General features: G+C 41.9%; 10 protein-coding genes across 29 annotated transcripts; 8 read left to right on the top strand and 2 right to left on the bottom strand.

Moving 5' to 3' along the window:
* The first annotated feature begins 2298 nt into the window (after window positions 1–2298).
* On the top strand, window positions 2299–3901 carry LOC146501102 (olfactory receptor 2K2-like). The gene has a single exon (XM_085135135.1). It carries the CDS (start codon window positions 2366–2368, stop codon window positions 3335–3337), a length of 972 nt encoding a protein of 323 aa, XP_084991261.1. The 5' UTR covers window positions 2299–2365; the 3' UTR covers window positions 3338–3901.
* Window positions 3902–14120: 10219 nt separating this feature from the next.
* On the top strand, window positions 14121–15723 carry LOC146501101 (olfactory receptor 2K2-like). Its single transcript, XM_085136486.1, has one exon. It carries the CDS (start codon window positions 14188–14190, stop codon window positions 15157–15159), a length of 972 nt encoding a protein of 323 aa, XP_084992612.1. The 5' UTR covers window positions 14121–14187; the 3' UTR covers window positions 15160–15723.
* A 7562-nt stretch (window positions 15724–23285) lies between these two features.
* On the top strand, window positions 23286–25044 carry LOC146501100 (olfactory receptor 2K2-like). The gene has a single exon (XM_085134569.1). It carries the CDS (start codon window positions 24076–24078, stop codon window positions 25042–25044), a length of 969 nt encoding a protein of 322 aa, XP_084990695.1. The 5' UTR covers window positions 23286–24075.
* Window positions 25045–33573: 8529 nt separating this feature from the next.
* Window positions 33574–36318, top strand: LOC146501099 (olfactory receptor 5F1-like). The gene has a single exon (XM_085136231.1). The coding sequence runs from the start codon at window positions 35128–35130 to the stop codon at window positions 36097–36099; it is 972 nt and encodes a 323-aa protein (XP_084992357.1). The 5' UTR covers window positions 33574–35127; the 3' UTR covers window positions 36100–36318.
* A 5650-nt stretch (window positions 36319–41968) lies between these two features.
* LOC146501098 (olfactory receptor 2AT4-like) lies at window positions 41969–44395 on the top strand. Its single transcript, XM_085136229.1, has one exon. It carries the CDS (start codon window positions 42246–42248, stop codon window positions 43173–43175), a length of 930 nt encoding a protein of 309 aa, XP_084992355.1. The 5' UTR covers window positions 41969–42245; the 3' UTR covers window positions 43176–44395.
* A 15173-nt stretch (window positions 44396–59568) lies between these two features.
* Window positions 59569–196675, top strand: adarb1b (adenosine deaminase RNA specific B1b). 9 transcript variants are annotated; one of them, XM_085135211.1, is made up of 13 exons: window positions 59569–59879; window positions 83353–83439; window positions 109152–109201; window positions 142083–143250; window positions 168686–168760; window positions 171672–172597; window positions 174538–174652; window positions 177860–178028; window positions 178185–178336; window positions 180560–180728; window positions 186718–186899; window positions 192487–192665; window positions 193347–196675. In XM_085135211.1, exons 4-13 carry the CDS (start codon window positions 143151–143153, stop codon window positions 193521–193523), a joined length of 2244 nt encoding a protein of 747 aa, XP_084991337.1. In that variant the 5' UTR covers window positions 59569–59879; window positions 83353–83439; window positions 109152–109201; window positions 142083–143150; the 3' UTR covers window positions 193524–196675. The 9 variants fall into 9 exon arrangements, 8 of the variants coding, with proteins under 8 accessions (XP_084991337.1, XP_084991335.1, XP_084991338.1 ...); XM_085135214.1 differs by having other exon boundaries at window positions 59570–59879; window positions 142083–142116; XM_085135209.1 differs by lacking the exon at window positions 83353–83439.
* LOC146501097 (uncharacterized) lies at window positions 76632–78767 on the bottom strand. Its single transcript, XM_085135246.1, has 3 exons — window positions 77864–78767; window positions 77198–77287; window positions 76632–77022 (listed from the first exon to the last, which is right to left on the bottom strand). Exons 1-3 carry the CDS (start codon window positions 77988–77990, stop codon window positions 76763–76765), a joined length of 477 nt encoding a protein of 158 aa, XP_084991372.1. The 5' UTR covers window positions 77991–78767; the 3' UTR covers window positions 76632–76762.
* A 9515-nt stretch (window positions 196676–206190) lies between the features above and the next one.
* Window positions 206191–214711, bottom strand: agr1 (anterior gradient 1). Of its 3 annotated transcripts, XM_085135236.1 has the most exons (9): window positions 214634–214711; window positions 214224–214563; window positions 213607–213731; window positions 213355–213418; window positions 213026–213078; window positions 211855–211931; window positions 211696–211759; window positions 211146–211229; window positions 206191–210066 (listed from the first exon to the last, which is right to left on the bottom strand). In XM_085135236.1, the coding sequence occupies exons 2-9, from the start codon at window positions 214322–214324 to the stop codon at window positions 210017–210019; spliced, it is 618 nt and encodes a 205-aa protein (XP_084991362.1). In that variant the 5' UTR covers window positions 214325–214563; window positions 214634–214711; the 3' UTR covers window positions 206191–210016. The 3 variants fall into 3 exon arrangements, with proteins under 3 accessions (XP_084991362.1, XP_084991361.1, XP_084991363.1); XM_085135235.1 differs by having other exon boundaries at window positions 214224–214701; XM_085135237.1 differs by having other exon boundaries at window positions 213607–213728; window positions 214224–214701.
* On the top strand, window positions 207482–233119 carry ift54 (intraflagellar transport 54). 10 transcript variants are annotated; one of them, XM_085135229.1, is made up of 17 exons: window positions 207482–207830; window positions 217378–217446; window positions 218581–218742; window positions 219328–219456; window positions 219697–220107; window positions 220289–220360; window positions 220544–220564; window positions 220721–220744; window positions 221374–221449; window positions 221747–221767; window positions 222786–222876; window positions 223758–223847; window positions 224094–224229; window positions 224316–224352; window positions 224464–224540; window positions 229096–229313; window positions 229545–233119. In XM_085135229.1, the coding sequence occupies exons 2-17, from the start codon at window positions 217399–217401 to the stop codon at window positions 229708–229710; spliced, it is 1779 nt and encodes a 592-aa protein (XP_084991355.1). In that variant the 5' UTR covers window positions 207482–207830; window positions 217378–217398; the 3' UTR covers window positions 229711–233119. The 10 variants fall into 10 exon arrangements, with proteins under 10 accessions (XP_084991355.1, XP_084991350.1, XP_084991352.1 ...); XM_085135224.1 differs by lacking the exon at window positions 207482–207830 and adding an exon at window positions 215072–215325 and having other exon boundaries at window positions 219700–220107; XM_085135226.1 differs by lacking the exon at window positions 207482–207830 and adding an exon at window positions 215073–215325 and having other exon boundaries at window positions 221750–221767; window positions 222789–222876.
* Window positions 233120–233167: 48 nt separating this feature from the next.
* Window positions 233168–240043, top strand: asb1 (ankyrin repeat and SOCS box containing 1). The gene is made up of 5 exons (XM_085135231.1): window positions 233168–233872; window positions 234528–234666; window positions 236651–236953; window positions 237566–237948; window positions 238884–240043. The coding sequence occupies exons 1-5, from the start codon at window positions 233776–233778 to the stop codon at window positions 239012–239014; spliced, it is 1053 nt and encodes a 350-aa protein (XP_084991357.1). The 5' UTR covers window positions 233168–233775; the 3' UTR covers window positions 239015–240043.
* The last annotated feature ends 10388 nt before the right edge of the window (window positions 240044–250431 follow it).

Raw genomic sequence — 250431 nt, 5'->3', positions numbered from 1 at the left:
CTGCGGCCTTTTGGCAGAGAGACGGGCAAACATTGGCAACATGACCCTTACGGCCGCAATAGAAACACTCATCAGCCCTCCACCGACGGTGCCGTTCCTCGGGTGAAAGGCGAGAGTGCCCGAGCTGCATAGGTTGCTCACCCTCCTCCATGTTATGCGACTCCGAATCTCTTCAGCTTGAGCCCAGTTTAAAGCCGGTCCGCGTAAGAGCTGGACAAAGAAAGGCAATCTTAGCCTCGTCAGTTTCATATGTCCTCCGCAACTGTCTAAACTGCATTGTTATTTGGGTCAGAAAACCGGCACACTTGTGAAACTCACCCGCGAAGGGTTCCGGTGTTAGCAAAGCTCGCTCCGGGGGCTCCGAGGGAGTGGGATGAGGCGAAGCCAAAGGCCCGGGTGCCGGAGGCTCAGAAGCCGATAACTGGGAGGAGACAGAGGGAGGAGAGGCTGCTGGGCTTACCAGGGGTACGCGCTGAGCAAGGGCCTGCGTTAGAGCGGCCAACTGCTGATTGATGAGCTGCAGCATTTGTTCGTGGCGTTCAAAAACCTCCTCAGCCGTGAGGACGCGCTGCTGGGCAGCAGAGTCCGCTGAGTCCGCTGAGTCCATATTCTGGCTGGATCGTTATGTTAAGGTTCAATGCAAGGGACTCAAACGCAGGACTCCTGAATCAGCTGAACACAAGGGAAATCCAAGGGGGAAATCACTCGCTCTCCAACTCTCCAAATACACGACAGCAGTCCTTTTCACACTTGACACACAGATTCACACGAGAAAGGTAATCCAGGGGGTCTGTAGCTAAGGAGACAGGAATGAGAACGATATTCACAAAAGACACTTGACTTATCTTGAGCTGTAGCTTGACTTTCACTGACGAGTGGTAGACAACGATCCAGCGAAGACCAGCAGTCACCTCCTGGCTTAAATGCCGTTCACCTTGGTGGGCATCAGCTGTGTTCTTTTCCGTGGGCGTGGGCATGGGCCGAGGGCGTGAACCCACAATGAGTTCCACCCCGGCGACAAAGAGGAGGAGAGAGAGAGCACGAGAGAGAAAAAAAGACAGAAAAGGCCGATCAGCGTCTCGCCGATCCCCCAGGCCGTGACACTTGGGGCAGGAACTCGTCCCTGACCTGAAGTGGGCACTCCACCCTTTTCCGGCTGAGGACCATGGCCTCAGATTTGGAGGTGCTGATTCTCATTCCCACTGCTTCACACTCAGCTGTGAATCACAGAACCACAAACTAGAGATGAGATTCTGAGAACACCCACAAAGAGCATTCGGACGTAGCTTTGCCACTGCTCCAGGTGGCTCAGCACAGAGTTTAGAGCTACGTTGATGGCATCTTCTATGGATCTGTTCGCATGATTTGCACACTGGTAATCACTGGTCTGATCCACAATGAAGACGAGTCCACGTAGAGACAGGAGGTGGACCACCTGTTCCACTGTTGCAGTCAGAACCACCCGGACCCGACTGTGAAGGTGACAGTGAACCTTACAGTAACCTAGAGTACTTACCATGGATCACTTCAGATTCCTAGGACCCACCTTTCCACACGATCTGAAGTGGTCCCCACATATAGACTCTATCCAGAAGAAGACCCAGCAGAGGTTGTGGTTCCTGCAGCAACTCAGAATTTACAACTTGATCTCTGAGAACATAGTTTTACACAAAGAAACTTTGATTTACTCTTTTCTGGGCTGGAGGAAAAGGGGGTGATCGTGGTGCAACAATAAGGTTACATCACTCTGCAGAAAATTGAAGAGGTATCTGGGGTGGAATCTTTCCATTGTGGAATAGGAAAAGTAGAGAGTGAGTAGGTGGCAGAGTAACAGTTAAGTAGCAGGTAACAGGTGCAAACAATTCTTTTTTCCACAGAGTTACTAAGAGGCAAAGAAAAAGCAACATTCACAAGAACATCTTACTGTCTTTCTAGTGACTTCAGCAAACGTGAGATAGCTTGATCATTATCACTGAAGCAACAATGATCTGACTGGACTACGAAAGAATACAAACGAAAAACAGAAGAAAACCACAACAAGCCCTGGACAATTATGTTTAATTGGCATAAATGTAAGAAATTCCTAACAGTATTGTGAAAAAAGCATTTTTTAAATAAAGTTTTAAAACGTTTTAATATTTCTTTTTCAAGAACCTGCAGGTTTGTTTTATTATGTGTTTAGTACATGATACATATTAAATCCCCTGTGATTTTCCAAAGCTGTGAGCTTTCATTCCAGATCAATGATTGGCTGGTTTGAAATCCCAGCTCACATGTTGCTGTCATCTGTACCTGATAGAGGAGAGAGGAGATCAGAGACCAGATACAGTGAGAGACTAGGCTTCACTTAGGTCTCTCAATCACAATGAATAATGTTTCTGTAATAACAATGTTTTTTCTTTCAGGTTTCAATGAAACAATCAGTCACAGGTTTGTTCTCTTTTTCCTCAGTTTGTTGTGTTACTGCATCATTTGCCTGCTAAATGTTTCTCTCATTGTGATCATCATCTTGGACAGCAACCTCCATGAATCAATGTATATTCTGCTCTGTGTCTTTTGCATGAATGCACTTTATGGAACAGCAGGTTTCTACCCTAAATTTCTCTGGGATCTCCTCTCTGATGTTTATGTCATCTCATATTACGGTTGCCTTATTCAGACTCAGGTGATTTATTCTTTTGTCTGTGGCGAACTGTTGATTCTTGCACTCATGGCATATGACAGATATGTGGCCATATGTCAGCCACTGAAGTACCACTCTATCATGTCAAAGCAAAGAGTCCTTAGGTTTGCATGTTTTTTGTGGTTAACAACCGTCTGCATTACGGCTACGAATGCCTTTCTAACATCCAGACTGAAGTTATGCAGCCCGTATCTTTCCAGACTCTTCTGTGTGAACTGGATTATTGTTCAACTCGCTTGTTTTCCAGCACAAACTATAGTTAATGGCATATTTGGAAATATTATAATAATTATTTATTTTCTTCATGGTGTTTTTATAGTTTGGTCCTATATGTATATCATTCAAACATGTGTCAGGTCTATAGAAAACAGGGCAAAGTTCATGCAAACATGTGTCCCACATCTCGTCTCATTATTTACTTTTGTTGTGGCAATACTTACTGATGTTATAAGTATGCGACTGGATTCGAAAGAGTTGCCTCGGTCCCTTCAAAACTTTGTAGCATTAGAGTTTCTTGTCATTCCTCCTATTATGAATCCTCTGATTTACGGTTTCAAACTGACCAAGATTAGAAAAAAATTGCATAGTGTTGTTATTTTAAAAAGAACTAATTTTTGTTTTATTCGATCAGAAAATAGTTTCACACACAGCTAAGTGTCACACCCATTGTTTGACATCCATTTTAAAATAAGTCCAATTTTTTTTTAAATTTTTACTGAAATTTGTGTTTTATTTGGAGTTGTCTGAAAACATGTCTAATGATGTGAGCGGATATGAAGTTTTATTATTTATCTGCATTTCCCAGATGATTTACATTTTGTAGATGTCTTTGCACTAAATGTATTTTTGATGGTCACCTGCCTAATTACCAAAAAAAAACACTGATATGTAGAAAGGCTGTAAATTTCAGTCTTTCTTCTCATTACTGTTCAAGGAAATAACAGGCACCGTGGAGACTGCACATGTGAAAAGGATTAAAAGACAAACTGTTTTAGATGTGGCAGCACTATCAGAGTGTCAATCTATTTTGATATTATGCTGTCTTATAAATCTGATCCACAACCACATGGATGTGAAGCAGTTGTAGTAGTTTTCTCAGTTTTATCCTCTTTTTCTTTAACACTTATTGAAACAGTCAGAGGTTTTAGCAACTGGACCAGTTTTTGAATTTCTGCCTAATCAAACATGTAAGTCCATTTTTACTTAACACTTGTACAATTAAATGTTTTTTCCATTGTCTGAAGGATTGAAAGTTGAAGCTGAATATTTAAAAGTACAAATAAGTTTTTCTACATGACAAAATGTTTCTTTTTACTGTATTAAGTAAAAGAAATGAGAAATCTGTTAAATAGTAAGAAATAAATGTGTACAATTTCAAAAAAAAAAAAAAAAAAAGATCTGGTAGCTCATTTCCCAGCAGCAGGTGAGGCCAAGAAGCACCACATCCCACACAAACTACCAGCAAAGGCCTCCCCAATAAGCGTGTTCTCTCCTGCTGTTCTTGACCCTCTAAACTGATTGACTAGAATGCCTTTTATTGTCACTATAAACATGTACAAAGAGATTGAGAGCATCTCCTACCCAGTGCAGACATGTGGGAGAAGAAGAAAGGGGGTGAGGTGCACAGTTCTGTGGCACTGTATACATATGGTAAATGGCCTGTATTTTGTATAGCGCTTTACTTAGTTCCTAAGGACCCCAAAGCGCTTTACACATCCAGTCATCCACCCATTCACACACTGGTGATGGCAAGCTACATTGCAGCCACAGCCACCCTGGGGCGCACTGACAGAGGCAACGCTGCCAAACACTGGCGCCACCGGGCCCTCTGACCACCACCAGTAGGCAAAGGGTGAAGTTTCTTGCCCAAGAACACAACGACCGAGACTGTCCAAGCCGGGGCTCTTGAACCACGATCGCTCAGTCATATGGGCAGGTCAATATCAAAAAATATCAAATATACAAATACTGGAAAAACATAGTCTATATTTACACTGAGGTATTTGACATAAATTAAATATTGCACAGTGGTGGTAGTGTTTGTATATTCTGTGTATAGAGGGGAGGCTTGAATTGGGGGGTGAAACTGTGTCGTCGGTGCATGTGTGAGTTCAGGGTGCTCATGGCTTTTGCAAAGGAACTGTTTCTAAGTCTGTCAGTTTTTGTGCTGCTGCACCTGTAGCGCTTCCCTGAGGGAAGAAGGTCGAACAGGTCAAAACCTGGGTGGGAGCTGCCCTTGATGATGTTTGTTGCTCTGTTGAGGCAGCGGGTGAAATGAATGTCTGCCACGGGGGGGAGAGGGCAGCCAATAATCGTCTGTGCTGCCTTGATTACACTGTGAAGCTTCACTCTGTTCCCATCTGGTCAGCTGCCGTACCTTACTTTGATGCAGTATGTCAGCAGGCTGTCAATGGACGAGCAGTAGAAGATCAGCAGCAGGTTGGAGTCCAGTTTGTGCTTCCTGGGAAACTGGAAGGGGTGGACCCTCTCCAACCATCACTGTTGATGTATAGGGGGCCTAAGTCAGTGCTGTGCCACCTGAAGTCGACAATGATCTCTTTCGCTTTCATAATGGTCAGTGCTAGTTTTTTCTCTGAACACTATGATGTCAACTTCAGGACTTCCTCTCTGTAGGCTGCCTCGTCTCCTTTTGAGATAAGTCTGACTACTGTGGTGTCTTCAGCAAACTTGATGATGATGTTGTTGTTGTGGGATGAACTGCAGTCTTGGGGCCGGTTGGTGAGAAAGTCAAAGGCCAAGAGTGACCAGTTTTGTGAAGAGGATATCCGGGATGATTGTATAGAAAGCTGAGTTGTAATCCACAAAGAGCATCCATCCATCCATCTGCTTATCCGGGGCCGGGTCACAGGGGCCGCAGCTCTAGCAGAGGAGCCCAGACCTCCCACTCCTCAGCTACCTTCTCCAACTTGTCTGGGGGAACACCAAGGCGTTCCAAGGCCAGCTGAGTGATAAAATCTCTCTAGCGTGTCCCAGGTCTGCCCCGGGGCCTCCTCCACCCACCAGGAGGAGGCTCCTCCACCGGGGGCCTCCTCCTGGTGGGTAATGACCAAAACACCTCATTCAGGAGGCACCCAGGATGCCCGAAGTGCGGGGGTTCGGTGACGGTCCGCCAGGCGCTTATTGCGATCAGCTGTGCCCGGGTGGCTCTCCAGGCACGTCAACACCTCCGTAGATGCTGCTGGAAAGAGGGGACAAAGTGCTCACCTTCGACGGCCGGAAAGAGAGGTGGTTGGTAGCCCAGAGATGCTTTGAAGGGGGACACCCCGGTGGCTGAGGAGGTAAGACTATTGTAACCCACATCAGATGGCAAGTATGGCAAGTAAAGTCATCTCAAGGCAAGTATGCCTTGAGATGACTTTCTGTCAGTCAACATTTCCTGTTGTGAAAGCCATTACTCACAGGCAACTGCCAAATTAGCTGAAAGATCCCAGTAAGAAAAGCTAAAATAAAAGTTAAATTCACAATTCATCTTCACATACTAGTAGTCAATAGATGGCTATTTATTAGGATCTGATATCTGTGAAATTCGGCCGTGGGGAGCTGCGTCAGCCGGGCAAGCTATCTCACCACGAGCTCCGGTAAGGGATGCTACATGAATGTTAGCACCATAAAGACAACCAGTCGGAGTTGTGATATTTACTTGCTACTCGACGGATTGTAGAGTAGCGAACATTGTCGGATAACACGTTTTTAACACTGCAGGTTACCTGGGTGTAATGCTTTTCAGCTAAAAAGAAACATGGTCTGATCCTACCTAACTATATAAAGAGTAACTGAAGGTTAAATGCAGCTAATATGTCCTGTTTTAAGCCAGGCACTTACACCTCCACTCCGCTGCGTCTCAGCTACCATCGCTCTGGCAGCAAGAGCGCTAGAGCCAGAGTAGGGGAGAGGCGAGCTGGAACAAACCATTTTGGGAGGGGGGGTTATCTATACTTTTGTTGTTACAATGTTACGTCTCAAACAAGTACAGTACTGTATGCTTTTTATATTTTTAGTAGTGTGTCACACAAACAGAAAATATTGTCAAAAAAAAAGAGTAAGAAATCTTTGGGGGTGCTTTGATTCATTTTGGGGGTGCTGAAGCAATACTTGACTGAAAGATGAGTGATGGCCCAACAATCATATGACCCCCTATGAGCAAGCACTTTGGCGACAGTGGGAAGGAAAAAACTCCCTTTTAACAGGAAGAAACCTCCGGCAGAACCAGGCTCAGGGAGGGGCGGCCATCTGCTGCGACCGGTTGGGGTGAGAGAAGGAAGACAGGATAAAGACATGCTGTGGAAGAGAGACAGAGATTAATAACAGATATGATTCAATACAGAGAGGTCTGTTAATACATAGTGAGTGAGAAAGGTGACTGGAAAGGAAAAACTCAATGCATCATGGGAATCCCCCGGCAGCCTACATCTATTGCAGCATAACTAAGGGAGGATTCAGGGTCACCTGGTCCAGCCCTAACTATATGCTTTAGCAAAAAGGAAGGTTTTAAGCCTAATCTTAAAAGTAGAGATAGTGTCTGTCTCCTGAATCCAAACTGGAAGCTGGTTCCACAGAAGAGGGGCCTGAAAACTGAAGGCTCTCCCTCCCATTCTACTTTTAAATACTCTAGGAACAACAAGTAGGCCTGCAGAGCGAGAGCGAAGTGCTCTAATAGGGTGATATGGTACTACAAGGTCATTAAGATAAGATGGGGCCTGATTATTTAAGACCTTGTATGTGAGGAGCAGGATTTGAATTCAATTCTGGATTTAACAGGAAGCCAATGAAGGGAAGCCAAAACAGGAGAAATATGCTCTCTCTTTCTAGTCCCTGTCAGTACTCTTGCTGCAGCATTTTGGATTAACTGAAGGCTTTTCAGTGAGTTTTTTGGACATCCTGATAATAATGAATTGCAGTAGTCTAGCCTGGAAGTAATAAATGCATGAACTAGTTTTTCAGCGTCACTCTGAGACAGGATATTTCTAATTTTAGAGATGTTGCGCAAATGGAAGAACGCAGTCTTACATATTTGTTTAATATGTGCGTTGAAGGACATATCCTGGTCAAAAATGACTCCAAGGTTCCTCACAGTGTTACTGGAGGCCAAGGTAATGCCATCCAGAGTAAGAATCTGGTTAGATACCATATTTCTAAGCTTTTCAGCGCCGAGTACAATGACCTCAGTTTTATCTGAGTTAAGAAGCAGAAAGTTAGTGGCCATCCAAGTCTTTATGTCTTTAAGACATTCCTGCAGTTTAACTAATTGGTGTGTGTTATCTGGCTTCATGGACAGATAGAGCTGGGTGTCATCTGCATAGCAGTGAAAATGTATGCTATGTCTTCTAATGATGCTGCCTAGGGGAAGCATGTATAATGTAAACAGAATTGGTCCTAGCACCGAACCCTGTGGAACTCCATAATTAACCTCAGTGTGTGAAGAGGACTCTCCATTTACATGCACAAATTGGAGTCTATTAGATAGATATGATACAAACCACTGCAGTGCAATACCTGTAATACCTACAGCATGTTCTAATCGCTCTAATAGGATATTATGGTCAACAGTATCGAATGCTGCACTAAGGTCAAGAAGGACAAGCACAGAGATGAGTCCACTGTCAGAGGCCATAAGAAGATCATTTGTAACCTTCAATAAAGCTGTTTCTGTGCTGTGATGAACTCTGAAACCTGACTGAAACTCTTCAAATAAACCATTCCTCTGCAGATGATCTGTTAGCCGTTTGACAACTACTCTTTCAAGGATTTTTGATATGAAAGGAAGGTTGGAGATTGGCCTATAATTAGCTAAGACTGCTGGGTCTAGAGATGGCTTTTTGAGTAAAGGTTTAACTGCAGCCACCTTGAAGGCCTGTGGTACATAGCCGATTATTAGAGATAGGTTGATCATATATAAGATCGAAGAATTAATCAATGGCAGGACTTCTTTGAGCAGTTTTGTAGGAATGGGGTCTAAAAGACACGTTGATGGTTTGGAGGAAGTAATTATTGAAGTTAACTCAGAAAGATCGATTGGAAAAAAAGAGTCTAACTTAACATCAATGGAACTAAGAGTAGCTGTAGATAATATTAGATCTGTGGGATGATTATTGGTAATTTTTTCTCTAATGATAAAAATTTTATTTGTGAAGAAGTTCATGAAGTCATCACTAGTTAACGTTAAAGGGATGGTTGGCTCAACAGAGCTCTGACTTTTTGTCAGCCTGGCTACAGTGCTGAAGAGAAACCTGGGTTGTTCTTATTTTCTTCAATCAGTGATGAGTAGTAAGCTGTTCTGGCTTTGCGGAGGGCTTTCTTATAAAGCAACAAACTATTTCTCCAGGCTAAATGATGATCCTCTAAATTTGTGACACGCCATTTCCTCTCCAGATTTCGAGTCATCTGCTTTAGGGTACGTGTTTGAGAATTATACCACGGGGTCAGGTACTTCTGATTAGAGACCTTAGTTTTCACTGGAGCTACAGTATCCAGAGTCGTACGTAGTGAGGAGGTGAAATTATTAACAAGATAATCGACCTCTGTTGGGGTAGCGTTCAGATAGCTGCTCTGCTCTGTGTTGGTACAGGGCATTGACGATGATAACAGTGGCTGGATTATATTCTTAAACTTAGTTACAGCGCTTTCAGAAAGACATCTACTTTGATAAGACTAACACTTTAAAAATCTACCCAGGTAGTGTTAGAACCAGTGGACAGAAACACATACACACACACACACACACAAGGAACTCTAATTTCTCTTTCCAAAGAGAAGTGGACTGAGCAAAAGGAGCGGAAGCTCTTTAATTGAAACTCTTTGGAGAATTTCCTTAAAGAGGATGTTTGGTTTTGATTTGATTTTTGAGCCCTTTAATGTGCGTTTGTGCACTGTAGGAAGCCAGCTTTAGACAGGCAGGGTTTGTAAACTTTACAACTTTCAATACAGTTTCTATTCTAATCACATCTTATCTATCATTGTGTGGTTCCTTCTCTGCTGATCCTTTCATGGCTCCATAGTCTTACCTAGAACTTTCTGATACTAGTCCAAAGTTGTCGAGACAATAATTTAATGCGTATCTCATATAATTTAATTGTAATACCTGTTACACTATTGTGGGCATACTCAACCCATGGGAGTTGCTCACTCCAAGTTGTCTGATTGGTGGATGCCAAGCACCAGAGGGCTGCCTCGAGTTCCTGATTGGCCCATCCTGTCTGGCCGTTAGTCTGAGGGTGGAAACCAGAGGAGAGACTGACCTGCGCTCCAAGGGCGTTGCAGAATGCTTTCCAGACCCGTGGTGTGAATTGCGGCCCCCTATCAGAGACGATGTCCGTGGGGATTCCGTGAAGGAGAAAGACATGGTTAGTCAGGAGTCGAGCTATTTCTAAAGCACTGGGGAGCTTGGAGAGGGGGACAAAGTGAGCAGCTTTCGAAAAACGATCAATGATAGTAAGGATGACTGAGTTACCTGATGAGGAAGGGAGGCCCGTGATGAAGTCCATTGCAATGTGTGACCACGGGCGGCCAGGGGTCGGTAGGGGTTGGAGAAGGCCGGAAGATGGCTGATTGATGCTCTTGTTTTGAGCACATGTAGGACAGGCAGCAATGTATTCGCAGACGTCCTTAGCTGAAGACGGCCACCAGGCGAAGCGTTGGAGGAAGGTAATGGTGCGGTGGACCCCAGGGTGGCAGGTGAACTTGGCCGTGTGAGCCCAATGCAAAACTCGTGATCTGACAGTAGAGGGAACAAAGAGTAGGCCTGGGGGACCTGTACCAGGGTCCGGTTCCGTTTGTTGGGCCTCTCGAATAGCTGACTCAATCTCCCAGGTTAGGGCCCCGACAACACACGTGGAAGGAAGAATGGGGGCGTCCTGGGCAGCGTCTTCGGAGGTGGCAAATTGGCGTGAGAAGGAATCGGGTTTGACATTACGAGAGCTGGGTCTGTAGGTAATTGTAAATTGGAATCTGGTGAGAAACAGAGTCCAACTAGCTTGCCTGGCGTTGAGTCGTTTCGCGGACCGGATGTATTCCAAATTTTTGTGGTCCATCCAAACCACGAACGGTTGGGGAGCTCCCTCCAACCAGTGATGTCACTCTTCTAGGGCCAGCTTGATGGCCACTAGCTCTCAGTTCCCCACATCATAAGTATCATAAGTAAGCACAAGGATGAAGCTTACCGCCTTGTCGCTGGGAGAGCACCGCCCCCACTCCTGCGTCCGAGGCGTCCACCTCTACGACGAAGGGTTGACTGAGATCGGGTTGGATGAGGATGGGTGCAGAGGCAAAGCGCTTCTTCAGGCAAGAGAAAGCCTGGCGAGCCGGTTGATCCCAGCGGAAGGGGACCTTGGGTGAGGTGAGACGAGTCAGGGGTAGAGCGAGCTGGCTATAGTTGCGGATGAAATTGCGATAAAAGTTAGCGAAACCCAAGAAATTCTGAAGCTGCTTGCGATGGGATGGAGTGGGCCAGTTTAACACAGCCTGAACTTTGGCAGGGTCCGCTCTCAGGTTACCTTGTTCAATGACATAGCCCAGGAAAGAGACTGTGGAAGTATAAAACTCACATTTTTCCCCCTTCACGAAGAGACGGTTTTCCAGGAGGCGTTGGAGGACCTGCCTGACATGGCGTTCGTGTTCAGAGACAGAATGAGAGAAAATGAGGATGTCATCCAGATAAACGAAGACAAAGTGGTTAATGAAGTCCTGCAGTACGTCGTTTACCAGGGCCTGACAAACAGCTGGGGCATTCGTCAGACCAAACGGCATGACAAGATATTCAAAATGAACAAGGTGAGTGTTGAAGGCTGTTTTCCATTCATCCCCCTCCCTTATTCTTACCAGATGGTAGGCGTTGCGCAGGACCAGCTTAGTGAGGATGGTGGCCCCCTGAAGGAGCTCGAAGTCAGAATTTAAAAGAGTCGCTGGCCACTGAGGGCGGTGTCTTGGAGTGACTGTGGCAGAGGCTCGGAGTTCAGATTAAATCGTTGGGCCAGCAAAGCGTCAATAAAGTTTTGTTCCGCCCCTGCATCGATTAGAGCCTTAAGAGGGTGGACTTGAAGCTGCACCATTAATTTAGCTGCTAGCATGAGCCGTGGAGGAGACTGTGAACTAGAGACCTCGCCCACCCGTATTCTCCTCTCTACTGCGGCCTTTTGGCAGAGACGGGCAAACATTGGCAACATGACCCTTACGGCCGCAATAGAAACACTCATCAGCCCTCCACCGACGGTGCCGTTCCTCGGGTGAAAGGCGAGAGTGCCCGAGCTGCATAGGTTGCTCACCCTCCTCCATGTTATGCGACTCCGAATCTCTTCAGCTTGAGCCCAGTTTAAAGCCGGTCCGCGTAAGAGCTGGACAAAGAAAGGCAATCTTAGCCTCGTCAGTTTCATATGTCCTCCGCAACTGTCTAAACTGCATTGTTATTTGGGTCAGAAAACCGGCACACTTGTGAAACTCACCCGCGAAGGGTTCCGGTGTTAGCAAAGCTCGCTCCGGGGGCTCCGAGGGAGTGGGATGAGGCGAAGCCAAAGGCCCGGGTGCCGGAGGCTCAGAAGCCGATAACTGGGAGGAGACAGAGGGAGGAGAGGCTGCTGGGCTTACCAGGGGTACGCGCTGAGCAAGGGCCTGCGTTAGAGCGGCCAACTGCTGATTGATGAGCTGCAGCATTTGTTCGTGGCGTTCAAAAACCTCCTCAGCCGTGAGGACGCGCTGCTGGGCAGCAGAGTCCGCTGAGTCCGCTGAGTCCATATTCTGGCTGGATCGTTATGTTAAGGTTCAATGCAAGGGACTCAAACGCAGGACTCCTGAATCAGCTGAACACAAGGGAAATCCAAGGTGGAAATCACTCGCTCTCCAACTCTCCAAATACACGACAGCAGTCCTTTTCACACTTGACACACAGATTCACACGAGAAAGGTAATCCAGGGGGTCTGTAGATAAGGAGACAGGAATGAGAACGATATTCACAAAAGACACTTGACTTATCTTGAGCTGTAGCTTGACTTTCACTGACGAGTGGTAGACAACGATCCAGCGAAGACCAGCAGTCACCTCCTGGCTTAAATGCCGTTCACCTTGGTGGGCATCAGCTGTGTTCTTTTCCGTGGGCGTGGGCATGGGCCGAGGGCGTGAACCCACAATGAGTTCCACCCCGGCGACAAAGAGGAGGAGAGAGAGAGCACGAGAGAGAAAAAAAAGACAGAAAAGGCCGATCAGCGTCTCGCCGATCCCCCAGGCCGTGACACTTGGGGCAGGAACTCGTCCCTGACCTGAAGTGGGCACTCCACCCTTTTCCGGCTGAGGACCATGGCCTCAGATTTGGAGGTGCTGATTCTCATTCCCACTGCTTCACACTCAGCTGTGAATCACAGAACCACAAACTAGAGATGAGATTCTGAGAACACCCACAAAGAGCATTCGGACGTAGCTTTGCCACTGCTCCAGGTGGCTCAGCACAGAGTTTAGAGCTACGTTGATGGCATCTTCTATGGATCTGTTCGCATGATTTGCACACTGGTAATCACTGGTCTGATCCACAATGAAGACGAGTCCACGTAGAGACAGGAGGTGGACCACCTGTTCCACTGTTGCAGTCAGAACCACCCGGACCCGACTGTGAAGGTGACAGTGAACCTTACAGTAACCTAGAGTACTTACCATGGATCACTTCAGATTCCTAGGACCCACCTTTCCACACAATCTGAAGTGGTCCCCACATATAGACTCTATCCAGAAGAAGACCCAGCAGAGGTTGTGGTTCCTGCAGCAACTCAGAATTTACAACTTGATCTCTGAGAACATAGTTTTACACAAAAGAAACTTTGATTTACTCTTTTCTGGGCTGGAGGAAAAGGGGGTGATCGTGGTGCAACAATAAGGTTACATCACTCTGCAGAAAATTGAAGAGGTATCTGGGGTGGAATCTTTCCATTGTGGAATAGGAAAAGTAGAGAGTGAGCAGGTGGCAGAGTAACAGTTAAGTAGCAGGTAACAGGTGCAAACAATTCTTTTTTCCACAGAGTTACTAAGAGGCAAAGAAAAAGCAACATTCACAAGAACATCTTACTGTCTTTCTAGTGACTTCAGCAAACGTGAGATAGCTTGATCATTATCACTGAAGCAACAATGATCTGACTGGACTACGAAAGAATACAAACGAAAAACAGAAGAAAACCACAACAAGCCCTGGACAATTATGTTTAATTGGCATAAATGTAAGAAATTCCTAACAGTATTGTGAAAAAAGCATTTTTTAAATAAAGTTTTAAAACGTTTTAATATTTCTTTTTCAAGAACCTGCAGGTTTGTTTTATTATGTGTTTAGTACATGATACATATTAAATCCCCTGTGATTTTCCAAAGCTGTGAGCTTTCATTCCAGATCAATGATTGGCTGGTTTGAAATCCCAGCTCACATGTTGCTGTCATCTGTACCTGATAGAGGAGAGAGGAGATCAGAGACCAGATACAGTGAGAGACTAGGCTTCACTTAGGTCTCTCAATCACAATGAATAATGTTTCTGTAATAACAATGTTTTTTCTTTCAGGTTTCAATGAAACAATCAGTCACAGGTTTGTTCTCTTTTTCCTCAGTTTGTTGTGTTACTGCATCATTTGCCTGCTAAATGTTTCTCTCATTGTGATCATCATCTTGGACAGCAACCTCCATGAATCAATGTATATTCTGCTCTGTGTCTTTTGCATGAATGCACTTTATGGAACAGCAGGTTTCTACCCTAAATTTCTCTGGGATCTCCTCTCTGATGTTTATGTCATCTCATATTACGGTTGCCTTATTCAGACTCAGGTGATTTATTCTTTTGTCTGTGGCGAACTGTTGATTCTTGCACTCATGGCATATGACAGATATGTGGCCATATGTCAGCCACTGAAGTACCACTCTATCATGTCAAAGCAAAGAGTCCTTAGGTTTGCATGTTTTTTGTGGTTAACAACCGTCTGCATTACGGCTACGAATGCCTTTCTAACATCCAGACTGAAGTTATGCAGCCCGTATCTTTCCAGACTCTTCTGTGTGAACTGGATTATTGTTCAACTCGCTTGTTTTCCAGCACAAACTATAGTTAATGGCATATTTGCAAATATTACAATAATTATTTATTTTCTTCATGGTGTTTTTATAGTTTGGTCCTATATGTATATCATTCAAACATGTGTCAGGTCTATAGAAAACAGGGCAAAGTTCATGCAAACATGTGTCCCACATCTCGTCTCATTATTTACTTTTGTTGTGGCAATACTTACTGATGTTATAAGTATGCGACTGGATTCGAAAGAGTTGCCTCGGTCCCTTCAAAACTTTGTAGCATTAGAGTTTCTTGTCATTCCTCCTATTATGAATCCTCTGATTTACGGTTTCAAACTGACCAAGATTAGAAAAAAATTGCATAGTGTTGTTATTTTAAAAAGAACTAATTTTTGTTTTATTCGATCAGAAAATAGTTTCACACACAGCTAAGTGTCACACCCATTGTTTGACATCCATTTTAAAATAAGTCCAATTTTTTTTTAAATTTTTACTGAAATTTGTGTTTTATTTGGAGTTGTCTGAAAACATGTCTAATGATGTGAGCGGATATGAAGTTTTATTATTTATCTGCATTTCCCAGATGATTTACATTTTGTAGATGTCTTTGCACTAAATGTATTTTTGATGGTCACCTGCCTAATTACCAAAAAAAAACACTGATATGTAGAAAGGCTGTAAATTTCAGTCTTTCTTCTCATTACTGTTCAAGGAAATAACAGGCACCGTGGAGACTGCACATGTGAAAAGGATTAAAAGACAAACTGTTTTAGATGTGGCAGCACTATCAGAGTGTCAATCTATTTTGATATTATGCTGTCTTATAAATCTGATCCACAACCACATGGATGTGAAGCAGTTGTAGTAGTTTTCTCAGTTTTATCCTCTTTTTCTTTAACACTTATTGAAACAGTCAGAGGTTTTAGCAACTGGACCAGTTTTTGAATTTCTGCCTAATCAAACATGTAAGTCCATTTTTACTTAACACTTGTACAATTAAATGTTTTTTCCATTGTCTGAAGGATTGAAAGTTGAAGCTGAATATTTAAAAGTACAAATAAGTTTTTCTACATGACAAAATGTTTCTTTTTACTGTATTAAGTAAAAAGAAATGAGAAATCTGTTAAATAGTAAGAAATAAATGTGTACAATTTCAAAAAAAAAAAAAAAAAAAAGATCTGGTAGCTCATTTCCCAGCAGCAGGTGAGGCCAAAAAGCACCACATCCCACACAAACTACCAGCAAAGGCCTCCCCAATAAGCGTGTTCTCTCCCTGCTGTTCTTGACCCTCTAAACTGATTGACTAGAATGCCTTTTATTGTCACTATAAACATGTACAAAGAGATTGAGAGCATCTCCTACCCAGTGCAGACATGTGGGAGAAGAAGAAAGGGGGTGAGGTGCACAGTTCTGTGGCACTGTATACATATGGTAAATGGCCTGTATTTTGTATAGCGCTTTACTTAGTTCCTAAGGACCCCAAAGCGCTTTACACATCCAGTCATCCACCCATTCACACACTGGTGATGGCAAGCTACATTGCAGCCACAGCCACCCTGGGGCGCACTGACAGAGGCAACGCTGCCAAACACTGGCGCCACCGGGCCCTCTGACCACCACCAGTAGGCAAAGGGTGAAGTTTCTTGCCCAAGAACACAACGACCGAGACTGTCCAAGCCGGGGCTCTTGAACCACGATCGCTCAGTCATATGGGCAGGTCAATATCAAAAAATATCAAATATACAAATACTGGAAAAACATAGTCTATATTTACACTGAGGTATTTGACATAAATTAAATATTGCACAGTGGTGGTAGTGTTTGTATATTCTGTGTATAGAGGGGAGGCTTGAATTGGGGGGTGAAACTGTGTCGTCGGTGCATGTGTGAGTTCAGGGTGCTCATGGCTTTTGCAAAGGAACTGTTTCTAAGTCTGTCAGTTTTTGTGCTGCTGCACCTGTAGCGCTTCCCTGAGGGAAGAAGGTCGAACAGGTCAAAACCTGGGTGGGAGCTGCCCTTGATGATGTTTGTTGCTCTGTTGAGGCAGCGGGTGAAATGAATGTCTGCCACGGGGGGGAGAGGGCAGCCAATAATCGTCTGTGCTGCCTTGATTACACTGTGAAGCTTCACTCTGTTCCCATCTGGTCAGCTGCCGTACCTTACTTTGATGCAGTATGTCAGCAGGCTGTCAATGGACGAGCAGTAGAAGATCAGCAGCAGGTTGGAGTCCAGTTTGTGCTTCCTGGGAAACTGGAAGGGGTGGACCCTCTCCAACCATCACTGTTGATGTATAGGGGGCCTAAGTCAGTGCTGTGCCACCTGAAGTCGACAATGATCTCTTTCGCTTTCATAATGGTCAGTGCTAGTTTTTTCTCTGAACACTATGATGTCAACTTCAGGACTTCCTCTCTGTAGGCTGCCTCGTCTCCTTTTGAGATAAGTCTGACTACTGTGGTGTCTTCAGCAAACTTGATGATGATGTTGTTGTTGTGGGATGAACTGCAGTCTTGGGGCCGGTTGGTGAGAAAGTCAAAGGCCAAGAGTGACCAGTTTTGTGAAGAGGATATCCGGGATGATTGTATAGAAAGCTGAGTTGTAATCCACAAAGAGCATCCATCCATCCATCTGCTTATCCGGGGCCGGGTCACAGGGGCCGCAGCTCTAGCAGAGGAGCCCAGACCTCCCACTCCTCAGCTACCTTCTCCAACTTGTCTGGGGGAACACCAAGGCGTTCCAAGGCCAGCTGAGTGATAAAATCTCTCTAGCGTGTCCCAGGTCTGCCCCGGGGCCTCCTCCACCCACCAGGAGGAGGCTCCTCCACCGGGGGCCTCCTCCTGGTGGGTAATGACCAAAACACCTCATTCAGGAGGCACCCAGGATGCCCGAAGTGCGGGGGTTCGGTGACGGTCCGCCAGGCGCTTATTGCGATCAGCTGTGCCCGGGTGGCTCTCCAGGCACGTCAACACCTCCGTAGATGCTGCTGGAAAGAGGGGACAAAGTGCTCACCTTCGACGGCCGGAAAGAGAGGTGGTTGGTAGCCCAGAGATGCTTTGAAGGGGGACACCCCGGTGGCTGAGGAGGTAAGACTATTGTAACCCACATCAGATGGCAAGTATGGCAAGTAAAGTCATCTCAAGGCAAGTATGCCTTGAGATGACTTTCTGTCAGTCAACATTTCCTGTTGTGAAAGCCATTACTCACAGGCAACTGCCAAATTAGCTGAAAGATCCCAGTAAGAAAAGCTAAAATAAAAGTTAAATTCACAATTCATCTTCACATACTAGTAGTCAATAGATGGCTATTTATTAGGATCTGATATCTGTGAAATTCGGCCGTGGGGAGCTGCGTCAGCCGGGCAAGCTATCTCACCACGAGCTCCGGTAAGGGATGCTACATGAATGTTAGCACCATAAAGACAACCAGTCGGAGTTGTGATATTTACTTGCTACTCGACGGATTGTAGAGTAGCGAACATTGTCGGATAACACGTTTTTAACACTGCAGGTTACCTGGGTGTAATGCTTTTCAGCTAAAAAGAAACATGGTCTGATCCTACCTAACTATATAAAGAGTAACTGAAGGTTAAATGCAGCTAATATGTCCTGTTTTAAGCCAGGCACTTACACCTCCACTCCGCTGCGTCTCAGCTACCATCGCTCTGGCAGCAAGAGCGCTAGAGCCAGAGTAGGGGAGAGGCAAGCTGGAACAAACCATTTTGGGAGGGGGGGTTATCTATACTTTTGTTGTTACAATGTTACGTCTCAAACAAGTACAGTACTGTATGCTTTTTATATTTTTAGTAGTGTGTCACACAAACAGAAAATATTGTCAAAAAAAAGAGTAAGAAATCTTTGGGGGTGCTTTGATTCATTTTGGGCGTGCTGAAGCAATACTTGACTGAAAGATGAGTGATGGAAGAAGCATAGATAAAATAGTAATGTATGCACTCTGAACTGTGTGCATAGATTGGTTTTTGACCAGGACTGGATCATTCGAGATCTGAACCCTGCGGGTTCAGTGGCGAGCCAATCCCAAGAGAGTGACTGTAGACGGACCAGAGTACGGTGTGGCGAGCCGTTGGATCCATCTTCAGCGAACCTCAGGACTATAACTACATTCCTTGACACAGATAAGACTAACACTTTAAAAATCTACCCAGGTAGTGTTAGAACCAGTGGACAGAAACACATACACACACACACACACAAGGAACTCTAATTTCTCTTTCCAAAGAGAAGTGGACTGAGTAAAAGGAGCGGAAGCTCTTTAATTGAAACTCTTTGGAGAATTTCCTTAAAGAGGATGTTTGGTTTTGATTTGATTTTTGAGCCCTTTAATGTGCGTTTGTGCACTGTAGGAAGCCGGCTTTAGACAGGCAGGGTTTGTAAACTTTACAACTTTCAATACAGTTTCTATTCTAATCACATCTTATCTATCATTGTGTGGTTCCTTCTCTGCTGATCCTTTCCTGGCTCCATAGTCTCACCTAGAACTTTCTGATACTAGTCCAAAGTTGTCGAGACAATAATTTAATGCGTATCTCATATAATTTAATTGTAATACCTGTTACACTATTGTGGGCATACTCAACCCATGGGAGTTGCTCACTCCAAGTTGTCTGATTGGTGGATGCCAAGCACCAGAGGGCTGCCTCGAGTTCCTGATTGGCCCATTCTGTCTGGCCGTTAGTCTGAGGGTGGAAACCAGAGGAGAGACTGACCTGCGCTCCGAGGGCGTTGCAGAATGCTTTCCAGACCCGTGGTGTGAACTGCGGCCCCCTATCAGAGATGATGTCCGTGGGGATTCCGTGAAGGAGAAAGACATGGTTAGTCAGGAGTCGAGCTATTTCTAAAGCAGTGGGGAGCTTGGGGAGGGGGACAAAGTGAGCAGCTTTCGAAAAATGATCAATGATAGTAAGGATGACTGAGTTACCTGATGAGGAAGGGAGGCCCGTGATGAAGTCCATTGTAATGTGTGACCACGGGCGGCCAGGGGTCGGTAGGGGTTGGAGAAGGCCGGAAGATGGCTGATTGATGCTCTTGTTTTGAGCGCATGTAGAACAGGCAGCAATGTATTCGCGGACGTCCTTAGCTGAAGACGGCCACCAGGCGAAGCGTTGGAGGAAGGTAATGGTGCGGTGGACCCCAGGGTGGCAGGTGAACTTGGCCGTGTGAGCCCAATGCAAAACTCGTGATCTGACAGTAGAGGGAACAAAGAGTAGGCCTGGGGGACCTGTACCAGGGTCCGGTTCCGTTTGTTGGGCCTCTCGAATAGCTGACTCAATCTCCCAGGTTAGGGCCCCGACAACACACGTGGAAGGAAGAATGGGGGCGTCCTGGGCAGCGTCTTCGGAGGTGGCAAATTGGCGTGAGAAGGAATCGGGTTTGACATTACGAGAGCCAGGTCTGTAGGTAATTGTGAATTGGAATCTGGTGAGAAACAGAGTCCAACTAGCTTGCCTGGCGTTGAGTCGTTTCGCGGACCGGATGTATTCCAAGTTTTTGTGGTTCACGAATGGTTGGGGAGCTCCCTCCAACCAGTGATGCCACTCTTCTAGGGCCAGCTTGATGGCCAATAGCTCTCAGTTCCCCACATCATAAGTATCATAAGTAAGCACAAGGATGAAGCTTACCACCTTGTCGCTGGGAGAGCACCGCCCCCACTCCTGCGTCCGAGGTGTCCACCTCCACGATGAAGGGTTGACTGAGATTGGGTTGGATGAGGATGGGTGCAGAGGCAAAGCGCTTCTTCAGGCAAGAGAAAACCTGGCGAGCCGGTTGATCCCAGCGGAAGGGGACCTTGGGTGAGGTAAGACGAGTCAGGGGTAGAGCGAGCTGGCTATAGTTGCGGATAAAACTGCGATAAAAGTTAGCAAAACCCAAGAAATTCTGAAGCTGCTTGCGATGGGATGGAGTGGGCCAGTTTAACACAGCCTGAACTTTGGCAGGGTCCGCTCTCAGGTTACCTTGTTCAATGACATAGCCCAGGAAAGAGACTGTGGAAGTATAAAACTCACATTTTTCCCCCTTCACGAAGAGATGGTTTTCCAGGAGGCGTTGGAGGACCTGCCTGACATGGCGTTCGTGTTCAGAGACAGAATGAGAGAAAATGAGGATGTCATCCAGATAAATGAAGACGGAGTGGTTAATGAAGTCCTGCAGTACGTCGTTTACCAGGGCCTGACAAACAGCTGGGGCATTGGTCAGACCAAACGGTGTGACAAGATATTCAAAATGAACAAGGTGAGTGTTGAAGGCTGTTTTCCATTCATCCCCCTCCCTTATTCTTACCAGATGGTAGGCGTTGCGCAGGACCAGCTTAGTGAGGATGGTGGCCCCCTGAAGGAGCTCGAAGGCAGAATTTAAAAGAGTCGCTGGCCACTGAGGGCGGTGTCTTGGAGTGACTGTGGCAGAGGCTCGGAGTTCAGATTAAATCGTTGGGCTAGCAAAGCGTCAATAAAGTTTTGTTCCGCCCCTGCATCAATTAGAGCCTTAAGAGGGTGGACTTGAAGCTGCACCATTAATTTAGCTGCTAGCATGAGCCGTGGAGGAGACTGTGAACTAGAGACCTCGCCCACCCGTATTCTCCTCCCTACTGCGGCCTTTTGGCAGAGACGGGCAAACATTGGCAACATGACCCTTACGGCCGCAATAGAAACACTCATCAGCCCTCCACCGACGGTGCCGTTCCTCGGGTGAAAGGCGAGAGTGCCCCAGCTGCATAGGTTGCTCACCCTCCTCCATGTTATGCGACTCCGAATCTCCTCCGCCACTCGTGGCACTTCTGCCCGATGCTGCTTCGTCGTGTCCCAGAGACCTCTGGGAAACGTAGTCCTCAGTTCTGCGGCGCACACGTAAATGCCCGTCCACCTTTACACACAAGGTTATCACATCAGACAAAGTTTTAGGTGACTCTCTTATCACTAGTTCGCCCTTTAACTCATCACACACGTTGTTCAACAAAGTACTTATCAATGCTGGCTGCCCCCACCCGGTCTCTTCAGCCAACGTCCAGAACTCAATGGAGTATTCTGCCATACTTCGTCTTTCCTGCTTAAGATTTAGTAAACGGTGAGCTGCTGCATCAGGGCCAGCATCTCTCTCAATCACACATTTAAATTTAGCAAGAAAATCCTGGTACGAGATGCTGCCATCAGTTCTCAAAACAGCTTGAGCCCAGTTTAAAGCCGGTCCGCGTAAGAGCTGGACAAAGAAAGGCAATCTTAGCCTCGTCAGTTTCATATGTCCTCCGCAACTGTCTAAACTGCATTGTTATTTGGGTCAGAAAACCGGCACACTTGTGAAACTCACCCGCGAAGGGTTCCGGTGTTAGCAAAGCTCGCTCCGGGGGCTCCGAGGGAGTGGGATGAGGCGAAGCCAAAGGCTCGGGTGCCGGAGGCTCAGAAGCCGGTAACTGTGAGGAGACAGAGGGAGGAGAGGCTGCTGGGCTTACCAGGGGTACGCGCTGAGCAAGGGCCTGTGTTAGAGCGGCCAACTGCTGATTGATGAGCTGCAGCATTTGTTCGTGGCGTTCAAAAACCTCCTCAGCCGTGAGGACGCGGTGCTGGGCTGCAGAGTCCGCTGAGTCCATATTCTGGCGGGATCGTTATGTTACGGTTCAATGCAAGGGACTCAAACGCGGGACTCCTGAATCAGCTGAACACAAGGGAAATCCAAGGGGGAAATCACTCGCTCTCCAACTCTCCAAATACACGACGGCAATCCTTCTTTTTACACTTGACACACAGATTCACACGAGAAAGGTAATCCAGGGGGTCTGTAGCTAAGGAGACAGGAATGAGAACGATATTCACAAAAGACACTTGACTTATCTTGAGCTGTATCTTGACTTTCACTGACGAGTGGTAGACAACGATCCAGCGAAGACCAGCAGTCACCTCCTGGCTTAAATGCCGTTCACCTTGATGGGCATCAGCTGTGTTCTTTTTCGTGGGCGTGGGCCGAGAGCGTGAACCCACAATGAGTTCCGCCCCGGCGACAGAGAGGAGGAGAGAGAGAGCACGAGAGAGAGAGAAAAAGACAGAAAAGGCAGACGAGCGTCTCGCCGATCCCCCAGGCCGTGACACTTGGGGCAGGAACTCGTCCCTGACCTGAAGTGGGCACTCCACCCTTTTCTGGCTGATGACCATGGCCTCAGATTTGGAGGTGCTGATTCTCATTCCCACTGCTTCACACTCAGCTGTGAATCACAGAACCACAAACTAGAGATGAGATTCTGAGAACACCCAAAAAGACCATTCGGACGTAGCTTTGCCACTGCTCCAGGTGGCTCAGCAAAGAGTTTAGAGCTACGTTGATGGCATCTTCTATGGATCTGTTCGCATGATTTGCACACTGGTAATCACTGGTCTGATCCACAATGAAGACGAGTCCACGTAGAGACAGGAGGTGGACCACCTGTTCCACTGTTGCAGTCAGAACTACCCGGACCCAACTGTGTAGGTGACAGTGAACCTTACAGTAACCTAGAGTACTTACCATGGATCACTTCAGATTCCTAGGACCCACCTTTCCACGCGATCTGAAGTGGTCCCCATACATAGACTCTATCCAGAAGAAGACCCAGCAGAGGTTGTGGTTCCTGCAGCAACTCAGAATTTACAACTTGATCTCTGAGACCATGGTTTTACGCAAAAGAAACTTTGATTTACTCTTTTCTGGGCTGGAAGAAAAGGCGGTGATCGTGGTGCAACGATAAGGTTACATCACTCTGCAGAAAATTGGAGAGGTACCTGGGATGGAATTTTTCCATTGTGGAATAGGAAAAGTAGAGAGTGAGCAGGTGGCAGAGTAACAGGTAAGTAGCAGGTAACAGGTGCAAACAATTCTTTTTTCCACAGAGTTACGAAGAGGCAAAGACAAAGCAACATTCACAAGAACATCTTACTGTCTTTCTAGTGACTTCAGCAAACGTCAGATAGCCTGATCATTATCACTGAATCAACAATGATCTGACTGGACTACGAAAGAATACAAACGAAAAACAGAAGAAAACCACAACAAGCCCTGGACAATTATGTTTAATTGGCATAAATGTAAGAAATTCCTAACAGTATTGTGAAAAAAGCATTTTTTAAATAAAGTTGTAAAACGTTTTAATATTTCTTTTTCAAGAACCTGCAGGTTTGTTTTATTATGTGTTTAGTACATGATACATATTAAATCCCCTGTGATTTTCCAAAGCTGTGAGCTTTCGTTCCAGATCAATGATTGGCTGGTTTGAAATCCCAGCTCACATGTTGCTGTTATCTGTACCTGATAGAGGAGAGAGGAGAACAGAGACCAGATACAGTGAGAGACTAGGCTTCACTTAGGTCTCTCAATCACAATGAATAATGTTTCTGTAATAACAATGTTTTTTCTTTCAGGTTTCAATGAAACAATCAGTCACAGGTTTGTTCTCTTTTTCCTCAGTTTGTTGTGTTACTGCATCATTTGCCTCGTCAATGTTTCTCTCATTGTGATCATCATCTTGGACGGCAACCTCCATGAATCAATGTATATTCTGATCTGTGTCTTTTGCATGAATGCACTTTATGGAACAGCAGGTTTCTACCCTAAATTTCTCTGGGATCTCCTCTCTGATGTTTATGTCATCTCATATTACGGTTGCCTTATTCAGACTCAGGTGATTTATTCTTTTGTCTGTGGCGAACTGTTGATTCTTGCACTCATGGCATATGACAGATATGTGGCCATATGTCAGCCACTGAAGTACCACTCTATCATGTCAAAGCAAAGAGTCATTAGGTTTGCATGTTTTTTGTGGTTAACAACCGTCTGCATTACGGCTACGAATGCCTTTCTAACATCCAGACTGAAGTTATGCAGCCCGTATCTTTCCAGACTCTTCTGTGTGAACTGGATTATTGTTCAACTCGCTTGTTTTCCAGCACAAACTATAGTTAATGGCATATTTGCAAATATTACAATAATTATTTATTTTCTTCATGGGGTTTTTATAGTTTGGTCCTATATGTATATCATTCAAACATGTGTCAGGTCTATAGAAAACAGGGCAAAGTTCATGCAAACATGTGTCCCACATCTCGTCTCATTATTTACTTTTGTTGTGGCAATACTTACTGATGTTATAAGTATGCGACTGGATTCGAAAGAGTTGCCTCGGTCCCTTCAAAACTTTGTAGCATTAGAGTTTCTTGTCATTCCTCCTATTATGAATCCTCTGATTTACGGTTTCAAACTGACCAAGATTAGAAAAAGATTTTATAATGTTATTTTAAAAAGAACTAATTTTTGTTTTATTCGATCAGAAAATAGTTTCACACACAGCTAAGTGTCACACCCATTGTTTGACATCCATTTTAAAATAAGTCCAATTTTTTTTTTTAATTTTTACTGAAATTTGTGTTTTATTTGGAGTTGTCTGAAAACATGTCTATTGATGTGAGCGGATATGAAGTTTTATTATTTATCTGCGTTTCCCAGATGATTTACATTTTGTAGATGTCTTTGCACTAAATGTATTTTTGATGGTCACCTGCCTAATTACCAAAAAAAACCCACTGATGTAGAAAGGCTGTAAATTTCAGTCTTTCTTCTCATTACTGTTCAAGGAAATAACAGGCACCGTGGAGACTGCACATGTGAAAATGACTAAAAGACAAACTGTTTTAGATGTGGCAGCACTATCACAGTGTCAATGTATTTTGATATTATGCTGTCTTATAAATCTGATCCACAACCACATGGATGTGAAGCAGTTGTAGTAGTTTTCTCAGTTTTATCCTCTTTTTCTTTAACACTTATTGAAACAGTCAGAGGTTTTAGCAACTGGACCAGTTTTTGAATTTCTGCCTAATCAAACATGTAAGTCCATTTTTACTTAACACTTGTACAATTAAATGGTTTTTCCATTGTTTGAAGGATTGAAAGTTGAAGCTGAATATTTAAAAGTACAAATAAGTTTTTCTACATGACAAAATGTTTCTTTTTACTGTATTAAGTAAAAAGAAATGAGAAATCTGTTAAATAGTAAGAAATAAATGTGTACAATTTCAAAAAAAAAAAAAAAAAAAAAGATCTGGTAGCTCATTTCCCAGCAGCAGGTGAGGCCAAGAAGCACCACATCCCACACAAACTACCAGCAAAGGCCTCCCCAATAAGCGTGTTCTCTCCCTGCTGTTCTTGACCCTCTAAACTGATTGACTAGAATGCCTTTTATTGTCACTATAAACATGTACAAAGAGATTGAGAGCATCTCCTACCCAGTGCAGACATGTGGGAGAAGAAGAAAGGGGGTGAGGTGCACAGTTCTGTGGCACTGTATACATATGGTAAATGGCCTGTATTTTGTATAGCGCTTTACTTAGTTCCTAAGGACCCCAAAGCGCTTTACACATCCAGTCATCCACCCATTCACACACTGGTGATGGCAAGCTACATTGTAGCCACAGCCACCCTGGGGCGCACTGACAGAGGCAACGCTGCCAAACACTGGCGCCACCGGGCCCTCTGACCACCACCAGTAGGCAACGGATGAAGTTTCTTGCCCAAGAACACAACGACCGAGACTGTCCAAGCCGGGGCTCGAACCGGCAACCTTCCGATTACAAGGCGAACTTCCAACTCTTGAGCCACGATCGCCCAGTCATATGAGCAGGTCAATATCAAAAAATATCATATATACAAATACTGGAAAAACATAAATAGTCTATATTTACAGTGAGGTATTTGACATAAATTAAATATTGCACAGTGGTGGTAGTGTTTGTATATTCTGTGTATAGAGGGGAGGCTTGAATTGGGGGGTGAAACTGTGTCGTCGGTGCATGTGTGAGTTTAGGGTGATCATGGCTTTTGCAAAGGAACTGTTTCTAAGTCTGTCAGTTTTTATGCTGCTGCACCTGTAGCGCTTCCCTAAGGGAAGCAGGTCGAACAGGTCAAAACCTGGGTGGGAGCTGCCCTTGACGATGTTTGTTGCTCTGCCGTACCTTACTTTGATGCAGTATGTCAGCAGGCTGTCAATGGACAAGCAGTAGAAGATCAGCAGCAGGTTGGAGTCCAGTTTGTGCTTCCTGGGAAACTGGAAGGGGTGGACCCTCTCCAACCATCACTGTTGATGTATAAGGGGCCTAAGTCAGTGCTGTGCCACCTGAAGTCGACAATGATCTCTTTGGTTTTCATAATGGTCAGTGCTAGTTTTTTCTCTGAACACTATGATGTCAACTTCAGGACTTCCTCTCTGTAGGCTGCCTCGTCTCCTTTTGAGATAAGTCTGACTAATATGGTGTCTTCAGCAAACTTGATGATGTTGTTGTTGTTGTGGGATGAACTGCAGTCTTGGGGCCGGTTGGTGAGAAAGTCAAAGGCCAAGAGTGACCAGTTTTGTGAAGAGGATATCCGGGATGATTGTATAGAAAGCTGAGTTGTAATCCACAAAGAGCATCCATCCATCCATCTGCTTATCCGGGGCCGGGTCACAGGGGCCGCAGCTCTAGCAGAGGAGCCCAGACCTCCCACTCCTCAGCTACCTTCTCCAACTTGTCTGGGGGAACACCAAGGCGTTCCAAGGCCAGCTGAGAGATAAAATCTCTCTAGCGTGTCCCAGGTCTGCCCCGGGGCCTCCTCCACCCACCAGGAGGAGGCTCCTCCACCCACCAGGAGGAGGCTCCTCCACCGGGGGCCTCCTCCTGGTGGGTAATGACCGAAACACCTCATTCAGGAGGCACCCAGGATGCCCGAACAACCTCAACTGGCCCCATTCAATGTGGAGGAGCAGCTGCTCTACTCTGAGCCCCTCCCGGAAGACTGAACTTCTCACCCTATCTCTAAGGGAGAGGCCAGCCACCCTTTAGAGGAAGCCCATTTCTGCCGCTTGTATCCGCAATCTCGTTCTTTCGGTCACTACCCACAACTCGTGACCATAGGGGAGGGGAGGGACGTAGATCGACCAGTAAATTGAGAGCTTCGCTTTTACACTCTGCTCTCTTTTCACCGCAACCAATCCAAGACCAATCCATCTGTCGATCTCCCACTCCCGTCACTCATGAACAAGACCCCGAGATACTTAAACTTGGTGTAACAAAGGACTGGACAGGCAGACTTTCACTCTAGACACATGAAGCACGTTATGGATCCGCATATTTCGGGGACAGACAGAAACCGGGTTAACCAGAGAGTCTATAACAAACGGACCAATGAAGGTGGGAGACAGTTTCTTTGACTCAGCCCGGAGCGGAACAAATTGTGTCCACAGCCAAACCTTTTGTGTAGGCAGGTGCGGGGTTCCGGTGACGGTCCGCCAGGGGCTTATTGCGATCAGCTGTGCGAAGAAGGGCGGCCTGGGTGGCTCTCCAGGCACGTCAACACCTCCGTAGATGTTGCTGGAAAGAGGGGACAAAGTGCACACCTTCGACGGCCGGAAAGAGAGGTGGTTGGTAGCCCAGAGATGCTGTTGTGAAAGCCATTACTCACAGGCAACCGCCAAATTAGCTGAAAGATCCCAGTAAGCTAAAAGCTAAAATAAAAGTTAAATTCACAATTTATCTTCACATACTAGTAGTTAATAGATGGCTATTTATTAGGATCTGACATCTGTGAAATTCGGCCATGGGGAGCTGCGCCAGCGGGGCGAGCTATCTTACCACGAGCTCCGGTAAGGGATGCTACATGAATGTTAGCACCATAAAGACATGTAGTTGACTGCTGTTAATAGATTTTCTGCTTTAAAAAACAAAACCAGTTGGAGTTGTGATATTTATGTTTAAAGTACTGTAACATCACTGATGTGCAGATGTTTAATTTTAAGTGCTAAAGAATATATTAAAATGTGCCCAGCTAACCGCTAGTATTAAGCTACTGCTTAGCAATTTTTGTGTATTTCTGTGATCTAACATTACTGTGATTCATCTGAGTTTGTTAGCTTTCCAAAACGTTGGAGAAGCAGTAATATCGTCATGTAGTGCTTAAATGCATCCTTTCAGTTTTGTTGACTTAGAAGTTAATTCATTTGATAAAGATGCAAAAAGTTCATAAAATGTGATTATAAAATGTGAGGGATCTCATTACTCTGTTGAAGTATTAATGTTTTAAGAAGTTGATATATTTTTCTGAGAAATAATTCAAGTTGAAATATCTTAAAAAGAAGAACAGTTACAAGCGAGCTGTTAAAGGGAAAAATATGGGAGAGTGAATCTTACAAGTTGATTTATTCTTAAAAGGGTAAATATAAGGTATATTTTCTGTTGCGCTAAAACCTTGTGTGGTGTAACTCAAGTTATTTCATGATGGTTGAGACATTGTATAACTAAAATAATTTGTTATACTTGAGCAAAACTTGACTGAAAGATGAGTGATGGAAGAAGCATAGATAAAATAGTAATGTATGCACTCTGAACTGTGTGCATAGATTGGTTTTGACCAGGACTGGATCATTCGAGATCTGAACCCTGTGGGTTCAGTGGCGAGCCAATCCCAAGAGAGTGACTGTAGACGGACCAGAGTACGGTGTAGCCAGCCGTGGGATCCATCTTCAGCGAACCTCAGGACTATAACTACATTCCTTGACACAGATAAGACTAACACTTTAAAAATCTACCCGGGTAGTGTTAGAACCAGTGGACAGAAACACACACACACACACACACACACACACAAGGAACTCCAATTTCTCTTTCCAAAGAGAAGTGGGCTGAGCAACAGGAGCGGAAGCTCTTTAATTGAAACTCTTTGGAGAATTTCCTTAAAGAGGATGTTTGGTTTTGATTTTATTTTTGAGCCCTTTAATGTGCATTTGTGCATTGTAGGAAGCCGGCTTTAGACAGGCAGGGTTTGTAAACTTTACAACTTTCAATACAGTTTCTATTCAAATCACATCTTATCTATCATTGTGTGGTTCCTTCTCTGCTGATCCTTTCAAGGCTCCATAGTCTCACCTAGAACTTTCTGATACTAGTCCAAATTTGTCGAGACAATAATTTAATGCGTATCTCATATTATTTAATTGTAATACCTGTTACACTATTATAGGCATACTCAACCCACGGGAGTTGTTCACTCCAAGTTGTCTGATTGGTGGATGCCAAGCACCGGAGGGCTGCCTCGAGTTCCTGATTGGCCTGTTCTGTCTGGCCGTTAGTCTGAGGGTGGAAACCAGAGGAGAGACTGACCTGCGCTCCAAGGGCGTTGCGGAATTCTTTCCAGACCCGTGGTGTGAACTGCGGCCCCCTATCAGAGACGATGTCCGTGGGGATTCCGTGAAGGCGAAAGACATGGTTAGTCAGGAGTCGAGCTATTTCTAAAGCAGTGGGGAGCTTGGGGAGGGGGACAAAGTGAGCAGCTTTCGAAAAATGATCAATGATAGTAAGGATGACTGAGTTACCTGATGAGGAAGGGAGGCCCGTGATGAAGTCCATTGCAATGTTTGACCACAGGCGGCCAGGGGTCGGTAGGGGTTGGAGAAGTCCGGAAGATGGCTGATTGATGCTCTTGTTTTGAGCGCATGTAGGACAGGCAGCAATGTATTCGCGGACGTCCTTAGTTAAAGACGGCCACCAGGCGAAGCATTGGAGGAAGGTAATGCTGCGGTGGACCCCAGGGTGGCAGGTGAACTAGGCCGTGTGAGCCCAATGCAAAACCCGTGATCTGACAGTAGAGGGAACAAAGAGTAGGCCCGGGGGACCCGTACCAGGGTCCGGTTCCGTTCGTTGGGCCTCTCGAATAGCTGACTCAATCTCCCAGGTTAGGGCCCCAACAAAACACGTGTAAGGAAGAATGGGGGTGTCCTGGGCAGCGTCTTCGGAGGTGGCAAATTGGCATGAGAGGGAATCGGGTTTGACATTACGAGAGCCGGGTCTGTAGGTGATTGTGAATTGGAATCTGGTGAGAAACAGCCCACCTTGCTTGCCTGGTGTTGAGTCGTTTCGCGGACCGGATGTATTCCAAGTTTTTGTGGTCCGTCCAAACCACGAATGGTTGGGCAGCTCCCTCCAACCAGTGACGCCACTCTTCTAGGGCCAGCTTGATGGCCAATAGCTCTCAGTTCCCCACATCATAATTCTTCTCTGCAGGAGAGAGACGACAAGAGAAGTAAGCACAAGGATGAAGCTTACCGCCTTGTCGCTGGGAGAGCACCGCCCCCACTCCTGCATCCGAGGCGTCCACCTCCACGACGAAGGGTTGACTGAGATCAGGTTGGATGAGGATGGGTGCAGAGGCAAAGCGCTCCTTCAGGCAAGAGAAAGCCTGGCGAGCCGGTTCATCCCAGCGGAAGGGGACCTTGGGTGAGGTGAGACGAGTCAGGAGTAGAGCGAGCTGGCTATAGTTGCGGATGAAACAGCAATAAAAGTTAGCGAAACCCAAGAAACTCTGAAGCTGCTTGCGATGGGATGGAGTGGGCCAGTTTAACACAGCCTGAATTTCGGCGGGGTCCGCTCTCAGGTTACCTTGTTCAATGACATAACTCAGGAAAGAGACTGTGGAAGTATGAAACTCAGATTTTTTCCCCCTTCACGAAGAGACGTTTTTCCAGGAGGCGTTGGAGGACCTGCCTGACATGGTGTTCGTGTTCAGAGACAGAATGAGAGAAAATGAGGATATCATCCAGATAAACGAAGACGGAGTGGTTAATGAAGTCCCGCAGTACGTCGTTTACCAGGGCCTGAAAAACAGCTGGGGCATTGGTGAGACCAAACGGCATGACAGATATTCAAAATGACCATGGTGAGTATTGAAGGCTGTTTTCCATTCATCCCCCTCCCTTATTCTTACCAGATGGTAGGCGTTGCGCAGGTCCAGCTTAGTGAAGATGGTGGCCCCCTGAAGGAGCTCGAAGGCAGAATTTAAAAGCATGAGTGGATATTTATTCTTCACTGAGATGTTGTTAAGGCCCCGATAATAAATACAAGGTCGTAAGCTCTTGTCTTGGCAACGAAGAAGAAGCCGCCGACCACAGGAGATGACGAGGGGCGAATGAGACCTGCGGTGAATGATTCGTTGATGTATTTTTCTATACTTTCACGTTCGGGCTGAGACAGACTGTATAGGCGGCTGGTAGGGAGAGGTGCGCCTGGAAGAAGATCAATACCGCAGTCATACGGCCGATGCGGAGGAAGCGAGCGTGCTCTATCCTTGCAAAACACTTGTTTGAGATCATGGTAGACGGGTGGAACGGAGGAGAGGTCCGGCGGCTTGGAGAGAGAAGAATTGGTTAGCGGTTCGGAAGAGGGGGTGGCAGCTTTAAGACAGGACATGTGACAGTCCTCCCCGCCACCCCACAATGCTCTCCTTTTTCCAATCGATAACAGGGTTATGTTGATGCAATCAAGGGTAACCCAGAACTAGTGGCGTGAGCGGAGCTTGAAACACATACAGCTGTATAGTCTGGGAATGATTGCCAGAGAGAGTCAGTAAAACGGGCTTAGTGATATGAGTGATGTTAGGAAGCCGCTGGCCACTGAGGGCGGTGACTTGGAGTGACTGTGGCAGAGGCTCGGAGTTCAGATTAAATCGTTGGGCCAGCAAAGCGTCAATAAAGTTCTGTTCCGCCCCTGAATCGATTAGAGCCTTAAGAGGGTGGACCAGAAGCTGCACCATTAATTTAGCTGCTAGCATGAGCCGTGGAGGAGACTGTGAACTAGAGACCTCGCCCACCCGTATTCTCCTCTCTACTGTGGCGTTTTGGCAAAGACGGTAAAACATTGGCAACATGACCCTTACGGCCGCAATAAAACCAGTCACCGGCCCTCCACCGACAGTGCCGTTCCTCGGGTGAAAGGCGAGAGCGACCCAGCTGCATAGGTTGCTCACCCTCCTCCATATTGTGCGACTCCGAATCTCTTCCGCCACTTGTGGCGCTTCCGCCCGATGCTGCTTCGCCGCGTCCCAGAGACCTCTGGGAAACGTAGTCCTCAGTTCTGCGGCGCGCATGTAAATGCCCGTCCACCTTTACACACAACGTTATCACATCAGACAAAGTTTTAGGTAACTCTCTTATCACTAGTTCGCCCTTTAACTCATCACACACGTTGTTCAACAAAGTACTGATCAATGCTGGCTGCCCCCACCCGGTCTCTTCGGCCAACGATTTAGTAAACGGTGAGCTGCTGCATCAGGGCCAGTACCTCTCTCAATCACACATTTAAATTTAGCAAGAAAATCCTGGTATGAGATGCTGGCGTCAGTTCTCAAAACAGCTTGAGCCCAGTTTAAAGCCGGTCTGTGTAAGAGCTGGACAAAGAAAGGCAATCTTAGCCTCGTCAGTTTCATATGTCCTCCGCAACTGTCTAAACTGCATTGTTATTTGGGTCAGAAAACCGGCACACTTGTGAAACTCACCCGTGAAGAGTGTTGGCAAAGCTCGCTCCGGGGGCTCCGAGGGAGTGGGATGAGGCGAAGCCAAAGGCCCGGGTGCCGGAGGCTCAGAAGCCAGTAACTGTGAGGAGACAGAGGGAGGACAAGCTGCTGGGCTTACCAGGGGTACGCGCTGAGCAAGGGCCTGCGTTAGAGCGGCCAACTGCTGATTGATGAGTTGCAGCATTTGTTCGTGGCGTTCCAAAACCTCCTCGGCCATGAGGACGCGCTGCTGGGCGGCAGAGTCCGCTGAGTCCATATTCTGGCTGGATCGTTATGTTACGGTTCAATGCAGGGGACTCAAATGCGGGACTCCTGAATCAGCTGAACACAAGGGAAATCCAAGGGGGAAATCACTCGCTCTCCAACTCTCCACATACACGACGGCAATCCTTCTTTTTACACTTGACACACAGATTCACACGGGAAAGGGGGTCTGTAGATAAGGAGACAGGAATGAGAACAATATTCACAAAAGACACTTGACTTATCTTGAGCTGTATCTTGATTTTCACTGACGCGTGGTAGACAACGATCCAGTGAAGACCAGCAGTCACCTCCTGTCTTAAATGCCGTTCACCTTGATGGGCATCAGGTGTGTTCTTTTCCGTGGGTGTGGGCCAAGGGCGTGAACCCACAATGAGTTCCGCCCCGGCGACAGAGAGGAGGAGAGAGAGAGAGAGCACGAGAGAGAGAGAAAAAGACAGAAGAGGCCGATCGGCGTCTCGTCGATCCCTCAGGCCGTGACACTTGGGGCAGGAACTCATCCCTAACCTGAAGTGGGCACTCCACCCTTTTCCGGCTGAGGACCATGGCCTCAGATTTGGAGGTGCTGATTCTCATCCCCACTGCTTCAAACTCAGCTGTGAACCGTTCCAATGCGAGCAGAAGTCCATCACCCAATGAAGCCAGCAGAACCACAAACTAGAGATGAGATTCTGAAAACACCCACAAAGAGCTTTCTGACGTAGCTTTGCCGCTGCTCCAGGTGGCTCAGCACAGAGTGGAGAGCTACGTTGATGGCATCTTCTATGGATCTGTTCGCATGATTTGCAAACTGGTAATCACTGGTCTGATCCACAATGAAGATGAGTTCGCATACAGACAGGAGGTGGACCAGCTGTTCCACTGTTGCAGTCAGAGCCACCCGGACCCAACTGTGAAGGTGACAGTGAACCTTCAGACTCGCCCTAACTATCCTTAAAAATAGAGTACTTACCATGGATCACTTCAGATTCCTAGGACCTACCTTTTCAAACGATCTGAAGTGGTCCCCACATATAGACTCTATCCAGAAGAAGGCCACGCAGAGGCTGTGGTTCCTGCAGCAACTCAGAATTTACAACTTGATCTCTGAGACTATGGTTTTATGCAAAAGAAACTTTGATTTACTCTTTTCTGGGCTGGAGGAAAAGGGGGTGATCGTGGTGCAACGATAAGGTTACATCACTCTGCAGAAAATTGGAGAGGTACCTGGGATGGAATCTTTCCATTGTGGAATAGGAAAGGTAGAGAGTGAGCAGACGGCAGAGTAACAGATAAGTAGCAGGTAACAGGTGCAAACAATTCTTTTTTCCACAGAGTTACTAAGAGGCAAAGACAAAGAAACATTCACAAGAACTTCTTACTGTCTTTCCAGTGACTTCAGCAAACGTCAGAGAGCCTGATCATTATCACTGAAGCAACAATGATCTGACTGGACTACGAAAGAATACAAACGAAAAACAGAAGAAAACCACAACAAGCCCTGGACAATTATGTTTAATTGGCATAAATGTAAAAGATTCCTAACAGTGTTATGAAGAAAGCATTTTTATATAAAGTTGTAAAATGTTTTAATATTTCTTTTTCAAGAACCTGCAGGTTTGTTTTATTATGTGATTAGTACATGATACATATTAAATCCCCTGTGATCTTCCAAAGCTGTGAGCTTTCATTCCAGATCAATGATTGGCTGGTTTGAAATCCCAGCTCACATGTTGCTGTTATCTGTACCTGATAGAGGAGAGAGGAGAACAGAGACCAGATACAGTGAGAGACTAGGCTTCACTTAGGTCTCTCAATCACAATGAATAATGTTTCTGTAATAACAATGTTTGTTCTTTCAGGTTTCAATGAAACTATCAGTCACAGGTTTGTTCTGTTTTTCCTCAGTTTGTTGTGTTACTGCATCATTTGCCTGCTAAATGTTTCTCTCATTGTGATCATCATCTTGGACAGCAACCTCCATGAATCAATGTATATTCTGCTCTGTGTCTTTTGCATGAATGCACTTTATGGAACAGCAGGTTTTTACCCCAGATTTCTCTGGGATCTCCTCTCTGATGTTCATCTCATCTCATATTACGGTTGCCTTATTCAGACTAAGGTGATTTTTTCTTTTGTCTGCGGCGAACTGTCAATTCTTGCACTCATGGCATATGACAGATATGTGGCCATATGTCAGCCCCTGAAGTACCACTCTATCATGTCAAAGCAAAGAGTCATTCGATTTGCATGTTTTTTGTGGTTAACAACCTTCTGCATTATGGCTGTGAATGCCTTTCTAACATCCAGACTGAAGTTATGCAGCCCGTATATTTCCAGACTCTTCTGTATGAACTGGAGTATTGTTCAACTCGCTTGTTTTCCAGCAGAAACTGCAATCAATGGTATATCTGCAAATATTGTAACAATTATTTATTTGCTTCACGGTGTTTTTATAGTTTGGTCCTATATGTATATCATTCAAACATGTGTCAGGTCTATAGAAAACAGGGCAAAGTTCATGCAAACATGTGTCCCACATCTCGTCTCATTATTTACTTTTGTTGTGGCAATACTTACTGATGTTATAAGTATGCGACTGGGTTCAAAAGAGTTGCCTCGGACCCTTCAAAACTTTGTAGCATTAGAGTTTCTTGTCATTCCTCCTATTATGAATCCTCTGATTTACGGTTTCAAACTGACCAAAATTCGAAAAACAATTTATAGTGTTGTTATTTTAAAAAGAACTAATTTTTGTTTTATTCGATCAGAAAATAGTTTCACACACAGCTAAGTGTCACACCCATTGTTTGACATCCATTTTAAAATAAGTCCAAAAAAGATGTTTCATTTTTACTGAAATTTGTGTTTTATTTGGAGTTGTCTGAAAACATGTCTATTGATGTGAGCGGATATGAAGTTTTATTATTTATCTGCATTTCCCAGATGATTTACATTTTGTAGATGTCTTTGCACTAAATGTATTTTTCATGGTCACCTGCCTAATTACCAAAAAAACACTGATATGTAGAAAGGCTGTAAATTTCAGTCTTTCTTCACATTAGTGTTCAAGGAAATAACAGGCACCGTGGAGACTGCACATGTGAAAAGGATTAAAAGACAAACTGTTTTAGATGTGGCAGCACTATCAGAGGGTCAATGTATTTTGATATTATGCTGTCTTATAAATCTGATCCACAACCACATGGATGTGAAGCAGTTTTAGTAGTTTTCTCAGTTTTATCCTCTTTTTCTTTAACATTTATTGAAACAGTCAGAGGTTTTAGCAACTGGACCAGTTTTTGAATTTCTGCTTAATCAAACATGAAATCCGTTTTTATTTAACACTTGTACAATTAAATGGCTTTTTGATTGTTTGAAGGATTGAAAGTTGAAGCTGAACATTTACAGTGCAAATCTGTAAATTTTCTACATGACAAAATGTAGAAATCTGTTAAATAGTAAGAAATAAATGTGTACAATTGCAAAAAAAAAAAAAAAGGATCTGGAAGCTCATTTCCCAGCAGCAGGTGAGGAGCACCACATCCCACACACAAACTACCCTCACCAGCAGGGCCGTGCAGAGACGTTTAAAGGGGCGGGTGCTCAAAGTTAAAAAGGGGCACATTGAACCAGGCTGAATAACAACAACACACATTCATCAAGAATCTAATATGGAATCGCATCATACTCTTTTTCTCCAATTGATCTTTCTGAGTTAACTTCAATAATTACTTCCTCCAAACCATCAACGTGTCTTTTAGACCCCATTCCTACAAAACTGCTCAAAGAAGTCCTGCCATTAATTAATTCTTCGATCTTAAATATGATCAACCTATCTCTAATAATTGGCTATGTACCACAGGCCTTCAAGCTGGCTGTAGTTAAACCTTTACTCAAAAAGCCATCTCTAGACCCAGCAGTCTTAGCTAATTATAGGCCAATCTCCAACCTTCCTTTCATATCAAACATCCTTGAAAGAGTAGTTGTCAAACAGCTAACAGATCATCTGCAGAGGAATGGTTTATTTGAAGAGTTTCAGTCAGGTTTCAGAGTTCATCACAGCACAGAAACAGCTTTAGTGAAGGTTTCAAATTGTCTTCTTATGGCCTCTGACAGAGGACTCATCTCTGTGCTTGTCCTGCTAGACCTTAGTGCAGCGTTCGATACTGTCGACCATAATATCCTATTAGAGCGATTAGAACATGCTGTAGGTATTACAGGTACTGCACTGCAGTGGTTTGTATCATATCTATCTAATAGACTCCAATTTGTGCATGTAAATGGAGAGTCCTCTTCACACACTGAGGTTAATTATGGAGTTCCACAGGGTTCAGTGCTAGGACCAATTCTGTTTACATTATACATGCTTCCCCTAGGCAGCATCATTAGAAGACATAGCATACATTTTCACTGCTATGCAGATGACACCCAGCTCTATCTGTCCATGAAGCCAGATAACACACACCAATTAGTTAAACTGCAGGAATGTCTTAAAGACATAAAGACCTGGATGGCCACTAACTTTCTGCTTCTTAATTCAGATAAAACTGAGGTCATTGTACTCGGCGCTGAAAAGCTTAGAAATATGGTATCTAACCAGATTCTTACTCTGGATGGCATTACCTTGGCCTCCAGTAACACTGTGAGGAACCTTGGAGTCATTTTTGACCAGGATATGTCCTTCAACGCACATATTAAACAAATATGTAAGACTGCGTTCTTCCATTTGCGCAACATCTCTAAAGTTAGAAATATCCTGTTTCAGAGTGACGCTGAAAAACTAGTTCATGCATTTATTACTTCCAGGCTGGACTACTGCAATTCATTATTATCAGGATGTCCAAAAAACTCACTGAAAAGCCTTCAGCTAATCCAAAATGCTGCAGCAAGAGTACTGACAGGGACTAGAAAGAGAGAGCATATTTCTCCTGTTTTGGCTTCCCTTCATTGGCTTCCTGTTAAATCCAGAATTGAATTCAAAATCCTGCTCCTCACATACAAGGTCTTAAATAATCAGGCCCCATCTTATCTTGATGACCTTGTAGTACCATATCACCCTATTAGAGCACTTCGCTCTCGCTCTGCAGGCCTACTTGTTGTTCCTAGAGTATTTAAAGGTAGAATGGGAGGCAGAGCCTTCAGTTTTCAGGCCCCTCTTCTGTGGAACCAGCTTCCAGTTTAGATTCGGGAGACAGACACTATCTCTACTTTTAAGATTAGGCTTCAAACTTTCCTTTTTGCTAAAGCATATAGTTAGGGCTGGACCAGGTGACCCTGAATCCTCCCTTAGTTATGCTGCAATAGACGTAGGCTGCCGGGGGATTCCCATGATGCATTGAGTTTTTCCTTTCCAGTCACCTTTCTCGCTCACTATGTGTTAATAGACCTCTCTGCATTGAATCATATCTGTTATTAACCTCTGTCTCTCTTCCACAGCATGTCTTTTATCCTGTCTTCCTTCTCTCACCCCAACCGGTCGCAGCAGATGGCCGCCCCTCCCTGAGCCTGGTTCTGCCGGAGGTTTCTTCCTGTTAAAAGGGAGTTTTTCCTTCCCACTGTCGCCAAAGTGCTTGCTCATAGGGGGTCACATGATTGTTGGGTTTTTCTCTGTATCTATGAAGCGCCTTGAGGCGACTTTTGTTGTGATTTGGCGCTATATAAATAAAATTGAATTGAATTGAATTGAATTGAATATATCACTGTTGTGAGGTGGCGACAAGGCAAAGCAAACGTAGCCGATGTTTTACCTGATGGGTACAATGTTGCTGTTGAGAGGTTGCTGCTGCTCCTGCTGCTGACAGTGCTGGAGGGCAGGGCTGTGTTGATCTGGGACTGTAGACATTAAAAAGTCCACAGGAAGGATGGTAGCTGATTAAACAAGTGTTATGAGATAATAACAAAATGCAAAGATTGGTGACAGCGCTTGGAACCATAAGGCAACAAAAACAGTGAGAAATAATTTAGGCTCTGCCTGTGAATCACTCTTTGCTTCTCTTCTTCCTTCCATCCCATCATTTCATATATCACTCTCCACTTGCTGTCTATCTGAGAACAAGGCACAACTTGCTATTGCAATAAACTATAATTTAATTTTCCACACCTAACAACTCTTGCACTTAATCTATAATAAAATGATGACAGAAAAATGTTATAGCACTGCCTTTAGTAGCCTCACACAGCTCCTACTGTTTCCTCCTCGTGTCCTTACCAGGCATGTCTGGACAATGTTATATCATGAGTAATAATTTAAAATAATCCATATACATAAAACAAACACATGCACGCACACACAGTGACATTTTAGACCTTCTTCAGAATACTGTATATACTATGGGCATCACGGTGCTGATCCAGAATCCTTACATTATTATTTATTACTAGAGCTACAATAATAAAGCAATGAGGACGGAGAAGTAATAAATATGAAATAATATCATTAATATTATCATTATTTAAGCAGCGGAGGCGTGTGTTCCATTTGTTTCACTATCCACTCTGTGCAAGGGCAAAGCTTATTACATTTTTAAACTGTAGAGATATAATTTTAATGCTGTAAAATCCAAATTTTGTCTTATTTAAAATATAAATCTAATATAATCTGCTTCTTAATGTATGTTCTTTAAAATACAGTGTGTGTTTTTAATATATTATAATTATAATAATGCATAATTATGTGGACATGCATATTAGATCGTTTTTTAGTGAAATATAATCCCCCCCAGAAAGGCAGGAAAAGCTCTGTAACTTACTTTAAAACTAAATATGTTCCCTAAAACGGTGGACAGAGCTACAGACCCATGACAGCCTTACCAAGTAAGCTAGCAGCTATGACCAGCACTACTTGTGCAGTTAATAAAAGGAAAGGTAATGTTTGTCGCGCTGTTACACACGCAGCACGCTCGTTTGTTTCAACATACCAACGTGTACGTAATAAGCTAATACTCCTGTGTGCTATACACTACAGTGTACGCTGTACACCTACTTACTGGTTTTGTCGCATCAGTCTGTGTCTCTGAGTTAACTTGTGTTTCTCCTGCAGCTCCGGACAGCAAAAAATGCGCGTGCTCTTTGTGAGCTCGTTCCCGGCTCGTAACCAGCGCGTTCTGCCGTCAAGGGCGATCATTGGTTAAATGTGATCATGTGACTGATGCAAGCCAGATCCTTTTATTTTATTTAACTGTGATTAATAGTTAAATATTATTGTTGAGGGGCACTGAAAGGACTCTGCACGCCCACACACATATAAAATAAATAAATAAATAAAAATTTAAAAGTTGCCTCAACAAAAGGGCACTTTGGGCACTCATCAGGAAAGGGGCGGGTGCTCAAGCCCTTCTAGCCCCCCCTGCACGTGCCTGCACCCCACCCCCCGGAAGGGGCCCAGCCGGGCCACAGGCCCTGCCAATCGGCCACCAGGAGTGAGCCGGTACATACATTAGCGCCCAGCCCCAGTCGACCAGGACCACCAACAAGGCCCCCTCCTGGGGCCTGGATCTCCTCCATACCTGCTCCATATTTTTGCTGTATTACCTTGAAGTAAGCCGTATTCACCATGAGCTTTTTTCTTCAGTGATTACTTCACTGATTTCTGTTTTTCTTTTGAAATATTGCCAGTCATAAAGACTTGGAACAACCTTGTCCATCTGATTATTTACAATAATGTCGCTTTTCTTTTTTTCTACCTAATTAAACGTTAACCTTTGCTGGTTTGTCATACCTCCCATTTACAGCTTCAATCTGACATTTGAAATAATATTTGTTGTGGTGTTACATTTGAAGCAAATTACATTTTTATGAATTTCTAAAGACTTCATAGTCATATTAATCTTGTTTCTTGCCTTAAGAAAAATGTAATAGTAAGTGAGCATTAAATGATTGAATTTACTGTCTTACTTTATAACTTATCAAATAGGAAAAGGAAAAGAAGACCTTTCTCTTCCTGGCAAAACAAGTTGATTCCAAAGAGCTCCATTTTGGTTTCCTCTGTCCACAGCACTTTCTCCCAAGTCTCAAAGTCATTTAGGTGTTCACTGGCAAACTTAAAACAGCCCTGTACATGTGGTTTATGCAAGATTTCAGTCTGCTATGGCAGTGGTTGTGGCTGTGGTTTCAACTGATTTCGGGTCATCAACATCCTCCTGTGGAGTTTTAGGCTGATCCACCACCTTTGTTATGATCATCCTCACCCCATGAGGTAAGATCTTGCATGGGGCAATTGATGGTCATTTTATATTTCTTCCATTTAAGAAAAATAGCACCAACAGTTGTCACCATCACATCAAGCTTCTTCTTGATGGTCTTGTTGCCTAATCCAACCTTGTGCTTGCTTTATGTACATAATGAGTTGAGATCAGGAGTATCTGTAATTGATTGACTGACTGTAATCTGCAATGCCACACACAGCCAATCTGTGAGAGCTGGAGTTCTGTCTGGGTTGTTGGGGATCAAATAGTTATTTCACTCAGTTACATGCAAATTAGTTTATAACTTTTATGTAATGTGTTTTTCTTTTGTTTGGTTCATATTCTGTTTCTCTCCATAAAATAAAAGTATCATAAGAACACACTATCCATTTCTTTGTGAGCACACTTATAAAGTTAGAAGGAGATGTTCAGTATATGCAGCACATTAAATCCCCTGAAACCCCTAAGAAATTCCTAACAGTATTATGAAGAAAGCATTTTTTAAATAAAGTTGTAAAACATTTTAATATTTCTTTATCAAGAACCTGCAGGTTTGTTTTATTATGTGTTTAGTACATGATACATATTAAATCCCCTGTGATTTTCCAAAGCTGTGAGCTTTTCATTCCAGATCATTGGTTGACTGGTTTGAAATCCCAGCTCACATGTTGCTGTAGACAAAACTAGACAGAGAAGAGTGAAGAAAGGAGACCAGATGTGAGAGACTAGGCTTCACTTAGGTCTCTCAATCACAATGAATAATGTTTCTGTAATAACAATGTTTTTTCTTTCAGGTTTCAATGAAACAATCAGTCACAGGTTTGTTCTGTTTTTCCTCAGTTTGTTGTGTTACTGCATCATTTGCCTGCTCAATGTTTCTCTCATTGTGATCATCATCTTGCACAGCAACCTCCATGAATCAATGTATATTCTGCTCTGTGTCTTTTGCATGAATGCATTTTATGGAACAGCAGGTTTCTACCCTAAATTTCTCTGGGATCTCCTCTCTGATGTTCATCTCATCTCATATTACAGTTGCCTTATTCAGAATCAGGTGATTTATTCTTTTATCTGTGGTGAATTGTCGATTCTTGCACTCATGGCATATGACAGATATGTGGCCATATGTCAGCCACTGAAGTACCACTCTATCATGTCAAAGCAAAGAGTCATTAGGTTTGCATGTTTTTCTTGGTTCACAACTTTCTGCATTGTGGCTGTTAATACCTTTCTAACATCTAGACTGAAGTTATGCAGCCCGTATATTTCCAGACTCTTCTGTGTGAACTGGAGTATTGTTCAACTCGCTTGTTTTCCAGCACAAACTACAATCAATGGTATATCTGCAAATATTACAATAAGTATTTATTTTCTTCACGGTGTTTTTATAATTTGGTCCTATATGTATATCATTAAAACATGTGTCAGGTCTATAGAAAACAGAGCAAAGTTTATGCAAACATGTGTCCCACATCTCGTCTCATTATTTACTTTTGCTGTGGCAATACTTACTGATATTATAAGTATGCGACTGGATTCGAAAGAGTTTCCTCGGACCCTTCAAAACTTTGCAGAAATAGAGTTTCTTGTCATTCCCCCTATCATGAATCCTCTGATTTATGGTTTCAAACTGACCAAAATTCGGAAAACAATTTGTAGTGTTGTTATTTTTAAAACTAAGTGACTTCTGTGTTATTTAGTAAGATAACTCGTTTTTTGTAATCATGGACAGTTACAGATCAGATCCTTTTCTTATATGCATTGAAAAAAGATATTAATGTAAGCAGTTCTGCAGCTTTAATATTTATCTTCATATCTCAGGTCATTTCCATTTCCTACATATCTTTGCACTAAATGTATTTATGATGACCACCTGCCTAATTTAATTGAATTTAGTTTTATTTATGTAGCACCAAATCATAACAACAGTCACCTCAAGGTACCTAATATTGTAAGATAAAGATCCTACATTATTACAATATTGTAATTACCATATAGCATTCATATAGAGAGGCTGTAATTCTACTTAAAGCAAATATGAGTTTACAGCGTCATTCCTGTTTACGATAATAACAGAGTTGTCAGTAACAACATTTGTCATTACAGTGGTGTGAAAAAGTGTTCGCCCCCTGATTTCCTGTTTTATTTGTATGTTCGTCACACTTAAATGTTTCAGAACATCGAACAAATTTAAGATGACGATAACACACGAAATCACAAAATGCAGTTTCTAAATGAAGATGAAAAACCACCACCAACAAAAAAACACATGGTCCTGTGTGAAAAAGTGCTACATTTTCTCAATCAAAAGTGTTCATGACTTGGCAAAAATGGTTCCAAGACGAAAACCACGTTTATTAAAGAGACATAAAGGCTCATGCCCATATGGAAAAGATATATATAAATCTTATATAATCTTAATAAGTTTGTATCTGTCTTGTATGAAACTTGTATGAAAAGCATACAAGAGTGAAAACACATATAATATCCCTTGAAAAATTATATAATGAAACTTGTATGTTTTGGATACTTACTAAAACAGTATATGAAAGTAATGAGAAAGTGGCCACTTTCATGAGTAAATCATATAAGTTTTTACTATTTCTTTTCCATATGGGTGATTATGCTACCCAAGACTTCTGGGAAAATACTCTGAGGACTGATGAGACAAAAGTAGAACTTTTTGGCAGGTTTGTGTGCCGTTATGTCTGGTGTGAAAATAAAAGTGCATTTTAGAAAATGAATGTCATACGAACAGTAAAATGTGGTGGTGTTAGTGTGATGTTCTTGAGCTGTTTTACTGCCTCAAGACCTGGAAGACTTGCTATGGTAAATTCAACCATGAATTCTGCAGTCTACCAAAACATCCCGAAGGAGAATTTCTGGCCATCTGTTCGTACTACAATCAGACATTTTCTAATAGTTATAAAAAGAACAAATGTTTTTTCACTTCACTGCTTGATTCTTAACCCGCCTAACTGAAACATGATGAAATGTCATTGCATTATTTTTGAAACGTCTTCGGCAGTGCATGTGATCGCATTGTAACTTACTAATAAAAAGTTCTGCGTGTACTTTGGTGTATGTTTTATATAATTTTATTGCACATAAATCATAGTCATTTTATTTTACAATAACACACTATCATATATCTCTTCTTGCTGAAGTTGTTTCTAGTTATGGGAATAACTGTGTTACAAGTAACGACGTTACTTTTTTCAGTAACGAGTAATAAAACTAATTACTATTTCTATCATTACAACGCTGTTACCGTTACTAACAAGAAAATGCGGAGCGGTCGCGTTACTATTTTTCAACAAACAGACGCTTGAAGCTGTGTTCAGCTTACTGCATCTTATATCAGTTGCATGGAAGTAGCTGTCTATGTAAGTAATCCGTGCGCTACAGCTTTAAGCAGCTGCGCCTCATATACAAGGTCTTAAATGATCAGGCCCCATCTTATCTTAATGACCTTGTAGTACCATATCACCCTATTAGAGCACTTCGCTCCCGCTCTGCAGGCCTACTTGTTGTTCCTAGAGTATTTAAAAGTAGAATGGGAGGCAAAGTCTTCAGTTTTCAGGCCCCTCTTCTGTGGAACCAGCTTCCAGTTTGGATTCAGGAGACAGACACTATCTCTACTTTTAAGATTAGGCTTAAAACCTTCCTTTTTGCTAAAGCATATAGTTAGGGCTGGACCAGGTGACCCTGAATCCTCCCTTAGTTATGCTGCAATAGATGTAGGCTGCCGGGGGATTCCCATGATGCATTGAGTTTTTCCTTTCCAGTCACCTTTCTCACTCACTATGTATTAACAGACCTCTCTGTATTGAATCATATCTGTTATTAACCTCTGTCTCTCTTCCACAGCATGTCTTTTATCCTGTCTTCCTTCTCTCACCCCAACCGGTCGCAGCAGATGGCCCCGCCCCTCCCTGAGCCTGGTTCTGCCGGAGGTTTCTTCCTGTTAAAAGGGAGTTTTTCCTTCCCACTGTCGCCAAAGTGCTGCTCATAGGGGGTCATATGATTGTTGGGTTTTTCTCTGTATCTATGAAGCGCCTTGAGGCGACTTTTGTTGTGATTTGGCGCTATATAAATAAAATTGAATTGAATTGAATTGAATTGAATTGAATTGAATTGAATTGAATTGAATTGAATTGAATTGAATTGAATTGAATTGAATTGAATTGAATTGCGCGCTCCCTCAGACAGCAATCACTTTCTGCCCGACGATCACTTTTTGGCACAACACCTGGAGCTTTTTCCACATGCGTCTAATTCTTTCTCCTCTTCTTATTTCTCATGGTTGTTTTTTTTTTAGATTTTCTTGTTTTGTTTTGTTTGTTCTTCTATTCTTTTCTGGATTTTTTTCCTTAGTGTGTTTCCCCTCAGAGAACCAAGACTGATTTCTAAAGAAATCAAATTTAAGTTTCAGCTTGAACACAAGCCTATGAAAATTTTGAGAAAACTTAACCTCTCACCTTGACCTTGAGGTTGAAGTCACTGAGATTTAAGATTTTTAGTAGATACACATGTTATCAATGTGAAAATCCTACATCATCTCATTGATAAGGGTTGTCCATGCAACCCTTATCAGCCTTTTATGACTGAGGGTTAAAAACTTGTTGCTTCCATGAAATCCAGTATGAGCAGCTTTCATTTTTAACATTTTATAAGTTGACTTTATATTATTTTTGTAATAATGATTAGGGCTTAAATGATTTCCAAAACAATGTATCCTGTTTCATTTACATTTCACCCTGTTTCCATGGTTTTTTTTTAAATTCACACAAAGGTTTAATGCAGGGGTCTTCTTCCAGTGAGGTCCAAAGCCAGGCGACGGGGTTCCTTCCAAAAGATCTCTCCAGTTTTCCACACTGGCTGTGATGGACGCTTGCAAGCAGGTGAGATGGTTACCAGACGAAGTCGGTTAATTTTACGTAACAGACTTCCTTACTCCCCATGCTGCTGCCATCCTCGTCCATAGTCTTATTACTTCCCGGATCGATTAGTGCAACTCCCTCCTATTTGGTCTCCCCAGTAAGTCCTTCCATAAACTTCAACTTCTTCAGGATTCTGCAGCTCGGGTCATAACTCGTACTCCCATTAGAGACCATGTCACCCCAATTCTTCAACAGCTTCACTGGTTGCCCCTAGAAGCCAGCATAAACTTTAAAATCATAGTTCTCACGTTTAAGTGTATTCATAACCTTGCCCCTTCTTATCTCTGTGATCTGCCTCATATCACCACAGTTTCCCGCTCTCTCAGATCTTCATCTTGTTGTTCCTTCTGCTCGTCTCACCGCTATGGGGCACAGAGCTCTCAGTCGCTCTGCTCCTCGGCTCTGGAACTCACTTCCTTCATCTTAAGAAATATAGATTCCCTTATTTAAATCACAACTCAAAACCTTGTTTAAACTGGCTTACTCGCTTTAATACAGATTTTACTTGCTGTCAAATCTTGGGGTTTTTTTTGTTTGTTTTTGTTGTTGTTGTTTGTGGTTTTATTTTGCTGGGTTTTTTTTAAATATTTTAATTTATTAGAATCTATTTTAATCTACTGTTTTATTTATGTCATTTTCTCTTTGTACGGTGACCTTGGGTTTTAGAAAGGCACCCTAAAAAAAAAGTATTATTATTATTATTATTATTATTATTATTATTATTATTATTATTATTATTAGCAGAGGACAGGAGACCAGGAACAGAGCATCCCAAATTTTTTAATTTTATTTAATTTTACAGAAGACGCTTCACCTTCCTGGGACTGTCCGCCGGTTTTTGTTTGGGTTTTTTCAAACGGATGAAGCTTCATAAAAAAAGATTTCCCATCGCGCTCCAAGCTGCTTAAAGTACTGTGACCTAAGTTGCTTTTGTTTTTTCCCACAATATCAGAAGGAGAGAGGCACTGAGGCACCGCCTTCCACCCCCACCAAACAAGTTTTAACCAAACTTCATGTTCTCTGAAAGTTTTTATTGATTGTCACTCATGTTAAAAATTAAATAATAATTGTGATAAACACTAAAACAATTGGAGATGGTGTAATGTGTTTTCAGGGACCGAAAAACAACTTTTAAATAAAAAACAGATGTTTTTTGTTTTTTTGTTTGTTTTTTTAATTCTGGATTACATCAGAAATTTAACCAAGGTGGTGATGAGGTGCAAATAAAATGTAATAAACCTTTCCATCGGGGCATGCAGCCTCCAACTCTCCCCATCCTCACTGTTACAAAAGCACCTGTTTAACTAACTATAATTGTATTTTCGTTTAACCCATTTTCACACGTGCACACACACACAGGCCCCCCATAACAGTTGTCTAAAAAAAGTGTCATTTTTGGTCAAATAAGGTAAACTTTTTGTCTTAAACTCAAACTATCACAAGCATCCATATTTTTCATGATCATATATTTTGTGCATATGATTATTGATTACTAACGAGTTATGAAATATCATAGTTTTATAATAGTCAGAAAAATTATGACTATTATGACTATTATTATTATTATATTATTTTTATTTATTATTATTTATTATTATTATTATTATTATTATTATTATTATTATTATTATTATTATTATTATTATTATTATTATTATTATAACTTTTATCAGTTCCTGTATTACTTCCTAAGTCATAAATTCTTTGATAAAGGGGCCATAAAACACTGGTTTGACATGAGGGCTATAATAGCCCTCCTTGTGGTTAATAACAGATAAATAGCACTCCCTGCTGGAAAACTGGATCAACATTAACTTGACATAATATTAAAATGTCTTCTTTGTTATTTATTCATTTTTACATTAAACGTTGCTACATATAATGTTTGGCAAACATTGCCAAACATTATATGTAGCAACGTTTAATGTTATGTCAGAAATGTTTCATATGTTTTTCATTCTTTCAAATGACTCATTGTTCCCTCCACAATACACATGAACATTAACCGAAGGTTTCAAATAAAGCTGTTTTTTATTCTTATTTTTATTTATTATGAAAAATGTTATTTTTTAAAATCTCCATCACTATCCATAACTAGGAGTTTCAAGTAAAAACTACAGAAATGAATGTGGTTTGATATCAGCAGGATACCTTGCTGCTTGCTGTATCACACTCTTATTAGACCTCAAAACATCAACAGTAAGACTTTTAAATGAATACCAATACTTATTGGATTTTTGGATGGGAACCTGGAGTTTTAACTGCATGGTTCTTAAAGAAAATACAAAGAAAAATTGTTTTTATGGCTGTGTTCTGTAATTACTTTCTGTCAGTGATTCCTGGGATACGGTTTCATTGTGTTAATATCACAGCGACAGGATTAGAGAGCATATTTGGGCCGGGATTTGTAAGTTGCTGGACACGCTAACCTGTGAGACAAGAATTCACTTTTAAAATTATGCAATCTATACATTATAGGTAAAACTACTGTTATAACATCTATGTAATATTTTTAAGAAATGATGTCATTAGCATGTTTAGCACAGGGGGGACCACAAGGAACTGTCCTCTCCTCTTTCCTCTTCAGCCACTGCACAGATACCTGCCATCTTCAGAAGTTTTCTGATGACTCTGCGATGGTTGGATGCATCAGTGAGGATGATGAGACAGAGTACCGGGCTGTGGTTGACTCATCTGCATTCTGTTGAATCATCTGCAGCTCAATGTGGCAAAGACCAAGGAATTGATTGTGCACTTTCAAGGACCAGGAAACCTGTGACCCATGTTTCAATCCAGGGGATCAATGTGAATATTGTGGAGCACTGGATTACACACAGATAATAAACTGGACTGGGTTAAAAACACCACTGCACTGTACAGGAAGGGCCAGAGTCTTCTCTATTTTCTGAGGCAGCTGAGGTCCTTCAACATCTGTCGGACAATGGACAATTAATATTTTTCCAATAAATGTATATTTGATGGTTAAAATAAATGTGAAACTACAGCTCTCTCTCTCAGCACTCTCAGACTGCACACATGCAAACTGCTTAAACTCTTTTAGTTGTCACAAAACATGTTTCCTACAGAACCAGAACGATGGAGCAAGATTCACCAGCGTTGTTTCCTACAGATGGATTGGGGCTGCAGCTGCAGTAATGCGGACGCTGCACCGATCCGTCGTGGTGAAGAGAGAGCTGAGTGTAAAAGCGAAGCTCTCAATTTACCGGTCGACAGCGGCAGCTGTGGGTAGTGACCGAAAGAACAAGATCGTGGATACAAGCGGCAGAAATGAGCTTCCTCCGAAGGGTGGCTGGCCTCTCCCTTAGAGATAGGGTGAGAGGTTCGGCCATCCGGGAGGGGCTCAGAGTAGAGCCGCTGCTGCTCCACATCGAAAGGAGCCAGCTGAGGTGGTTCGAGCATCTGACAAGGATGCCTCCTGGGCGCCTCCTGGGTGAGGTGTTCCGGGCATGTCCCACCGGGAGGAGGCCCCGGGGCAGACCCAGGACACGCTGGAGAGATTATATCTCTCGGCTGGCCTGGGAACGCCTTGGTGTTCCCGCGGATAAGCTGGAGGAGGTGGCTGGGGAGAGGGAGGTCTGGGCTTCTCTGCTTAGGCTGCTGCTCCTGCGACCCGGCCTCGGATAAAGCGGAAGAAGATGGATGGATGGATGTTTCCTACAGGTCGGGATGCAAACTGCTGTCTGTTTTTTTATATTTTTCACTTCATCATTGTTCACTTTAACCTTTTCACTTTTATCTCCATTTGCTGACACAATATTAGGTTTGTTACTGCTCTGTTGTCCACTCTTATCTCTGAATAAAACAATTACAATATTTAATGACTTTGTTTCAGAGTTGTCAAATAAATCGGTTTTATAATGAGACTTTTGTGAGTTATCAGATAAATAAAAGTATATTCCTGAGTCAATGACTATAATAGAGATAATTAAAGACACCGTTTATCCCTTAGAAGTAAATGTCTGCTAGAAAGATAAAGTGGACTATAACAGTAAATATATGCTTTTATTTTAAGCTTTTCAGGAAGTAAGTAATGTGGCTGATAGTGGGAATGTGACATGTTTCAGTTTGTCAGCATGATGTCTTCTGAGAAATGTTTGGGATTTTTAGACTCTTTACACCTAATCTGATGATGCTTTCATAAGGATATTGTTAGAATTGTATGTGTATGAGAATTAGACACAGTCTGTCCCTTGGCCTTCATTGCACTCATGTTTACATACGGCTGTTCTGGGCTCAGCTGAAGTATAATCTCTTCATTGACTTGGGCAGTGAAGGATATTTCAACCAAGGTGTTACATGTTAGTGCACAGTTATTAACATTCATTTGAATTTTGATTGGAATCAGTTATAGAAATCAGCCGTGCAAATCATTTAATGCGGTCTGGTGCACACCGATGTATTTGACTGGAACTCATTTTTCTGGAAACAGTTCTGCCTTTGCGCCTTTTAAGAAATTTTGACATCTGAGGATTTAGTGTTACGTCACAGAGCCCACTTTAAGTTTATTTCAGTGGGAAGAAAATTATGGTGGACGGGATCCGTTGGCTGATGTTAGTGTTTCAGACCTCTTTGTTCAGCACAGAATTATAGGTCATTATTATGTATAACTCCAAACGATCACTGAATATGCATATATTTACACATATTTACACTGACAGAGGTCATTCACTGAGTGAATCTATCTTGAAAGCGATCAGGTTTAAACTTAGCACAAAAAGAAAGGAAGTTTGTGTTTGGTTAATAATTTCTTTGTTGTAACAATGCTACTTGACAATAAATCTTATTGCCAAGAAGCCTGTTTGGTCCCCCTTAAATGGTGCCACAGTTATAAGGAAAATGTATTTGTGGTTTGAGCGGCAGAGCTGAGTATGTAGGTTGAAGGAAAAAAAAAAATCACAAATCTTCTCTGCCAATGCCAAACAGCTTATTCTGCTATTGACTCTTGTTTGGTGTTGTTTAATGGACTGGATTGTTGACACTGGGAATTCAACACTTTATTCATTTTACAAACATGGGCCTCAGCAGCATACACAACTCATGCTGGTCACCAGCTCGGTCACGCACCGCTTTGTGATGGCATCACATTTTTCAACTCAAAGTAAAAAACAAAAACATTTAAACCAGCCCAGAATGAAATTTTACTTAGTCTGGGCCTGTTTATTTTGAGTGGGGTGTTTATATGGAACATTTATATCCTATTTGAGCTTTTAACCTGATTAAAATCAGAATATTAGGGGCACATTACAGAGCCAGTGCAAATGTGAAGGATGAGTGAGTAAAATGAATCAACAGGCTGGTTCTTGCAGCATCAGCAGTACGTGTGGAGATGCCCTTTGGGCAATATTTAAAACAACTGCACGCATGGGGCTGAAACAGCTTTTCTTTCACTGGCCCCTTGGTCATTACACTCCACTCTCCTTTGTGAGTTTTTTCCTCCTTTTGAATGTGTTTATATGCTCATTAACATGTACAGCCCCCTCATAAGGTTTGCAGCCGGCACTTGGTTCACTTTATATTGTAAAGTAAAGACCCTACTATGTAACATGGATGTATGAGCAAGCACTTGGCGGCAGTGGCAGCAGAACTGAACAGTGAAGACAGAGACTCATTTCCATGTTCAACATTTTCTGTGCTCCAGTTAAGCAGCACTGCATCTGCTTTCAATACATTCATGTGAGCATCTTACCTCATCGTGCCATCCTTGTGTAACTCTGCGGTGCAGGTTGTTTGGAGTTTGGTGTTTTGTTTGCTTTATGTTAAGTTAGTGCTGTCATGCGGTTCAGGTGCTGTAAGCTACTTTTTTGCTGTTGCTGGAAGTTAGAGACACTCTTTACTCTCCTGAGACTCGGCCAGGAGTTAGATTAATACTTCCCATTAAAATAACATTTACCACAGCAAACGAGTTGTGTTTATCAAGAAATCTGTTTTTGTTCTGTTAACTAAATTTGACTTAACTTTTATGAGCTTCTGTAAGCAATTTTTGCTACTTTCATTTTAAATTCAGAGTGCAAGATTATATTGCTTCTGGTTAGAAATCCATACTTTATTTCTTTGAGGTGAATCATATTCACCCTACTTCATTTTCTTCGGTGTGAGCTTTCTGAATTTTTTTCAGCCCTGTGAGGCGACTGTTGTTGTGATTTGGTGCTTTATAAATAAAGACGGTTGTAGATAAATTATTACAAAAAAATCATCTGCAAATTGCTGAAGTGTGGGTATAATGCATAAAGTCTTATTGACTTTTACACTGAAACAGACTGCTCAAGACTTTTGCACAGGGACAAGTCTTGAGCCACCCATCATTTCTTTATATAATAATAATAATAATAATAATAATAAAAAACTTTATTTATAAAGCAAACTAAAAAACCAAGGGTATACCAAGGTGCTTGACAAAATAAGATTGTCATGAATCGCTGTGCGGCAGGCAGGAGTTGGACCCAAAATGCAGACACTCAGGCACAAGGTTTTAAACACAAAGAACTCAGCTTTATTTGCTGGCAGGAGAAAGGCATACAACGTAAACTAAACTGGAAACTCAAACTAAACTCACAAGGGAGACACAGGAAGATCCACACAGCAAGAGGGACGACGCGACACTGACTCAGAGAAACACAGGGTTTAAATACACTGGGAAGTAACGAGGGGAATGAGACACAGAAGGAGAGCACAGCTGGGAGAAATCAGAACTGACGAGACAGGGAGCAAAGTAGGATACACTCACATGAGACACAGACCTTCAAAGTAAAACAGGAAGACGCAAACTAGACTAGGGGAGACAGAGCAACTATGAAACACAGACAATACCAACAACAAAGAGACACAGAGGGGAGCTACTAAATACTCAGAGAACTAAACAGAATACAAGAAAACCAAACAAAGACACTACACTAAAGAATAAGCTGGGACAACAAAGTGAACTAAGAACATAATACAAAAAACACAGAGGCACAAGACTCTCAAACCACTGGGTCACTGACCCAGGACCGTGACAAAGATAGGAAAAAGGAGATGGGAGGGAAAAGAGAAAAGGACCTGGCGCGTATCAATTATAAAACCATGAAAATCATAATACATAAAAGTAGTTAACAAAGCATAACGGATGAATGTATCAACGCACACCAAACAATGGCATAGAGTCAGACTCCCGGATAGCAACAGGAAGATTGTTCCATAAGACTGGGGCAGCTACAGCAAACGCACGGTCGCCCCGAGACTTCAGCCGAGAACGAGGTTACTCCAGAAGAAGTTGGGTAGCAGATCTACGTGCTCTGACAGGAGTGTGTAACCTAAGGAGCTCATTGAGGTAGCTTGGTGCCAAATTATTGATAATGTTGTATGTAAAGAATAGTATTTCGAATACGGTACTTAAATGGCAGCCAGTGCAAGCCAGCAAGAACAGGAGTGAAATGGTAAAATAGTAAATGGTCTGTATTTGTATAGCGCTTTACTCAGTCCCTAAGGACCCCAAAGTGCTTTACACTACATTCAGTCATCCACCCATTCACACACACATTCACACACTGGTGATGGAGGAAAATTTCCAGCTACGCATCAAAAGGCGTGCCGCCGCATTCTGGACAGTCTGCAATCTAAGGAGAAGAGAGGAGGAAAGGCCAATGTAAAGAGAGTTGCAGTAGTCCAACCTGGAAGTCACAAATGTGTGAATAAGTTTTTCCAGGTCTTTATGCGGAATATAGCGCTTAGCCTTAGAAATGAGGTGCAGCTGATGAAAACTAAACCTCACTATGGCAGACGCTTGTCAAATTTACACGAGCTATCCAGTAATATGCCCAAGTTACTGGCATAATCAGAAGGGGAGCTAGCAAAGGGCATCAGAGCAGCACACAATTGGTCACGGGGGATTTTACTATCGAACACCACGATCTCCGTTTTCTTTTCATTCAGGTCAAGAGAATTACTCTTGAACCAATCTTTAACCTCATGCATGCATTCACGAAAATAATGAAAAGACATAGCAAGATCGTCAGTAATCTCAAAATAAATCTGCATGTCATCAGCATAGCAATGAAAGGCAATATTATACTTCTCAAAAATTGCTCCAAGAGGGAGCAGATTTCATGAGAAGAGAATAGGGCCTAATACAGATCCTTGAGGCACACCAAAGCGTACAGGTACCATAGTTGCCCAAATTAACCGAGAATGACCTGTCAGCGAGATAAGATTTTAAGGGCAGTGCCTCTAATAACCACAGTATGTGTAACAGAGTTAAAAATACATCAGAAAAACGTGCACTTACCTGTTCTTAATTATTATTTTAAGTGTGAATTTTATCATTTTTTAAATTATATTTTATTTCGAAAACCCAGAAACCGGATCTCACTCTAACGTTTAGAAGCTGCCAAGGCTTCCGCTCCTCACAGCGCGCGCTTGCACTGTGAAGGTAAGTTCTGTAATGAGAGGCTCTGGCATTTTTATGGTTTCTGGTGTGAATGGTGTTACATAAGTTGTACATGTCGATGTATATATGTTCATATTGATGTTAGAAAGTTTCTGTGTAACCGAAACAAAGGCTGGTTGCTGTTAAACAGTGTTTCTGCCGTATTTATGCTCTTTGCCAGTAAGCTTTTGTCAGCCCCCTAGTGGTTGCTGCGCATAGCAGGAAATGTGTTTGATTTACTGTTTTTCTGTGCTTTTTGTGATGTTGTTTTACATTGTAGGAGCTACAATTGCTGGTACCATCAGAAGACACCTGTTGAGTGTGTTTTATGTCTTCTGCAGGTATGTGAGCTTGTTAACAGTCATTTTGTCTGTAAAGCACAAGCAAGTGGAAATGTAATGCGCTACTGTTAATTTGTCCACTAGAGGAAAATATTTAGCCGGTGATACTTCTGTTATCCTTTTATTTTGTTTTATACGATTGTGAAATGTATTTTATTAGTCATAAGATTTCTTTTTTTTGTATACAAGTTCAGTGTGACAGACTGAAAAATGGGAGAAATTATTATTTTCCATCTTTTCTTTATTAAAAAGTTCATTGTAAGTCTGTCGACACAGCGCGCGCTTGCACTGTGAGGGAGCTACAATTGCTGGTACCATCAGAAGACACCTGTTGAGTGTGTTTTATGTCTTCTGCAGGAATAAATCGTGAAAAGCCAACCTTTCTGAGCATCTGTGATTTTTGAAGAGCTGGAAGCGTTACATATGCTCAAGTCTTAGTAGAAGAATGTTATGATCCACCATATCAAAAGCCAAGGAAAGGTCCAATAAAACCAGGAGCACAGAGCGTCCAGAATCATTGCTTACAAGAAAGTCATTGAGAACTCTAATCAAGGTCATTTCAGTGCTGTGCTGTGGCTTAAAGGCAGACTGAAATTTCTCGGCAAAGTTGTTCGCGTCTACATACGCCTGAAGCTGAGAAAGAACTAGTCGCTCCAGGATCTTGGACAGAAACGGAAGCTTAGAGATCGGTCTATAGTTCAAGAGATCATAACAATCAAGATTCTTTTTTTTCAGAATAGGCTGGACTACAGCATGCTTAAAGCCAGTGGGACAGATCCAGAGAGTAGAGAAGAATTCATTAAGAATAGAGTGCTCGGTCCAATTACATCAAAGCAGCCCTTAACAATGCGTGATGGGAGAATATCAAACACAGCATTGGTGTTTTTCAGTTGATCAACCAGCTGCTTCAGAGTTGAAAGTAACATGGGCTCAAAGTGATGAAAAGTTGAATTACACTTGGAGAAGAAGCAGACGAATGGGAAGACTTAAGAGATGAAACCTTATCTAAAAAAAGAATTTGAAAACGCTCACCAAGAGCTTGTGAATATGGCAAGGGCATATCAGAACTGGGATTAACAACAGAATTAAGAATTATAAACAGCATACGGGGGTTGTGACCATTAGCCAGAATGGCTTTGGAAAGAAAAGATGCCTTAGCCATTCTAGCAGCAGTTTGAAAATTTGAGCGGCTAGTCCATAACATATCATAAGAAACCTGAAGTTAATCTTTTTTCCACCTTCTCTCATCACGGCGACAAACACAGCGTAAAGCACGCATAATATCATTTAACCAGCAATGAGAGTAGGTTCTAGAGTGCTTCATTTTGATGGGAGCAACAGAATCAAGAATAGAAGAACAAAGAGATAACAGAATATTAGCATAACCATCAACTGAGCAGAGAGAACAGTATTTGGGTACAGCCAAATCAGGGTTAGATGAAAATAATTATAACAAAATATTAGCATAACCCTCAGATGAGCGAACTGAGCAGCAGTCAGGAAACATAAATGCCGAATCCAAAAAAACCCCCAGCAAACTTTGACACAGCTTCAGAGCTGAGTACACGTAGCGGACGAGAAAGAGCTCCAGACTGAGATCCAAATTGGGAAATGGTCAGAAATCCCAGCGTCATTTATATTCTTAATACAGATATCCAGGCCATACGTAAAGACCAAGTCCAAAATATGGCCTTTAACGTGGGTTGGTTCATTTACCCACTAAAGGAGGTTAAAAGAGTCAGTTAAAGCAAGAAAGTCTTTAGCAAGCAGGTGTAACAACAGATGTGTATGTTAAAATCACCAAGAATAAGAACAGAGAGAACAGAATCCAGGTTTCCGTAAGGAATAAACCATCAAGGCTAGTAGAGAAGAAGTCATTTAAAACAAAGGTCTTATTTACCAGCGACCTGACATTAAGCAGTGCCATCTGTGGCCAGGGTACTAAGTCACCTCTAGAAGCATGACGTAGAGTGCTTAGATTGCTTCAACAAACTCCCCATCGGCGCGACGTTATTCAAATCCGAGCAGGAAAGCATGTAGCAGAAAAGGCAGAGGAGGCTTGAGGATCAACCGGGTAAATCCAGCAATTTAGCGTCAGAGCAATCCAGGGAAGAGGGAGAAAATGATGGAGTGTCCAGGTTAGCATGTACTTGGTCCGTAATTCTGGCTCTGAGGAAGGCCCTGAGACTGACGCGACGGCCACTCCTTCTTCCTCGCTTCCTGTAGCGTTTCTTGTGGAGATTAGAGAGTGGTAGGTAGGAGAAGCCGAAAGACGAATCCAGTTGTGGTAGATTAGCACTGCCCACACTCCAGCAGGGGTCAGCCCGAAATGAATGGAAAGAACGAAGATTTAAAAGTGTTTGCCTGCCATATGTGATCAGTGCACAGCCACTAGATAAACATACGACTAGAAAAAAAAAAAACACAGTGCCAAGGTCCATAAGTGAAGGTAAAGGGAAAAGGGAGGGTAAAAAACATCGAGACAGACACAACCGATATTGTGCAGTGTGTTGTCAAAAAAAAAAAAAAAAAAAATGTGGGAATTGCACATGTGGAGGACATAAGAAGGTCTACTGTAGGTAGATGGGATACACCAGGGTAAAAACACAATGCTGAAATTAATAAAGGAATGAAATGGAACAAAGGAAGTAAAATAAAATACAAGACACATGTTGGAAAGGACTACCAAAATAAAACAGGAAGTAACTGACAGACTTGAAAAGACACACAGAATGCTAGTCTAAAACAAGATTTAAATATTAGCAAAATATTGTGATAAAAAATAGATCAAAATATAAATATAAAAACTAGGTATCAAGCACGAAAAAGAAACACACAGAAATTACAATAATAAGAAACCCGAAGGATATAAATTTAGATCTAAGAACAAAGCTCATAAACGATAATCAAAAACTGGAACAAATAACTAAGACTCTAATTATTAAAGAATATACACAGAGAATCAATAATTAAGAGGCCTAAAGAACGATTCTAGAATACTACTTACAGAAATTACCGGAAAGCTGATTAAAGGAGTTCAAACTAAACTGAAGAAGAAAGGTGGACATAGCAAATATTGACTGTGAAGCTCATTAGAATTGCACAAACTCTGTGTATTTTTTTATACTTATATACTTGTATTCCCATGCATGTTTGCACATGTTTCAATACAATGATGTAACGGTTTTCAGTACCATAACATGTATGACCATTTTGTAACACTTTGTTTTGGCTCTTCCTTATGTCTTGAAGAGGCTGTGCCTTCTCCAGCGTGATAATGTAAATATGAATGTGTTTTTTAATGGCTTGCTGGTATATTATAGCTGACGTTGCTCGCTGGACCATGTTGTGGTACAAAACCCTATTACATGAAAGTACAAGCCAGCCCTAGTTCAGCTTCACTTGATGTGTCTTTTAACGCAATTACTCTCACCTTAAGTTATTTATTGGAAGGATTATTTTTAAACTATTATTAAAACGTTAGAATTTATTTTTTTAAATGTACATTTAAAGTGGACATAAAAGTTGACATTTTTCAGAGGATATATCAGAAACATAACACGGTAATTTAAAATAATGACGTCAGACAAATTAGCCAAACGACTGTGATTTCGACTCAGCTAAATACACATTTCATTAATTTTTTAAAAATTAATTTTAGAAAATAATAGGTATTCAGTATTATTGTTTATATATGACAACTTCATAAATCAAGAATTTATTAGATAAATAACAGGAATATTGTTTAATTTTCAATCATTTTTATTATTTATCTATCTATTGTGTGTTATATTAGAGTGGGTACTGTTGTGTGTACAATGCTTGTATCTGACAGTGTATGAAGAAAATGATTGAGGTCCAGTTTAAGGCTATCTTGAATACTGAAACGTGCAAACTTATTCCAGTACAGTCCAAGAATAGAAATATGAACTTGGATATTTGCATAACTGATTTGTTTTTAAGTGCTAAACACTAAACAGTGTTTAAAAGTTTCGGTATCTTTATTATTTATCTATTTATATTGTTGTATGGTTGTGGGTGGCGTGGTGTGATGTCTAAAACTGCTTGCATCTGACAGTGAATGAAATAAGTAGCTGCTTACTTACTCTAGTCCAAGAATAAAAATAATATTTCAGATATTTGCATAACAGTATGCATAAAACACCCCTGTAGGAGCTTTGTGCAAACTAGATTTCAAACTAAATCTCATGTTAAACGCTTTTAAAGTCAACAGTTACTGAGCGTTATGTCTTTGACCTCCTCGCCGTGTGTGTGTGTGTTTTTATATACGATGTTTATTCTAGATGGGTTCATTGCGGGCCTTTGTGTTTTATTTTGAAAATCTCAAGCGGAAGCTTATTACTGCTACGGTAACTTCACGGACGTCTGAGGGGGGTAGGACATCCCTGACCGACCTGCACCGACTCCGCACCGCTCAGCGGCAGTAATGCAGCGTTTCCTTCCCCAGCCGCGGCAAAACACGGAGCAGAAGAAGGAGGCCGACGGCAGGCTGTGAACACTGCGGTACATGCGACCGTACAGCCGCTCTCTTCAGCCTGTGCTCGTTTTTCTTCCACAGCGGCGACGACACGGAGGAAGACGAGGCATCTGCGTTTGGGGTTTGAAGTGGCGGACGAGATATAAACGTATCCTGAATTCACGGCTTCCCGTTGAGGCCATCAGTAAGTATCCGTTCTGTGTTATTTTGGGTCTGCGGTGGATGAAACATGCTAATGTGATTTGGGTTCCGGTTGTGTTTATATAATATTAGGCTGGTAATCCTCCGGAGCAGCGCAGACGTTAGGGCTCACCGGTCAGAATTACATGAATAATTAGCCAGGATATGCCCCTTTTAAATAAACGCGTAAGCCTTTTAAATTCACCTTGCTGTTACTGCTGTTATCAGCTTTACCCTGTCAGTGCCTGTGAAGGTCTGCTCAGGAGACTGCATCATGCACAATTAACAGTGATATCGTACTACAAAGCCTGTGCCCGCTGCAGCACGCTGGGCTGTTACGTTATGCAGGTGTGATTTTAGATTCGCTGCTGTCCACGAGAAAAACATGCAACATAATCCACTCACCGTGCACGGCGAAGCCGCCTCCTTTCAGGCTTGTTGTCTTGTAGAAGTCATTTATGTATAAAAGTGTTATAACAGTATCAGAGGCGGACTGTAGTAAGGATTCAGGCCAAGAATTTGACTTCATCTCAGGCCACTCTGTTCACTAACCCCCGTGGACTGCTTGTTTTTTTCACACTAAACCTTTACTGTGCTCAAAATAATGCACTTTATACAGTGCGTCTGTTACTGCAAGTGAATTACTTCTAATACGACTGAAGGGATGTGGAGAGAAAGTGTGTAATCATAAGTTATCAGCAGCAATAATTAATCATGCTGTTATTAACCTGATATTAAAAATGTATTTTTAAATTTCATGACCTGCGTTTACAAGTGCCAGTTTAGTAGCTTTTTGTTTGCCTGCTTGGGAGGAGAGGACCCAGCTTCCAAAAACAAAATGCCTCAATCCTCAGACATGTAGTTATACAAGGTCAACGACACAGAACAGTGAGCCGTTTGACCTTAAAGGTAGCTCATATATGCAAATTATCACCTTTAAAGTTCAGCAAAAGTGTACAAAAAATCTCCAAAACTGAAAAAAAGCTACAATAATTAAATTCATGTGAAAAAGAAGAAAACATGAAAAAGTTTCTGGGCATTTATTTATGGGACGCTCTCTAAAGATCCTGCCACAGCATTTCAATCAGGCTGAGGTCTGGGCTTTCTCAGACATAGATTTTCCTGATGTGCTCGGGATCGTTACAGTGTTTGATGACTCAGTTTTGGCAAAGCTTTATCTGTCGGATGTTTGACTCTAGAATACTTTGGTATACAGAAGAAGTTATGGTCGATTCAGTGACGGCGAGGTGCCCAAGTTCTGCGGCAGCAATGGCACAAATCATGACCCCTCCACCACCGTGCTTGGCGCTTGGTATGAGATGTGTGTTTATTACCAAACATGGTGCTGCGTATTATGGCCACACATCTCCACGTTGCTGTCATCGATCCAAAGGATGTGGTTTGTTCAGAAGCAACTTTGCAAACCTAAGCTGTCCTGCCATGCTTTTTTATAGAGATGAACTCTTTCTCCTGGCAACGCTTATAAATCAGTTGTGCCTGTTTAGTCTTTTTCTAACTGAATTGTTATGAACTTTAACATTTAAGATATTAACTGACGCCTGTAGAGTCTGTGATGTAGCTCTTGGGTTTTTTGCCCATCACTGCACCGTCTGAATTTGGGTTATATTTGCTGGGACGTCCTCTCCTAGAAAGATTGTGTCATTCTGATGACACACCTGAACGCTCCACACCAGAAAACTGCCAAAACATTTGCTTTAAAGCTCACGTTTTTGACTGACCCATCCCCTCACTGCACCTTAAGCAGCATTTTTCTCTTTTTTTGTCTCTTGTCCACCTGTCTTTTTCATCTTAGTGTTCATTTCAGGCCACTTAATTAGTATTGACAGAGAGGCAGTTAGACTTGTGATGTGCTGAGAGAGACGGCATCATTGCATCGTGCAGCCTGTATCTAGATAATACTGGAACATACATTCTTACGGGACAGAGCAAGTGTGAGGCGCCTTTCAGATTCAGTTACTCTACAAAAGTCAAGCTGCCTTGTACAGTCAGGCCACTGGGCGCTCGTGAAGGCTCACAGTCGGCCACTGAATTGTATAATTCCAAACAAAACTTGGTAACATGTTTCCAAAAATTGTGCATCTCGTTTTCACAAGTGAAAGAAGCCTTAGATGTCTTCACATGACATTGAGATTATGCCAGTAATACAGAGCTGTCTCAGTGTCTTTTTCAGGTATGAATTGTTAGAAATTTCTTGTGCTGAAATTCTCTTTGCACTTTGAGCTGCGCTATATATGTGGCTTCACTGTTTAAAGTTGATTAGAGCCAGATGGATAATTAAAACATTGCTGATTTTTAGGAGTTTTAGGATTGCACTTATCTTGTACCACCAGTATAAACCTTTAGTTTCCATAAACATCACTTTGCCATTTGAAAAAAGGTTTGGTCTGCAGTTCTGCGAGTTTGGCCCGAAGGCACATTTTTCATGCAAACTTTAAGTGGACTCTGTTATAACTGTCAACAAAGTGTCAGCAAAGGCAGTAAGAGGCAATTCTGACATGTGGCGATGCACGAGTACCCCCGAACGGTTGTTTGCGTGCGTGCTTGTTTTCATACCGTCACCATGGCAATCAAAGACCGTCTGAGTATGTGTATGGTTTGCGGTCATGTTCATTCATATAAAGCAAACATGTTTTCCATTCCTAAAGGTATAGTAGTGGTGATTTGTGAGATCTGGCTTAAATGACTCACAATTTCCTTTTTACCAGTGCAGCACAAGTGGGATTATTTCACAGAACAGCAATGCAGGAGAAGCATGCTGCTGACAAACACTCGTTTTCATTTAAATGAATTACATGGCATCTGTTTGCAGCTCTGTGAGACAAGCCACTTTGCTGATTTGCTGAGTTAAAGTGAGTAAGTGAGGTTTTTGCAAAATCCAGCTGCAGTAGTCAGCTAAAACAGAAGCCTGTCAGGGCTACCTTAGCAAATACTCCCAGCAACACTACACTAAGCCTCACTACATGTTTCATAAAAAAAAGTGCTGCAGTACTGCTCCCTTTGCTGAGGTGACAAGTTTTGAGTAAAAAAGAGCTCAGACCGGGTGCTGCTGACCGCATGGCTAACTGTGTGTGAGCTGCAGGAATGCTGCATGCTGCTGTATGAGTGAACCCATGCAGCAGCAGATGCAGCAGCAGCAGGAGAACAGAGGCTGCTGCTACTCACACTAATAATTTGTTGCTGGCTGTCAGCGTGCTCTCCTTTCATGCTCCTGTAATGCAAACCCAGAGGCAACAGAACGGCTACCCATCACCTTCACACAGCCCCGTGTGGGCATAGCAAGCTTCTGTCAGCGATCCATATGTTCCCTGCCTTCTGGACGCTGGCGTACGAACCCCGGTGAACGCACCAGTGCCCATTATGCGGATAAGACTCTAAAAAAAGACAAAGCATTTCTTTAGGATTTGCAGGCTAATGGGCACTGATGAGAATACACATTTGAAGGGAACCACAGGGACCCAGTGCAGCGTTGCTGAGAAAGTGCTGAATGTGAGCTTTACGTTCACGCTGTTTTGGTGTTTTCAGCTCCTGCCACAGTGTCAGGAATTCTGATGTTCGGAGACCAAATGAGCCACTGCCAAACACCAAACTTGGCCGCATTGTCTCACTGGCAAGAGGAGTACCTGCTTGAATGATGAGTGGCTATTTTGAAGCAAAGTATTTGAATACGCAGGTTGGATGAAATGGAATCGCTCTGCATGCCTTCCCGAATATGTTTGCTTTCCCCAGCAGGACTGGGTTAGTGCTGCAAAAACACATTTCACCCTGGACTTGCTGTACGAATGGTGTGCAGGGACATCAACTGTTCTCCTGATAACTGTTGCAATTGCACGGGGGGGGGGGGGGGGGGGGGGGGGTCCTCCTCATAGTGCGATTATATATTGTTTTCATATATTTTTGGTTTTTTGGTGAGCGGTTTGAAACGAACACATTTCTCGATGGAGTAGAACGCTCTAGACTTCCCCGGTACTGCTTATCAAGCAGCTTCTGGTAAGCTCTGCATCTTTTGTCCTGTGCACTTTTCCTGAAAAACACCAGGCATCCTGTTTTCTTCTGCCTCACTTAGTTATTGATTAAAGTAAACAGCAGCTAGTATTTCAGAGTGTTGCGTCAGCCCGTCAGTCTCGTCAGCCCGTCGGGCTCTTGTGCGACACTTTGCAGACTCAACACCTTTGTCTCGTTCCTGTTTTGACCAAATACGAGTAAAATTCTTCTTCTCGTTTTGAGTTTTAAGAGAAAGATATGATACTGAGCTGAGATTAAAGATGGGTTTGCCTCTGAGTGAGCAGAAGGATATGACTATCTGACTGTATTTACAGTACAGAAGGCAGCCCTGACATGGTGAAACTATTTAAATCAAGCTCAAACAAATGCAACATTTATAAAAAAGTGCAGGAATTTCTCAGAACTGCAATCTGGAAAATGGAACTGAATGCAATAATTAAGCTGTACTGTAATTACAGCATTTATGCTTGCATGCAACAGCCTGTGTAATAACTTCTAAACAGAGTATCACTCGATACACATCATAAACTTGAGAATGATAATAGTTTGCATGCAGAAAATAATATACATGCATTCATGTACAGCTTGTCGAGGCTTACTCCCCAGCCATTACTGACCACTGTATGTTTTTGTCTCCTGTGTTAAACACATTGAGTTTACATGTGAGGAAATGTGCTGCATAAATAAAATTGACGTTTCTATTGACAGTCAAAGCCACACATATGATGTAACCGCAGAGATAAAAGTTCACATTGTGTTGTTTTTACCTTTTCAGAAGTGAATTACGAGTACAAAACAGGTTTACAAACACATCTCCAACAAATGCTGGGGCGCTGTGTGAGATGTAAATAGTAGGAGAATGGAAACTCGATAATTTATTAAAAGTAGTACAAAGATAAGAGGAAATGTTCAAACTGAGACTGTTTATTCTGGAAAATAAAAAGAGTTGTGAAGTCTGTCATTTTATTTTTCTTAGTGGTTTTTGTTTTGTTCACCGTGGCATCATTTCAGTAACAGACAGAGGCGCTGGCCAGCACAGAAACAGTCCACTGCTTTGGGGTCAAAGGCTAAATTGATTTTAGCCTTTTAAAAGAAATCAATATAAAAATGCATTTAAAAACAAATCACGCTTTCTGTTTTGGGTTTGAAAAGTTTGATTTCTTTCTTAAAATGTTTCCACAAATCAGTGAATGTTGCTAATTGTTGCCACGAGAGGAGCACAGTTAGACTGGAACAGCTTTACTGAATGAGTGCTTTACGTAGTGAAACCTCAATCTAAGATGTTTTATATAATTCTTATTAAGCAGTAATAAGAAAGAGTTGTTTTGAAATTATTATTACCACATTATTTATGGCTAACGTTGTAAAAATCTACCATCGTTTTCGAGACAGGTTGCCAACAGCTTTACGTAAACTGGTCTCTTCTGCGGTGCAGTGGTCCTTATTTTAAAGCTATTTGACCAGCTGTCACGCACCCCGATGTTTCAGCAGTGTAGCAGGGCAGAAAATCGCTAATAATTCTGCTGTGGTCATGTGTGGATCTGTTGTTGGTTTGTGCGAATTCTGCAGTGACGGTAATGTCTGTGGATGTGTGGGTGATTGAAAGGCTTTGTAAAGCGCTTTGTCCTCTTCGGCTTGAAAATCATGGGAATAGAGCATGAACACAGCCCGCGTACCATGCAGTCCATGTCAGTTTCATATCTTTGCTACAAAATAATGAGGCCACAGATGACCTTGCTGTTTCACGTTTCACTGCAGCTGTCAGAAATGCATTTGTTCCCCGTCCAGTTCAAATTAGAATTGCAATCGATTTTTGACTTAATTGCACGCAAGGGGAGAGTTCAATCAATTAATCAGTCTGTGTAAAACATGCTTCTATACGATAATGTTTGCTAAGGGCTACTGTTCTGTGAGCTTACAGTAGAGAAGGCTGATGGCTGATATTAGTGTAAAGATCTTTGTTGCAGTGTTAGATAGTTGTGGTTTCTGTTATTAATTTGAATTACAAACTGAAACACTGGAGATGACAGGTTCAAGGGTATAAATTAATCTATGGTATGTTGCACAGATATAATGAAGGTTTAACAATGCAGTCTGGAAGTCTTTCTGCTCTTGTCACATCGTAGGATTTTTTGCTCAAGCTAAATTTAGGACCAGATATGGTTTCAAGTTTTTACATAATAATGCCAATGCGTAGGAAAAGTTGTAGCATAAATACCAAAAGCCTTTTTGATGCATTGCTGGATTTGCTGACAATACCCCAAAACCCCCAGTTCATGTTCTGTCCTGCTGCTTAGTCACTACAAAGTGTTGGCTTTGCAGTTTACCTTGATGTACAAGGCACGTCATGCAAAGTGCACTTTGCATAAAAAAGAAAAACAATCCCGCAGGTGTAGACGCTTTCACCCGTGTCACCTTGTAGTGTTATGTGCTTTCAGCATTTCTTCATCACTTGGGAATATGGGTCATTGTATGGTCTCTTTTAGAACTCGTTCTCAGGACATGCTGACCCAACCACGTTAGAAATTAGACGTGCTTATAGTCGTTCCACGGGGAAAGTTCTCTGTCATGACAGAGAAGAGGAAGGGAGGGGCAGAAACATGTTGAAAAGTAGAGATAATTGAGATGTTGATGATCTCACTTTATGTTGTACTCAATAAAAACAACATAACTAGTTAACAAATGAAGAAAGATGTACCTTGCTGTCCACAAGACTGGTTAATTACACTGTAAAAAGGATGCGAATGGAAAGTTGCACAAGCCACTCCTATCTGATGTTGGAATAATGTGCTGGAACAGGTTCTGGATGCTGGGTGAGGGAGTGTGTATTTCCTTTTTTTTACAGAGCAAAAATCTGCCTCCAGGCCATGTCCACACTAGTATGTTTTTTAAATGCATAACTTCTGCCATCCACACTACTCTGGCATTTTAGAAAAACCCAGCTTTTGGAAATGCTAACCATTTTTTGAAAACTCCAGGGCTTTCTGGATTAATAGTCTCCAAATGTTTCCAAAGAAATGGAGACTTTTGGAAACAATGACACACCTACAAATGTTTCACTGATTGGGGCATAATTACTGGGATTTTACCTCGCTTGATTCGTCACACTCCTTAGAAATGTAATAGTCCCAGAAAAAAACAGGCATCAGCCCTGACTGTCAGACGTTAATTCAGTCTGAATACTGAATTCCTACCATTGCTCGCTGTGTACAGTTAACTTATGAATATTATTATTCAGCTACTAACATGGATATGCAGTGAGAGTGTTGACTATAATGGTCACATTGGTATCTCCTACAGGCCTGCAGTCAGGTTGCCGTTGTGGCAGTCGTTAGTGTTGGTTAGCTGCTGGAGAGACTCGTATCTAACATCTTGAACTGTGGCTGGAAACAATACCATATTTTCTGCACTATAAGGGGCACTTAAAATCCTTTAATTTTCTCAAAAATCGACAGTGTATGAATTCTGGTTGTGCTTACTAACGTCGAACCGATTTTATGTGCTACACGGCGCTCAAAAATGTTTTAGTACGACTTTGGTAAGCTACGAAGCCGCACTGCTTTATGGATTGTCGGAGCATTACGGCTACCGTAGTCAAGGGGCCTCGCGGAGTAATCTGGGTCCAAAACTCCGTCTCCTTCAGGTCCCCAAGTCAAATGAACACTGAGAGTTAAAAACAGTCTGAATTCTTTCATCTGTAATAAAATGATCAGTGTTTCTGCTTTACCAGGTGTAACAATTAAGTTTAACATCCAGGCATCCATGAAAACAGAATTTATTACATTTAACGGAATTAGAAGTTAGCAGGAAGTTAGCTCGCTAGTTTCGACCTAAACATGATATAGCATGTTCTGACTGAGAGATTTGTTAAAAAATTAAAACTTACAGCTCTGTTATCACTTCCAACATAAATGAAGACAGAAAACTAAACAGCAGTGACGTTTGTAGGTTTACTGAAGTTGGACTAGCTGGTATATAATGATGTGCTATGTGATCCCTAGCGACACACTATGTTAGCATAGCATAACCACAGTGAAGCTGGAGGATGAACGCTAACTTTTTTCCACTCAATAAAAGTTAACTTAAGGGTTCCCAACAACATGGGAATAGAGCAGCTGCGAGAGAATTCAACATTAATAAATCAATGCAAGAAGAACGAGTTGAGTAATGTTTCACTTATATGACTGTTTTGTTTCACTTAATGCGCCTTATAATCCGGTGTCTCCTATGGTCCGAAAAATACGGTAGTTGTTGTTTTGGGTTTTTGCAGATCTCTGAGTGCTCTAACCAGAACCCACTGCAGATAGAGAGGTGCAGAGGCTGCAGAGCACAACAGGGACTACTGTCACGACGGTGGAGCTGAAATCCATCCACACATTAAGACACTAGCTGGAGAGGCAACCGATTTTTCTCCTTTGCACATTGTCTCAGAGAATGTGGTTTTATTTATTTAAGCAATAAAAATAAAGCACAGGTGCAACTCCTGTGGCATGCATGCTCACACATGCCCTCTTGCTTTCACACATACAGTGTAATTCTGTGTGAAACGTTGGGTCGTTTTCGATTTCAGTTCAACACTTTAAAAAAGTAAACACATTACCAAGGATGCCAAAGACAGTTTTTTCTCCATGCCTTAATCCACTGTGGACCTACATCAAATTACTAAACTAGGCCACGCAAACACAGAAGTTGTGCCAAAGTAATCTTAGACCTTTCCGTCAGAAACAGAAGCCTAAATGGAGGATTTGTTTGTGTCGGATTCTTTAGTCCATGGATGAGCGTGTACTGAGGGAAAAGACAACAAGCTGTCATCTTGGAGAATGACATGATATGGATACTTGGTAAGGGTTTTTGCAAAGGAAGCAGCACGACCCTGGTTTGTATAGCCGAGACATAATGTGCTTGCCTGAAGTGTGCAACATCGATGCTGCTCCATCAGCCCTGTCACCAGATTGTGAGGAGAGAAAGTTACAGGTTATTGCCGTTGTTCATATAGCAAACATTAAGCAAGACACTTGTGTGTGCATGATGTACATTAGTCTCACGTTAGGGAAAACAGTAACCTTTAAAGGTGAGGCGTTGGCTATGTTGTGAGTGTGCACAGATGGCGACAGTTGAACACGAGGAGAGCCTGCACCTTTTCAAAGGTGTTTTATAACCTCTTTCTGCATTCGCTGGAGATGAGTTCTCAGTGAAAACAGAAGAAATGGCGAATGCACATGCCAGACACGGTTATCACCAGAGCGTAAATGTGACATTACAGTCAATGCTGTACACACACATGCATGTTAGCACTACAAAGGGCAGGACACGGAAGACCTCTGGGTCTGCGGCTCGTCATAGTTAACTGGATCACTCAGCTGCAGAAATGCTCCACAGGCTAGCCTTCAGAGTATTGACAGGTATCAGGTTCACTAGTCTCTTTTTGTTTTGAGTATGTGTGTGAACAATTGTTTAGCTATTTTTTTCTCCACTCCTAAAGAAGGAGGAGGGAATTGTCAGGTCAAGCTAAAAAAAAATCTAATTTATAGGTTGATGTGTTGCTATTCGTGGTAGTAGTATGACAGAGAGTATGTGCAGAGATTTTTTATCCATCCTTTTTCAGAGTGGTGTTCCTGCAGGATTACCTTTGTTGGCTTAAAGCTGTGCAGCACTGTGCCAGATTTCCTGCATGGGGCCATTTTAGATGAGTGATAGATAGTTATATAGCTGATCTGTGGGAAATGTTACTTTTTTAAGCTGGTGTGTAGCAGAGATATAAAAGTTTGTTTCCACCAATAGGAACCCCATGTTTAGGTCTATTAAGCCAGCCTGACAAAAGTTTCCCTGTTTAAACACAGAGCGAGAAATCAGCTCGTTTGAAAAACAAAAACAATGCATTTGGATATTTTTTACATTTTTGCACAATTGCTTGGCTAGAGGTTTCTAAATGATGCAAAAGTCAGTAATTTGGATCTTTCAGGCTAGCATGAGAATTTACATTTTGTGTCCTTTATGAAAAGACTCAACACAGCTGTCAACCATCTGGATTATAGCACACAGCATTAGGCAATGATTTTAGCATCACACACCAGGAAAGTAGTGGAAGTAGTTGGAAAATTTGCATTATCTCAGATTAAAATAAACAGACTCGATTCATTTCGAAGAACTGGTGTAAAATTGCCTTGAGGCGACATTTGTTGTGATTTGGCGCTATATAAATAAAATTGAATTGAATTGAAATCACAGATGCAGGGGTGGGCTTTCCTGTCCTTTATAGTAACAGAGTATGAACGTGAGTTACGACCCAATGCAGTCACCGAATCTGCTGTGGTAACTGTAGTTATCCCTCAAACACATCCACGGTGTGTTCGCAATCCCATAATAAGTGTTATATTCTGAATATGTGTGCTATCACAACATCTTTTGAGTAATACGATGTGTCAGTATGGACATGGTTTACCAGTTAGGGCTGACTTTTTATGGAAGCCTGGACTCAAGCACTGATAAAACCAATTAACAAAAATATAAAACTTTCATTGTCCTTGAAATTCGCTACTGTGATGCATTGTGGGATTTTAATGCCAGTGTAGTGTCCTGTGCTTGCATACTCTATTATTCCCTTAGAAATAAAATGTGCCTCACATACTATTGTGTATGCATTAATAATATTAATAATGATAATAAAAACATCTGCAATATTTTAGTTTATTACATAATAATTTTCATTGAAGCTGAGCACTATCTCAGTCAGCAGAAGCTGCACCTGCAGGTCGCTGCAGGCAGTTTGAGGAAAAACATTCTTCTCCCGTTAGCTTCTCCTTATTTGTCAAAGTCAAGAAAGCTGTAAACCATCAGGTGATGTTTTTCACATTTAGAAGAATTATTAGTAGTAGTTTTGCAATTTATCTTAAGGTTGTGCATCCGTTTGAAAGTTTGAATTCATCAACAGGAGAACACATGAATAAATAAAGTGCATGATACTGTAGGGGGCCTGCTGTATTTCGCACTCATTCAGAGGTGCATCAACTTTGCGATGTAGCAGTAACTTATTTCATTAACTCTGTGATTGTTAATTAGGTACTTATACTTGACAATATTATGTTAGTTAATCATAAATATTTGTCCAGAGTATCAAATTATTAAGGGTTTATTTTGTTACAAAGAAGCTTCATGTCCACAATCATTTGTTTAGCTTAGCAGCCTGACTCATTAATCTGGCTAATGTATTTAAGTGTTTCCAGCATCACTGGGAGCATAAAGAGAAAACAAAGCTGCTGTTATTTTTAGTCATTACCAACAACAGCGCCTTAGTAATTTGATGAATTAACGTAAAAACCTATACGGGCTCACATGTGTGAAAAGCTGCAGCGATCAGTCGGTCCTGATAAATGGTGCGTTCCTCTTTTCCCAGTTTGAGCCTCTCAGATGATTCTTACATACATACAGGTTTCATCAAATGTATTAGAACATCTGTTCTAAAAACAAGAGGGCACAAATATTTAAGTCTGTCAAACTTGTTTAAAACTAAAAATGAACTTTATTCACTCTGAAGTGAGGAGTTAATCGAGGCTAACTTTCAGCCACTAAAACTAATTTCATGTTCAGGAATGCAAGTAAATAATTTAGCATTTTAATCAAAAATGAATAACATGCTGTACTGTTTTGTTTTTTTCAGTTTTTTTTGTAAACAGTACATTTTAAAATTCAGGGATAAAAACAAGAATTATATTTTAACATTAAAAATACAGTTTGGATTAAAGAACTTGTGCACACTGGTTGAGTAACCATTAGCTGGGAATTTAGGGCAGCTGTGGCATAAACCTTGCACCGGGTGGTGGTCTGATACATTTACTCAGCACTGTATATCACAGTTAACTGAAAACTGTCTCTGAGGGATCGATTGGCATTATTTTGTGTCTTTGTGTATTTTACAGTCTAAGCCTCTGTAAATATTTGGAAGAATTTTCAAATTTGTGAGATTTAAATGTATTGAAATTCTAATTGTATTTCATATCTATATCTGTATCTGTAGGTAGTTTATATATATTCCTTTTGTGTGTATTTATTTTTAATATTTTCAATATTTATGTAGAGATGTGTATATATGTAATATATACTATAATATATGCTTTTTATGCACCTTGACAACTTAAATGTTCCTTATTTGTGTACCAACCAAAAGAAAATCTAAATCTGTTTCTCGTGCTATTCAAAACTGTAAGTTGCAGGATAAGAACGAGTGTGGACACATGCCACATTTAATGTAGCAAACACAAAACTTCTGCAGTATTCAAGTAGTAGTTGTACTACTAGGTGGCCTGGTGGCTCAGAATGAATCTGTTAGAGGGTTTAATCACTAAAAATGTGTATAATAGTTTATTTTTGTCTGCTGTCCTTTGACTTTATGTGCAGGATAAGAATATAAGTTATATGTGTGTTAAAACCAAATGGCATGTATCAGTTTTAACAAGTATTTTACGTTTTTACTTCTTAGCCTCGTCACCTAACCCAGTTAAAACATATTATTTTAAAGGCTTTCCCAGATCCCAGATTCTCACACTCTGGATGGAAGTGAAATGCCCCCCCCCCCCCCCCCCCCCCCCCCCCCTCTGTGTGAACCTTTATCACATTCAGATCTCCAGAGTACTGGAAAAAAAATACCCAAAAACATGTTGCCTCACAGTGAGCTGCCAGGATAAGTGCAGTGTTATATGTGTTTTTCCTGCACCGTGTTGGGCAGGCTTTGTGAGCACATACACGAGAACAGACATTCGCACATAGGTTCACGTCATGTGGATCACCCCAGAAAACACGGATCGGGTCATATATGTATTCACTCTGGACTATTCTAAGACTATTAATAATGCATGCACAGGGAATAGCTGTGGAAACACATATTTTTTCTTTCTAGTTTTATAAGTACTACTCTTCTGCTTGGACACAATCACAGTAAATCCGCTGCCCACAGACAATGAATTCTTTAAGTGAGTCTGCAGCTGGATAAGTGAATGAATGAAGTACCGTCTCTTCCCTGTGCCTGTCCTTTTCATATTCATCAACCTTCTCCTTTTCCTTCTTCTTCTCCGTATTCTTTGGAGCTCTGCAGAGCCCTTGGTGATATGTCTATATATAGAAAAAAGGAGGAGCTTTATTATGAAAAATAGAGTGCCTTTAGTGCGCCGTCCCGGGGACGTCACCGGAGCTCTCCATTTTTTAAAGGGTTAATGATGCGCACATACAGGCTGTGGAGTGTTTTGTCTGTGCCGGACTGACTCAGGGTGACGAGGTCGAACTTTGGCAGACAGACTTCCTCAATTAACCACAACACCTTCTGGCTAAATGCCCTTTGTGAAAGGACAGTCTTTCTAGCACCTCCCTTGTGTTTTTGCATGGCTATGAAGTTTAAGAAGTGGGCGAAAGGTGAACGATTGAGGGTGGAAATATGTTGTCAGTCTACTGGAGCCCTGTTTTGGACATCCATGGGAGAATTCCAGAAGATGTAATTTATCAAGTAACCAATTAAACTCTATACTGAACATTTAAATATTTTTAAGTTATTAAAAAAATCAAACAACTGCTTCTGGTTGTTTGATTGAGCTCTAAAATGTGCCTAACTGTATGACTGCCACTGTCATATATGATAAGAATGCATTACTCGCTACCAGGCATAGGGATGATAAAGCAGGGGGGTTGTTTTTGAATAGTTTTGAATAGTCAAGTAGTTCCCAGTGAATGCTGAATTAATTGCCAGCTCTTGTGTTTATCATTATCATAGTAAATATGTAGGTCAGTGTACTTATTTACTTTATTTTCATGATATGATTTATCTTGCCATTTGTTTAAGTCCTGGCTGGCTTTTCAAATCTACTTAAGGATAAGTCACCTCACTCTTTTACTGGGGATTGGGCCTCTGTGTTAGCCTGAAATAACTGCCCGGGGCAGTAATCCAGATCGCTGCCTAGTGGTGCTTGCCTAGAACAACTCTGGTAACAATCATTTCTAATACAGAAATGTAACTAATTAGCCCGATGTGATAATGATTACTCTGTGGCACCAGTTCATCCAATAAATCATCTGTTTTTTCTCATGGAAGCTTTGGCATTTGTTAATAATCGGAAGAAAGTTCTTTAGTAGGTCTGTCACACCTGCTTACGCTTTCTAAACTTTGATTGGACGGCAGTTTTAGTTAGCAAACAGTCCATTGGTGGCGTTTCTTGAAATCTGCAAGCGATGTTGATCAGTGGATGAAAATGTCGGTGTCTTTCTCTGGTCAGCTGTTTGTAGAGGTGATAGAGATGCTACACTGGAGGATAACACGGTTCAGAGAAAAAGGAGTTGGGAGGGGGGGTGCTGGGAGCAGAGCATAGCAGGTGCTGCCAGTCCATGGGGGCATATTTGTGTACTCTGCTCACTCAGTGGGAACATTTTAATTTGATCCCTTTGTTTCTATAAAACAGGTCAGGATTTGTTCTGGCCCTGGGCAGTTTGTGTCAGCGCTTGTAAAGAAACTGTTGTACTGATGCAGGAGTGGTGCGTTGTCAGAATCAGTCATCAAGCTGTGCCTGGTGTATTTGGTTAGGAGGTGCTGCTGTAAGAGTTCGCTTTGAATTCATTTGCAGCACATCGCATTCTTTAGTGCAGTGGAAACACTCAAGAAGTAACACCGTGCCGCATTAGGGGAAAAAACACAAAAGCCTTGCTGTGGGCTCCGTGATATTAATCTAATGCACATTCTTTCATTCTGAGGGTAATAATGACAGGTCTTTCAGTTGGTGGAAGTTTGTTCAGCACGCAGCCTGTGCTTGCCACAGATAACGACAGCATTGTTTTTTTCACAGTGGAAAATCTGTGCACGTCACAGTGGAATGTTCTCCATTCCGACTTTACGTGCTTACGGTGTGTTCACACCGAACGCGATGGACGCGAACAAAAACGCCCCAAACGCCCCTAATTTGACGCGTGCACATTCGCGTCTCAACGCGTGTCCAAGAAAAATCCATCGCGCTTCAAAATATGATATTTTGACGCGCGTGAACCGGAAATGTGGGAGGGATGTGGGAGGAAGTTGTGCCAGACCGGTATCTTTGCAAGATGGCAGCTGTCGAGTTAGCGCTTGAAGAGAGAGTCTCCCTTCTCTATATACTGTGGAGAGCAGAGCAGCGGCGTAAAAGACGCCCTCGCCGTACCTGGGTCCATCAGGTCCTCCAGAGGCGTGAGCAGTTTGGTGAGTTTCACCATTTGCTCCAGGAGCTGCGCCTGGATGACGGCCGATTTCAGCGATATCACCGTCTTTCACTCGGCCAGTTTGAGGACCTGCTTTCCCGGGTCGGTCCCAGAATCGCCCGCCTAGACACCAACTACAGGCGCTCAATCCCACCTGCAGAGCGCCTGTCCATCTGCCTGAGGTTAGTAAAAGTATTTAATACGGTAGTCCTTTATTGATACCTGTGCTAATATATGCTAAACTATCCATTTATACACTGCTAACGTGGATGTGCTATGCTAACAGTGAATGCTCGGTTTTTACTGAAAGCAAACTGTGGTACGGAGACGACTGTTTATAATATTTCTAGTGATACTCAGAAGGTCTCATCAAGTCCCGATTTAATTCGATTTATGCTGTTATCAGTGTTTGCAATGATAGCATGGCTGTGGTGTCATATCAATGTATGCGCTCGGTGTTTGCTGATATCAAACTGTAGCATTAGGACCACTGAGTTAACCTTTGTAGTGATACTCACTCCTTTTTATTTAGACCTGGTTTAATTCTGGGATAGTTGAATATTTGTATATAATCACCGCAGACTGTTTTAGATTATATCTAATATATATCATGTAATTATCCTTATAATTACAAAAGGTTTTATGTAAGATTTATGTTTTGCAATTTGTAATTTTGTAATTTCAATAATGTATTTTGTAACTGCAGTACACATAATACTCATTTTAAACAATTTTGTCCAGGTTCCTTGCCAGCAAACAACTCCTCCAGAGAGGCTGTCCTGGTGAGGGAGAAATTCATGGCTCACTTCTCAGCGGAGGGAGCTGTGTCTTGGCAACCAAAGGAGTAGCCTGTTTGAAGTCCGAGTGACTTCCCCACAACGGCTCTTTTAAGAGCCACCCACAAACCTCTAAAGAGTGTTCCTGTCCTTTTAATTTTTTCTTAATAAATGGAGCTCTACTCCAAAATAAACTAACCTCTTTTTACTCTCTTAAGTAACTTGTCTTCACTATGTTCCTATATACAGTGTGGTGCAAAAGTTTGGGCAACCTTATTAATAGTCATTATTTTCCTGTATGAATCACTGTTACAATGAAAAATGTCAGTTAAATATATCATATAGGAGACACACACATTCATATACACTAAATATTTATTTCATTTCTCTTTTTTTGTGTCGCCAATTTATGCACCTGCTTGATTTAAACACTTATTGCACACTTTCTGTAAACTGCATTTCACTTCTCAAATATCACTGTGTGTGTCTCCTATATGATATATTTAACTGACTATTTTTATTGTGACAACCAGTGATTTGTACAAGAAAATAATTACTTTTCACAATGTTGCCCAAACTTTTGCATCCCACTGTATTAGTATGTTTTGTCATTAGTATAATATGAAATAAATTCTACTTGTGTCAAGTCGGGTGCCAATATTTGCTGTGTAGTAGAACAGAGACATTTTGTCATTATAAATGTTTATTTGAAAAAATATAAATTCATTAACAAAAACATTTATCATAAATATATGAAATGTAACTATTTACAGAGAGACAGGAATAAAAAGGACCCAGCTTGGAGTGGAAGAGCCTCAGGGAGAAGGAGGAGAAAAATAAGAACGTTGTTTCTGCCCTGGAGAGCTGCTGCCTCATCAGAAAACTACTGATCATTAGGGTCCAATGTTTCCAAATTTAACACAGCTGTGCTGTTTTGAAAAACTAATTTATAAATTTGAAATTTCACGAATTCTCGTGTCTGAGGCGGCATGCTCTCCAGAGCAGGAACAAGGCCGAGGAGGAAATGTTCAGTTGGAGACGGGCGTGGCCTCTTTAGGGACTCCAGGATGGCCAGCTCCACCGCCGATGGACCGTCCTGGGACCCGTCCCTCGCCCGCCTTCGAGCTGTCCTCCTCTGTGGGCCTGTAAAACACAGCACAAAACAACACAAAGTAATGAGAAGGCTGCTACTAGATTTTCATTTTCAAAATTGAAAAAAAAAAACCAGGATATAAACTGATTGGTTGTAGATATTTAGTAAAGGTGATCACAAGGGAATTCAAGCAAGTAAAAAGCTATCAGTGCTTGATGTTCATACCTGTGGGTGCAGCAGCAGGAGTGGAGGGACCAGGGACTGGAGAGCCAGGAGAAGAGACAGCTGAGGACTCTGCTGCATGATTACTTGACTCTATCAAGACAATATTAGATGTTAACAGGTTGAAGACAATAGTCATAGAGAATATTATATTATTATATACTTATATACTTATTATTATATACAGTGGTCTCTCATTTATTGCAGCACATGAACAGTAGTCACAGTTCTCACAAGTTGATTCTCAAAGTGCAAACCTTTGTCGATTTTAAAACGTAAAAGTATTATGCCGCGCTTTTTCTCCGTCTGCGGCGCCACTTTTGTGCGCCTTTTTTGCTCCCGGTGCAGGTGTCTATTTCCGAATGAGGGTCATAGTTATGAGTGTTTTTGTGCTGTTTTTTTCTATTGGACGTGATGGTTATCAAAACCAAACATGATAAGTTTGGCAAGCGCAGGAGACACGACACGGAGGAGATTTGTCATTTGGGCTGCAGAATGCAATGCGCATAGTTGAAAGCTGTACGGTGCAATAAAAAAAATCAGTGAAAAGGCGAGGCAGTGACGGATGAACAGCGGGACTACTGTATACTGTTTATTAATAAACAAAATATGTTCCTGTATGACAACACGCATAAATTAACTGCCTACATTAACTCAATGTAAACATACCTTCTGACTGACACTCCCCTGCTGCCTCTTCGGGCTGTCCCTGGTCCTCGGGGGAGAAGTTCTCCACGGTCCGCACCATATTGCCGCTTGTCTCCCGCGGGGTGAGGAAGGGGTCCAGAAACCCCATGACCGCGAAGAACTTCCATCTTCTCCCCGATCCTGCTGCAGACCCACTCCTCTTCTCCTTCTCTGCCTTCTTCTCCTTATTATAAGTGTCCCTGAGGCTCTTCCACTTTCTCCTGCAGATGTCCTCTGAATAAACGCATTATCTTGTTAGCGGAAAGGTATTTGTACATCAGTGGGAAAATAGCGGGACAGTAGGCGGGCTTGCTAGCTTTTGCGCGGGTTCATCGGGTCAGTCTGAAAATTAAAAAGAAGGAATGAACTTACCAGGTTGCCCGATCTCCTCACTTATGTGTCTCCAAGCTAGGTCCTTTTTATTCCTGTCTCGGTAAAAGTAGTAGCTAGCATCGTACAGCTCCGGGTGATTAGCCACGGCACTGATTAGCTTTTCCTCCATACTGAATGAAGAATGAAGGGCTTTGGCTGGATCTGCCCCTTTGACCTAGGTCAGAGCCACGTCACCAGGCTCCTGATTGGTTGTCGCGGCGCGATTTGACGCTGGAGTTCAGATTTTTCCAACTCGAGCGGTAGACGCGAAACGCGCGTATGCACAAAATGCAACACAAAAACTCACGCGCGTGGTTTTATTCGCGAGTCAAACGCGCCAGACGCGCTACACTGACGCGCGTTTCACGCGTTTTGGCGTTTTCGCGACGCAAATCTGCTTCCGAATTTTCGCGGGACCCGCAATCGCGCGTCATCGCGCTTTTCCATTGACTTTACATGTAAACCTGACGCTCTATTCGCGTCCATCGCGTTCGGTGTGAACACACCGTTAAAGTTACAACTCAGTTTCTCTCCTAAGCCAAATTCATTCCTCAGTAGCACTTTTTGGAGAAATGGATAGAAATTAAAGTTTGTGTGTAAGTAAATTAGAGCAGATGGATCGAATAATCTGCACAGTAATGTCTCGATTTCCTTTAAAAAATATTTGTGAATCTTTGGGCTACGCAGACTGATCCTTTCTGTCCCTGTCTGTGGCACTTATAGTGAGAGGTTTCCCTCTAATTAATAGTCCAGTGAGTGCGAATCGTTAGACGAGAACTGTGACTCATGGCTGATTTTAAAATCTTTACAACCATCACATCCTGTACCGAAGTCTAACAAAATATTAAGGCAGCTCTTTCTCGCAGCTTTTGCACTGCCAACTCTGCTCTAACATTTTAATGGCACCTTAGAAAAACGACATTTCCTTTTTAATTAGCAGTTTGTCTTATTTTCAGACTTTCCATAACTTTCTGTGAATAATCAATACAGTGTGAAAGATTAATTGGCTAAACTGACACTTTTCTAAGTGGAATTCTTACTTCTCCTATAATTTAACTGAAAATTCAAATTTTGTTGCTGTTCTTTACTTTTTTGTTCATGTGCGCGCTTCCTGTGTAAAATCTCCACAATCTTTGTGAGTCTTTGTTTTCATGCTTTCTGTCAGTTTTGGTTCAGGCTCGCTGTGACTGTGAGACCACCCTTCTGCCTCACTGTCTCTCATTCAGTTTGGCGTAGAAGTTGAAAAAGCAGCATTCCTGCTGCTCCTCAGTTTCACACTTGAAACATTCCCAGTATCCATGTGTAGCTGGTTGTTGAGTGTTTTGGTATAACGTATGATAGATTTCATACCTGGGCACACACGCTATACGTGAGCCGTCACAAAGCTGGTTTTGGTTGCTTTAACTTGAAATGTTTAACTGAGCTTCAGTAATGAAGCTTTTTCTAAAGGGAGATGTCTAAAAGACAACTGCTGTAGTTCAGTCCTCCAGCTCTCTTCCCAAGGATGCTTAAAAATGCAGCTGAGGAGTGAGGCTCGGGGATGTGGGGACCTGAGACTGACTGACTGTCACTCACAGTATGAAAGGCATGAAAGGGAAGGCAGCATTGTTGGTGTCAGAGTTGTGATCGCTCTGAGGGAAAGGCGAAGAGTCCTCTTAGGGTCATTAAAGGCTCTCTGACAGGGAAATCTTCTGCAGTGCTTCCCACAGAACAAGATTTTATTTGTATGGGCAAAATATAAACAAAAACCTGTATATACTTTGTGACAATAAAAACATTGTAATCATGCTGTGGATATACTCCAACTACTCCATCCAGGAATACAGCTGATGATGGTGCTGTGCACTGCTGCGACGGTGCGCTCGGTGTAGCGGCACGTGAAGAAGTTCTCCATCTGCTGCAGGTTCTGTCAGAAGTGAAATGCAAAAGACAAAATACCTTCTGAAGAGACAGCTGGCTGATATCGAGGAAAGCCACAAGAGAAAGCTTCCTAGCCCACCGTTACAGAAACGACCGGAGGTGTGTTCATTACTACGTTTATCCTTAAATGTGCTGTTCTGGTGGACGAATAAAAGAATAATCTTCAAACAAGGTGTAAAAATCGTGTTCGCTGTTAGTAGGATGCTTACTCGCTTGTGACTAGACAACATCAGTGGTTGCACGTTGACTGCACTGCAACCGATTGCAAGTAGTTGATCACTTTTGACTGAAAGACAATTGCACAGGTTGCCCAGAGTTTGTGCGTGCACGCTGGAGATACAACCGGTCTCCAAACGGTCCAACTGTGACTGACTCCAACCGTTGTTTTCCCGAACGTGACTGTGGCATAAATAAAGACTATGTGTTGATGGCTTGTGAGCAGCGCTGCAGTTTGCCTGTCTGAATGTTTTAAGCTTGCCTGTTCAGTGAGGTATCCGTACAGTCTGTCAACTCTGTATGTGTTATTAAGCTCTGAATGTCGCACAAATTTATGGTAACCTCGTGTGTTTTTGACCAACTTTGGTTTGCTGCTGGCACTTATCAGTCCCGCTAATGCTTAGCTGCGTGCCTGTGCTAAGCAGAGCCACAAACTGTGCTCACAGTTATTGTTTTGACAGACTTGAACCAAACAGTGAATTTTCTGGAGGGGAAAAACACATTTTTCCATATAACATGATTTTTTTTCATGTTATATGGACATACCAACTTTAACATGATAGTACTGTTTCACTTAGGGTTTGCAGTCGTGTGTCAGTACTGAACTCACACCCAGTCGTGATGAAAGGTGAAAAGTTACTACAGTGTAAGACCAGGGTGCCCTTGCAGTTGAGTAGTTTTGGGTGAAGGCCTGCTATGCTGTCACTTTAACTCTGGCCCTCATCTTTTGGCTCCCTATCTGGCAAGTGTCAGTAGGAAATTCATCACTGGAAGTTGATGAGATGCTTCCACACTTTGTATCTCATTGTGGTGCTGGTTTATGGGAGCTGATAATTACAAATACAACATGGGTATTAATTATGAATCATTAGTGTTTTATTTTTTAGTTCAGGGGCTCCTCTTGTGTCACTTTGAATTTTTCTTTCTGTCAGTTTTTCATTTGCTTGCTTTCCTAAACCCTCTATGGGTCGCTGCATGCACCGCAGCAGACACACACACACACACATTTTTATTCCCAGGGCTGAGAAGTTCTCTCTCAAGGCAACATGCTTCCTCGTTCAGACCGAGTGGTGATGAAACATGTGCCTAAATTAGGATGTCTTGCTTTAGCAGTGCAGGTGTAAGTTTTTAGCACCTCTCCCACATCTTACACGTTTCAATCGTGCACCGAGTGCGGCTGAACTTTTCATTATCAGGTTTTTTTTCTTGCAGAAAGAGTCTCGCACTTCCATCAACACCTTTATATTGCAGTATGTGATTAAACCTCCCAGCACGTCCTTTGAGGACATTTTTCATAGATTTTGTTTTTCATAAGTGAAAATCTTTTCAAGAGTCCTCAAGAGGGTTCGTGGGTATTAAATTAAACTCACCAAGTTAGAATATGGAGTCAATGGTGTACTCATTAATGTCATGCGGTGGTAAGAAATGCTTGACAGCCATTGAATGCCTAATAAATTTCTCTTTATGCTAAAGTGGCTCTTGAAACAGATTCCCAAAGGACCTGCTTGTGGGGGAAAAATCAACTTTCTTTTGCTTTTTTTAATTTTAATTTAGATAAACCTGGACTCATTCTAAAAAAACCCATTCTCCTATTATCACCTGCTTCTAAGGCCTCCACGTCTATCAGTGCATTTGCAGACAAAGTGAATGTACAAGGATGACTGCCATTTGAGTCAAAGCTGTGTTGTAACCCAACCTGATGACCTAAATGAACAGAGTGGAGTGCTTTCAGGCAGTGACAGTGACCCGCACGCATGCCTAAGAAGTGTTGCCTTTAAATGGCAGTCTAAATGGTGGTGAAAGTCTAGGAACAACACTTTCAGTAAGGCTGGTTTGTTTGGGATTAGTGGGCCAGATGGCTGCTTCTTTGCGCACGTCCATTTAAATGTGTGCAGTTGCTTGATTTGTTTGTCTGAAGACACTTACAATGAGTACAGTAGTAAAATAAACAAAGCATTACTCAAGTGAGCAATGGTCAAAGCCACAGCGGGCGATTGCGGTTACAAATATTACTGTGCTGCTTAAAGAGCTTTGTGAGACATAACAAAAGCAGGAGCGGTGAAAAGAATTAGAGCTAGGGAGTGCATAGCCTTCAAACATGGCATGATTACACAAAGACCTCTCTAATGAGAGATCCACGCTTCAGAGGGAAGTGCTTCGTTTTAAGGAAAAGGAATGCTTGCTTTTTTTGGGCATCTCTGCTTTTGTGTTGAATCGAGCAGCTTTTGTTGCAGCTTGTTTCCTTTCTTTGGGCATGACGGAGGTCTTTGTTTGGATTTGATGACCAGTCGTCTAACCATTCGCGCTAATGTGACTTTGTCTTTACAGCTTCAAGAAATACAGGATTATTTTAAGTTTTGAATTTAACCCATTGTTCAAGTCATTACAGATTCCAATTTTCAATTTCCTGAGAAAGTTGTGCAGTTTTCTAGACGCCTCTATGAAATATTAATTAGAATCCGGTCGTTAAGTCTGACGTCACTAGCCGTGTCTGGGCCTAAACTCCGCTGCAGATATATCAAACGATCACTATGGCATTACTGAGAGTTGAAAAACTGTCTAAATTCTTTCATCTTTAATAAAATGATCAGCGTTCTGCTCTACCAGGTGTAACAATTGAGTTTAACATCCAGGCATCCATGAAAATGGAATTTATGACATTTAACGGATTTAGAAGTTAGCAGGAAGTTAGCTCGCTAGCTTCTATCTAAATACAATATAGCATGTCCTGACTGCGGGGTTTTGGAAACAAATTAAAACGTACAACTCTGTTATCACTTCCAACATAAATGAAGACAGAAAACTAAACAGCAGTGACGTTTGTAGGGTTACTGAAGTTTGGCTAGCTGGTATATAATGATGTGCTACGTAACCGCTAGCAACACAGCTATGTTAGCATAAAATAAACAAGCTAACTTTTTTTCCTCTCGATAAAAGTTAACGTGAGTGTTCTCGGTGGTCAGAAACAAACGTAATCGCATGGCAGGATGCTGTAAAAGGACCAAACTTCAGCCAGGAGAACAACTGAGATAATCCATCCACAATACGAGGTTAGTCATTCATATACTGCTGCATGGGCTGGGCTGGAGTTACATCCTAAGGTTTTAAAAACTGAGCTTAAATAAATGATTAGCGGTAATAAAAGCCAAGGGAGGTCAACAGTGATCACTGACTGTTTTAGGAGCTTTTTGAGATTAAATAGAAGAAACATTAAACATGTTAACAACACAAAAGCTATATTAAACACAGACTACTTTAGGCCCGGAAGTAGGATTCGTCACGTCATCACTTAACGACCGGATAGTGTTTCAATGGGAGATTTCAGCTGTGTACACAGTACATTCAGATGACAAAGGAAAGAATCAAATCTTCGTGTGTGGTACAGTTTTTGAGGTTTTTGAGTGTTAGCTGAAAGGAGAAGCAGCATTTGTAATACGTGACTTCATAAAGAGACTTTTTAACCCTAAAAATATCATTCAGTCCACCTGGACTTATTTCGTAACTTTGGCTGTAACACCTGTAGGTGGCAGCACTGCTAAGAATGATCAGCATCACGCGCCATTTTTGAATAAACGGAAAAAGTAGAACCGACCCTGAAATATTTGGTTAACGTGGGTTTTTTTTGAACCCCCATCAGTTCATTCTAATCTTTGTTTCCAAAAAAAGAAAATATAATAATTTAAATTATTAGGCATCAACTGCCAAAATTGAATGCTTTAGATGTCTCTCACATCTCGCACATTTGTGAAAATGCTCAAATATTACTGGAGCAATTTGGTCTACAATTCCCAGAGAGAGCTCATGTTATAGTCTTTAAGTCGGTATTGACAAATTAATGAAAGATGGGCGACCTTCTTTTTGCCCTTAATTCTTATACCGACTCCTCACGTGCTCATTTGCATCAGTAGAAGTTGCTATTGTGAACAGAATTTCTGACCTAATGGTAACATCACGTTAGGTAAGACCTCTTAATCATCGAAAGCATGCCACATTAAGACGGGCTGCCTCATTCACCAGCTAATACAAAGGAGTTGTTTCTATCCCACAGAGGAGCTTTGCATCCTCACGATTTCCAGACTGCAGAGCAGAGTGCTGCAGACTCCAGTGGAATGTGTCAGCAGGCAGGCAGCACTAGTGGTTTTTGGAAGGAAGATGTAGCAGTCCCATTACTCACCTCTGTAGCAGGGATAGTGCTGTTTTGTGCCTCCCAGGGGTTCGGTTCAATCATCGGTGTACACTTTATTACCTTGTTCTGTGGAGGTGTGCGTGTGCATTTGCTGCAGAGCCCTTTGCTCTTAACTTCTGTATTGTACAGATCTATTTTTTTATTCCCAGAGGGGTTTATGCTGTTTAATATATAGTCTTTGTATCAACCTCTAAAAATTGCCTCTGTGTGTTTGAAATAAATATGTGCTCGTCCCACGGGTTGCGTATGCATATCAGGCTCGATTCTTCTCCTCTTCTTCTTCTCGGGCACCAGTGCTGCGATGATTATGCTGCTGCACTTTCTCGCTGCGTCGGCCACAGATGTTGTCATGACCCCGGTGGATGAAACAGGTTTTCCCTTAATTATTTGAGCAACATCTGGGTACAAGGCAGAGAGGCAGCAGAGGAGGACGCTTGTCCTGGAGGGCGGTCGTCCGTAATCGAACCGTAAATAAGACGTGGCTCAGGGGATGTGGGAAGCTTGTGCAAGCAGCCGTGGGTTTGTATGTGGGCGAGAGGCCATTTCAATAGAGTGCTCAGCAGGGCAGGGGGAGGGGAAGAGGTGGAATCTGCCGTATGGATGAGAGAAAAAGACAAAGGGAAAAATAGACGGGAGAAGAGGAGGAAGGAGGAAAGGAGGGAGACTCAGCGGCCTACGTCAACCCACTTAATGCTTCCTGCTGGCCCCGGGGATGCTGACAGCACAGTTTTGTTGATTCATCCCCCTTCTCCAACTAGTTATCCTGTCTTTCACAGTCAGTCTCTATTCCTGTTGCCCTTGCACTGCTCTGTTTGTAACGCTCCAATCTGTCTCCTCGTCCTCTAGTGTGACCTTGCGAAACTGGAGCCTTCACTGTCATATCATCAGGTCTGCTGATGCATATGCCTTATGCCACAGAGCGTCTTTGTCTTCACAGTCAAAACTGTGCGCGTTATGTAATGCTCCCCACAGGGTAGGAGGTGAAGGGTAAAGGCAGTGTGCCACAGGGATGGGTTACAAAAAGTTGATGGATGGATGTGATTGCTGTAAGTAGGAAGTGTCCTTTCTTGCAGGCTGTGCTCCCACATTTAACACTGGACCTGCCTGGATTAATATATTCAAAAACTGCCACGGGCCCACTTGACACCCATGGACCTTGGTAGGACTGCAGTCAACTCGCTCGACTGTTCAACAAATGGATCTGACTGGGACTGGATGTGCCCGCTGTTGTGCAACTGTTATCAAACCAAACATGTTGAAATGCAGGATTGTTCAAAAGCACACCTTATTCCTTTATATTTTGCTTCCAATTAACAAGACTTTCCTCAATTTTTTCCCAGACTCTCTGAAAGTTTCAAAAACAAAGTTTGTTTTTAGTTGAAAAACTGCAAAAAATGCCAAAGAGAACAGGCATGAAATTGTATTTTTGCACCAAAAAGAGTCTTCGAAAAGAGCCATTAGCCGAAAACTTTACACACCATGCAGAGATAAGCCATGAATCCAAAAGCAACAAGACTGCCTGTAGCAGATAAACAGTATCTAAAAGTCATATCCTTAAGAAATAGAAACAAATCTAAATTCTATCATAAACCTGACACAGGACCTGAGACAAGCATCTGGACTTTCAGCTGATTCGATTGATTCGAAATGGTCTCAGTAGAAGGGTGGCTGTCAAGAAGCCATTCTTGCCTCTAAGAAAAGGCTCAAATATGTCAAATTACACAAGCACTAGACTGAAAGTGAGTGGCAACAAGTGTGATGGAGTGAAGAAGCCAAATTTAACATTTCTGATTCAAATCCTCGTCCAATTTTTCTTATATGTGAAGGAGGACAGGAGAGTGGTACAACAGTGAATGGTGGTGGAGAAACATGGTGGAGGCTCTCTCTGCATTGTTGGAGATCATGTCAAATTTGAAATTATGAATGCAGAAGTGTTCCCAGAATTATATCCACCGTGCAGTACCATCTGGAAAGCATCTGATTGGCAGCAGCTTAAAAGTTTGAGCATAACAATCATCACAAAGACGCTGCCAGTGCAGTAAAACCTGGATTAAAAGAACAAACCAAAGTTGGACCTCACCTTTAGCGAGGCAGAGTAGGATCATCTTGATAGAAAACAGAACAAAAGGCAACAACATCCAAAGAAGAGCTTTGGAATGTCCTTCAAGAAGCCTGGAGAACGATTCCTGAAGACTTCTTAAAGAAATTCCAAGAAAGCTGCCTCACAACCTTCAGGCTGTGTTGAAGAAAAATAGTGGTCACAGCAATTATTAACTTTGAAAGTCATTAGAATTGTACACATAAATCATGTGTTCAGACTTCAGCTTTTGTTGACTCGATAAATAATTTCATCTTCAAAATGAAAGAAAGTAGAAACAAACTTAACTCTATGCTTGTTTAATCTGCCTTCGTTCAAAGTAGGAAATGATAAAGCCGGCATAGATGCAGATATCTGGAAAGGTGACATCATATTGGCCACAGTGGTGAGATTAGCAGGAATTACAAGCTGCGTGTTTTATGAAAGCCCCCGATTTCAAATTCATCTTTAAATTCAGCTGAAGGCCTCTTGCATTTTAAAGTCTGTAAAAAATTGGAGACTTTTGGTGATTATTAAGCGTTGTTGCTGGAGCAGCATCTTTCAGGGCTTTTTAAAACGGCACATTATGGCTCCAGCTACACGTACGCCAAAGCTGGCTTTGGTACTTTGAATCTGCCCGAGGCAAAGAAGCTCTTAAGATGTTTCCAAACACTGGCTTGGATTAACTGCCACTCAGTGATTGGAAAAATCAACTTTGATGTTTGTTACTGATTAGGCAGTAAAAAGAGTTAACACCGGACACGGCCGGTGCTCCAGTGTGGAGAACAGTGTGTGGCAAAGGACACTGAGCAGTCTCCTTTTAGTTTGTGGAAAATACTGAACAATGTGGCAATAATGTTGAGATTGTTCTGTTGGGGAATCCATACAAAAAGTTAATGTATTGAAGGTTTGCTCTCATCAGCCCATACGTTAGGGAAAGGAGTTGCTATGATGCTCCCAGAAAATTCTCAACATCTGTCGTAGGCAGTGGCATGAACAATAAAGACAATGATATTTTCAGCTTGTCTGTGGTTGTCCTAAGCTTCTGGTGACTTTTCTGCAGCTCTTACAGTGGGCTGCCATCATTTCTGTCTAGTCGCTCCTTTTCTCAGCTTCAGTCTTTAAGAGAAACATAACCCTGTTAAATTACCATCATCTATTTTAATTTTGCAGACGGGCAGCATTAATGACATTTGCTGCCTTGCTCCAGCACTGACGTTATCATTTTATTATTAGTTGATGGAAAAAGTTGATGGATTCCCCAGGTTTGATTATGTCGGATGTGCTGCCTGATGCAACCGTCCTAATTATCCAGGCTAGAGACCGACACCAGCACGAAAGTACGCTAGCTTGTGACCGCCAGAGGCCCTGTTTATGATAACTGTTCAATACTTGAGTGTTGTTGAAATGGGAGCTTCACTGACCTCTCGAATTCTGAATAAAATGTTTTTTTGTTCAGCGTTGTGAACATCAACTAATTCAGCTTTTAGTGAGGGGAGGGGCTGCGTGCTACCTGTCTGTAGGTGCTATGTGAAGTTGCGTGTCACCCTGAGAAATAAGCAGATTATTCGACTGTGTTAGGTGAAGGTTGAGTTTACGAGATGTAAAGCAGTTCTCTAGCTCATTTTGACAGGTTTACATTCTCGATACTCTGACTGGTCAGTACCTTGCTTTTCTCAGAATTAGAAATTTGATCTGCTGAGGAAGCAGAGCATATAGCCCTGTTCAGTGGCTTCAGTTCCTCCCAGCCTGAATGTCCTGAGTTGACTGGGCAGATGCCAGGTAATCCCCTCTGAATTCTGGAACCATACTGAAGCTGTCGAGAGCTGCTCTTATTTACAGTGAGAGTGGTTAAGGAATGTTTTTATTGTCACGAGATGTTAAAGTAGCAAGGAAAGATAAAATGGAAAACTATTTTTAATTCATTTAGAAATGTCTGCACTTATTGAAGGCTCAGACGAATAGACGCCATTTTGCTTCAGTGTATTGATTCGGCGTGTCATCGTGCTGATTGTTTTGAGCAATGTTCTGTTCATTTAAAGACTAAAACTTGAAATTGGCCTCTTGGCTTGCCCGTGGCCTATTTCAGTTAGTCTTCAGATTTAAAGCTTAAAAAATATAAGTTTTATGAGTGAAAAGTCCAAATCTGTTCAGCTCTATTCTGCCCACAAGTCAAAGCTGATCTCCGTAGCTCAGAGATTAGATTCAATTGATATGAGTTAAGATGGGATTATGCTCCTTTGCACATCCGGATACAAACAGCTGTACACTCTATGGACAAGTAGATGTTGTCATTGCCCATTTTTCTAGATATTTGAGGTCTGCTTAAAGGATGGACGCGTTGTTGGTGCTCTCGTAGCCTCGTGTCTGTGCTGCACACATCGTTGCGTTTGCTCTCTGATGCTGAAACTTGGACACTTGTGAATGTTAGATAACACACAGAACATAACACTGTTTCTGCAAAGCCATCAAAACCAAACTGTCTGATCTTCTTACAGCTTTTATGTACTTATGTCGGGCGATTGTTGATGATTTACGGAGAGGCTTAAAGTAATTTATAAAACTTTTAAAAGCCAAACATTCACGTTGTTGGTGTTTGTGCATGAGGAGAGATCTATTTTCTGTTATTCAATGGTCATTATTTGCTCATTTCACTAATTTCTGCAGTTTGGTTCTGTGAGATTAAGAGAAATCTGAAAAAATGGATGGATATGAATATGTATTTATAACACCATTTACTTCACTGCTTCTAAATAAAAACAGTCAAGAGAAAAGTCAGTGAGAGAGCAAAAATGTGAGCCATTATCAAATGTGTTTTTTAGCTGTCAGTCACAGCTGATGGGAGGCTGTCTTTCCTGTGCAGTAATCTGGGGAGTTCCCTAGAAATTCCTCTCGTATTTAGATTGCTGAGATATTTTAGCTACTGCATCTATAATAGCATATCACTGCGTAACTAGAAACATTTCCAGTTGTGCATGATGATATATTCTTTTTTTTTTAACCCAACAAGCCCAAGCACACATCTTCTCCACCCACAAAATTAGACCTTGCTGCAGAATTTCTTAACATTTATTAGTTTTGGTGCTGACTCGGTGTACTGTGTACAGTCACATGAAAAAAGCACATCACTCTTGAGGCCTCGGATCTGTAAGTGTGCATCTGCAAGTTATTTTAACTGTATTTTTAGGTGCAGTCGATCTGAAGCCATTTTCAGTCCTTTTGACCTTGTCTTCATTGCTCAACTTGAACCAAGTGAGGAGTTAGAGACCTTTTTATGTGCATGATGACTCCTAATATAGATGACAAGGGCATGTCTTTCTAGCTTAACCTGTGCCCGCAGCAGGCCTTAATCATCTTGTGCTTCCCATCTCCTCCATGTGTTTCTGCTTCACTAGTTCAACATCGTGACTTCATGCAATTGTGGAAGACAGACTTTGCTGGTCAATGCCAAGCACACATTTGTAATGAAGATACTTTTCTCATCACGTCGAGTATTTTCTAAAAAAGAAGATGCTTTAAGAAACATTATGACCCACATTGGTGCATTTAGCTGTTTGAGAATTTAATCTATGGGAACTTTAAAATGAGGATGAGCAGACGATCAAGTACAAAACATTACACATTAACACAGCCAATAGTTACTAAGAGTTAAGTCTGAGATTAAGCCTGCAATAAAAACCAAGATTTTTATTTTCAACATGACTTAAAGTGCTAACTGTGCCATACTTACTAACGATACAATGAATGACAACAACAAGTGGTCATGTGTGAACAAGCCTGCTGAAGGTATGTCACATACTACTCAGTATAATGAGACAAATAGAGAAAAGAAAATGATTGAGAGAAAACAAAGAAGTTGATGTGTTTAGGAATTAGTTAGTTATTACTTACTATGTGTTTAACATGCTGTATTTACAGTCAAAGGAAAGAAATTAAATCGAAGGTTTTAACATCATCTTGGTAGATCATAAACAGCAACACACGTGATACACTGTGTCAGTATTTATTTAAGAAAGACGACGCCAGTTTATGAAAAACTAGGTGCATCCTTACTGCTTCCAGAGGGGTTAAGAGTGTAAGTAGCAGCCAGGTGCTGTTAGTCAAATGCATGTAATTGCCTGATCATCTACACATGTGACCACCTCTATAAAAGCACATTTTGGTCTCTGGAGCATCACCTTTGGCAACAACCAACCACCTCATACCAACTGTGAAGCACAGCGGTGGAGAGATTATGGTTTAGGCTTGTTTTACAGCCACAGGATCTCGGGCCCTTTGCAGTCATCGAATGGTCCATGAACTCTTCTGTATACCAAAATATTTTAGAGTCAAATGCGAGGCTGTCTGGTTGGTCCAAAAAGGGTCACGCAGCAGGAAAAGATCACCAGCAAACCGACAGCAGAATGGCTGCGTTGGAATCGCCGCGTCAACGTCAACTTCCAGTCATCATCAGCTGATTACTTCAACTAACTGCTGCTGAAGGTGTTTCTCCAAGCTATTAACATGCAGGCAGAGTGCTGCAGTGAAAAAGCAGGCTCAGAGAGACAGATTCTACACAGTACATCATTTTATTTTAGTTTATTTTTAAGTGCACCCAGTGCCTTCACAGTAACATACCATGAAACTGGAAATTAACAAATGTGTGTTGTTCTAAGACAAGGTCAACACACGTTTTGGTCACATAACACGACCTTCGCCATGTCTACATAGGTGTAGTCTGCTTGAAATATTCCTCTCAGTGTTGCAGGCTGAGGCCTGATTCATGCGCACAGTGAACGACTCTTATGATATTAATTTTCTCTCCATTTGTTTACAGTCTACGGACAGCTAACAGGAGCAGAGACAATGATGACAGCTTCTATGATTTATGAGCCTGATGTTTGATTGCTGTGTTGCTGAGATAAATGGGATTGTGGTTAGTCAGCCAATGAGCTGTGCCTGCGCTTCTCCACCCCGCCACCGCTGTCAGGCACAAACCTTTCAGTGGAGTCATCATAAACTTCAAGACAAAAGCTTTTGATTGATTGCTCAGCGACAGTTATATGTCCTTAGTCATCAGTGAGCTGGTTACTCCCTATAAATTGATTACATGCATGCCAGCCAATGAATCCGAGAGTTGTGGCCTAGCATCTCTGGTCAGGAGAGTGCCATTTTTGTGTCCTTGAAGCATCTTTTACAGGAAGCTCAGTGTCACTAGACTGGCAGTGTTACCACTGGTAGGACACGAGCAGCCTTTTTTCCTCCCTGGATGTGGCACATGATGCCAGGGAAGTTTTGACTTTACTGATTATTTGCTTTTGCCTGAATCAGTCAACGTGTGTGGAAATTTGTTCCATTTCCCCCTTGGTTTGATTTATTTTTGCACAGGGAAAAAATGAAGCAAAACAGATGATCATTAAAATCAGGCTGAGGACTTGTAGAGCTGATTGGTTGGCTGTGCCTGTGGTGGGACTGAGACTGCAAACACATGAAGAAGATCCACTCGTATATGAAGAACACCTGTTTTATTTTAAGACCAGGTCAGGCCATAAATCACTCGGCAAGCTGCTGGCAGCTACTGATGCTGCTCATCTGGATCCCAGTATACAAGTGGCATACAGAATGGGCTGTCTTTGAACCCCCATTTATGCATCTGTTTATTATAGTTTAACACATTAACAACATGCAGTGTGTTAAATTAGCTTTTCCTAGTTTATCACTAAATCCTCCACCCTTCAGACCTTATGCACTGCATCTAACACAAATTAAAAGCACAATAAAAAAAACTGCGTCTTTGTTTCGTTATGTAGCCAAAGAATAGTGTTTTACTAAAATCAAGTTCTTGTTGAAAAATGTATCTATTTATTTATTTACTTGTGCCAGAGCAACCAATTTAAAAAGTCCAGGACAATATTTATGTGTCACTGATTGTGCTTCATTCTTAGTGAGAAGTGATGGATAATTATGAAAAATTATCATTTTTTGTATAAAATTATTATTATTATACAAAAAGCACGCCTTGTAGCGTGCTTTTTGGGCTGCGCGGGTGATGCATCTGCTGATAGACTAGCTCAGAACATTTTTAATGTCAGATTTTTCATAAATGTTCTAAAACACGGCTGATTGACCGATCGACCGACCAGAAAGACTGATGTTAATTCAATTAATTTATTTTATGTTATTTATACAGCACCAAATCACAGCAAGAGTCAGCTCAAGGTGCTTTATATTGTAAGGTAGACCCTACAATAATACACACAGAGAAAAACCCAACATTCATATGACCCCCTATGAGCAGCACTTTGGCGACAGTGGGAAGGAAAAACTCCCTTTTAACAGGAAGAAACCTCCGGCAGAACCAGGCTCAGGGAGGGGCAGGGCCATCTGCTGTGATTGGTTGGGGTGAGAGAAGGAAGACATGATAAAGACATGCTGTGGAAGAGAGACCGAGATTAATAACAAGTATAATTTAATACAGTAAGGTCTATTAACACATAGTGAGTGAGAAAGGTGACTGAAGAAGAAATACCCAGTGCATTAAGGGAATCCCCCAGCAACAAGGGGAGGGTTCATGTTATGAAGCGCAGATGCATTGGAAAATCTTACAAATGTTTTAAATGTGTCCCAGGAGTAAGTTTATTTCGAGTAGTCAAGAAGGTGATCAAAGTACAGTAACTGGAATAAAAATTTTCTGTGATCAAAACTCATAAAACAGCAGCTCTTCTGTAAAGTTTCTGCCTTTGCCTACTTAGAAAATGATGCCCTGCTCTGCAGGTGTTTGAAAGTGTCATGAAGTGGACAAAATAAAGATTCGAATGCTAATAAGTTTCTAGCTTTTAGCGGCTCTGTGGTATGGCGGTTTACACATTTGCTTTTACCTGAAAGGTCTTTGAGGGTTGCATTAATAAGGGTTCTCAAGCATACACAGTCAACACTGAGTGTGAATAAGGGAGCAGCTGAAAGAAGCTGTATCTGTTGATGTTTTTGGAGTAAATGTTTTAATATTCTGCTGTTATTTAGATCTTATTTAATCAGTTTTAAATTTTAGGCTAAGTTCAGTCTGGTGTGTGTTTGGATTAGAAAGACTAACTTGGCCTGCCAGGTAATGGCTCAGGTAGAAAGGACAGGAAGCCAAATGTGGCTTTATTTCATTTACCCAAACAGAGCTTATAGACTCATCTCATGCAGATCTGCGGTTTGATTGAAACAGTTTCATCTTGACGATATCCTTAAAGACCATATTATTGATGTTCTTTTAATGAATATACGAACAGAAGTGCTGCTTTGAGGTACAAATCAAAGTTCTCTACGTGACCGTCTCCTAGCCGAGGGTTTACAGTGTGTTTCACTAATTGATATTAATTGACTTAATTATCATGCATGTGTTTGCACTCAAGGCACTACACATTGGTGGAGTGTACTTCCAGATGAATGGTTGTCCCTGTCACAATCCCACAGCTGGGGAGGATGCCTTGAGTGTGACTGCTGGACATAAATGACAAATGTGTTGCGGTGGTTTATTTCCCCTCTGAGGGATTAGTCACTTGCCACCGGTCTTATTTGCTCCACTATGCCACAACTTTTACCTTCCCCTTTTTCACTTCCAAAGTTGTTGTTTTTTACATTTTTTTGTCAGATTTTTTAAAGCTAAATTTGTTACCACACATCTTACTGGTAAAATGTAAAACGAGCCGGTGTTTTTTTAACAACTCTATCCTGGCATTTCCAGAATTACTCCGATTGGCCCAGGGTGTTCTCCATTGTTGATCTGGGTGTCACAAGTGATACCTCAGACATGGCTGAGTGGACTTTGAAAGCACTTGGAGGAGTGATGGTTTTTATCATCGCGTGTTAGAATTTATAAAAGCCCGTGGCCATAATAGGTCTGAAACACTCTTACGCCACAGGAAAGCTCTTTCTCAGCATTTCTTTTTAAACTATGATGCACATTGCTTGCATAAGAGCTGCAGTAATGGAGTAAAGTTCCTTCTTTTTAATGCTTCTCTGCAACAGTGTTTTATTCTAGGAGAATAATTACTCACTGACCTCTCTGATCTAAGGCTTCCCTGGTAATCTTTGGATTCAACCAATGATTGCATGTCTGCTTTTCATGTATGTAAACTCTCGTTTGTTATGTCAGGTAACAAACAGCTCAGGTATCTTTGGCCTGTTTCATGTCATAATCAGACACACAGATGCCAAAATAAACTGGGGAGCTTGAGTTTCTCCAGATTACTAAAAAAATATCAGATTGCTTTAAGAAAACACAAACATCCACCAATTTTTATCGGCTTTCAACTACACTTCTTGTTAGGAGATGAAAATAAGTGAACATATGGTACGTGAACCAAAACAACAAGCAAACAGAAAAATGCGGCAGCTAGGGAATGACACACACAGAAGGGGCTTTGTTTCACACGTTTGGCAGTTCAGACGTTGTAAGGATGCAAAATATGCAATAAACAATCTAAAAATAAACGTTATGTCGGTGATGTGAAGAGATTGTTTGTGTCTGTGCACACAGTATAGAAGTACAACTTTAAAAGACGTTTAAAAATAGTAGGTGTCACTTAACTTCCTGGGTGGAGACCTTCATGTAAGGCGTTCATTTTCCCGATGTCACGTCTTTGACTGATGTTGCACTGAAATTGGAGCATGACGCATACGTATCTGAGGTAAGAAGTTATTGGACATGCTCCAAAAACTTCCTCCAGTTTCTGGAGAAGCTGAAGGAAACATATTTTTCTGAAATGGGTGACATTCTCCTTTAAGCGACTGAATCACCAGCACTCATTGCTGAATCACTGAGTTCCCATTCATGTGTAACAAAATAGAGCCGAGTAGAGTATGGCACTTGGTTGCAGAATTGTAATTCAGTACACAGCGGACTGGATGTAGAAACTTTTCCCTGTGCAGCTGGCGACTCTGATATCACGCAGCCAAATTAAACTGTTGAAAAATGCACACACACACACACATGTGGAGACGGAGGCAAACACTTAAGCACACTGAACAAGAAAAGCTTTTTCTGCTGTGTGAATGAGAAGCTATGGCTGAATGACTGAGCGTGTCCTCTGTGTCTCGGTGAGGTCGACAGCCCTGGGAAGATTACAGGGGAAGCACATCAAATGAACGAGAAAAGAAGAGACGAGAGGAGGAGAAGCGAACGGATCAGGAGAACCCACAGTATTACACTTGCTTTAAGAGAATTATCTTGGCGAGGTCTGAAAGTTGACACGGACACACATAAAACAGCGCCCGACTTAAATCTGTCAGAGCTCCATCTCTGTGCAGATTCATATTTTTATTTTGAGTTAACAGACAGTGCTGTGCTAGTCCTGAATCACTCCTCACTTTTCATATTTCACTTCCAAGATATTGTACTTAAAGTTAAAGGTTTTCTTTGAATATTTGCTGCCTTTTTGCCCATTTTCAGTCCCAATCCTTTTACCTGACCACTTTCTGTTAACAGAAACAATTGATTTAAAATTTTATCTTTATGCACTTACTACTAGCACCCACAAAAAATATTTATTTAGCTGAAACTATGAAAAAAGCTTGTAAGGCAGAAAACAGTGTTTTTTGTCCTTAAAATTTTTAAGGAAACGTGAGAAATGTGAGGGCTAAGCACTATTTACAGCAGATGAACAGTATTTGAATGTCGTGTCCTTAACAAAAATGGAAAAAATCCAGCAAAGACCCACAGGATCTGAGAGATGCATCTGACCCTGTGGCTGAAACATCTACCGTTCTCTAAAGCCTCATCAGAAATGCTCTCAGTGGAAGGATGTCTGTCATGAAGCAAATTTTAAGGACGGGAAACGGGGAGAAAAGGTTGCGATATGCCAAATTACACAAGAACGGTGGAGCTCTGTCAGGGTTTGACTGCATTATGGACAGTGGTGTTGGGGATCTTGTAAAAGACACAGTGAAACACTATCAGTCGTGTACTGGTCTCGTCAGATCCTGGACCTCAACATGACTGAAACGGCGTGGGATCATCTTGACAGAGAACTTTGAAGGTTCTTGAAGAACTCTGCAGAACTATTCCTGAAGACGTCTTAAAGGAATTTCTGTAAAAGCTGCCTCAGAGAGTTCAGGCTGTGCTGAAGAACAAAGGTGGTCATACCATACCTTTCATGTATGTTTGCACGTGTGAATAAATCCCATTTTCCTAACAAAACATAAAGAAATCAGTGACTTGCGCAGCACATGCATCATTAAATACTATCACATTTGGCTTGCCTCATGGGCAGCTTATATACACACCCATTATAATCTGGCTTTCTCGCATGGAAAATGTTGTAAGCTGTGAATACAAAGACTGTGTTGTTGACTGGGTGCAGGACCCCAGTTGAGAGAGTCTGTGACACTAACGGGTGGCCTGCGTGGCTGGCAGGAAAAGCAAGGGTGGGGTTGAGTTGTAAATGGAAGCTGTTTCAAAATAGTCTCCCAGACATGCGTCACTACACATTTCCCCGTTCTTTCCCTCTTACTAGTTTCCATATGTTCAGTTGGCACCATTCTCCATGCTGTAAGGCTGTGCAGATGATTCAGTTTCCTCTCAGTGCCCTAAATATGTGAACAAACATTTTATAATCAGAATAATCATTCAGTTGGTTTGCAACAGTTAAATCCACAATAAGACATTAAGATTTTATTCTAATAAAGGTTTAATTAGATTTGACTTGGCTATAATCAGCTCCATTCCAACACCATCCACTGTACGTAAAATAGTCATGTATTAGCAGGTGGAGACTAACATTTTATTATCCATTAACAAGTTTATATCTAAATCCAGTTTTCCAAAGTCTTGATGGCATTGCATGTCTGAATGGGTTTGTTTGATTTATTTCTTTATGAATCATCTCACCCTAACGTGTATACCCTCCCTTCAACGGCTGTGCATCCCCTCAGGGGGAGCCATACCCCAGTTTGAGAACCACTAATTTACACTCTGTTGTGAGTGTGCCGCACCAGTGTTGACTGGAATTTTCCAATTGAGGGTCGGATTGATGTGGTGAATGGATTGTCGCTATCGTGCCGTTTCGTGGAACAGGGTTTGCTTTAGGTTTTCCTTGAAACGTCACACATCTGCACTCAGATCTTGTTTGGGGAATAGTTTCCATCATGAAAAGATTTTTTTCCCCAACAGATTGTCTGTCTACATCTTATCAAGTTGTCTCGTCTGATGGGAGAGCCCACACCGAACTAGGCTCCCTGCTTATTAACATTTATGCTTTCCTATAACTTTGGCAAATCCTTCAATTCCAGCTGAAGCTGGAAGTTAAACATCTACAGAAACGTTGTTGCTGTGCATTTGCAATTTAGTACAATGAAAATAACTTCCCGTCTCATTCAAGTTGATGTATGTGTGGGGGGGAGTAAAAATAGAATTTCTGCATGATGTTGAGGTCGTGTTCACAGCCATAGATGCACTCAGATCTTCACACTGTGTGACATCAATAATTCCTGCACTCAGTTGCTTAAACATATTCCTCATTTCATGGATTTGTGTAGAATTGTGCAAAAGCAGGAAGTAGGTGCGCTCGGCGAGAAAGTATTGCAGAAAGAAAATAAAGAGACTAATTACTTTTACAGCTTGAATGCATTATGCAAGCCTTATTTACCGCATTCTCCTGCATGGAGCGCTTACTGCTTACGATAAGTCTCTCCTCATACCTTTTCTTTTTATGAAAACTCAGGGGAATGGTTGACTTCATTTTTTTAGGTTAGCTCACCTGTTCTGCACAGAGTATACTCAGCAAGCATCCATCCCGAGGTAGTCGGTCCACTGCTGCTGCATATCATTGTGAACACATTTTGATGGGTTGTCAGAGTGATATTATGTTCTGGGAGTTGTGTCCTCTGGAAAAAATGATGACTCTGAAGGAAAATGTGTCCAAAAAAGCCCTTCAAAGGGGTGTTGGCCCTTGAACATTTTACATGTTGGTATTGTGCACGCTTTAACTCTTTGCAGCTTGGAGTATGATCATATATTCTGTCATATTTCAGGCCTGCTTATAGAACAAAATGACTAGATTTGGGCTGGTTTCTGAAGTTAGTGAGGGTGGTCTCTGCTGATGCACCTACCTTTTGGAAAAAGCCAGAAACGGTTCTAATGGTCACCAAACCACGTCTTTATAGATATATAGTGAGGTGACAGAACTTGGGGGAGGTAATCAGATGTTTTCTTTATGGGGGAAAGACTTTAAAAAGATTAGTGAGTCAGTAAGTCATTCTTAATGTTACATAAATGTTAAGTTTCTGACCTGTAGACTTAACAGATTGCCACACAGAGTCATAATTCCATCAGGTGACTGGTGTGATTTGCACTTGATTTGGGTCAGGACCTTGTTTGTGTGTGTTTACATGTGGCACGAGCACAGGAAGAGCGAGTGCTAAACCCTGCAGGCCACAGAGGATGCTGGCTAACTCAACCCATCTGTGGTGTATGCCAGGTGCACACCATGCTAATCAGAAACTTGTTGATTTCCAGTCAGAGCACATTTGAGTTAAATCTCACAGTGAAAGTTTTAAACGAGCAGCGAGTGTAATGGGGTGTTGCTGTGGTATTTAGCTCAAAAGCTCCAACATGCAGGAGTCTGTAAGAATCCAAGTCAAACTGGACCTCACAGAAGCTGTTGATTTTTGTGGCAGAGATGCATAAACAGGCTGTTGCAAGATGTTTTGGGCTTCGGCTTCACCGCTGACCAGCACTGTCTCTGTTGTCTCTCATCAGCTTAACTGCATAGTGGACTGATGTGGGTTTTACTCCCCATAAAGCTGTATGTTCACCGCACTCACACGCCAGCCAGACTTCAAAGTCATCGTAGCTTTATGGAAACTCTAGGTTTTATAGTGGAAATACTTCATTATTATGTACCGAGGTCAAACCTCTGTAGTACCAAGCAGCTAAATGGAACTATTTGGTCTGAGTAACAAAAAAACAAAACAAAAGACGCCTACAGGTTAGCCAGTTACTAGGTTTTGCTGCCTGATGTACAGTAGTCAGCCAGGAGCACATCCGTCAACCTGTATTTCACTTCTTTCATCTCTGAACACCCCAAGGTGGTGGAACAGTTCTCGGCATGTTTCCCTACTACAGACTGTAGGGCTCATGTATTTACCTCTGTGTCCTGTCCTTCCTTCTGTACCAGTGCCAGAAGCTTCCTTCTTCTGTCTCATCTGCCACAGCCTTAAGCACCTTTCTGAGCCCGAAGCCAGGGTTTTCTAGGTACTTTAGGAAATGCGGAGTTAATGGTCTCCTGAAGCCTTTCAGCTGACTTCCATATGATGGATGATTGCCCTTACTGTCCTTTGGTACATTTGCAAGCTTTGTGTGCGACTCCTTCTTCACTCGGGCAGTCTCCTTTCCCTCCTCACACAGAATAGTCCGTGATCGCTGTCTTAGCAGAGGTGAATCTGAGGATGATGTCTAGCTGGAAAAGTTGTACTTTTCTATGGAAACTTTTCTTAATGATCGAGAGCTGTCCTTTCTCATCCTGCACTGGTTCCTATAGTGTTAGAGTCACGTGGCGGGCCCTGTTTGCGATTCAGAGACCTTTGTAGCTGTTGTGGAGCTGCTTATCTCGCCATCTGTAAGCGCCCTGTGATACTGATGCTTTGAAATGGTAAAAAAGAGGCTGCGGCCATAGGTTCTGGTGATCACTGACATGGCTGGCTTCTTCTGAATGTTGCCATTATATTAACCTGACTGATCTGACCGCGACACCTAAAGCACAAAAATATATAAATAAATAATAATAATTTCTTCTAAAGCAGTCCATCCTCTGATCTGCTGACTTAGCCTTTGGGGACAGTGCTTTTGGGTTTCCAGTACAGTCAGCACATAACCAGGCCAGGAATTCCTGTTGCGTCTGGAGATTAGTACGAGTGCAGATAAATTTTGAAGAGCAAATAAAAACTAAATCACTATTAGACAGTAGTTGATGTGAGATTCCATTTCTGCAGATGCAGTCCCTTTTTTACTGTCCACATGGATGATTTACCTGCATGCAATCAAAGCAGGCCCCAATATGATTGGCCAACACTGCTACAACAGAATAAACCAGAAATCTTATCCTTTGCCTGAAAATTCCGCATATTCACCTTCATGAAGATATCTTCAGATTAATTTGGATGTATTACACTATGGCAGATTAAAGGACTCTTATTTTGTTATTGTAAATTTGAGTTACTACGTGTTCATACCAACTGCTTATAGTTAGGGATGGGTACCGTTATCCGGTGCCATGATGGCACCGGTTCTGACATAAACGGTAGTAACCAGACCGAAAAGCAGCGCACATTTCGGTGCTTTATTTCGGTGCTTTTTTTCCTGAGCTGTGATACACTTTCTTCTTCCTTACATTTGTATTGGCGGTTGGCAAACAACTGAAAGGTGCATTACCGCCACCAACTGGTATGGAATGATACACTTTAGATTCTAGCCAATCATTTTAAGTTTCCGAGAATAGTAGGCGGGTCCAGGTACGTACGTTCTTTTAGAGCAGAGCTACAAATTAAAAATGTCCAAGGCGAAGCGGTCAAAAGTCTGGCTGTACTTCACAGCAAAAGATGCAAACTCAGCAGCTGCAACAAGTGCTTTAAGGTGATACTGTGATACTGTCAAAGGAGGTAACACCTCAAATCTGATGAAACACCTGGCGACGCATAGTGTTTTTTTTTAAAGCCGAGAAATGCGCCGTATTTGATAGCTTGCTGCGAGACCTCACACCGAGCACATCTACTGCTTGTGGGTTGCCTGTTATCGGACCCGGAATTAGCAACATCCCCCAAAAACCCGAAGAGGAGAGTCCTGGCCCCTAGCCCTGCCAGTGTAGCAGAAATGATGACGGATGATGATGGCAGCAGCAGCCGTTCTTCTCTGCGTGAGTAGCTTAATGTTGTCCGTGTGTAATTTACGTTGAGTAGGCTAACCACGTTATTACATTAATGCATGTAAGGTGAACTAGCAAACACCATCATAGCTACATGCGGCTGTCTTCTTGTTTGATGGCAGATACTCCCTTCACCCTGGCCAAAAAGGCTAAAATGACCAAAGAAAAAGTGGAAAACAGCTAAACATGAGAGGTTTTTGGACAAAGTTTGTGTTTTTTTCCATTGTTTAAGCACTGCTTCCAGCCAAGAATGATACCATATATGCCCCATAGCTGCAGAAAAGGCTAACATTGTTATCTTTTTACAAAAAAAACAGCTGAACATGAGAGGTTTTTGGACCACTTTTGTGTTTTCCATTCTTTAAGCACCGGTTTGAGCACCGTTTAAGCACTGGCACCGTTTCAAAAGTACCGGTTTGGCACCGGTATCGGATAAAACCTAAACGATACCCATCCCTACTTATAGTGTAACAGAATTAAGGCTTAAACACTCTGAAATGACTACAGGGCTAAAGTCACTGCATAACTAACTACTGATGTCCAGATGAAGAGCTAAGAGCAGATTACATACATTTTGTTAATGCCTTGAGCGGCTAATATGTGTAAAACATATATGGATGCAAACACGCGCAGTCACTGTTGCTGTCGGAGACGCCGCAGGTCAAAATGTAAGTAATGTGCTCAGTCAAACAACACTGACCTCTTTTAGTACCACAGCGCGTTGCTTCCATTCTAATGTGTGGCTCTGAATAATTTACATTATAAGCCAAAGGGTTAATCAGACTGATGGTCTGTCTGCACATTGCTACAGTACATTGTGCGTAAGCCGTGCCACGCTGGGTTATGTAAAAGTGGCTCTCAGGCATAATTTCTCTTGATGAGGTGACTATTATTTATGAAGTATTTGTATTTTTGTCCTCTGTTGAAATGTCAAGAGTGTCTCGTTTATTTTGTGGTATACCCCTTGGTGAAATGGTTGAGTCAGAGATGGGGAAATGCAGCGGTCAGATCAGTTAGCTGTGCGTTGACAGATCGCCTGTTTTATTTTGATGAAGTGAAATGAGATTCATTTATGGTGTTCATAAAATCGGATTGTTTTACTTCCTTATCAGTTAATGAATTGGTTTATGTAATCCTCAGATGCTGACTTTATTTGCATTAGTAATATTTAAAGAATTTGTTTGACTTTTGGGCTTAATTACTATTTCTCTACTTTTTGCTGAGAATCAGTCGAAACTGAACCTGCTGTAGCGTCTTGTGGGGTTTAGGCTGAGATGTTTTGGCGCTTTGAATGCTGGCAAGATGCACAAAGCTGTCAGAGGTGTCAAAAAAGGCATTTCTCTCTGAGCAAGCAAGAAAAACAGATGGTTGGGGGGAAAAGAAAGGATGTGGGCAGAGACTTGGGCGGGACAAGGAAATAAGATAGGCACTGGAGAGCTTTTCTGGTTCTGTTTTTAGGAAGACACGAAGTTTATTTTTGTAAAAGGAAGATTCGACTCTGCGCTTTGTTGTTCTTTATTTCATTGTGACACTCAACTTGATGTGTCAAATATGAAACCCCGTGTTGCATCAGTTGTTTCTTCGTGTCATATTTTGACATTAGCAGGGCAGCTTTGATCACCTCTTTAATTCAAAGGGTGGAAAGGTTTATGCTGCTGCACGTAGCTTGAAATAATTTACTAACCAGGGTGGATTTGCTGACCGCGTATACCCACCTTCACACGGACTCAGCAACTAACATTTAAAGCCATCTGCGATGGTCCGCCGAGCAGCTCCATAGGAGAGACAAGATGCTAATTCCCCAAAGATACCTTTGCAGCAGCATTTGGAGTACTTGAGAGTGAGTCATTCACTCCTCCCTCACACACTTCCCTCGTATGTGACTTTCATCCTAATCCCTGACTTCAGCTTTAAAAGTGAAGGCTTTTTGGCAGCAAACAGCCTCAAAAAACCGTCGGCTGTCACACCATCTGCATAATGATGCTGAAGCGCGCTGAAGTTTGCTGCAGTCATCTATCACCTACATAGCATTATCCACTATGTCACTTTGACCTGCTTCCACCCAGTGGTAACTCTTACAGATACTTCTGAATCGCGGGTAGTAAATGTCACACGGAGGTCAATGAGAGAGGTTATGTAATTAAAAGACGTTTCCCAACTTCCATTGTTCCTCATCAATGATCGAAACTGGAGGCTGCTTCACAGCTCGCTCACTGACACTGTTGGGAAAAGGTTGCACGGGTGGGGTGTTTTCCGTAGTTGGATTATGTAATGGAGTGCAATGGAATACCATAAACAACCAATCTTAAGCATGAACGGCGTTTATGTGTTGGTGCTGTAAGATAGCGGTGTCGTGGAGTTATTGGTGGTTTCTGGAATTCCAATCAGTCCACGTGGCTAATAAGCATAAGACACACGTGGCATTTATGTCAATCCAGAGTATGCTCGTAAACTGTAGACTTCACGGCAAAGCGTCCCCTCAGTTAGCTACTGCGTTGACAACCAAAGCAGTTTTCGTACCAGAGTGCAAACATGTTTATTTCTGCTGTCAAGTCGGGGATTTGAACTCGGGTCTCCGTGGGGATTGATTCGCTTCGAGGAGCTGCAGTTTCTGGCACTTAATCTTTGGCTTCATTTTTCAACCCCAGAAGTTGCAATTTGGTCTGAAGCGAGAATGCAAATGTTTTTAAAATGACTAGTGAACCCGCTGATGAATTAATATTATATTATTACACTTTTCTTGTGCATGGCAGCGACTCTCTCTTCTCTAACTGAAAGGAAGAAACAGATCACTGAGCACCGATTTGAGCGTCTTGCCCTCTGGTAAATGTGATGTTAAAATACAAGTGAACTTTTTCTCAGTGTGGAATCGGGGTTAATTGGACTGTGTTCAAAGTTTGGATTAGCGTACAGAGGGCTTCATTAACAGCAGTTGGCACTGGAAAAGCCTTTGTTTGTTTCACAAATTAAGCCGTAGGATATGTAAAACGCATTTAGGAATCAGCAACCTACCGATGTCGTTCGTGATTCGTTAACATTAAATTGCATGCCAGTTCCTGTCTTTGGTTTATCTCGAGTGACATCTGCCTCTGTTTCTGGCTGCTCATGTGGAAAGTACAGCTGTAATCACTAAGAGTGCAGAGTCTATGCAAGGAAGAGAGAAAAAACACTGAATCAGGAGCCATGTTTGTTGGAGACCTAGCTGCACATCTTTGCTTCTGCTAGTGGGGAGAAGGGGTCATTTCAAGTTATCACCCTCAATTTCTCTGAGATTTCACTTTCTTAAAGCATTGTTTCATTTCAGACTTTCTCGCAGTTCAAGAGCCAGCAGCGTTCTCTGTGCTGTCACCATGAGCCTCACATCTTTTTTCCTCCTCTGCTCGTGATAGTTAGCGGAGGAGGCAAGGCAGAATCCCCAGAGCAGATAGTAGCAGGAGCTGAATATTCTTAAACTCAAATTGATGCATTTGCTGCTGCTAAATTAGCGGTAGCATACACTCGCCCCCTGAGAGACTAGGCGGCACGATGGCTAGTGTAGCCTCTGCTCCTCCTCTGTTGTGATACTTGGTCATAAGACACAAGAGGGAGGAAACACAAGGTGACTCACAGCTTATGTAACGAATCTTACACTGTGTTAACAAAAAGAAACCAAAGCTGTTATACACACACGTCGTAGATTCTCCAGTTTGATATGCAGTGTTTGTTTTTTCTTACTGCGCATTTTACTGTAGTTGTACTGCACGAAACCAAGGATGGAGTGTACATGGTGGGTAATATTAGTCAATGCAAGGCGACGGTGTCCCAGACATTACTCATGTATTGACGTTTTGGGATCACTAAATTCTGCCGAGGCCATTCATTTGTAACAGTCAGCTTTACTTAGGATAAATCAATACGGGGTCCTGAGGACCAGATAGAAGTTAGACGTGTTTTTGTAAATATGGAGAGCACGAGGAGTATTTGATTCAGGGTGTATTGAATAGGCATGACATAGAATGGCGTGGTGTTTGATTTCGTGATAGAGAAGAATGTATTTCACTGACCTTCAGGGACTTGAGCGTCAACCCAATATTTCACGAGGTGTGTGAAATGGAGAATTAAATAAGTAAGACATATTTTTTGTTGATTGCATGTTTTCTCCTAGATAGAAAGTTCTGCAGTTTGTGGGGTGGAAAAGCTCCTGATCCAAAGCTTAACACATTATCCATCAAATACGGTGAAGGAAATGTTACAGCATGGTCATGCACGGCTTCGCAGCGGAACCGGGACGCCACATGTTTATTGATGATGTGACTGCTGATTGGAGCAGCGGCATGAATACTAAAGTGTACACGGATTGAAGATGGCTGTTACAGTTACAGCGAACTCTCTGGACTCAAAACCTTTTTGTTGATAATTTTACTGGTCTAATTTATTCTGTATTTTAACTTGTTTATGTGCTGTTTTAATGGCATTTAATATTATTTAATGTGACCACCGGTCTGTGTCAGGCCCTTTGTAAATAAACGTTACTTACGAGTAGGGCTGGGCAATATGACCCAAAATTCATATCTCGATATTTTTTACCTGGACGGCGATATAAGATATATATCTCGATTTTTTTTTTTAAAGCCATAAAGTAAGAACAAAAAGAGAGTTCTTAGTCAAAGCTGTGTCCCAGATGTCACACAGGCACTTTTATTAACATAGAGCATAGATGTACATAAAATTTACTCAAAAATTAATTATGAGCATTTATTAAATAATAATGCTCCATAAATAAAAGAAAACTATGTTGTTTTTGTGCATAACAAAAAGCTCACAATTGTGCAGTCAAAATGTAAACTAAAAGATGCAGAGCATAATAACAAAGACAGATTTCCCAGCTGCTCTGTTCCCAACTTCTACTGTGTGACTGACAGCATTGAGTTTGAAATCCTCTTCGTAACCACGTCTCTTAACAGGTGCCATTTATGGTCCTTATACACAGTAGGGTAATATTACCTTGAAGCACAGTACGTATCACTCCGCGAGGCTCCTCGGTAGCCGTAATGCTCCGACAATCCATCAACCGGTGCAGCTCCGTAGTTTACCAAAGTTGTACTAAAACATTTTTGACAGATTGCTGAGCGCTGTGTACCACATAAAATCGCTTCGCGGCCATCAAGCACAACCAGAATTCATACATAAGGCGCGCTGTCAACTTTTGAGAAAATGAAAGGATTTTAGGCCGTACATGGCGTTAGCGTGGTTAGCTCGTTAGCCTGGTTAGCTCGTTAGCGTGGTTAGCTAGCTAACACGTTGACGGCGTCCAGCCCCACGCACGGGGCGATGCGCAGTAACTCGTTAACGGAGATTTGCCGTGTCCATCTTGTCGCTTCCTGCAGGTGAAGCGATGGGGGAGGAGGGGGAGTTATGTTCAGTGAAGGAGGGGCGAGGCCGAGTAATGTTGCGTAAAGACAAAAGTGGACGAAAGAGAGGCAAACTTGCGGCTCCACAACTATAATTATAACGTAACATAGACTATATCGATATAAAGGATATTGTCACATCTTATATCTCGTATAAAAATATATCGATATTTTTAAAAACTCGATATATCGCCCAGCTCTACTTACGAGGCTGTAGTCTCTGCACAGATTCATCCAAATGCTACAAAACTGAGAAGTTTCTCAAGGGAGAATCTTCAGTGACCAAATCATTCACCTGATCTCAACCCAACAGAGCAGGCTTTTCAGTTACTGAAGACAAAAAGTAAAAGCACAAAGACCCACAAAAACACCCACAAACAAGCAGCAACTGAAGGCGGCAGTAAAGGCCTGGCAGAGCATCTCAGGGGAGGAAACACAGCATTTGATGATTTCCATGGGTTTTAAACCTCAGGCAGTCATTGTCTGCAAAGGATTTTCATCCGAGTATATAAAAGTAGTTTGTCCAATTACTTTTGAGCCTCTGAAAATGAGGGCCTGTATAAAAATGCTGCAGTTCCTAAACAGCTAATGCTATGCTTTTGTTCTAGCTCTTGAATTAAGGAACTCTGTGGTGGTGAACAGAACCTAACTGTGAGGAAACTGAGTGTAATTTGGAGGAAGATGGCTCCTTGAGGAAGCTCAGAGAGATTTAATGCATCCTGGCGACTGTGTTGAATACAGATATGAGTGTGACACACATAGAGTGAGTTGCACGTATGCCCAGCAGATACCACGTGGTCCACAATACAGACCCAGCTAGTCTTTTTTAAATGCACAGTTAATAAGTTTCATTGTGTAACTGGTTTGTTGGGTGTTATTGATTTGACAATAAGTAAACACTGGTAGTGCTGGTGACAGCAAATATATTTTATTCCATCAGGTCAGAGAAGTTTGGGGATACCGGAACAAACGAATAATTGGTGTGTCCCGTCAGCCTCTGAGCAGCTGCTGTCTGGTCCTGCACATGCACATGGTGTTAGTCTGCAAACAGTGTGCAGGCAAAATGAAAGTTGTTTAGCCTGATGTGCAGATTGTCACTAGTAGCTAACTTAGGCTGCTCCTTCTTCTTCCATCACTTGTGCGATATTTCAAACTGATCTGCTGTCAAAAAATGCAAAAATGACGGCTGTCTTGTTTTGAGGACACATTAAAAACACGAAGTCGGTGACAAACATTTTGATGTACCTGCGACTGCGTCATTATTTGACTAATGAATGCTCATAATGTGAAGCTCCAGCTACAAAGAAATGCTGCTTTGCATTTGTAACCGGTAATTTTGACTATAGAGTTCACAATTATTCTAATTTATATACTATGTAAAGTATAAATGATATTGCAGTGATTTCATAAAGTGGATTATGGGTTAACAGCCACAGTGTTACTTTATTTAAAGTCTTAACGCACACATTTAACTGAAACTTGTGTGAGAGCATTATTCCTCATGCACGTTGTCAGCGTTAAACGTGTTACTGACTCTTAAACTTTGTGGCATTTGCTCTTTTCGCTCTTTGTCACTGTTGGAGGACAGGTTTGCAGGGAAGTGTGAGACGAGTAACTTGAATTCATTTAGAAGCCTGCTATTCAGTTTCAGTCCATGCTAACCTTTCTAGCGTCGGCTCTGCCTGTTGTTTTCGGGACACCTCTCTGTCTCTAACAGTTACTAATGCGATTGGACAACGGCTCAGCATCTGCTCCCTGTTTACAAGTCTCCTCGGATGTGTTGCGCGTTTCTTGCCGCTGTTTGTTCGTCGCTGCTGTGCTGTGTCTCGCTGCTGGTCAGAGTCGAGCGAGCCGCCCGGGGCGGGGTCAGGGATGGTGGCCGGGCAGTTTCTTCACATGCCGTGGTGATCCGTGACTGTGCTGGATGCCGGGAGAGATTCTTGACCTTGATTTGTTTCATTTCTGCTCCGGGATGATTTTCCAGCATCTCTTCAGAAGAAGTCACGTCAGCTCTCTTTAAGAAGTAATACACTCTGTGTGTGACACTATAGTCCATAACACGACGATGACGAATGGGCTGTTCGTTTTAACTGGACACAACATCACCGTAATATCTCAGTATTTTTAATAGTTATTTAGATATGTGTGAGACTGATGCAGCAGAAATGTGTCCAGGACCTTTGACATGTCACACGTTTTATTAATAATCTTCTTTTTTCTCCTTCAGGTTCAGCGTGTGGTAAATAGCTGCTGTCCCTCAGAGTTCTCTGCAGAACGGTGAGTTCAGCTTTTTAGTGCTATGTTGTAGAAATGTACCACTACGCTCTCGTCATCTATTGTGGAGACAATCTAGTCAACAAAAAGAAAAAAAATATGTTTGAAACATGCGAGACACGTTCGGACATCTGCTGACTACAGGACTCGTTCAAAGCTGGAGTCCCTCCAGTGATGGTGGCCAAATGAGGGGTAACATTACCTGTCAGTGAGAAATGAAGCGGCTTCGTGTTCGGTACGAGACAGTGTTCATAAACAGCGGTGTCAGTTATATCGGCGAATGATGCCAGCGCACATCACTCCTGGTATTCAGCTTTACAACACAGTGGATATTCGCAGTTTCTCTTCCCCTTTTCACGTCTTTTTTTCCATTCGGTGTATCTGCTCCAGTGTTTCTATTTTTAGAATCGCTCAAGAACCAGGGGATCCTGCACTCTTCCCCCATTCCTTTGCTACATCTCCTCCATTTACCCCCATTTCAGCTGAATGTCACAAGCCCTGCTCCTCTGCGTCAGGTTGATTCATCGTAAGCCGTGCAAATATGTGTATATGTTGCAGCTGTGCAGTAAAAACAAAATTTAAAAAGTCATCAGCGTCGTTGACTGTTGGGGTCTTTAGGCGAACAAGACGACACCGACTCATGTCAGTGGTCGATGTTTAGCTGTTGTTGTTTTTTTCTCATCATTCAAAGAACTTGGCTTCGATTTTTAAGTTATTTTATTTTATTTTTTTGTTATTTTATATTTTTTTATAATGATTATTATTGATTTATTCATTTTTGTTACAATAAAAACAAGTGAACACACTTATTGGTTTACTTTTGCAATAAAACGCCCCTGCTGGTCATTAGAAAGCATGCAGGCACTTATATGTTATATACAGCACAGTCTGGATTTTGATTTCACTTAGTACCTGGAGGTTTGGATATCTTGGCCTCTGCTGTCCCAGTTTTGATCAGTGTAAGCCTCTTGCTGGTGCCTATTTTATGGTTGAGCACTTCTTTAAAGCAAGATATCTTAAGTTGAATAGATACGTTATCTCTGAGAGCCAGGGACAGCTCCGACCTGCGCTGTGCTATTGACAAGAGGAGACATTTACCGTCCTCCTTGTGCGCCTCCTAAATAGTCTTCATTTTCGTGCTGGGTGCCCGGGGAGGAGGAACTGTCAGGAAGCGAAGAGGGCCATCTTGAAAAGACTTTGATCGCCGCGGTTCACAACATGAGGCCTGCCCCCGCGGGGCTCAGGTGAAGGCACCCTGCGGAGAACTTCCTAAGGACTGTTTCGTTTATCCCAGGGTGAAGGTGGTGGCGTAAAAAAGTATAGAAAATCATAAAGCATCATGGCCAGCTATGTCTGGCTTCGTCATGTGCTGCTCCCGCTGAGCAGACACTCCTAAACCGCAAACATCTACCTCACGGCTCGACAAGCATTCGCTTCTGAATCGACCCCAAGCGCACACACACGAATACAGACACACAATGCACATTTGGCGACACAAGCACATATTTGTTTGCTTACATCTTCTAATTAAAAAACAGCCCCTTTCCATACAGACATGCGAGCCAGACCTGCTGTTAATTTCCATTATTTGTAATGCTAAATTTCCAGCCAATGCCTTATTCTGTGTGTGTGTCTGTGTGTGTGTGTGTGTGTAACATTCCCGTAGTTTCTGTGATTGGAAACACAGCCAGCAGTATTGTGCCTCACCGCCATTATAGTAATGAATATTTAGTGCGGTGTTGGCGAGATAGCTGACACTGACCCAGCTACGATGTGATGTGATGCTGCTGGGGTGAAAAAGCATTTGACAGCATTTCTGTATTTTTTTTAGTATTTTTCAGCGAGTTGGCGATGTGCACAGTGACCAAAGCACCAGATTTAAGAAGAAAGGGTAGCTCAGCTGTAGACTTTGTGCCGGTGCTGCTGAGGTTACTCCTTCAGATGATTGAATCTTTATGACCAAAAGAACTAGGCTAGACATATTTCATAGGTGTCATAAGTACACGGTTTTTATACATGTGTATAAATGCAGCAGTGCACATTTGGAGAGCTACACCACCCATGTATCAGGGAGGGAATTGGGAACAGGCCTGTAAGTCACTTTGAATCTAAAAATAGGAAAATTGTTTCTGTTTATTCAGATTTGATTTGATTCTTCACCACATCTGCCGGCTGCAGTGTAAGCGATCCAAACTCCAGTTTGTTTTCCCGAAACCAACATCCGCCTGCTCGTCTCACGTCACATGACATCCTTGTGTCAATATCTCTCCGTGCAACTTCCTCTGTCACCTCATATATTTCTGTCCAACGTGTTTCTGACCAGTCTGACGCTGACCAGATGCAGAAGATTAGATGACCACATGTTTTAGTTACAGGAACCCTGTAACAAGCCGAAAGCAGACGTGGTCTCCGTTGCTCAGGAAACAGATCAAACTTTTCCTGAGGAATCGAAGCAAAGTTCGATGTTTCCACAATAAATCTTTTTTAATATGTAAAAAGTCAAATATTTTAAATATTGGGCTAGAAAAATGAGAAAATGTGCAGCTGTTTATTGAAACATTTGCAAACAGGCCTGTTTTTGTTCTTGTTTGGCAAAAACTGTTTGTAAAATTCTAACGAGCTTGAAAGTCAATATTTGATATGAACGTTTTTACTCTTTAGCACAGTCTGAGTCTTTCTCGCATTTCTTTAAGCATGTTCAGGAAGAGTCCTGCAGCCTCTGTGGAGGACAGTCAGAGCTCTCCTCTGGATGTTTCAGTAGGGCTGAGGTCCGGGCTCTGGGGAGGCCAGTCCATGACTGATGGTGTCCCACTCTGTGTTTTTCCATCCGGGTGTCCGTTTACTGCATTTGGGATCATTGTCGTGCTGAAAAGTGAACCTGCTGCCAAACACTTTGTAGATTCTGACGGTACTTCTCTGTGTTTATATTTTCATCCGTTTTGATCTCCAGCACCTCAGGCTGAAATGCTGCCCCAAACCGCGTCAGAGTTTTCACCATACTTTACAGATGGCTGCATGTGTTCACTGTAATATCTCTCTTCTGAATTCTTCTTTTCATATTCACACACTTCAGCCTTTTCTCCCTGCTGGACAGCCATCCTTCTACTGAGACCTTTTCTGATGAGGTTTCGGTGAACAGCAGATGGATCAGCTGAAGGTACAGCTGCAACTCTCAGGTCCTTACTGGATTTTTTTCCTTTTTCTTAAGGACATAACTTTCAGATACTGTTCATCTGCTGCTTTTATCCTCCACTCATCCAGTTTCATCAACATTTTTTATGACACTGCGAACCTGCAGGGAAGTGTCAAATTTTCAGCTAATACCTCTTCACTTTGCTGCCTCTTAAACCGCTTTATCTTCGGTATTTTGCATGTGAAAGAAATCAAAATGATTTTCTCAAGCTCGCGTTGGGGAAAAAAAATCTGTTTCTTTGGAAGAAAAACGTAAAGAAATGAGGGGAGGCTCAAGACGCTTGCACAGTACTGTACTTTGGGCCGATGTCTTTACTCGTAGCAGCTTGTCAAGTGTGTCTACCTAAAAAATCAAATCCAGAGAAACACAAGGAACAAGTTATTCGGTCAAAGTGAAAGCCTGACTGCAACAGTATTAGTTTTATTGGTAGAGAGGAGACGTGATTGTGTAAAATTGGCTTCTGCCTCAAAGTTCCTTCCATCATCTGTCCTCTAATCTCAGATTCTCATCCTCATGAATCATTTCCCTCTGATGTTGCTCTTGGAAAGCAGCTGATTAGGATGCTTTGCTGATGAGCACAGTGTGCTGTGTGAAAATCAACATCAGCATTGTAAAGTATCATAAAATAAACATCGCCTTATTTCTTAATAGAATTATGTTCCAGTGTTTTGGCTCGTCTCACTTCAGATGCCTCACGTGTTATGTGTGATCCAGCAGCCAGAGCGGTTCAGAGCACCGGATCGCTTTGATTAACGCGTCTTTATATGTGAACAACACATCTGGAGCTGCTTTTTTTCACACTTATTACCGACACCCTGTTAATCTGCTTGTCGATTTCTTTTTTTCCAGCATGTAACTGGTTATTGAACTTGTCTGCCCGTCCGTCCTCGCCTTTGACCAGACCGACGGCGAAGCGTCCGGTATCAAAGCCCGCATTTGTTTTGGAAGCTGGAAAGCAGTGACCAGATGTGAAAACAGTGCAGTCATTCAGGCAAATCTGCAATAAGCAGCTGCTGTCGCTGATAGTGTAGATTGAATCCTGCAGACTCAGTCTGCTTAGTGTTCAGTGACATCTGTTTTAAACCGCATAAACTGCCAGACAGAGCTTTAGACCGTGATTGAACTTTTTATCTCTACAATGCCGGGATTGTGTTTACATATCTTCACTTTAATAGCAGCTCTGTATACCTCTTGGATAAATTATTAGGTAGGTATTATTATCTGGTTCTGACATATTGTAAGTATAGTCACTGTAGGTATGACTCTACACCTGTGGCATGTAATAAACCCCTTGGATAATATACAGGTGTATCAGAAAGAATCATCTGATTTCAAAGTGCTTTAATTCTGCAGACATTCACTGCTTATGTCATGTCTGAATAGGGCTTCCTGTCATATTAAAGTTCGTCACGTGATGTCATGTTTTAAGCACTCTGCTCAAAAGTTATTTGCCATATTGGAGATATGATACAACCACCAGAAAAATGTGCATTTCCTGACTGGCTGCAGGGGTTCCTGGAGGTTGCTGGCTGTTGCTAATGGGTTGCAAAAAAGTTTCTGCACCAAACGTCTCAGATTGATTGTTTTGGTTATTAACATTTTGCCACATTTGCCTGTAATTAGCTTGTAGTTAGCAAGTATTTATAGCTGCTAAATGAGCAGTAACTAAACTTTAGAAAGTGTCATGTATAAAGGAATTGTAGAAGGTTCACCTTCAGAGGAACACTCGTGCTTCAGCGCTGTTCCTTCCTGTTTATGTTGCACTGTTTACAGTTTCACAACTCCTCAGAGAGTCGCTGGATCATGTTTGTGGACACGTCTGTAAACTACAACCGCACCAGTATGCTAGTGACCAAATCCCAGAAGGTCGATTGTGTTCATCTGGACGTTGTTTTCAGAGGGAGAAATGTTTCGTCATTCATCCAAGTGACTAAAGCGATCACAAGGTTTTTGCCTGTTTGGGTAATACACGTTTTTTCCGGTGGTTGCCAGATGGTCGCAGCGCAGCCTGTGTGACTGCTGCCTTATTCATTTGATCCTACATTGTCACCATGATTGTCATGCATTCAAAATGGCAGACGAATCAGTGTCACGAGATACTGTAAGGGCTCACATGTCTGTGGGAAAGCGCTGCTCTGTCAGTCAACTATTGCAGGTCATACTGATCAAGTCCGTTTCATAGATTTTGGCTAACGACTTGTGATTGACCAGTTGTTAGCCGGCTCGTGTGCAGATTCACAGTAAGATCCACTCGTCACTCTTACAATCACATCACAAAACACCGAGACAGCGAAAGGGCTCATATGGAAGCTTCCAAATGGAAACTAATGGGTGTTAGCTGCATCCACCTTTTAGATTTTCTGTAGTAGAATCTCTTCACAACAATAATCCTGCTTGTTCACAAATGACGAACTTGAACTGGTCTTATTCTATCAATCAATCAATCAAAATTTATTTATATAGCACATTTAAAAACAACAGTTTTGATCAAAGTGCTTCACAAATTAAAAAAATAAAAATAAATAAAATAAAAAAAATAAAATAAAATTTTCAAAAAATAAAATAAGACAAATACAACGCAAGATGAGACAAACATAGAAACCAACCAAATGATAATCAAACTATCTTACATCAAAGCCAGAGTAAAAAGATGGGTCTTTAAACGAGATTTAAAAGACTGAACAGTCTCAGAAGAGCGAATGGCAATAGGGAGGTTGTTCCACAGTCTAGGAGCTACAATAGCAAAGGTCGCCTCTGGTTTTCAACCTAGACTTAGGTTGCATTAAGACCATCTGGTTAGAAGATCTTAGTGCTTTTAGAGGATTATACAAATGAAGAAGACCTGTTAAATAGCTAGGGGCAGTGTTATTTAAGATTTTATAAGTGAATAAAATAATTTTTAAAATTCTTTTAAATCTTATTCTTTTTAAATTTTAAAATCAATGCGAAATTTCACAAATTCTATAACCCAGTGCATGTGGGTGCAGAAACCAAAGGACAGTTTGTGTTGCAGTTTTTAGTGAATTTCATTAATAAAAGGATGAAAATGGGCTGGAATAACCCCAAAAAACAAATGAGTAATCAAACAAATTTAATATTTTATCTTAAATTATTGTGCAAATGATGCATCCTCAGTGTCATAACCATATGGATTGCTTCTTTGTGCCAGCTGTATATTGAGCTGCTTTAGATTACAACGTTAATATGCACATACATCCACAAATTGACTTGCTGAAGACAACACCAGCTTGGCAAGCATCACACATTAGTGTACCTCGGATCAGCCCATTTGATCAGACAGACAATTTACACAATAATTACCGACAGACTCACAGATAAAACCGTACAGTGTTACTAATGGAAGCGCCCCCACAGGAATAAAAATCCATCACCCATGTCTGCGTTGGTTCTCTGTCATTCTAAGCATAATTCTCATATCGTTTCAAATGGAAAAACCCTCCTCGGATGTCTGTGCACAGATCTGCAGAGACGCATGTTTGGAAATAGCGCACAGAAATCCAAACGTGATCACAGAACACGAGCAAACACACTCACCACAAGCACAGACTACATAGCTGACAGACTATCGCATTACGTTTGCAGAGATAAAACGAAGGGCGGTGGTCAGCACTTCACCTTCAAACCGACATCTAATTGATGTAAAATATGAAAGCGAAGATTATTTTCATGACCAGCCTCGTGTTTGCCTCCGCTGTGACACTGCGAGATGGATTATAAACAATCTCCGACAAAACATAATCAGAAACACATCACTTAACACACAAACAGCCATCTTTGTGTTTTTGAGAACATCTGCTGCAGCTTTTTGGGGGATTTCAGTATCAGCTTGGTAGCTAACGTTAGACTGAAATCTGCAAGTTATGCTACGTCTCCTTTTTTAATCAAACATCTTGATTTCTTGTTGTTAAGGAAAACAAAAAGTCAGGTTGACAGTGAACAGTTAAAACAAAAAAAATACACAAATTCACGCCTCCCTGGCAGAGGTTTGCGCTCTTAAAGGTGCTTGTTGTTGTCGCTGGCGTGCTGTGGGTGGCCAACTATTGTTCTTACTTTGTGTTTCATTCCTGAAAAGATGCATTCTTAAATTAATGAGGCTCATTTAGGTGCCACAGTGGCCCCGAGCCGACATGCTAATGCTTGCCCCGCTAATCAGCCGCCACACCGAGTCGAATCGGCACGGTGGCTTATCAGATCAGATAATTTTGGTCTTAACCAATTTTCACTCAGTCCTGCTGCTGCTGCTGTTATTACTGAATTTCTCCAGCATGTCCGGCAGGACAGAGAGCCTGTTGTGTGGTCCTCCTCACCTCGATCAGATTACACATCAGAATTAGCATAATTACAGCTGTCAGTGATTAATTGGCGAGCTATAATTAGTACTGCAGGTTTAAAGAGACTGCGTTTAAAGAGATGCATGTATATATATGCATATTCTTGTATTTATTTGTGGATGTGTGTTTACTTAAACCTAAAAATTAACACTGGATTGTGGATATCATGATTGTCTCATACATAACAGTGAGTCGCTTAATTTAATGTGACTGTCATTGATTAAAAATATCTGTTGTCACAGTGCTGCTGCTTTTTTGTTTGCCTCTGGTAAAACCTGTTATAATATTAAAAAAGGCTATAAAATCCTTGTGTGCAGGAAAAACCCTGTGCTCGACTCATTATCCCTGAAGTCCCCGGAGGATCAGTATGTGAGTTCAAACACTAATGAACATCAGAAGAAACATCGGTGCAGGAAAAAAGCAGGGAAGCCCAGCCTTAAGACATCAAAATGGAAATTATGAACAACTTTCTGTTGTTTGATATGTTTGAGATTGACACGGAGCTCGGGACGGCACACCTTTTCTAAGCCTCTGCTTTATTGTTGGTTTTCTGACGGACGTTTCAACGACCCGACTGGTTTTGAAAGGCGTTTTAACCATAATCAGCACAAGACATACAGATAGCCTGGGATACCTAGCTGCAGGATGACATTCATGCACTTGGTGAATATAAATTCTGCCTGAGTTGCACTTCATAAAGTGTCTTGCAACCAGATTCAGAGATTGCTTAAAATGAATCACAGCGTACTCTGCCTCACTGAGGGCGCAGTCAGTACAAACCAGATGGATTGTATGAAGCTGCACTAAGGGTAGCAGAGGTAGGGGAGAAGCGGAGCGATAAGAGATGGCGCTGCGGGGTTTCAAATATTAATAGAGACGGAGTGTACACCAGACATTGTGCATGCATGAGTTGTTTTTGTGCACTCCAGGTTTTCAACAAGCTACGCACCCCCTACCACCGCATAGTAAACCCATCAGTCTGTAAACAGTGGTAGCCAGAAATCATGGAAGCGTAGATAAATGGACACGAGGTCTCCAGTCAACCCCGCTATATCACCGACGTCCTGTAGTGACGACACAAGAGCTGTATGTCTGCATCTTATAAGCTATCTAAACAATAATATTATCGTTGTAGCCTTTATCATATCAAAAACTTATCAACTGAAGGAGAAAAAGTGTTATTTTTGCCAACATTACAGCTGCGATTATTACTGTATATTAAACTGCAAGTCTTTTAGGATTTAAAATCGCAGATTTGCATCGCTCTGATATAACTGGTATCAGATAACATAATGCAGTTGCTTGTTTGTGAAGTCCTCCCACGGTTCTGCTTAAAATCTACAGAGGGTGAGAAGAATAGGCAGGAAACAGCCAACTTTTCTTTTTTTTGTTATTTGCCAGATGAGAGAAATAACACTCACCCACAGCTGAGTAAATTTACTGACCATTTTCTGTGTAACCCATGAAACACATAGCTGCTGGCTTTAACGCTGCGGCTCTGTTCTATAGCTTTTCAAGACACTGTTGAATATTTAAGTCAGAGATAAGAGTTGTGGCTCTTGGGATTTTAAAATAACTTAAACAAGATGTTTTATGTGGGAATACATAAGTTCTGTTGTTTGCATTTAAATCATATTCGCTAAAAACTTAAAACACTTCTGATATCACATAAATAAACTGCTGACAACCAAGCTTCTCCACCCACAGACTCTTTGATATAGCACCACTGTCACATCTGGACCTGAAACAGTAGCCATCATTTAACTGTAACCTACACACGGAGAAGAATCATTAAGCCACAAACTGACTTCTGAAATGTCACACAGCTAAAAATATCTCAGGATTTGCTGACATTTTGCTAATTTTAGACACCGACGAAGTGTAGTGAAGCTAATGATTTTAGCTTTTACAAATCTGCGTAGTCTGAAATCTTGATTTTTGCTTTCAGGTTTAAAAATATTACAAATATAAGAGAAAATAAATCATTTTATTCAGATTTAGCCAACTAAGATTTATCCTGGCAGAGAAAGCCCCATCCTTACACCACAGCAGATTGCTCTCGGTGGGTGATGTTGACACCATGCCTCAAACCACATGATTCACTGTCCCTTACTGTCGTTCTCTCCTTTTCTCACACAGGCAACAAAGCGTACTTCAGCAATGCTAGTGTTTGAAAATAGATTTCCCATGCAGTGAAGTTGTTCGTTGATGTTCTTTCTTTCTTTTTTTAATCAACTAGCTTAAATGCCAGGTCGTGACATTTCAATTTGTGAAACATTTACAGTGTCTTTGTTGGAAAAACTTTGAAAAGAGTGAATGTCAAAGTTGTAACACCTTGAAATGGGGCGTATTTTTGTTCCGATAAAAACAAATGCAGTCGAGTCAGCTCAAATACTGGATAATCACAAACTGCATGCTTTGATTAAAAACAAGCACGTGTATAAATTACAGGTCAAAAGGTGCTTCAGATACGGTAACTTGCAAAGATTCATTTGGTGCGTGTGTGTGTGTGAGCTTGTATTCATATCTTTGTGGGGACACAAATTTGAAGTGGGGCCCAACAGCCCTTATGGGGACCAAAATCCTGGTTCACACAAGTTTGAAGGCATTTTTGAGACTCAAAATGTTGTTTTAGTGACAGAGTTACAGTTGGGTTATGGTTAGGTTTAGGGTCACGGTCACGGTTAGGCATTCATTTTCATGGTTAGGGTTTGGGTAAAGGGATAGGGAACGCGTTGTGTCAATTAGACGTCCCCACAAGATATGAATACCCAACATGTGTGTGTGTGTTTCATTATCCCCATTGAGTGAATAACATTTGTGATCTGTAGTGATGTTGTTTTCTCCCTGCGGCACTCGGCTCTTTCAACATGACTGCGTCATGGCGAGTTGGCTGTCACATTTTTCTGGAATGATCTCCATTATATAAGAACTGAAATAAGAGGAATAGCTATGCCAATCTGACATACTGCTAAACACACGTGGAGTTGCTGTCGCACACACTCACGTTTTCAAATGCTCCAGTTGGTCGCCTTACATTGCGGTCAGCACCATACTGGTGGACAAGTCGGTTACCAGTATGTCAAAAAATTATTATTTTACTTTGTTTTGAGATTAATGTTAATAGAAATATTTAAACTAGTTAGCTTAGCGGTCACAGTTTCTTTTATAATAAAATGGTTGCGCTATAATATTTCTTTTACAGAGCGTGGAGGTGATGTCACCCAGTGCTTGTGGCGTTCAAACATTTGTGTTTTGGCTGCCACGATGTAGTTGGGTTGTTTTCTCCCGAGCATGACACTCGACTTGACTTGTTTTGTAATCCTGGCTGTAAAATTAAAAAATCATTGTCATATTTTAGGAGCCGTCTGAATTTTCTCTGCAGCTATAGATGACGCCACCTTATATGGATGAAACCTGCAGCACTAATTTATCAGTGAATACCTGTTAGCTTGGGTGGCAGACTGTATTTATAAACGTGCTAATTAGTGCTAAGCAGCGCAGAAAGAAAATACAAGAAAACTGAAGCACAAACTTTGTAAAAGCGATTGTTTAAACACTGCACATCGCTGTGACGCCTGTCAGGACGAGTCTGAAGGTTTTCACGTTATTTTTTGTCATTTTGTCAAAAACCTCTATCTGCTCTGACTGAGGAAGCAGCAAAGCAGCGTTGGTTATGCAGGTGAAGCATGTAGATCGCTAACCAGAAGCTCCATGTCCAGTTCGTGTGTTTGTGTTACCATTTCAGGGGGGCTCATCAGAAATTAAATGTGCTGTACTGCAAAGGCTGTAACAACATCCTTTCACTGCACTGACTGGTTTAACTATTCCTGTGAGGACACTGGTTCCTCAGATGCAGGAAGTTTGTTTTGTGTTCGTTCATGTAGTCAGCAACAGAACGTTTGGCCTGCTTTGCTAGTAGATATTTTAGAGTTTGGTGAAGCAGCTTTAGTAACGGTGGGCTGTGATCTGATGTCTGCATCTGGATTTAGTTGAGGCAGCTGGTTCCACTGGTGCGTCAATCTGTTACATAGTGATGCAGATACACAACAAAGGAAACCTCAGCAACCAACACGTTTTCTGTGATTAAGAATAACTGTGTTTGGCACCGATGTCGCCTTCGTACCTTTACAAAGGCGACATCAACGCTGTACGGCGCTGACCGTGAGGGAAAAACCTAAAAAGCGTCTTTGAAGATTTCATCAGAGCTGAATGGCATTTATCACTTTGACTGGAGAACACAGCGCTTCTTTTGACATTGCAACCTTGCTTGTGTAACGCATCAAGCTGTTCAGCCATTCTGCCATAGCAAGGTTTCTTCAAGCCTGTGAAGTTTGCTGATAAAATTAGCACAGCAAATTAGCAATGATGAGTCACTCATTATCATCCTGGTGTATGTTGGCAGGAGGTGGGTTGTTGTGGGCTGCTACGCCTGTGCAGGTCTTCTATTTACAGGAAAGCAAATGCTCCAAACAAATATAATATATGTGGGAAAAAATCAATTTGTTTTCATGATAAGCAGAAGGTTTGCGGTCATAATTATTTTCACAGCTTTCAACATCTAGATTTGCTGCCTACAGCTGACTAAAGCCCGTTGCGCTGTTCTGGTTTGCCCGTGGTGTTTTGCCGAGAGAGGAGTGTCATTCTGGAGGTGGTGTTCCATGAAAGTTTTGGCAGGATTTCAAACAAGAGCGCTACTCGAAGTAAGCTCCCTGAAATGGAGATAAATGCAGTAGAATAGCTATTTAGTTACTCAGAGCAGCTCTGCTTATTTCGGGGGTTTATCTTTAATTGAAACTACCTCCTGCAGTTTGTTTGTGACACTCTGCACTTGGAGTGCTGCACATTAGGGAAACAATTCAGGGGTTTTAAGAGAGCTGACACCGTTTTACCTGGAATCCAGCAGGTTTTAAAAGACAGCTTAAAATATGCCTGGTAATGTTGTTGAACGAGAATGTTATTAATGCGAATCTCTGACGAAAATAAGGCATTGCAGAACATTTTACTCCCTCGCTTCCTTTCTCAGCGACGTGTTTGCCCATTCGTCCATTTCCCTCGTTTTTCCTGCTTATATTCAGTAAAAACAGATGACCTCTGTAGCTCATTTTAAAACACTCAGATGTGCTCCTGATGTTGTGGTGTTGTCAAATGCCGGTCCATTTGTGCCCGCTCAGTCAATGTATGAAAAATTGATGCGATAGAAAGAAAAATGTCTGCCTCTTGAATGTTGCATGTCGTAAAATCACAGAAATTTGCTGGCATGTTTAAGTGCTCCTCTAAGCAGTCAGAGGACATTATGTATCGTTGGCTGATTTGACGGCGCTCCAGTGGTGGGAACGACTTCTCCTCCCTCCCCTAAACAATCTTCTGCTGGTGTGTTTTTTGCCTGCTACACTGGACTGAGCATCATTGCCGTAGTGCAGGGGTAGGCAGTCTCAGTCCACGAGGGTTGGTGTCCCTGCAGGTTTTAGATCTCACCTTGGGTCAACACACCTGAATCACACGATTAGTTCGTTACCAGGCCTCTGGAGAACTTCAGGACATGTTGAGGAGCTAATTTAGCCATTTAAATCAGCTGTGTTGGTCCGAGGACACATCTAAAACCTGCAGGGACACCGGCCCTCGTGGACTGAGCTTGCCCACCCCTGCCCTAGTGTCTCCTTGAGTGTAGGGGAATGGCTGGACAGCGGTTGAAGTCACTTTAAACAGACCTGAGCGGCAGTATCACGGCCCGGGAACACCGGCGTCAGCGCTGGGTGCTATCAGAGGCCCAGGGTGAGCTCTAACAGGACCTAAAATAACCAAAAACAGCCCATGACCTCATTGTCTGTTCATGTCAAAAATGTTGCTGCCAATTGTTTGTGTCTGTTTGCCTCCGCTTGCTTCAGTCGCCGCCAACCTTTTAGATGCCGGTTTGTCCCATTACGTCACTTCCTTTCAGCTCTGTTACATCCTGCTTTCTCTCATTCTGTTATAATAACAAGCATCAACCGTACAGCTTCTTTCTCCGGTGCGTGATGAATGCACGCCTGATCTGGGGGCATTTATGCAACAAACCGCACCTTATTCAGGTTTACTTGTTTTCCTGCCTCTATAGTTGTGTCATCATCGCAGTGTGGCTGTAACCAAGTTCATGTTAGGAAACTAGTTATATAAACTCTGCCCGGGGCCTTTTACCACACCAGCGCCAGCCTGTTACAGGCCCTACACAGTACACGGAGTGCAACCTCTGCATCGGTTTTCATTCAGAATTTGGGATTAAGAGTGAAAGTAAAAAGCACGAAGACAAAAGAAAGCGTGCGAAACAAGGCTTTCTTTTTTGGCCTCAGTAAAGTTGAATCTCTGCAGCCCACTGAATGTGACCTGGAAGGTCAGGGCTAGCTAAAAACGAACCGCACACGTGTGAGTGCGGGTGTATCGGTTGAAAAGGAACACTGTGTCATTGAAGTCCACTCAAGTTCAATGATGGCAAATCTACCCATAATGCTTTGTAATACACCAGAGAGAGAGTCTCTCTGGGCTGCAAATTACCTCTCACATCTGCTGCTGCTCTGTTCCACGAGTAGCCCGAAATAACACACACACACACACACACACGCATGCGCGCGCGCGCACACAAACACGCACATGAGCACCAAATTCCAAGAGAGCGGCGATTTGAATTGATTATGCTGTCATAAGTGATGTGATGATGTGCTTAAACAGAGGTGATTGAGGAAGTTGCTTTAATTGATTGTTCTGTCAATCCGGTGAATATGGCTCGCATGCAAATTCTTATGTAGAATTATTGCAGATTGTGGGCACAGCGAAGACAGACAGATTGTTTCATGAATACTCAGTATCGTCTTCCTGTTCAGGAGCATCTATTGTAGCAACTTGATGCCTTCTTTCAAACGAGTCAGGCTAATGCCGCGGTCGGCGCAGGGCAGCGGCTCAAATGTCAACAACGCGGAGGTGAAATATCGAAATATCGAAATATCGTGACACGCCAGACCAGATCTGCAAAGCAGACCAGAGAGGAGACGGAAAACAAAAAGTGAGCCGAGGTGAGTCCAGGAGACGTTTTCCTCTGAAGTTCTAATTTGTTGTTTTCCTGCCGGCAGTGAAGCATCCAAGCCTGACAGGAGAATTTGAAGCAAATGGGGCGGATCTCCAGAGCCACACTGCAGACGGGGAAATTTCTCCATTGCAAATTTAATGTTTTCGAGGCGGATATTTGGAGACGGTTTCAATGGGAGTTGTGGGAGTTTTTGCAAGCGGTGTTACCACTGGTGGATATTAAGAGGAGATAAATTGTTAATCGTGTCTAGTAACCAAAGCGGTCACAAGACGAGATAAGGGATCAGCTGTTACTCAGTAGCTGATAGTAATAGTTAATGCATGGATCACATTCATAATGATTTATTCATGAAATAGTAAAGAACTCACCAAGCTGCAGTATCTGGATGCAGCAGTGTTTATTTTTATCTTTCAGCCATACAGAACCAAACACAACAGTAATATTTAAGAGACCTTCTCTAGTTTCCCACAGAGCAAAGGTTTTATGAGAAAATGAATATTTTCTTTTACACGTCACATAGCACGATGACCGCAAGGTGACATATAAAGATGTAAATATTGCAGGTAAATCAAAAGAAATGAATTGAACACATTTCTCAAGACTAGAAAACAAAATTATTAGTGAAACATGAGACTGCATAAAGTTTGTTTATTTATAATTATTCATAGGTGTTTGTGTCTGTTCTTGATACACTTATTCAAAAAAATTCAGAGTGGTAGATATTATTTTAGGATGTTATTGTTGTTAGAAAAAGATTGTAGCCCATAGATAGGATGCTTTTATAAGGTGGATGAATGCTAAAAACGGGTCGTTTTAGCCCATTGCTAGGTGGTTTCTAGGCAACAGGGTAACGTCATAACATCTGATGTGGGTCAGAACCTCTAGCGGCTGAAGATGTATGTATGTGCCAAGTTTGGTTGCTCAACTCCTGACGGTGTAGAAGGAGTTTGCAGTCAAAGAAACAAACACACAGATTTCTAATGTTATAGGGGCTGATTTTTGTTTCAATATAAAAACAATTTTTTTAGGTCTTCAGCCTGAGTTTATTGTAATAAATGATTTAGGTCCTAATTTGAAGTCTTCTTTTGGTACCTGTTCAGTCAGTTGCAGCTTTCAGGTTCCATTTCATTCATATTTCAACGAAGAAAATGCACTCGAGGTATAGATGCCAGTGAACTGCTTTTCGCTGGCTTGACCTTTCTCTCTCTGCATCCATAAAACACTACATTTTACATTTGCATTTGCTTCTAGCACCATTTTCTCTCTGCCTCCTTGTCTCCTCTCTCACTATCACGGTCTCTGCTTTACCTTCGGTGACCAAATGAGCAAATGACATTGAAACCATGCTTGGTCAGCATTTTGGCATCCCATTAAGTCATTAGTCCTTCAGCCCACTGTAGAGCTGTCCACCAAAACATATGAGAAGGACTTACACCTGAGGCTGTTTCTTTTTGAAGCTTCAGAAGCGTAGCATGCTTAATAAAATGCCAAAATGACTATAAATGCTTATCCCTGTTGCCTGTATCAACAAGGTTAAAAATAAAGAAAATCAATTACAAAGCTATGTGGATTATAAAACTCCTTTTTACCAGCAGTTTTCTATCTTGTGTGTGTGTTTAAAGAGTACCCATTAGCGATGCAGCACTGACTGGAGTCTTTTGGTCCTTCCATCAGAGGGATGTTGGCTGGCAAACTAAAATAGTAACCCTTATGTAACCGTGGCCTTTACCCGGTGAAAGGAGATGTCAGCGGCAGTTCTGCAGCATAATGGCTTTATAACTTTCTCAGAGTGCAACTACTAAGCAAAAACAAAAAAGGCATTATAATGAGAGAAAAAAATAGCTGTTTTGTACTTACAGATATTTGCATGTCTGTCCTGCAGAAGTGCAGAAACTGTGCTACATTTTATTCAAAGAACAGATTTTAATTTGAAATATTTTGGATTGTTTGATGAAAGAATGGCACTGTGTAGACACAGCATGCTTGACTGCCTTTAACCTCTGAAAGAAACTGCATTCTCTTAGGATTTTGCAGATTGCTTTTAAAAAAAGAAATCTCAATTTTTGGAATTACCATGGCTACTGGCAACCACACAGCCTCTGCTGGGGCCTCAGCATTCGCCCATTTAGGACCTTACAGCACTAGAAGTGTGCACTGACGCCTTGTTTGAACTGTCATTCATCAGGCTGACAGTGGAAGACTTTCATAAAGGGAAAAAAACAATGAGTGGAAACCAAGGAAGTCGGGGTTGGGGGCTGAGGGCACGCCTGATAGAGGGACATCTGCTGTGCCTCACTTGCCCTCTGTGGTTTCTGGCCTGTCATATTGACCAACAGCAACGCTACAGGGGACTTCTTTACATTCACAGTAGTGCTGTTGCTTTTCTGCTCTTCTGTGACTAATTGTTGATTTTTTTCTTACACAGAAAGGTAAAGTTAATGCATTCCTCTATTTTGTAATTTTGTTTCTTTGTTCTGCTTCAGAGATGCACGAAGTAGTCGGAGACTCAACAGAACCGACCGAGAAGCATGTCGGAAATTGCAATTCAGGGAGGAAAACTTCTTCTTTTTTCTTCGAGTTGACCACCCAGCTCACACTGTCTTGTTAGATTTGCTTCACTCGATTTATTCCTCTGACTATAAAATGCTCGTGTGCAGTTCCTTACCCTTTCTAGGAAAAACTGCAACCAGTCAGAGCATCTATGCAGAAAAATAAACCCTTATGCAATCTCCATCCCTGTGTACCAATATTTCCGTGAGGTAACTTGACAAAGATTAATCTGTGATTGTGAAATCCGAGTGTCCATTCAATAAAGTTTACAGATAAACACGTATCCCGTTGCAGGATGAAGCCTCTGAAGGAAGCTTTTAACTTGTTTCCTGTGGAAACTCAGTGTTATTGTTGCATCTTAAGTGTGTGCCGTCCTCCAGGAAAAAGGTCTCACCGATCAAGACTGCCCACTGACAGTTTTCATTTCACCAGGTGAAAACCCTAACCTACTTTACTACATACACAGATTTTATAATGTCATTCTGTGCAATGTAAGACTCACACACACACACACACACACACACACAAACACAACATGCCGTGGCCTACTTTTTGAGCACCTCTGTTGTAATCCTATCCGCGACCATTGAATAGAAGCGGTGTGGGAAAGCCTTAACTACCATTGTACAGCAGGAGGGCTGAAAGAAAAGGAGGTTGGAGAGGCTCTGCGGGATGGATTTAGTCGCCATCTTGGAAGTGGTTAATTAGCTTGTACTCCGCATTCCTATCCAGTGAGATTAAGCTGTGTCAGCGTATCATGCAAGTGTAGGCAAACATACACAAACAAGCATTTACGCATTCCTCGATAATTACAGTCAGACCGATTCTCAAGCATTTTGTCCTGAAGTGGGCTCGCACGGACGTGAAGGTCTGCCTCTCACTTCTTCAGTTCCAGAGATGGTAATGAGGGATCAGGTGGCAGCGCTGGATACTTGCTCTGAGTGGTGGCAATGCAGATGTTACCTGGTGGCTCTGCACTTCCCTCTGTGTGTGTGTGTGTGTGTGTTTGAGATTGTGAACCAGCTGTGATGGCCAGCTGCCCATTTCGCCAAGGCCTTGGCAACTCCCCAGATGGCTGACCCAGATAGACAGTCCAAGAGAGGAGAAGAACACACACACAGGCGCTCTCTATGATACACGAACACACACTCATTTGTGCACCTGCGTAGGAGCCCATCGCACAGAGATGTGTGCGCAGTCCCACCAGAGCAGGCGATGAAGGATAGTTGGGAGGTTTTATGGCTTATTTTTGGGGCTGTTCTCAAACTTTCCTGATGCAGCAATGTTTCCCCGCGTCTTAAAAAGTTCCTCAGCGAGGCAGTAGCTTGTAGTTTAGCGAGTTCAAATCTTGCAACAGTTTGCACGTCGGATAAAAATAAGAGAGTAACTGTCAGCAAATATTTTTCTTCATTTCCCACGATGGCATCCAGTGCATACGCAAAAGGAGAGCAAAAATCCTGCATCAATAAAAAGCAGCATGTTTAGGAAGAAAAAGAACTGAATCCTGGAAAGCTCGGAGTATTAAGCTGAGTCAATCACAGAGTCATTTATCAGTATTAATAAGTCAGATGTTTGACTGATTGTGTGTCAGTTTGTTTGAGCCCTAAAAATAACAACTTTCCCACATGACTGCTCTCTTTTGCTTGTACAAGTAGTGATTGTTGTTCCTGTTCTATAGTTCACTGGCTGGAGGTCATTTTCTTTCTGTAACCGTATTGGCACCCTGAAGCTAAACTAGCTTTAATCGCCTACATTTATCAAAACTTCAAAGCTTTGTTTGACAGCGTTGTGTTTGTAACAAAACAGTTTCCCAAGTACTGCTCTTCAAAAGAATGAAGGCAACACTTCAACAACTTTTACTTTGAATTTTTTTGGGTGATTTTGTGTTCAGCCTTCATAATCTTGGCGATTCTGGATTCCTCTGCTGAGAACAACATGATGTAAAACTAGTCTTGAACCGTAATATTTCATTATTCAAGATGTGCTGTATGATTTAAGTGCTGCCCCTTTTGAGCAGTATATATTTTATAACTGCTTTTAGCATTTTGTTTCACCCCCTTGCTGCTAACAGTCGGTGCTGGTCTGTTTCCTTGAGCTGCTCTTTGGTGTCTTTCATCCTGTGATTAGAGAAACTTTGACTCCATCATAGGGCTGGGCGATATGACCCAAAATTCATATCTCGATATATTTTACCTGGACGGCGATATAAGATATATATCTCGATTTTTTTTTTTAAAGCCATAAAGTAAGAACAAAAAGAGAGTTCTTAGTCACACTGTGTCCCAGATGTCACACAGGCACTTTTATTAACATAGAGCATAGCTGTACATAAAATTTACTCAAAAATTAATTATGAGCATTTATTAAATAATAATGCTCCATAAATAAAAGAAAACTATGTTGTTTTTGTGCATAACAAAAAGCTCACAATTGTGCAGTCAAAATGTAAACTAAAAGACGCTGAGCATAGTAACAAAGACAGATTTCCCAGCTGCTCTGTTCCCAACTTCTACTGTGTGACTGACAGCATTGAGTTTGAAATCCTCGTCGTAACCACGTCTCTTAACAGGTGCCATTTATGGTCCTTACACAGTAGGGTAATATTACGTTGAAGCACAGTACGTATCACTCCGCGAGGCTCCTCGGTAGCCGTAATGCTCCGACAATCCATCAAGCGGTGCAGCACCGTAGCTTACCAAAGTTGTACTAAAACATTTTTGACAGATTGCTGAGCGCTGTGTACCACATAAAATCGCTTCGCGGCCATCAAGCACAACCAGAATTCATACATAAGGCGCGCTGTCAACTTTTGAGAAAATGAAAGGATTTTAGGCCGTACATGGCGTTAGCGTGGTTAGCTCGTTAGCCTGGTTAGCTCGTTAGCGTGGTTAGCTAGCTAACACGTTGACGCTGTCCAGCCCCACGCACGGGGCGATGCGCAGTAACTCGTTAACGGAGATTTGCCGTGTCCATCTTGTCGCTTCCTGCAGGTGAAGCGATGGGGGAGGAGGGGGGGTTGTGTTCAGTGAAGGAGGGGCGAGGCCGAGTAACGTTGTGTAAAGACAAAAGTGAATGAAAGAGAGGCAAACTTGCGGCTCCACAACTATAATTATAACGTAACATAGACTATATCGATATAAAGGATATTGTCACATCTTATATCTCGTATAAAAATATATCGATATTTTTTAAAAACTCGATATATTGCCCAGCTCTACTCCATCAGCTAAGTTACTTATCGCCATAAGATTCTGTGTATATATATTATTTTATACACAGTATTTTTTTTATTTTCCCGCACTACCACATATGTAATCTAATTCTTTATTTTAAAAAATATTGTCTTTATGGAGCCGAAGCTGGCGCTGTTGTTCAGTGCTGCTCGTTGATGTAACAAACCTTTAGTAAGACTTTAGTTTGAAGAGATTTTTTTGTGTGAATACTTGAAATGTTGTTACAAGTTTCCATCATTCTAGCCACGAAAACAAATCAAAGCTACTTTAACCACGAGGGGTGTAAGATCAGAAAATCACAAAGTACTAAATACTGCGAATAACAAAAGAGCCGTCAAGGCTTTTCATCTGTGTGCTGACTAAAAATTCCTTGAAAACTGTGGGTGACCGTGCCTGCGCACCTTGGCTTTTCTTTGTGTAATTGTAGGTGTTTTTCTGCAGGGATGTGTGTGTGCATGTGTGAGTGTGAGTGCAGTCATTATCCTCAATGTCACACTGCATTGCGGTGCAGTAAAAACCCTTTGAGTGAGTGAGTGTGTGTTATATAGTCGGCCCGAGAGCTTCAGTGCCGGCTGATGTGACGGTCTTACTGGAATTCAGATTAGGTTGACAATTACACATCCTTTTTTTCTGTGACCTCCAGTTTTTTTCCCTATAAGACAGGAAAGGGAAGTTCGTGTTGTCGACACGGCACGCAGCAGGGTAGAGAGATAAATAGGCTGAGAGAGCGAACTTGCTGGTCGTAGGAGAAAATGCTGATGGAGGAGGAGAAGGAGGACGATTCGAGTGAGGAAAAAAAATTCAGCGAAGAAAGAAAGCAGATGAGATGTTCTGTTGGAGATTGTGAGAAACAAACTTGTGTGTTTATGTGTGTGAGGGGGCAGAAAGTGTGCGTGGATTGTCTCCGGTGCACTGCTTATCGTCACATTAATTTACAGCTAAAGCATCCTTGAGCATCCGTTACAGGATCCACTGCTCATCGTCAGTAGTTTGAGCTACGCTGCCCAATAATTTGCGTTGACATCTCGTGACTAAAGTAGGCGTCAAGTTCACGCAGGGGTATCGCAGCTGTGGCTTCCACGACGCTGTGATCTGACCTATCTACAATATTCCCAAAACACAGTCATAAGCAGCTTACCTGCATCTGGAGCTCAAACACATAACTTGCTATTTGTGTGTGTGTGTGTTTCTGTTGCACTGTGCAAATCTTTGAGGACTTCCCTGAGATTGTTGTCATATTGTTGCCCGCAGCAGCTCAGCTGAGCCGGAGCTGACACGAGAAACGACATGACAACTGCGGAACGAAATCAAAATAGCTCGGCTTTATTGGTATTCGGTTGGGCACCTTGTTTAAGCCAAATCAGACTGGAGGAGCGTGGGCGTCGGAGGAGACGTGATGCATTTTGTCACAGGTTCTGATGTGTGTGTAATGACATCTGCCTCGGTGTATATTTGTTTTGAAATATATATATATAGTTTGCACCCTAGAAAATGGAGCACGGCACCTAATAAACAGTCATCTCAGCCTGCCCTTTGAAAGCCGCCTTCGTGGCTTGCAGTCTGCTGCCCTTCTCCCACTCTGGTTGCTTTTGCCCTTCAGGTATATATCTTGCCAGAAGGGCAAACACAGAGCTGCCCATTGTTCTCCCCGTTCTAACGTCGACCGCACACACAAACACACGCGTGCAACCGCTGCTCGAGCTCCAGACGAAAAGCCCAAAGCCACAAGCGGTGGAGCGGATGTGTCCCAGGCAAAGAGATTGGATGCCTGGGTAAGTAGTGGACCACACCCGGTAGTGGGAGCTGATGGTAGGCTTGGGAACTAGAGGAAACTCCCATAGGAAGAATAAAGTCATTCCTATTTACGGGCCTTCTTATTTAGAGAAGAACCAGACTCCCGTTTCACGAGCTGAGCAGTAAAATATAGGAGCTGATAAAATGATTCTTTTTTAATCAGGTGAGTAATTAGAGTTTTGGAAGCTGCTTGAAGTCAGAAGATTATTTTAGCTATCTGGTTTGTTTATAGAGAATTCATGAGCTGTTGTGTGGTACTTGGTAGATGCGTGTGTTCCTTTATGTGTATTCCCTCACATTAAGGTCTAATTTTAGCGAAGGCAGCCACCTTCTCATTTGGCTTCTCCTTCTCGCTCATCTCTGCTCGCATCTTGCCAGTATTTTTGTCTCTCACTAACAGCACGGTGTTTTCACTCAAGCTTGGTGATATCTAGCTGATGCTGGTGAGGTTTGCAGCGGCGTGTCGTGTTTTTACCTGAATTTGGATTTTTCCCATACAATACATGCAGTTTTTTTGTCACTCGCGCTGTTGGCGAAGGTGAAGAGGCCGTTTGGTTCCTCTGATGCACATGGAGCTACCAGCTGCTTTTTCATCTGCTTCAGTGGAGGCTCATCAGAAGGGCACAACAAACATGAAAGTTCAGGGAGTCCCCTGCAGACTTGACATCCATTTTCTTGGATCTGACAAGTCTTTCATCAAGTCGCTGTAAACATGTAGGCAGTTTTGTACAGTAACATGTCCGATATTGTAAATGTGCTGGATTTCGTGAAGCCTTGGGGTAGACACCCTATCGATGGTGGGATTTGATCCTCAAATGAATAAAATGTATGTTTATGTGAAACGTTTGTACAGTGTTGTGTTAAATCGCACAATTTAATACTGTTTAATTTATTTGGATTTGACTCTGTTGCTTGGACGTAGCTTCTGTTTCTCAAAAGTCAAGCCAGCATGGAAGAGCCTTAAACCTGCATTTGATCTTGAGAGCACCATATGTCGATCGCTGCGGTTGCAAAAAGGCCTCTGGTCTCTGACATGAACACTGTGAACATCTGCCTGATGAGTTTATGGGCTCGGTCACTCGTTTTGAGTCACATTGAATTAAAAAACGTAAACTTTATTTGTAAAAAACATTGGTTATCAAAGCGTAAGCCAATGAGCAAGCTGTCATCTGTTTTCTTTTTTACTTCAAGATAGTGACGTGAAAAACGCTCAAAGTTTCAGAAACCAGTGACGGACACTAGGGCTGCCACGATTAGTCGACTAGTCACGATTACGTCGACTATTAAAATCGTTGACGACTAATTTAATAGTCGACGCGTCATTTGACGCTTTGTAAGATCACAAAAGACGCAGGAATAAGTAGCAGGATTTAAGAGTGTAATAACGGACTGAAACAGAAGATGGCAGCACTGCATGTACAAGGATGCCAGCTGCCATTAAACCCCGAAGAAGAAGAAGCTCTGTCCCAGAATTCATAGCGCAGCCCAGCTCAGTTTCCAACAATGGTGGCAGCTAGTTAGTTTTAATATTACTCTTATTATTCTTTCTGGGTCACAAAATAAACGTTTAACATATTTTTAAGCGAGAATGTAGCTGTGTAAACCTCAAATATCTGCTCAGTTTATCAAGACACCACATATTTTCAAAAGCGCTCCGACGTTTTCGGAGACGTCTGTTACCCACTAGCTTGATAGCTAGCCAGGGGCTAGGCTAACTAGAGCCGTGAGAACACCGGACTCCCGGGAAATCGTTTTCAAACCCACCGATGTCTTTCGATACTCAGGTTAAACATGATATATAAGTCACTTAGACAACTTAAAATGTTATTGTTTGGCTTTTTTTTTATTTGTTCCTGAGTAAATCGGTTTGGCTGAGATTAAAGTTATAGTTTTTACACAGCTGAATAAACATCAAGCAGACAGCTGATTATCAGAAGTGTGAGATGCTCGAGAATATACTCCAGTGTCCCGTTATATTTTAGATAGCAAGGAGTTTATTAAGCTTCACCGAAACAATCTGCAGATTTCATTAAAATTTAATAAACTATCATCTTGTCTTTATTTTTAGTTAGCACATACCTTAAACACTTAAAGCTGTGAGCTAATGATAGTTATATAAGAGCAGATGCTGCTGGTGCAATAAGCTGTACGTTTTATGTCCAATGGATGATGATCTGATTAGTCGACTAATCGCAAAAATAATCAGTGACTAGTCCACTATCAAAATAATCGTTTGTGGCAGCCCTAACGGACACACAGGCTTTGGTCCAACCATAAATCATCTAATTTATGTGTTAAGGTTCTTATTTCCTTAAGAGGAACATAAGGAAATATGTGCAGTCTAACAGTGGCGGCACAGATGGGAATTTAAGTGTTTATGTTTAAATCAATATTTTAGCAGTGTTTATTCTTTATTAGCTGTGGATTATTATGGGCTGTTTTTCTGCTGTTGTTGTTATTTTTGTTTGTTTTTAATTGTTTGTTTTGCTGAGAACTGCGTTCAGGTTTAACAAGCAAAGAGCTGCCACCGTGACTGGGACTCCTAAATTAATTAACCACCCCTGGCCAGCATTCATCTTCTGGTTATTAAAATGTAGAGCGCAGGAGCGTTCCCCGTATTCACACGGTGGAAGAAGTGGTGGAAACAAAAGCCAACATCCTGCTATTGTTTTGGAAGGACAAAAAGCTGAATTCGGGGTGCATGTGCGGGTTCGTGCAGATTAAGTTCCTGTTCAGCATGAGATGTGGTGTTAATGACTCTGCAGGACTCCGGTGCGTTTTTGCAGTTATAAACTGTGGTAGAGATTACAGTAAGAACAGTAAAATGACAACAAAACACATGATGTGTTATATATTTCAAGTATACTTTATTTTTACCTAAATTGTATTTATATAGTGTCAAATTGTAAGGCCCTACAGTAATGCAGAGAAAACCCCAACAACCCTCTAGTGAGTACTTGGTGACAGTGGGAAGGAAAAACTCCCTTTTAACAGGAAGAAACCTCCAGCAGAACCAGACTCAGGGAGGGGCGGCCATCAGTCATGACCGGTTGGGGGTGAGGGGAGGAAGACCTGCTGTGGAAACAAGTCACAGTAAAAACTGTTATGATTACAGCAGCTGTACTGTAAGCTTTATTATGCTGCCAGTACTGTAGTTTTACATAGAACCTGGTCACAGTGTAGGAGTATCGAGTGTAAACTCAGTTATATGATCCATCACAGCCTTCTCATGCTAGCAGCTGTTTGATGGACTGCTCAGTCTCTGTGGTGGCCAAAATACATCACATTGTAATATTAATATGAATTCTAGTCTTTGAAATTGATCTTTTTTTCATGTAAAAAAGCTGATAAACAATAACAAGCCATGCTTGAAGACCCACGCTACCAAATATACACGTATAGCACTTCATCTTCTTGCATTGTGAATTCTGGCTGGGTGTTTACAGGCCAGACATGTGCTCTCCCGAGGCGTCTTCTGTTGAGCATCACAGAATCCTCCCCCTAGAACAGCGCTCACAACATGGATCTGAATACAGAGTAAAGGAACTCAGAGCTGTGCAACATTTTTGGAGTCACACTGATTTAAAAAAAAAAAAAAAAAAAAACTAAACTCACCAAAAAATGTTAAAAATGTTCCCACATAAGTTCACTGCATTTAGCATGTGGGCAGGCTGCTGGCTTCGTGTCTGTGCGACTTTTTTAAAGTGCTGGCAGTCGCCCTGCGCATGTGTCATTTGTGTTGTCTTAGTCAGCACCTTCTGCTCCAGCTTGTGCTTTAAGTTCTTCTTCTTCTTCTACGCACCGACACCTGGGACAGGTGCTGGTGTAAGAGAGGCGGCCTCATTGATTAAGAGATTTGAGTTTCCTTTATGTTCAAGCAGAAACCGTGAGGTGATTTTACACCCAGCATGCTCATCAAAGCAAAGATAAAAGAAAGAAAATCAATGATTCTCTCTGTACATGTTCCCTGTGTACATACAGCATCATAATAACATTCATGTCACAGTGCTGCCCTCTGCTGGGCAAATAAGAAAAGCAAAAACATTTCCAGGCTGTCATCGTGGAGAAAACTGCACATGGTGATCCAGCTTTTATCTCCCATGAATTTTTTACGGGCAGGCGCGCAATCAATCTCAATATGACACACACATTCAATTAAATGCATTAATTAAAATGTGTGAGTGTGTGTGCGTGCGAGTGTGTGTGTGTGTAGTAGCAGGAAAAGGTAGGTCAGCAGGAGGGGTAGCTGCTTAATGGCTTATCAGGACCCTGGCTAGACTGTGTGTGTGTGTGTGTGTGTGTGTGTGTGTGTGTGTGTGCGTGTGCGTGTGTGTTTGTGTGTGGCCAGCGGTTACTGAGCCATTGACCTAATTTTTGGCACGCACTCCTCATATCACACGCGGTCGACTGATTTTCTGTTTCTCTTTCATAAACCGTTTTTTCCTCCACGCTGAACCTCTCAGACTTAATTATTGTCTTAGAGTCTTAGAGTCTGAATGCTTTTTTACTTCTTTGCCATTTTTCTGATCGCCCCCATCAAGCCTATTGAACCGCCCGTGTTATCAGTGTTGGGGAGTAACGGAATACATGTACCGCCGTTACGTATTTAAAATACAAAATATGAGTAACTGTATTCCGTTACAGTTACCGTTTAAAAAGGTGGTATTTAGAATACAGTTACTTTGTTGAAATAAATGGATTACACGGCGGTACTTCCCTGTTTCATATTGTGGCGGGTCAGGCCTGTTTTGGTTTTGTTTGACAGCTACGTTCTGTTGTTCCAGGCGGCAGCGTTACGGTTGCCATGGTTACAGGGTGACGCTCTCTCTCTGCGTGTTCCCTGGGTGAGAGAGGCCTTTTTGTTGTTGTTGTGCTAAGCTAATAGGCAGAATGCTACAGGTATAGCTCTAAAGAATGTAGCCTCATAGGCAGTGTAGTCCGTGCTGCAGGGAGAATGGACTGCCATACCCGTTATGTGTCTGTGAGCGAGGGAGGGAGAAAAAGGAAAAGTACGAGCTGTCATCGAGCAGAAACGGGAGCTGGAAGCATGTAAATATAATAATAACCACTGCAGCCAAGAAGAGAGCCTGACGAGCCCAGCTGTAAGTAAGCTATTAAGACTCGACTGTACACCGTGTTCGTGTTTTCCTCCGAAACAATAAGTTCTGTTGGAGCAGCCTTTCAACGCCTCTCTCTGTCTCTCGCTAGCAAAGTTGACCCAGACAACAAAGTAAAGCTAGTTTTCGGCTACGAGCCCGACACAGAACCCACCGTATTAGCCAGAGGTCCCTTTACTACGGTTCGGAGCCGCGGACCTTCAGTAACAGTAATAAATCACAGCAATAGTACATTCACGTAGTTGTAAACAGCATGATAATATATTAAGTAATCCAAAGTATTCAGAATACGTTACTCTCATTGAGTAACGTAACGGAATACGTTACAGAATACATTTTGGGGCATGTATTCTGTAATCTGTAATGGAATACATTTTAAAAGTAACCTTCCCAACACTGCGTGTTATTCTCCATGCACCTTCTGCCCCGACTCTATTGATCAAAGGGCTCCAGTAAGAGGACGTCCTCTGAAACACCCCCCACCCCCACCTCGTCAGTCTACTACAAATCTCTCACACACCATCTCTCCTTCTCTCTCTCCTTCTTGCCAAAGCGTTCACAAGATGAGGTTCAGGGAGTGTTACTTTTAGGAGCGTGACTTCCTCACAAGGCAATGAAGCTGCGCTGCTCCTGCCTGGACATTTTTCATCTGACTTCACATTCAGGTATTCAAGCGCCGCAGAACACGCTTTAATCTCTGCGTTAGGTCTTCACTTGGTTCTCCACACTGACGTAAGATGACTGCTTCAGTGCAAAAAAATAAACACATTGGCAAACTTTAGGTTTTCAAACAGAGAGTGAAGAAAAAAACAAGCACAGCTTTTCTAGATAACTCATCAGCATCTGAGGGCCGCACTCGGAGGTTTGTGTTTTCTGTTTTTCTCCGGATGTTGATCAGTTGGGTAACTCATTGGTTTCCTTTTGCTTTGAACTAGCTTGTTAGCACGATGGCTTTTGGTTTGGTTCCAGGTTTTAATGAGGCATGCTGATGAATGCCAATGAGCGTACAGTGTAAATGTAGTGTGTTGACATACCATTTGACCGCTTTTTGAGATGTCCATCTTAGTGGGTGTTCAGTTATATTACACTGCACAGTGTAGATCTTTTTCAGCATCATTGTTGTGACTAATTATGGAATAATTAAATTAATAATAGCACAAGTTGGCTAGTTAGTAAAGCAGCTAGACTCATACTGAACTCTACATCCCTGGAACTGCCTCTTACGTTTAGATGAACAGTTTCAGAATGACTTGGGGAAAACACAAAACTTAAAAAAAGGTTCCCATTGAGTTTATTTTTAGGGCTTTGTGCTTTGTAGTGTTCTGTGAGTGCACGCATGAACCAACAGATGGGTTCACCACAGTAGCCTGGATTTTGTCCCTGTAAAACAGTTTAAGAGGTTGTTTTTGTCAATGATCGTGTTTCTCTGTCAAACCACGGCGAAGGCCACCAGGAGTTCGGCTGTTATTTGAGTTTGGAATGCCTTTAAATTCAACCGCAAAGTACTGGCTGCCTAACCACAGCCTCTTTCCCCTTGTCCATTCAGTATGTGCTGCAAATGCCAAGAAATAGAGAGAGAGAGCGGAGGTTGCAGTCTCTGCTGTGGAACAACATGTGCCTCTGCGGAGCGTGCATGCAGTCTCTTCTGGCCTTTCTGCAGCTCTTTGCACAGTCGCTGTAAACAGAAAACACTGAGGAAGCGGACTGACTGGTCTCCCGTTCAAAAAAACAAAGCAAACAGAAAACAGTCACGCAGCCGGGCCTGTCGTGGTGAAACTTGGCCAGCTGGAGTTATGCTTGGCTTGTACACAGAAGCATGAATGAAATTGCGTCTGGAGTATATTTACGTTCACCGTCTTTCTTGTGCAGGCCTCTTTGCCCCACATTTCTGCTTTGTTGTTTGTTAGCACTCATGTATCCATCCATTTATCCATCCATCCATCATCCATCCATCTACTCCTTTGTCCATCTATCCATCCATTCATCCATCCATCCATTCATCATCCATCCATCCATCTACTCCTTTATCCATCTATCCATTCATTCATCCATCCATTCATTCATTCATCCATCCATCCATCCATCCATCAATGCACTCATCTATTCATCCATCCACTCATTCATCCGTCATCCATCCATCTATGCATCCACTCATCGATTTATCCCCTCATCCATCCATCATCCATCCATCTACTCCTTTGTCCATCTATCCATCCATTCATCCATCCATCCATTCATCCATCCATCCATTCATTCATCATCCATCCATCCATCCATCCATCTACTCCTTTGTCCATCTATCCATTCATTCATTCATCCATCCATTCATTCATCCATCCATCCATTCATCCATCCATCCATTCATTCATCATCCATCCATCCATCCATCTACTCCTTTGTCCATCTATCCATTCATTCATTCATCCATCCATTCATCCATCCATCCATTCATCCATCCATCCATCCATCCATCAATGCACTCATCTATTCATCCATCCACTCATTCATCCGTCATCCATCCATCTATGCATCCACTCATCGATTTATCCCCTCATCCATGCATTCATTCATCCATCCATCCATCCATCCATCCATCAATGCACTCATCTATTCATCCATCCACTCATTCATCCGTCATCCATCCATCTATGCATCCACTCATCGATTTATCCCCTCATCCATCCTTTCATTCATCCATCTATCCATCCATCCATCCACTCATCCATCCATTCATTCATCCATCTATCTATCCATCTACTCATCCATCCATCCATATTATTAACCCTTTTTTTGTACCCGGGGTCATGGAGAGGCGAGCTGCCTTCCTGCTATGACACAGCAAACCACTGCTGCCCAAAAATGATAAATCAGTTTTAAGCTTTGAGCCGTGACACAAGAGTCTCACCTGCTGTAATCAGCCTCCCATGTTAAAAGAGCTTACTTTGGGATTACATTTTCATTTTATGTTTTATATGGGCAGGTTTCTCTTGTCTGCTCACCTTTTCTCTCTCCCTCTGGCCTCCTTTGCTTTATGTACTCACTCACTGGGTTTTCTCTGTATCGATTGTTTTTTCCATTCACCCTCCTTCACCTGTTATGTGTATATTTCTCTCCATTTTTTGTTTAGTCATTTTTAGTTTGGTGGACATTGATATACCAAAGCTAAAGCTTAATTACGATGTCTTTTTTTAATCCTCGTCTGTGATGACCCAGCACTCATAGAGCAGTGTAGGTCATGTAGCAGTGTTTCAGATGGAGCCTTTCAGTTGGCCTTTACTAGTAGCTGATGTTAGCCATTCACAGATATATTGGATATATTGGATAGAGTGATGTCAGAGATTTGCTGGGGTTTGTTTGTTTGTTTGTTTGTTTGTTTGTTTGTTTGTTTGTTTGAACAGAACAAAAAAACCTGAATTGTCTACAACGCTCTCAGAGCTTAGCCTCACACATCCAGTACCATTTGGACTCTAATATCACATTGTACCTCCCATCATTGCACATTACATATCGCAATATATCATTACATATATGACATTACATTTTTTCTTATAATTTTTGCCTTACCGTTATATACTTTATATTAAACTGGACTCTTCATTAAGTGCACCTTCCTTGTACTGGCTCAGGCCCCCTTTTGCAGTCAGAACTGGATTCATTCTCTGTGGCACAGATTCAAGAAGGTCCTGGTCACATTCCTCAGATTTTTTTCCACATCGTCATGACAGTATCACACAGCTGCTGCAGATTTGTTGGCTGCACATCCACGATGTGGCTCTCTCATGACACCACATATCAAAGGTGCTCTATTTGCCCAAGAGCTGGTGACTGTGGAGGACATTTGAATACAGTGAACTCCTGTCATGTTCAAGAAAACTCAAGGTTAAGATATAGAGGTGGGAATCACCAAACATCCCACGATACGATATTATCACAATACTTAACACACGATACGATATTATTGCAATTTTCTAAAATATTTTGCGATATTCAGATTCTGTACATAAAGGTAAACTTTATCAATATTCATTTTATCTAATATCAAAGTCTCACACTCAGTCTTTCTCTCATTTCAGTTTTATTGTTGACAAACTGAACGGTTTGTATTACAGTCTAGTCCAACTTAACTGAATCAACCATCTGGTACAATTATAGCTATTCTGAACTATGCAGTTTATGAAAACTATGCAGCCCATTCAGCAACTGAAGAATTTGAAAGTAAATTAAAACAAAATATAATTTTACATTAAATAAAAAAGTTTTAAACTTAATTAAAATAAAACATGTCTTAAATTAAAATAAGTAAACTGTCATGTTTATTGCTGCCAAAAACAAGTTAAACACATTTGGACAGTGAAGGAATGTCAGGATTCTTGCTCAGAAAAAGGATCAACATGCTCTGAAGTCAGAGCACAAAAACCTTTTTTGTAACAAAATATCGATTTCTGCTGTCCCTGTATCGATACATTATTAGCAAACAAAATATCACCATGCTACACAGTATCAATTTTTCCCCCACCTCTATTAAGAGATGCTGTTCTGCATACTTGTTGTAATGAGTGGTTATTTTAGCTACAGTTGACGTCTTATCTGCTTGAAACAGTCTGAAACATCTCCTCATCAGGACGTGTTGACCCTGTTTATGTCCTGAAAAGTTGCTGGTGTGTAATTGGCTGATTAGATATTTGCATTAATAAGCACTTGTACACATGCATACCAAAGAAAATAAAAGCTGTTAATAGAAAATATTAACATATTGAAAGGGTGAAAATGAGGTGATTGTTTATTAACGTTCCAGTTAATAAACAATCACACGAGGTAGTTATTAATTATTCAAAAAAACTGACAACAGCATCAAGAACACACATGCCGTTCCACATTTATCTGTAGGCATTAGCAGCCAATTTAATGGCTGACAGATTTAGCAGGTTGTCTGGAGCATTGGCGTGATCAGGCTTTATTGTGCTTGGCTTATTTATCCCTTTATAATAGTGAATGAATAATGGTAACAGGATCTGCCTTATCTGATTACCCACTCAGACGTTTCAATGTCAGTCTTTACATTTTTACATTGGCATGTGAGATCAGCGGGTTTAAGCTTTGTAGATTATTTGGTTTCACCAGTATGATTTTTCTCCTCCAGCCGTTTAAGAAACATATAAAAAAAAAAAACACGCAGCTGACCACTTACCGTTCCTGCAGTCTAAGATAAGTGATCTGTGTACCAATTACAGAGATCACATTTCCTTATAAGGGCGTCGTTTTTGCCAAATAAAATATCAGGAAGTCTTGAAACAGTCCAGCGACTGACAAAATTGTGTTTTTTAGCTAAATGAATGGGATCAGGCACCTAAGCCCATGTTCCATCCAAAGAGTGGCTCTAGGTAACCATCCAGGAATTCTTTGGAACAATGTGGGGAAAGATGAGCTGATGTGGAAACGGCTAATTTGAAAGAATGAGTCCAGCATGTGCATATTTCCTTGTTGTCTGCCACTAACTTGGTTGCACTGCGTCTCTAAAAGAGCTTTCGCAGACACTTCTTGGTCAGCGCTGTCGTTTAGTAAAGTATTCTCCGTCTCTCCTGCAGATTTTTCCGGTCACAGACTGCACGGCAGCCAGAGGTAAGTGTTTTTGCCGTTTCCCTTCCTTCCTTTCTTTGTCTGTCTCTATACTGAGTTTGTACCCAGTATAGAATTGTATTACATTTGTCAACAAAGCTAACATAACTTACTCCTATCATAAGTGTTGTTCGATTTTCTGTGGCTTAAAAAAGTGGTTTGGGCCCAGTGAAACTGCAATTACACGAGATGGCCACTAGAGGGAGGCAGAGTACTTCTTTCTAAGTTCGCACCCTCTCAAGTGGTGAGCTTGCTCGTTATTGGGGAATACAAAAAATATAAATCTTAAAGAAGGAGACAGGTGGGTATGATGACAAGTGACGGATGATTTTAATATTGCAGTTGTAACTTTTTTATATGAGCTTATTTTAATGTCATATGTTTGAGTGTGTGAGAGAAACGGGGGGGTGTACTGGAGATGCATTGAGCCGACACTCTTACTTTCACTGCAGAGGGACTATAGTTAAACATAGACTCTTATTACAGTCACACAGCACAGAAAGCTACGGTATGATGAACTGGTAAGCGGGTGGAGGAAGTCGGTGGATGACATTGGCGTCGCTTGTAGGATGTGTCAGTTACTTTGAGCTGGGATTACACAGGTAGAGAGTTTGCCTTTGGTCTGTGTGTTAATTTTTTATCAATATGAAAACATGAGTCTCTCTCCTCAGCTTGTCCCCTCCTCCTCCACTCCATCGCCTCCCCTCTCTGACTACTGATAGGGCAGACATGGAGTCAACAGAGGAGAGAAGCAGCGAGGAGGAAAGGGAGGGAGGGATGGAGAGAGAGAGAGGGGGAGTTTGGATATGAGGGAAGGACTAAAGTAGAAACAAAGAAACGCTGCAGGTGTGTGGAGTTGAGCGTTCTTCATGTCAGTAGCTTGAAAACAGCGGTGGTGTGAAGCGGACGAGGGCGAAGGTTGAAGGGCAGGTAGACCACGTGTGTGAGTTCAAGTTTAATTTGCTCCAGTTTTAACGAAGCGCTCAACCAGAGGTAGGCAGCTGTTTAGTGGAATTTCTAGTAGTGTGCACCAAGTCATGGCCCTGCTCACCAACGGCGCACAGAGTCTGGGCTCCTATTACTGCCTGATCCGACGCAGGTTCAAGAGGAGGCGCAAGAAACGCTCCGAACGCAAAGGTAACCCACAGAGTGGAAGTTCCCAGACTGAGACTGATGCTGAGCTGGCTTATGTAGATCAGCAGGAAGAGAAAAAGTATTCACTTGATGTAATAAATCATTTACTCTCACTTTCCTGTCAAATTTTAAATTAGTAACATCACCAGAGTGCTGTGGAATCCCTTCTTCTTTCTCGGTCGCAAACAGTCAGTGTGCAGAATGTAGTTTGTCTTTGTTTCTGTTTCCGTGCATGTGTGTTTAATTTAAGCTTAAACTGTTTCTTGAATTTTTAAAATCAAGCACGCCTTATTAACTCACGTGCTCCGACGAAACTCGATGCGTGATTAGATTTCAAATGTGTTTTTAGAGCAGTGACTGTTCCTCTTATTTTTGTGTTATGTCACAAACCAAACCTTTACATTTCTTTAAATATTTATGCACTATATGCTTGCACAAAGTGTTAGTCAGCATGGAAGAAATTTCACATGTATACCTGAACAGTAAAACCAATCCTGCTCAATTCAAATCCTTCTTTTTATTGTTTTCAGTGTTTACCTCTTTATGAACAGACAGGAGAGAGCAGCATTTATAGAGAGCAGCATTAGAAATCGGTCTTCTGTTGTTTTATAATGTGACTGTCCTCTTGTTTATTATTTATTCTTTTTTTTTCCTTTTTCTTAGAGTTATCTGAATCTGAAATTGGAGTTGTCCTCCCTGCGTAGTTCACCGAACATTTCTGAGGAATTATTTAAATGCATTTGAAGCAGATAGGCGGCTTCTTCCCTGCCCTGTATCTCATTCTCCCCCTCTCCCTCTCTCTGGGTGAGACAGGTCCGCGTCTCTGTGTAATTGAAGTCGAGTGACGGGAGCCCCGGAGGCTCCGAGGCTTTTCTCCCCTGAGTTTGCTGCTCTGCTCTGGGGATTAGCCTAACAGCAAAGGTAGTAATTACTTAGGTGGCCACAGCTCACTGGCAGTATTAGCCGTGTCTCAGCCACTTGCTTTGACACCCACCGCCCTTCGCACCCCCGCCCCGCTCCCCTCACCGAGTCAAGTCCATTCATCCAAAGTAAATCCACCACCGCTGATGCTGCATTTTTAGCCTCCGATTTGCACACTCGGGCCCCGCTCGCGCAGAGTGACTCCGTCCATCAGTATTACACGGGTCTGTTTCCCGCCTTTCGCTCTCCCTTATCACCACGGAAATGAAAGTGGCACTTTTTTACACCAGACTGAGGAAAGCGATGACTAAGCAGAACTTTGGGCCAGCGTTGCCCTGCTTGCTCTTAGTCAGCTCTAATGCCCTGAACTGGAAGCCTCCCGATAAGTTGCTTAGTTCTTGAGTTCCTCAGAGTGTCCCACGGGTTAGCGGCTAATGCTAGCCGAGATGAGCTTATAGGCTCACTGGCGACAATCATCTGACAGCGAGTCAAGCAAACCTCACTGCTCGGTTTCCCCGACGGCGAGGGCCGAATCGTCGGAGCACCTCCATGAAGTGGAGCGTCCGTTTTAAGTAGATCATTGTCTTCCACACGAATGAGTATGCACGTGTCTGTGACACTAACCCACACTGACACTCCAGCTCTGAAGGAAATATCACGTCTAAATCCCCAGTTTTGGTAAAAATGCATTTTTTTATTTGGAGAAAAAGTGTAACAGGAGACTGTAGTTAAACATTCATTTCAACAGCAAACACAGTTTAAAACGCGCCCCCACCACACCTACGTGCGCTGACTCCTCAGCTGTCATTATACAGTTCGTGTCTACTTCTTGTGCGGCGTTTTTTTTTACACCCTCAAACCTTTTCACGGCAGGCTTTTGGACTGATGGCGTTTGACCTTAACGCTGGCTCTGCGCCACTGTCAGTGTAAAGCATGTAAGTGTGACAGACGGCTGCAACTGTCGAATATAACCGAGCCAGTTTTGTTATTTATCTGCAACAAATGTAAAAAAATGAGGAGGTCTTATACAAGTCCTTTCAGTTTGTGACTGATACAGTTTGCAGAGTGAGTGTAGGGATTTACATGAGCTCTCTGGACTCAGCCACATAATAAGATGGATAAACCTGTAATTTTCCCCCCACAAGTGCAACAAAGCTCATTGAAGACTGAAGTAAAGTGTTTATCGTGCAAAGTCTGCACACACTGAGAAAAGTCTTTTTAGTCTAAATGACAGAAAACCCCTTCATGGTTGTCTATTGTTGCTTCTTAATGATCCTCCTGTAGCTCGGTTTCAAACGTACGTTCTGCTTCTGTCGCTCTAAAGGTTCGACTTGCATTCAGCACACGGTGCTATCTCCGTTTTTTTCGTTGAGAAGAAAAGAAATTGAATTGAATTTGTGCTCTAATGATGCCCGGCGTCGTTTTCTACTGGAATTTTTAGACAGTATTGCATAAAACACAATAATATTACAATGTATAAGTACACATTTATTGTGTGACGTGAACGCTGCACTGGTGCATCTGCTGAAATATGTGCACTTGCATGTATGTAACGCAGTACCTAGTTGAGATTAAGCTCTAATAACTGCTTTGCTGTGGGGTCAGGAATAGTTTAGTCTGATTCTATAAACTGATTTAATGAAAAGCTTAAAATGATGTGCAGAAATTTGTGTTTTGAGATCTTTATCCTGCACAAACTGATAAAAACAGTAGATCAGCATCGCAGTATCACCACCTACTGTGACTTTAATAGAAACAGTTTTTTGACAACATCAACTAAGTGGGGAAGCTCTCTTTAAGCTAAAAAAACATAGACAGTCGGTGCTCAGTATGTTAGCAGGTGTTCTTTATCTTCAGTCATTTTATTCTTATTTTTTATTTTCAATAAATGTGTCGATGCTGTCAGGAAACTTTACAGGTGTGAAGCTGAGATCAAGTGAAGGCTCAGTTTGGATGTGTCAAGTTACTTGAAAAAAGTAATCAGTAATTAATTACTGATTACTTCCCCCAAAAAGTAATCCCGTTACTTTACTGATTACTTATTTTCAAAAGTAATTAATTACTTAGTTACTTAGTTACTTTTTAAAAACATGATTTACAACCTGAATAGGTGATAAAGCGATAGATCTTTCAGCCCAATTCTACTTTTTCTACATAATCCATCATACAAAATGTAATCAAATGGAAAAGTCTCTTTTTAAAACTTGTTTTGTTAGTTTTAATCTTTTAACTTTATGCATGAAGCAAAATTTTAATTATATGCACCATTCTCTGACTGGAAGAAATTAGTTTAACATTTAAACCTATTTTCTGCACATTCCAGCACATACATACATATATATATATATATATATATATATATATATATATATATATATATATAAAATTTATTTATTTATTTTTTTGTTTACACTCACTCTTTCAGATGCAAGTAAAACACAGCAGAAAATAAATAAAGTCAAAGACTAGCAGTCCTTTTGCTCTATTTTCACCTGTAAAGCAGGAGTGGGTGGGCGGAGGTTTACCCTGGTGCAGGTGTGCCGCGGTCAGTGGAAGGATACCGCAGTTTCTCTGTGAGTTTCCCATTACGTCGTAGCTACTCGGTGCTTGCTCGGAAGTTTAGGGGTTTTTTCGCTGTAAAAAGAAGTTTTCTTCCCACGCACAACGGACTCTAATGTTTTTGTCACTTTTTACGGAATCAAACTCAAAGTAAGGTCAGTACTTCCACGCTTTAAACGCTGCACGCTCATACTCTCTCCCGCACTCGATATATGATCCATTGTTGATCTGCACACAGCTGTTGTCACGAACATCACACTCGCTTACGTCACTGTCATGAGACATTCTCGCAAGAAAATCACGGTTTTAGTAACGCAGTAACGCAGCGTTCCTACGGGAAAGTAACGGTAATCTAATTACCGTTTTTGCAATAGTAATCCCTTACTTTACTCGTTACTTGAAAAAACTAATCGGATTACAGTAACGCGTTACGCGTTACTGACTTATGACTTATAGTCTGATCACCAGAGATGGGCAGTAACGCTCTGGTGATCAGACTATAAGTCAGTAATGAGCCCGGAGTGCTGGTGGGTGTGAATTACAGGCATTTCAGCTGATTCTGGTAATTCTGCAGCGAGAGGACTTTAATGAATGTTAACAGACACACCTGTGATTTTTCCACAGTCGCAACTCAAAATATCTGCGGTGGAAATAGATCTGCAGAACACATCAACTGCTTAGGGTTTGTTCTTTATATCGTATTGATGTATTTCTTGGTTATTTTTCGCGGCAAACAGCAGCTGGAGACACACACTGTAGAGCTCATATTTGCCTATAGCATTACCACTCACCGTGTAAATGTACCTTTGCTTTGTAAGTGAATACAGTGCACAGTGACTTTCAAAATGCTGAACTTAAGCATATCTTCCAAGTGATAAGTTCTTCAATGCATCTCTCATAAATGTGCCAAGCCATGACACTCGCAGACGATGCTTTCCAATGGGCCGTATATGAAATATGGAAAATGGGGAACAGAGGCCTTTTTCTGCCGTGCCAGCAAAATCTCCAAAATGAGCTTTTGCAACTTGAATAGGGGGGCAGAGGGGGGGCTCTGCACTGCCTGACGCCTGCTATCCATCGCAGTGGCAGAGACTTTGCCTGCAACGCCACTCGTTTCCTCTTAGATAACCTTACATCCTCTGCAGGAAGACATTCTTCTCCTGCTTTTTATACCGTTATTTACCGCCATCGTCTCTTTATTTTCCCACTACTTGTTTTAAAATTACTAACTCTCACTGCCATTTATAAAAGTCACTATCCAAATACTAAGCGTGCGTTCTTAATGATTTCCTTTTAGATTCGTCTAAGCTGCGTGTGCACACAAAAGAATTGATTTACAACCTGCGAAAAACCTCTGACAAACCGATTAACATTTGACAACGGTGGCAGAGGACTTCAGATAGGAAACGCGGTCGCATCCATTTACCTAACAATAAAAAGAAACTGTTGATTGTGAGCGGCGCCTCATTTAGCGCCACAAACACAGCAGCACTCTGTCACCATAAGAAATGAGCTGCGTCTGCCTGTCTCAGTGTAATTAGCTTTGATTAGCATGCTACTAATGACTGTAACGGCATGACGTTGTAGTGAGCCCGCACAAGACGCCGAGGTGTGTTTAACAGGCGCAGAGACACTTCACAGCCCCGGAGATGCATGCACGGATTTGTGTCGGCTCCCTTCATCACCTCCCAGAAAAACTCCATTAGTATAGATTCAGCTTCGCCTTTCATTTGAATGATATGGATAGTGAAATGTTGCTTTTGCAGCTGGTTATTCTGCTGCTTCCATGTCATAGGTGTAGAGGAATTTCTTTTGAGGTAATGGAACAAGACGTAGTGATGAAAATGCGATTTTGCCAACAAATGTGTTATATGGAAATCTTTGCCAGCAATACCGCGCTGTGCTTAATTTTAAACATTAGATTTGTACCACATGTAGCGCTCCATCGCAGTTCATATTGCTTTTCGTAAAGGGCCTTGGACTGTACATCTGTCCTCCCCCATTCTCTTTCCTCCCACCTCTCTCATCCTCTTAGGGATGTATAAACACGTTCTCCCTCCCTCTGTCAGCTGTCAGGACCTTTTTCATTCAGCAGAGGTTTACAACCTTGTCCTCTCCCGAGTGTCCGTCAGTGCTACCTCCCTGCTTGACTATACCGAGCGTGCGGTGTAAAAATTCAACTGCTAGATGACAGGAGAAATCTGCATTTATTTCCAGACCTCCTCGTCCTCATATAAACACACAAACACATTCACCGCTCTCTCCAGGATCCCCTAACCCGGCCTTGAATGTGACAAACGGTGTTAGGTTTGAGCGCCCTGGGCGTCCAGGCGAGGAGAGCAGAAGGACAGAGGAGAGGCTTGTGCGAGGGGTGAGATGTAGAGGCTGGAGCAGGGAAAACAAGTGATAAATTTCAGAAGTAAACAGCTGCAAAGAAAAAGGAACCACCGGTGGGTTCTTACAGCTCTGTAGGATGTTCTGAAACTTTTCTTGCCTTAGTTGTTGGGTTTTGTCGAGCTTTGTAAACAGAAACTTTTTAAATCATTTTAGCCGTTTCGGCAGTCGTTTAGTTCTCATCTATGTTATCAACACTTTGTCAGTTGATGTCAGTGTAGAAACACGGGTGTTTGTGTCTGCGTGCGAGTCCCCTCCTACCTGTGTGCTCTGTCGGCTGCTTGAGCATTGAGCACAGCAGCGGTGGTCCTGTGTGCCGGGCGTGCTCACACGCCCACGCCTTCGCACACTTCCAGACACACTCAAACATACACTCCCTTCCCCACAGGCGCTCGGTACCTATGCTGTGTCATAAATCAGAGCTGTCAAATAGATTTTACAGCTCCTAGTGAAAAGAGGAGAGGCAGCCACCCAACAACCTTGAAAAGATGGAAGAAAGCAAAAGTAGAGAAGTTTTATTAATATGAAACCTGATACCTGGACCTAAGGAATCTATAAAAGACTGACAGGACAGTTTTTCACCCGGTGCACATACGAAGCAAACTGAAAGTATCTTGGTGGTGTGAGCATGATGTGTTACCACGGTGACCAGTCCATCTATAAAAGCACTGTGTGCAATGAGTCCGTATGATGGTATTTACGGTTATTGTGTCTTTGGCGGACTTTGGCTTCCAGAGTTGCTGCCAAAAAAGTTGTTTAGAGCTGGCAACCAGCCCGCTGGGGACGGGTGGGTGGGGGGGATTTACTGCTGCGCTTGGGTAACGTACCCACCATACCACGTACTCTAAAAGCGATGGGGCTGCGTCGATGCAGCTTCCTACACTTTTGCTTCCACTGTGGTGCTGCTTAGAAGAGAGGGGCACACTGCAGAGTTTCACTGAGACTCGTAGCACGAAGAGAAAGCAAATTATGGTAAATCTTTAAATATGACATGGAGGATATTGACGATGATAATCAGCGATCATAAGCAGATACAGGTTTAGAGGGCAGACAACCACAGAGTAGTCCCAGACTGATTGGGAGTGGTTGCGGTGCTGCCCCGAAAAACTTGTCTGCAGTTTGCTTTGAAGACGCCGACTTGTCTGCAGACATCAACAACCAAAGCAGGCACAAGGAGGTTTTTGGTCCAGCACTGACAGCCAGCAACCTCCAACAGTCACTCAGCAACCAGTCAGGGTGGTTGTCAGCGGGTCACTGAGCGGTCTGTAGGGCTGTGTGAGTGAAGCCTTAGCTGAACAGCTAAAGGTAAACAGTCCCATCTCAACATTATGTTATTTTATTATTATACTGTTAGGTGGGTGTGTAAAGATTCACTCAGACTTATTAAAAATCTAAATTTCATGTGGGAACTAAGATCAGTAATTTAAGTTTTTTGAAAGAAAGGATGTAACTGAGGAAATAATTACAGAATCAGCTGGTGTTGAATTTTGATGGTTTACTGCAGCTTTAGGAAAAGACTGGGTTCTGTAAAATACTTAAAAGCAGTCTTGTTAACGGAATAATAACCACCAAAAATCACGAGTAATTCATCGGGGAGCTTTTAATCCATCCAGTAATGATCAGTGTAATAATAGCAATAACAAAACACGCCGGGGCAAAGATTTGCTGCGCTAATGATCTGAAGGAGCCGTAGGTGAATTTTTCCATGCTGTTTATTATGAGACCAAAGCAGTTTTATGATCCTGTAACCTCACAGTTGTGTACTCGTGTTGTGTCAGTTCCAGACAGCATTACTCATTCTTTAAGTGGGTATTTGATTCTTGTCTAAAATCTGGGAGGGAAACATGAAGCCCATTTTTTACTGTCCTCATCCAGGTGCATAAATTCCCCGATCGCTGGAGGCTCAGAGGACGTCAGTGTCCGAATGGCTGCCTCTTAATATGCAGAGCAGAGGAAAACATGTACATCCAGCAGCAGGGCTCGGGAGGCAAATCACTTCTGGCAGCCTAATTCACTGGTCATTAGAACGGCCAAATTGAATAATGGGCTCTGAAGTAAAGTGTGCATGTATGTGTGTTCATGTCCAAGTCTGTCTGATAAGGCAGGCAGGGCCATGTTGGGTGACCGTACTCTTGTGCCCCCTTTACCTTGGCCCATCAGTTTCAATCAGGCGGGATGACAGGCACTCCTCTTTCTCCCGCGACCCCTCTCCATTAGGCCACCGGCGCCCACACGTGTACTCCATTACGCTGCATTACCTGGTCAGTGCCTGGAGACATCACCTCAGGACGCGGCAGAGGCTCCGGGCTGTATGGAAAAGAGAACCGATCCTATTTCTATTAAGATTCCTCCTCATTCACTCTTCCTTGAGGTAATCACTAGCCTGCCAAAGTCTTATTCGGGAAAGTAATGGGATTGTGGGATGGCGACAGTAGCACTCACTTATCTAACTGCATACTTGGACAGTTAACAACGATCCCTGCTTTCCTCCTCCTGTCCCTCTCTAAATTTATTTTGTAAGTCTCATTTCTGCATCTATTCGTGGAAATGTTTTCAACCTCGTGAACCTGTTTACTATAATATATGAGTTTAGATCTTGTAGGTAGTTAACATGCAACATTATCAAATTCAAGCTATAAAGAAGTAAAAAGGAGTCAAAATTGAAAAACTCCTTTTAGGGGTCGCCACAGTGCTGCCATCTTGACCAATCACATGACCTCCCTCATTACATCTATGAGTCTTCCTACTCTGGTAGCTCCATGTTCAACAGCTCTGCTGGTGGATGCGCCATCTCAGCCTCATCTCAGCCTCTTTTGTGTCAATGTCACCATCATGCCGGGCGATCGTGGCTCAAGAGTTGGGAGTTCGCCTTGTAATCGGAAGGTTGCCGGTTCGAGCCCCGGCTCGGACAGTCTCGGTCGTTGTGTCCTTGGGAAGACACTTCACCTACCGCCTACTGGTGATGGCCGGAAGGGCCGATGGCGCGATATGGCAGCCTCGCTTCTGTCAGTCTGCCCCAGGGCAGCTGTGGCTACAACTGTAGCTGCCTCCACCAGTGTGTGAATGGGTGGATGACTGGGTGTGTAAAGCGCTTTGGGGTCCCTAGAGGGGACTAGTAAAAGCGCTATACAAATACAGGCCATTTACCATTTACCATTTATCTCCAACTCGTACGTTCTACCTGCTCTCGCTACAATCTTGTAAACTTTCTCATGTTTTAGAATATAGAAATATGACCACAAATCAGGAAAGATGTGGAAAACAGAGGAGTGCATTTTAATGCCACTAAGAGTAAAAACATCTTCACTGTTTATCTACAAATCAGAAAAGCCCAGAAAAACGTCTTTTGAATGATTTTCTAATTCTGTGACCTGCTTTTCACATTTAACTTAACGGTCTCAGATTTGCTGCAAGCACCTTTTACCACACGATGGTGAGTTGGGTCGGCCTGATGTGGCTTGAAATGTGATTTCAGAATAACTGGAGAATCAGACACAAATGGAATGGATAGGGACGGTGGCGCTGCCTGGTGGGCCTATCAGTCAGTGTTAAGGCTGCTGAGAGGGCTGTCTCGTAGGCAGGCTCGCCTGCACCGGCCATTTCCCATGGCCATTTGTCTCTGTCCACTTTCTTTCCCTATCCTTGCCCCCCCCCTTTTTTTTCTTTTCATCTCTTCCTCCCCCTCGTCTTCGATTGCTCATTTTGGACTCTCAGCCTTGTTCGATCTGCTATTTTTTCTGGTTCTCTGCATTTTCCACACCACCACCACAACACTCTTGTTTTCCTTTGTTCCAAGCATTCCCCCCGGCAAACAAGTTGCTTTAGCAATCAAAACTAGCAACTGGAGTAGACCTGATGGTGTTTCATATTTACGTCTATCACAGTAGTGAACACCTGATTGTAAGTAAACCATTTTTTTACACATATTACTTTTGCAGCCCTCTAGAAATGTTTTCATCTGTTTGAGTTAAAAGAAAAGATTAAACAAATCTGTTGGTTATTTACAGATTTTGCAGTTACTACACTTTCATCCATCAATTCAACAAAACATATTATTTTTGTATCAACTTATAAAGCTGATGATTGTTGCTAAAACACTTCTCAGTCATTTCAGTAATTACTGCTCCAGCCTCGTTTCATTTTGGAGGATTACTGTTGCTCTTAATGATCAGCGGGGAAATTGATATCCTTCTAGCAGATGACTAGCAATGAAGCTAAATAATATGTTCGCCTACATTTACTTTTCCTCTTCCTTTGATTACTTCGTATCAAAACAACAGCAATACTTCACATATCAGATATGTTCTTAATTAAGATTTAATTAAGATTTACCAAGATAGCTTTGAATTCCCACGATTCTGTTGTACCAGACTGCAGCACAGCTCTCTAATCTTTCTGGCCTTCGTTTTATTATGTGTCAAACTCAACACGGTGTGCCACCGCACAGCTGTAAACGGACTATATAAAGTCATTACAAGCAGATGTTTATTTCTGGTTTCCTTGGAGTTGGGAGCTGTTGGTGCCTATCTCATTCTCCACGTTATCTTGTGCCAGTTCTGTGCCGTTACATCTGTGGTTTGAACAACTGTTTATGTCCTTATTTGTCATGTTAAACACAGTCGGAGAAAAAGAAGATCTGTGACTAAATGAAAAGCCTAAACTATAAGAGAAGCTTTAGATTTTAAGATATGCAAGCCAACAATTAGCACATTTCGTAAACTTATTAAACTTATGAACTCAAAAATCCCCATCAACAATCATATGATCACAGGTGTTTTGTTTGTTTTCTCTGGATTATTGTAGGGGCTTTACCTTCCCGCCTTGAGGCAGCTGTTGTTGTGTTTTGGTGCAATATAAACAGGGCTGCACATAAGTGGTCCGCAGGTGCGTATTCGCTGAAAATAAAAATAAAAAACGCGCACCAGATAAGAAGTTGCAACGCGTGTTTGCGTACATACGATTTTCTGGAGGAGGACAGACATTTGTTTAGAACTCTTAAAGATGTCGAAGAAGCAAACTCCTTTAAGCAATTACTGTGATGTTCCTCCACCTCCAAAGAAATGTCAGAAGGAGTCAGAACCTCAAAAGAAGCGCGTATTCTCGGACAAGTGGTTGCAGGAGGTGAGCTGGCTTCAAAACCATGAACGCACAGAGATGTGGTGCAGAATGTGCCGTGAAAATCCCACTCTAGCGGACAAAAACAGCCTTTTATATGGACGCAAACGCGCGCTGCAACTTCTTATCTGGTGCGCGTCTTTTATTTTGACAGCGAATGCGCACATTATGTGCACCTCTGAATATAAATAAGATTAGAAGAGGGAAAACATGGCGTCCTCCAGACTAAAGAACAGAGGGACCATCTGGCTACTTATCAACGCCCACTTAAAACCCCCGAATTTTTGATAGTATGAGGGTGAAAGTGCCTATGGGTCTGGCAGCTGGCACATCTGGAAAAGCACCATCGATGTTGAAATCTGTATACAGGTTTTAGAGCAACATATGCTCCCATCCAGATAACATCTTCTTCACAGAAGTGCTTGTATTTTTCAAGACAATGTTAAACCGCATACTACACCTTTTACAACAGCATGTCTTGTTGAGTGTGAGTCCTAACCTGCAGTCCAGACCAACTTTCACCAACCGAAAACATTTGGCACATGAAATGAAAGATGTCAGCAGCTGCTCTCGTAGGTTCCCAGACGTTTACAGACTGTCGTCGAAAGAAACGTGGGTGGTACACAGCAGTAAACGTGGTCCCGTTCCACTTTTTTGAGACATCAAGTTCAAAATGACTTTATTATTAGAGTTTGAACAAATATTAGCTGTAGCATACATTATAATTTGTAACTTGTCTATTCATTGCACACATGAGGATGACTAAATTTTAAACAAGCAGGGAAAATCTGAAACGCATCTGAAAACTTTGTGCAGTAGTTTAGTCTTAGTGAATTATGCTTTCTTCTCATCTGACTGCGGCTGTACGTGAGCGTCGTTTTGCTGATCAAAAGATGTTTTTGTGGTTCTGTGTAACTGATGTCAGCGCTCTGCAGTGAGTTGGCACCCAGAGGCTGAACAGTGAGTCCTTCTGGCCTTGATGGACACAGGAAACAAGCGTGGCCATTTAACCGCAGCCTTCTCTCTGGCCCAGCAGCCCTGCTCGCTGGTGCTGAGGGGAATCATAGCCGCTCACTCTGATGATTTATGACCACACCTGCAGCCAGCCTCAGAGCTTTGCATGCGTGTTTGTGTGTGTACAGTAAAGAAAAACAGAGAAAAAATGACTGTGTGTGTGTATGAAAGGCAAAAATCAAAAGGTATGTGTAGGTTTAAAGAAACAAAAGACTGAAACTGCATGGGCGACTTTGTTGAGTCAAGCAGAATGCTAAAATTTGAGGCGCTTTGTTTCTGGATTACAGCTTCTTATGCCCGCGCTGTAGTGGAGAATAGATTACAGTGTGCTGCAAACAGAAGTCTGTGTGCTGTTCGGGTGCAGGAATACCATTATCTCTCGCCTAGCCTTTTTGACTTGGCCTTTCTTTCAATCCTCTCACTCCTCCATGAACCTTCACTCTGACTGTATTCTGAAATGCAGTTCCTCATAAAATCCATCAAATAAAAAATTCATATTGAAACTCTCTCCCTCTGTTTTCTCCACCTTTCTCCACTCCCACTATCAGCACTTCATAATGATAAATGACAGACCGTCAGATATTAAAGTCTGAAACACAATAAAAGGTTGATTCTCCCTTTTCCACCTCACATCTCTCCAATTTTAGTTTCATCAGTTTTTTTTCTCTAAAACATTTTTTGTAACATTTTGGAGAAAGAAAAGTCTGTTATATTTGCACAGCAGGCATTCAGCTGAGTTTTTGTATTCACAGTGAGGCATTACCAGTGTAAAGATAATAACCTTATAAAAACAGCAGGCTTCATGTTTAACATCCATTCTCTGATTTCTAAAACATTAGCAGGAACTGTTTTCATCACAAAGTGAACGCTGGTGTGATTTAGCAAAGGTGCTGAATTTTCTTTCTCAAATGTGAACATTCTGCTGCTTTTCTTTAATGTGAAATTAGATTTTAAAAACAAGGAAATGTTATATTTTGTTTAGATTGGAAACGGCTTCAGTTGCAGCCGTACTGCCAATTCAGTTCATGTCGAAGAATAGAGACCGTCTCGTGATGGGTTCGCACCAGCAGCAACGCCCTGCAACGAGATGATTTCTTACTCCTGAGTAAACAGTCATTACTGTGGGGTTGGTTAGTTCTGACTGTATTTTAGGAGGATTATGGGCAGATTTGCATGAAAATTTGGCTCAATTTTGAGTATATGTGGTTTCAGGGTTTTTTTGTAAAGATTATTGAACAGTTAATTCAGGTAATGTAGACCCTACAATAATACATACAGAGAAAAACCCAACAATCATATGACCCCCTATGATCAAGCACTTTGGCGACAGTGGGAAGGAAAAACTCCCTTTTAACAGGAAGAAACCTCCAGCAGAACCAGGTTTAGGGAGGGGCGGGGCCATCTGCTGCAACCGGTTGCGGCGAGAGAAGGAAGACAGGATAAAGACATGCTGTGGACAACAAGTATGATTCAATGCAGAGAGGTCTATTAACACAGTGAGCCATCCATTCTCCTCCACTTATCCTCATCAGGGTCCCGGGGGCGGAGCCTATACTAGCTACCATAGAACAAAAGTGGGGTACACCCACTCATCCACCAATCTGACACAGGGCTAACATAGAGCGACAGACAACCATTCACACTGATGGGAAAATAAGAATCACCAGTTAACCTAACTCCACTGACCGCATGTCTCTGGACTGTACTCCCAACAGAAAGGCCCAGATGATGGAGTCAAACTCTTGCTGTGACCTTGTTATGAAGCAACAGTGCTAACCACCACACCAACATGCCTAAATGATTATATATCAAATTGAATTTGACACTCACTTGACAGACAGACGCCTACAAAAATACTCACTGCCTTGGTGGTGGTTCGGACTACCCTGGGAACCTCCAATACTTCATTTTTGCCACGGTGACACACCCAAACACTCACAAGTCACATAATTCATCTGGAATATATACCAGCTAAACTATAGTAACACAGCTAGTAAAAAGTCATCCTGCTCTGTAGTTGCTTTAGTAAGGTAACATACCAAAATCAGATTGGAGCGGTGCATCTTTGCATTAGCTACGCTACGGGGGCTCCTTCGAGAGTGAGCGAGCAAGGGCAGTGCCCATTTTTCCTTCTTCTCTAACAGCTGAGCTTCAGTATTGGTTCATTACCCAGCCTGTCCTGGCACTCCAACAACAGTACCGCAGAGAGCCTGTCAGATGATGGCTCTCACAAAGGTGTTTGCTGTCATGGTGTCAGTAAGATAAGCAATTTTGAATGTCTTTGCTTATTATACATACTTTTCACTCTAATCGTTTTAAGATAAAACAGTAAACTTAAAGGAATGTTAACATGTAACATGTACACCTGTGTATTGGTTAGTTCTTACTTATGCTGCGGAAGTTCATACAAATTAGTGTAATAATCTCAGGTAGAATTGTGCAGAATTAAATGCTAATACAGTTTATATTGTTTTTGTTTTGTTTTTTATATTTCTGATATATATCATTAGTCACTTCTTGTTTGTTCTCTGCTCTGGATTCCTGCTGCACACCAGGTTGTAGACTAAATGTTCTTTGAGACCAAACAATTCCTCCCCTGAGAACTACTTAGCTGAAAAGGTTTTTCTTCTTCTGTGTGCCTGTGCTCTACCAGCAGAAATGTTAATGTAAAGTACAAACCAGCTGTTAGCGTGGTTGTTTCATGATCGCAATGATGTTAGAAAGCAAACATGTGGTTGAAAATAGCCATTTGGTGCTGGCTTAAGTTACATAAACGAAACAATAAAACTAGCTATGTTCTGCTTAAGTTGTTAAGAATTGAAGTGAATACTAACTTTGTCAGTAGTTTCTCCAATAGACTCTTGAAGGTGAGTCTCCAAACTAACCCATCGCTTTTGCAGGCATTACCAGCATGTATAAGTCTATGGACAAGCATAGCTCCCATTTCTGTTTAAAGACTCTCTGCAGTTTATGAATTGCACACTCTGAAAATGACCTAGCACGCATTTATAACTCTACAGCAAATGTCTTTATAAAATTGTTTTAATTTTTAATTTTTTTTTTTGAACACTTTTCAGTGTAAAGTCAGAAAGGTCAGTTTTTCTTTGTTACATATATGTTTTGTGATTTCTTCCCTCAGAGGATTTTCTTATAAGTCATCTTTTGTAATTATTTCCAAGGTCTTGTGCTAAACATTAAGGTAACTTTGCTTTACAGATCAGAAAAGCTACATTCAATACAACCACAGTTCTCTGCCACGCTTTCAATTTGTTGAATAATTCTGTTTAAAGGCTTTTGTTTTTACAGAGTTGCATGAGTTTGGTCAGCCCACAACATTAAAAATAATGAGTCTGACCTCGCTTTTTGATCTTTAGGACACGAATCTTAAAAATCATCACTTAACCAGAGCAGTCACCATTACAGGATTCATTTCTCCACTACTGCAATCATGTCACACACTGCAGCGCTGCCTTTAGGTTTAAAGGTCGGATTATAGAAAGGGAGACAAAAGATAATATTATGACAATAGTAGATTTATATCTATCTGGAGAACGATAGATTTAGATGGATTTTTCAAGCAAAAGATTTAGGCTTGGATATCAATTACTGTGCACTCAGGTGATAAAATAATCAGATATATTTCTCTGAAAAGATTGTACTTTTATTAAAAAGCACATTCCAGCATGCATTAGATGGCTAACCAATGAAAAATAAAGCTGAAAAATAGTAAGAAGATCATTAATACCAAGAATTAATCTAGCACCAGTATGATTCTGAAGATTAAGGGCTTTTTGTCTTGGTAGCCCTCAGCAGTGTGGAGATAAGTTGGTTCATTGCTGTATTTTTGCAAGGATGCATGCTTTTCTTGTGTCTGCAGGTGACAGGAGCTAAGTGGGGGGGTTGTTTTTAGAGCTTGTCTTGCTCTTGTCAACACAGCAGCATGTCAGGCTGCTGAATGTTCGAAGGGGGAGGCTTTTGTCTTTTAATATGCTGTTAATGTAGTCTGGCTGACAGTAGTAGATTGTCTCACTGGGCCAAAGCACTGGGTGGTATAACTGACGCTTTCTGCCAACACTGCAAGCTGAAAAATTACGGGAGGCATGAAGTGCTGAATGAATTGCTTTTAAGTAATTTCATCCATCAAAAAAAAATAAGATGCAATGTTGTTTTTTTATAACAATTGGAGTTTTCAGGTTCTGCCTGCGTTCAAAGCTTTTCGAGCGACTTCTCGATACTGTCAGATAACATTCAAAGACAGACATGAAGAGAACTCGTAGCCTTTTCTTAAAAGCAGTTTATTTTCAATTACAGTGCAGCTACATATCTCGAGTGAAAGGGGAAGGACTCAAATAAAAGGAGATAAGAGCTTTGAAAATCCTAAAACCTTCCCCAGCTTCTGTACGATCACACAAAAGATCAAACCTTTCATTTGAGACGACAGTAGAAACCTGACTTTACACTGAGCCATATCAGAGGCTATCATGTTGTCATGGGACCAATTAGAAACCATCATTTCATCCGTGAGGCAATTGCCATGCCATCACCGATACAAAGTGTAACTTGTGTCCTTTTTTGCTACACATTGAGTTTTTTTGTAGTATTTTCTTTGCATTTAAACAGCCAGCGTCTGCGATGGAAGGCAGACGCATCGCGCACGGGATTCTTTATCATTTAGAAAACACGAACTAGTCGTGGGATTGTGTTCCTCTGAAACATGGACAGGTTTAGATAGAAACAAATGAGTGAGGATATGTGAAAGGCAGAGCAGTGATGTAGTTTAGAAACATTCTGAGTAGAATATAGTGACGATGAGCGCAGAGCTTACCAGTGCCCTTTAAACCTGTCAGCTCAGTTCATAAACCACATGCAAGGGTGGACAGTACAACATACAGAAAGGTAGGAAATGGCTCCTAAGTCATATTGACGCAGCTTAAAGCTATTTAATGTTCACAGTTGCATAATACTAAGCTAGTAAATGCAGTAGTTCAGGGTGATGGACCTGCCTGGATTGGATGGCACTGGCATCAAAAATGAAAGCTGACTGACCACCAAATAAAGACGCCAAATACCGAGACTTGAATCTAAAGAGTTCTTGTATGCGCCCTCCTCCCTGCTCATCAGGCAGATCTGTGTCCCAAGCATTTTAAAAGCCCTCGCTCACTATTTGCAGTGAAAGGTCAGGTATATAAGCAAAGACTAGAAAAGTCAGGCAGTATTTGACGAGTAAAGGATACTAAACATCACAGTTAATCCCATTCTGCCACTGAGATACAGCACTAAGGTAATGTGTACACAAAGTGCATGCCTACAGTTTTTCAGGGCTCGTGTTTATCAGAGGTTTGAGCATAATGATTAAAGAGTCATGATGTTGTTGTTTACTTGGAGAGAGTTGCCGACAGAATTCAGCACAATCACAGATTCAGTGTGTTGAATATGTGCCCTGTGTTCTTGTATTGGAGAGAATTTATGTGAAGCTCAGAGCTGAACCACAGCTTACTGTCCGGTAACTCGTTTGTTCTTGTTGTCATGTCTTTTGATGTTTGTCATCCTCTCTCAGAAGTATCGGGGGATCGGCTTCATCGCTTCGATATCAGTGATTCTTTTTCATTCACATTTGGGGTTGAAGTCTTAATACATGTGTGCCCAATTTTCTTTGATAGGTTTTACATAAAAAGCATAGAGATCCAGTTTCAGACGGTGCATTTTTGGTAATTATTAAGTCGGTCTTCCATGCAAGCAAAATGATTTGGTTAGAAACCTCAAATCATGATGGAAAATCTGCCTACACAGGCCGTCATAGGCAGTTTGTTTTAAATGGGATGAACCCCACGGCCTGCCAAGGGCAGACCTTTCCATCTCCTTCTGTTTTGAAGGAGATAATGATTCTCTTTTACTTGGAATAGGATTGCATTTTCTATCTCTCTCATCCTGCGTTCTTCACTCACCTTTACCTTTCCATCGCCCTGTTCCGCTTCCCCCTCACCCCGCCTCCTCCCATCAGTCGGCCACTGCGGGTACTCCCTCCACAGTGGCGATGCTCTATCGCTCCGTCACAGTGCAAGCGAGGGATGAGAGACAAATCAAAACCACCTTATTTCCCCTTAGTCCCTCTCACCATGCCAGATTGAATTTGAGGCTTTTCATCTTTCTCATCTTTCTCTTTTCCCCGCCTCCCTTGGCGTCCACTCAGAATTACCTGGAACTGAACCGTCTCACGACTTGATGACACACAATCGTTTATGCGCGTGAGGCCAGATAGTTGGCAGCCCTCGGCTTCAGTCATGTGCGTTTAAAAAAAACGGTCAATACCAAAATCCGTGACACCTTGCCTTTTCCAGTGTCTTGTAAATCCTCATGCATGCAAATGTCCAGATTAGTTTTGCAGGCTTTAATGTCCAAAAATGTCTGATCTTTAAAAGAGAAATGTTGAAATCCCAGAAGAATGCCTATTTTTATATTCTCCCAGCCTTCTTGGCTCATTCTATATGGGGTTTAAATCCTCTTGGTACTAAATAAGATTTATATAAATCAATTTTTATTTTATGATAAAACATATTTTGGCTGCATTGCAGTGGTAAAAATTACTTAGTTGTCTGTCATATTCAAATCATATGCAAAGTGCATAGTTACAGTTGGTACCAAGCCATTTATAATGTTAATTATAGAGTGTATCACACTACAAAGCATCTGCATTTCTCAGGACATGGACAATTATTACAGGTCTGTCAGCTGCACATCCATGAACCGTGTGAAATTCCTCCACATCCTAACGGTGCACAATTAGATTGACATCTGGTGATTGGAAAACCAGCAGCTTGAACCAAACGATACAACGCAGGATTGATCCATGCTTCCACATGGGTTGGGCCAAATTACAATCCAAATATCGCAGTCAGAAATCAAGATTCACAAGACCAAGAATGTATTTCCTATTTTCTGTTGTACAATTTTGATGAGCCCATGTGAAGTGTAGCTTGAGTTTCCTGTTCTTAGATGACAGGAGTGTGCTCTTATATAGTTATAGCTCTTATAGTTACTGTTAGTGTTGTCCTCATATATTTTCAGAGCTTTCTCTGTAATTGGTTCTATTGGAAAATCCCAGCAGATCAGCAGTTTCTGAAACACTCCACCAACCACCAAATTCAAAATCACTGACGTCTCCTTTCTTCCCTGATCTGGTGCCCATATTGAACTTGTTTAACAGGTAAACTAATGATGTGGTGAGTCAGTACAACACGTGCATTTATACCTGTTAGAAACTTAGAAACACCAAGTATTCATGGTTTTGGATGAGACCTTGGGCACCATGTTATTTCTAATAAAGTTGATATCTTCAAAACTGGGAAATGATGTGTAGATATCACTGTAAACAAGAAGAAAAACATATACATTTGATTTTGGGTTGAACTGCTCCCTTAGGCCAGTAACACATTAACAAATCTACAAATGTTATTTTTGACAACTGTCGTCGATTTTTACTGTATGAATTATTTTTGTGAAGCTGTCATTACTGAGTAGACGTGAGCACAGACATATTTAGAAGATTTATGGCCAGGATGGTCTGATCTGAAAATCAAAACAGAGCCCCTAATTGGCCATGACCGGGGTAGCGGTCATGGCCAATTAGGGGCTCTGTTGGCTCTTAGGTGACGGCTTCCTCGTGGCTACGTGCAGCGGGGCTAGGGGAGGGTCTGTGCTGACGGACGGGGGTTACTGACCTGGTAGCCTGGCTGCCCCTGGGTGGGTCCGGGACGGGCGTGAGGTTCTGGGGGCGCTCCGGCTCTGGCCTGGGGCCCTGGCCGGGCCTCGGGGGCCTGGGTCCTGGTTGGTGTGTTGCCGGGGTTGTGGGCCGGTGGGTATATGGGGGCCCGCCACTGGCGCAGGGTGCCGCCGGTGCGCCGAGCCAGCTGGGGGGCTCTTCAACTGGTGGGGGGGGGGGTTGTCACATCTTGCAGGGGCTTTCCTCTCTCAGGAACTCTCTCTGCAAGAGGGGGAGATACAGGAGAGGTGGAGGAAGATCTCAGCCTGGGCGTCTATTGTCTTATGTAGTCTGGAAGATGAGTGGATGATGGGGTGGGTGCAGTTTTCTCTGTTGTGGGGTTGAGTGGACTGCCCCGGGCTCTGTGGGGCCGGGCGGCGCCGCTGCGCTGGGCCCCGGTTCGGATGGGCCTGGGCCCCCCTTCCCTGGTGGGTCGCGGAGTATGGGGGTGCCTACTGGGGTCAGCGGGGGAGCTGGCCCCAGGGAGGGGTCACTTGCTCCTCCCTTCCTTCCCTCCCCATCTCCAGCTGCCTCCCTCTTCCCGCTCCACCACAACCACCCACACATGCAGGGCCTTGGAGTGGGGGTGTGTCACCAGGGTGCAGAGGAGGTAACCCCCCCCCCTCTGTCCCCTTCTGGCTGCCTCTGCCTCAATTTTATCCCGCAACTTAGACATTCACATTACTCACATTCTCATTACACATAAATATAGGATCTTGGGGGTGGGCACGCTACACGGAATCCCAATTACCATCAGGGTGTACACCTCACCCCCGGCGTCGTTGCCCACCTCTCAATTTTAAATACACGTAGACATTGAGGGCTAGCAGGAGGGACTATGCGCTTACCTGCTGCTCTCTGGCAGGTAGCTCCATGCCCTCCTGGGTTTTAAACGCACCTTAGAACACACATACATCAACACTACAATGAGCGGGTGGAGGGAGGTTAGGAGTCTTCTCTCACCCTCGTTCTCTGCTTTCTGCTGGAGCAGGGGGGCTAGGAGGAGGAGTTGGCCGTCCGACTGGGGTCCGGAGTGTGGGGCCTCCCTGCTGCTGCGGAGTCGGGGCGGTCTGCTTCTCCCCACTGCAGGGAAAAGGGTAACACAACCTGGGTCTGGGTGCAGTTCCCCCCTCCAGGGGCAAGGGTACCTAGACCCGGTTCGTAGAGTACGCTTGGGGAGTGTGATTGTGTGTACAGCGTCTCTTTATGTCTGTCTCCACGTTGGTTGAGTGTGGAGTAAGTGCATATGAGAGCATGAGGGTGGGAATGGATGTTTGTATCTGTGTGTGCCTGTATGTCTGTGTCCATATGTCAGGTTGGGTATCAGATGCCACCTCTCTGAGGACAGCTCAGGCCCTCCAAGGTTTGGAGGCCTATCTCCCCCCACCACTTCCCCTGCCGGGGGCGGACTCCCTCAGACGTCGGTGCGTTGGTGGTTCTTTGTGTCCGGGGGTGGGCGTCCGGGTACACACCGGCTCACTCCTTGGCGGCTGCTTATCGGGGCCTGGAGCCTGGGGCTCGCTTGGGCCACTTCGGAGGTGGGGTGCCCCCGGCCTCTCGGCCTGGGGCTCGGTCACTCAGGCACAGCTGGCTGCCGGCGGAGCTCACGGGCACGTCACTGCAGCCCCCCCTGGCTTCTGCTCCGTGGCTGCTGGGTGACCCCTCATCTGGGACTCTCCTCAGCTCTTTCTGGGACAGTGGCGCGGCTGCCCCTCTGTTGGTCTTCCTTGGTCTCTTGTGTTCTGGGGGCCTCTGGATGTCTGGGGTTTTGATCTCCTCCATACCTGCTTCATGCCCTGGAGGACGGGGCAGTGGCCCCCCACACCCTCTAGCAGATCATTACATGAGGGAACCTTTTAAGAAAACAAGCGCGTCCATGCTCACAGGTGTACACACGGGTGCTCACACACACAAACTACACCCTTTTTGGCTCCTACCTCAATGCACACTGTGCTGTCGATCTTACGTGCTGCACAATAATGTTTAATATTTAGTATTTACTGTCATATTCCCATATATCATTGTGATGTGGTTTATTGTATTACTCTCGTTTTCTTCTGCTTGTTTTCTTTTTTCTTTCTCAACAGGTGATCCAGGTGATCGATATATGTATTTTTTTTTTTTTTTTTTTCTTCTGCTTATTCTGTTGGTTTTTGTTTTTTGCCCTTCTCCCCCGTCCCTCTTCTCAACTGTTTTTCTTCCCCTCTTTCTTTCTCCCTTTTCTTTCCCCCAGTCAAGTCTGTCCCGTATTCAGCAAGTGAAAATAAAATAAAGAATAAAAGGTGAATCAAATGGACCATTACGGCAAAGCTGGGATGGTCAATTTGGTAAAGAAAATCCGTTGGGCATCTTTCTTCGCCTTTAGACAATAATTCTGATGGCAAAAGAACCAAACGGGACAGGCAAAAAAAAAAAAAAAAAAAAAAAAAAAAAAAGAAAATCAAAACTGATAGACGCATTAGCATCGCCTGCTAATTAGACTGCACAGCAGTGTGTGTTGGAGGAATACGACTGACAAAGTGAATTGAATGGAATTTGTTTTTGTACTTAGACAAAATGACTCTAATTCATTTACCCACAATTGGCCAATCCCCAAAATGAAAGTCTGCAATCATAAATCATAAAGCATGGTGCGGTGCAGAAGTAGAAACTTGTAACTAACTGGTCTCGCGTGTCGATGTGATTCTCACTTGCTACATGAGCATGTGGGGGGCCGTGACACCTGGCTTCTGCTACCTGAGAAAAACGACTCTCATCTCCCTCTCGGTTGGACTTGCTCCCACCCATCCTCCCTTCACCCCACCTTTTCATTTTCAATTATGGGTTGGAATATGAATCTTTAATAGGGTGATAATTGTGCTAGCATATTTGCTGTCACCCACCATTAGGCCAGATTAATTAGCCCATTTAGTTTAGCTTAAGAAAGTGTCTAGCTGAGGAATGGGGGCACTGATGGGAGGCGGGCAGAGAGTAGAATCAGCACAATCTGTTCTATATCATAGTGCCATCGTTTTCCTGCTTTCTTTCCGTCTCTTTGTGCTTCTGTGCCTTTCCCCCCTTTGCCACTTTAACTCTTTTTCTCATCTAACAAAGTCTGTTAGTCTGTTTCATCAGCTGCTCCCGTCTGCCCTGCTCTCAGCAATATTTTCTGTCGCTCTATGAGTTTTCAAGTGGTTGGTGGGGAAATTGATGGTGCAGTCGAGTGACACAGTTGAAACTTTCTGCAACTATTAATTCTGTAATTACCAGTATAGCCAGTGGTGTATTTTTCTTTCCAGCCAACCTAGTTTTCTAAAGGTGACATTTTCGGAGATGAAAAATATGTCAATTAGGCTGAAGTAGTTATGAAACTGATTTATCTGGTTGATAAAATTAAATGCAGTCAGTGGTTACTGATTTCCACCTGTCCAAGGTGGTGCCTGCTTCTGGAAAGCTGAGATAGGTTCTTCTTCTACTCATTTAATACACAGAAACACATTTTATGTTTAAGTAAATGAGCTCCCACTTGAACAAACTGATGCAAATGGGGTTTTTTTATCACGGTGATGGTGATTTTGCTTTGGGGCAAGGCCAAAACCTCTTTTTGTATGCATGAAAAACCCTGCTAGCAGCAATCAGAACACAGAATACATTCACAGAAAAACTGATGATTGCGAATTGTTTCACGAATGGAGACCAAAAAACATCTAAAAGAATAATAAATATTAGCTTTACATTTTTTAAGTGGCTAGAAGCAGCTGAGGTGGTCTTTTGGCATCTGGTCCCTCTGGAGGTCTTTCAGCCACGTTCGACTGCGTGGAGATTCCAGAGCGGACCTCAAGCCCACAGAAGAGGTTTATATATATCTCATTTATTCTGTCACCTATCACCTTCTTCAGGAGGAACTGGAAAGTCTTGTTAGGGAGATGGACTCGTGCTTAGCTTTCACTTCAGCCTTTACAGCTTTTCTTTTTCATGTGATGTAAAAGGTGGATTTTGAAATTAACATTAACTGTCCAACATCTCATTTTTTGTTTTTTGGTCTTTTTTATATTTTGAAGTTTTGAAACTAAATTATTTAACTGTATTTGATATTTGTGTGTGGAAGTGATGTATACGTGTGATTTACTTATTGTCTGTGCCTGTCGAGTGACTGGATGAAGTTAGCTACTAGCTAAATATGGAGTCTACTGTTCTCAAAAACATTGGTGTCGCAGAAGAGACTGAACTGAATTTATGATAACTATGACCAAAAGAAATGAACATGATTCTGAGGAGCTTGCAAGAAACTACGACGAGAAAACATGAAACATGACCTGAACAGATTCACGAAATACCTGAAACCTGACGTGACGTGAAGGGAGGACAACAGACGCACCGACCCTGAACAGAAGAAGACAGAGAACTTAAATACACAGTGGAAACACCTGGGGAAACACAGCTGACACAAATGAACATGACGCTACAGGGGAAGTGAAACTAAACACACTGAACATGGAAACACTAGACCCTTCAAAATAACATGGAGAGACAAAGACACAACAACAGGAGCTTGACAATGGAACATGGACCATTTGGCCTGTGTTTGTATAGCACTTTTCCAGTCCCTAAGGACCCCAAAACGCTTTACACATCCAGTCATCCACACACACTGGTGATGGCAGCTACATTGTAGCCACAGCCACCCTGGGGCGCACTGACAGAGGCGAGGCTGCCGGACACTGGCGCCACCGGGCCCTCTGACCACCACCAGTAGGCAACGGGTGAAGTGTCTTGCCCAAGGACACAACGACCGAGACTGTACAAGCCGGGGCTCGAACCGGCAACCTTTCAATTACAAGACGACCTCCCAACTCTTGAGCCACGATCGCCCGGTAAGGGAGACGATGGGCATAACGAGACAGACTTCACAGAAGACAGGAAAAGACTGATAAACATGGAGACCCAGGAGAAGCATAAACCAGACTAAGACTCAACTAAGACACACTAAATAATAATACTGAAACTTAACTACAACCATAGCTAAGAACAACACAGACCCAGCCCCTGACAGCTGGTCCTTTGGTGGGTTTAATCTCCTCACACTTTCTGCATGAAAAAAGGTGACGTAGTTCCAAATGCCTGCTTATTATTGGTCCACACATTTTTTTCTCTGGATGGAATCAGACACTCGTGAATCACCGCAAACTGAAAACTAGTGAAAATTGTTTAAAAGAAAAAGGCAACCCTAAACCGTATAAGCCAACATTTCAGTTGCATGCAACCATTTGATTCTATGTTAGCGTGAAAGTAATGCTTAACAGGGCTTTAATCGCACTCTCCACCTTGGGATAAGTTGTGGGTGTATATGTGGCAGCAGAGTGACTTGGCCATGTCACTAGCTGTATATCTCTCAGCAGGCAGTAGGAAATGAGGTCTAATCGGTGGGATATTAAAGTCACAATAGACTGCTCCTGCTATTAAGGCATGTCAGCCCTGGCCTCCTCTCTCACCTTGATGTCGCTCAGTCTCTGAATATTTATATGTCTACACGAGGGGCTACTTACACAGTGAAATGTGTGCACGCTTCTCTGTGTGCGTTTGGTAAAGCATCAAGCTAGAAATGTATCATGGCCGTAGCTGCTCGAGCTCTTTGAATATGTTTACGTGTATCATTCTGTCTGTGCTCATGCAGTCCACCTTCCTGTCCTCCCCCAGGTGCAGCGGGTGCGAGGCTGCTCTCGGGTCAGAGCAAACCCGTGGCCATGGATGTGGATGAGGAAGAGAATATGAGTGAGTCGGCTCAGATTTTCTCATTTGTCCGTCTGTCTGTCCGTGTCCCTGTCTGTGCGGTACATTTAAATGTCTGCTTGTACTTTTGTTTCCCTTCTTTCTGTCCGCCTGCGTGTCTTCCCTTTTACATCCCTCTGTCTTCCTCTGCTGTGTAATCAGTGTGGACACAGTTTGGTTGCTTACATAACGCAAGTGTTTTTTCTAGCGTCTAGTCCACATTTTTAAAGCGAATCATCTGACATGCCAGGACAAACCAAAACTGATGAAAATTAAAACTGATTTTTTTTTTTGTTTCAAAGCGCTGTTCGTACTCGTGTTGTGAATTATCCTCACCGAGGCACAAAGCAACACGTTCACACGCAAATAAATATCGCTAATGCCGCTGAAACTTTTTAGAGGACAGCTAATCATTAAATCTGAGGTGCTCCAGGCCACACTTCAGATTCTCTCTACCTCCATCTCTCGCTTTAGAAATTCCTTTCCGCTCCAGTTTGTTGAACTTTAATTAGACGCTTTGGTTTGAACTCGGCAGCCGAGGCTCAGAAAGCACGGAGACACTTGACAGAGTTCGTTTCCACACACCTACAACCATTTTAAGCTCATATTCAAAGGTAGCTGCCATCCCTGTAGAGCCCTAACTTCCGATTCTAATGAACAGTGGTGTCATACTGGCTGTTTCTGCCCTGCAAAGAAGTATGTTATGTTGTTCCATTAAGTCAAATAAGCAGTTGCAAAACAGTCTTTGTTGTCTCCCACAGCCTCTGAAGCCCCTTTCTTACATTTTTACTGCCAGTCAAAAGATGGATTTGAAGATAAAACAGCCCGAGCTCACAGATCCCCGTTTCTTTAATACAGAGGGAACACCAGAGGAAAGCATGAAATAATTCCTAGCTTTTATGTGACAACCTTAGCAGCTCCCGAAATTCTTTAATCACATGAATCATCCCAAATCAAAACCTCAACAAACAAGTTACTCTTCGAGTGAAGCTGCAGTAAAAGTAAAAAGCAGTATTTGGTTCACGCAGCCCTCGCTGAGGATTTCAGCTCTGAAAGAATCGGGCATATGGGATTCTTTTTTTTTCTTTGTGTAACTAATGGATGCTGATTACACAAACGCTGGCATGATAATGATCACAACTGCATGTGTGTGCCATATTTCAGTGCATGGCATCGTGGCTGTTGCTCCATCTATCCTGAAAAGTTATGATACTATAAAATGAATAGAATGAATACAGTGAATTGTATGTATTCAATAAATAATTTTAGAGTGGGGGGAAAGGGAGCTCTAGATTTTTCTATGTGCCACTTGTATGTGTGCAGCATGCCAGACTCTTCATTTTGGGTTTTTGGTCCATTCATACCATGAAACATAGCTAACGAGACTGGTTTTATTACTACTAAATGTTTGCATTTGTATCTTTTATGCAATTATTTTCATTGAAAACATCAGATTTTGCAAAGAAATTGCAAAGAAACTAAATAAGCCAAGCACTGCACGCTGTACCTTTTAAAATGTATTAAGTTTATATTATGTCCTGGTTGCTAAACCATTCGGCTAACGCAGCGGTATCTGTGGTGGTTAAAGATCAGCAGCACAGGTCGTACCTCACAAATTATCCCCATTCTAATAGGTTATAGTTATTTTTCGCTACAGCTGTGCACAGTTGCCCACCTCCTTTAATTTGCCAAACATGAACATCAGTTTGCAGAATGCATGAACAAACCAAACAATATTGCATGTTTTCAGCTCATAAAATGAGGGATGTGCATTTTGTGTTCATGATCTTATAAATATTTATTTATTTATTTATTTATTGGCCTTGAGACGTGTCAGTCGCAGTATGCAGATGGTACCGGCATGTCATTTTGCAACCTAAACACTGTGTTCTCTGACAAGCTCCATGGGGGGGATCTCAGAGGCGCAGGGTCTTATGAATGGCACCTCATTAGAAGCAGTTTTTCAATTCAGATTGTCCTCATTTTAAATATGACAGTGATTCTTTAAAAAAAAACTCATCTAAAAGGAATAAAGTGCATTTTAACCTCCCACCGTGTCACCAGTCAAGAATTTAGGATCCTGCAGTAGGTGGAGTCTTCTCCTTCTGCCTCTTTGATGTACTCTCCTGTTTGCCTGGTCCTCAGCTCCTCCCCCTGCACTACTCCCCCTGCACTCCCTCAACCCAACCTACTATCCCACTCATGCACACTGCGGCCTCTCTTTCTCCTGAGTACCGCAAGGAGTAACCTATCAAGCCTTTGCTGAAGGATGTTATAAATGAAAATTTTTGCCAATATTCCATCCACTTTGTTAACTGGATTCAGTGATATGTGTTCCCCAGAACGGTATATCTCACTGCTGTGGTTTAAAACTGAACACTGGAAGCATTTGTGGGTTTTCTACGTGAATTCAGTCGATTAAAAATTAATAGGAAAAAGGTCTGTTGGCGTGTGAGTGTGTTTCTGTTGAGTATCGATACGTGTGCTTGTATGTGTGTCTTTATGTTTGAGACCTGCAACACTGTGAAACCAGAAAAATAGATCCTTTTTCTTAGGATAACAATCTTAAACTTTAATTGTGAAAAAAGTAACGTTTTGATTTCCAATTTAAAGACTCCTTGATCAAAAAAATAAATAAAATGAAGCAATACTTTTATTCAGAAATTTGGCAAAGATACAGTTTTGAGCATTTTTCAAGGTCAAAACATGTACCGATGTTCTGCTATTTGTAGTTATATCATAGGTATATCTTAATTTTTTTGGAGGTAGTTAAAAATTCAGCCTCTCTTGCAACTTGACACAGGAACACAAATCATTGGTTCAGTTCCAAAGAGTGATAAAGGAATCTATAAATTTTGCATTTACAAGATCCTGCAACGAAGGCGTTGTAAGTTACTCTTTCTGGGCACCGCAGGTTCAAGCAGCACCGACGTAAAGGAAAACCGAAACCTGGACAACGTGTCCTGCAAAGACGGGGTGGGAGTGGCTGAACAGCTCCCCAATGGCAGTGGCCTGGGCAGTCGAAAGCGACCGCTAGAAGAGGGAAACAATGGCCACACGCATTCCAAGTTCCGGGCTAAGAAGCGCAAGAAAACGCCGGGCCCGGTCCTGCCCAAGAACGCTCTGATGCAGCTGAATGAAATCAAACCAGGTCTACAGTACAAACTGCTGTCTCAGACAGGCCCGGTGCATGCGCCAGTGTTTGTCATGACCGTGGAGGTCAATGGACAGATGTTTGAAGGCATGGGCCCAACAAAGAAGAAGGCTAAGCTAAACGCAGCTGAGAAAGCGCTGCGTTCCTTCGTCCAGTTCCCCAACGCTTCAGAGGCGCATCTGGCCATGGGCCGAACGCTGACAGTGAACACAGACTTTACATCTGATCAAGCTGACTTCCCCGACATGCTCTTCAACGGCTTTGAGACGCCAGCCGCGCCGGAAGAATCCTTCTATCTGGGCTCCAACGGTAGCAGCTCCCTAAATTCACTAGGGGAGTATCCACTGCCCACACCACCTGGCAGTATCCTTGTCCAGCCCCCACTGCCCCCTCCATCTGCATTCAGCTCGCCCTCCAGTGGCAAAAACCCAGTCATGATCCTCAATGAGCTTAGGCCGGGTCTCAAATATGACTTTGTCTCAGAGAGCGGTGAGAGTCACGCCAAGAATTTTGTGATGTCAGTAACAGTGGATTCACAGACATTTGAAGGATCAGGGCGCAACAAGAAGCTGGCTAAAGCCCGGGCAGCGCAAGCCGCCCTGTCTGCACTGTTCAACATGCAGCTAGACCAGACACCATCTCGGCAACCCATACCAAGAGAGGGATTGCAGCTTCACCTACCCCAGGTAAGAGGTTTCTTTTTTGAATTCAAACAGCCAAAGAAACACATCATCTAAGGATTTTCTGATTGCATCATGCCTTTAGGCTCTTCATTATACATTTATATCTGCAACAGACTTGTTATTAATACCCTTATTATTAAAAAAAACACATGCATTATCATATCTCATTATAAAAATATCAGATGCACCAGTGGGTATCAGTTACACAGGACTGTTTTATAATGCATAAGGATAAACAATAGGCTCGTGCTTCCTCACATACTGTTCCTCTTAATGCTTGCATAGGTCATGAGTTACATTGTGGGGCGATCAATATGAAGTCTTGATTTTGAGAAATTGCAGATAAGAATGTTTATTGCTGGAAGAATTCAGAAAATTCTGCACTGTTTTTAATTCCAGGGAGCGATAGCTGATCCTAGATCTTTTCCATTTCATTACTTGCCTTTGAGGGAATCCAACTCCATATCAGGCCAAATTTGTCTTTGTTAAGTCAGTTGTTGTCAATTGCACGTAGCTTTAAAACTCTAATTAAAATTGCAGAAGTGGGAAAGACAGAAGTCTAATCACTTAATCAAAACTGAGACTGGTTTTGGAAGCAGACGGACGTGTAAAGTTTCAAAAAATCAGCTTTTCTTCCAACACTACATATTGGCCAAAGATCCTTGAATTAAAGGCTGTTGATAAAATAACTTGACTAGTGAACTCATTCCACTGTAGCTTGTTGAGTTCAAATTGATCTGCCTGTCAAGCTCTTGTTGTTCTGCGAGGTTATCGTTGAACTCTCATTCACACCAGGTTAGCAGAGACTAAAGGAAGGCGGTACCTTTAGATGCCGCTGTAGAGGTGACTGGCAGTGTGTGAAGAGAGATAACACAGGCAGCGAAGCTAATCAGCACGACACACTGTCAACAGTCCCCTCCCCGAAGCCGCCTCCCTTTTCTTTACTCGCGCTCTCCACATGTCAACTGTTTCGTTCAGCAAGCAGCCCGTTTTAACGATAGCGTCCCCACTAATTGCTCTATTAATTCTCTGTCGCTTGATATTTAATTTCTGCAGCCTGTTTCCATCTGCCATGGTATAATGGGTCATGTGCTGCTGCATAGAAACTCCAAACAAACCCAAAAAAATAATGATAATTTTTTTTTTTTTTAGAAATGATTCAGTATGCAACAAAGAAAATATTAGACAGTAGCTTATTACCAAACCATTCTGGACATGTTTTGGTGAAATGCGGAGGAAAGATGTGTATTTTTTACACCCCTAGAGAATAAAAGTCACAGATGACCTTGGCGTTCGGAAAAAGTCAAATGGTCTGGCTACGAGCGGGTGACTCTGAAGTAGCAGGGAAGTAAAATTGGGACTAATTTTCTTAATTTGCGATCACCCAGCCGTCATCTCTCCTCATGCTCGTTGTCATTTTCCATCACATTAGTGATGAATAAAGAGCAGCTAGGGGAGCTGTGTCCATGAACAGAAGACTTGTGAAGTTGTCACATAACTTGGACTCGATTTTTAAACCTTTGTGGGGTGTCGCCGAGCATCTGTTGCTCAGGTTTGCTTGTTTGCTTTGCTCTTCTTCCTTTTTTTTGCCGTGTGATTCACTGTCACGAGGGAGATGGTAAATTATAGCTGTCAGACAGAACTCAAACAGCGTTGCTTGAAAGATGGTTAGGTATACCTCAGGGGGTCAGCCTAGTTTCACTTGTTGCTGTTTCAACGCTCCGAGTGCTGTTTGAAGCCAAAGCTAACACTGTGACAGGTACACAGTGCTCTAGGGGAGGATAACATCAGACATGCTTTGTAAGCTGACATATCTGACACAAGCTCGTGTTTGTGTGTCTGCATGTGTGCATGGCTTCCTGTTGTTCTGTCTGCCTTTGTGTGTGTGTGTGTGTGTGTGTGTGTGTGTGTGTGTGTGTGTGTGTGTGTGTGTGTAATTCCAGGTTCTGGCTGATGCGGTCTCTCGCCTGGTTGTGGATAAGTTCAGTGAGCTGACAGACAACTTTACGTCCCCGCATGCACGGCGAAAAGTGCTGGCAGGCGTCGTCATGACAACAGGTAAGAGTGGAGGAAGAGATTATTGGCACGTTTGTGCACAGCAAAGGCTGTTTCAGAGCATCATCAGAGGGAATTTTGTGGTTATAAGCCCAGAAAGGCATATTTACTGGATGCTGGATGCTCATAGTAAACATGTTTTTTTTAAAACCAGAAGGTTCAGGCTTCAAAGTGCTCTAAATGCTCGCTTATGGTTTTTCTGTCTCACTTAGAGACGATATCCCTAATGTGGTCATCTCAAACACTAACCTCAAGCTGTGAGAACAGAAACTCCACCCGCCTGCTGTTTAAAAGATACATTTACAGATGAAAGTTTGCTTAAAGAGAAGAGGGCGGAGTCAGTATACCTTCTTTCAGACCAGGAGGAATAGAGGAGCTGCAAAAATGCCAAGGGAATATGGAAAGGCTGTATTTTGAACAGTGATTCATATGAAGCTGCTCTGTTAGAGTAAAAGAATAATAATGAGCGTGGTAGGTCCTGGTTAAGATTTTTTTATTATTATTATTTATATAGCACATTTAATTACAACAAGAGCGTTGACCAAAGTGCTGTACAAGAATACAACGTACCTAATAAAATAACTTAGAGTATTAAAAGCAAACACCAAATATGAATTAACAAATAACTCTCATGCTGTATTAAAAGCCAGTAAATAAAAATGCGTTTTAAGATAAGATTTAAAAAGATTGACAGTGGGAGCCTGTCTGATGTGTAGGGGTAAATTATTCCACAGCTTAGGCGCTACGACTGCAAATGCTCGATCGCCTCTATGAACCAGCCTCGACCTTGGTACAGCTAAAAGCAAAAGATCACTTGATCTAAGAGATCTAAAGGGGGTATAAGTCTGCAGGAGTTCAGATAAATACCCGGGAGCCTGTCCATTCAGGGCTTTGTAAGTTAACAATACAATTTTTAAGTTAATTCTGAAGCGGACAGGGAGCCAATGAAGAGAGGCGAGCACCGGGGAAATGTGTTCACATCTTTTAGTACGTGTCAGAAGACGAGCTGCAGCATTCTGGACCAACTGCAGCCTTGCCAGGCAGGTCTGGCTGACTCCAGCGTATAGGGAGTTACAATAGTCCAGCTGGGATATAATGAAAGCATGAAACGCCCGTTCAAAGTTTTTAAAAGATAAAAATGATCTCACCTTAGATGAAAGCCTCAGTTTGAAGAAGGACCGCTGTACGACTGAGCTAATTTGTTTTTCAAAGGTGAAATTTCTGTCAGATATAATATCAGATTTTATATTTGTATAGCCTTATAATGTGTCCTTGATTATGTATGTTTAATCATATGTGACAACTTTAATAAGTTTGACATCTGCTGTTTTGTATCAGCCTTCAACCAGCCAGGCAGTACTTCAAATATTTAATGTAGTTAAGTAAAAGCATTTAAGAATATAGAATATATATTAAGAATAATATCATAAAAATGCAAATTTAACATCCATTTGTTACTATTTTAAAAACGTTTCCACAAAGCTAGGCAACACTGCTGATAGTTTTTGCCATCTGAAGCAAAATCGTCCTTTAAAACAAAATACAAGACTGCATATTCCCAGACGCACTCTCCTGTAGCACGCATTACAGCAGACGCTGCCCACCTGACACCGCACTCGCACAGTCTGTAATTTTGATTTGCTTATTTATTTCTTGCCTCAGAGCATAAGCCGACCGCAGCCGAGTGAATATGTCAGTTTTATTTATGTTCTTCTTTTATTGGAATTTGAGCTGTGAGTATGTACCGAATGGTGGTTGTTTATTTATTTATGGGGTTGATCCCCAACAATTTTAAATTGTTTAAATCTATACAAAAAATTATTTTCATTTTTTTATATTAATGTCTGCGTTATTAATTTGGAGCATTTAATAAATTTTAATTTCTTTTTATTTATGGTCTTCTTGAACTTTAGGAGAAAGATTTTAGTTATCATGATATATAGCAATAGCGACTGATATGAAAAAAATCATTAAAAATTGCCCCACCTGTATAATAACTATATAATAAAAATATTCAGTTAATGTATATGTGTGATGGTTGTGCATATATTAAATAAAAAACAGTAATTTAGCTGTCTGGCCTCCACCTTTACTGTTTTATCTCTTGCTGCTTTTGTAACAGTGTTGTCGGATGCAGGAGGGAGCTGCTTTCAGCTGGAAACAAAACTGCGTCCATGAGTTATTCAGTACCAAAAAGCAGACACAGTCCCAGAAACGCTGTGGAACGTTTAGCAGCTGTATTAGGTAGATAATTCACTCAAGGTGACAGACAGCAAAAACAGCTAAAAGAGGCTGAATTCTGAAATGGGAATCTTATCCATAGCTGAATTTTTGAAACAGGGTATGAAAACCAGGCTCAAGTCCAACATTTTTTCTGTTTTATGTTTCTTCAAATTTCAAAAGATTAACATGAAAAAAAAATTCATGTATCCATCTTTTTATTTTCTATGAATTTCTTACTTAAAGAAGTGAAACTGTGTCCATTCTTTGAATTATTACGGTTTAGTAACGACACAGATGGAGAAGTAGTCACTTGTAGCACATTCAGAAATGATTTAACTTCTAATAAAAAAACTCCACCAGGTTTACAAGACACCGTCGATCAAACGCAGTTCACACATCGTTATCACCGCAGGCCAAAGACAGGAAGGTTCAGCATCATCCCCTGGGGTGCGTTGCTGCTCAGCTGAGGGGGGTTCCCCTCATTGCCGAGAGGCTTGATGAGGATTTGGGGCACTTTTTATTTCATGCATCAGAAACAGTTCGATAAACTTTCCATTTTTTAGACATAGTTTTGCGAGATATTTGGAGACAGTGAAGTTAAGATAGCAAACACTGGAAATACTGGAAAGCTAAATTGTTCATGATTGCATCACTGTTTTCATGCGCAGCTGGGATTCTCAGCGTTTCGCATGCCGCGCCACATTGACGTGTTATCCTGACTACACGGTCCTTTCTGCCTCACTCTCAAACTACAATTCCCCACCAATTACTGCTTCAATTACACGTCCATGCCGTCACTTTGCCTATAGCATAAACACAGTGACAAGGACATTAAACCTAATTAAGCTCATCATGTGGTTGCTACAGTAACAACTTATAAGCTAGTGTGTAGACGTTTGCAGTGTGACTTCTCGAGGGCGTAAGAACAGAATTTATAGTGTTTGCATTAGGAGCACGAGCCCTAATACGGCTCTGTCCTCCAAACAGGCACAGATGTGAAGGAAGCACAGGTCATTTGTGTCTCCACGGGAACCAAATGCATCAACGGTGAGTACATGAGTGACCGCGGCCTGGCACTCAATGACTGCCACGCTGAGATAATTGCCCGACGCTCGCTCATCAGGTACCTCTACACTCAGCTGGAGTTCTTCCTCAGGTCAGTGGATGGTGTCAATCTGTTTATTTTTTTTGATAATCTAATTAAATCCTGCAGCTCTCTGTTCTTCTTCTAGACTTTGAATGTCCATTTAAATACAGGTTTTGTGACATTTGTCTGCCTCTGTTTCAATTTCTCATCGATCCGTGGTTATAGCAACAACAAGGAGGACTACCACAAATCAATATTTGTGCTGTGTGACAAGGGAGGCTACAGGTTAAAGGATAACGTTCAGTTCCACCTCTACATCAGCACCTCTCCCTGTGGAGATGCCAGGATTTTCTCTCCACACGAGGCCGGAGTGGAAGGTACGCAGCCCCCAGTTTAGTCTCGTCCAGCTTAGTATTCAGTGTTGACAACAGGTTTTTGTTTTTTTAATTTAATTAAATTTGTACGTTTTCCTCTCGTGCTTCATTTCAATTAATTAGAATTTTACTCCACTGTCCAAATACACATTACAGACACATTTAAACAAGGCAGTAGTAATTATAGCTTTTTGTCATTCTCTGTCTGCCGCTATCAGTCTTTCTGCCACCCAGCACACCCACACTGTCTGTCTGATTAACCTCCCTCTTACTCCTGTCAGAGAGTCTTCCGTTGCACATGGCAGGCTGAATAAAAAACAGCCACATTCAATTAGTCACTGAATAGATGGCGCCTGCTGGTGGAGCAGCACAAAACTTTGATAACATAATAATAAATAACGGGTCACGCTGGGTGGGAGCCGTTTTTACTGCCGGTAGAATAACTGACTGTGCCAAAAATCACTCCTGTTTACTATACAGTCCATTATATACTTAAGTTTCACAATTGTATGTGTCAGAATTCTCAATGAGGAAGTCTGTCCACCATTAAGTGCTCACAAAAAACTCTACAGCTGAATAAAAAATTAATGTACATGCCAAGGATGCCACTTTTTTAAGCTGCAGTGCAAAAACACTGAATTTAATACATATGGTGGATCAGTGGTGTAACAGATTTCCACCAAAGCTTCTGTTTGAGGAGGTAGATTTTTGTATATATTAGCATGGAAATGGGGAAAGTATTTTTTTTGGCATTTGAGGTTTTATGTAACTTTTTTTTATAACCTTTTTTCACAAAAACACAACAACAACAGACAAAACTTCTGTTTTAAAGTGTGTGAGTCAAAACCTTTACTCACACTTTAAGAGTGTAAACAGGCAAATGCTTTATTCATCCCAACGGATGGGATGTAAAAGGTGCCAAAGCATGCAAAACTTTGTTCAATAAAACACATTTAAAATCACAGAAGAAGAAGGTAGCTTAAAAAGTTTAATGTTACACTAAAGATGGAACTCGGTTAAATAGCAAATGCAAAAAATGGTAAATGGCCTGCATTTGCTTAGTCTCTAAGGACCCCAAAGCACTTTACACTACATTCAGTCATCCACCCATTCACACACACATTCACACACTGGTGTTAGCAAGCTACATTGTAGCCACAGCTGCCCTGGGGCGCACTGACAGAGGCAAAAAAACAGCAATTCAGTAAATCTAAAAACTGTGGTAAAGATTTACACACTCTAACCGGCTTTACACGAACCAGTTGTATATGCAGAGGACGGCCTGGATCTGTTAATTATCCACATCCTATCACAGCCATGCTCAGTTGGATAAGCGCTACATCAGCTGATGGAGGAAAGTTTTTCATGTTCCCGAAAATGTCAAAACTTTTAGGTTAACACACAAAAAACAGATTTAATTTATTCATGATAATTTATTCATATTTTCTATAAATGCCTGCAATGGCTGAATCGATCCACCAGTAACACGTCTGGGATTAAACCAACTGTCAGTCGCAACTAGAGCCATCGTTTCTTTTCACGGCTCAGATTAATCTTCCTCCCAAAAAGTCCCGGAGCCAGCAATGTTCATACTGTGGTCCAGGAAGTGTGAGCGAGGCAGCATCTCACTACAGCAGACCGTGAAGCACATCAGACTACACCCACAGTGTTGCCCCTGGGTCTACTCAGCAAGTTGTTCATCTTATTGTCCAAACACCTCACATTCCCCATGATCATCCCTGAAACTGTTCTGCAGCCCAGTCGTTTCCTTGGAAGCTCCTCTGGGATTTCAGGCCTCGCCGCAGGCCATCAGTGCAAACAGCTCGTGGAGATTTACATTAACAAGAGTCTAATATAAGGAAAGAAACACAAGTAGGCTTGCAAAACCTGACTTGACAAGACTTGATAAAGGAAAGGTTTGCATTAAATCATGAAAATAAAAGAAATTCAAAGCAAAAGAGAGCTACTGCAACAGGTCCCCACTCAACAGCGTTTCCTCATTTTTCCTGCTTTTTAACTGAAGAAAAGTAGAATGACACCAAGAAACAGATTCACCCACACATTCACTTTCTTTAATGTTTCCTAATCAAACAAACTGTATCACTCTATCACCAACAGATTTAATGTTCCAAACATCAAACGAGTGTCACATAAAACTATATAAAAGAGTAAATTAAACTCACACTCCTCTCTTCCTTTATGTGCTTCTGCTTATGTGCCACCCAGACCAAGGAGACAGACATCCTAACCGGAAAGCGCGGGGTCAGCTGAGGACCAAAATCGAGTCCGGGGAGGGCACCATCCCTGTAAGGTCCAGCAACACCATCCAGACCTGGGACGGTGTTCTTCAAGGGGAGCGATTACTCACCATGTCCTGCAGTGACAAGATTGCGAGGTATTTTGGGATAAATTGAGTTCAGTTGTCAATTCAATTCAATTCAATTTTATTTATATAGCGCCAAATCACAACAAATGTCGCCTCAAGGCGCTTCATAGATACAGAGAAAAGCCCAACAATCATATGACCCCCTATGAGCAGCACTTTGGCGACAGTGGGAAGGAAAAACTCCCTTTTAACAGGAAGAAACCTCCGGCAGAACCAGGCTCAGGGAGGGGCGGGGCCATCTGCTGCGACCGGTTGGGGTGAGAGAAGGAAGACAGGATAAAGACATGCTGTGGAAGAGAGACAGAGATTAATAACAGATATGATTCAAATATGATTCAGTCATATTGATTCAGTCAGTTCTTTCTGTATATTTAATATTGGCTGTTTTTTCTCATAACATTTAAACTAGATAGCTGTTTATATTTTTCCCTTCACGCTATATTAGGAGCCCTTCTAAGATTTCAGAAAAATCACGTCCTATCTGAAGAATTGTTCTGTTGCTTGCTATTATTTTAGGATTCATTCATTCACTCCATTCATCAGTACCGGGCCACTCCTGAATTCAGCAGGGGTGTGTGTCAAGGATTTGGAGAAAAAAAAAAACCTTTTAACTCAGTGCTGTTCATCAAACAGGGCCAACTTGACTGAGGTTCCAGGTTTTTCTTCTGCACATCATTATTCCCGTGTAGAAACCTAGTTCGGTGCCAACTTTCTCATTTAGTTCCTGTTTTTAAGAAAAAAAGATCTTTTAATTTTGAAGGCAGTCAGTTAGCACGACTCCCCAAGCGTCTATGGCTTAAAGTTTACCACATGTTCAGAGCATTTTTTTATCGGTCACAGCGATGAGTCCGCGGCCCAAGCATGTTTGGCTGCCCGGTTACATGAGAGCGGATTGTGTCGATTTATTTTTAGTTTCCTATTTACGTCCAGCCATTGTGTGTTTAACATGGTTATTGGCATTCAGTACAAGTCACTATTATTCGTCCTTAGAAATATTCAGAAACTCTGTTTCTAAGTACAAAGTACAAACCGAGGAGCCTCTCACGAATAAAACAGATAAAACAATATAAATAGACCAAAATATCAAAGTACACTTTAAAGAAGATTTTTTTCTTTTTTTGTCACAATTAAATATGTTAACTTCTATTTGTGTAACTTTTAGAGCAAATGTGAAATCAGTTTTCTCAGAACTGGAACTGCGACTAGTACTACACTGGTTTCTGGCATGAAGGAGGCTGGAAGCTGAAGGTTTAAGTCAACACCGTCAGAAATGTAAAAAACAGATGCTTCTACACGTCTGTACAAACCTACAAGTCTCCTGTTATACAGTATATGTGATTCCAGGTCACTAAAGATGATGAATTATATTAATAGAAACAATTCCATACATCGTGGACATATTGACAGAAATGTCAATATCAATAGAGTCATGCTCCTGCAGGCTTTGTATTACCCGTTGGGTTTTCTCCCATTCTTAGACCGATATGATGATTGAATTGCTTTCTGTGTGTTATTAGAAACCTTTAGTTTAGCGAAGGCTACATAAAGCAACACGTCATCCTTCAGCCCTGACCAGATGTGTTACATGAGACTCTTTTCAGGTGTTTTATTTTCCACTGCTTCAATCGACTGTACAGCGCTTTATCTTTGCTTTGTCCATCCACCATGCCATTTCGAGCCTTCCCGGGGTGTCAGGGACAGCTAAATTGATATACTGCCCCCGGGGCCATCTTTGCAGACACATCATAGCATCTTTAGTCTGTGTCCGTGTTCAAGGCAACACTCTGCCTCTCTTGTGATGAACGGTGAAGCTTCTCCATAACTCCTCTCGTGAGCCCTCCTCCTCTTCCTCTCGCTTTCTGTGCCCTGGATCATAATATTTTGCCCGAATGGACCGAGTGATTGAATGCTGAGTGTGTATTTGAGGAGGGACATGTCTACTGACTGGCAAATGCTGTTCGCACTACGTGAGCTGCCCTTTCACTGTGTGATTTACATTTTATGTGGTGGTCCATCGTGGAGGGATCCAAGTCAGTAGAGGGCAAAATAAGGTGGAAGTTGGACGTTTTTAAGTCTGACTAAATTTTTAAAGTTGACACGAGTTACAGATCAGTGCTGAAATCAAGAAGCAGAAAAAAATGCATGTAAGCAATTAAGGTATGAGTGTCTTTCTTCCACTGTGAGAAACTATTATGCACGACTTGCGGCGCGACCTCCTCATGACACGCTATTAGCCGTGTCAGAAATCCTCCACCCACCTGCCTCTGTCCCTGCGTGAGTGATAGTTAGCAACAGGGCTGCCGTTCAATGCAGCTACTGACGGGCAGGCTTTGCCCCGTGCCCCCAGTGCTCCTTCGTTACACATTGTTTTCGCACCTCTCATTTTACTCTGATTACACGGCGTCATTATGAACGAGCCATTCTCTGCCTGGTGTCTGTCCTTTGAATGAGTTCATTAGCATAAAGGCAAATTGTTCTCTCAGTTTTCCTCTTTTCTTTTGTTTTTGCTGTAACAGCTCATCACGTGTGCTTTCTGACCTACTCTGACCCTGTTCTCATTTGAGTGTGTACAATCTGTGTGTGTGTGTAGACGCACAAAGCACGGTATTGGGGGGAGAAAAAAAAGCGATAAAGAAATACAGTGATGTTTGACAGGAATGAAATTGAATGCCTCTCACAACATAACTCTGTGTGAGCTCGCTTGATTGTTGTGGCTTTTTACCCCATGTGTGTATGTGTGTCCTTCAGAGGGTATACAGGTGTATATGTGTCACCGTGTTGCTGTGATGAAACAGCATGAGTGTGTGTGCGTGTGTTGCAGCAGTTTGTGTATTGCACAGAATATTATAAAGCTGTTTGACTGGGCTGAATGTGTGAACGTGTGCTTTACTGCTCGCAGCTACAGTGAATTTAGATATTTTATTTTGCCCTCTCGCCGTTCCACACACGCCTTCTCACAAACGCGCACACAGAATATTGCATACGGAAACAATGGACCCTCTGCGTAGCCTGCGGTCTTTTGCATGTGTGCATATTATTCTTGATTGTTTTGGGTTCACATTGGTAATTTCACAGACTCTCAAACAGTCTGCCTGAAGTAAAAGGGAGAATGAGAAGAGCTAGCCAGCCCTCATTTTGTAATGTTCTCCTAAAGACAAAGGGTAGTGATACTCACGGTTTTTCTCTCGACATCAGCGAATGCAACAGGAACACCATCACCAGTGATGAAGTTGTCCAATTAAGTAGCAGCATCACTTTTGTAACCAACACTTTTGTTCATTAGGGTTTTTTGTGCCTTGTAGCTGTGTTGTCAAAAACCTTCAGTATCACGAGTCATCATTGTAACTGATGTAACTGATGATGGTGTTCCTGCAACACTATCACAGTATAGATGCTTTGTTTTGAGTATAAATATAGACTATTGGTCCCACCCTTATTATCATATTATTGGACGTAATTACTGGTACGCCTCATCTCACAAACATCCTGTTAGTGAACTCGACTGGACTCTAGAAGATACATTAAAGGTGTTTTTGATGCTGCTGGAGAGCACAACACAAACAAAATTAGGTTGACAAAATTATTGTGACTGTGCAATGAACGTTCAGTCTCAATGCCTTTGAAATGTTTGCTTCGAAGGCTGAGACTTGGTCTGCAACCACTCTCAGCCATCTGCAGAGTGACTTTAATGCATCAGGACATTTCAGTGTGATATAAGTTTGAGACTGAATTGGGTCAAAGTGGCAGTTAGAGATTAACCCTTTAAAACCGGTCGGAGCAGCACGCTCTGTTTTGCATAACTATTTTTAAATCTAGGTAGATCTGCAACCACGTGAGCTAGCGCAATAATTTTTTTTGCATATGAAACCGGAGGAGTTGTACTTACATCTTATGCCATCAGCTTGTCCTCGGTCACAGTTTCCTTCCACATATAGCTTTGCAAAAACTGCATAAAAAGCGCTTGCAGCAACAAAAACATAATATTCCAGAAACACGCTTTGCCGATCCGATCAGCTGTTCATAACACTTCCTACATTGGATTAGACGTCAGCGCGAACTATCACATGTCCGCCATGACCTGCCCGAAACCGGAAGTGACGTCATTTTTCGCGGAAATGTAGTTTTTTACCATCAGGACCTCATGAGCCTATACTGGTGATTTTAAAAGTTATGTTTGACTTTATGACTTTCTGTGTCGTTTCTGGGATGCTTAGGACTCATATTGCACTGCTGGAAATAGTTTATTTTGATGCATATGCTGCTTTTTTGCAAATTTGCATTATAATATTTATTTTCGTTTTTCCTGCAGTATATAAAAAATGGTGTATTTCAAAAATAAAACTATGAAGACACTCAAAATAAATTTCCTGTGGTGGGAAACTATTTTGTGCAACTTTTTTGTATTTACAGTTTTGAGGGATAAGCCTCTTAAATTTCTCTAACTAGAAATATATGTTAAAAAAACAAAAACGACTTTCAATTTTTTTGTAGTTTATTGCACTTTTTTGCAATTTATGTAATTACTATGCACTTAATTCATATATATTATTAAAATCTAGGCTGTAATGGTTGTATTGATGTATAGCAACTTGAAATGCTCCCAAAAATGGCTCCACAGCATGTAAAAATATAATATAAGCTCTGGCGGACTTGGTTCTATGGTAGGTCTTAAAGGGTTAACTGTGATAAATATGTGTAAATTTCAACTCTGTTGCCGTTTCTTGCAAAGCTGCTGTCGTGTACACACACACAAATTCACCTTAAAAGCTTTCGTTCAGAATCTCATAGATCTGACATGTTGCGCACAAGTCGTGCCTGTCGCTGCAGACCGGTTCAGTGCATTAGTAATCTGTCTCTGTATAAAAACTGGATTAGAGATTATGGTTTGCAGTTTTATACAAACCATCACCAATCTGTCTCTTTGCAGATAGGTTGCCTCCCACCAGGTTGCACTGTGCAGTCGAGTCCAGAGGTTGAGGGTATTGCATGCAACTATTTGCTATCGGTCACTGTTCATAAACTAATTAAATACAGGGACCGGGCAATCACCAAATATTCCTAGTAACGAGGTTGCTTCCCTAATTTTCCTGTGGTGTGACTGAAACATGGACACCAGTGTTATTTAGTACTGGATTTAATTTCTCTGTCTTAAAAATGAGCTTTTCATTCATCTAAATAGTTTTAGTGATTAAACTTTAACAGGAATATTTTGAGGCCAAAAAGACAAACCAGCTGCTTTGCTGCTTCAACATTACCAAATAGTTTTGGAGCATTAGACCTCATCAAACATACCAAAGCAGTGAGTGAAAGCAGAAGTAACCTGTCAGTGAAAAGAGCCTTTTTCTTTGATTAAACATTTCAAATGTTGCAGATGTATGTCTTTGAATTCGGTGGGTTTGGAGCTGAATGCAGTGTGCACGGTCTGGAAAGCAGGTAATCACTGGGTTTTCAGCTTTCGATGGGATTTGTTGACAGATAAAATGCACTGTATAAGATGCCAGCAGCCTTCAGCACCACCTTTCTCTAACATTTCCCACATCTGTTATTTTTCTTCATTTTTCTCGCTCTCGCTTTTTCTTTGCCTTCACACCCTAACTGACTCTTTCTCCATCTACCCAGAGAGAGAGAGTTAGAGAAACTTCTCTAACTTTCTCTCTCTGGCTCCTTATGTATTTGTCTTTCTGCGAGGAGGGCAGGCACTGCTTCACAGAGCATGTAAATAGGAGAGTGACTGGGGAAAGATGGCTAATGGCACAGCATGGAAATAAACAGAAGTTTGGGGAAAATGGAATTGGATACCTCACACTGTAGATAGCTGTAGGACGTCAGATAGGACTCAGTGTTCATGTACTAATATGCAGTATTAACTCTGTTTTTGTGTGTATTCCAGTCAGCCTGTGAACATTACAGCGATGTGCTGCCTGTTCACTGAAATCCTAAAACTGCCTCAATGATACGTTGAAGTTGTTGTGAAGCTCGTGTGCTTTTCTCTCTGCAGGTGGAACGTGGTGGGCATCCAGGGCTCCTTGATGAGCTACTTCACAGAGCCAATCTACTTCTCCAGCATCATCCTGGGCAGCCTTTACCACGCAGACCACCTCTCCAGGGCCATGTACCAGCGCATCGCAGATATCGAAGACCTGCCCCAGCAGTTCACCCTCAACAGGCCTCTTCTCAGCGGTAAGAGCCCTCGCCTTCTTCGATGTAGATGAGGTGGGAAAGTAAGAAAAGTGCATCATCAAGTTTTCTTCTGCAGATCTCTGCTGTTATAGATCAGTCATCACGATTTCACGGGTTGAGAGGATCACTGTGTTAATCTTTACCAATCGACCCGCAGCTGTCTAAATATCAAAGAGGAAGATTTTAATCGTAAGCAGTAAACACATTAATTCACCCCGCTGGTCAGTCAGTCCCACAGGAACAGGAAGACAGTTATTGCTTTTCTCCTTTTGTTGGATCTGAGCTGACATTTACCTAGTTCCTGTGGAATTTGAATAGCTTTATCATTTTGTGTAAATTTTCAGCATTGGCTTGACCTTTTAAAAAGGCCATATAGACCAGGACTCCTGCAGTGTTTTCTTCTCTCTCTCTCTTTTCAACTTTCTATTTTTAGATGCAGAGCATGCAGTCTTTGTATTTTGGTTGTTTTTTGTAAGACAATGCTGTGTTTGAGGAAAGATGAGTCTGCTTTCCATTTGCATTTCTGCTCCACTTTTTCCACTTAATATTGTTTTTCATTTAAAATATTGTATATAAAGACATTTGCAAGAAGTCATAAATTATTATGTAAATGTTTGGCTCCAGGCCTGCTTATTTACAGTTGCTTTGAAGCTTATAAATGAGTATTAGGGCCGCATTAAGAAAAAAAAATGTATTGTTAATTTTGAGAAAAAAGGTGGAAATGCGGAGAGTTCCTGCTGCTGCTATACTCTCTACAAAATGCCTTGTGTAGGCGAGTTTTTCTGATATAACATACATCCTTTTTATTGCATGAGGGCGTACCTGTCGGTATCCCTGCATTTGTTCTTTCCCAGCTGTTTCATTTTGCAGACGTTTGGCCAACTCTTACAAGTTTGTGTGTTTTTTCCTTCTGATTCAGCTTTTTGCAACATCTTTTCAACGTCCTTGAACTCATTATCTCGCTCTGTTTATGTGCTAAGAGAGAAATTATTTCCTTGTTACTAAAACGGATTCTAAAGTACGATTTCAATAACTCATCTGCACAAAGCCTTTGGCCGTGGCAGCGTCGTAGAAGCTCCTTCTTTCCACATAAATGCAGTTTCCAGTGACAGCAGTGGGCTCTTTCTGAAACACTGGGTCTTTAATTTCAGGCTGAAGTAGACAAAAGACACACAAACAAGTTTTTATTTCAGACAGTGAACCACAGTCGCCGCTAACATTGTTACGTAACTCATATAATTTGGCAAATGTGGAGCTGCTATGAGAGCATGACCAGCTTACAGACGATGTTTATTTATACAGAGATTTATTGGTTTGAAAAAATAAATCTTTAACTAGATTTCAAAAGTTTAATCCATTCATCGCTCCTTTTCTTGCAATTTTTCAGTTTCAGAAAAAAAAGCCTAAAGTCCAGTTATGGTTATAGAGTTACAGCTATCACAGATTTTGACAGTTGCCAAATGGGTTAACCACTTAAGCCCCATGCCCCGGGGGCAAAAAGGAGGAGATCACGTTTAATCGGTTATAACGCGGGTTGAGAAATATAAGTCCAGACATGTGTGGTATCCATAGAAACCTCAGAATCTCAGCTAAAATGTTATATTACCCATTTCTACAACCACCAAACACACCGAAAACAAGCCGTGATTAAACGAGCAGTTACGTAAATGCGCAGAAGTCCGTTAAACAAACAAAACCGAACCAGAAATTCTTCAGATTTCATGTAACCGGCTAAAGATAGGTTAGCTTCCAGGGCTATCACTGACTCCACACACCAAGTTTCACCACGATCAGACCAAAATTCACTGAATGAGCCACAAAAAAAGACCACAAAAACACACAGCGGCGCAAATGCGCTAAGACAGAAATTGGCTTACCGTCCAATTTCCTCCGGTATTTTCGCCGGTAGCCGGTAGCCACGTGATTAACAGTAGTTACCACGCCTACCTAGCCGCATCACAGCAGTTTTCTGTCAACAACCTCCATTTTAGACCCACCTACAGGCACGTGACTGAACAGACGCCACATGCAGTAAATTTGGGCCCACGTGGGTTTTGGCATCACAACGTCTGATTGGTTGACGTGACGTGAACATGGCATTGTCACTGTGAATCTATTGGCTCAAACATTAAAAAGAGGTGTCAATCACACAAATTGACCAAAAGAAACCAAAGTTACAGCCCCTCGGAGTTTTAAGGGCCAGAGGCCAATCAAACGCTCTATACGCGCTGCAGAAAAGGGCCGTTGCCATGTAAATGTGTGGTTAATTCTTCAAACATATATTTTTTTAAAAAAGCATGTTTAGGCCTGTTAATAAAATTTATTAATTTCTGCTCTTTAATACCTAAAAAAAATCAACTGGCATGGTGTCCAATTGTGTGCCAAAATTGGACATTTTTGTACAACGTCTGGATATTCATGTATTGACAGCGCTGTAGTTTTTCACTGTTTCACTTTAGAAACATAAATCTTTGCACAGATGATGTTTATATGTTGATTACTGGATTTCTGGAACCAAATGTGATCTGAGGCATATTTTTCAAAGGGTTATATGCTAAAAATTAAAAAAAAAATAATAATTAGGCGAGGATAAAATCTGCTTTCTTTTTCTGTGTTCCAGTCTCAGTAACTTTGACACAGTAATATCTGATTCAATATTTACACCTCTGATGAAATTTCCCAAGTGTTAGCTTTATTTTGATACCAAGATTGTAAGGACAGAGTTTGTAATTGCAGAGAAATAATCAATTAAATTTGGGCATTACATTTTCGAGCAGGAAGCTCAGAAACCCCCTTGGGGCTTAAGAGGTTTAATGAGCAATGAATAATAAACAATAATAGGCAAAGTTTGCACAGTGGCACTCAGGGTCCTTTCATCACATTTTATTGTCTCCTTTATTTTATCAGGAAGTCCCGCTAAGATCAAAATCTCTTTTACAAGAGAGACCTGGCCATGCACGAATAGAAAAGTGCTACAAATACACAATATCAAAATACCCCTAACGTAAAAGAAACATCCACGAGTCTCCTCGCTGTATTCCTTTTTATAATCACCGATCGATAAAGGCATGTTTAGTTCATGTCATACTGTAAATTATTATAAGACACATTAGAAGAAATTGTTGCTTTCCCCACATCTGTCAGAACTATAGGTACATCCAGAAGCAACCATTAAGAAGAGTGTAGCTGGGAGAAAGGTCCTGCTGTAGACTGGAAGTTCTGGTCCAGTCTGGTCTCTATGAAGAGTGGCTTCATAGAGAAAAATATGCTAAAATATACCAAACGGCCAAACCACAAACCATAAAGAACGTCGTGGTGAGTCAGAGACTTTGCATTTGTAATAAAATGTAGGGATGAAGGAGGAAGCATGCATATACAATATATCATCATAATCAATTACAGGAAAAAAACACAAGTTAGTAAAGTAAGATTTATTTCTAAAGTAAAAACCAAGCATCACTTTATGATTACTAATGAGATTATCAACATATATATTAAAGAGAAACTTGTCCATCCTTCTATCCGGAAATCCTTAAATCCGGTTATTTTGGACAATTCCGGTCCGGAGGCAGCAGTCTAAGCAGAGAGGCCCAGTCATCACGTCCACCTCATCTGAGGGGTGGGGCACACCAAGTCTTTCCCAAGTCAACCGAGAGATATAATCTCTCCAGAGTCCTGTCACTAAGAGAGAGCCCAGCTACCAAATGAAGGAAATTTCCATTTCAATTCCATTTCCACTGCTGCTATCTGCGACCTCATTTTTTCTGCCAGTACCCAGAGCTCGTGACCACAGGTGAGGGTTGGAACGTAGATCGACCGGTAAATTGTCAGCCTCACTTTCACGCTCAGATCTCTCTTCACCATTACAGATCTGTGCAGATCTATCCATCCATCCAAATACTTGAGCCATGTACCCTTTCACTGGTTTTGCCATCAGATGTAACAATGTAATAATCATCAAACCCCATTGGGCGAGCTTTGCAGAAGACCATATATTTTGTTTCCTGAACATTTAACTTGAAAGTATCAAAAGCACATCTGCTGTTCCTCTTCATGTACATGTAGCATCATCACAAAGTCCAAAACAGACAGAAGGATTCTGAATACCCGTCACAGGTCGCAGATATTTAAAAAATATGCTGTCAGCGTCATTCGTCAGTGCTCTGAAACAGCTCGTGGATGATAACCAAATGAAATCAGTCCCTCACAAAATGGATGAAGACACTTTGCTGTGGAAATTGGATTGTCCTGATGAGTTAGATTGTACAGAGAAGCAGAAGAGAAGGAGCAACACATCAAAACAATAAATAAATAAAAAATACACATGCAGACCAATAAAATTAGCTCTCATGTGGGAAAGGAGGAAGTGATGCTCAAATTTCTTGAGCTAGAGTAATATAACATCTCATTTAAAAAAGAGCAGCAGAGCTAAAGAGTTTGATGTTTAGAGGTGTGGGTGATTATTCTGCAGCAGCCGCCTCCGCCTAACGGTGTTTTATTCTGAGTTTGAATTTTTCAAACTGAATAAAAATCCATTCATTCATTTGTAAAGAAACTGAGAGTCGTTTTCTGACTTTCCTACTTGAGCTCCATTAAACACGAGCGAGTGTTTAATTAAAATTTTGACATTTTCAGCTTTGTCGTACTGCTGCTCTGCTTTCCACCTAAACATCCAGCTGGCCGTGCCTCTCTTGCCCAGCTGTGCGCCGATACAAACACGCAAAGCAAAGTTCAAGGTCAAGAAAATACCGCACTGCTACAGCACTGCTCACACTGGTCATTGTGCTGCCATGAATATAGGGCGCTCCATATCAAACAAGTGGAATGAGTGGCACTGTGGAGATTTCCTCTACATCCTGGGGGATGACGTGGGGCTTCATATCACACAGCCGGGATGTACGTTTAGCTCACCCTGCTCCTTCTCTCTAAATGGCAAGTAAAGGAGATAATGGTGGAAGGTTATTAACCTTTTCCGCTTTAGAGAGTTTTTAGCGGTGAAAGTGCTGTGGCGTTAGAGCGCTGAGGATTTCATCCCCTTTAAATCATCTTCTGCCACAAGTGCTGCCAAATGGAACCAAGGAGCTTAATGCACACAGACACACACACACACACACACACACAGGAAGACACAGGGATTTATGGCATCCATATATCTCCCATTTATGCTTGAGATACAGTGGAGGCCAAAGCCCTGAAGTGTGTTAGAAGAGAGCGAGCTCTGTCCTCACAGTCCCCCCCAGGTGGATTCTACTGTTTGTCTCTACTGAGTTAGACAAAATGAAATGAGAAGAAGAAAAACTGTCCTGTTTAGAGATATTGCAGCTGTGGGAACAGCTGTCCTTTGGAAGGATGGACTGCCATGTTTGGGTACTTCCTTCATTGTTTAATACATCCACACATGAGGTAATAGAAAGTCTGGGTGCTGTGGGAAATCGCTGGAGCGGTGCCGTGCAATTATTCCATTTCTGGCATTGACGTAATGTTAAAAAAAGATTTTTACATTCTGCGGAGGTCCTATAAATAAAAATGTCTGTGTTTTAACCTGCAGCCTCGCTCGGTCTTTGACTCTGGGTGTTTTTAATGGCAGGTATAAGTAATGCTGAAGCCAGGCAGCCAGGCAAGGCACCAAACTTCAGTGTGAACTGGACGGTGGGTGACCAGGCCCTGGAGGTGATCAACGCAACCACGGGCAAGGACGACATGGGCCGCGCCTCACGGCTCTGCAAACACGCGCTCTACAGCCGCTGGGTGCGCCTTCACTCCAAGGTACGGCGAGGCCAGAGCGCACATTCACACGCACCTCACTGTAATACTGGCGCAGACGTGCTGAGTCACGTGACATAACTATAGTTTCTTACATAAGTGATTCTGACAGTGAGTCGTAAACAGACTGAGGTCAGCTGCAGTCAGCATCACCAGCTGTAGACGTCTGAACCACACGTACTTCAGTGTGGTACCTCAGGAATCGCAGCTAAGCTACGAGATCATTCCTTGGAAGCCCTGTTCTGATTGTTTGCACAAAGTGATGTCACTATTGACCTCGCACAGAGAGCAAAGGTCAACTTTGGTGTCAAACAGACTCAACTTAAATGTTGAGAATGAAAGCTGGGTCTGTTACTACAGCAAGTCCAAAGGATCGGCTCAAGGAGCAGTTTTTTCTAACATTAACATCGCGTTCTGGCATGACTGTGTATGTGAAGTGTTGCACTGTGCTGAGACGTGTGTGAGAACATCTCCCTGCTATCATGCACCCACTGACTTCGTCCACTTTCCCAATAATATAATTTAGCGTTTAGACACGTTAGTAGTCAGAGCCTGACTTCCAAGGAGTGCAAACAAGTTTCTTTTTCTTCATGTTGTAGGAGCTGAGATTTTAGATTAATGTGTCGTTGTTTTTGGTTTGTTTCTGTTATTCTGTTGCTTACTTTCCTTTCTCTGCGTCCTCAGCTGTCGTCCATCTTGCGGATCAAGGTGTCGAAGCCGAGCTCCTACCACGAAGCAAAGCAGGCGGCCACAGAGTACCACTCTGCCAAGCAGGCGCTCATCAAGGCCTTCCACAAGGCCGGCTTGGGGGCTTGGGTGAAAAAGCCCATCGAGCAAGACCAGTTCACCCTCAGCTCCTGAGGGAGTCGAGGGATTCCTTAACCACCCCCTCCTCTTTCCCTGACCCAGGCCTGAGAGAGCCCCCGTATTAACAAGCAGACACTTACTTCCGTCCCATGTGTCAGCACGCACGTGCACTTTGTATTTGTGGAAATGAACGTGCGCCGTTTCACAAACCATCCGTAACTCATCGTTCTCATTCCTCAGAGGACATCAGCCTCGTGTCTTTGATTTAACTTTTTACTTTGATTTTACCGGACGCTCCGTTCCATTGAATTATTTTCTGTGTAAAACTGGAATCCATGTTTTGTTTTTTTTTCGTTTAACACGCACCCATTTGTTTCCCAGAGAAATCATGTTCTTATGGCGTAGATGTGGAAGCTGAGATTATACCGTTCTGTCTTGTTGATCAATGAGTAGCTAATTTAGGTCAGAATGTAGCCTAGAAACGGGATCTTTGTTGACTAAAACCAATGTATATGGACCTAAAACGATATATATCTTTGCTAAAATTAATGACACTGACAAATTTTAATTTAATTATGCATAAATCTTCAAGATGTAAATCTAGTGCTGAGAAAAACATAAGCGTTGTAACGTTTACTGTGTGTTATTTGGTCCGTTCCTTAGCTGAGACTACGTGTTCTTATCCTCTGGATTAAAGATAAAAATGTTACAAAATGTTGTCGCCCTGTTTGAGTCACTGACTGGACAGAGTTCATAAGGCAGGTGTGACAGCGTCGTGGCGCTCTTTCCTTTGTTTTTATGTCGTGTTCATTCATCTGTGCGTATGATTTTTAAGTTATTTTATGTCACTCTCATTTCATACTTGAACAGATGCGAGGGAGGGGTGAGGGTCACGTTGACTGCCCCCCCCACCCCTCGCCTGGGTCTTGGGAGAAGCTTTGGGAGGTGCTGCACGTTGTATTTTTTTCTTGATCCAAGCCATGGCTTTGCATGGAAACTGAACTTAGAGGCCTGCAGAGCGGAAAACGTAGGACGGGGAGCCCCGCGCGTCCGTCGGCGAATGATGTTGAATGAATGCCAGCATCTTCCTCCACAGGCAGCTTTGAATCTTTGTCTCTATTTTCTAGATTTCTTGTGATTGATTGTTTGATTTTTGAGGGAAGGGGGGGATGGGAACAATTATTTTTTTCACCCTTAGGCATATGAGGACTGGGGCTAACGCCACAGTGAACATAGCGATAGTATAACGGACCTCTCAGATCTTGTAATTATGTCATTTTGTTGCAGGGAACAATGATGGCTGACAGATGACGTGGTATATATGTACTGTAGCAGCACATACAGTATGTCACTAGATGCAATCCTTCCACATTATTGTGTGCGGAATCACCTAGATGAACAGCAGAGTAAAATGCAACCCCTGCATGAGAAGACTCAGAAGTCGTATGCTAAAATGTATCACAGTGTGATGTCATGGTCATCCTCGTCCTCTCTACGCCCAGTTAAGAAACACGTTAGCTGCATATTCCATGTTGTGAATTAACTCGACTCCTGTACACCCCGAGTGCATAAATGTCCTCATGTTTTCAATTTGTAAATGAGGATGTTTTCCCGCGGTGACTTCCTATTTCCAGCTGCGGGAAATTTCTATGTGCGGGTGTGCGTGCAATTAATGTGTGTGCTCAGGTTGTCTTTAAGCATATTCCTGTCAGATTTTCACCAAAGATGATGATGTCCATGTGTGTTTCTGCCCCAGTGTTTTCCTTTTCTTTTTCAAATATCTAACATTGTGGCATCGACCCTTTACTGTCCGGTCTTTTGCATACCCGCACAACAATGTACTACTTTTACTTTGTACAAAAATGATGTGCTCGATTCAAAGTGGGAGAAATACAAATGTCAGGCTTCTTTAGTGCATCTGTAGCTGTCAATCGGTGATCATGTGTATATTGTGAGCTGCGATCATTATTGCTGCAAAATACTAGTTCTGTGTAAATAAGGAGCAACAAAGGCAACACGTCTTCTGACCTGTGCAATCGATTCATCCTCAAGAAAACAACAAAAAAAACCCAAAATGTTTTGATCCCTCCTCTGTTGCCGAGATTGTGAAGATGTTACTGTTGCTAAGTAAGTATTTGTGATTCTGTGTCACTCACTGGGCACCATAAAGCATGGCACTAACACTGCCGGGGTCAACATGCTTCATCCCCATTGTAGCCACCCATGTTTGAAAAAAAAATATGCACTGTAAAGTGCCTAAGCTCAAAGTGGCATCCACCAGCTGGCACGTGTGATGTCATGTATGTACCTTTCACTTATACTTGGTTGTTTTTGGGGGTATTTTTGTTTGTTTGTTTGTAGTCAGTATTTAAAAAGCAGGAAGCGGGGACTCCCAGAGTAGAGTTAAAGTTAAAAAAATAAAACAACTTAAAAAGTATCCAGTGCCCCCCCGACAAACAGATCCAGACCAAAGTCTCGAGCAATACTGATAATATCTCCTGTAACGTCAGGCCAAAACCAACAAGAGTGTCGAGTTTTCCTCCCCTTCTGCTCCTTCGGTTTTCTGTTGGTGTTTTCGTTTGTTCTAAACTGCAAAGTCTGAGATTTTTTAATATCGATATTTCCCCCTAAAGACTGCCTGCTTGTTGGATTTTGTTTTCATTTTTAACTGCACTAAAGATGTCAACAGATGATGTCATGATCTCTCTCTCTATACATATATAGATATATGTATATATATTTAAAAAAAAAAAAGAAAGAAAAAGTCCCCATTTATGGATTAGATGGATCAAACTATCTGCAAGATCTGAACTGCTTCTGCTTAACCCTTTGTGAATCCTCAATGATGGTCAGTGCACCCCTCCACCCCACCCCTTCTGCAGCTGCACCCATTGGTGGGGTTCTTTTTTTATTTATTTGTTCTAGTTATTATTATTATGTTTCTTTTGTTTGGTGACTCCAGATCGGTCAGTGTTTGTTAACTGATTTCCAGAGCCACTGCTCTCCGTTCTTCTCCTTCTGCAGTTGTCCAATGTGTGAAACCCTCCCCTGACGAAAACTACAACTTTGCATGTACTACCAACACTGAAGCTGCACCTAGCATGATGACAAACTTTTAAAGGACTCGTGTAGAAAAAAAAAAAGAGTTAACAGCTAAAGATAGATATATAAAGTGAACAAAAAAGAATAAAAGAGTTCTTAGTTTACTTTTGCACATGGTTGGGATTCTTTTTTTATCGCATTTCTGTGTGTGTATGAAAGAGAGAGAGTGAGTATGAAATCATGCGAGAGCATCACTTCATGTTTGCAGCAGATTGGGACACAGAGACAAACTCCACAGTCGAAACTGTATTTCATGTGTGTTGGATGAAGAATGCGTGGAGGATTTAACTTCTTGACTAAACTGTTACTAAGTGAAAATACTACATCATAAAAGCTCTGACTTCAAAACTGCAGTTAGTTAAAACTGAGCTTTGAGTCATTGCATCATTTTACAGTGACAGCCCTTCAAAGGCTAGCAGGGTCGATGTGAACGTCCAGGTCATACACATTATCCCACTTTTCAATCAGTCGATTTTCTTTCTAGACTTTGTATTTTTAATGCATTCTGTAAGTGTGTATACAAATAGGTACGATGCATACTTACTGGCCATTTTGTATAGCGTGTTAGTATCAGACCCCCTTTCTGCCGTAATTCTTGATCCCATTGATTCAACAAGTTGCTGGAAACATTGCTCAGTGATTTTGGTCCATGTTGAAATGCACATCCATGATGCTAATTTCACAGATGGCCAGTTTGAGATAATCTGTATTTTGTGACATGGTGCGATCTCCTGCTGGAAGCAGACATCAGAAGATGATACACTGTGGTTATGAAGATAGTGGCATGGTCCGCAACAATACTCAGCTGGTTGGGCATCAGTTGATACAAGGGCCCAAAGTGTTCCCTAAATATTTTCTATACCATTACACCATCAGCAGCAGTCTGAACTACTGATACAAGGCAGGCTGTCATGTTTACACCAAATTCTGACCCTACCATCTGAACAGAAAACTTCTTCCGATCTTCTTTGGTGTAATTTTGGTGAATCTGAGTGAACTGTAGCATCAGTTTAGTGTTCTTAGCTGACAGGTGTGGTCTTGTTCATAGCTTGTTTGTAACGAGTGGGTGTTTTGCCACTGGCCTTCAGACCATTCTCTGTAGTCCCCAGAGATGGTTGTGCAGAAAGTCCCGGTAGATCCACAGTTTCCCAAACACTCAGACCAGCCAGCAAACACAATAACACATTTAAAATCGCACTTCTTTCCCATTGATGCTCGGTGTAATCTTAACCATGTCTACACTCCTACATGCATCGCCTCGCTTTCTTGTGAACGACTAGTTCGATATTTGCATCAATGAGGAGTTTAACAGGTGTATCTAATGAAGTGGCCAGCGAGTATCCATCTATAGAGCTATCTATACTGTATATATCAGTCGTGAGGCTTTATGTAATGGCTAGCTATATTGAAAACTGAAGCTTTTATTGGTAAAAGAATTTGGACACTTGTTGCTGCACAAATGCTTTTAAACTGGTGCTGAGGTTTTGTGTAGACTCACAGTTGTGAGTGTGGATTCAGGACTAGAGTTGACCACACATGCAAAGAAGATTAGTTATGTTGAAAAACTATTTTTGAGGGATATCAGAAGTAGTTTATCAAATTAACAGTTCGTACATTTTTGAAAAAGGAGTTTTCGCACCACAGGGACCGAGGAGCACAAATCTTGTCATGAGTGGAAAATCATTTTCATGGTAGTGAAAACCACAATCCATCAGTGAGGAACGTTCTACAGGATGGTCATGAAAAGAGGGTCCAGAGCATTCATCACAAGCCTATACTCAGCCTCGGAAACAGAGCAATCACGCTGTATTCTGCAAAAACACACAACACTAAACCATGCAGAGTTGCATAACAAAGTTTTATGGGCTACTGAAACAAAAATCAACCTCGATCAAAATGTTGGAAGAAAGAAAGTATGGAGAGAAAGCAAGGAAAGCAGACTCTGTTATGGTTTGGGCGTGTATCGCTGCCAGTGGAGCTGGCATTTTGACATTTAGTAATAATTTAGCTTTTGACAGGAGCAACAGGGCGGATGCAGAAGTACACAGAAGCATTTTGTGTACTCAGAGCCAGAGAAATACATCAAATTCACACATTGTGTAATCCTAAAGCAGGAAAAGAGCTTTTTAGCCAAGAGAAGGGCCAGTTATCTGCTCTGATGCCAGTTTATCATAATCATGTACACTTCAAATTAAAGATGTGACATGAACTTTCAACAGAGCTTCAGTTATTGGTGTTTAAGATGTTTTTAATGGAAGCTATTATTTAAGTTTTGATAAGTAAACACGCTCTCTAATAGAGAGAGATAAAAAGTGGAGTACACACATAGGTTGTACAGATGAATGTACCAGAGCACAGAGCCTGGAGATGTGTAACTGTGTGATAGATATTATGGTCTGGATGCTGTTCTGGCTTCATACCCACAGAACACAATGAACTTACCGGCACAACTCACAACGGTGCCACATGGACCGACTCGGATCAGCTGCTGTATTAATCAGCAGGATGTATAAAACAGGATGTATGCACACTTTACCTGAAAGCCTCATGCCCACGTTGCCTGTGCTTTATAGCATCGTTCATAGTGGATATACTCTGATGCAGCGGTTCCCGACCTTTTTTGCACCACGGACCGGTTTATGCCCAACAATATTTTCACGGACCGGTGTTGTGCCAAAAAGTGATTGTCTGCCAAAAACTGATTTCCAGTGTTTCTGTGTATTTTTTATGTGTAATATCTTTACGTATGTTCGTAAATAGACTTCGGTGAACAGGGGATACAAAGGGGTTATATAAAGAATTAAAAAATTATCTGTTTTTTAAGTATCTTTACAACTTGTACTTACATTATAACCAATCCGGTCCTTTATCCCCGCTTAAAATATTTTTACAGAACTATTGTAATATTTGCTGCCATTTCTGCTGCCCTGTTGGGCAACTTACTCTTACAAAATACATTTTTAATGTTAATTAGATTTTTTTTACTGCATAAATAAAGGTTATATAAAAGTCACTGCCAAAAACTGATTGCGGCTTCTATCTTGTTACACAAATGTTGTTTGTGGCTCAAGATGACTTTATGTCATCCATAAGGGATCCATTTGACATATGTTTAACATATTATAGCCCAACAAGTTACTTATAGCACTTTAAATAAGAGCAGTCGCTTTTTGGCAAATACCGGAAATCAGTTTTTGGCACAACACCGGCCTTTGGTGTCGCGGATAAATACAACAAAATAAAACTAGTACCAGTACCGAAAAAAAGAAGATTTATTCATAACACACGTGAAAAGACCCAGGAAAACCGAGTAAACGATAAAAACGATAACAAAATAACACTGAAAACCGATAAAAACCCTGAAAACTATACATTTCACACCTGAGCCTCAACTCTCGCGGCCCGGTACCAAACGACTCACGGACCGGTACCCGGGGGTTGGGGACCGCCGCTCTGATGCATGTTTGACCTGACAAATCTGCCGATTAACAAACAGCGTCATTACTGAAATGCACCCTTACTGCTGCCTGATGTCGCTGCAGGTACATTTAGGTAAAAACATTTATTTCTCAATCTCAAAAATGTGTAAAATATTTGAAATGCATTTCAAGCATTTCTCCTATTTCATGAAAGTAGCTCAGTTTTCTCATTAAAAAGAGAATTTTAGCAGTTAGCAAATGTGTTTCACAGTTTATGTCAGTTTAAGGAGTTTAGCTGTGAACACAAAGGCCTTCAGACACATGTGTTGTTCCCGGGTTTTATGTTTACTACCGTGACTGACCGGTAACCATAAAGCAATCTTCAAACTCTTTAAATAAATGAAGATCTCAGAAAAATGTGAAACCGCGCACGAAGAAATCACGGCGTGCATACAGTCGACAGAGAATGTTTTTAAAATGTGTTTCAAGTCGATGTTTCTGTCTGCGCGTCTGATCAGCATCCCAGAAGATACCGCCATCGGATCAATAATAAATCACCCATCGCTGCTTTAAACCCCCCCCCCCCCCCCCCCCCCCCACCTCACGCTCATAACTCCGCTGACATGATGAAAGCTCGAAAAACAGATTCAAACAGTCGTGACAGGTGAATTCAATAATGCAAAAATCCATCTGCCGAGTCTCAAATACCATGTTGCTCTTTGCATAAATGTTAATATTATCACATTTGTCAGAGATAAAAGTCAGACAGTATCCAGCAGCTATATGTGCTTTGTTAGTGTCATGTGTTGTTGTTTTTTCACTAGTGACAGAAAATTAATGAATGAATTTGATATGACGTTCACAAATGTTACTTAAATTAAACTACTATGATATAAAACCAGGACATCACTGGAAACAACCGTCTCAGCAACACACGGAGCACAAATGTGGAAATAAAATGAAACATGACTACATACAGTAGAGGCCGGTGAGGCGGCTCAGCCCCCCTGGTGCGGTATGCGTGTGAGAGCGAGGGCAGCAGCTTGTGTCCCTGAGAGAAATGACAAATCATTAGCTTTGGTCCAGGGGTAAATGGAAGCCACACTCTTCCAAGGCCCACATTTCCATTTCAATTTTCTGCTCAACAGAGTTGATGTATGTGGCGAATCACATGGCAAGACCAGTCTCCACCTCGAGCCTGCTGTTATTCACTGGTTGGAGTGTGTCTGTGACCTTGTGCCTTCGTGTGTGCGCACTGTGTGTGCGAGTGTTTTATCAAGTGATAGCACTAACTCATTGTCACTGAAACCAAAGCAAAGAGACAAGTGAAGACAGTCTCCAGACTGAAGTGTGATTATAAAAGAAAAATGAAATCAAAGGGCGGCGTGTTTGATGATATGAGCTGACGATGATGAATTAATTCTGTAGATTATAAACTTCTCCTAACTGACACACTAGACTGTCCACCTGCGCGAGCGCATTAAAGGAGAAAATTACAAGCTGATGCCGGTGTAGTGCACCGAGAGACACAAAAATGCTACGACAGGTACAACAACAAAAAAGTAGCAAGAAACCTGCAGCCTTGTCTCTCTTCCCAGCAGCTGCCCTTCCAGTACAAACTTTCTCTGACGGCTTGGGAGAAAAAAAAAAAATCAAAAATACTTAATAAAACAATAAAGTGCCAAATAATGTATTTTGAGCACATGGATGCTGTCTGCATCTCACAAAGACTGAGAGGGGGCATAATGAGCTGCAGTGGGACCACAGACTGAGGAAGTTTGGGCCTCGGGTTCGTACAATAATAATCATGAACCATTAATAAAACAGCATTTCAAGACAGCTAAAAATGTGCTTTTCTAACAGTGGGTGGGAAGTAATACTTTAACACAGTACGAATTTGACACGTTTTATAAGAAGAAGACGTTAAACCAGCAGTTACAGCTCATGTGGTTTGGTATATCTCACTCTGCTCAAAGTGAGGGAGTGTGTAATCAGCTCAGTTTGTTAGCAGACTAGCATCCAGAGTTTTCACAATATCACTGGATCAAAGCCAAAGTCAAGGTCACACGAAATGTGAAAATTAGCAAAAACTTATAACCCAGTTTTCATGGATTGTCTTCATACTTTACAGCAATATACCAGGCCTAGGGGGGCATAACTACTGCCCTTCATTGTTAGTGCCCAAGGTCAAAGTTAACCTTGAAAAAAATTTCCTATAGAGCAATATATCATGGAGAGATTTGTACAGCACACTTTTATTTTTTCAATATGACGCCTCGCCTTGAAGTCCCAGTGATGCCATAAAGTTTTGCAAAAGTTTTCCAACACAATATATTTTAAATCTCAGCTTTTTACAGCTTATAAAAGCCAAAGATTTCAAACTATTCTGCTCCAGTCATATGAGGATAATACCATTTTAATATGTAATGCTTCAATGTCATATGTCTAAAGGTCATGGTCACACGAATTAGGAAAAAGCTTTAGTTTCATTGTCTCCAAACTTTAAATGATATCTTGGTGCTTGGGGAACATAAACACTTTCTTTGTTTGAGCTCTTTTTTTCAGTGCAGCATTATTTGACTTCACAGTGACACAAAAAGATTCAGATTTCCATATTAACAATGCTTTTATCAGCGCAAATGATATATGAAAACACTGCAGATGTCATTATCGTGAAACTTCCATATGATCAATGCTGATGTCAGCATAACACATCAATGTTTCAGCATCACCCTCGCCTTTCAGAGGAGTTGCTTTTGTTTTCATTCTATAATTGTGGCCAAAATCTTTATTCCTGCAAAAATATACACAAATACTTAAAAATGGCTGCCATAGGTCTAGAGTTATACAATCTTGATAAAAAGAAAGTGCACCCTCTTTCACTTTCACAATCTGGTACTTTGCTGGTTTTAAAATGAGGTCAATATAACTTCAAACGTACTAAAAACATGCCATATTACACATCATTAATTATTTAACCAAAATTTGGCTAAAATGCAGAAGCAGTGTGTGAAAAATTGAGGACAAGCTAACTTCTTCTGTGGAGTTTATGAGGGTAAGTAGCAGCTGGTTAAATAATCATCAGCCATTGTGACTGTGCCCGTGACAGCGAACGTTTTGGCAGTTTGTCGGTCTGCAGCTTTCACAATGCCGAGCAGGAAAGACATCATCAATGCTTTCAGAGAAGCGGTTGTTGCTGCACATTAATCTGGGATTGGTTATGAGGGCATTCTCAAACAATCCCATCATCCTGGAGTGAGAAAGATGATCCACAAGAGGAAAACATTCAAGACAGTTACTAATCTTCCTAAGCCTGAATACGAAGCCTGAACCCATGCAATGTTCAGTGAAACTGCAAAAAAAACCGAAAAACTGAAGAGCTACACATCAGACTCTACAGGCCTCGACTAGCATGTTAAAGGTTAAAGTTCATCACAGTACAATAAAAAAAACAGAACAAGCATGGCATGTTTGGAAGGGTTGCCAGGAAAAAACACGAGCTCAGGTTTGCAACAAACGACAGAACTTTTTGATCAATGTGCTTCAGACAGCAGAGAGCAAGGTGGAGATGTTTGGATATAATGCACAGCAACACATTTGGAGAAAACCACACAAACTTATAAGAACAAACACCTCAAACCAACTGTCAAGAATGGTGGTGGAGGGCTTTGATTTGATTTGTGATGATTTCAGGCTCGTTTACAACTACAAGACCTGGGAACCTTATTTAGTGAACTCCTCTTTATACCAAAGCATTCTTGAGTCAAATGTGAGGCCAGCAGTGTCACAGCTAAGGTTTGGGCAAAACTGGGTCACACAGCAGCAAAATGATCCCAAGCACAGCAGAAAACAGCAGAATGGCTGAAAAAGAAAGTAATCAAAGTGTTGCAATGGCATAAATTCTTCATTTCAACCTGATGGAACTGCTGTGGTGATTTTGTCCTGACATGTAAAACTATAGAACTGACAGTGGGATACTCTCCTTTTATCAGTGCTGTATGTGTAATAGTGGATCGATACGTTGTTACCATCTGCCTATCAGAACCAAAAGTGGACACTTTATCATGTATCAGCTGAGTTTTTACAAAATCAGCTAAGTAGAAGAGTAGCAGAAGAAATTAATTGACTTCACATTCATAGTTCACTGGTAATTGCTAAGCCATCCCTTTGGCACCCTGCTCACTGCGATACATTGTAATTTACTCTGAGAGTCGCTGTGTGCGAGAGGAGAGTAGATAGGCTAAGTATAGAGAAGAAAGTGTCAAGAAGAGACGCAGATTGAGCTTATCTGTGAGCTCAGGCCTTCCTTTGTCAGGTGCAGCTCCTTTCTGATGGAGACTCTTTGAACTTGACAGAATAATTAAAATGAAGGCGAAAAAGCTGACATTTGCAATTTGACCTTTTTGACTTACGTGGCAAAACTGGCACCATTTCCTCCAGATCACATTATCATTCTGCCCTTGCATTTGAGGTATGCGTGCGTGCCGTGTGTGTGTCTGTTTAAGTATGGGTTTAAGTGTGCATATGCGTAGGTGTACTTAGTGGCTCTGTGTGCATACAGGCAGCGTGTATTCATGAGGGTGCGAGGAAAGAATAAAAGAATAGTTTTATGGCATATTACCGGTCCATCTCTTCATTAAGGAGCTGTTTTCCAGTAAGCGGGCTCTATTTGAGTAGCTAAATTGTCCAAGCAGTGTGCAAACGAGGACTAATAGCCCGATGCCCTTGTCACTGCCAAAGTCAAACTGAAGATCTGAGAAATGAGTGCGTCTCTGTGTGCTTGACATCACAGTCAGCAGCAATACTTCTGTAAATGTAAGGATTCTTACCCTGTTTTTAGTCTCTCCCATATAGTGTGACCGTAAAAGTAATATTTATAATTACTGTTATAACTTCTAGTTATCCTTGGAATAAGTGAAACTCAGTTGTATGTTGCAGGTGACCACAGATAGCTGTAACTACTAGGACACAGTCCACATGTACAGAACATAGTTTAAATTTCCTGCGCCACGTTGCATTCACTACATATAATGCAGCTGTGAACCTCTGCAGGTGTCTTGTGATTTCTGGCACTGTGGATGTCTGCAGTGGATCCTTTGGGTACTGTGAGCACCGGGTGGACTTAAACTGGGGTTAGTCCGAAGCATCGTTGATCTGTCCTGAGCAGTTTTGTGTGAGGTGTTGGGGGCATTAGCTTGGTTTGGTTTGGTGGACTACACAGGATGTGCTGGGTCTTTATCACGATGATCCCATTGTCAGCATATTGTGTGTTTTTGGCTTTGAGTTCTATTTTTCCGTTGTGCTCTCCTTGTGACTGGTGTGGACTGCCTTATCCTAATGACCAAGTTGTATGTCCTTTGTATGGTGTTTCAAGCTTTTTGTTATTGTGTTGTGTCTTGTTGTGTCTTCATCTCTGTGTGAGGTGTCGCCGTTCTGTTACTTCCTGTTTTATTTTGTTAACCCCTTGTCTCGTGTGTTTAGCACTCAGTTTTACTTTCCTCAGTCCTGTCCCATAGTTGTCGGCGCCTGTGTTGTTCCCCCCAGCTGTTGTCATTACTTTGTGTACCCCACTGTGTATAAGTAGCTTGAGTTTCCCCCTGCTGCCTTTGACCCTAATGACCCTCTTTATTTTAGATCACCAGTCTATAACATTTCATAGATTCATCTTGTGTTTTAACTGTCTAAAGGTTTATTTTGTTGTTCTGCTGTTTTAAAGCAGATTTATTTAACATTTTTCATACTAATATGTTTTTTTTCTTGAAGGGATGCCAAATGCTATCATTTTTCTGTAAAGCAAATTTACCTTGCCTATGGGCAGTGTTGGGGAGTAGCGGAATACATGTACCGCCGTTACGTATTTAAAATACAAAATATGAGTAACTGTATTCCGTTACAGTTACCGTTTAAAAAGGTGGTATTTAGAATACAGTTACTTTGTTGAAATAAATGGATTACACGGCGGTACTTCCCTGTTTCATATTGTGGCGGGTCAGGACTGTTTGGGTTTTGTTTGACAGCTACGTTCTGTTGTTCCAGGCGGCAGCGTTACGGTTGCCATGGTTACAGGGTGACACTCTCTCTCTGCGTGTTTCCTGGGTGAGAGAGGCCTTTTTGTTGTTGTTGTGCTAAGCTAATAGGCAGAATGCTACAGGTATAGCTCTGAAGAATGTAGCATCATAGGCAGTGTAGTCCGTGCTGCAGGGAGAATGGACTGCCATACACGTTATGTGTCTGTGAGCGAGGGAGGGAGAAAAAGGAAAAGTACAGCTGTCATCGAGCAAAAACGGGAGCTGGAAGCATGTAAATATAATAATAACCACTGCAGCCAAGAAGAGAGCCTGACGAGCCCAGTTGTAAGTAAGCTATTAAGACTCGACTGTACACCGTGTTCGTGTTTTCCTCCAAAAACAATAAGTTCTGTTGGAGCAGCCTTTCAACGCCTCTCTCTGTCTCTCGCTAGCAAAGTGACCCAGACAACAAAGTAAAGCTAGTTTTCGGCTACGAGCCCGACACAGAACCCACCGTATTAGCCAGAGGTCCCTTTACTACGGTTCGGAGCCGCGAACCTTCAGTAACAGTAATAAATCACAGCAATAGTACATTTACGTAGTTGTAAACAGCATGATAATATATTAAGTAATCCAAAGTATTCAGAATACGTTACTCTCATTGAGTAACATAACGGAATACGTTACAGAATACATTTTGGGGCATGTAATCTGTATTCTGTAATGGAATACATTTTAAAAGTAACCTTCCCAACACTGGGTATGGGTATAAATAAAGTTACCTTACTTTGCATTAAATGTGCAAATGCTCGTCTTTGTTTTATTATCAAATACAATTACAATGACAAAGAAGATCAACACATTACGTATGAGTGTTGATCCAGTTATCTTTACAAGCAGAATAATTCATGTTTAAGGAGAGCGGCCCACAGAGGCCAAGTAATAGTTCCTTAGCTTACTCTTAAATATTCAAATAAAGGAGATCTTTTGTTTTTTTCATGTTTTTTCCCCACTGTCCTTCAGCATAAGCATGTCTCGAATGAAATGCTATGCTATAATTTGCCTTCCCACACAGTGTCACCCTGAGTCATTCTTGCAAGGTTAGGACTGAAAACAGCAGATTGGAGAGTATTTGTAGTAAAATGAGACCTTCAGACTTGCTGCTGATGTGGAAACAACCTTGTGTTTAAGAAGTAACCTCGAGAAAGTTTGGGCATGGGGGCAAATCTGTGTTTTTATGAACTATGTGCAGTGGCAGCTGCGTGTTTACACTCGCTTACACCCACATTTACGTATTTTTCCAATATTTTACACATGGCTGTTTATTGAGGGTGTGTGTGTGTGTTTGTGTTTCCATACGGCCATTAAACTGCTTCGATTTAGAAGCTTGTTTAAGAAGTTTAAGAGCTATCTCTAAATCAAAAACATCAAACATCTCTGAATAATTCTTCATTTTCGTCAAGTGATGTTGGAGATATTTTCCTACAGAAATACAACAGTTTCTTGGGGATGCTGGAGAGGATTTGTTTCTGTTTTTATTCCTCACAGTGCGCTGAAACAGCATTGCACTTTTCCAAAGACTGAAATGTCAAGCCAAGGATACAGGAAAGCCTTGGTAGGAAGCACATTTGTTATGAACCCAGGAGTGTAAGCTGTTGAAACTATTTCTTAAGAAAGAGGGGAAAATATCTGGAAAATCTCAGGAGTTCACGATGAATCATCTTGGGTCCATCTGAAGACAGAAAAACTGAAAAACATGAAGGAAAAGCAGACACACAATTGCTTCAGACATCTGCGCTGAACGTGGAAACACAGGAGAAAGTGCAACAGAGGTGTGAATAATTTAATCATTTCTCAGTGATCAGTTCCTTCAGTAGATGTTAATATTTAGGAATGGAACATTCTGACCCATTTAAAGTGTTTTCCTGTTTCTGTGCTTTTCTCTGAATTCAAAGAAACGCAGAGTGAAAGTGTATATTTTTTAGGATGGATCTTAATGGATATAAAAGAGTTTTGAGAGCTGACGTTAATGCGGGCTTGGGAAGCATTAACATGCTGTTGCCTTTCTGCTTTAAAAGGTAAAGGCACCATAGTGGAGCCATAACAATTAAAAGCAGCTCATTAATCCAAACTATGACAGTGGAAAACTGCATGGTGGCTATTTGTGGCAGTGCAGCATGGTCTCATTCTGTCTAGGTCTGAGTTATCTGATTTTTTTTTTAACTTTGCAATTGTCTTCTCTGCTTTCAGTAGACCATTTAACAAGTGAAGCAGAGACACAGCCTGAGATAAAATGCAAGGATTACCCAGGAACTAGACTGTAGATCAAACTGCCTTTGCGACAATATGAAGTCTGCTGAGCTTCAAGCAGACTTATTTGTTTAACAAAAATATATCAACTCTCTCCAATATGTTCAATATTATTATCAAAGTACTAAAAAACGACCTTTTTATTATTAGCATATATAACTGATCAGATTAAAATATCCCATCAATTAATATTTGAGTAAATTCAATTTCTCTGGAAAAATTCTCAACAGCATGAGACCCTGGTCAGCTATAGTACACTGCCACCTAGTGGCCAAAAATGCCACAAACCGTGACATGAAATCCTAGACACACTCACTGGCCATTTAATTAGTTACACTTTGTTAGTACTGGTTTGGAAACTCTTTTTCCCTTCAGAGCTGTTATAATTCATCGTGGCATAGATTCAACAAGGTGCTGAAAACATTCCCCCAAGATTTTGTTGCATGTTGAGATAACAGCATCACAGAGCTGCTGCAGATTTGCATCCATGGTAAAAATTACCTGTTCCCCCACATCCCAATGGTGCTGTATTGGACTGAGATCAAGAATCTTGATTGATGATCTCAGCTTTGTAACATGGTGCAGTAGCCTGCTGGAAGCAGCGATCAGAGGGTGGGTACATAAATGGATGGACATGGTCAACAGCAATACTCAGGCAGGCTGTGGTGTTTAAACAATGCTCAGCTGGTACTAAGGGGTCAAGAACATTTCCCCACATCATTACATCACCACCAGTACCATGAACCTTCGATACAAGGGCGATCGTGGCTCGAGAGTTGGGAGTTCGCCTTGTAATCGGAAGGTTGCCGGTTCGAGCCCCGGCTCGGACAGTCTTGGTCGTTGTGTCCTTGGGCAAGACACTTCACCTACCGCCTACTGGTGTTGGCCAGAAGGGCCGATGGCGCGATATGGCAGCCTCGCTTCTGTCAGTCTGCCCCAGGGCAGCTGTGGCTACAACTGTAGCTGCCTCCACCAGTGTGTGAATGAATTGTAAAGGGTTGAGGGTCTCAAAAAGCCATTTACCATTTACCAAGGGTTGGCAGTTCGTCTTGTAATTGGATTGCTGGTTCAAACCCCGGCTCGGACAGCCTTGGTCGTTGTGTCCTTGGGTAGGACACTTCACCTACTGGTGTTGGCCAGAGGGGCCGATGGTGCAACCTGGCTTGTGTCAGTCTGCCCCAGGACAACTACAGGACAGCTACAACTGGAGCTGCCTCCACCAGTGTGTGAATGAATAGTGGAATTGTAAAGGGTTGAGGGTCTCAAAAAGCGCTATATAAATGCAATCCATTATTACAAGGCAGGATGCTTTATTTTGTTTACATCAAATTTTTTAATATCTGTGATTTTAGCACACGTAAATAATACTAAATAATCAACACTGTTTTCTAGTGATTCTCACTGAGTTCTTTTGCTCTGATGTAATATTCACTTTCAAATTAAAAGTCACAACAACAACACAGATCAACACTGCCTAATCAACTTCTTATGGAACAATACCATCATAAACAGTTCTAAATAAGCATTATCACTGTGTTTTTAATGAGTAGTTTAATTACATATTAAGTGTTGCATGAAAGTGAGAAAGACTGAAGATGACTTTCTTTTCCTTTATTTTGGTTTTAATGAGCACCAAAAGCATTTAAATAATTCAGTTCTGGCCACTGAGCAGTCATGTGTGGAAGATGCTGAGACGTCAGGCACCACGTTAGAGTTCTCTGTGCAGCAGGACTTTGGCTTTTTTCATGTTGTTGGCCACTGTGGACAAAGAGGGGACAAATAAGAGCAAGGTCTGCAGTGCTCTTACATGAGTGAAGTAGTTCAGAAATGAAACCTAAACCTAAGTTGCAGGTTTAGGTTTCCTACTAAACCTAAACCTGCAACTACTTTTCCTTTACTACACATTTAATGGCTTCAACTTCTTATCCATCCATTCGCTTCTGCTTATCCTTTTCAGGGTGCTTCAACTTCTTATTTTAAATATATTATTATTATATATAATTTCTTACGGGGTTTGTTTCAGAGATGGCAGATTCACTTTGTGCTTTTTAAATATATCTTGTTCTAAGGTTTTTACAGTTACAGGCAGGGCATCACGGTGGCGTGGTTAGCACTGTTGCCTCACAGCAACAAGGTCATGAGTTCAACTCCTTCGCCTGGCCGGGGCCTTTCTGTGTGCAGTTTACATGTTCACACTAGGTACAGTCCAAAGGGTTAACTGGTGATTCTAAATTGCCCACAGGTGTGAGTGTGAAAGGTTGTCTGTGTCTCTGCATTGGCCCTGCAACCTGTCCAGGATGTACCCAGCTGGGATACGCTCTAATCAGCTCTTATTGTGTTTAGATTTTAAATATATTAAAGACAAATGTCCAGGGGACCAATAATCACAAGGTTTGGACCTAGAATAGCTCCATGAATGATTTACAGTAACATAACAGTAATCAGCAAAGACATAATGAATGCTGGTGCTTTAAGTGTGTTAATTGTGCTTTTAGTTTCCAGTGACAAAGCCATGATTTGGAAGAAACAGTGTCACATTCCTCACTTGCCTTCTCTTTTCCTCGTTAAAAGTTGACTCTTTGTCCTTGCACTGCATTCGCAAACCTCCCACCTCTTTGGCTACTAGTGCTACAACTCTGCTAAAGTTTCTCACTAACATCCACACGGAGCTCAAAATTCTTTCTGTCAGAACAATCTCATAAAAAAAAAACCTTAGTCATTTCTGTCAAAATATTGAGGAAGGGATAGGGTTCAAGCTGTGGGGGATTAGTGTGTCTGCAGTCTGCTGACAGGTGAGCTGTGCAAACTGTCATTAGAGAGAGTGAACAGTCACTCACGGTCCTGGATGTCACTCGCTGTGTAGGTGTAGAGGTGGTTGCTGTACTTTCCAGTAATGTCTGTGCGCACAGTCAAGGTTGGATCTGTAGAAAAACCACACACATGAACAGCTCAGGAAAGTAATCAGTATTATGTGACAGCTGATGTGCATTTTGTAAACTGAATGTGTTTCTGTAAAATTCTTTATCTAGAAAAATGAGTGAGGAAGCAAAAAGAACATTGGGACTATCCAAACCATTAGATCAGGCAGGGTTATGCATACTTTTGTTACATCTAGACTGGACATCTGTAGGCAGCAGTTAGTCAGTCATCTCTTGCTCATTTACAATTACTTTGAAATGCTGCAGCCAGATTACTGAAGGGACAAGAAGCAGAACTACTCCAGTGTTAGATTAGAGACTCCACCATGAAGGCGCGCTGTTTGTATTTAAAGCCTGGTTTAAATGGCTTTATTCTGTGCTATGCATGTATCTCTGTTCAACCTCAGACAAGGAAAGTAAACAATCTGTTCTTCTATATTGAAATTATATTAATAATGTAAGAATTTACCAACAAAGAGGATTCTGGGAACATAGTAACCGTCAGGTGCCAGATTCTTGTCCGAAGTCTCTTCCTGTGTATAACAATATAGTATTTATTGCACATGATTTTAATAATAAAATAATTATATATATATATTTTCTGCATATGTAACATATCTTTAATTACCACCACGTTGAGCATGATGAAATCCTCTTTTGCCATTTTCTGGATAGTCTTATCCGCACCAAATGCCTTCTTCAGGTCTGTTGAAATACTTTGGTTTAGTATTATATTTAGACTGGCTTTCAAATAATTATGAATGAATTATGAATGATATGATCTGGAAATATTAATAAATGTATTCTGCCTATATGTAACTTTGCATATGGTGGGCAGCACGGTGGTTAGCACTGTTGCCGCACAGCAAGAAGGTCCTGAGTTCAATTCCAACATCAGGCCGGGGTCTTTCTGTGTGGAGCTTGCATGTTCTCCCCGTGTTTGCGTGGGTTCCCTCCGGGTACTCCGGCTTCCTCCCACCGTTCAAAGACATGCAGCTTGTGGGGATAGGTTAATTGGATAATCCAGATTGTCACTAGGTGTGAATGTGCGAATGAATGTGAATGCGAATGGTTGTCTGTCCCTGTGTGTTGGCCCTGCGACAGACTGGCGACCTGTCCAGAGTGTACCCCGCCTCTCGCCCTATGACAGCTGGGATAGCGCCTCCCGCGACCCTGAAAAGGATAAGCGGAAGCGAATGGATGGATGGTATTCTGCCTATTAAATGTCAGAAGGAGGTAAAGCCTGTTATTACAGACTGCATTTATAAAATTGCCGAACAGGTCAGAAACAAGTCTGGCAGGTTGGACCTTTAGAATATCTGTGTTTAGCATTCACGTAAGGGAATACACAACACACTATAAATATATGAATCCTGTCTTGTTAAAATGAGGACACGTTACTAATAAAAAATATATGCAACTTGCTGCAATCAAACAAAATGCTTCAGTGTTCTGAGACTTTCAGCGGGAGGATGCAGAACGGGCTGCTTTTGGTCCACCCTAGCAAAACTCAAAATTTAGAGCCAGACTTCACTCTGTAGGTGGTCTTCATTGTTTATGGGTTAAGAAATGCCAGTGGAGACTTCCACTGAGCTTATTTCACAAAACCAGCTGAGTGATTTATGAACATAACTCTCACATACTTCACTGCCTGCTTTGTGGGTATTACAGAATGCACCCATTGTGTTCCCCATGAAAACAAACAAGCCCAAGTCTGAGTGAGAAAGACAGCGCAGGAGGTGCAAGCCTATATTTTTTAATATATACGCATACTTAATAAACCAAAGTAGCAGCAGTACCTTTACTGTGTGGGCAGTTGTCTTTATGATGAATGACCATGAGAGGTTTCTGACTGTGAGAACAAAACCACGGAGAAAGAACTCAGTACATTCCACAACACAATAAACACAGTGAAGGGTGTGAAGGCAGTCTTACACAACCAATGCTTTAGAAAGCAAAGTCCCCATGCTGGATTTACAGACAAATGAAGATTAAAGTAATAATGTGTTTCCCTTATGGAAAAGTAATGGAGCGTCATTCCAACTCAGAAAGACACAACAAAGGAACAGACTTATCCGAACAAAATAAACTGACATCCAGGACCTTTACCCAAGGTTTAGAGTCCTACCTCTTGGCCATTTTTGCTAGGCCGTCTTCATAATTTTGGGCCCAGTTAATACCACCTCCCCATCCTGCAGGCAGGAAATAAAAATACAGTGATAGGTCAACAACACTGCTGCATGTTCCCAGTACATTAACTATGTCCCCAAAAATGCAAAGTTCTGACTTTATTGTGTCTGACAGCTATAAATGATCTTATGAAAAGGTTTATAGGACATTAACTGGAGCTGTGAATATTGACAAAAGTAGATTTGCGCACCTCTTGACAAGGACTGACTCTTCACTTTCTTTTTAGCTTTCTGTTCCCCAGCACTGGCACAGAGGCCAATGAGCAAAGCAAGCAAGACCCAGCGAAGCATTGTTCCTTGTCCTTTCAGAGAGCTGCTGTGAAAGTTGGCAAATGAGTTCCAAGGAAATTCAGTGACATTTATATTTAAATACAAAACACAAATCAGTTTTAGCCTGACTCACATTTGACAGATATCTAGAGCTGCACTGACTCACCAAACACACCTAACTAGGATTTACAAGATTTACAAACACACCTAACTAGGATTTATGCAGAGTAACAATGAAGCCAAAGGAGCAAGCAAGCAAGAATTCATTAATGGTTCACCTGAGACCATGTAAATAAAATAGTTTATAAGCTGTAATTCTACACATAGTTACCACACTTGTATTTGTAATGGGGAAAATATCAATTCTGAAATAATGTGAAAAAGTGTAATTTGAAGTAATTATAATTAAAATTCCTTCATTTACAAATCATTTTCAAACTTTTAGTGAGGCATCTCACTAAAAACTAGCTTTGAAAGGAATCATAATACTTTTTTAAAAAGTAAATGAAGGTATTCAGGTAGCAGGTAAATCTCTTACCTCGTCAATATGAAGCAACAAGCATCTGCTCTGACGCTCCTATGTGTGCTCTCTATTTTCAGATTTTCTTTTCTATCGAACTTGTCAAACAGGTATATCATAATAGGCTTTAAAAAAAGCACGCACTGCCTTATTAAAAACAATTGTGCTGTGTAATGGGATTACACCAGCAGATAGGGAAGCTAGCATTAATTTGGCTATTATCCCTTCTGTAAGTTTAAAAACATATATCCTTTATGGGCTTTTACATGAAACTTCAGTCTATGGATTAAGTATAAATAAATAACTCAAAATAACTTTTTATTTGAATTTGAATTTCGTTCTCTTAAAAAGTGTCACCCTGAAAGTATAGTTGTTCCTAAAACTGCTTCTATGAATCTTCCACGTGTCGGTATAAAGGAAACTCCCACTCCATGCCCGAATAAAGACAGGGATGTATGGCCCATTTTAGGCCATTTTAATTTTTATCCTGGCCATTGTCTCCACAAGGGGCAGGCAGCGGAGTGTTTTTTTCTAAAGCGAATTAATTTCTGTTGTTGCAAATACTGATACCGGAACTCGGTAAATACTTCTTTACGCCTCTGCAATCCCGAGTACTGTATTTTTGTAGTCTGATTTCCAAAACTTACAATCGATGAATGGCCTGTTTTATTTTGTATGCATATTGAATGCTTTTATCTAGTTGCTTCTCTTTTCAACCACGCTGTTCTGTTTTGGCGGAAATAATAAAGAAATTTCTATCTATCTACTTTGTCTAGCCATTTATCTAGTCGATTGTTAGTTGTTGCTATGGACACAAAGACCGCTTGGCAACGGTAAGCCCTTGGCGCAGGCGCAGTCCTCTTAAATGATGCACTGTGGGATTGCAGGACATTGACATAGCAACCAGGCGACAGAGTCACTAAGTTTTTCACTCCTAGTTAGTTTCTTGTATTTTTTCTTGGTTAAAAGTACTTAGCTTGGCTTTTTGTTTACTACCATGAATGCGGCAGTGGTGAAAAAGACCCAGGACACGTTGGGCAAAGTGATAAAGAAGCCGCCGCTCACCGAGAAACTGCTAAGCAAGCCTCCTTTTCGATACCTGCACGATATCTTCAGTGAGGTGAGACTCAGCTGTTGACATTACACTCGAGAAAGCAAGCTGGATTTTATTTAAGGGGCGCGACACTCTTCTCAGAAGCCTAGCAAAGCCTAATGCTACTTCTAAGTTAAAAACACAGACACGGGAGCTAGTTAGCCGGCTAATGCATAAAAGTTAGCATGAAGCTAACCAAGTAAGTTCGCGAATATTACGAAACATTTTGTAAGCTCCTATTTATGCGGCTCCAGATTGTCAGTAACACTAATCCCGATAGTCAAGGGGTGCATTAGGAATTCATTTAAATGACAGGTTGCGCTTTAGTTAATATGGTGGGTTAGCAAGTGAGCTAGCTGTTTCAGCAGCGTCGTCTTGTTGCTAGGCACGACCTGAGAGCACACACGAATCAACAAACCGTTTTCCTCGCTGTTGGCTTAAAGGAGGGCACCTGCCAGTTAGGATGAACCTGTGCTAGGTTCCTTGAATCCGTCACGTTGTGAACACAGATGCTGATCAGCTTATGATTACAGCTAAAAACAAGCACAGGCTGTGCTATAATTGGTGTTTCTTTGATTTCCCTTCATTTATTTAAAGCTACTTGCAAGGCATGCATATATGATGAAGTTATAGCCGATGTCTTTCTGGGGTTTGCCAGGAAGATCTGTCTTCTTTGGCCTAGAGTAAAACACTCTCAGATGAAGAGAAGTGCATATACAGATCAGGTTCAGTTACATACTTTCACAGGTATTTTATGTGCATTAGACAAGCAATTGTACCACGTCAGAGTTTTCTGGTTCAGAATGGGTCTAGGTTGTGATTACACCTGGCACTTCTGACACAGAAAGTAGGAAGCATTTTATTGTCCTGACTCCCTATGTGCTCTTTTCTGTTTTCTTTCCTCTGCCCTCCCTGAGCGTGCTTCTGTTGGAGGATTTCTGTTAAAAGGGAGTTACTCCACTCAACTATCACAAAGTGCTTGCTCATAGGTGGTCACTTGTTTGTTGGAGTTCTTTAACACTGTAGGTGATATTAACCCTACCATGAGGCAACGTTTGTGGGAATTTGGATTATACAAATAAACTTGAATGGAATTGAGTACTGTTTCTCTAAGCCATTTTATAAATGTGATGTTTAAGTACGTGCATGACAGAAATAACAGCCAGTATAATAGGACGAAAGGAAACAATATAAGTACAATAAAGGTGATTTTCCACTTCAGAACAGTTTTTTCCCTCCCTTAGTTAGATAAATCTCGTCATTGGCATTGTGAAATCTAAGATTACTGGAATTTTCAAAGAAAAGATTAATGAGTCTAATGTGTAAATAAAAGAGGCAAAAGAGAACCTTTCTCAGTTTTAAATTTTTTGGGTGGTTAAATGGCATCCATTCAATTAAGAATCAGAAATGACAGGACAATATATGAATGTATTCTAATGTTGTCTGTGGCCACCCTTCCAAAGATCCATTCTGAGTAAGTACAACTGCTGCGATAGTATCATGGTTCTTTAAACACACACAGGAAACACTCCATCATCTCCACGGCCTGTTGTCAGTGCCCTGTTGTTAGTACACTGCTGATCTTTATGATCAAACTTGTTTTGCTCACTTGCGGCTTCTTTCATTTTCTTTTTCAGCATTTTATATGCACAGTTGACTCCTTTTACATAAGGTGTCAACCAGAGTAAAATCTGTTACGCTCTTCTCAACAGAGGTGCCAACTCATTCTCACCTGTTCAGCAGTCTTATATTTCACTCCTGGTTCATGCATATTTGATAAAGGGAAGAGTGTCAGCATGTTGGACTCCCCTCCTCTGACTAGGAATATGTCTGAATATGACTGTAGGGCATAAACTGCTAAAGCTATAAAGTTTTTTTGTGGTTGTTGTGTTACTTTAATGTTTAGGTTAATGCTCAGCAAAAATTGTTTTTCTTTTTAGCCCACAGGTGAAAAGCACTGTTCCTGCACATACATACAAACAGACTTCGGAGTGAACTTTTCGATGTACAGAAGCTAAAAATGGCATATCGTTGTAGTTTCATGTCTGTTTAAAACAACCCTTTTTCAACCATTTTCAGGTCATCAGGACTACTGGTTTTATGAAAGGCCTGTATGAAGAAAACGAAATGAAGTCAGACAGTGTAAAGGTACGTCTGTTTCACGGCTATGCTTAATAATATCACTAATCACAGTCTTTCCTTTGATTTGATTTTAATTGACTCTTTAATGCAATGGTGTTATGACCTAAGAAGCAGCCTTGCTCAATTATTAAGTCACCCAGGCATTACACAGGAGTGTGTGTGTGTGTGTGTGTGTGTGTGTGTGTGTGTGTGTGTGTGTGTGTGTGTGTTTGTTTGTCACCTCCCCCCCCCCCCCCCCCCCCCCCCCACACACACACACACACAAACACCTTACAAGAAAACAAAAATGTAAAGTTTTGGTAAAAGCTCATTCAGACATTGCTCTCAGTTGTGAAATGCTTAATCATAAAGCATAGGCTGATACTGTTACTGTCATCTTTTAAAGACTTGCCTATCACTCTTTTTCTCTACTTTTTAATGTCAGCTATGTATTTTATTAATTGCTTTGAATAGAGATTTCATAAAGGCATTAACACTGAAAAGCTCACCCTATTAGATGCGACACAGAAGGGCCAGGTGGTTGCACCAGACACACGTCCTTATGTTATGTAGTTGGCAGCCTTCTCAAATGCAGCAGGCTGATGGACCAGAGGGGCTGTTTAGCTGGGTTATTAGTCTAGAGTAAGGTCCGTTTTATTAACATCCAAGAATTAAATCAAAGGAGTGTTTTTGTCTGTTCCTCCATTATGAAAGATGGTCCTTGTTAAAAATCCAGGTGTTCCATTTCACCTTTTGTCTGCCTTATTAAAAACAAGACTGATTGGCCCTTTGAGGTTCAGGATTTGAAAGCTAACAATTATACTCTACAAATGGCACAGTTACATTTACAATGTGTGACAGACTTAAGATTCACACCCTGCAAAGTAAATTGTACTTACTGTAATGTAAGTAGCATTATGAAGAAAATAGTGGTGTCAGAGTTAAAGGGTGGACACAAATGGTGATTATGGGCCAATTATAGTTTATTTGCATGCTGTTTTATACTGGACTCAACTAAGATGCTCATCTAAGGCAGAAGTAACTTCAGCTAATCTCTGCAAAGATCCACATTTCTCAGATTGTTTAATCATCCTAAACTGTGTCCGAAAATGAATCTCTTTGGAGTTACCTCCTGTGCACTGTTACCCTTTTTCTTGCTAGGATAAGGACTCAAAAATAGCCTTCCTTCAGAAAGCGATTGACGTTGTGATGCTGGTCAGTGGCGAGCCCCTGGCAGCAAAGCCAGCCCGCATTGTAGCCGGCCACGAACCAGAGAAAACCAACGAGCTGCTGCAGGCCATCGCCAAGTGCTGCCTCAACAAGGTCTGTCTTATTAGATTACACACTCACGCTGAAAAGCTAAATTAAGAACGCACTCTTATTTCACTAATTTATCCATTTTTCATGTTGTCTCTGTTATATCCGAGACACAAATAAAACTAGCTCTCCATTAAAAGGAAAATGAAGTATGTGTTATTTTTCACATCCAGATATTGCTCGATTGGGAAAACTGTCTGGCTGCCTCAGGGAGAAATTGAAAGTATTTAATTGAACCCTGGAGATTGAGTGTAAACAGCTGAGCAGATGCCTGGGGTTGTTGCTCCCTCTTAAATGTATGTATGTGGTTACAATTGCAATAGTAATGGTATTTAATGGCAGCAAACAAAAGAACAACAACAAAAAGTAAAGCGAATTCCCACAAGCCTGACATTTTAATGAATAGTGAAGAACTGTTAAATGGGCTGTTTTTCCTGAATTGTGTTTATTTTTATTTTTTCCCCTTCAACCGGAATCCAATCATAAAGTTTCTCCTTTTCAGGGACACTTTGGAACGTAGGTGCTGTTTAAAGCTGTTCAGTGAGTTTTACTGTATCACATTGTCTGATCCTCCTGTACATTTAACTGCAGATGTCCAGTGATGACGCAGTGAAGCGAGTGCTTAAAGGAGAAAAAGTGGACATTAAAACCAAAGCCAGTACCTCTAGGTCCCAGGACAAGGAGAATAGGGAGGGACGGGAACATCATGTGGATAGAGAGGTGAGTCTTCAACCCATTAAATGCCATCCATTAAATAATCTAACACTTTCAGACATATTAATGTTTCTTCAGATGGCCTCAGAATGCATATTTTAACGTTCACGCCAAAATACTGCAAAGACTTTTTTTGTAGCACATCTCAGAGACTGTTTTATATTTACATTTTTCAATAGGATTTTAAAAAAATGATTAGGCCTACTGTGAACTGCATGATGTATAACTGTTAATATATTATTTCAGGAGAAGAAGAAGATCACAGAGCGCAGCAGTAGCCGGGACCAGAAAGACCCAGACCAGCCCAAAGAACAGGAGAGCCGACGCAGAGATGGAGAGAAAGAGCACCATCATGACAGAGAGCGCTCGGAAAAACACCATCGCAGCGAACAGGACCGCCATGCGAAAGACCGTGACAAGGACAAGAGTCGAGACCGGGAACGAGACAAAGACAAAGGACGAGTCAGGGACAGAGACAGAGAGAGAGATCGAGACAGGGAAAAGGACAAAGAGAGAGACAGAGAAAAGACAAGAGAGCGAGATTCTCACAGAGAGAGAGACAAGGAAAAACGAAGAGATCGAGACAGAGAAAAAGAAAGAGAACGACACAAAGATGGGGATGAGAGGAAGAGAAGTGGAGAGAGCGGAAACAGCAAGGTATGTTTGCGTCAAGGACAGCACACGTTTCTCTTTTTCAGTCGCCGTTTCAGCTTATCTCCCACTTGAATACCTGTTAACAGGTGCATGTATAGAACATGTTAAATATACAGCGTGTGACTGAACAAATACATGAAAAACAACAGAATGTAGTTCTTACAGTGTTTGTGTGTGCGTTCAGGTCCGAATATCAGAGGAACAGCAAAAACCATCCCCCGATGAGCCCATTAAAACAGCCAAACCTGCACCAGCGGTAAGTTCTGTATTTTCAGATATCTGACAAATCAAATCATTTCTGAGTTTCACAGACATTAATGACAGAGAGGTGCAGTGGTTTCATTTGCTTACGCTTGAATTATTAATCCTGACACATCACACGGGCTCATGAACTATTCTAATTTCTTTTCTGATTTTTTTTGCCTCTTATTCTTGCAAGGAACCAAATCCAGCTGAAGAGGTATTACTGCAGACGATTTAGTTTTTGAATGTAGTGGGTGGCTAGCTGCGTGGTTAAAGACTACTTCAGGCTGTAGTGTGGCAGACTGTGTTCCCTCACTCAGTGTGTAACTGATACATGTGATGATTGTGTGACTTGTATTCTTTGTCTTCACAGCTCACAGAAGCAGCTGAGAACCAGGTAAAAACTCATTGAAAAAGGTCTCAGTGGGATTTCTTCGTTTCAGATCCACTACCAGTACAGTTACAAACCTTTTGATATTACTGTGTTTAAATACCTTCTGGGCCGTGTTAGAGGAAGTGAGTTCCCTGCGTTTCTGTTGTTTAGCTGGAGAATAAATGTTTGAATGTCTGAGTTTCGTATTTCTCCTCTAACACATCACAAGGTGATGTCTTGGTGTGGCAGTGTGTTTGTACTGTCGCGTGTTGTTCAGTTCAGTGTAAAGCAGGGTTCACAGCTAGTTGACAAACATGATAAATTCTCAGTTGTCTGTATTTCTAGCTTTGCTTTGTTCTTACTAATCTTTCCTACATCTCCCTCGATATTGTTGCGGTATGTTTGGGTGAGATGTAATCTTAATGCCTCTGCAGTTATTATATTAAATGTCTGGTTTTGAAACTTTTGCACCTCGACACAGCCTCTTTTGTTTTTCCGGAGGGACGCAGCCCTTTTTTCCGTGTTATGTTAAAATGTTACTAAATGACAAAGATTTCAGTTTTCAGATAAAATAATTAATTACAGTTACATCTGTGTGTGTTTGTCTTCAGTCATTCATTTTTTTTTTTAATTTGTTTTTTCCTTTAACACAGTCTAAGAGTCCAGCGAGAATACCTCGGCCTGCATCTGCCAAGGGGCAGCGGCGAAGACCCAAAATGGGAGATCAAGGTGACACCCGGCACCCCCTCCTTCAGCTTTATTTATCAACAGCAAGAATATATATTTAATAAAAATGTGGCAGAAAGACTTTTTAGTTTGATAGTTTTCTTTTTACGCTTCAATAGGAAAGTAACTTGCTCATTCGCCTTGCTGGGAAATGGGGAGGTTGGGGTGGGGTGGGGTGGGGGGGAAGAGGGACTTATAGTAGGTTTAATAATTATCCATCCATCCATTCTCTTCCACTTATCCTTTTCAGGGATTGCATTGTTGTGTAAGTAATACATTTTTTTATTTGTTTCCCTGCAGAAGAATCTGACAGTGAAGGCGGTGAGTGCTTGCTCTCTTTTATGAGTTAATTTAAAGAAAACCAAAGTTTTTAAGTTATTCCATGAAATCGGTCCCTTAAAAAGAGGTCAACATAAAAGGTTAACTCAGATACTGATTGAACATTAATTGTGTGCATAAATCAATCGAATTACTCTCACAGTAACACCTTTAATAAACCTTAGCAGATACATTAACTACCTCTGTGGTGACAGTAGAAGGTATGAAATGACTTGATATTCCGGTCTGAGAAACAAAGTGAGCCAGTGACTGAATGACTCACTTACTGTTTAACAACGATAATTTTTTATTTTTTTTGTTAAAACCTCTGAACAAGTCGTTCATGTTTGTTTGTGAAGGTCAATATTAAATACAGTGTTTCAATGGGACCCAACCCAAACTCACCTGCGTGCAAATGAATAGGAGCCACACCTGTGGGAAAGATAACAGCAGGACAAATAGCCCCACGAAGCAATTGTGGTTTATAGAAATTCCAGTTAGTCTTCACATTTCAGCAGAGCTACGGTAAAAATGCATTTTTCTAATCGCAAGCCAGCAAGTTATCTGTCCGTGGAAGCTTTGACAATGAGATTTTAAAGCCGCGTCCTGTGTGCTGTACCACCTGCACCAGGCAGTAATCTGCACTCTTTTGCACCTGTTTTTCTTCTGACTGCACTCTGTTTGAAAGAGAGGTGTAGTTTAGTTTGGTGTGGTCAGAAATCACGAGAGCCTCACCCAGCAATGGTGTCAAAGGAGCTTGAAGTACACATCAGTGCATCCAGGTGAGCGTTTAAGCCACTGAAGATCTGAAAGAATAAGAGCTGTAGTTGGTGCTAAATGAGTCTTTAAATCATATCAAAGATTTTGGGAGTTTTATAATAGAGCACAAAGCTAGCTCAGGAACATTGGTACATATTTGGTCATGCAGTGTTTTATGATGAGTCAGAATACAAAATGTTGTTATGGGAGGGATTCCTGTTATGTTATGCGAAGCTAATTAATATCTGTTATTTTTCTTTAGCAGATGGAGATGTTCATTTATCCCAGAGACCTGTTCCTCAAGAAAATGGAGAAGTTGGAGGATCGTCAGCGTCATCTGACATGGCTTCCAGGTCTTTAAAGTTAACACTGTCACTAATGAGCCACTGTGCATGGTCACATGCAGAAAAATGCTACTCAAGTTACATGTTTTAGTACTGAAGTGGATTTTGTGTTTGTCATAAAACACACACATAGAGAAAGTTGTATTGATTGAGTGGTAGTTACACACATGAATACTTTCAGGACGTTTTATGAGAGTTGCAGTTTAGTGTATGGTAACCAGTTAATATTTTAACATACCATTAGTGAGGTGAGATTTCTGGACATTAGCCTTATTTGTCAATGTTTGGGAGGTCCGAGAAAAAAGAACAGAAGTAATTTGAGAGGAATGCTTCTGAGGTGCTTCATCATAGTGTACTGAGGAAAAAGTCACTCTGTGGCTGTTTTAGGGTTGGAACTACTTTAGGACACATGCCTGAAGATCCTGTGGGATGAAACATTGTTTTTGCGTGTTTTGGGAATTAAATGAGGAAATTAGAGCCAAATATTGTCCAGGCTTTTTCCTCACCTAAAAATGTTTGCTCTTTTTTCTAAAAGAGGTGCTGGTCCACACTTTGGAACTATTTCCTCACCACAGGGGAACCATGAAGTGTTTAGGATGTCCACTCTACCAGCATGCCTTATCTTATAGGTGCCAATCATTGTGTTGCTGACACTTGAAGGTGCTGGTACTGAGCTCTACATGATATGACCATATCATGCAATGTTGTGCACAAACCTCCAGTAGACTTTACAGTTTGGATTATAAGGAGAGGAAACGATTTGATTGGTTGGTGGAACAGCTGTGGTGCAGCAGCATCTGTTGCTGTTCTCAGTTTTGTTTATAAAAAATGAAATGTAAAGCTGTTTACATTATGGTTGATTTATTTCTTTTTTCTCCATTGTTCAACAGTAGACAAATAGCACGGCCCAGCAGTGCTCGCCCAGCACCTCCTCGAGTCAAGAGACAGGAAAGCTACACTGATGCGAGCCCGGCTGAGAGGTGACTTCATCATTCATATTCATTAATGTTTCTTATGTTCAGATTATGCTGTGTGACATCATTCTTCGCCTAGTTTAGTTCCTACTAGATGTTGAGCCTGTTTAAATGGTTTTTGAACAGTGGAGCAGTGCAGCAAGTCTAACCAGTCACACAGCAGTCAAGCAAGGCAACATGAATCTCTCGTCTTCATGCTCCTGCCTTTTAAAACTTCTTTAGAATGAGTCAGCCTCTTTGTTTGTCTCTAAGGCTCTCTAGTGCCAAGCCCTCGGCACCCGTCATCATGGATGGAAAAAAGATTGCGGAGGAAGATGAAGATGATGATGAACAGTTTCTTGTGGAGGAGGCAGTCCCTCCACCCTCAGGTGCTCCTCAAGTGGAGGTGGTGAGTGACTTGAACAGTAACTTTTTCATAGAAAAATCTAAGCAAGGAGTAGTTACTATATGTTCTGTTATTCTTATCTATTACAGGAACCTACCCAAGAACTAGACAAAGATGAGAAACACGGTACAGAGCTACATTTAAAATATATATATGTGTGTGTGTGTGTGTGTGTTTAATTCCAGCAGTGCCTCATTTTCTTCTGAATCTCCTGAATTTACTTTTCTCTAACTGTAGGTGGCCTCGTGAAAAAGATCCTTGAGACCAAAAAAGACTACGAGTCGTCCCCGGTGTCCCTGAAATCTAAAGAACAGGTACGGACTGTGTAGAAGTATTTCGCTTTTGTCCACTAGAGGGCAATATTAGCCTGGCTCTTGCCGAAAAACTAGTCTCACCAAAAACCTGGGTTGAACCTTTCCGCCATCTCTCTCAGTCATTCTTTCTGGAAAGCTTGCTCCTTGGGAACACGTTCTTACCACACCGAAAAAACACAGCGCAACCCTGGTTATTATCAAAAGAAAGATATAAACAAGTGAAGTGGGGAGGTGTAATTGCACTGCCTCGAAACCACAAAAATGTTCCCCATCAGTGAAGCTGAAGGGCTAATAACCAAACAAGCAAGTATGGGCCTTAAAGGACCACACACACAATTAACACACTCATCAAGATGTCTGGAGCAAAATGAGCTTGTTTTCTTGGGTTGCCCACTATCTCAAGTTACATACTGCTTTATTTTGTTAAAAGCATCTACAATCTTTGGAACAGGCTTTTTTTTAGCTTGTGCCCTCTATTTTTTACACGTCTTTATATATATACATGTTTTTGATGTGTGTTTTTGTTTTTGGGGACTGGTGGGTTTTGCACACAGATCAGAAGCGTGCGGTTTTATCATTTTTTGTTTTTTTTTTGTTTGTTTGTTTTCTATTTTCTCCTCTTTGACTTTTAGACTTCATAATATACACGATTGACCAGTTTTCTGAAGGTGACATGCTTCTGCCATTGCTCACGTTCGACATTTCCCCACAGTCAGCCTTTGTATCAGCCAGCGAGAGACTTCCATCAATATTTGGAGTATCAGACAGTGTGAAGCTTGCAGTTTGGTCTGTAGTCCGTGGCGTGAGGTGGTGTATGCTGTCTGCTTTGGGTGGTCCACTTCACTGAAGCTGACCACCCTGCCTCTGATGGATGCACTGTTTTGGCCTGTAACTCATGCAAAAACACCCTGCTGATCTATCTCTTCCTAACTGCGACTTCAGGCATCATCCCTCATAACTCACACCTGCAGGAATGTTTTGGCCCAGCTTTTAACAAACCTTACTGTTGTGCGAGCGTGCACATGTGCAAACAGACACTCACAGAGGAAACATTCAGAAATAGCCGGGCTCTTTGAGTAACGTGAGCGCACGCTCGCAGAGATTATTCTAATTTTCTTAATGTAGCCTCCTCAGATTTCAGGGCCTCCAGTCTGTCATGCTCGACTCTCCTGTGTGATCTGCAGTCGAATGTTCGCCCCTCTGCCGCTATTGGCCTTTCCTCGTCAGCTGTATAAAGAACTATAATGACTTCCTTCCTGACATGAAAGGGTGGAGAGGTCAGCTTAGAGTAGATTTTTTTTCTTTTATTGTAATCACAGTAAAATGCGCAGGCACAAAAATGTAAATATTGAGTTTCATTGGTGTGTGCAGTTTGAAATTACTGCTGCTGCAAGTGGTATTATTTTAATAGCCGTATTTAAAAATAGTGTCTGAGTAAGTTGCAAGACACACTGATTTAGCATCAGGCTCAGTACACACATCCTGGCCTTTTTGTATATTTGAAGTCTTTATTCTGTCCCACTTTGTTAGTCCTAATTTAATTGTGTTCTTTCTCTGCTGATGTAAATAAAGGGAACACTTAAACAGCCAAGTGATTGTATTTTGCCGTGTCCCAGCGCTGTGTGCGTGTCTTTGCTGTATATTTTTGGGGATGCCCTTCCTCGTGACCTCTTGGTGGCCTTGTATATTATTCCGAGATAGTTCTCTTTTTATTTAGACAGAATCCGCTCCTTGCAACAGCTGCGTTTTCATAAGAATTTTTGTGTACTTTTTTTCCCCCATTAAATTAGCCTTGATGAAGGTTTGTAGTGTATAAATAAACCCCGTGGCATACAAATGGATGGCTGTTGAGTGAGAGTCACGGAGCAGGAGGGCCAGAATACTCTCTGCAGAATTGTCAAGAAAATAAATACTCGGCTCTCCAGACCTCTGTGTCTTCATAAACATGGAGCGTTTTTTGTGGAAACATGGGGAAATGACCCTGTGGCATTCCATTAGTCACATTACTTTTTTAGAGGTCATATTGACAGGTTTTGGTCAGGTTTATGAGTAACCTACCTGAAGGCAGCTGAAAATTGTTTTCTGGCTTGAACTCCACCTTGATGATATATTTAATACCTTCAAAGCCGTCGCTCCATGAGAACCTTTTAAAGATTATGAAGCTTTTTTTAAAGCTCAGTTTCCATTTTCCTGTTGCTGCAGTACAGCCTGGAAGCTTCCTCTCACTTCACCTGACACCCCAGGGGTTTGCTCCTCGATGTCTCCCCAGTGGGCCACAATGACCTTCTAACAACATCCTGTGACCTCATTTTTTTCCCCTCCTTACTTCACTGACTTCAAACTATTTTTATGATCTAGAAAGACTTCTGAATAAACTTTTAGGAAAACTAACCCTAAATCTCATTCTGTGATTACGCTTCCTGGCTCACCTCTCGGGTTTTTTACAGCTGACATCTGCTGTGACGGTAATAACCAGGTTTGCGCTCTCTTCTAAGGAAGCTGATGTTACGCCATCAGTGACACAGCTCACGTCTAAATCATTGTTTTCCCAGTTAATCAGACCCTAAAGATTGCTGTGCCACTGACAGGCTCCATGTTTTCAAGCCATTTTTCATGTCAGAGGATTCTTTGAAGAATGTTTTTCTCCGACGCCAGAAAATCCCCACAAGCGCTCCATAAATCACATTTTTTGCATGCATTTCCTAATTAAGCTTATTAGGCATGTGATGACTGAGTGAATTTTACTTTGTATTGTACCTCACCATGTCATAATCAAGTGTTTGGAGATTTTTGGGTCTGCCGAGGTTTTTAAATGTAATGAATGCAGCTCCACGGGACAGAGAAAAGGTTTAAACCTTCGAAAAACCTCCTAAAACCTCTTTGTTTTGAGTCCACAGCCACTTCTTTGGCATCAGCCAAAGGTCGTGTCTTCCTTTTGCATCGTGCTTTTATCGCCGTCTAAGATAATGGGAAAACCTGCCCCTTTCCTCCTCTCTCGCCCCTGCGCCTCTGCGGTCACCTTGTCAAAATATTGTTCTGTGATCTGGGTGAGAAGAAGGAAAACTAGGAGCACACAGGTCTCGCAGACACCGACGGAGACCTCCATAAAGCTTGATTTATATCTACATGGGCAGAGTGCGCACGTACAAGGGGTCATGTTTTCATGCCAAGTTTTTTATTTTCCAACAGAAGAAGTGGTGGGGGTGTGGAGGTAGCATGGGGATGGCAAACAGAATGAAGCCATGGGTCCTGTCTGGGCTGTGCAGACCAAACCGCAGCCAGGCAGGCCGAATGAACCATAGAGTATTTGTCTAGCTGCATGTTTCATGGTGCGCAGTGGAAAGCCACCCACCTTGTTGGGGGGGGCCAGCAGGCCAAGGCATTTTAGCCCTCACACTCTTGCGCTACCACAAAGGAACAGCAGAGCGAGGTCGACAGAAGTGTGTGCTTTCCCTCTGCAGAGAAATGGTGGCAAACAATAATGTTTGATGTCATTTCTGCTGTGTGGTCTCGTCTAGTCGAGCTGCTTTTCAGAATTGTAATTAGTGAGGCGATTGGTTTGTTTTAAGAGGTGGCTTGATAAGGCAAAAGCTACATGTGCCAGCTACGCCAACCATATGTGCTCCACTGCTCCGTTGGGGGCGTGACAGTCGGTGTGTTTGAATGAGGAAGCTGTCATTTAGTTTGCACTGTGCTGCAACTATGAATTCCTCTGCCTCGTGAAGGCAGGTGCTGCCATTTGTGAAGCCAAATAGCATAATTTGGGCCAAGCTTGAAAGGAGGCATAAGTGTAGGAGTTGTTACTTAATACTTTAGTAAAATAACCCCACTGCCACAGCCTGTTACTAAAATAAACAGGACTTAAAGACCAAGTTTGCTGGTGGGGGTTGTTCACTGTGTGCTTCGTCTGATCCTCTGGTTGGTGTTTGTAAGTGTGTGTGTGTGTGTGTGTGTGTGTGTCTGTAAGGTTGCAGTTTGCAGTGCTTTCAAATTACGCACACACATTCAGGCCTCGCGAATCCCAGCTGAGCAAACATCCTTGGGTTTGCTCCTTACCGAGGGAGGTCCCTCCCTGATACCTTCCCCTCCTTTTCTCCATCAAGGGTCTGAGTGTAATTGGCATAGAGCGACCCCCACCCCCCCACCGCTCACTTTAGCCGCACACCATACACTGGAAGCCTTCAGCAGCCAGTCAGCCCCGTCCTCCTACTTTAACCAACACAATTCAGCAGCACCTTTGATCTTTATATATACAGCTAGGTTGGTAGAATTCCCGCCTAACATTTTTAGCCTTGAAATCCCAAACCACTAAATGCAGCCCTGCTCTGGTTCTGGATATTTGAGACTTTGCTGAAAAAGGTGGAATTCCTAAAGAGGGTTTATTGTGTATTGGTCTGGGGACACGCAAGTGATTTGTGTCTGTTTGAAACATTGCTGAGTGGGAAACCGTCCCACGTCATCAGCTTGCGTGTGCTTAGAATCTGATGTTTGCAAGTTTTGTATTCAATGTTTTTAATCCACCCGACCTCACCTGTCGCACCACCTTCCCTTTTAGAATTTGGTGTCTGAAGCAGCGCAGAAAAAGGAGCGGGATATGGTGACAAAAGAGATCGAACGGCTGCGCTCATCCATTCAGCTGGTGTGCCGTAGTTCCCTGCCTTTAGGCAAGATCATGGACTACATCCAGGAGGACATGGATGCCATGCAGGCTGAACTGCTTTCCTGGCGGCGGGAAAACAAGGAGCACGCACAGGCCTTGCTGCAGGAGCAGAGGTTCGGTCACCGAATAATCAACACACTTTTTAAGCACACACTTGTGCTGTGTTTCCAACACCAGATCTCACACACACACACACACACATTTGTGATTCTAGCTATACTCTTTTTGTACTCTTACAGTCAAAAAAAAGAAAGACGACTATCAGTACTTTACAAGCTGCTAAGTCATCTTCTGCTTTCATGCACACAATTATTGTATCCTTTCTTTGTGTGTGCGTGCTGCAGAGCGACAGATCGGGCAGTGGAGCCTCTTAAAGCTGAGCTAGCTGAGCTGGAGCAGCTGATTAAGGACCAGCAGGACAAGATTTGTGCTGTACGGTCCAACATACTGAAGAATGAAGAGAAGATCCAGAAAATGGTGACTGGAATCAAGGTCTCCTCCAGAACCTGAACAAGAAACAAGATGCACAAGAAAACCCCCAAAAACGCACTGAATATTCAGGTGGGAGTGGGTTCTCATTCAGAATAATGGTAAGGCCATTTTTCTTGGAGGTGTTGTGGAATTACGGGACCACTTTTAGGTTTTCAGACCAGGAGATGGACCCAAATATATTCCTACTCCACTTTAAGATATTGGTACATGAAAGGGCCGCTCGACGGTTTAGAGATCTGAAACTGTTCCCAAAAAACTAGATGATGGATTGGAAAGAGTAGATGATGCTGGAGATGTTGCAGCTGAAAACACTGACAGATAAATGAATAAATAAAATGCATGTTTATGATCTGCACACTAACGTAACCCAATCTTTGGCCCTTCTTTTGAAATGGTGCCTTCGTGCATTGAGCCAGTGCACAGCTCACAACTTGAACATTACAGCAGAAAGCTGCACATTCATCCACTGGACCAAATTTCCTCGTTCATTTAATCACCGAGTTTTTGAGGGCGTGGTGCACTCGGCATGTTATTCTTGTGAGCACTTGATATTTGACATGCAGTTTGACCGGAGTAGCGAGCAGACCCGTAACAGTAATTAAACATACTCACGGCACATCCAGCTGATTGAAACCAGGAGGAACGTTTAGATAGAACGTTTACATTTTCTACAAAACAATCGGACGCTCGTGGAGAGGCCTGGAGTGGAGCTGATGACAACGCGTGTTACATGAATGTAGTGTCTTGGCATGAATTTGTCCAGTAACATTTTCCAACCTTTTTAACATTTCATTGACATTTACAGTTTTCATAAACCAATTTTTTTTTACTGTGTTAAATCGAAAAGAAAAAGAAGACAGCTCTTAAATTTTCTCTACATCAGTTTCCCACATTTTATTCAACCATCTGTGAGAACTGTCACAGTCAGCTCGGACACGAAACAGGCTTTACTCTGCCAGCTCACTAGTGCAAAGTCTGTGTAATGTCTGATGTTCCCCTGTGAGAAAAGTAGATGTGAGCGGTGATTTCAAAGTGAGTCAGTGAGTGTCACGCATCCTGCCTCCTGCACGCTTTAACCAGAGCAAAGCTTCATCTGACCCAAACTGTGAGCTCACAGTCGTGTGTGTGTGCTGCATGTGGGAGAGGACACCACCGGCAATATCTCGAGTCTTCGTTCTTTAGCGGTTATCCGAAGATCATGAGTGGAAACTGCTTGCGCTACTTTAAAAACACTCTTCCACTTTTGAGGCACTGCTGCACTTTGATTAGAGCGTTTTTAGAAATAAGCAATGTTCACACTCTGTCGTATTTCTAACTCTTTTATAAATACACTAAGCTTGTATACTTTAAAGGAAAAAAGCAGTGAGCATGCAGGGTCGCCACCATCTCGTACTGTCGTACTGCCAAACTGATAGGAAGTTTTGTAAGCTTTCTCTATACATTGAAAAATATGAATTCATATTTTACTAGCTTCCTTTGCAACTTGTAAGAAATGCTTTGCACTAATATGAACATTGCTGGACTTGTAGTAAGTTGGATAGTAGAGATGAGAGACTGAAACTAGATCCTGCCTCAGTTTCCCTGAAAATGTTGGTATTGAAAAGGTGAAAAAAAGAGTCATCCAAATGTGAATGAGACAAAAATACAAACTTTGCGTGGCTGCTGAGTGAAAGTGCGGTAACCACACACACACAGAAAGTAATTTACAGTAATTTTACAGTTTTTAAGACTTGTACACAGCTTGTTATTCTGGTTGGTTCTGCTGCGCATTTTCTTCCCAGAAACACAATTACACAGAAAATCACTGCTGGAAAATGTAGGTGATTTTGATGAATGGAATCCATTACACCTTTTCTCCATCATAACCACTAAATGCAGTTTTTACAAAACTAGATGCTTTATTTCATATGCGAATGTGGCGACTTGTACACTGCACAGTGACTCCCTTTCTCACAAATATTTACACCACCTAAATATTTATTTTCTGCCCAGACTAGGATTTCTGCCTGCCTTACCAAACCTGTGGGTTAGCAAACTTGTGGCCGACACAACATGTGGGCTGGGAGTCATTGGTGGAAAAATGAGGGGGAAAAATCTAATGTGGCTGTCTTTTAAAAACGTGGCACTCTACATTTTAACTTATCAGGCAAAATACACTGTAGTTTGACTTATCTCCATATTTATATCAGTATTATAAAAATAATACATTGGAAAACTTACAGGAAATGTTAGCGTTCTGAAAAATGTCATTTCAAAAATCTCATCTGGAAAAGTGGGAACCCGCATGCTCATTCATTATATTAAAAGGCTTTTTATCGTGTACACTATAAACTGTACATTATGTATATGTGGAGACTGTATCATAGTTCAAATAATTATATAATTTTGTAGTGGAGTGAAATAAATGGTTACATTGCAATAAAGAATTGTCTCATTTTTGTGTGTTTTTGTATGAAGTTTGAAGATGTTAGCTTGGTCTAGATTATTCCAGAATAACATTGGTATGATTTTTTTTTCATTTGATTTTATTTAGATGTATTTTTTTTTTTAAATATTTTTGATACTCACACCCTCAAGCAGACTCTTATGTGAAAGACTCGTCCAGCAGACCATCCAGTGACACCGTCGCAGCAACTTTCTACGGCAGCGCTGTTACAGACATCTTTGTAAGACGCCCTTTAGCATCACTTTCACAGCAGCTGAGCCTTTGTTTTGCAACCTGGAGATTTAGCTGAAGCTCCTTTTGCAGAAAGACTTCAGCACGCAGCGCTAAAGAAGGCAAGCCTCAGTTGTGCGTGTCTGTTTAACGATGATGCAGGACACAACAAAGTGACTCAAGACATGACTGTCAGACAAATTCAGAGCATTTTTCTCTGAATTTATACAAAGCTTAGAAGCTCTTTTGCTTTTGAGTTTCACTAATCTTCAAGACAAATGGAAATAAAATCACTTTTGCGACTTTAATCTGTGGATAAAACACAAGTATCCTGTTTTAATTAAATTATAATTTAAAATGATCGTGTGTGTGAGAACTAACCTGAGTATTTTGGCAGATTTTGTGTTCTTACTGACCACCATGACTAACACTATGAAACTAGCTGAAGTGCACTTTTTTAACCATGAGCAGGTTTCCATGTTCAGTGATGGCAGTCTGTAAACAGTCCGTCCTCCTATGGGGCCACATGGCTCTGCTGACCTGTCCATTTATTTTTAGAGCACCACCAGGACCTCAGTGTCTGTCAGCAGGCAGCATAGAGAGCCAAAGCTGCATGCCTGCCTGGTGTATGTTACCCACCCCAAAATTTCATCTGCAACTATCAGTTAAACAGAGCGTCTTCACACTACACACAGATCTCACAGATCTCATATTTGACTTACACCGCAGAGCTGTGAACATTCATCAAATTATGCCTCGCATTCATTTGAGGTAAGGCAGTGGCCTGCTACATTTTTAATTCAGCATAATTATTTCTGACACGTGTCCTGGCAGAAAAATAAAGGATTTTTTTCACTCGAGTTTAATGCCTGGTCTTGTGGTGAGGGCCTTAAAGCAACATGTAGGCGTTTAGGCTTGGAAGTAACACGTTTAGTCGATCATAATTAACAAAGTGTGACTGATATTTATTGGAGACTGTGATGAACTTTAGGAACACTTCTAAATATGATGTGGCCCTAAGATTTTATGTAAACAAAAGGCATCAAAACCATCTTTTATGTACAGGCTATCAGAAACGCACGCTTGTGAAACGTTTTTTGTATTGAATGATTGCGTAATGAACATCTTTTAGGCCTTTGTTGGTGATGTTTTGATCTTTTATGGGTTAAAAGTGCTTTAAAGTCGGAGACCATCAGCTCCACGTTTAACGCAGCGTTTCCCCTTTAAATCCCAGCAGCTGAGCTCAGCCAGGAAGTAGCGCAGTGAGCTGGAGCAGCAGACGTCTTCATCAACACAGTCACGTTTGTTTACGTTCATGCTTCTTATCTAATCCCAGGTCGCTTGGGTTTCTCTATTTCTGGGGACCCAGTGTCGCTCTGCAGCCGCAGCACCAACCTTCAGCTTGACGCTGTGACCATTTTGGGAGCATGGCCGACGGTCCAGAGGCTGATGTTGACGACCCGCCCAGCATCAATTTCCCCCCGCTCATCACCGTGTCCGATCTACCCAGCGCTACAGCTGCAGGTAACTATGGCTGCGAGAACCGTAAGCGATGATGATTGATCATCGCAAGCACCCACAGGCTGTCCTGCAACTGCGCCCCGTTTGCAGGAGGACGGCCAATATGCGTGCCATATTACAGATGTGGTGGTGTTGGGAGGAGGAGGAAGAAGGGGACGGTGTGTAGCCTAATAAGGTGTGGCCAATGGATTCAGGAAGCGTTCACATCTCCAGTGCTGCAGTGTAGCTGTGACACTTCATCTGTTTTTCTGTCTAGTCACACAAGTAAAAGAGTTGCAATGGATTGATTTGACCTGAAGGCTCAGGCAGAAGAGCTCACGGTAATAGAAACATCTGCAGAACATAGCCTAGTGTAACCTGGATCCTTTTAATGTGTATTTCAGGAGCTGTTTTATTGTGTACATCTCCATCTGTGGGAGTTCTCTGAGCACAGCATGGAGCAGACATGAGAAAATGTCACTACACCACTGCTGCTCATCTGCAGCCACCTTATGTGTATTTTGTCTTATGTGTATTTGAGCTGAGATATCATTTACACTCGATAATATGCAGAATAGTTTCAAAATATCGTTTTGTATGGTAACAAATCGCCTTGTAAAGACCTGACAAAACCAACTTTTCATTTCTGTTATTCTCCCTGAAATGCTGTGTTTGGCAGGTCGGAACCTGAAGGAATGGCTGCAGGAGCAGTTCTGCGACAAACCCCTGGAGCAGGATGACATGCGCCTCCACAACGCGGCCTATGTCGGAGATCTGGACACCCTGAGGAACCTGCTGCAGGAAGACGGTTTCAGACGGTGAGGCCGAGCAGTAATAAGAGTATTTGGCTCTCTAGTTAGCACAGTTAACACATGCTTTACTTGGTAAATGATAAAGCAAAACATCAATACAAATGAAAATGACAAGGTACCAAAACAAAGGCTGCACTTTGAGGGATGGGATGACATTGCAGGCAGAGAGACAGCAGAATCTGAGAGAGACTATAGATTTATTTTGTATAAAGATTACAGAATAGTATATTTGTTATTGTCTCTTACAGCAGAACTGTCTTTCCCCCCCCCAAACAAGTCCAAAGATAACCTTATTCCAAATCGTTTTCATAGGAGTAAACACAGACCAAAAGCAGGCTGCTGTTACCATCATCGTACAGCAGGATGGGTGTCTTCCAATACCCATAGCATTATACTGCATACAGCTAGAGGATCATAGTTTAATGCCAATGCAATGTCAAAGCAATATACTACAAATGTAGTGCATGTAACAGAATTTAAATTTGATGTAGTAAAAGTAAAAAACATGCAGTTTACAGCTCTGATATCTGTGGAAGTCTTGTGGAGGGAAGCAGCCCTGCAGCACTACGGGAGGACTAAAAATACACAGAGAACCTTTCAGTGGCTCAGTCCAGTAACCACCAAAGCATCGTAATGGAAAATGCTTTGCTGTTGTTAGCTTCAGTCTTTCCTCCTATTGATGCAGAATCAGAGCCTGGATTTACCAACTGGAGAACATACAGAGCCATCTCATAGTCATGAGCATGCATGCAATGAGGGAAATAACGATTTGATCCTCTACTGAACATTTAAATTTGCTCGCTTACAAAGAAATAAACAGTCTCTAATTGTAATGGTAGTTTCATTTTAATGGAGAGAGACAGAATATCAGCTAAAAATCCATAAAAATCATAAATTATTTTCATGTCATTGAGTGAAATAAGTATTTGATCCCCAAGCAAAACACGAGTTAGTATTGAGTGGCAAGTACAGCAGTAAGACGTCTTGTAGTTGGTCACCAGGTTTGCACACATCTCTTCTCTTCACAGAAACTCTGTAAATGCTTTATGTTTCAACTTAAATCTTCAGCTCCCTCCACAGATTTTCTGTAGGACTGACATCTGGAGACTGGCCATAATGTACGTCTTCTTCAGTCACTCTTTTGTAACCTTTGTGGAATGTTTTGTGTCATTGTCATGCTAGAAGACCCATCCAAGTCCCATCTTCAGTGTTCTTGCTGAGGGAAGGAGGTTCTCATCCAGTACATGGCCTCATCCACTGGACTCTTCAATGCAGTGAAGTTATCCTATACTCTCAGCAGAGAAACAGCCCCAAAGCATAATGTTTCCACCTCTGTGCTTGGATGTGTGGATGGTGTTCTTTGGGTCATACTCAGTATTTCTCTTCACTGGCAAACCCAAAGCAGGCATGCATGTGCTTTCCTCAGAGGGGAGAGCTTGCAGATGCTGTGAGATTTCTGTCCATTATGGTGTAGTGTGTTCCCAGTGTAGGTCACAACTGCCTTCAGACCATTAACATGCTCCTCTCATGCAGTTTTGGGCTGATCCACCACTTTTCTCATGATCATCCTTGGAGCTCCAGACCGAGGGCAACTGATGGTCATTTTATTTTTCTTCAGTTTCTGAATAATGGCACCCACAGGCCTACGATCTTACCCCTGATGACCTTTGACATCTTTTGGAGAGGTTGAAATGGAAGAAACTGATTGTATGCTCATGTGTGCTTTATACATATAAGAAGCTGAGATCAGGAGTTTCTGTTATTGACTGAATGATTGTAATCTGTAGGAGCCAGAATGCTGGCTGGTTTGTAGGGGATGAAATACTTATTTCACTCAATGACATGCAAATGAAATTATAACTTATATGTATTTTTTTCTGTATTTTTGGTTGATATACCATAAAATTAAAGACTGTTTTTTTTCTTTGTAAATGCACTTAAATTGGAAACGTATTACCCTGGACCTCTCCTTTCTCTGTTTTGGTGTTAGGCGTATCAATGAGAAGTCTGTGTGGTGTTGTGGCTGTTTGCCCTGCACCCCTCTGAGGATTGCAGCCACAGCGGGGCACGCAGCATGCGTGGCCTATCTGATCGCTCAGGGAGCCGAGGTGGACCTAGTTGATGTCAAAGGCCAAACAGCTCTGTATGTAGCTGTGGTTAATGGTCACCTGGACTGTGTACGGATTCTTCTTGAAGCTGGAGCCGATCCCAATGGTAGCCGCCACCACCGCAGTACCCCGCTGTACCATGCTGCACGAGTGGGGAGGCTGGACATACTGCAGGAGCTCATCAGGTGAGCCTTGGGAAGGATCAAACTAAAGTCTAGATGGACAGAACTGTTTTATATATAGGTTAAATGTTTAAATACGTAAAGAAAATTGTTTTTATCTTCCATTCCACCACTGAAAACTGGTGGGAGTCGGTTCCAGTTATTACAGTTTCTTTTCATATGGTTCAATCTTTGCACATGAGATTATCTGTGCTTTGCATTTTTAATCCACTACTTTCTTTGTGGTGCAATCATTTCCAATAGCTGTTTTGTAACTTCCTGACTTTAAAAAACATTTTCTGTCACCTTTCCCAGAAAGCACAAAGACAAACATAAGACCGAAAAACCAACATAAAAACCCCACCAACCATTAAATTCAGAAGCATTTCCCCAGCTGCAGTTTTTAGATCGATTCTGGAAGTCCCATTACGACCCCTGGCACCGTAGCGCTACGATTTCACAACAGACCTCAAACTTGCACTTTCAATCTGACCCAACTTTCTGTGGAGGAAAAATTTTCAGCAGTTAGAATCCAGAGTTTTCAGGTCTGACGTGCAGCAGACCAGGTAACAATGTTCTGACGCTGAATTCCTTCATACAACAAATGGATTTAGTCTGTGGTTACATTTTTCCTAGGTTCAATGCTGATGTTGACATGGACCACCAGCTGGGTCCACGGCTCCTGTTAAGCGCTCGAACCCTCAACACGCTAGTGGTCTGCCCTCTTTACATAAGCGCAGCCTACCACCACCTTCACTGTTTCCGGCTGCTGCTCCAGGCCGGCGCTCAGCCCGACTTCAACTACACAGGTCCTGTCTGCCATGAGGCTTTGACACGAGGTTTGGCTTCCTGCCTGCTAGATGCAGTCCTGCGACACGGATGTGACGTGGCCTTCATCCACCTGCTGCTGGACCACGGAGCGAACCCAGCCCTCGTGCCCTGGGATGAGTCGGAGTTGGAGGCTCCAAATCGAAGGAAAGTTGATCCAGAGGCACTCGGTGTCTTCTTGGAAGGAAAGAGTAAGTAACAAAAACGATGCTGTTGCTGTATACGAAGCTCCGGCAGGGAGCTTTTTTGGTCCACTTCCTCACAACACCAGAATATTTTTTTAGTTGATAAGTTGTGAGGTTTTGTAGTGCTTCGTAAAATTGGCTCTCAAAATTGTGGATTTAATGTAGAATCAATAAAACCGGTGTCATATGTTTACATTTCGCATTGCTGGTTCAGATTGTTCATTAAGTAGTTCATTATCTGATTTCTGATTAATATTGATTAAATGACCGATAGAGCGTTCTGAGAGATATGAAGTAAAAGCATGAATAATAGTCAGAGGGTCACTCAGATTCAGTATCGATTGTATTCTCGCAGTAAACAGGTTTGATGTCAGTGGATTTTACTGGGAGGTAAAGCAATGTGTCATCAGCATAGTAGTGCATCAAAATATCATTTCTCTGCATAATGTGGTCAACTGATAAAGAGGAGAGCTGTGGTTACCGATGGAAACAAAAACAAATTCCAGTTGATGGGAAAAAATGTCTTATCAGGTGTAGTAAAAGTGAAAACGAGGAAGTAGTTTCAGACACCATTAGTTTGTGAATGAAGGCTTTTGAGGCTTTATGATGAAGCCATCATTAATGTCATATAGTAACACGTATGTTCTTCTTTCTGTAAAGACCCGAGTTTGCAGATTACTGCTTTTTAGTTTAAGGATTTCATCTCATATATGTTTAGAATAAGCATTTTTCCTCGTGTTAAGGCTTAGCTGCTTTTACATGAAACAGGGACCTTGTAATGCATGTTTCTGAACATTTGTTGATGCTGAGGAGCTGATATAAAGAAGCCCATAAAGTACAATGAAAAAGGTCATTAAAAGCCACACTTTTATGTTTCTACTTATACAAAAGCATGAAAGTATATGCAGTTGTTCAGCTGCCTCTATTTTTTCTTCTCCCAGAAAACCCTCGTCGGCTGACACATTTGTGTCGCATCAGGATCCGCAGAACGATGGGCAAAAATCGTCTAAACCACATATCTTCTTTACCGCTTCCAGAACCTATCAAGATTTTCTTGCTTCACCAAAACTGACCATCATCCACCTACTGGTCTTGTTAAATGTTCCTTTAACCCAGTCCTTAAAAGAAACCTCAGTCAGTCCCAAAGACACACTACTGCATAAACACTGTAAACCCAGATTGCTAATTGCTTATTATTTTATATTAAGAAATAATTATTAATAATATTTTCCAAATAAATTTGTTTGGAAATCATCATTTATGTAAAAAAATCTTCCTCGCCGTGTAAAATGCTTCTTATCTTATCAGAGAAGCCTTAGTTATGTATTGACTTGTGGAAACTGTGTGTTGTATTCTAAATGTTTGCCTTGTGACCTCCCAGATCACCAGGACGAGTCCTGCTAATACTTCAAGTAGCACTTTTTAGCTCAACGACCAGAGCGAGAATCTTATTTGAAGCAACGACTTAAACAAGCCATGTTATAAATATCCCATCCACGGGCAGAGAAGAATATTGTCCAGATGCAGCTCCTTGAATTGTTTGGTTGTTGTTTTATGTAAACCAGGCAGAATGACGGCAAAAATGTGCAAAAAAATCCACACACTAGATCCTCTTTGTTAGCCACGTGCCTTAACTTTAAGTTTGGGAAAAGTGGCTTCAAAGATTGATCAGAGTTAGTTACGGTAATCCAAATTAATCGAGTGTGATGTTCCGGATGTTTAAGGAATTTAAAGGACCTTGATTGTAATGGACACAAAAGTTTACATTTTGTGACGTCAGCATCAAAATAAAATAAAAAAAAGCCTTTTTTTTTCAGGGGGGTATTTAGATTGTTTCAACAAATGTAATGAAACTCTTTTTCTGTGACATTGACAATCTGTCAACTAGTGAATGAAATCTATTTGTGATAAACAGAATAAGTTTGTATTCATTAGATGCCATCTCTGGGAGTCTACTGCACCTACTGTGTACTGTGCATGTCTGTTGCACAGCCTATCTTGTCCTCAAACATTGACATTTAAATGTTGACCATGTTGAGACAGTTGTGCTTTATAGATTTCATCTCTATTTGAATGAGTAAATGTATGTAATTGTATAATATCTCTTGTGTCTTGTGTTCATTTTTTGAAACTATACTGAGAGTGGGGGGAGGTGGGTGAGTGGGTCAGTCTTCCAAAGTAAGATCTCTCTGCGTGGTTTTTGTTCTGTTAGCTATCTTCCTTGAACATAGCTAATTAGAGATAATTATCTCTCTCCTCCTTTCCTCGCAGGCCCGTCCAAGATCTCTTTGTAGTCCAAAATATCATGTCTCAGTCTTTTTCAGCATGGGGAACCCTCATCGTCCTAGCTCTGAGAACATGCATCCACTGTTAGTTTCAGTGATCGGTTTGCTCCAAAATTGAGTTTTTAGTCTTACGTTTCATCTCTCATGACTGTAGCCTTGCTGTTTCTCATTGTTGTTTTTCAGCTTGTGATATTTATAGAAGTGTAATTTTTAAAACAAGAGTGACGATGTCTCAATGGGTTCATTTATTACTGATGTGAGGCCGATGAATGAACCAGGATGATCCACGATGGCTGAGAAAACCGCATTTTGGTGAAAACATAAGAGGCCCAGTGGAAAATGCACAGCCTGGGAAACCCTGAATAAAAGCAGCAGGGAGCTCGACTGCACAGGGGAGATGAGGGCTATCAATCCAACAGTTCTGGCAAAGACCTGCAAAGATAGACTGGGATAGCTTCTGAAAAAATAAGTCTCAGGCAGTAAATAAAGACTTCCTGCCAACATGTTTCTTCACAGTGTGTCTGTTTTGTAAGGACAAAAGGACCAAAACTGGATAAAATCAAATTTAAATGATAGAAATCTGAGTGAACATCAGTGTTAGAGAGATAAATAACAGAAAGTAAGACTATGTCCAGTTAGAGATGCCAGTGTCTAAGTGAATGGGTTTAACAGGTCTTCATGCATGCCCGTGCACAACAACTGTTGCCATGATGTCTCTAGATGGCACTGTCTTCCTTTCAAGCATGGCAGAAATCTCAGCATCTCTCCTATCTTCTTATTTCACCCTCTGTTTCTCATATCTGCTTTTGTGTTTGTCATTCTTTCTTTCTTTTTTTTTAAACCACCTCTCGTCTTTCCGTCCATCGCTTGTCTCCCAGCCGAGGTCAGTGTAGAAGATTCAGCAGCTGTGTGCTCAAGAGCCTCGTCCTTTCAGATCTCATTAAAGCGAGTCTTTCATTAACAGAACACACAGAGAGATGCAGAATGAGGCCCTTTGCACCAGTGCAGAGGGAAGAACACACTGGACAGTTTGGTAAACCGCTGTCTTCCTGTGGGAAGTTTCCATTGCAAGAGTCCTCTCTTTTAAGTCAAATTTATTTTATGCTAGCATTTATTTAGGACACCCTGCTATATTTCTTGTGGACAGATTCATTTGGGTTATTCGAGAGATTTCACATAAAGAGATGCGTTTGAAAGTGAGATGCAAAAACACAAGGTCGCAATCGGTCCTCTTTTGAAGGCTAAATGCAAAACACGAGGGATTACATTTTACTGGCGACTGCTTCGTGCATCAAACCTTCAAATCATTACCAGCATTAACAGTTTTTGAACACCAAAGTGAGCTCTTTGGTCGTGTAGCTGGAACAAAAGAGAAACAGAGCTGGTAAACGGTTTATTTCGCCCTTGCATTCACCAGGAGCCTGGAAAAGCTGAATGGTGTTGTTCATTCCTGAGTTTATTTGCACCACAAAGTGCAATCAAAATCTCAACAGCCTCTGCTAATATCGCCGCAGTGTTCCGCTTCAACTGGGGACCAGCATGTGAGGCCGAGTTAAATGCAGTGCAGCTCACTTCATGAGCTAACCGCAACCTTTAGATATGGATTAAATGCTGTTTCCATGGATGTGGTGTTTCTGTGTAAAAAGTTTGTTGGGGTGTGTGTGCGTGTCTGTTTATGTATGAGCATTGTGAGTCTGTTTATTTTGTTTCCTTTTAGTTCAAAACTCACCTGTTACTCGTTAAAGTGCTTCCACCACCATCTCTTTGCGTCCTCCTCTCCTGCACTTGCACTGGCGACTAAGCCTGTTAACATTTGGTAATTGCCACGCGCTTTAATTTGAGTGATCTCATTCCTTAGGCGTTCCGGAACTGTTTAGTTTCCTCCAATGACCACATCACTTGCATGTTTACCACTGCCACACACACACACACAGAGGTATCCCACCTCTGATGCAGAGCAACGCCAGAATCATCAAGTTCAAGCTCCTTTGGTTACAATGAAGGAATCAAAAGCCAGAGCAGCTAAACGTGATTCATAAATGACATAACACTGAGCTGGTCATGTTGGGGTCCAAGAAAAGCAGCAATTTACTTTTCAGCTCATAACTGATCAGCTGAACAGGAAAGCCTGGGTGTGGAGAGTGAAAATATTGATCATTTTTTATCTCTAAGTCAGACTCTAACTCACACATGTGGGTTACAACCTCACGCTCAGAAACAGTTTCCCTCTGCCAAGGCTAGTCTCGCTCTATAAACTCCTCGATCAGTGCTGAAGTATGAGACGCACAGGGACTTCCTTTAGGTTTATTGATATAATTAAACAATATATGGTTAGAAATATTGAAAGAAACTTTGCTAATAAAAGTGCCTTTTAATTATAAACCTCAGAGGGGCTTAATGAGCCTTAATTTGACTGTTTTCCAAAGAAGCCGGTCTTTGTGAAGTGTGGCAAGGGCAGGAAGGATGTAGAGTGATTGCTTCTGTAATTACTGTCACAGTCTGTAACTTGGCTCTTATACTTAATTAGCTCCCTCTCATTTGGGTGTTGTTTAGTTAATGCATGTCTATAACTGCTCGTCTTGTATGGTCGGCCTTTCAGAAACAGTTAAACTATAGAAACTCCTTGGAAAAGTCTGAAAGCAGCTGCTGTCAATGTAAACTTTAAAGACAGAAAAAATGGTTTATCACATGAAACTAGTTTTATCCACAGCCGCTCATTAGCAGTGGTGATGGGAAGTGAGGAAGCGGACTGTGGGTCTGGTGTGGAAAACAGACCTGTTATAATTCTTTATTTAAACTGTTGCTAATTAGGCATTATAAAGCATCATCCACTTATTATGAACAGAATCAGACTGTAACGGAAAATGTGCTGGTTCACTGTTTAATCAAGCAGCTGCACTTGTGTGATGATAGTAACGTATTCATGTTTTAAAGCTAAAGTCAGGCTCTAAGGTAGTTCTTTGGCTCAACCGGTCCACTGAATTTTGTAACCGCTTTTTCTCCGGGGATAAAACGCATTAACTTCACTTAAGTTTATATCTAGCAGAACCATCCTGTCAAACTTTTTCTTTGTAACTGCAATTTTTTAAAAAGTTTTGCACATGTGCCCATAAAGAAAAACTACATTTGTGATTTGAATGTGTTCACAGTTCCATTCAAAGTCATTTCCCTGCGTAGCTCTGCAGGGTTTCACTGGTCCTGCAATCCGCCAAATTGAGTATTGCCATCATGAACATCAGAGTGAACCTCAGCTGGCATTATGGCACACAACTCTGTGATTGATGAAAAAAAAAGACATTACTGTAACTGGTCACACGCCTGACCCCGACACGCCACCTTCAGGGGGATTTTTTCAGCTGTTCCACCAAAAAGTGCCGCTTGGTCTCTGGTTCAGAGCCAGAACCTGAACTCAGATCACCAGAGATGATCATGACAATGAGGTGCTGGGCTGGATTGACACAGAAGCTCAAGTCCACAGTTAAACTGCAAGTATGCTTCAAGATGTCCGCAGGTGCAGAAACACACTGCCTTGAAAAGGGCAATGGCCAAATTTAGAGCAGCTTCTTATTTTTACAAGCCACATGACTACATCCTCTTATCTGAACTTGTAAAAATAGATGTGGAGTTTGATAGCAGTCTTTCTATTATTACTTTATGTATGGCTGTGTTTTTTTTTCATGAGCTAAATCACAGATGCTATGAACCTGCCAAATGCTGTCCTGTTAGGTTAACCTGTTGGGAATGTAAAAACTCCACCGAGTGTTGCTCTGCTGAATGTCAAAGTGAAAACCTTTTAGAACAAACAGTCTTTCTTTTGTTTTGCATGTCAGAACTGACATTATGGTGGGTATCTGCATCGGAGAGCCTGGGGATCAGTTAATGGCAGCATGACAATGTCCATTACACCAAACTACCCATGATTAATTACTTCCGTGGAACTGCACTGCTCATGGGAAGGATTTTCCACCACTGAGAAGATCCCTTGGCAAGGAGAAGGGGGGTGTCTTGGATGGGGAACAAAGCTGTGGAGCTGTCATGGACGGTGGGGTTGGAGGGGACTGTGGTTGGGGGTAGAGATGGTGGGTTGTGGGGTCCTCTGCCCCTCTTTCTTCCTCCTTTTTTTCCCCCCTCTCACAAAATTAACCAACAACCATTGGGCAGCTTCCCAAGCCACTGGCTGACAACAACATGAGCAAGAAGAAACCCCAGTTAAACAGAAGAGGGGAGAAGAGGAAGAGAGTCATTCAGTGGCCACCACTGTGGGAATGTTGTAAACTGTGTTTTCCTGAGGCCTTGGGAATCCCACACCAGAGCTGGAACCTGCGGGCATGGAAAACGGGGCCTGCATCCCCAGAGAGATGAGATTTCAGGAAGGGAACAACATCTCTTGTTGTGGGGCGATGGCAGTGATGCACTTTCTGCAGACTGGCAGAACAGAGATCTAAATAATATAGTAGTGTAGACAAAGGATTTATTTAGGGAGGTATAGAGAAAACAAAAAGCCCACAAGGGACCAACGTACCACTAAATTGGCAGCTTTACTATTCAATTCAGTAGTAAGCATTGCTAAACCATCCATTTTTCTGTTAAAATGTCACAGGAGCTTTAGGTTACCCCAAAGACTGAGCTTCATGTTGTCCCTGCATATGTACCGATACCCTGAGATCCTACCACGTGGAAGAACTCTATTAAAATCTAATTTAACACCTCTATTGTTATTACTCATGATAAGTACGTGTTGGTTAATTCAATAAGCTTTGGTCAAAAGATAATGAAACAGTGTGAAAGAGTCAGATCAAGGGAAGCGCAATTCAGTTCTGCAGTAGGTTTATCCATGGACCAAATATCAAACACACTTACTCAGAAGTTAGCGTTGCTCTGTTACAGAACCACATAGAAGAACGGAACCATCATGTTTGCAACATGCTAAATACGTCATACAACAGCGTGTAGGGCAAAATTCTCGTACCTGCTCCAAAGGCCACACTTGGCAGCTCAAAAATTTGATGGGGGTAGTTCTACTGCCTCTTTTATCTGCTACCAAAAACACAGCTTTGTTCTGTTCAGCTGACGATCCCCAAACATAGTTAAACTGCAAGCATTAGCTCAGGTGGCAGAGCAGGTCAGCCACTAATCAGAAGGTCGGTGATTAGTGCCTCCTGGCTGCATGCTGCATGCCAAATATCCTTGGGCAAGATACTAACCCCATGTTTGCCTACTGGTGGTGGTCAGAGGGCCTGGTGGCGCCAGTGTCCGGCAGCCTCGCCTCTGTCAGTGTGCCCCAGGGCAGCTGTGGCTACAATGTAGCTTGCCATCACCAGTGGGTGAATGACTGAATGTAGTGTAAAGCGCTTTGGGGTCCTTAGGGACTGAGTAAAAGTGATATACAAATGCAGGCCATTTACCATTTACCAATATACAGTATTGGTTGCAGTTGATTTGTGACCATGTCAGTTTAAGTCATGTCAGACTGCACGAAAAAGCTTTGGCGATTACAGATATAGTCTGTATGTCACTCACTGTAGTGTGGATGACTGTTTTGAAGGTTTGGCCTGGGGAAGTCTCAGCTAAGCACATACCCTGATTAGTTATGCTACAGTCACACAAAGCAAAACAGTGGTTGGTGATGAGAACAAGATTATTGTGATTGAGTACAATGAACAATGAATCTCTTGATTTTTGAAATGGTTGCTCTGAAGACGGGGACTAGGTCTGCAACCACCTGCAGTTAGTTGCTTTCTTCAAATCAGCTTTGGTGTTTCAGGATGTTGATAAATCAGCATTGAGAGTCAGTCTGCCATCAGCAGATCATGCAGTTGAATGGAAAAATCGCAAATTCCTCACTGGGATCGTATATGGAACTTCTATTGCAAACATTTTAGCCTAAATTACACTTAAATGAGTTCATAATATATATGTTTAAAAAAAAAAAACTATGAATGAAGTATGAATCTGGCATTTTAAAGTGTTGCTCAGCTGGGATTGACTCACGTTTGTAGCCAGCATCAAGTGGCCATTTGAGGAACTACAGTTTGTTTATCAGCCCCAGAGATGATGATCTGATGTCGTCGTGTTGGTGTTGTTCCAGGATCAACATTGCAAGTGACCAATCACATTGTTGTGACGTTATTCTTTGGCGCGCCAAGCCATTTGTGTATTAATGAAATTCCAATGTTGCAAGGACAATATCAATTCTGCTTAGCGTTTATTAAAGGGTTAGGGTCCGTTGATCGGCGGACAGAGGCGGTTTCTCGCAGCTTAAGTACAGTTTTTTGTTTTACGGCGGTTTTTCCCGAAGTCGCAAAAGTATGACGTCACAACATTCTGATTGGTCACTTGCAATGTTGATCCTGGAACAACATTTACTATGTTGATCTGGGAACAACACCAACACGATGTTATCAGATCGTGCCTGTGCCACACTGTCAGCAGAACAAGGAAATGTGAGCCACTTCATCGTCTCAGGTCATTCATCTGAACATTTGTTACATCATCATAACTTTATCACGTGTCTAGCAGTTTCAAACTAAACAGTTTTACAGTGTTCTATAGCTCCAGCTTAGGGTTACTTGGTTCTGCAAATCAAATACTGAAAAAGTAAAAGCCAATATCCAAAGAATGCTCCCACATAAGCAGAAGCCTGCATATAGCATATGGATGCATGCTCGTCCCACTTTAAAGGTTCAGCTGCGAGGCCACTGTGGAACACCACATCAAATCGACCATTTCCTCCACTGATAAGCAGCTTCCCAGATTTTCTAGTGAGAGCAAAAAGAGTTTAGTGTTCTGGTTTTGATAATTCACTCTAATGCTAAGACATTAAATGTGGTTTAATCCTTAATTTTCATGTATTCACTTTATTGTCAGGTAAATGTAGTTTCTTTCATAAAGAACAGTTATGGAGATCAATCATCTGTTTAAGGTCCAATGTTACAATGTTTCTTTGATTTTTAGAGCATTTCTGATGATTATCTTTCTTTATTTAAATGATTTCTAGGGGATGATATTTGGTTTGCATGAGGATAAATTATTTGTAAAGGTCAGTATTTCCTCTGTTGGTGTTTCATTTACAAAACAAATAATAATAAACATATGAGGTTATCCAACCCATTTCTTCGCTCCATTTCTTCTTCTTCTTCTTTTTAATATGCCGGCCTGTTTCTTGAGTTGCGTTGCAGCTGTTTGGGATTTATTTCGTCGTTAGCAGTTTTGCCTTTTTTATAATGTCGAACACAGTGAATCAGCATTTCTCTTTGAGCTGTGGCTATTCTTAGTATTCCCAAAAGTAATTGTCAGACACAAATGAAAAACATTCTTGCAAAAAAACAAATAAACAAAAAACCCTCTTTGCTTAAAACAAAATGACAGTTGGTTTTATAAACTTTGCTACAAAATATTATCAGTTTAATCTACCAAACTGTATTTGTGCAGAATTAGACACGGCTGCTGATTACCCACACTGATCATTCAGATTGCAATAACAAGGTCATGATCCATTCTGGCAGCGCTGAGCACTTGATACAGATGCATGATGATATAATGTGTGGTGGGAATAAAGAGTGTAGGCTGGGATGAGTGCAGCATTGCGTGACCATGAAGCCAACATCCTGTCCTCTGTGAATTCCATGGAGGAGTGTGCGGTTCCTTTGGCTTTCAATGCTTTTTCTGGAGTCTCAGCAAATGCTCTGTGTGTGTGTGTGTGTGTGTGTGTGTATAGCAACGTGATTTATGATTCTAGAAGTCATCTTTTGCACTGTGACATTCCACGGAGACTAAAGTGAGAGGACATAGCAGTGTTTAGAAGGCAGTAATGAGCTGATGTTGCTACCTTTGCTGCTATCATCCACGAGTGTGCCTTTACTAATATCTGGATGTTATATGTTAGAAAAGTAGGCATACCCATCTTATGCTAAGCCAATATTAATAGATAAATAAGATGACAATCATCAACCCAACTTTAATTTCAATGCTTTTGGAAATCACTAGAAAAAAGTACAGTTTATCTACACTAAAGAAAGACATACAGACCTGGATGGTCGCTAATTTTCTGCTTCTTAATTCAGATCAAACTGAGGTTATTGTACTCTGCCCTGAAAATCTTAGAAATATGGTATATAACCAGATTCTTACTCAGGATGGCATTACCTTGGCCTCCAGTAACACTGCGAGGAACCTTGAAGACCAGGATGTCTTAAAAATTTCAACACATGTCTTGTCTTCCTTCTCTCACCCCAACCAATCACAGCAGATGGCCCCGCCCCTTCCTGAGCCTGGTTCTGCTGGAGGTTTCTTCCTGTTAAAAAGGAGTTTTTCCTTCCCACTGTCACCAAAGTGCTGCTCATAAGGGGTCATATGATTGTTGGGCAACAACAGGGAAAAAATAACTTAGGTGTAAAAAAAAAAGGTTTAAGGTCTGCTCTGGTTGAGCGTGTAGCCATTCTTAATCATTAATGTATTTGTAAATCAGCCATTAAATTGCGATTTATTAATGACAGGCCAAAGAATTTGAAAAATCAATCAGACAAAACGTCATGCCTCTAATGTTGTGCTGCAAGGCATAATCAGTTGACATATATTTTTATTATGCTTTCTGGAAGATGTGTGCTTCATTAAAATTTGATTAATTGTTAAAAAGTCTCATTATGTCTGCATTAAACACAGTAGTTATATTTGCTATTATCTGATGTTTTTGTGAGCTTGTTGACTCAAAATAATTACTCCACCACTGCAGTTACTCTAATACTCATTGGTAATGGTAATGTCATGTATTGAATTAAATGATTAAATTATACAAACTTATATTTTGAGTCTTGTCAGTTTTTGTTTTTGTCATAGAGCTGCAGCACGAGTTCAAAATCATCAGAGGAACTGTAGAGTCGACTAAAAAGGATTAGCAGCTCCACATGATTCAAATCCAGTAAAACTACATATGACAGGAACCCTAAACCCAAATTAAGCCCTATAGATATGTTTATGAGGGAGGACTTGTTCTTCTCTGCTCCTCTTTGAGTTATCTGTGTCCTCTCCTGTGGTCTGAGAGTGAGGCAGCCATTAGCACAAGCCGTCTCTTTAATCAGCCCACGGGAGGAGGTACAGAAGGATGCTCTGTTGACCGCAGTATGCCTCCTCTTTTATTTTCTCACCCACTGGCATGCCCGCTCTGTGGGAGAGGTTAGTTAGAGCCGCAGTGAGTCAGCGACAGGTGAACAGGTGGTATAGCCTCGCTTCCACAGCAGTTTGGGATTTGGTGGAAACTGTAAATAAAACCAAAATACAAAAATCTTCATATTCTTTATTTTCATGTATTTATTAGAAGATGCAAAAGCCAAATAATACATGCTGAGAGTGAGAAGAGAAGGTTATTTCTTTGCTCATATTGTGATGTACAATTTCTGTCTATATAGGCAAATCGGGGATCTTTAACCTGTACACTATGGAGCAATACATGCATTTAAATCTATCAGAATAGGAAGATGTCCATCATGAATTTTCTTCTTTTAAAAACACTCCAACCTTCTACTTTCAAAGTGAAATATTGAAATCAGAATATTTGACATAATTAGACATCTATTGATGTTTATATAATTTCAGCTGCCAAACAACATTCTCTTCATCTCTCACAGGTGGATGACCAGTTTGCACCGCAGAGTAATTTACCATGATAGCCATTGTATGCAAATATGTGCACAGTATGGTTTGGCATTGTTTTGATAAAATAGGCAAGCCCTTGCTTACAGACTTCAGCTGCATGGAAGCAGATAAGATAAGATGAGATGAGATGAGATGAGATGAGATGAGATGAGATGAGATGAGATGAGATGAGATGAGATGAGATGAGATGAGATGAGATAAGATAAGATAAGATAAGATGACCTTTATTAGTCCCACAGGTGGGAAATTTGTTTTGTTACAGCAAAAGTGCAAAGTTATGTAACAGAAATTAGAAAACACTGGAATGCAATAAAACAAAATAAAATACTATATACAATAGAATAAAATAGAATAATATATACAATAGAATCAAACAGAATACTAATGCTATATACAACTGAGTAAGAAAATACAAAAGTACAACTTTGTCAGAAAAAGAATTGCACATATAGCAGTCTTATTGCACATGTGTGGGTTTGATCAGCTGCAAAAGTCTTTGTTGTAGAGTCTGACAGCAGACTCTATATTACACTAAAATATTTATGCACCATGT

The sequence above is a fragment of the Neolamprologus multifasciatus genome, chromosome 16 (genome assembly GCF_963576455.1).
Source record: "Neolamprologus multifasciatus chromosome 16, fNeoMul1.2, whole genome shotgun sequence".
NCBI lineage: Eukaryota > Metazoa > Chordata > Actinopteri > Cichliformes > Cichlidae > Neolamprologus > Neolamprologus multifasciatus.
Note: the sequence above shows the minus strand (reverse complement) of the source record. Positions and strands in the feature narration are given on the sequence as shown.

Excerpts from the sequence above, each read along its gene's own strand:
- LOC146501102 (XM_085135135.1), top strand. The coding sequence starts at position 2,366 with ATGAATAATGTTTCTGTAATAACAATGTTTTTTCTTTCAGGTTTCAAT.
- LOC146501101 (XM_085136486.1), top strand. The coding sequence starts at position 14,188 with ATGAATAATGTTTCTGTAATAACAATGTTTTTTCTTTCAGGTTTCAAT.
- LOC146501100 (XM_085134569.1), top strand. The coding sequence starts at position 24,076 with ATGAATAATGTTTCTGTAATAACAATGTTTTTTCTTTCAGGTTTCAAT.
- LOC146501099 (XM_085136231.1), top strand. The coding sequence starts at position 35,128 with ATGAATAATGTTTCTGTAATAACAATGTTTGTTCTTTCAGGTTTCAAT.
- LOC146501098 (XM_085136229.1), top strand. The coding sequence starts at position 42,246 with ATGAATAATGTTTCTGTAATAACAATGTTTTTTCTTTCAGGTTTCAAT.
- LOC146501097 (XM_085135246.1), bottom strand. The coding sequence starts at position 77,990 with ATGGGGTTTCTGGACCCCTTCCTCACCCCGCGGGAGACAAGCGGCAAT. Across the intron at positions 77,288-77,863 it reads AGGGGAGTGTCAGTCAGAAG|AGTCAAGTAATCATGCAGCA; the intron begins GTATGTTTACAT and ends TTGTCTTGATAG. Across the intron at positions 77,023-77,197 it reads TCCTGCTGCTGCACCCACAG|GCCCACAGAGGAGGACAGCT; the intron begins GTATGAACATCA and ends TGTGTTTTACAG.
- adarb1b (XM_085135212.1), top strand. The coding sequence starts at position 143,151 with ATGGCCCTGCTCACCAACGGCGCACAGAGTCTGGGCTCCTATTACTGC. Across the intron at positions 143,251-168,685 it reads GAAACGCTCCGAACGCAAAG|GTGCAGCGGGTGCGAGGCTG; the intron begins GTAACCCACAGA and ends GTCCTCCCCCAG. Across the intron at positions 174,653-177,859 it reads AGGCGTCGTCATGACAACAG|GCACAGATGTGAAGGAAGCA; the intron begins GTAAGAGTGGAG and ends TCCTCCAAACAG.
- agr1 (XM_085135236.1), bottom strand. The coding sequence starts at position 214,324 with ATGATATACCTGTTTGACAAGTTCGATAGAAAAGAAAATCTGAAAATA. Across the intron at positions 211,760-211,854 it reads TCATCATGCTCAACGTGGTG|GAAGAGACTTCGGACAAGAA; the intron begins GTAATTAAAGAT and ends TGTTATACACAG. Across the intron at positions 210,067-211,145 it reads AGCGAGTGACATCCAGGACC|TGGCCAACAACATGAAAAAA; the intron begins GTGAGTGACTGT and ends CTTTGTCCACAG.
- ift54 (XM_085135220.1), top strand. The coding sequence starts at position 215,203 with ATGAATGCGGCAGTGGTGAAAAAGACCCAGGACACGTTGGGCAAAGTG. Across the intron at positions 220,361-220,543 it reads CAGCCAAACCTGCACCAGCG|GAACCAAATCCAGCTGAAGA; the intron begins GTAAGTTCTGTA and ends TATTCTTGCAAG. Across the intron at positions 222,877-223,757 it reads TCATCTGACATGGCTTCCAG|TAGACAAATAGCACGGCCCA; the intron begins GTCTTTAAAGTT and ends ATTGTTCAACAG.
- asb1 (XM_085135231.1), top strand. The coding sequence starts at position 233,776 with ATGGCCGACGGTCCAGAGGCTGATGTTGACGACCCGCCCAGCATCAAT. Across the intron at positions 234,667-236,650 it reads CAGGAAGACGGTTTCAGACG|GCGTATCAATGAGAAGTCTG; the intron begins GTGAGGCCGAGC and ends TTTTGGTGTTAG. Across the intron at positions 236,954-237,565 it reads ATACTGCAGGAGCTCATCAG|GTTCAATGCTGATGTTGACA; the intron begins GTGAGCCTTGGG and ends CATTTTTCCTAG.